This window comes from Falco cherrug, chromosome 1, assembly GCF_023634085.1.
Source record: "Falco cherrug isolate bFalChe1 chromosome 1, bFalChe1.pri, whole genome shotgun sequence".
NCBI lineage: Eukaryota > Metazoa > Chordata > Aves > Falconiformes > Falconidae > Falco > Falco cherrug.
This window is the reverse complement of record NC_073697.1, coordinates 15,638,876-15,927,233: the sequence shown is the minus strand read 5'-3', so window position 1 is coordinate 15,927,233 and position 288,358 is coordinate 15,638,876. Positions and strand designations below refer to the sequence as shown.

Below are 288,358 nucleotides of genomic sequence, written 5' to 3'. Positions count from 1 at the left end.
GTCATGTAACACCAAAACAGAATGTGAATGGTAGGGCTCCCTCCCTCAAAGGAAAAATGGCACAAGTCCTTATTTTTGCAGACGGTATACCTGGCAGACTTTTGTTTCTAAAGTACCCATACACTGATTCTGTGGCTAATATCAGGATTGATTTGTTTGCTAAAAATAGCCACCATTGAATAATAACACGACTTCAGAGAGAGCAGTACAAATGTGTTATCTTTAAGCTATTTGAACCTGTGATAACTTGAAATTAATGAGCTGCTCACTATTATACATTTTGAAGACTGTCTATAAACACCTTTTGCTTTTTGCTCCCTGTATAGACCTGTGTTTCAATTATCATCTTCCATTGTCTTCTGTTTTACCACACAAGTATACTGTTATTTTTATCTTTTTTCCTTCCATTTAAAGCTGAATAAGCATACTGATAAACCTGTTTATAGTAAGTTCCAGTACATTCACAAGACAGTTTTAAATATGCTGTGGTACGCAGGAGTAAACCAAGGTTTCAGGCTAGAGTCATGGGGGAGATTGGTGCTGCGATGTGATGCTGATGTGATTAGGTACCTTGCCATCTCCCACAGTCCCCAACACCTAAGTACAGTGCCAAAGCTGTGGTGCCTACAGATGTGATTTACAGAAGCCAGATCAGGATGGGTGTCATTGCTCATTTAGCCATCAGGAAATGCTGAAGAGACAGGTCATATTTAAACACCCCTGCTCTCTTCGGGTATTTTTCAGAGTACTTCTACAGGCAGGGGCTAAGCTCTGGGCCAGTGGGTGTAAGGCAGTGCTGTAGAAGAAGTTGCAGTGAGTGCCTGAATACAGTGCTGTGCTGGAGCTGAGGGGTGCACCACATTGTGAGGGACATGAGCTGCAGCCCTGTGCCTTCTCCAGGGTGGTTATGCAGCTGCTGACTGGAGAAAACAGACATTTTCTGGGAACATGGGATTGAGGAGAGCTCACTTCAGGAGGCCCCCATGGCAAAGACTTTATCTAAACCAAGGAAAACAAAGCTGGAGTGAGGACTGCTGCCATGGCTAGGTCAGAGCAAGAGCAGGCAACAGTGGGACTGACAATAAGATGCCACCTCTCACACACACTCTGGCTGTCAACCTGGAGACCCATTTGCACAAGGAGACGTTGACGTCTTGGCACAGCACACCACTGGAGGCCATGGGGCTTCACACGAGTGCTAAGATGGAGATTTGTGCACCTGCTGGGCAGGTCAGGGTCAGATGCAGGCAAATTTATGTGATTGTATGAGACAAAGTAACTTTTATGTGAATTTTGGTGTTGATTTGAACATAAACTGTGACAGAAGCCATAAAATTAGCGAAATAGCATGCTTAAAGAAGTGTTAATACAGCGACTACATAAGGTAATAGGAAGCTTATAGAATTGGCATATGCTCACATTTTGTTTTTATTTTGCAGCTAAGCAGAAGCAAGATGTATTATTTCCTCTAAAGTGTGGTTAAAAGTGACAGTAAAAATGACATTGGACTGCCTAATGTTTATATTTCATTTGTTTCCAGGTATAGTATTATTTTCGGTCAGTTCAGCAAGCGCAAGCTGGCCTCTGAGAATTGGACATCCCTGTGTCTGATGTTGTATATCCCCAACCTTTGCTATACCACAATTTGCGTGCCAGTTTTGGATAAAGGTGTGCATTTAATGATTGACTTGTATATGCAGATTTTGTTTTGTGCAAACAAAGGAGACAGTCAACTATACAAATAAACACATGTATGCAAATGCTCTTCGTGCAGCAAAATGCCTCTGGATTTTGTCAGCAGTTTGCAGAATATAACAAAAAGAGACAACCCTGCCTGTTGTTTGCAGCAAATATCTCAGGAAGGCAATGTGATGACTTCCCTCATTTATTACCAGCGCAAGGCTGAGCCTGTCCCTAGAATATAAGGTCCCATCCAGAGAAAATGCACAGGGAGGAGTTTCCAGGAACTAGTTTTTTCTTTGTTGCCTGATATTCTGCCAGATGACGCATGCAGGGTGGGAAGGAATTCACAAAAGCCTGACGAGTAAGTGACGCTGATCTCCCCCACTCCCTCTACAGTCACTCAAGAGGCGGGTAGCCTCTTCTTTGACCCAAGGGGGCTTCCACATCTTGCTACAAGGGAGCCTGGAGAAGTCAGGGATGACCCCTGCAGGCTCTGCCAGCAACCCTGCCTCTGGTCCCCATGGGCGGGTGGGTCAGCTGGCCAGGAGCCCAGGGCTCCAGGGACTTCCTCACTGGGCACATCCTTTGCAGCTCCCTCCCACCTCCGTGATCCCCATCCACAAACAAAGAGGGAGCCCCAGGTAACAGCACCTGGCTGGTCTGCAGTAGTCCACAGGGCAGATGGAGGTTTTAACATTTGAGCTGGGTTTGCCATTGAAAATGTATCCATCGCACTTGAAGAAAACACGTTCTCGAAGTTGCTTGAAAGAGTCAAGAGTCATTAAAATATGTAAATGGTAAAATTGTACATGGATAATAGTCTGATTACCATTTCAGCGACAGATGTTCTAACACAGAACCAGATTTTCAAAGGAGATCCGGGTTAAATTTTCAAGTATTCAGCCCCACATCTGGAGTGTTGAATTTTCAGATGAGCTCACCTCTTGGTGAGGCACTAAGTGGGCAATTCTCTGTGAAGTCCTCAACATGTAGTTCCCATTGTGTTTTAGTCAGATTTTTTTTTTTTTTTGGTTGCAAAAGAAAAGTTAAAGGCAGCTGAACTTGTCTGAAAATCTGGCCCCGGCTGTCAGTGCTGAACACTTGTGGAAATCCAGCTTCTCACGTGTACCTGAGCCCCACAGGCACAGGGTATAACCTATGCACCTTCACCTGAGGGCGTTTTCAGGGACCTTGGCACAGGAGAGTGGATTCCCCCCCTGCCCTACTAAGGGCATCCAGCAATGGTCTGCCTACGCATCAGTCTCTCTAGGATATCAGGGGTAGTCAAAGCCACACTGAAACCAAAGGTAGGCTTCCAAACGTTGGTGCAATGCACATCAGGTGCCAGGATCTGATCTTAGCCACAGCAGTTTAGGACTGGAACTACTATCAAAGTCATGGGAAACTAAGTGTGACTAGGAACTGGCTTTCTATATGCATGTACATATTGTCCAAAACGTGACAGAACCTCCCAGGCAACCTCCATCTGTCTCCTTACAAAGTTTCAAGTTAAAAAAGGAGCTTGTAATGACAGCTAAATTCAGGAAGAGCATCACTGTTTGACTTGTGCTCCGTGCAGCATTTGCACTTAAGGCACTTCCATTCTGATGAAGATCCTACAGAGGGAAAATAGCATTACTTAGCTGAGCTGCCCTTGAGCACCTTTGCAAAGAGAACTGTATTGCTAAATCGCACAGCATGAAGCTAAGACAACTCAAACACAGAATAAACATCGTCACCATGCTGGCTGCATCGGGGAGATGCTGCAAGGAAGGGCAGGGAGAAGCCAGGGCAAAGCTCCCCACAGCCACGGCCCCCTGGGAGGGCCCGGCACAGCCACCTGCACCATCAGCTCACACAGTAAAATTGCCACCTATATAAAAAAGAATTTATGTGCTTTTGTGCTATTAAAAACAGGCATCTTTTATCAATGTATATAAATTGCTTTAAGAGGGTGAAACATGTTCAAGTATGATGACTCATTTTCGCATTCATATCTAAGAGTATACAACTAATACCGAAAGTACCGAAGCCGTTCTTGCGCATTTGGCTTATTATGTGTTCAGATTCTAGAGTGTACGAAACACTTTCATAATCACTTACTGTCTTATTTGAGTTTCTTTATTACTGGGAGTCAAAAATTTGCCTGCTCCACTCACTCAGTGCCTTGTCTTGCACCAGCGACCTTCCCAGTTCACTCATCATAACGCTAAATTGGTATTTTGGGGGCAGGCAATTCCCCTGGCCTTCAGCTGCTAAGGCTTTCTTTTTTTTTTTTTTTCTTTTCCTTTCCATTGTAATTCAAGCATCTCCCAGCAACTCATTTCTCAAACCTGTGACTTCTTTTTAACTAACATTTATTTTGAAGTGATACATCAAGGGGAAAAAAAAATGTATCTGTCGGGCACCCCCTCAGAGCTCTTTGTATTTTGTCACTACTGTCTGCCTCATTTTAAAAGTGAGGCTTGTGTGTTTTCTACAAGAAAATCAACAAGCTTCATTATGCAGGATTATGACCGTCCCTGCTCACCACTTGTGGAAGGTTTGTTAATGGCAAATTTCATTAATATTTAGCACCCAGGACTGTCTATCAAGGATTTTCATGTTGGAAGGATTTAATATTGAAAGCCCACACTCAAAACCCTTTATTATGTTGTGATAGCAGAATAAAATGTGTTTCATAAATGTTGCCTAGAACTAGTGGCAAGATACCTGGCAGCTTGAAGAGCTGGCTAGTGTCTGATGGCTAACATCTGCATAATGTTGACAGATGCAGTAAAATGTGACGTTATTACAGGTCTTTATGACAAGCTGCTGGAGGAAGCAGTGTGAGATTTGGCTCTTCGAGTTTAAGTTGATTCTTACAGTTGGAATCAATGACAGGGAAGTAGGAGCTAATTAAGATGTGGGATGGGGAAGAGATTAGAAAATCATTCCAAAATCTTATAAAGGTAGATAATTAGTGATACAGTGTCTAATTGCCAGGATTATATACAAATATGAATGAGAATATTTTCCTCTCTTCCTAACTAAACACAAATACTTCTTGCTTTGGTAATAATTACTAGCTATCTATTGTCATTCTTATTTTTGTATGCAAACAACTATTTCTACTAAAAGCTAAATCAAAGCAAGATGTATTTACCAGTTCTAAGTACGATGAAGTTAACAATCACTGTTACCTGCTGTGAGGCAAGTTTCTCGCTTCGCATCCAGCTCCTGAGAAAGGTCCATCCCTGTCCTTCCCAGACCTCCCGTTTTGATTGAAAGTTTTCGTATCTTAGTGCATTTCCCAGCGTTGTGAAAGGCTGTGATGGAAGCAGGTAAATAAAAAATAAATATTTCAAGTAGCTAGACACACTCCTAAAAGAGACTGTGCATTGATTTCAGATTTCAGCCTTGGTGATCACTAATGTCTTGATGACTGTGGACTGATTTTTTACCTTAACTAGCAGCACTTTTCCCCTATAATCCTTCCTAGCCAGACTCACAGAATTAATTCAACTTTATTTAGCCATCCATTAGAAAGCCCAGACAAATGTTGCTGTTACATTTTACAATTGTTTCTGAAGATTAAACATGAAAAATATCTATAATAGATGTTTTTTCTTAAGTAGGAATCTCCACACCTCAGCTAAAATGACTCCACTGGGAGCCTGACAAGCATCGGTCACTTGCGAATCTGCTCAGCAAAGACTTAGCGTGGTTAACAAGTCCCTACAAAACATGCTGTTTGTCACTGCGGCTGCTGTCAAATTGCACAATGCTTTTACACTTTGTCCAAGCAGTTTGTGAAAAATTTGATGGTTCTGTGTCAGGCAGTATCAAGCTCATTCAAAGACAACTCCTTGGGATCGACAGTTGTCTGAGGAGGCACTGTTTGATCGGAAAGATACTTTCTTCCAAATATACATTTAGGTGGAGAGAGTTTAGCACATGTCACAGCATAATCAATTGCTTCCCACTGGTGGTACGTGAGACAGCCAGCAGCTCTGGTGCGGTACAGATGATGGCTGTGCTTCTGCAACCGTGGCATCTCTGTCTGGAAGCACTCAGCACCGGTGTGCAGGAGGTGATCCAATAAGGAATCACATCTTTTTCTACCTGTGAGGAGAGCACAAAGTCACCACATGTACCATCTTTTTACCAGCATCTGCTTGCATTTTCCTTAAATGATGATGATGATGATATACTTTGCAGAGCTCTGGAAATGAGATTAATTTGCTCAGAATGCAGGGAAAAACCTGTGGTCCTGCTGTGACATGTTTCAGTCAGCTTTTGCACATCTGAAGTGTGAATTTCCACATGTGCCACCATCAGGACATGGAGGTACCACCATATGAGGAACAAGCCCCAGGACAAAGGCAGCATCCTTGGTTCAGAGAGGAAAGACAGCCTGGCACCCACATCAGGCATCATGCCAAAGGGCTGCTGACACCGTCATTGCCATTTTTATCTTATTTCTTTTATCTGAGGACTACCACCAAGAAGCAAAGAGCAGAGAGCAGTCCCACACTGGCAGAGCAGTCCCGAAATGGCAAGCACTGAGGTGGATGGGACCAGAGACCTTCTCTTTCCTGGTCCCAGCTCTCCCCCAAGGTTCTGAGCTGTGTGTATGTCTACCTCTCCTGCTCATGTTCATCAGCCATAAAACATGGATAGGGCTTATTTAGCTCTTAGTCACATTGTGAGCATGATTTTATGAGTGTGCTACACTGTTTTGAAAACTAAAGTATTCCTTGAATTGTTTTAATGCTGTGCTAGAGATCAACAGCACTGATAAACAGGGTAGCCTTGTCATTAAGTCATACATTTGACCAGCACACCACTCAGCACGCAACCTGGAGAGCTGTGAGCTCCCCTCTTGTGCGTTCCATCCCAGAGCCAGAGTCTTACCCACATTTGCTGAATCATCTGCTGGAGCTGCATAATCAATGTATTTGCTCTAGATACTATTTCCAGTGAAAATAACTACTCATGAGGCCACACCTCACACTTCGAGTGAGATAAATGGTTAACCATTCCCTTAACAAAAAGATCCACAAGAAGCTGATAAAGCCACTAAGCTAACTGAGCAGGAACTTCATTAACTCCCTACATGGCAATCAACTGGGGCATTTTACAATCTGATGAGAAACTAAGGCCACCTGAAATGCAGTGCAAGCCTTTCCAGGTGTTCCTGGGTGTTTACTGAGTAAATCTCCACCAGTAGCGTGCATGCTGTGCCAGCTTTAAAGCCTTACACTCACCTGTTTCAACTAGCTCTGCAAGCACCTGCAACCTTCACCATGATGGTACGGGTCCCTCCATGCTCCCCAGGCACCATGCCTTCAGAAAAAGCCTCATCCTCTCGTCCATGCAAACACGCTCTCTCACGTCACTTCTTGTCTCCTCTTTTCCCCTTCACAGCAACACAGATCAGTCATGATGTGGATGGAGTTATCATTATCCCTCCCAGTGGAGTTGTGCAAGTCCTCAAGATCTCTCTCCCTGCACCCAAAAGGAAAATGTGGCACTTCTGCTTTTTCTCCCCTCCATGTGCTCTGCCCAGTAGCCCGCTTGCTGTAACATGGTGGGATGGAGACATGGCTGCCCAAAGGGCCTGCAAGAGCCTCCTCAAAACCTTTTCTTTCAAGACCCAAACCCAGCTGTGCTACTGGTTTTGCTTTACTTCAGCAGCCCTCCACAAGGGTGGTTATCTTACCAGCAGCTCCTGGTGGGTGGCAGCCTTCCCCAGGGCGGTCCCCACTGCCCACACTGCCTTGCCCTGCCTCACCAGCCCACCCGCACCCCCCTCACTGACCGCTCAGCTGAGCCTTTGGGACTGGGTGGTTCAGAGGTTTGTGGTCTTACAGCTGACCCTGGCACAATTGCTAGGCTTGTTTGCCATCTTCTCGGAAAACCATGGGCTGAGTGGACATAACAGCTTCTCTGCCACAAGAATTGTCTTTTCAACTCAGGACTGAGGCACATTGCCAGGATAACATTTAAAAAAAAAAAAAAAAAAAAAAAAAAGGCTTGCGCTACAGAGGAAAGCTTTGAAAGTCCAGCTGAATCCCAAGATTCAAGTCTCTCCTGCAAAACCTTCAGTCTTCCCTGTGTAATCTGCTGAAGTTTGGACGATGATGAACAGCCAGTTTCAGTTTCTCAGACTACTCATCCAGAGTTCCACACAGGGCCCCAAACCTACGGTGTACAACTTCTGCTGCTTAAAATACGGCATTTTTTTTTCCCCTGCAGACCTAAGAGCCTGAGAAACCACCCTGTATATATTATAACAGTCTCAGATCTGTAGTAAGTCATCAGTGGCAAAGAGAAAATATTTGATAGCTCCATCCTGTTGAGTAATCAACATCTTGCCCTTGGACTATACAGTAACATTTGCAGCATGCCTCTGCAGAACATACTCTGCAAAGAGATCCCTGACTCCTTGTACTTGCTCTTCGTACATTGCTTTCATCTTTCCTGCAGATGAAATCTGGCTGAATCTTTAACACCCCAGGAGATAGGGCAGGATTTTTTTGAAGCAAATTGCAAGGTAAGGAGTTCCTTAACAGAGTAATTATAGTTTATTGTTTCAGTCAGTAAATGTTTAAAAAAGCATCCATCTCTTAAGAACATACCATAAAATGTGACATGCACACAAACTGTAAATACATAGAAATAATTGCTTGTGCTAGAAGATCCAGTCCAGGGTTGGTTTCAGTTCCTGGTATACTTGCAAACTTTCTGTCACCTATGAGCAAACCAATTAATCTTCCCTGTATCTCATTTCCCTCTCAGTGCAATGGTCAGAGGATTTCCCCTCTCCAGAGGATGAGTTCTTTAGCTCAACAGAGCCCCAGCATACTCACCTACTGCCCCAAGGAGGACTTTAGTAGGACCAAAGTAAATAGCTCACCGTGATTTCACATATTCCCAGCCCCATGGGCTTAACATGATATTTAGAAAGAGAAAGAATTTGTGATTTGACTGTTACCCATTTACACCAAAGAGCCCAGAAAGGGCTCAGGTTAATGTGTGACATGGTTAGCAGCATTTCTTTTCACAGACAAGATACATCACTGTCTTCTAACACCATCACTGTCCAGAGGAGCAAAAGTGAACCTCAGACCCTGGCATTTACATGAGGGCCACAGACCACAGCTGCTCCCATAGCTCTTGCAACAAGAACAATCAGATTTGTGTTTCAGTGATTTTTTTATTCTTGCTCTATCAGTTAATACTGGTAATCATGCAACACTGGCAGAAGCAGCTCTTGTTCACCACCCATTTTTGTTGCATTATTATGCATCTTCCCATAATTAAAGTGCAGGGGCTCCTTCCCCCATTTCCCCACCCACTTCTAGGAAGCATCTGAAAATCTTTGTGTCTCTGCGGGAAGGTACGATACAGCCTCGTGCTTGTGCTTTTCTGCAGACATTTTCCTGCTGAGCTGGTGATCTTGTCATCTGTATAGAAAAAAAAAAGACCCATTTTCAAGGAGAATGAAAAATGGATCTCTGCAATTATGAGGAACTCACCTCTCTGTGCTTCACTGGTACCTTCACTATCATGACAGTGGCTACCTAGCAACCATGCCTTTCGACTCAAGCCAGATTTTTATATATATATATATATATATGTTTGTATTTCTACTGGGGTGGAGGAAAGGTGGTCATGAAAATATTAACTTGCTTGGAGATGGTAGGCTACAATGTCTTTTTGCAGAGAATTTAAAACAATATTTCATCCCCAGCTTGAAGAAATGCCAGTGGCTTGGTTTTGGCATGGCAGGTGTATCTGTTCAAGCTCACTATTTAGACATGCTTCTTCCCAGGTTACAGTGTGCAAAAAGTAATTACTGTAAAAATTAAAAACCAAAACAAAATAACAAAAAAAAACCCAACAAAACACAGACTCCCCTCTCACCCCCAGCCAAACCCCTGAAATACAAGACCTTACAGTTTTACAGGATCAAGTCCTGTGCCTAATGCACAGTAGCAATTAACTCCCACCAGCGGGTGGTTTCTGGGCTTACCTTAGCATAAGAATTACTTAAGCTTTAAATTTATGTACTTAATGCCAGTCACTTTTTGCCCAGAAGACAGGGTGGAGTGAAGTGTGCTTGAGATTTGTAGACAGAGGCAATCTAAGGCAATAAATAAGTTCTTTTGCCTCCCTCCTGTCTGAAGGCGGGACTAGGTTAACCTTATAAAGCCATGTAACTGTTCTTGGTTGTTTGTATTTTAGATCACCGCCCTCCCTTTCAGCCCTCCCTCCTCATCATCTATGAAAAAAAAAATTAAGCAGAAGCTGTAAATGACTGTGGAGCTTACCTAACTCAACCCTTTTTCAGCTGACAAGAAGTAAAACCTAGTAAATACAGTTCCTGTCCGTTTTCATATGGCAACGGTTTCATCAGTTCATGGGATGAGATACCCTTCCAAGAATGTTTAAACACAGCTCTGTATTCCGCCCTGTCACCCTTCTGCTCCAAGCTGAAGCCTTGTCACAGCGCTCCTCTCTCTGGCTTTATTCCAGCCTTCAGACTGGTGTAGTAGGTTTTTTGTCCACCTCAGTGTTTCTTATTTAGTAGTATCCCACTAATTTTGAGGTTTTCAGAGTATTTATCAATTAGCCTTCACAAAACTTCTGTGAAGTAGCAAACAGCTCCTATCCAACATATGAGGAACAGGGCACTGTATTTAGTATTATATAGTATTGGATAAATTCCTTTATTCTGCTGGAACTGGGTACTGAATAAAAGGACTTTTTACAAGCAGACAGTGTTTGGCCAAGTGTTAGAAAGACTGAAACAGAAACAGCCAGTAGGCAAATCAAAGGAAGGAGGGAAAAATTGTTCCTGTAAAAGTAGACATGGTAGTAAACAGACGTTCAAATAATCTAGAGGAATTACACAGAGTGTTGCAAAGTAAAACGAACAGCCGGTGTTTCCAAACACCAAGCTACTCACCCCAGGTGTTAGAGGTGTGAGTTCAACTTCAGGCTCCTACAGGAGCCTAATGGTCCTGTAGCAGGTTCACAGTTAACAAATAAATACAAAAAGAAGGGACTAAGTGAAATGCAGCCCCACATTAAGTGCTTGGACCCTTGAGATGCTCCAAGTAGGATCCTAAACAGGTGTCACTTGAGGTAGTGACAGAAAAAAAAACAAGATGTGGGAGGAAGGCCACTGCCACTGTCTCCCAAGGTCTAATTCATTTCAGGTGAGGCTTTAAGGAGTCAATACTATTCACCTGAAATCCACAGACCAGCAGACATGTGGACTCTGGTACTTACAGGCAACTTTCATCTACATTTCACATTGTTTGAAGGACTATATGCAATTTTTAAATTGTGGATTAGATCTCAGGTCTTCACTACTAATGCCTTAGTCACGTAGTATCGATTCCTGTCTGCCTCCTGTTATCCAGGTAGATTATGCTGGAAATCGTTGTTTTACAAGAAGGGGTGTGCCAGCAAGTCACCCAAAATCTCCTGTGGTCCAGCCTGCTTGAGACAGGCTGATGCAGGGACTCCTGCTGAAAGGAGCTGAACCCATAGGTCTCAGTAGCTGGGTGACCATTTAAAGAGGAGAGAGTGAGCGCCAGCAGCAATTAAAACACAGCAGCTACAGCTGGCTTGTTTGTGAGGTGCCCATCCCTTTGACATTTGAGACTGAATTCCAGGTGAACACTGAAAAGATATTTTTGGGACAGAAGGATTCACAATCCATTTAAATCCTGCTGTAGATAGGATTTACTCTTGGTCACGATATATCTTTAACAACTGATCATATTGAGCCAGTTGTGCCACTGTTCCAAGCCTGCAAAAGCCCATGCAGTTGCATCCCAAACTATGGCTACTTTCTTTAACAGGTTCTGCGAAGGAGAGCAATGCCTTGCCTTTGCCCCCCTTACTGATTTCATTAGATTTGTTATTGAGCGTGTCAGGTGGAAAAAGGCAAAGAACCTCTGAGGCAAAGAGCAGGTTCAAGTTCAAGGTGGGTTGTAATCGAGGTCTCTAATGTGGGGGTGATAGCACTCGACCAACTCGCAGGAGAGCTGAAGTTTGCAAAGTGTTCTGCAGATGTGATCTGCAGAAAAAGCATTCTGCAGAAATGATAGTTAATCAGAAAATGATCATTCAACTTTGTCTGATTCTAGGCAGATTTCACCCTCTACCCTTTCTATTACAACTGTTGAATTGCAATTTCATTTATCATCATTGTCTGCAGTTGTGAAGTAATGGGAAAAGTTCACACTGAAGGCTTTGAGGTGTCTTCCTGTTATCAAGGGTTCCTATTAAATACATTACATTGATTTAAGCCTATTAGTTTATCAAAGGAGCATAATCCTATTCTTTAGCTTTCAAGGGAAAGCAGCAACTATCTCAGTTAATTACTGTGTCCTTGCTGGTACCCCAGAGCAAGCAAATGTTCTGCAGTCCAAAGTAATTGGTAATGACTGAGAATGAACGTGTACATATTGGTCCTACTAACTAATAAGGTTAATTGGAAAATCTGGAAAAATTGTGGACTATAAAATAACTGAATTTTCTTCACAAAAGAACATGAATCTTCCATCTTACAGAAAACATATACATGTTTTACTTGGTGCTTATATAAAAATCTGGTTACAAAAGATCCCTGAATGACATAAACATGTAACCTATGAGTGGCCACACAAATTCAAATGCAGACAGGATCGGTTTTGACAAGATGTCAGCAGTTTTCAGTACACAAGTGTAATGCAAAGAGTGTGAGCACCCCTGTACAGGGACCAAAGGAGTTCAGCTGCCCACAGATCCTGCTTGCCCTCATCTTAGGCAGCTTTCAGGCCACTCTTATGAAGACCTTTTGTGTCATGTCATGGACAGCTCGCTTGTGTCCCACCAGGCACATGATGCGGTTGCAAGGTGACAGTAAGTGTACAGCAGGAGCGGAGAGGATGAGTTTGCCCTGGCCATGCTGCCCCAGAGGCATATTTCACTATGGGGGAGAAAGAAGCTGGCGCTTCCTCCTTAACGTGCGAGATCCTGATACACCTCACCCCAGACAGACAGAGGAAACGCATCCCAGGGTAGAAGAGATGAATGGGACCGACGGAACGGGAACAGGTGGACAAAGCAAGTTGGGTGCAAGAAGAGGCTGGTGGCACGGGGGGGAATGATGCATTTCACCTCACATGGGTTTGAATCCAAGCCGGAGAGTGCAATGAAGCAGAAAGCTTTTTGAAGTATATTTCAATAAATTTGCCCAGATTCTTAAGAGATTTGTAATAAAATAGTCCTGTCAACTTCAGTGGGTCTTTGACTTATACTTACTGGGGATTTATCCTTCTGTTGGGGTATTTCTAAAGCACCTATAATTTTGTTATACTAGCGAGTCAGAGTTCTTCTGATATATGTATTATTGGTTATTATGGACTGTCATCAACCCTTCAGTCAGCTGGCCATGATTCATGAAAGAAAATCACTCCTAATTAAACATTCATATAATTATTCTTGCCAGAAACAAATGAAATATGCAACCAATATGTTCCATAACAGCTTCAGAAGAGTACCACTAGGATTTGTGAAGCCGGATGATTGAATGCACAGGGAAGCTTTTCAGCACGTTACATGAGGAAAGGATCCATCCCTACCTTTTAACTGTCTTCCGAACATTTCAAGCAGTATTTAATGTCAGACTAGATTTTGGAGCAAGGCACATTAATGACTACAGTAATTGCTCTTTGGGAGAACAGATTTGAGTGACAACACTTTCTCTAACCTCCAGGGTCTTACTTTCCTATGAACAGCTTAACGTTTAAACAAACTGATTTCTCAATATTTCACACACCAAAAAAAAAAAAAGAAAAAAAAGAAAAAAAAATCCCTGCAAAGGCACACGTAACTATATTTCTGTATGTAATTAAAAAGAAAATATCTAGCATAACATTCTTCTTCGGTGTGTCACTGTATTGCTAGTCTGTTTCGTGCATGCATATGCATCTAAGTAGTAGGATGTTGACCCCTACAGAATGACTTCAAAATGCCTAGAGCTTATCGTTCCCTCCATGTCTGCGAGTATAAATCTAATTACTGAGTGCCTGGAATAGTTTTGTAAGTCCTGAGAATTTCTTTCTTGCCCTAACTTATCTCAGCTTACGAAGTCTTGAATATGCAGTAGCTAAAGAATTTCTTCCCAGTGCATGGACATACGTGATGCAAATTGCTTATATACAATTGACTGAAATCAGTTGAACTTCCCTAGTATTAAAAACCAGTCTGACTGAAAGGAGAAGCAGAAATGTGGTTTAGCAATACTTGCCTCATCAAAAGGGCAACTGTAGAAGGTATGTGTGCGTTTCCACTTCAAATTCACCCCAAAAGTCTGGCCTTTAATTATTTATTTTTACTACATAATCTAATAAACATTAACAGATGGGTTGCCAAAAGATATATTGTGCCTTCATAACAAAATACAGTAAAGTTATGAAATTCTCAGAAGTTGTTCACAATTATCATAAAACAATTTCTGTTAAGAAAACTTCTCCTTCTCAATCTGAGGAAACTGTAACATGAATTATAAGAAAATAAACAGTAATTTATTGGGTTTATTCTGTGGCAAAAGCCTGGAGATTCAGCAGGCTGCTTCTGATACCGTCGCATCTGCAGGTTATCAGGTTCTGGCATGCCTCTTCTCTGCAATTATTTATTAGAAGACTAAAAATGAATGTTTCAAAAGGATTTTGCAGAGTGGTTGGCATTTGGGTTTGTTTCTCAATCCTGCCACAGCTTTTACGTGCAGGGAATTTAGAACCACCCTGGTTGAAGCAGGTAGGTGCTCGTCTCCCTTTGAAATCAAGACTTACAGATGTTTCTTATGAAATTGGTGGGAAGTAGACATCTAAGAACCTTCAAAAATTTAGCTTCTATGCTCTCTAAAATAACCTCCGATTTGAAGCAAGCAGTGCAGTGTAATGCCTGATATGGCTTGGGAGTTCAATGTAAATTATATGTTGGAGATTTCTTGAGATCAGCTTTGCTTTTCATAGATATCTTAGTGTTCCAAGGACTTCCTTCAGTAAATATAAACCATTCCAGTTTTTCATTGAAAGTTATATTTTGAACTCACAGAGCTGCTTAATCGTATTTTGATTTCAAACAATTTGTTCCATATTTGCCAGAAACAGGTAATTCAGTAAGACAAGTGGTCATAGCTGAGAACAATTCTTGGAGTCAAGATGCTGAATAGATACGGATGCTGCTGTTGTTTTACACATGGTAAATACTTGTTCCCTGTGGTTTACTACAATTGTGCTAAGATCTGGGACTCAGACACTCCCCTTTCATAAAGCCACATGTGCATCACCTGAAGCTGGCATTCACAGTACAGCCAGGACTTTATTAATATACTTCTATGCTATAGGAATATTTTGTGACTCTTGAATGCCACCACCAAAATTTCCTCTTTCTCATTCTGAAAATACAGTCAATTTAGCTTTATTTTTCAGTCATCATAACCAGAGATTACCACTGACCTTAATCCACAAATCATGTCTGCCTTACCACATTGACCAGATTAGTCATCAAATAGTCAGATCTGTAGTCATCTTTCTCTCTTGGTTTCCTTATTACCGTTTTATTAGCTGCAAATTCCTGCAAAACCACAGACTTCCTTTCCAAGTCTGACTACCACTGCTCCCATAAGATGGAGGAGTATTTCAGCAAGCTGTGACAACAGGAGAATGGCAATTAAAAAATTGCCACTGTGACTGCATCCTTCTGCGACTGCCAGCAGGCACCAGCGAAGCACTATGGCATCTCACACGGCACCCAAAAGTGTGGAAAGCAGAGGAAGCATCAAGGCAGTAAACCAGCAGCAGACAGATGTACCAGGAGACTGGGAATGCAAGGTCCCTGGGCAGGCTGCCCCACACCATCGTTTGTGCCACCAAAGCACTTGATTTGCTTCTCCCACTGTGTCCTGAAGCTACCAGCGGCATGGAGCACGTTTTCTCACGGGAGATTTCTGCTTTCACTTGTGCTGCAACATGTTAGCATTGAACTTGTGACTCACTCCTCACGCAGCAAGCGCAGTTCTCTCCTCTCCCCTGGCACCGCTGGCAGCAGTCCCTGCCATCCGCACCAGCCCTCTTCTCACCAGCCTCTAGCTCAGCAATGGGGCCAGCCCTGCCTCCAGACCCCAGGGACCAGGGCTGCCTCCACGGGTGCTGAGTCTTGTCAGATGGACAGATTTAAAGCCATGCCCTCTGCTTAGTGTTTCGAACCAGCTAGATCTGGACAGGTCTCTGCTTAGCTGTAAGAGGTTTTTTAACAAGCCCCTTCGAGATGCCTGTGTGCTGTTTGAAGGGTTCAAGCACTTAACTTTAGATTTTTGCTTCTATTCTAGGGACCAGTTGGCTAAATATTCGCTTTGCAGCATCTAAACATATGGATATCTACATTCTTTTTCACATGTAGCTGAGAGTCCACTGAGCAATAAGGAGACTTATTTGTGCTAACTGTTCATTTTGCATTGTTTTTAATACTGCAAAATAAGGATTTAAATTTGTTTGCATACAGAAAGCAAATTATTTTTACATTGTGCTGCCAGAGTATAATTTTGCTGCATGCAGCTTTCCTCTTCCTTTCTAAGAAGCTCTCTAAAAATAAATGCTGTACACCTGCCTTGTCTCTGTATACCATCCAGTAACTAAACCCAAACATGTATGTAGCACTGTGCTAAAAGCCTTTGTGAAGCCTAGCGAGGGAACTTCACATGCACTGCCTTTGCCAACAGTATTTATTTGCTTCCCACATCAGAAAGCTTGGACCGTCCTAGCCCGAGCTCCCCCCGGAAGACACCTTTGACACAGCATCCTTTAACTCTGGTCAGCCCTGCAGTGCTCAGCCAGTTGGACTAGATGATCATTGTAGTTCCCTACCAACTAAGATATTCAATTCTGTTCTGGTTTGTTCTATTCTAGCCTATTCGATGCAATTGTATTTGATGTGGTTCGATTCTATAAGAAACCAAAAATCCATTTCCTTGGTCTTTCCTTTACAGAGGTTTGCCCAATGTTTCCATTCAGTTTACTTCAGCCTGCGTTCCCCCAGCCACACACGGACAGACATAGCAGTGCCAGGTCGATCACGACACAAAGCAAGGCCAGAAGCACATTCCAGCACTGGGAAGGTCCCACACCTCACACTGCAGCTCCCACTGGCAACAGGGAGTCACGAGCCAAAACGCTGCTGGCACGCTAGCTTGTATGACAGACTCATCCTCCGAGAGCGTATGAATTGGCAAATTGTGGTTTTGGATTCAGATTGGGCCCCAACAAGTCTTGCGCTGTCGGATACACCTCAATTTCAGGGATTTACGTCATCCGTATTTCTGCTTTGCGCTCGCTATTTCTGTCTTCTGCAAGAAATGGTCTTGTTTTCACATTCTGGAGAGCACTGTGAATGCTTTTACGCTGCTGCAGCAATACACCGTTGGCTAATAGCTATTTTGGAAATTCACGTCAGGTCTGTTCAGCCATTTTTATTCCTTTCTTGTCCATGAAATCAGACTGGCACCCTGGGCCTCGCCCATTGATTTCTGGCCCATGCTAGATAATGCAATGCCCCCCAAATTTCCTCATCTTCTCCAAAGTTATGTAGAAGATCTGCTAATAAATCAAGCACATAACACTGGCTGCAATGGCATCTTTAAACCTAACACACATTAAACGTACCTGGGACATATAGCCAGGACCAATGAGGATCAATGCATCTTGCAATCTTCACCATCACTGAAGGATCTCAAGAAATAATGTGCAGAGAGCCCTGTTTCTTGACTTGAAGTTGCTTATTGCTGACCACTTGGGATACTCTGTTTAGAGATGGGAGGTATGTGTTTGAATGCCCAGGGACTGAAAACAGATTAAACTATGGTTTTCCATTTGCTGGCCCTGAGCAGGGGACTGTATGCGTATTATATGAAAGTTGTAAGGTGGCCTTTTCCTCCTCCAGCGGTCCTTACAAGCAAGAAGCAGCTCCTGTTGGATTTCACAGGGATGGATTCTAGGGGGGGGGGGGGGTGCCCAGCCTCTGGGCTTCTGCAGGTGGGAGACCATCTCTAAAGCACAGTTCAAGGAGTACTGAGGTCAGCCTGCCAAATCAGAGCCTAAACCTAACTGGGGACCAACCATTCTGATCTGATCTAGCTGTGTCCTACTGTTTTTGAAAGTGTAGAGAGTAAAAAGAAAAAAAAAAAAATCTGTGAAAACTTTTCCTACTGGATAACCAAGCAAAGCAAACTATTGCATAAAAAGCATTTTCAGGGGAAAGTTGCACTGTGGCATGAATTAGAAGTTTTTTTCACTTACACCTGTTATGTTGAAATGACAAGTGTCAGTCCCTGCACTTTAGGGATAAAATAAGGTCACAATGTATTCCCTGAGGATGAAAGTCTTGCAAAGTTGTGTCAAAAAAAGACATCGTCGATTAATTTTACCTTCTGCTAGAATACATATGAATATCAATGGAGACAAGTGATTGGACTAGTCACTGGTGTGTGGCATTAAAGTTCCTACAGAAATACTCACTGCAGAATTACTGAGAAGCATGATAGGTGCACGCTGTCTTCACCCTTGAAAATTAAAAACATTGTGGGTTGGCTGTAGTACGAAAACATGTAATTGCTATCAAATGAGCACAAAAAGGTTTATCTCTGATGATGATTATTACCACTTTTAGACTACATATTTTGGGACAAGGAAATTCTTTTTGCCATGAATTGTTCGGATTTTCTCATTCCTGGGTCAAGAGCTGTGGAGGTACCAATAATATATGAACTAAGGATTTAAGGATTTCTTTCTTTGTCCCAAAATGTGCCAGCCAAACAATTTTAGGAGAATACACCAACCTGAATGGCTGCAATAATTTTTCAAAAATAGGAAAAGATGTCAAAGATCCTGACACGCAATAAGTCACCAGAACAGTGGGGAAGAATGTAGCAGAATGCCCCATAAGCAAAACAGATAGAGTCACCAGTCATTCAGCGCAGCTCTGAGCTTCCAGAGCTGTTAGAGAGTTGTGCCCACAAGGAAAATAAATCAGTAATGTAGTAAACGTTTCAGAATGGGTTTGGACTGGAGTCTACAGCATGTTAACATGCAACAATTTAATCAGCCTTCTTTCTGCACTAAATACCTCAGAGCCCTATCCTGTAGTTGGGCAAAATGCCCATGAAAGCCAAGAGGAAAGCACAGAGCTCTTTAGTGCAAGGAGGGAAATACAGTTTGTTTTTTTAATAAATCTACAAATATGTCAGCCAAGCTCAGAATAATGCAGGGAAGTTGTTTCCTTCTTCCTACAAATACATATTTCAGTGGAATCACACATTTCCTGATTTGAAATGGCCACTTCTAATGGAAATACGGGGTGACATGTGAGCAATAATCTTTTGATTCTGGAATTCAAGAAGCAGAGGAAGTCTGTTGTGGACCAGATGCAGCAACTTTAAATTCTTTCCTCTCTTCCTTCAGTATGTCTTATGTTGTGGTATAGAGAAGGTGTCATTAAGCTTTTTCAAACTACCATCATAGATCTATCAACGTAGTGCCAGCAGCTTTGAAAATGGTGTAAGTTTGTGGCAGGTGAGGATGGAGCCTGCAGTTTATGCTTGTGTGTGGGCATGTGTGCCTGTTGAGGGGGAAAATGCACGCACAAGCACAGATCTCTAGTTTTCTCCTTTTGTTTCTTTTTAGTATTTTCTTAGTTCATCCACCACTTAAAGTGTAAGTTCTTTCAAAGCTCTCTTGAAAAGTTCTACCCTTTTTGAAAGACACTTAAGAGTTTTGAAAATAACCTTAAAAAAGTCCATGTCCAATAAAAGAGATCTGACTGCTTCTTAGTTAACATATAGTCGATCATCTAATAAGACACAATCCAGCGACTAGACCAACTAAATTGTTCTAGGGGCAGCTCTTACAGTCAGGAACATATTTAGATGAGGAGGAGGAGTGGTGGATTAGTATAGTAGTAGTAAATGGATTTTGACTCATTTCTAATTTATTAAAGCCTTTCTCAACTCAATGTAAATCCCACTCTTAGAATTAAAAACTGAATTAGAAAATAAAAGCTAACATAACAACTTTTTGATGCCATAGGAAATGAGAGTGGCATTTCATCTCCTATTACTCTACACTTAGAAGTAGTATTGATTTGAAAAATTGAGAAAAAAACCTGTAGGACAGGGTAACTCTTATATTTAAGATGAAAGAATAGCTGTAGATTTCTCGGACTGATTAATTTCCCTTTCTTTCTCATGAAAAAAGCCTCCATATGAAAATAAAATTGCATGTTTCTTACAGCATGAATTGTCTTTACCTAACTAAATAGAAAACTCTTCCAAGAGTGCTAAGGAAAATGTATTTATCCTTAGGCAGAACATAAGTACACATGGTTATGAAGGTCAGCCTGGTTTCTAATCTGAGTGAAATATATGTACCATATTTAGCAGATGCATGTACAAGTATGCCCATACAAGAAGAAAGAGTGAGAAAAGCAATTATAATTGCTATTCCCCAAATACATCATGAATTCTCAGATTTTCATATTATGCTTTTACTTTCCAAGAACAAACCTTCATAGGTCTGGGCAGGGCAGGGCAGGAAGACAAGAGAAGTTTCAGCTTCTGGTAGGACTTTTTGCTTGATTAAATATTAAAAAAAATTAAACTGTCTTTAGTGAATGACAATCTTTTTGTGATCTTTCAAAAAATTGTGTTAAACCGAAAAGTAATTTTTATTCTAGGCAAAGTTGGATGGCAAAATTCTGCTCTCAGCGCAACACTTTATATGCCCACAAATTGCATGAATCTGTCACTGAAAGTTGAATTTGATGCCAAATATCTGTATTTTCAGCATCTATTGACAGGCCTATCTAACTAGTCTGCTACAGAGAGAATAGTCTGATCTTTGTACCTTAGGGAGCTTTTGTATTTAAACATCATTAAGGAAGACAGCCTGGCATATGGATATTAGAGGGTTTTATACATATACACAAAGGACACACTGTCAATTTCCTCTTTGATCACTGTTCAAATGAAATCAAAGCAAATCCATAATCCTCAGGTGTTTTAGGCTTAATACCTATATTATAGACAAGCTAGGTCCTTTACCGTGTAACCACCATTACGGCAACGTACATGGCATGTGCCTTCCTTGCCTCTTTTGTTTTGTGCTTTTAAGGCATATGATGAAGACAATTAGAAAAATAATTAGTTCGTCAGAATTGTTTCCCCTTTTTACACAAATAGACTTTTACATACCTTGAAAGGGTGAAAAAGTTAAGAAATTTTATGCAGGTGCTATAATGGCACAGCTGTCAAGGTCTGATCTCTCTTCCCTTTTTTAATTCTATTGTAGCACAGGAAGAGTACAAAAATTCAATAGAAAAGAATTAAAGTAAAATCATTACATTTCTTATAGCAAATCATGACCAATTCTGTAGTGTCACTGAAGAGCACAAAGTGCAGTAAAGTTTAAAAGCTGTAAGTGCCCCATTATTCATTTTTACTGAAAATCTAAGAGGGCTTCTTATAAACTCAAAATTTGTCATATGGCCCTTAAAGGAGGCCTTTCATGGTTTCAGGCAATTGCTTCACTACTGACCTTCAGAACCACGAGTTATTTCTGTGTTTATGGGGTTCACAGCATTTATAGATGCCTAAAATGTTGTGTTAAGAAGCAAAAATACAAAGTGAAAATTGGTTCTCTTTGGCTACCAACATCAAACTAACATCAGTGCTCAAGATATAAATATATGGAGATTGAGAAAAGAATTGTTTTCCCTCTCCCATTCAGCGATTTTGTGCCTTCACTTCTCACCTTTGCAAGGATTATACTTTTAAACCAAAAACTCTGAATCCAATAACTGAATAGGATTTCTTCAAAATCTGGGATATCCACAGTACTTTGCAGTTCATTGTTCTCTGAAGTGAAAGATGCAAATAAAAAATAAAACTGTGACCAAAGTGGTCTTCATAGTTACGGAATGCTGATTGCTTCGGAAGATGTTGACCTGCATTAACAGTTCCCATATCCCTCAACAGGCCAGTTGGTCTAGTTTGAATTTCAGATCTGCTCACACAAAAAGAAATACTGCACAGGCAGAGAGATCAGGAAAAGGGTTTCTGTTCCAGACTCGGTTTATGGAGTAGGTAACATCTCTGAACAGCTTCTCACCACCTGATAGTTTTCCTTACTTTACTCTTTGTGCAAGTGCACCTACATGCCCTGTTTCAATCACTTTTCAGGATCTTTTTGTAATTCTTTAATCTCGTATAACTATCTACCACCTCATCCTACTTCGCCACCATATTTAGAATATTGGGATCAAATCAGTCTCAAGACTTCCGTTTCATAATCAAAAGCATCACTGACAGAAACTCCCCCTGCCTCACACTGGCCACGTGCCTTCGCACCAGGGAGACCATTTCTTCCCAATGACACAGCACGCCTTCGCGGTACCCTGCCTGCCATAGCCAGCGGCTGCTCAACACATGCCGCGGGCTGCCAGCACCAGGGCAGGCATGATGCTGCACCCCAGTGCAAGTTTAGCTTCTGACCGCAGGCAGATGAAGCCAACTGTCTTGATTCCTTATTTTGCTTGTAATGATGATGATGGACCTCAAGCATTAGCTCCTGGCTATGCCAAACTACTACTTTTTTTTTTTTTTTTTTTTTTTTTTTAATTCCTTCTCCATTCCGTAACAGGCAATTAAGAGCTGAAAATGCACGAAGTACATGACAAAATGCCTATGGAGAGCTGTGCTTCTTAGGAAGGAAACTTACAGCCTCAGTACCAAGCAGCAGCAGCAGCCCGTGCCCATCCTGTATTCCACAATCTGTAATTTCAGCTACATATCTATTTATTCCAATGCTGCAGTATTCCATTTCTGAATGAGTTCCCACATCATGGTGACACATGCCTAGCATTATTGCATTTTAGACAGCCATCTGTACTGATATATTCAGCCAATAATTTGCCACCAGGAAATTGGTTCCTGGGAATATATTTTTTATGCAGAGCTCATGCATGCCTGTCTCTAATTTCTAAAATCCATATATCCTTGACGTATCTTGTAGGAAGCGGAAATCCTATTTCACCCTGAACTCGCCACAGAACATAATGCTTGGTATTAATTAACAGGCAAGAAAATGTATGCCATAGTTCATCAGCAAAACCTTAGCACTAGAGTAGCAATCCCCGAAAGAATAAGTAGTAGCATGGAGATGCCAGTTATCTAAATATGGCAAATGGCAGGGAAGAATGAAATAGGTCTAAAGGGACACAGATCCTCTAACTGATGAAAGATACGGTCTAAAAATACACTTCAGCGCAGATAAATTTAGAATAATGATTGTAAGAAAAATAATCCAAACGTGGGTTGTAGCATTTAGTGGAGTGATCTTACAGTACCCTGAAACAGAAAAAAGCCAGGTAGTTATTAACGAATAATCCTTCAGTATGTTATCAGACCAGCTTATAATTGCCATAGGCAGTGAGAAATGGCTACCTAACTTCAGGTCATTAAGTCCATTTCCTGTGACACTAGAACATAGTCCACCAGATGGGAGACACATGAAATATTAAAAAGATACTAAACATGTACTTTAACTTTGGGCAGAAAGCCAAGGGTAGTAGGAGCACGGACAGACAGCTCACGAGGGGGGGCTGAGGAGGTAAGAGTTCCTCAGCTGAAAAGCGTGGTTCAAATTATATGCAATGCAATTTTTATATCTGCTAAAGTAGGCGCTTTTTTTTTTTTTTTTTCTCTTTTGGTCTAGGGAGGGGTGGAAGAGGGAGACAGAATTAAAAAGGGAAAGCTTTAAAGGATAGTTCAACATGCTAAAAAAGAAAGAGAAATTCTATTACTTTAAGCTAAAAGAGGCAGACTTCTGGAAATAAAGATTTTTTTTTCAATTAACAGAGCTTTTCCTGTCTTTGCACAGACACCAGGCTGCTAATCAGGGGCTTTCACAGCAGTTAATTCCACTTTGAGTAGGATTAGCTTTAATATTTAAATAAATAATCTCCATGGCTTTGTAGGTTTTGGGTGATGGGAGTCTGGGAAGGTAAAAAAGTGGTAATAATGGGGAAAAATGAAGCCTTTGTCCTCCACCAGCTCTGGAATCTAAGCAGCAAAACTGGGAGAACATCTCAAAGGTCTTCCACAGCCACAGAGGAAATTTCAGAGGAACTAGTCAGCCATTTGCAATAAATCTAAGTTCAGTTTGTGCTTGGAGGAAAGTTGACATTGGTAAGTATTTTTAGTCTACCAAGTCTTTCTAGAGAAAATACTTGTTCATAGTGAAGAAGCAGTCTCCAAAGTATTTATGAAACTATACATAAATATTGTTTTGACTTACACAAAATCATCTTTGGTGTGGATTGAATTTTATTTTTTTTTTCTGGCAAATTTATACAGTACTACGAAAATGCTACATTTTGTAATAGATGTCAGCCCACTTTTGTATTTCAACAGATTTTTTTACTGCCAATTTAAATATCTTTACGAAAAATTCACTTAAAGAGTATTTGGAGTTTGTTTTCTTCCTGTATAGAATAACTTTTCACTTCTGTATGTTCTGAACGCATACAGACCATCATAACAATGTTATCAGTACATCGTGGTCAGAAGTAGAAGTATTGTGCACTGTTGCCTTTTAGAGTATACTGATATTTTATGTAATATCCTTTTTCAAACTCAGGCGAAGGATTTTTAAATCAGTTTGGAATTAGAAAAGTTAACCCTTTTCCTCGATTAATGGCAGCTTGCAGATCACAACAGGCTTTGAAAGGGAAATAACCTGAGCTAACAATTTAAAGGGATGGCAAGATTTCACACTAGGAATCACATCTTAGAGATATTTTTTAGAATAACCCTGTTAAAATGAGATACGTACTATTGCAAGAAGGAAACACAAACATTTGGGTTAAGAGAAGTGATCAAGATGTATACTTACTCAAGGATCATTAACTGTAAGATCATGGTTTTGTGAGCGCTTCAAGCTGGCACCAGCGCACGCATTGGTGCAGCCTTGCATTGCCTCCGGGGAGGGACCACTGCAGTTATTCACCCCCTTCGAGCCCCCTCCTCACTGCCTGGCCCCACACATCGGTGGGCACAGGGGGCAGACACCTGCAGTATAGGGTATGGGTGAAGGCAAAGGCAGTCCTGTAGTGGTAGACTTGGCAGCCCTGGGTTAATGGTCAGACTGGGTGATCTTAAAGGTCTATACTAGCCTAAATGGTTCTATGGTTCTATTTCCCACCTTTGCCAGATTTTGCCTGGTTTGCAGAGCTGCAACCTGATACATGTTCTTAGAACAAAGGGTAAAATTTTCAAATTTCATCTGTCCGCTTCAAACAAAACCAAGAAAATATAGAGTGCTCAAAATTTCTTAGCTCTCCAGTGCTGCAGATCCTGGGAGAATCATCCTACAGGGAAAAATTCTCATTTTTCCTAAAGTCTCCCTTGCAAGCTCTCTAGGTAAGGAACTACAGAACTGTTGTCAGCTACATTTAGATTGGCTCTAAGGCCTTTTGACATTACCAGAATGAAGGAAAAAAGAAAGAAAAAGAAAAAACAAACCCAAAAAACAGATGCCCATAAGCTGACTTCTAGGTTGAAATTCATTGCATATGTTCAAAAAATACAAGCGACATTTGCTCCCATGTATTGCAGGCAGCAGTAGCAGAAATTTGACATGTCAAATAGAGTACATGCCACTTAACCTATCCAGCTTGAGATCTGGAACACAGTGTGTTACAAAGACCTGGGGAAAAAAAAAAAAAAAAAAAAAAAAGAAGAAGAAAAAAAAAAACCCCAACCACCAAACTTTAAATATATGTGAAATGCTATGGAAAAATTGTAAATTCTGTTTTTCAGCCCCCAGCTTCACGATTCTTCCTTTCTGATGTAAATAGCTTCCAACAGAAAGATTTGGGAGTGCAAATTTGTATGAAATGTTGGCAATTCAAAAAATAAAATGTTGAGAGGAATGACATAGTTTGTTTCCTTCAAAATTTCTAAAGTTTCTGTTTTTTTATGAAGCATCAGGAGACATTTCATCACAGGTCAGAATTAAACCTCCCTGAAATGTTATATATTAGCTTTCTCTTCAGTTCTTCAAAAAGACAATGTGTAGCAAAGGTCTAAAAAACCCTCTGTATTAAAAAAACCCCAAACATATGAAATGGTAATTCAAAGAGTTAACAACCACAGCAAATACATTTACTGCATTTCATTATAAAGTTAAAGTAAATGGAGCATTTAAAAAGAAATAACAGATGCCATCATCCTGGATGGATAATTAACAGCAGACTCTTTAACACTTATATTTAAATGGGACAGAAACATTTCAAAAAGATTTTTTTTTTCTGTTGCAAAACATTCAGATGTAAAAAAAAGACCATTCTCCTCCAACAACCTCCTTAGGGAAATGAACTTCTGAACAAAACCGAGAGAACACTTCAGCAGCCCAAGTTTCCGCATTTCTTGAGAGAAGTGTGGGCAGCATGTTGAGTTCCTGGATGTAGAAAAACAGTGAAGGTGATAGCTAACCCACCATCATTCCTTTTGGGCAAAGGGTTTACCCTCCTTAGCCTTGCAGACCCCTGGAGCCCGGCTTCCCTACGTCTGGTGGACTTTTCAAGGCAGTTCAGACTTGCCTGCACCAAAACAGGGCTCTGGTACAGAGCCAAGACTGTGTTGTCCTCTTCTGCACCATCAGCTCAGGTATAGCTGCATGGGAGCACCATCCTTTAGCAGATGCTTGATAATAAAAATAAAAATACCTTTTTCAATATGCATTTTTCTCCCACCTTCACTTGAGCAGCTCTGTTCTTTTTCCACCTTTCTGGTTTTGCCGAGATGCGTGAAGCCAAAGTTTGCTCAAACCTATTCATCACAAAACTACACCTAGTTTGCCATCACTTGGCACCTTTTTTGGCTGCAACAGTAGAAAAACTGGCTCATGCTGCTGGAGAGGTTGGAACCCTCCTCTGTTTTCTAGAGGTGATCTCTCAAGGTAAGGTTTAACACTGTTCGGACAGTCTGCAGGAGCAAAGCTGCTTTTGCCATTCCCTATGGTGTTTCAAGGCATTGGATAACACCTTTCCCTTTAATTTTAAGCGATACAAAAGCCTTTAAAAAGACAGTGAAACCATCACCTGCCAGGTTGTAAAACTCACTCGAGGTTACCTGCTCTGAATGTCAAGGTTGGTGTGTGATGCGTGGCTGTCCAGAGGCTGGGCATATCCATATCCATATCCATATCCATATCCATATCCATATCCATATCCATACACATACACATACATATACATACACATACACATACACGTATACATATACATATGCATATGCATATGCATATACATAAGGCTGGACAGGCATCCAGGCAGGACATTTTACTCTCATCTCAGGCCCCTTCAACACATGGCACAGTTCAACCATCAGCTGCCCCCATACATCGTTTCAGGCTCTTAGTGTACGTTGCTTAGAAAACACAGCCTTTCAGATAAACACAGGTTTCTCACTTTCCTCTTCTGTTTACCAGGCTGTATGTATACAGATTATCTTCTGAACTGAGACACACAGATGCTCTCCTTATTAATGTGAGAAAATAATAGTGCCAAGGGGCATTATAGATCTATTCATTTGGGGGGAGGGGGGATTGCACAGTATGATGAAGTCAGACAAATACCAGAAAATTAAGGACAACACCTCCCTCCCCCAACTATTTCCTTGTCAAACAGATTTGAAGTTTGAATATGCAGTCCCCATATTAGCAGGTGCAAATTAATAACCGAGCCTTTTGACAATCCTAGCCCTAGAAACTTAACATACAGCAATAGCAAAGCATGTAGCTCGTTAAAAAAAAAAAAAAAAAAAACAGAAAAAAAACCAACCAACAACCAACAGAGGCTCCAAAGAACAGAACAAAAAAGGGCTCTATCTGACAATGAGGAACAACTGCATTTGCCTGTGCCTACACAGAAAGCAAACCTCCAGCTCGCAGCGTGCAGAGGGTAACTGATGAATATGAACATCCAAGAACGATTATGACAGGAAGTTTACATAATGGTAACAGTATCTGTCATACTTTGCAATTCTCCCACATTTGATATCTGATGTCTGACAGTGACTCATGGGCCACGGCTCTCATGTGGCTGCTCAGTTAGGTATGACTAAAAGGCAGACCCAGAATCATGTAAACGGCGCGCACGTGTGCCCCGATGCTGACAGATAAGTGGGCGTTTATTGGTGCTGGTGTCAGACACCTGGATGCATCATCAATATTTAGAGGAAGGCACATGGGCACTAAGTTGCATCTTTTACATAACTGTGATTTCGAGATGTCTGGGAAGAGAAGTGATACTCAGAGTCACAGTCCCCCCCCCTCCTGATAAGTCGGTAAGTTAGCATTTCTGTCTCATTTTAATTTTTTCAAACTTCTACATGTATGAAATTGCTATAGGCAACTGCCCAATGCCTTTGCATCTGTTAGAGCTGTTAAGTAGCTGATGAGGTCTTTTTCACAAGATCTGGCTTTTATTTAATTAATTATTTATTTTTTTTAAAAAAAGAAAAAAATTCTGAAGATATAGAATCTGTTCCTGCAATATGGCGAGTGCAAATGCTCCCATTGGAGACCTGCTGATATCCAAGAAGATGTCTTAATCCTGCTCATAAAATTATCTTTTGAGCATGAAGGTGTAAAATAAGTATGTATACAGGTATGTGTAGAGAAGGAATATCAAGATACATAAATTTCCAGTATCTGAGATTTGTCTATGGCTCCCATGAGAGATATTTATTTTAATGGAAATTGCTAAAGGACAGTCAAGCTCTTTATGATATTAATATTGGATATCGATATCTTCGATGATACCTGGAGAAGGTAATGGGCTATATTCAGTCCTTAGTGCACAGTAAAACTACCACTGAAATCAAAAACTATTGACCACATACAATTATGATTATATATTTCAGTTAAATTGAAAAACCAGGTAATTTTTTTTTCTTTAGTTAGTTAGATTGCTTTAATACTATTCACAGCACTTTGATGGCTGAATGGCTTCCCAGGAATCCTACAAATTGTTAGTTTATAGATGATGTTTCACATATATTTTCTTACACAGGTTTAGATTCCCTAGAACGCAGCTTGTTTCACAGGTTCCTTCTTTGTAAACTTACTTGTGAAAGGAAGATCTCAGAAGTTTGCAGGCTGGCTGCTGTAGAGGAAAGTGAGGCAAAGGACTGTAAAACAAATAAAAAAGGGAGGGGTAAGATCAAAGTAGGAGCAGTACGTTACAGCCTTGTCCAACTGCTGCCCGCAGAGATTGTGTACAAGTCTGTCCCCAGTTAGCTGATAGCTTTTTTTGAGGTGCCAGGGCAGGGGGAGGAGGACGGGCTGGGGGCAGGAAAGGCATGGGTGCTGAAATTCCCTGTGCTTCCCCTCATGAACTGCATCCTGAGCCACCCTCGCAGCTCAGGGCAGGCAGCACCCTCGCTTGGTTTTTGAGCAAGTTGTGAGGCTGTTGGCCATGTTCTCTAGCAGCCGAGTTGCATTTCCACCTGAGTGCTCCTGGAAACGTAGAGCAGATATTTAATATTTATCTTAACAGAGGCTCCTAATTGTGTTTGGCTGGGTAGGCATACGTGCTTACACCTCTTCTGACAATTGCACGTCAAGGCGAAGTCCTTGGAGGAGAGACACCTGTATCTACAGGATTTCCCACCCAAGTCTGTGACTGAGCAAGGGTGGCTGAGCTGTGCCCTTGCCCTCACGCTTTAGCTGTCTCTTGCTAACACCAGTCTGTCCCCCAGCAGAGATATTAGCCATGTCACAAACTTTCTGTGAGGGCCTCCTCACCTGGGTATAAAGGTATGGCCTGCCTTTCCTTCTTCATGTTGCCAGAGCCAGGAGGACTTTAGACCCATCCTTCCCACCTGACAACTGCTTTTCAGCTCTGAACAGGAGCCAGAAACTCTTCTAAGCTGACAGCTCCTCCAGGGCCAGTTTCACACCCACTCCTTGTGAGTGCTCCTCCAGGCTGGTACAGGCTCTTCCAGGGTGGAACGGGCTCCTCCAGCCTTCCATGACCCAGTGGAACCCTTAGGAAGGAGGACACATCTCCAAGATTTGGACCAGCTTTCCAGCAGTGTGGCAAGACTGGTCTAAGGAGTTCTGTGTGGCAGAGGCAAGTTGGGATTTGCTCCTCTGTTGAAAAGAAGTAATGGGGAGTGAGAGCAATTGGGTTTCCATTTTGCTGTGTGAGCTAACTTCTGTCCTGCCGCCTACCAGGACACCTTGGCTGCTCTGCTGCCCATTGAAATTCTCAGGCATTGCTACACGTTGTGCAATTTGGTTAAGGTGTAAGGAAAGCTCAGCAGTAACCCTTGCCTCAGCCTGCTTTCGACAGGCGCTGTGTGGCAACATCAGCAGTGGCTCTGAAGTACCTCAGGACACTTTGGCTACTGCTTTGGGCCATACAGTACTGCCTGAGCAGGAATACTTGAAGCTTGAAAAGCATTTCTGAAGCCAAATGACCCTGTTGCACAGCTTGCATGGGCCATGCTTGGTGCAATAAGTAGTGATCTTGACGCCTTGTGCATGGTCTCCTCTCACAGCTGCTCTGCCAAGGAGGCAGGAGACACCAGTGTGCTGGGAGGGCTGAAAGCTAACCGTCATCAGTTGCAATGCTCTGAGTGTTGGTATTTTGGATTTGATCAGAGGACCAGGATACAAGCTGTGTAGTACAGATCAAGGCCTTTAAGACAGGGCAATCTTGGCAACCAGGTCCAGGGCTCAGATGTGGTCAGCTCCTTGCAGTAGAGGTAGCTCTTTATGAAAGACCCTGTTTTTATCTTACCTCCAGGGAAATGCACTTGCTGGTCTGTCTCAGAGGCTGAGTGGAAAGAGATCCTGCTGCAGCATTTGGTCTCGCAGCACAGCATGTCATGAAGCTACAGGTGAAACCGAGTCCAACATCTGAGCATCTGCTCAGCTGGCTACAGCCCTAGCTACAGGCCTGCTCACAGGCTTGTGCTTATCACCTCCTGCACCGCAGATAGGCACAAGCATACCTCAAATCCTCCCTGAAACACAAAATTCACATGGTCTCGCTGAGAAAAAAAGGAAAGATGATTTTACAATCACCACGACTGCAGCTGCTCGCTGCCACATCCCAGAAGGACATCTTCAGAGCCCCAGACCAGAGGTGCCCAGCTGGGCTCGCCCCAGACCTCACATGGGTAACTATGTGTGGATTGCAAATGAGGAATTTAGAGGCCTAGGGGAAAAAAAAGACCTAGAGGAGGAGCATTGCCTTAGGACCTGGCTGCTGGTTAGATGCTTAAGCAGCCTTGGCTGTTTGACACATCTAAGAGAGGCACCCAGGGTTCTCTGTATGTTTGAATATCGGGGTGCTGCTCTCCTGCAGATGGAAGCTTGACATGCATTTAGACATCTAGCCTAGGGCTTGTGATGACTATGGAAGCAAGAAAAGTCATGAAGATAAATTCCTGTCAAACACACGGATGACTAAGCAGCCTTAGACACCTGAATTGATAAGATTAATCATATCCTTGATGATTCCTAGACACATTGGTTGCACCTGCCCATGGCTCCTCATCAGAGGCACAGCAGGTATGCCCTTCAGAGACATAGCCAACAGCTGTCTTTTAAACGCTTTTAAACACTACCTAAAACATTGGTAACCAAATCACCAGTGACGCCTTGCAGACTATATTGTCATATAAATAACTACTAATAACAATTGTTCAAATATTTATCAAGCTATAAAAGTCTCCTTGCCACACCTGCGAGAGCATGATGTGATTCCATTGGGGTGAGATCTCATGTCGTAGAAATCACACCCTCGGCAGGTTTGCTCTGCCACGGCAGCTGCCTGCCCTGACGAAGACCATTATATCCCTGCGACATGGACTCAAGGAAGTTCATGGTTGATATTTATTTCCCTCCCCCTGCCCCCCCCCCGCCCCCCCCCATTGCTTACTCATTACCTGCTAACAGCTGTACAAAAAGCTCCATTGATTCTTCTCCAGCTGGATGGGTTAGTTTGTAATGCAATTTATGAAAATTAGGTCTTCCATCAAAAATGGGAAAAACAGAAAGCAACTCAGTTATGGCCTCTGTGCAAAGAACTTACAAAGAAGTGGAAAACCACTTTTAAGGAACAGGTCTATATTGAGGATATTTGTGAATGCACACTCTCTCTGTCATTCTTTTCCTTCTTTTCCTCACCTGTCTGCTGTCATTCCAACTCCTCCTAGGAGGCAGGGACCCCTCTGGGGTCATCTTCACATCCTGGTGGAGGTTGTAGCGCAAGGTGGCACTGGAGTGTTTTTACACCTCTTAGGTGACTGCTGGTTTCCTTCCTATTAAACAAGGATTTTTCCCATAGGGAATACAAACAAATTAGTGTACCATATAAATAATTACCTTTATGTAAATGCATGTGATAAGATAAATGCAACCTGAAATGATTAACTAACCTTCCATTTAACAACATTTCTGACATTTGATTCAAGGAATGAAGTCCAACCAGCTTTCCCATGCCTTTTACTGTAGAATAGCAAGGATGTGTAGTGGTCATTAAAGTGACTTAGCCATGCTTTGATCTTCTTCCTCACATAGGCTGAAAATACCAGAACAAAAAGGGGGGAAAAAATAAGGAAGCAAACCAGTCAGCCACTTTTTGATGTCCAACCAGAGTCAGCTACCACTAAGGGAGGAGCACCTTCTTCTCCATGGCTTGTCTTCAGCAATTTCATTTGACCTGTGCTTCAAGTTAGACTCAGGTTGACTTGGAGCCTTGAGCCCTAGCATCACCCAACCAGCACAGCTCTGTATGGCAGTCAGCTGGGAAGCTGGTGATCCAGCAGCATTTTCCCAGGGTTGGTCCCGAGCTTATTAAAGCTGCCTGTCAGTAGCTCCATGCAAACGTGGCTGTACTGGTGCAAGGTCTGGAGCTAGATTGTTCAGTGTTCATCTGGGGATTTTTGTACCACACCTTCCTGCCCAGTGTAGACATGTCCCAGGTCTATCATCATTTTCATCTGCCAAGCATTCAGACAAAATAATTAACTTAGCTTTGCTGGCACGCATTCTTCGCTCTAAATTATTTGTATCAAAGAGCATTATTTCAACAAACCCTTCATATTTAAATCATGAAAAATAAACATGAGAAGACTCAAGAGTAACAACACTGATTAAAAATATAGAAAAACTTCACTGTGTTTTCTCGCATAGACAGATAATTAAGAGCATTTTTAAAGGTTTTCTCTGTAACAGGTAGAGATTTAGTGGTATTTTGTGTCAATTACCTCTAGGCTGCAGAGACAGTACCACTGCATAGTACAAAATAAGTGACCAGAAGGCTTAATGTTGTTTGTGGGTTTATTTAAAGTTATTTCATATTACAAGCTCATGCCAAACGGTTCATTTGTTTCTGAGTTTCTGGCTCTGAGAACTGTTATCCATGCTGTGAATGTACGACTGTTTGTCCACACAGTTATTGGAGAGCCTATGAATAGTTTGCAGGTGCCATTCAAGCTTCTCTCGGTTTTGGTCCCCAAAAATACTTTTGACAGCTACTGATTGGTCCATTTTAACTATCTGAAATGATGTATCTGCTGTGATTATTACTGTGATTCATGAAAAAAAAAAGTCTCTTATCAGGCTAGGAATATCTTTTGCATAAGAGCATACCCGCTGTAGGAGTGTTATACAACATCTCTTGCCATCACAGGAGGAGTCTTACCAGTCACTTCCCTACATTGTAAATGAAGTCCTAAATTGCCCATATAAGCTCTTTTATATCCTAGGATTTTTTGAAGGAATCATCCCTGTTATGTTACTCAGCTCTCCTTTATCCAGCCAGAGTTTCAGCCACATTTTTACTTCTGGACATTATGTTCCCGCACCAGGACTTGCCTTGATGCCTTTCACCATGCACCTCTTCTGCTGCAAAGTTCCCAAAGGGAACTTTTATCCTGAGGTCTGAGACACCTTAGGATAAGAGCTACAAGGTGACATCAGCTTCAGCCATCCTCAATGAATTCAGCTGTTGTTTGAGGTTGTTGCAGCTGCAAAGTCTCTTCACACATGTAAAGTGTTTGCCGAGTGTTTGGGGACCCCGAGAGTCCGGACAGCTGGATGTGTCACACCCTAACTGCACCCCTCAGTAGCGCCCTTTTCTCTGGAAGGCAGCAAGAAACTGTGGCCCATCCTTCTGCTTTCAAAAGCATAGAAAAGGGGACCCCAAAAGTTTTGGGGAGCTGAGAAGGGAAAGGGCCTGTGAATTACAGGTTAGGTATTTCAGGTCTTGCTGCTTGATGCCCTGCTTGTTGTGCCAGCTTTCCATAAACAAACTTTGGGAATCCTTGTTCTAATAGTAACTTTCCATCTTCTTAATGGTTAGTTTTTTTCACTCCATATGGCCACTTCGTCTGCATTAAGCCTCCTCACTTGTAACAAAAATTCCTTCTGTCGTTTCTGTGTTTAGCCAGGTCTGTTGCTCAGATGGTGCAACCACTGAATGGTTAAGCTGAGTCTGTGTAAAATGTTGTTTCTCTAGCTATAGGCAAGGGCAGAAATAAATATCTTTGCTACCGTATCTATTTAACTGAAAATCTAACTAGACCTCCAAATCTGTGAGCTTTGTCACATATGTTACAAACAGATCCTCTATGAATTGATTTGTAATAGCCATTCCTACCACCATCTCCTCCTCCCCAGAAGCCTGACTGCTCTTGATTCCATCCCAACGGTGTCCAAGGAAAATTGTATGGATTAAGTGAGGCTGAGAGAGAAATGGAATGTTGTTTTCACACCATGACACTTTGGCTGCACTGAACCAAAGGTCCTGTTTACCAACACTAGCTGACAAGGAATGTAAGAAGAACAGGTAATAGCAGAGGACCAGAGTGAACCTATGATGGTATTTTCCCATGTGACTGCTCCAGGTGCCTCTGCCCATTCAAAGCCATATATAATGTTCTTGCCCATGGTAGGTCTTCTCTTCCGTGAATTTGTCAAATCAATTCTTGAGCACATTGAAACCTTCAGCATCAGCAGCATCCTATGATAAGCATATTTCAGCCATGTTTTTCATGACAAAATACTTCCTCTTTTTCTTTTGAACTTTGCTGGATGACAACTTTATCTGGCCCACCCTAATTCTTATCATATGCAGAACAATGACCAGCTGTTCCTGATTCACTTTCCCCATTGCCACTATTAATTTCACAGATGACTACTGTATTTTTTCTTTAGGTCTTACTCTATTGAGTTATTTCTTACAGGATTTATCCCATGCCTCCTTTTGGTCACCGTTGTTCTCTGTTTCTCTTGCAGTTCTGCTTTACCTTTTTTTGAGAGAAGGATCAGAAGTGCATATGGTAGAAAGATCATGAATTTAGACAGTGACAGAAAGACATTTCTCTCCTCTCCTCTCCTCTCCTCTCCTCTCCTCTCCTCTCCTCTCCTCTCCTCTCCTCTCCTCTCCTCTCCACCCCACTTCTCTGTTCCTTTCCTATTAACTCTAAGGTAACCACGCTCATTAAAGGCTTTATTCAAATCACCTTTTGCTCAAGAAAAAGATACCCATGAACTTTGAATTGAATCAGACGTTGGCTTTCCTACTGCCCAAAGATGGAAAAACAGGAGTGCCAAATCACATTCTTGTGGTGATCCAGTGGATCAAATGTAGTACCACACTCACTCTATTCTGCGTAAAGCTCATTATTAACACCAGTTAAAGCCCAATCCATAAATACTACAAACACCTAAACCTGGACTTCATGATGTTAACAAGAACCATGTCATTGACTTCAGCATGGCCAGGCTCTCTCTTCAGGTCTTCGCTTCTCCCTAGGAGCCAGTAGGGTCACCTGGTGCTGCAAAAGCACAATACTGTAGCCAGGACAGCACCCTGGTTGCCTCAGTCTCCAGGTGACTGGACATGTTCTACATCCCTGTAAAGAAAATGAGAATATTTCAAATTCACTGACAGATTAGCTGAGACCAGACTGCTCATTTTGTTGTGACACTTGAAGACTTTTGCCAGGTAAGCTGAGAGGATTTTTCCTTTGAGGAGATCACGACAGATTGTCTCTACTGTATAATATTCCTCTTGGTCTTTTAAAATATTGTCTTACATCTTTGTTCCATCTAGCCTTCTTTTGCCTAAAATCATGCTTACCCTAGACACCTGTGTCTAGAGTGACCTATGGGACCTTCATTAGAAAAGGAAGCTGATTTAGTTGGGGAATGGGAAGCTGTGGCAGTAGTTCAGCAGCAGCTCATGCTCAGAATTCTTCTTTCAGTTTCCGGGGATGTGTTATTTCTGAATTTCTCCTTGCATGCTTTCTCTTAACAATTCCATTTCCAGCATTAACTCGCCCCTTTATTACCTCAGAGCTGCAAATATGTCTCCAGCAGCCCTCTGGCAAGGCGCCGCTCTAAGGCACAGTGCCTTTTTGCCTTTATCACTAGGTGTATCTTGAAAGTTGCCTCTTTTTTCTACCCTTCCCTCCCCTCTTGTCAGGAAACAAGGTTTTTCAATCAGAGTATCTGGGCAGACAGTTCAAAGGCAGGCTAATTCTTTGGTAGCACCATAAATAAGCCTGTCTCTCTCTGCTCCTGCAGCTCAGCAGCTCAGGCCTCCTGGTACTATAAAAGTCTCTGTCATTGGAACCTTTGCTCTGTGACTGCACATTTTTGGGCAATAGGGCATGTAACGTACTTTTGAGTCTTCATATGCCAAGATGCAGAAAATCAATTTTAATGTCCTTACAAAAGAGAACTAGTGAAGCGAAAGACTATTGGTGTTGCCAGACACCCTCCTGCACTGGAAGTATGAAGAGAAATGCTACAAAAATAAGAAGAGGTTCGGTGCTTTTTTGAGCCAGTTACTGTTGTGACGGTCATTAGCTGTATGACACAGTGTAGGGGAATGGAAATGGCAAAGTGAGTGTCTTCTTTGTAATTTTCTTAAGAAATGTTTGTCTCAATAAAACAAAAAAGTGAAAGATTATGCTCTCTTTGCCTGCCTACTAGCAGATCTTAGTCTGTTCATGTCAGCACCAGATTAGAAATCAAATGAGAAAATTGAAAAACAGCATCTATAAGTCTACAATACCTGAAGAGAAAGTGTTGAGAAAAATTCCCCAAGACAGAAGTAATTAAATAGTAAAGTAATGGTACTATAAAGATCTCCTTGTAGTTTTAATAAAAATCCCTAGTTCATATCACTCAGTAATAATTAGCTTTATCATACCTTGCTGCATCTGAGGCATAAAACCATCCATATCTTGATTTTTCTAAGCCCTCGTACTAGCTTCAAAATTTCTAATGCTTGAACTCCACAAATGAGAAAATAGAAACTGAAAAGAGGAGCGAGAACAAATCAAAACAATCAGTTCAAAGCAAACTGTATTTTAAAAGCTGAACATTTCATTTCAGGGTTTTGACAGTGGCAGATTCTAAAATCTTGGAATACATGGTAGAAAAGTCAACAGCTTTTGTCAGCAAGTAACATATAAACGGGAATTATTTCAATTGTGTGAGAATCTTAAACTTTGCAACTGTGCCTTTCTAGGGATATTTAAAGCCGTGCACGAACTGACACTCTTTTGTACACTCATACAAGGCATGTTCTTGTTCTTCCAGTTTTCTTCGCCCTGTCTACTGTTGCTAACCTCTTCCTTTCTGACTGCATCCTGAAACAGTTTCTCAGCGCACTCCAAGCATTGCACATGGCTATCTGTCAGTTTTATTTAGCAATAGGGAAGAGTTGTGTTGTGCAAGACTTCTCTGTTAATGTATAAATACTGATACACGCAAAATATCAGCACTGCATTTGGCACAGGGAAAGTCTTTTTTGGCTGGCTGTATATCAAAAATAAATGGACGTTCAACAGGTGGATTTAGCTGGTGTTTTATTTTCCTCTAAATATCCTCTTAACAACAGCATCATTGAAGCAACCTCAGAAAGAAAGAATGCTGAGTGCAAAGAGCCAAATATAATAAAACTGTGAGAAATGTGTTTGTACAGTGCATTTAAATGTATACTGGATTACAAACTAGGTGATTCCCTAGAAACACCTACAATAAAAAGTTTTTTGTGAGCAGCTCTGTCTATTATGAACCAGCTGTTTGCAGAATTACGCAGGTATCACTGTGCAACCCATTCAAAAAAAGAATAATATAGCTTGAGAAAGATTACGAAAGAGCAAGTTTGAGGCATTATATCAGAAAAAAAAATAAAATACTCAAGCACAAAAAATTATTTTAAGTGTGCCAGACAGGGGCCTACAGGCACTTAAAACAGTATCCTATAGGGCAACAAACATAAAGACATGGTATCAGAAAATTGTTACGCATTCTGAATGCTTCACATGCTCAAAATATATAAAGTTGAGAATAGGTATCCAATATACAATGCAAAAAAAAAATTTCTGAATTATTAAATCCATGCTGGTTTTCTCCGAGCGATGCTTGCTCAAAACAGCTACTTCAGTGAAGTTTTCTAAAAACACTGAAATAGTCACAGCTTTTAGTACATTGTTTTATGCTGCAAGAATCATAGCTTAGCGGTTTGCTGTGGCATGCGAAATAATTTTAAAATTTGTACCACTGAAAGACATGGTCAGTGCTCTGCTGCTACAAATGGTTATATTTTGTTAGAAAATCACTGGTGATAGAGTGATTAGTGGGCTGTGGATGCATGGGTAAATAACAAACTCAGAGTGCACAGAGCTGTCAACTTCTGGAAATAAATCACAATCTGAGTTATTTTACTAAATGCAAGTGTCTACATCACCTTGATAGATAAAGTAGGATTATATTTCTATCTGAGATAGGGAAGATTTTCACAATGATGATTTTTTATATATATACATATACCCATGAAACACATGGAATACACACTCTAAGAAATTTGGGGTAGTTTTGCCAAGATGTTTTTCCTAACAGTAGGAAAAATGCATATTGTGATGATGATGTTTAAAAAAAAAATAATAATCCTGGAGTGGTAAAAATTACTCTGGAAAAAACAGATAGTATTGGAAGTGAGATGGAGTAGCCATCAACCGTGCCTCCAGAGTGAGAAAGATGCAGAGCATTGCAAGTGGCCAGGTCTCCCACCGTTGCCTGGGGGTGGCTGCCCTGGAGCAGACCGTCCTAGCCAGGCATCAGGGGAGTGTCAGGACCTCCAGCCCTGTGAGAGGACAGGGGTGCCCAGAGGGTCCCCCCAGCACTTGCCATCAGTGGTGCAGCCACCCCATGGCCTCGGGGCTTTCACAGCGTGCATCCACCCACTAGAGCTGAGCCCAGGGTTCAGCAAGGGTTTCATCTCTGCTTCCCAGAACAACTCTGTTTTGACAAACACACATTATTTCCACTGGAAAGCTATTTTCCTGTAAAATTCCCAGCCAGCTGTAATCAGGAGTTATTTCCTTCCAGAGGCTGTTTTCCACAACACAGCAATACAGGTTGCAAGGGTTGTGACAAAAGTCTTTACCATCAATGGCATGCTGGGAAACTGCTTTCTACCTGTACGTGCCAAGCTGTGCAGGATCAGGTGTTCGTTCTTCCTCTGCCACATTTTAAAGGTGTGTGGTTGAGCTATTCCTGCAATACACACCCCTGCCACAAAATCATGCAGTAACAATAAAAAGTGCTGTGGCCTTTCACTTGGTATACTCTGCTGTTACTAGGTTTTACTCATTGATGGAGCCAACTAGTTTCCGACATAAATCCACAGACTTCCATGGTTTTGGTTGGGGTTTTTTTTTTCACATTAGGAAACAATAAATTTCATCATGTTTATGAACTGTTAAAAATAACTACACCTATTTATCTCTTTTCGACAGTCTCAATTTTCTGCAGAGGATACCACACGAAAACACAGTGATATAAATCTAGATGAACCTGCAGACACATTTATTCATGATACATTTTAAAAGATCTAAGCACAAATGCAATGCAGCTCACTAGCTTTCCTTTCTATGGTCCTGAGGCATATAGCAACAGCTGATTATACTGATGAACCATACAGTTTGCTTTTTGCCAGTTCTCAAAAATCAAGCAACCCTATATGACCAAAATTTAAATGACTTTTTGGTTCACTTCTCTTTGTCTACATGCAATACATATGTACTGCAACACAATTGCTCTACTTGCTTGGTATTTATCACCACCGTGAATAGTTCTTGCCCGATTTGTGTATTAATTTGGGTGGCTGGCATAAGCTGTACCTAGCATGCTTTCAGATGTTCAGTTCAGTTTGAAATGCATCCTGTAGAAATGCCTACCAGCACTAACCTCTCAGGGCACCTATGTATGGCTATGGGTGTCTGTAATATTAAGGTTAGCTATCTTCTGACTCAGTGGCATCTGGCAGAGCATTTCTTGCAATTCCAAATACACCTGCAAGACTAGTTAACATGTTACAAGAACTGGTATAAGTGTGAGATTTTTGTAAGTCTCTAACTTAGTGTCAGCTAGGTGTTTCCAGAAGCCTAACCGAAGTTGGAACACGCTGACTACTTTCATTTAACCAAAAAAAAAAAAAAAAAAAAAAAAAAAGAAAGAAAAATAAAAAGTAAAAAGTGCTGCATTCTTTCGTTTCTGTTTTCCTGTCTCTGGTGGATCAAATGTAATACACCACCAGTGAGAAATAGTGCCCATAATGTTGGCTTAAAGGAGCAAAGGAAGGATTGGAAGAAAAGTCAGAAATGTAGAGTGCAGAAGACACCTGACTGGATGTTCTGCAGGTGTACAAGGAAGGGAATGGATGGAAAATGGTTTCAATGCCAGTTCCCTTTCCTCCCCGCTGGCTTTCTTTTCAGTTTAAGAATCAAGAAAGAGGTCATGATGCTTTGTTCAAAACTCTTCAAGTCATTGACCAGCTGTTTATCCATCAGGAGACTGAATGCTCTGACAGGAGATCAGTGGAAACAACTACCATCCTCCTGTTTCCTTCACAACCTCCATTTGAGACCGCTCCTGATCAGAGGGGGAAAAAACCCTTCTCTAAGTACTCCGAGTCACAAGTCTCCATTCAAACAGCTCCCTTCAAAGGTGCAGCACCTTTTTACACAGCAATAGATTTTTTTTCATTTGGAAGAAACTACTTCAGCTCCCAAAAGTGATACTGAATACTTGTTCCACATCACTTCTTCCTGAGCGAAAGCCCCACAGCCACCACTGAGCCTGCAGGACCTGGAGTGCTGCAGGATGGCTGCTGGAGGACAGCAAACATCAGTCCAGTGCAGGACAGTTACAGCACTCCTCCCTCCCTCCCATCCAGCACAGATACCTGTGCATCCTGTCCTGTGGCTTATAATATTAGAAAAATAAAATAAAAAAATATCTCTAGATAAGCTGTGATTTAGGGAGAGCCACCCTCCCTGGGTCTCTCTCCAGCTCCCTGCCTCATCCCCTTTCCAGCCACTCCTCCTCCCTGCCCGGACACATCTCTTCCCATCCCCTCCCACACCTCAAGCCAAGGGCTCAAAGTATGTGAGGGCTGCCTGGATGCCAGCTAGGAGAGCTCCTTAGCCCCCAGCATGGGTCCTGGGCTGGCCCTGGTGTCCTGAGAGCCTCCACAGTAGCCTTGGAGCACCTTGCATGAGTGAATGACTGTAAATATACTCAAAGGTGGTAGCTTCCATACACTAAAAACAGTTTTCTTTATCTCAAGAAAAATATTAACTATTTTCCAGGTAAGCCTTCCTTAATGCTTCTATTTCTCTGTTTCCCACTTTCAAACAGCAAACGGAATTAAACTCTCAGACAACTGTTGATGTGGGAGAGAAAGAGCAAACACTGACTTGTACATACACACTTCTTAAGGATCTGCCTTTTATTTTACCAAAAACAACCTTCTGCTATTCAGCTTTAGTAAGTCTTGATGATTTAAAGAAAAGGTTTTGAGTGATGCACTGCTCCTTCCTCCCTAGGCAGGACATGAGGAGAGCAGAAGCCTTCCACACAGCCCTAGACCCACAGTTAAGGTTTTCTTCATCTTCTCTGACTCAGGCACACTGGGGAGAAGCCTAAAAGCCTATTACCAGAACACACAGTCCTCTAGACATTTCTCACAGGGTCCACAAGGCGCGAGAGCCCTAGCTTAGCACCAGAGGATGACTGCAAAGCAGCTCATGGAGGTACCAAGAACCCCAAGGAAACACCACCCTGCAGACACGGGACAGCAAAGGGCCACTGACAAAGGACACAGCCCAACCACTGCAAGGCATCGGTTGTCCCGAGACATCTGCGTGCCACTGGCACAGCTGGCATGATGCAGGATGACTGCACACGTTTCCCTGGAAGAGCCCTGCCCATCTGGAGCAGCTGCCCCAGCAGCGCCATGCTGGCTGCCTGCTCTTCCCACAGGTACTCGCTCCGGAGGGCTGTCCGTGGCTGTCGGTTTTTACTTCTGAAGTTGAACCATTTCCTGCAATGTTGTCAAAACTTGTCATCGCTAAATAGGTCAGAGATTCTACATATAGGAGATATAGATAGATAGACAGAGAGAGAGAGAGAGAGAGAGAGAGAGATATGTAGGCTGGAGATCCTCCTAAAACCTTACCAGTGTGTCTTAACTAGTGTCATTTCATTACCGGTCATTTTAGGCTATGTCCAAACCCTAGCCATACCGACAAATAAAAGTTAACTCTGAAACTCACTCTGACTTTCGTCCTAATGCAGCTTTAAGCCAAAGGCAAAGAGTTAGTACTTTAATCCACTTCACCATCTATCCCTCTGGGGGTTCATAACTCAGCCATGAATGTTTGTTTTGAGCTGAAACTTGCAGTGCAGGTTCTCCGCCAAAAAGCCACAGCAGGGCGGTGGGCAGCTGCTCTCCGGCAAGTACCACAGCCCCTGCAGAGCACGGGGCCGGGAAGCAGCGGGGGACCTGGGGAACAGGGAGGGCAGAGCCCCTCTACAGGGAGAGGGGTGGGCAGTGTGGGAAGGTGCAGTCTGGAAAGGGAAGGAAAAATGACGAGGCATACGTACGGTAACACCTTCGTGTTCAGTGTGCATGTTCCGACTGTCACGGTTTGGCTGTCCTGACTTTTCACTCTGCGAGCTCTTTGCACAGAGACTGGGCTATCCCCTGATCCTGATTAGGCAGCACTGGGGTCAGTGTAATGCTCTGAATCACCATAATCACAACGATAATAACGCCAGTGTGACTGGTTCTTATTTCTAAAACTGACCATTTTTGTATTTCTGAGCATTTGTTTTCACCTCGTGGCAAGTTTTATGCAGATTATTAGAATGCAGAATAAGTTTCAAGCAATCGATGCACTTTATCTGGGGTCCTGCCTCTGGGCTGCCTGCCTGTCTCAGGCTTTACACTGTGGGTTTTTTCATAATGCCTTCATCAAGAGTGGAAATGCCATCTCCAAGCTAAATGACTTCCCTGCATCCAGGTGGGATGTCTCCAGCAAAGCACAGAATCCAGATCACTGAAGTCCTGTGGTGGATTTCCAAGCACGGGGGCACTGAGATGTGAACTATGACTTTTACTGACTACAAAAATAAAATCAGGTATCCTCTTCTCAGAACACAAAGTACTTTATATATGGCATGTTTACTAACAGTTTTCCTCGTGTTTGACTTCTAGAGTTACATCTTTAATCTCTTTAATGCAAAGCTTGGTGGAATTATATCAATAATGGACCTAATGAAAGATTTTCCATTTCTAAAATCCTTTTTCTGTTCTGACATGCACCTTCAAAACACATCTTATTGAACAGCTCTCTTGTTTTCTTTATATAGCTACTCCTTTTTTTGGAAATCTTTCCATGGGTAAGTTAGTTAATCTGAATTTTGAAGCTCCAGAAGGAAAGCAATCTTTATAACCTATTGTCATCTGTATGTACGTATACATACCACTATGCCTGATCAGAGGTACGCCACCAAAGATTGTTGCAGCTGTAAGCATGTTAAGTAACATTTTATTTTACAGGCTTATACATAACATGCTTAACATTTATTTAACAGAGGCATAGTCACCCAAGCCGTGTTTCTTGACAATATTTTGATTGATCCAAGCTATTTGATTTGCAGCAAGGACCAAGTTTCTGTAAAAACCCACATGGAAAAACCATATTCTTCATCAACTACTGACAAACCAGTGTAAGGATAGGCATGATTAAGCAAGTGTGTAATGTGAATAGAGGAAAAGTTGAGGTGTTCTTGGAAATGCGGCTCTTGGTGCGCAATGTTGCACAAATATCTGCCCACTTAATTCTAGCTGAGTGAGCATTAAATGATCAATCAACAGCTCACCCACACAGCCATTTACCTTCGATGGAAAAAGGGACTCCAGTCTGCTAGTGCCCAACTGCAGAAAAGGGCTTGTGGTCCACCAAAGCAAAGCATGTTCTGGGAAAGCCTGCAGACCATGGGATCACATGCTGGCGGTCACCACCTGCCTGTCAGCACAGGCAATCTGTCACCTACCCCCTCTGTCACCTGTGTTTTCATCTGGCAGTTGGTCTGCTTTCCATTAAAAGGCACGGGAGCAACGTAAGCTGACCTCCTTGCACTCGGTACCCGGCATCCCCTGTCTATTTCTTCTCCACACCCATGTTCTCACAAAAGCAGCAGAAAACCACCCAAACAAGCAAACAAAAATACCTGAGAAAAGAGAAACAAGGAGACAGCTACTGGTGAAACATCCCAGCTCTCTGACTCCCAGGAACCAGCATCTGCTCTTCCCGGCAGCCCTCTCCAAACGCAGCAGCATCGGCTGCCATACAGCGGGACTTTGTGCTCGTGCTTTTTTGGCGTTTTTCTCCTTTCTTCGGGTGATTATTAAATGTGTTCACTTTTCCGATATTTGTCTCTTCCGTCTAGAAATAGCACAGATATAATATTTCAGCTGAATGAGAAAACGCTGACTTCTGATGTTTTCCACAATAGATGGGTTGATGTGAATATGAAAGATGATGTACTTGATTTGCTTCACTTTTACCAGCCTCTAGAGAGTTTAATCTATCCAGAAAAGAAGTGTCTGTCTGATTTTTTTCTTCCTTGTGTGACTGGCAGTTCATCATTTTGTAAGACAGCTATTCTAAAAACAAAAAAGTAGAATTCATAAGGCAACTTGATGAGTTTTATTCATCCTATTTGTAGTCAACTTCCTCTATGAGATTATGTTGAGATATGTTTAATTGGCCAGCTACCATCAAGAAGGTGACACCTGGATTCAGTGCCCAGACTTTAAAATAAAGGGGGTTTCCTTCTGCTTATCAATATTTACTGAATTGAAACTGTCAGATTCAGCTTTATAAAACTGGCCTAAAGCAGCACATGTTTACTTTATGTTTACTTACAAATTTAAGCATATTTTACATACTTCCTAATATTTATTTCCACTTATTTTATTTCCCAAAGGGAAGAAGATTAATATGCTTCAAGCATCATGCAACAACGAAAAGATGTCTCAGGCCATGTTTTCTTATTTTTATAAAGTTTTTCCTACCTCATGGTAGGAAAGTGACACACTGAATAGCATTAACTAGGATGGTCCTGCTTCACTGATTTGTGGGGATAAGTCTGGCCAGCACAGAAACAGCTGTAATGTGGTCCAGAGCAAGGGGTCTCTTGCTCGTTGATCGCCAGCAGCCAGACACCAGAGAGCCACAGCACCTCCTCACAAATGGGACCACATTCTTTACCCGAGGGAGCACCAGTTGCAGCCATTCATCTTTGAGGTTTTCTGTCTGCCAAAAAAGCAGCAGGCAAATTTAATTTCAGGTAACTCCAGCAGGAATTCTGGTAAATATGGCCTTTTCCTGCTTTTAGCGGATACAAAAAGCCCTGAGTGACACGAAAATATGTAAGGGCATAAACCAAATGGATGTTGAGCAAGAGCTTCTGCTTTCCTTCCCTAGTCATATGAGGATAAGGTGACATTCAATTACATTAAAAATTGGCAGCTTTGAATAAAGGAGGTCTCCTTTCACATAATTAATGGATGGAAGTCCTAGCCCCGGGATATCACTGAAAAGAAGTGCTGTTCCCTGACTCCAATGAATCTGCAGGGATCTGCACATGCTCCAAACCCAGCCCTGGAAATGCAGTTGTCTCCCTGGGACTTTCCAGTATCAACAGTCTGCAAGATCCAGGGATGACTCTTTGAAGGGATTTTATAGTAAGAGACCAGTAAAAAATGCGTCCTCTGACATGTCACTAAACGTTTGTTACATATGACATCTGTACAGCTGTTGTGAAGATTTAACTCACCAGCAACAACTAGTGACGTGTCCAGTTTTTCACAAGCAGTAGAGTACTGACAGCTCTGCTAGAGCTAGTGGCTTCATTGCCAATGATTTAAGAATTTAAGACGATTTTAGACATTTTAGACTTTTAGACAACATTTATCAGTTACAAAAATCTTATGAAGTTCTACATTTTCATTTCCATCATGGACTGCATTTTTCCATTGACTTTTGGTGTGCATTTTGATGGCTGAAAACCAGATGTGGCACCCACTTCAAGTAGCACATTAGCAAAACTAATAATCAAATAAAAAGCATCTCTCATGAGGTGAATATTTTTTGAAGAAATACTGAGTATAACTTGTGACTAAGAACAGTAGGTAAATAGTCCTGGTTCCTTAGTTGCCAGCAACTTTTTTTGCCATGTTTTTAACAAACATATTCAGGCACATCTAATTGCGTGATAAAAATAACATCTTCAGCAGGTAGGAAGTCACTCATGAAGCTGTCCCATTTGGCTCCCCAAGACCTGGAGAGTGGGATAAATGGAATATGTTCTACTGTTACAAATAGTCTTTCATTTGGAGTTTTATTTATAACAGAAGGAGGTGCCTCAAAGACTGCTTGCATCTAGGTAAGTAATGGGGGGAAATGCAACAACAGGTGGAGCCGGTACCTGCCCAAATTCCAGCACAAGCGCACCAGACTTATTGGCAGGGGGCTCTTGTCAGAGTATACAAAATACCAGACTAGAATCTATTTTTGTAGTTCAAATAACAGGACAGCACTGTACAGCACAGGTTGACTAAGAAAAGGACCAGATTATGCCTGATATCTGTGCTAGGTACTGCAACTATAAAAATTCAGGCATGCAGTTTTAGCAGGCGAGACCAAAGCTACATCTCATCTAAGGTCCCACCTCCAACAGCTGCTCTAGCAACAGCTCGGTTATAAAGGCATGCTAGCTGGGCTTGAAAGACCAGCTCCTGTATTTCTGTGCTTCAAACTAAGTATTGGAGCAGCAAGTTTAAGGACACTTTTTTCCTCATAAACATTCATAAGAAGTAGATATACAAGCAGAGATGTCATTTTCAATGCTGTAATCCGAGTAATTTGAAATAAGTACAGCCGTATTGTTAGAGGTTAAAGAGGATACGAGATGATTATTTAAAAAAAATCAGCTTCACCAAACCATTTATCTTACTTTTTTTTTTTTGGTTCCAGAGGACAAGATCATGACAGTGTGATCTCTCCCGCAAAAAAAACACAAAACCCAACAGGCAATTGCATCTCTCTCCTTGCCCGAACAGCTCTGTGGACTCCTTTGGGAAGGAGAGAAAACTGCACCCACCAGCAGGGAAGTGCAAGGTGCTGCTGCCTGCCGTGCCAGCGGTGGCACAGCCACACAAAGCCACCAGGCAGCCCAAAGCAAAGCCGGCCTTGGCAGCGTTGGCAAGCCGAACACACTTGTCCCAATAGTCAGTGTACTCCAAATATCAACTTCAACTTTTATAAGAAGGGATGAATGATTTAGGCAGAGCAGCTTAATATTATTTCAACTGATATTTGCCCTCATAGAGATTCAGCCCAGTGCCTGAAGTGACAAAATACCAAAACAAAATGCATGAGGAGGGCCAAATACACCCGGTCAAGATAAGCACCTGAAAATTAGGATTTCCATATGAATTAAAGCACTTTATCTTTAGAGGTTTGTGCCTCACTATTTATAGCACAGCTAGGTGGGTCCTGGTCTTGCCTCCTTAAGCATATGAATAGACCCATTCACTACCACTAGTGAGGAGAACAAGGACTGTAACAGCATCTTTCACTGTCTCTTTCACCATTAGCAACTGCTAGCGCCCATGCTGCTGAGCAGATGCCATTATAACCCGCAGCCCAATCCTGATCTCAGTTTACAGTAGCAAATCACGAGTAAATCCACAGCAGTTGCTGTCCTTAGGGCAGGAGTAAAAGAGCTGCGAGCTAAGTGGCATCAGGATCAGATCATCTGCTTACAGCCTCGTATGTTTCCAAAACATTCTCTGATGAGGCTGAAATTTTCCGTGATTGATCTCTGGCCAAAAGCAACTCTTTTTTTTTTTTTTTTTTTTTTCTTTTAAGTATAAGCAAACCCTCCGTTTTCAAGAGGAGATAAGATGTTGGAAAGAGGACAGAGCAACCCTGCGAGGAACAATTCTCTAACCCACAGCCTTTTTGCTCGAGCCTTTGTATCCTCATAGTGCAAAATTTTGTTTATTACTATAAGATAGTTGATTGCTAAAAAAGGCCAGAAAAACTGCTGTTGGACAAAAATAATGCTTTTGTCCCACATCTTATTCAAACACATCTCCTGCATACATTTTTCCTGTAATTGCATGTATTGTGCAACACTGGCAATCAGAAAGTAACCACCATACAGCTGTTTATAGAATGGGACCTGACAAACCTGGCTATAAAACAAATAAATCTTTCTCTCTGTAGTTTCAGGGGTGTAAAAGCATCCCTCTGCTTTGCAGAGCCGGTACAGGGACCTAAACCCACAGGTCCCCCATCTAGGAGAAAGAGCAAGCTCAAAGCTTCTGATCAGGACAAAGCCAAAGAGCAGGCCAGCTCATTTGCAAGTGAACAGTTTACACAAACACACCAAAAAGAACAGACCCATTTAAAAGAAGTTGTATTACCATTAAAAATAAGTTTTTAAAAAGCCATGAATGTGACTTCTAGCATTTGCTGCAGACTTTTGGATAAAGTACCTCTTTACTAACTCAGAGCAGAAGATGGAGAGCCTGCTTTAGTTTCTCCAGGTTTTTGTTTCCAGCTCAGTGGTTTCTGCCTGAGTGCAGCCCAGATTCCCCACAAGGTCAGCAGCCATTCAAAATCGGTCCCACTTCTGAGGACCAGCCAAGCCTCATTATATTTCTGTGCAAACATCCTCCTGAAATCGCGGCTCCACTGACAAACAGTGCTGCACAGCAGAAAACAGGGTAAATCACACCGAGCTGCAAGTCACCACTTCAGAGTTTCCAGCGCATCTATAAAAAGCGCGTAGCACAAAATCTTTAAACAGGACGAAAGCAGGCAGTGCCAGTCAGGCCTGCGTGTTGGTCTAAGGAGGTGTTCAGGATCCATACAAAGGTCGGTTTGATAAGATGGTTACACATTTAATGATTTTCAAATGCACATGGTGAGGGCCCAGCCTGGCTCAACAGCAGCGTGAGCTGTTCAGCAAAAAGGTTGGTCTGCAATGGGGATCTAACACAGAAGGGGGGAAAACCCCCCTTACTCCACAAGGCAATATATAATGCTGCTTGAAGGGGTGGTCTCATGTCACAGAGACGATGGTACACACCGCTCCCGCCCCACATTTCCCCTGCCTCTGTTGGTGTGTGCCACCCCCGGGAGGTGACACATCTCCTTGCTGTGCCAGGAAGAGGACCGATAGTTTTTATTGGATTTCAATTATTTAGCATGTGTGTATCCAAAGGGAGAATGATGTTAAGGCTCATGGCAAATGTAAGCAGTGTATGGCTGATACCATGACACAAACCCGGCCAGTTACCTCATCAGTCACAGGCTGCCTGTGAAATCTCATGCAAACCACTCACCTGCCCCACTGGACCGCAGAGCAGGACCGTGTCAGATGCCCGTATCCCAAAATCCCTGCCTGCTGTCCTTTAAGTGCTGCTTCTGCACAATCCCAGACGCTTTCAGTAGTGTTGATATCTCACCCCTAAACCTCGCACAAGCTTTTCCTTGGCTCCCCTGACAGTCCAGTTAGATGCACTCCACATTTTAAAAGTTCTCTGAGAAGAGGGATCAAGTGAAACGAGGATTTTCTTCCCACCCAGGAATGCCGTAAACACCAGGCTTCAGAGCCAACCTCACTGACGTTGGACATCTTTGTCTCTGCACTACACTGCTTCGGCAAAGGCCATGGGGATGTCAGCCTCCCCCAGAGCCTGCTGCAGCCCCATAAAACACAGGCTGCTCGGAGCCCAAGCCTTCCTCATTAAGGAGAAGGGACACCCAAAGCGACTGGCTTTCTTCCCCAGACAGAAGGAAAGTGCTGACCTCCAGGCATGGAGCAGGAGCTGGGAGTTCAGCCTGCACGGTGCTGGGCAGCAGGCAGCTGGGATGCAGGGGCTGGCTGCTTGGCCAGCATAGCTGGTGACAGAGATGTACTGCAAGACAAGCAAAGGTGGCTGCTGCCCGCAGTGCTCAGTGGTGGCAACCAGCATGGGTGGGGGAAGTGGTGGCTGCTGATCTGGGGGGCACTGGGGAGATGGGGCGCTGCTCCTGTGGCGTGGGTTGCTACTGGAGTCCCAGAATCATGCCCAGCCCTTGCCACAGCAGCAATGCTGCGCAGTCCTGACCTGGGTGACTAATGCCAGAAGAGGGCTTTGGTTGAGGATTCTGGATTTCATCAAGAGTCCTTCTTCAAGTCCAAATTGAAGCCTCTGCTTTCTGTCGGCAAGCTGGGGAGAGCTGCCACCCCCACCGCAGGGACTGTGTGCGTCGAGTGGGTTAAGGCAGAGAGGCACAAAAATAATGTGGCAATGGGTGACCACAGAAGCACCACAGTTAGACATGGTTTGTTTAGTGCCAGAAGTATGCAAGTCACCTTGCCAGACAAGAATCTTCCTCCCAGAAAGGCTCCCAAAGAGCCTATCATCAAGTTTTTTAAGTGTTTGCAGTTTGCTGGCTGAAGCTTTCAACTGGAGTTGGTCTTGCCTTGGGGCTGTACACTTGCAGGGTTGGAAAACACAGTGTTGATATATTCTTGCCAAATTCAGCTTGTTCCTTGGATTGTTTCCTTTCTCTAATCACTGTTTATCTTTATATGGGCCAGATTGGCCCATTTCTTCCATTCTTTCACTAGTCTCTACAACAGATATATGATCTCTGAAATTCTTCCTTGGCTGACCATGGTTCATTCATCAGGGAATAAATTTATCCCATTGTTGGGCAATTAGTAAGTACTCAGTGAATTTCCAAAGGCATTTCTGAGACCTCAGCCACCTTGAATTTCCAGGTGTCACATGCGCACTACCCTGCATGCACCCAGGCTTTCCCCCTTTTAGCAAAGCATCTCCCACCAAGAGCCTGCAAAAGCGCTGTACCTCCAGCTCTTGGAGAGGACTCAGCGCCTCCCCGCTCCCCTCCACTTTGGCAGGCAAGGGAAAAAAAGAGCTACCCAAAACCTGCCCTCAGCTGTGCTTCTAAGCAGGAATTTTCACCGAGCCAACTGCATTTGTGATTTCTCCTCTCTTTCTCGTGGGATATGTTGTGAATCTGTCTATCCACCTCTGCCGCTCCTATACTCCCAGGCCCATTTGCTCAACGTTCAGTTATCATTGCTTACATTTCAGTATATATTTACTTGAATAGGTAAGATAGACGAATAAAAGGTTACCACCCCTTTTTACAGACAGGCAAGTGAGAGAGTGGAAGAATTAGGTTATTCCTTCAGTCTGCAGCACAGTCACAAGCACAGCTTCAGTCCCTCGAGTTCAGTACCCTGATGGCAATCCCGTAATTTTCCACCTGAACCCATTCCAGCTCCTACTGATTCTGGAGGGCTGGATGAATGTGCTTTAGCGGTACCTCTAGCTGCCTGGGACAGCAAAAGCAATACTTTTACACTGAAGAGAGGGGAAGTAACCGGCCACTAAAACACCGGGAGGCAGATTCAGCCCTTACATAAGTGAAAGCAATCCTATTTTGCCAAGTCTGAATTTGCCTCTGTATCCATAGCATTGCATTTTTTACGTTCTTCTGGCCAGAATGAAAAGGGTTTTGGTAACCCAAAGAAACCATAAAGCCCAGCTCTGAACTGGCTATAACGCAGCCGGCTGCCATCTCTGACAGCTGGAGATCGTTGGGCTGCGGATGCAGTGCCAGCACGCAGATCCATCACCCATTGCCCCCCGCGGGGATGCAAGGACCATCGCCAGACTATTCCCATCTTGCAGCCAGAACCATGAGGCTGAAGCAGCTCTCCTGCCGTCTCACGCTGTGCTTCTTCTGGCCTGCCTCTGTCGAGAGCCTGCTCTCCACCACCAGGAACGGAAGCCAGGGCTGAGCGCGGCAGTGATGCATGGGGCCCCGTGTGCTTCGCCATGGGAATTTTCACACATTAGCCTCTGCAGAACTCCCACTTGGAAATAAAAATTGCCAGTTTGGGGCAAAAAGTATTTGCCAAGACCCCTTAATTGGATGAGTTTGTATCCAATTTCCTAGTGGCTGAGTAGTATATTTATAAGCAATTTCTAACTTTTTTCCTCTCAGGCACACATTTAACATTTGGGTGTGCAGATCCATATGGAAGAAAGGTGCTGTGACTTTAATAAAAGCCTTGTAAACATTGCCTGTGCATGAGAGCACACAGGGTGGTGATGTCCAGGCAGCTGGCATAAATGGGTAGATTCATGTCATTGCCAGAGTCAGCCCTGTCAGCAATGCGTTATACTTAATTCAAAATGGTGATGTCAGCTCGCAGGTAGTGAAGATGACAAAGTTTGCTTGGGACATCTGAACGTGCTGTCTTGAAATCCTTATGATACGTTGCATTACACTGACCTGTGTCTCTCTCCATGTAAATAAAACAACCAAACCGACTTTTAAAATAATCTTCTTGTCCATTTAAATATAAAAACATATTTGAGTCTATTTTAAGAGCCTTCATATATCCCCCTTTCCATTTTCCACAATGAGGCACAAATGCAGCATGTACAAACGTGGCAGCATTTACAAATACAAAGCTGCAGCAAACACAAGACTGTAATCCAGAATAACTTTGACTCTCCAGAGCAAATGGGAGAAATAAAGAAGGATGCTGGGCCCGGGGATGCTGAGGCAACAAAACCTCTCCACTGACCTTGAGCAAGAAGTCCTCCCTGTCCTTTGCCCTACATCAGCATCAGCCAAATTAAAAGGTATCACAGGTGACAACATGTCCCTAGTCCACAGCTCATAACCAAAAGGTTACATACACCCTAGTGTGGTCATGAGCTCGGTGGCCAGTGCAGTATCTCAATTTAGGCTCTAGAGACCTCGTGAAAGCCACGCATGGTGACTGCTGCATGTAGGAGGAAGGTTTCCATGCCCCATTTTCCCCCTAGGACATCTGCACCACAGAGAGCTCTATAAAAGGCCACAGTTTTATACCCCCCCCCCCAAAAAAAAAAAAAAAAGAAAAAAACTCACACCAGTAAATATTTTCAAGAAATGGTCTAATTACATTCAGTTCCTTCGGTACTCGCTGGAATAATCATGATGAACTCTGTCAGTGTTAATGGGGGTATTATAAGTATCTGTGTAGGACTGCCTCTGTAATTCAGCATTAATTAGCTGAATCATTATTTTAGAGTGTTACTGAATTATCTTATAATTACCACCTAACATGGTGCTTGTAAATGAGGCAACAGAAGGAAATGGCAATTCTTTTAAATGTACTTAAAATTAAGAAGGCATAATAAACACTCCATTCTGTCCTTTTTAGAAGCTTTTTTATCTTCTGCGAGATGTAAGAGTAGTACAACTGCTTTCATCTATGCCTTGTAGATTTATTACAATCATTATAACAAATGGAAATGAATATTATTCAGGTTTATTACCCCACAGTATATCTTGATGAGCTCGCAGGAAACCATGTTGCTTGTTTATCCACTGCCTATGAAAAGAAAGCAAAAATCCTGCCCAGGAAAACAGAATATTGTGATTAAAAAAAGATCATTTGATTCTTCTAATATAACTGTTTTGCTAATAACTTATCTGCTCTGATTCCCAACCCAATCAGACCTAATTGTTGCTCACTAAGAAGCCTCATTAAGGTTGACTGGGAAGGTAGTTAGGAAATACCACGTACATTTTGTTGTCCCTGATTCTGCTCTGGAAATGCTAATTCTGCACTACGAAGTCTATTGCACCACATCCCCCTGCCTGAAATGTGCAGAAGGAAGGGGGAAGAAAGGGAATATGGTTGTCACTGGGCAAATCAGAAAAGCTTGTAACATCTGGCTGGCTTGGGTTCAGATGCTTGGGACTAGCTTTGAATGCTATGGACAAGACACTTTGCTCAGGGAGTCGTACATTCCCGAGAGACTATTCAGTGTAATATTTTGCAGGATTTTCTGATGGCACAGACACGTTTATAAAATCAAAAGGAGTGTGCTAAGCAAACCTCTCCTTATTCTCAGGCTTTTACTGGAAAGTACTTTTCGTAACTTCTCCACTCAGACTAAAAGAGATTGTCCGGGTCAACAGATCTGAGGTCTGCTAGACCAAAGGGGAGTCAATGTTGTGCAACCAGTTGTACTAGCAACCAGACATTTCTTGCGTGCTTTTGTTTTTCAGGGTGTATTCAGAGATTTGCAGCGGGCAGTCACAGTCTGCATTCTCTTACTTTTACCACATACTCCTTATACGGGAGTCACCGCATACCTATAGCCTCCATTTTGTTCGTATTATTTTGCCGGCAGAGCTGAGGGCACATTAGTACTTGACTTCTTTAGCAGCTAAATGATTCTAAATATGACACAAATATATATATATATATATATATATGAGGATTGGAGATACTTAAAAAATCTTTTTCCTGAACAAATTTTCAGCCTGGCTGTTCTCAAATACATTGCTTCCTCAACACTAAATATTACATGCAGTTTGAAATAATGTAATAGTTTATTGTGGATGATTGCTGGTAGGATGTTACTGATACAATGAAGGTATGAAACCCTAAATCACACTTTACTTTTATACCTATGAAAAAAAGATGATTTTCATACCCTGGCATGTTTATTGCTTTGAGACCGAGCCTGTTATTTATTAGGGTTCACTCTGTAGTTCTTAGAATGGCAGAATATTAACTATTGTGATTGCTCTTCTTGCTAGAATCATGATGGTATTCACTCTTCATGCAGAGCAGTGTAAATCATGGGAAGAATGCACAGCACAGTTAAAACAATTTCATGGCAAACGTAGTCCACAAATAACCGCAACTTATGTGTAGTATGGTTTTACAGATGACAGGAGAATGTTTTTCTTTCCTTAAGCTTCTCAACCTTCTTAGCCAAGGTCAATTGACTAAAAATGTCTGTCATAGCTGGTCTTCAAGAGCAACTTTCTAAATAGACAGTAGTGGTCCATTATTAGGAAATATAACCATCCTAGAAACAAGAATATGAAACACTTGGAAGTTTATATGATGAAAATATGCATGATAGAAAAATTTTGGTTGGAAGGGAGGTTTGAAGCTGATCTAGCCCAACCTCTTTCTCAAGGCGTGACAGTTTTGTCAGGCACCTCAGGATCTCACATAAGCAAAATCTACTTACTTCCCAAACTTTCCAAAGCTCCAAACGACAAGATGCAGCTCTTTGTTCAGCTTACACCCAGAACACCCCAGTCTGAGTGCATTTAGATTTGTGACTCCTGCCTGAACTGCCAGGATGAGCGCAGGCAGCAGTTTTACCTATCAGTAAGGCTGCCAGCCTCCTTGAAGAGCCCACTTCCAATTGTGCATAACATTTCCAAACATTACAAAACATGTCCAGACTGAGTGAATCCTTTTCTTTGCTTTCATTTTAAAATACAAATTTCAGCTGAATTAGCTCAGGTGTTTCTAAGGAGCAGATTGAGGAACGACTTTTCTGCTGAAAAACCTAGTGCCTTCCTTTGGAGCACGGGCAAGAAGCTGTGTCAAAGAGCAGCTTCTCCATGCAGGTTCTGTGCGGGTTCACCCACATCTGGTTAAAGGATGAGCCTTATAAAAAATGTGACAGAATGCGCTCAGCATGGACTTGCTAGTCTTTAACAGATCCCATCTGCAAGGATGCCAGCCCCATGCTGAACCTCTCTCTACTTTTTGGAGAGCAAACTCCAGCTGTGTGCCAGGGTGGGACTCAGGCACAAGCAAGGCACATGCCGACCTGCACACCAGTGCCTGCCAAGGGGATGAAACTCTGGCCACAAGGAGCAGCCAGGCGGTTGCTGTCACATGCACCATGTGTGCTCCCGGACACAGACACCAAGTGGAGGATGACGCCATGTGCCAGGGATGGGATGTGGCTATGGCACAGGAAGGATGAAGTCTGGGACAGGAGCCCAGGGACCACTGCTGGGGGAACCAGAATGAGCAAGGCATGGATGGGAAGGCTGGAGCGGGGAGATAGGAGGTACTGAGCAAGGAGCCCATGCCAGGGGCCAGGAACTTGGTATCAAGCCTTGCACCAACCAAGCGAGGGAGAGCATGAGCAGCCAACATTGAGAGAGGGAGCCCAAAGACAGGAACAAGTTAGAAAAGACAAGGAAAGCAAAGTAATTTGCTCATAAGCACCTACAATGGTGCTCATCACTACCAGTCCTGAGTGCTTTAAAAACATCAATGATTTCATTTTCACAGCATGCTGTGAACTGAGGTGATACTATTAACAACACTTTAAAATGACAGTCTGAAACCTGGGGAGATGTAGGCCCAAAGTTTCTGCAGTTCTTGGTGTATTTTCTGAGTCATGTATTGTTTTTTCTTAGAGCATTTACCACTACAAAACATTTCAGGCATTCAGCCTTCATTAGAGCTGTATCTGCTCATATGCCTGAAAACCAGAAGCCAGGGTCAAGTGTCTGCAAAATAAGGAACACTGCATTAAGAATAACCTGTGAAAAAACTGGTTTAAGCAGTTTTAAGCAGTCGGTTTAACCCGACGTCCTAATGGGACTCTTTTGCAGAGCCAGAATGAGAACCAGCTCCTACAGTGCGATGCTCAGCTGAGGCTCTCTGTGCTCCAGACTTTCTAGTACACCTTCACTTTCAGTTGGACATCCTAGAAAAGTCTATCATGGGCTGGTTTAGAAGAAGGAATTTGTCAGAAGGAATGATAATTTTAAAAGTTAAGAGAAGGATAAAATGGCAGGAAATATTATTAAAACTTTGATGAAGATGCTTGGTTTCCCCCACTGCTACATCATTTCACCATTTGGGCTGACTGGTGCCTCCAACTTACTCCAGAACAGGCAAGACCCAGAAAGCTCTTAGTGACATCTTCCTTGCTCCCATAAGCACAGAGATCCAGCTGTCCAGAATTAACTCTCCTGGGAGGTATTTTTCTCCTCTAGCCTGCAATTAAATGACTTCTTCTTTACTGCCTCTTCCTGTTTATGCATTCCTCCTCCCCAGTGATGGGGCTTAGTGGCTGAAGCATCATGTATTTCTGCATGGGATGGCATCCTTCCTTCCCTCCCTTCTTAAAGTTACCAGCTCAACTCTTCTTCTGTGTGTCTTCATTAGCACGTTGGCAGCTTTAGGTCTCAGGACGCTTTTTCTCCTATTTACAGCCTCCTTAAAATACAGTCACGTAATCTGCACATTATGGAGTATGAAAACATTTAATGATGAAAGCTCTTTTTAAGGTTTATTCTGTTGAACTTGATGAGATTTTCAATACCCCGCTGTTTTAAATCTCCACATACATAGACAAATGCAACAAGAGGTTTAAGAACGAAACAGTTCAGGCTACACAGTCGGCATCTCAATTTATTAGATTAGGTAAACGACCTTGCACCTGCCCTGATTTCAGCACTGGGAGGTTAACTCCAGTTTCGAGGCATTAGCTTGAAGGCAAATAAAATATGTTTACTCAGTAAGATTTGAACATGTGTTGCCTCAGTTGCCTGATAGCCTACATGATACCATGACATTTATAATTGTGTTGATTCTTACTGTCGGGTTAAATCTTAATACTATGACTTTGTGTGCAAATGCAAATGCAAATGGAAAAAAGAAAAAAGAAAAAAAAAAAAAAAAGATCAAAAAGTACAATTTGTTGGAGTTCTTCTAGGTTCATCCTGAGCTCAGTTAGAATGATCTTAATTACTCTTGGGTTTCTTGTTAATAATCTTGTTTCAGGGAACATTTTACATCAATTTCACACTCTTTCAGGCACGAAACTATTTGCCTGTGAGTTGGTGCCATGAGCGCAAAATCCTTAATTTCTTATTTCTGGTGATCATTTTGTTGAGATTTACTGACAGCGGCCATTGCCCATCCCAGCATCCTGCTTTTGCAGAGCACGGGTGCTGTCAGCTATTTGTAGCCCACTAGAAGCCTGCTCATGAAACAAGCTGTGCCCAGTATTCACCATACCCATGCAGAAAAAATCAAAGGATGGTTCCTCTAAAAAAGTTTGTCTGACAGATCCACATACGTCATTTCTTGGCATCTATCTGTCAAATTATTTGGCAGTTCTCTCCATATGAATTGTAGCAGTTTAGCGACAACAATTTCCAGATCAAAGCTGTCAATCACCAGGCAATTCCCACAAGGACATGCAAAAGGACCCGACGGGGGAATTATCTAAAGCTGCAATAATCCAGAAGACATGATAAAGAAAAAAAAGCAAGATTTCCCAAATTATAGAGACTGAAGTTCAATTACTGTTTCCCTTTGTACAGTTTAAGACCGTGAGCTATCATAGCTCCTAGATCTGGAGGCAAAAATCTAGAAAGTGAATTGCAATTCATCTAGTTCCTTGGCATTCCCTCCCTTTCCAATTAAATATGCTTTTCTTTTCTTCTCCATTATTCTGAGAAGGCAGTAAACCTCAGTCTAAATGAACATTTACATGAAAATCAGAGCTCTCCAAGGCATCCACTGAAACTCCTTTAATACAATACTTGCTTTAATTTGATTTTCTTTCTTGCCTGTGGGAGAGTTTCAATCACATTTGGTATGATTTATAATTGTATGCCCCCTCCTCCTGCCGAGGTCATTCCCTTTCCTAAAACTGCATCATTTGACTAGGAAGAATTCCTTTTACAAGTAAACAGCTCAGCAATCAATATTGTCTACAGATGATAGTGAGCATGGTCCAATTTTTAATAGGGTCTCTCAAATGTCAAAAAGCTCACTTTAATCTCCAAGAAATAGAATCTGTTTACATCACCTGCAGCCTCTTGGTCGTCTCCTTCAGAAAGAACTGCTTTCTCGAATAATCTCTTCTACCTTATCTTATGAAGAATCCAGCATCATCATACATATTTCAAGCAATCTTTACCTTCCTGAACACAAGTGAAGCAGGGAATCATATTCTGTGATTCTCATTTATTTATCTCTCCACTTCAAAATATAAAATTACATACAAAGGGTATGCATGCAAGTATCTTGTTGAAGATATTTAATCCTGCTTTCACTATATCAATCTCACTTTGTTTTATTAAAATAATCTGCCACATGCTATTGAAACTGTCTCTCAAAGAAACAAATACTTCTTTTAAAGAGGGTACATTGAGGAAATGTGTTGCTCAAAGTACTAAAAATACTATTTAGCATTTATATAGATATACTAATCCTTTACCAAACATGGAATGACATGCAACAAAACAAAAGCTAAAGTCAATAACAGAAAACCAAAAATCTAATAATAATCAAAATAACTATCTTTTTCTATTGCTAGTCTATGCTATGACATGCCAGAGCACTACCAAGACTGATGGCATACTGAACCCAAAGTAAAAACTTTTCTTTATCTAAACCACATACACTGGGTCTGATTTTCTGTCCCCACATTTATCTCCAAGTTCGGTGCCATATCTGCATGGTATTATGTACACATATCATGAATTCATACATATATACAGTAAAGTAAGCATCTAGCCACATTTGCATGTCTATCTTCTGGTTAGCTATATAAGTGTGGTTGTGTGCTTACTGATCAGACATACAACCGATAGAAAAATGAGGGTCCATATCTTTCAGTCAGTATATATCTGCAGGATCTTGGGGTTTGAATTTTGTGAGATTCCTCTTTCTTGCAATCTGAAGTTCTTAACAAGTCATTACTTATCTCCTAAACCAACTGATTTCTTGTATTCACCTATCTCAGCTTCAAGACTTAGAGCTGTGGAGAAACCCAGGTGATTTCTGCATAGTTTTTCAGCTTCTTTTGGGGAGCTTTGGGTTTTATTTTAAAAAGAGTGTGCACTACCCAGCCTCAGGTCAGCTATTCCATGTATGTTACTCGCTAGCTGAAAAACATTCCCTTCCCTACACTGCAGTTGACAGCAGTCTTCTCAATTTTTGTTTCTCTTCTTGCTCTTAACAGAACATCTTTACAAGAAAGATAACAAACTTTGCATGTGCGCATTGCATGATAAACCACAGCGCAGAGAGAGCTAACCTGTCTCCAGAAACCAGGTGAGGGACCAAAAGTATGGTACCTTCTGAGTTAACATACCCTGTAAAATAAACTGATATGCATTTCTGTAATGTATGTACTCTAACTTGTTTTACTTGCTTTTGTAGTGGCTATCGTCCAGCTGTGCACAAAGAACATATATATTTGCACATGGCCATTTCAGTTGACCGTATTGTTAGAGACAAGGCAGAAAACCACAAAGCAAGCCTGCCAAGCACTGAGACAGGGTAAGAGTTGTGGCCTCTCGGGCTTGAGAAGCTCACACGAGGCAACATTCACAAAGAAGAGGCAAACACACCATCAGTCAAAGATTTTCCTAACCAGAAATCCCCGACGCTGCTCAGGAAATCCTGCCAGTATGAAACAAAACACTCAGAGCCATTGGCAACATGAAGGAGTGAGCTAAAAACCTGCACTCTGTGCCAGAGATGCTATCTTCCCCCCATGGCACTTGGGGAAAAGCTAAAGTGCTGTAACCCCCTTACTGGGGGTACAGATTTTGGCCAGACCACTCCAGCTGACGGGACTTATCAGTCATGCTACCGAGGAGTAAACCAATTATTGGTCTCTGCAGGTAAAGAGTGAGAGACCTGAAAAACATCATCCCCAAATCAAGGCTGAGTATCAACGAAACCACTACCTGTACACCACTCAGAAATGAGTGCTCACTGGAGATGGTGCCAACTAACTTACACTGATCCCAAGGGGGAAATCCAGAGAAGTGGTGTCTCCTACTTCCCTGAGCCACCCATTTGTCTGGTCACTGCCCATCCTCATAATGTACCCCAAAATCTATTCCACCAGAGTGGTGGGATTTACCTTAAAAACCTCCAGTCTAACTGAAACCCTATCAGTCTGTGCAGTATCACCTTCCCAAAATGTTCCTTTGTTTTTTTATCATCTTAATAAAGTGAAGCTTCTTGTTTCCAGATGTGTCTGCTGCCCTGAAAGCAGAAGGCACCCTAACTGGATTAATGCACCAGCGTTGTTGCTCTGTGGGGATGTGTTGTTGCCTTACATTAACTTCTGCCGTGCCTTTGACTGCCTTCATGCCTTTGTTTTATCAAGCTTTTCCTGTGATGAGCAACATTTTGAACAGTGCTCATTTCAATCTGTAAGCATTAGCTGTGGGACATATCTCCTGGTTTTTCTTATGGAAAACCCATTGTCCTTGAAAAGAAGATATCCATTCACCTGAACCAGGGCTATGTCAGAGTATTATTTACTTAAAATCCAACAAGCAAAAATGGCAGGGATGCACACCAGTAACTGGCATCATATTTAATATTCCATTCTAGCAAGCCCTGAAGCGACATAATTATGTGGCCACTGCTGCATCAAACAAGGAATAACCACTGAACACACTTGAAGGCATATGCTGTCAGCTACAGATGATCTTCGGGTAAGATTTGCAACATGTAAGTCTGCAGCCTCCCTCTTCCCTTCAGCTGTTACAGAGATGCATGGAGCTGGGGACAGAGGCAAAGGAGGATGAGGGAGAGGCATTTCTCTGGTTTTGACAGACTCCCTTCTCTGCCACCACCAAGGTTTCTTTGAACTGTTCCTCCTACCGGTCTGTCACAGGAGTACAGTGTCTTATCTTATTCTGTACCAAGGTTACTGGAACATAGTGTTGGAGAGCCTCAAATGTTGGCTGTGAAGGCAACTTTTCTTAGAGAAACACCTTCCTCACTTCATGTGAACCATATAACATTACCTTTCCACCTGAGGATCGATATATCTTCACCAATCCTTTCCCACCCTTATGGAAATAAACTTTCAGTATGAGACTTGTGAACGATCGCCCCTCTGTTACAATCCCTAAGATGATAATTCAGTCTCTTCCCACCAAACCATATCCCTGAAGCCCTGGTCCCAGCCTGAGCAAACAGGGAATTATCAAAGGGATGCTTCAAATGAAGGACATTTCTGCTGCCTCCTTTCTCCAGTTCCACTTCTATCCTGTTTTGACCACTACTGTTCTCAATTCTCCATCTCCCTAGGGCAGTGATCCTGGGCCACACACTACAGAACCCACCCTGTATTTAGAGTTCTGTCTCACCATGGACACTCCACCTGCTGCAGGCGAAGGGGTTTCACAGGAAGAGGGGACCAGTTCGAGACTGTGGGGATCCCCCTGCTCTCTTAGCCAGGATGCTGAGCCCCCCCATATCAGTGCTGACATTGGCCCTCTTTTAGTTCTGTGCCCCATAAAAATGGAGCCTCTCCCCTCCTGAAGGAGTGCTCCACCAAGGCCCCTGTTTCGTCGGTCTTATTTCCCGAAGATTTGTGGTACATCCCCAAGTACCCACTTCAGCAGATACCACTACTAAAACTTCCACAAAGACCCACATGGAAAGAGAAAATGACAAGCTTTTATTGGTGTGCTTCAAGTCTTTGATATAGCTGGGATGGATGGATGGATGATGGATGGATGGGTGGGTGGGTGGGTATCCTTCTGTGCCACACCACCATTAATGGGGAGATACCACTGCTTTCCATGCTCACATGCATCGTTGTTTTCATTTGGCCTTTGCAGCCAAAACTTTAGTCATCTTATGATGTCATTAACTGGTATGAAAACCATCCTTCCAGGTTTTATGTACTCTATAAAGGTCATAGATACCCATTAATTTATACCCTATTCGCTTCTTGTTCTTAATTGCCCAAATACTTTCCACATTTTAGATACATGTTTTCTGGGTTACGTGACACCAAATTATTCTTCACTGTGTCAAATGGAAATGCCTTCATACCACCCTGAGTATTTGGAGTTCTCATACCCATCTGGATTACTTGCAATCCCTCCCTTCGATCTACAGATTATTAAACTAGATGGGGCAATTTTGAACTCAGTATCTTTTTTGTACATAAGGCAGGAGGTCGCATTATCTCTTTTATGAAGTATTCCAGCAATCTCTGGATTAAAAAAATTCTTGTCCATGTCAATTTGTCTCTTTGATTAGTCTTCTTTTTTATTTTAATCAGAATTGGCATAGGGAATTACCTTAGGCTGTTTTGACCCGTTATACCTTCAGTCCTAGAAATCATCTTTTTGGCACGTCCAATTAAAATGGATCAATTAAAGGGGACACTTTGTCATTCCTTGATATAAACTCCTCACTTTTGGTCCCATCCCCTATTTTAGTTCCAAGAGTCACGGCACCATCAGAAGATATTTTTTTTCTGTAATCAAACTGTGATAATTCTTTTCATAATGGTGCAATTATCTACTCTCTTCTGGTTTCACCTTAGCAAGTTCAGTGAGTCATAGACCTTTACATCTACTGCATCTACGCCCACTGATGATCAACAAGGAACGACAGTCCCTGGGACTCATTTGTTCTCCACAATGGGTTTACAAGGAAGCACCCATGTAGAACTAGACACCCTTCAGTACAAGCTCTGAAATAACCACGCACACACGGAGCATACTGCTTAGTTTATCTCTCTGTCTGTTTATGATTCCCAGTCAAAAAAGCTCTAATACTTTCTCTCCTGACAGTGTAAATCACGTCACAATTGCTATTGCTACAATGACACAAAAGTAGTATAAATACTGCAAATCCAACTCAGCATCTCTGGTTCCTTAAACAGCCCTCTGCTTCCTTTCGCTGTTATGCATTCCTCTTGCAGAAAAGAACAATGCTCAGGCCTTGGAAAGCGAAGCTCACCTGCAAGATTAGCACTGAGGTGACAGGGGTCTCTTCCCTAGAACAGAACCAAAGGAACCAGATTCAAAAGGCCAGTACCTCACCTTACATTTAGGAGTAGTCACGTCTTACGTGCAGCTGTTGTACACAAGATTTCTGATAGGCTCCTTTTTTTCACTTTTAAGTCATGCATAGGGGACATAACTGAACCACGCTGGGAGAAATTCTTGTTTCCTAAACCTTCGATCATTCCTGCCCTGGCCCAATTTTGCTTCTCAAACAGGCAAGATTTCCTTTGAGTCCTAGTTGATCTTCCTTTAGAAATCTTGAGAGGGGGATGTAATTTCTACTCTGTGACTGTCTAGTCAGAGCTGAGAATGGAATGCAAAATAAATAAATAAAGAAGAAACATTTGAAATTACTTTAATTTGGCCACGTTCCTGCCTCTTTTGTGTTTGCTTTCCATGTATATATGAAGAAATGAATCTCGTTGTCGGAATTACTCATGAAAAGCAGAGTTCAAAGTGGTGAGTGCGTGAACAGCATGCACAGAAGCCAAAATGTAAATGTGCATGTCCAAGAATTCATGCCAGAAATTCTTGCACGTTCATGGAATGTGACTCTTCTGACCAGGCTCGAGCAGGCAAGGTAACGTCAGTCTTCAGCAGCTGCTGCTAATCCATACGGTAAAAAGCCCCAACAATATGGGGTTTCTAAATATATTTGGTAATGAATACATTCAAACAGACCACGGTGCGCTTGCCTTCCCCAGACAACAATCAAATGTGTTTTAACTGTACGTCATTCGTGCTCACGCAGCAATCTTGGGAAGGCAACAGCTGAGAAGGAAATCTGGTTTTGTGATGAAAGGCAGTGAGCTGTGATTTGGGAAGTACCGAGCTTTGTCACAGGCTTCTTAGGGGACCTCAGATAAACCCTGCCACCTCTTTGCTCCTCCACTCCCTGTCTATAAAATGGCGATAATGCTCCTCTTCTTTCCAGAGCTCAGAAGAAATATGTCTGCGCAGTACTTGGATGCTGCAGGCACCAGGATTGTACAAGCACTGACACAGACAGCATCGTTTTTGGAAACCAAGCTGTGTGGCTGTCACTTAATTTCACACCAAAAGAGAATAAACCATGGCCAGGCAGCTGGTGTGGTGAGGGTATCTACTCTGACCTGCAAATCACTCTGTTTATTTGCGTGTGTTTGGAGCCATTAAGACAAACCCATCCAATGTGTCAAAATTTCTGTCACTGGGCCTTGTGGGCCCAGTACTGGTGAGGACAGCGGGAAAATCTTGGAATGCACGACCTTTCATTACCGATATTTAGTCTAGGCCAGACAAATTCTGGTGTGAGAGCCATATTCAAAGCCAGGACGCTTCCTCAGAACACCAAGTTATGGTTCCTTGTGGCAAATACATTCCTTTCTTAACCAAATCTGTGTAAATCAACATGCATCCAGCAAGGGCCAACCCTCCATATCATGCAAGATCAACTGCCCGTCTTGGGCCCAAGTGGCACGTTAAACGAATGAGCTCCTTCAGCTGGACCATAGCCTACGCACAAATTGGGTATTTAATACATGAAAAAAATCAACAGAGGACATCTATTTAGGAAAGCAGTGCAATTTCCAAACCAATAGATATATTTTTTTTTCCTTTTCTGTCTTGGCACATGTTAAATTAACACTTTTCTTGAGCAGTCTAACTCAGTTTCATAGCACTGATCTCTTCAGTCCCTTCTTTGCTGTATGCTTTGGGGAAAGCTCATTTGAAATCTCTCTTTTCCAGGAAATAAAGTTTTTAAAAATTTAGAAAACAAAGGTCTTTCAAGTCTCTAAATGAATGTGATCATGCAGGTTAATACCACACCATCTCTCACTGCATAATATCTGAGAGCAGGTAATTTCAGGATTATAGAAGAATCTGGAAAATTACTTCAGAATTTTCCTTTTGCTGAAGGAACTGTAAAGCTGCACCTTCATTCAATCAGGAAGGTAATTTCCTCTACACAGCAAGTTTCAAATTCTACTTACAACCTTAGTGTCATGATGATTTTGGTACTAACTTGTTCCACGCTAAATATTGCTACTAGAACTGTGAATAATCATCAAAATTAACTAGCCTATAGAGTGATTAAATAATTTCCTCCAATTTGCATTTGATATGTTTATTAAGTGCTGGAGGGTGGTTATTTGCTCTCTTATTTTTACTGCTGTTAAACGCTATGTCTGAATTTTTGGCATAGGTGCAGCACCATTATGATTACTACAAAATTTTAATCAGATTACGGTATGAGTTACCATCTGATATTGTAAAAATGCCAGTAGGTAGTATATGAACATTAAGATACAATTATATGCCACTACTTTTTATAGTTTGGAATTCAGTAATATTGAGATAAGCCTGCATTCTGTGATGACGGTATTTTTTTTTCTGTGTTCTGGATTTTTTACAAATAGCATTTTCTTCCAATAGTGCAAATAGTAAACAAGAGAGAGGTTGATGATAAAACAATGTAAGTAGGTATGACAATACTAAAACTACAAAAAATATGAAGTACTGCCTATGTGTTATTCCTCATGCTTTGTTTGCCCTACCATTGTCAACCAGACCTATTACTCACAACAAGTAATTCTTTGTGAGACGTTTTCATTTTGAATCGGATGAAACTATTGGTGCTAACCATCAATAAAAACTGCGATTTTAAATGTATTGGAAAACTGTGTTTTGAAATGCATGTCTTGGCCCTTTACACAAGCAAGAGTTTGCTAATGCCAATGTGCATTAGAAATGCGATTGTACTATACTTAGATGTGGTTCAACCACAGTTATAACATGGGCCATTAAGGAGCATTAAAAAAAGAAGAAAAAAAAAAAGGAAAAAAAGATGGAAAAGAAAGAATCCAGGTTAAAAGGGAACATGTTCTGTTGCTCAGCTAAAAGATTTATCTATTATTATGAAACGTAATTGTTCAGAATTAGACTAAATATATAAAATATTGATATCTCGGAGAACATTAAACCTACCATGTAGAAAACATGCTTACTTATGTTTTCCCAGAGCTCGTACAGAATTCTAAAGACTTTCAGCATAGCTCAGGAAGCCAGCTTTAACACAACGGGTGAGTTGGAGAAGGCTGCGGACTCCTCTCTTGGAAGACTCACACCTGTTGGACAGGGAAAGTAAATTCCCACCTGTCATCCCCAATGTTTTTCCAGCATCTTCCTGAAATGCAGCTCCTCCCAATCGGCTATAAATCTCAAATAATCAAAACCACATGAGCCAAAAGGCATAAAAAAAAAAAAAAAAAAAAAAAGAAGGAAATCTAAGGTGAATAACATGGGGTAAAGGAATAATATATGTGACCATGTGATCGCCAGCTTTCCTGGGCTGGAGCTGGAGAGAAGTGGGAAATGCCCAGCTGCCTTAGTTGGAACCAACTCAAAACTTCATCCGCTTTGGTTCAGTTCTCAAAATAGGGCACATGACCTCTAAGTAAGACAGTACAGTAGGCTGCTTTTACACTACACTGCTGCTCCTGCAGCCCCTCATACCAATTCACTCACTTTCCTGGGCATAGGAGAAGGTAAAATCTGACACTTGCCGAGTTTCAGCATTATCTCGTTTTGTAATTCATTATCCATAGCAAATTTACCACTATCTTTAGGAACAGAGATGACATCTGCTACAGGGTGGCTTACACTTGTCTGTCTGCTGCTTTCAGTGCCATGTGTCTGACATGAGTTAACCTCTTATAAAATCTAACGTGAGGGAAGAGAATTGCTCATCCGAGGTGTCCGTGCTGCTCCTCTTGACCTACTTGGAAAACTACGACTTGACTCTTTGCAGTTTCCCCAGTCGCAACACAGCTGCAGAAGGGAGCAACGGGACTGCTTTTAACAGAATTTGAAACGTGCTCTCTATACATATATGTTTGTATGCCTTTGAACAGCATTATTTCCAAACCTTGCAAAGCCCATTCCTTATTTTATCAAGCCAAATACAGGTCTTTTTTTTTTTTTTTTTTTTTTTTTTCATGGAATCGGCATAATGAGAAAAGATAGCCTTTTCTCTTCACAGATAAAGATCCAAATTGCGTTTCATAATCTGAAAATTATGTAGTTTGGTTTTTTAAATAAAACAGATAATCTCCCTTCCCCGTTCAAGATGAGATCGTAGTTGTTAGTGACAGCTGTTAAAATGCTGCTAAAAATAGATATAGTGTCAACCACTAAAAAGCTAAGTGCTCCTGTGAACCACAAGCAGAAAACAAATGGTTTCTACTGAATTTGTGGCAAATCTGTGAGCATCTTGCAAGTACTGGGAAAGGTGCTTTATTCTTTCAGCAGCCATCTCTGTATATATAACACAATGGGGGAAAAAGACAAATCAAACATTTGGTATTAAGACAGAGGAGAGATATATTCCCTCAATTTTCTTTTCACTCTCCTTTTTGTTCTTAAAGTAAAAAAAAAAAAACAACAAAATAACAACCAAAAAAAGATGATGCAACACAAAGACTGAGGCTACCTCCAGGCATTTCAGATGCCTTTTTCATGTACACCTTTGCCCTGGAGAAGAAAAAAAAAAAAAAAAAAAGAATAGCAGGAAGAGTAAGACAAGAGAAGTGCAACCAATCAGCCAAATACCCCGTTACTATAAATTAACATAAAAATCGTTGTGCTCGGTATGGCAGTTATTGATAGACCAGCCAAAGTGCTTGGGTGCTTTTTGCACGACTGATTTGCTGGGTTACTTGCACAGTTGCGTGCAACTTTCCTCTGCCTGGGAACTGCAGCCTCCAACCCATCCACGGCAGCTCTGCTCAATTAATAGATCAACTGTATTCCAAACCAGATTTATGACACAAAATGAGTAAAAAAAGCGAGAGAACAGAATTGTTCACATTCTATATTATAATACATCTCAGTAGGTTCCTCTGGTTTAGCTACATTATGGCTAAAAATAGAGCCCTGGTGTAGGCACAGTGCACTATGATTTGCTTCCAATAATACAGTAAACTAATTGTGAAATTAAGCTATTGAATGCGCCGTTATCTCCAAGTCTGGCCTTACCAGCACTTTACGCTTCCCTGTTTAGCATTTATCAAGTTACCCACAAACTTTGATGGATGCAAGGGACAGCTGACAAAATTCTCGCCTTTTCCAAGGCCCTGATCCAGCCGCGGCTCCGGCACAGGTATCATTCCCTGCAAGCCGTCCTTTTCCATGTTTAAAAGACTCCACCGAGGGTATTAAAATAGGGTCAACTTTTTCCTCCCGCCGACGCCTCATTTTTCACCTTAAGACGGTTAAATGAAGCAACATCCAATGCCCTGAACTTGCAACCGTTTTAAAAGACCTCAGCCACAAGTGAAATACTAATTTAAAAGCAGTACCGCCGTTAGCGCCGGGGTGTCGACTTCGTTCCCCCCCCCGGCTGGGTTTGACCCACCGCAGCAGCGCCGCGGGGACGCGCCCCCCCCCCGGCGGCACCCCGGGGTGACAAGGGCACAGCGGGGGGGGGCGGGGGGGGGGCACGGGGGGGGGGGGCGGGGGGGGGCACGGCTCCCCCCGGCCGGCGGGGCGCGGAGGGGGGCGCAGGCCCAGCGCGCGGGGCGCAGCCTCCTCCCGCAATCCTGCCCCGGGGCCGAGCGGGGCGGTCGGATGGGGCCGGGGGGGGTGGGGGGGTCTGCCGCTGCTGCCGCCGCCGCCGCCGCCGGGAGAGACGCTCCGCCTGGGGAAGGGCGCGGGGAGACACTCCTCCCCCGCCGCCCGCCCTGCCTCCCTGCCGCCCGCCCTCCTTCCCTTCCTCCGGCGGCTCCGCGAACCAGGAACCGCGGCGGCGGGCTCCGTGCGTGAGAAACCCCGCGGCGCCGCGCCGCCGGGAGCCGCCGGGAGCCGCCGGGGCGGGCGGCGCGGGAGGGGGCGGCGGGGGCGGCGCGGCCGCCGGGCGCTGCGAGGGGCCGGGCGGCACCGGGGGGGCGGGGGGGAGGAAAAAGTTTACACCCTCGCCACTCTCCTCCCTCCTCTTCCTTGGTGGCGCAGATGGGAGTTTTACCTGGAATGACATAAGTTTTTTTTTTTTTTCGGGTTTGGTTTTTCTTTTTCGGAGGGTGTCTCTCTCCCTCCCTCCCCCGCCCCTCTTTCTCCCCCCGCCTCCCCAAATCCCCCCCCCGCTCCTCGCCGGTGCTGGATCCACCCCCCGCTCCCCTCCGCCGGCGGGCGAGGGTGTGACCCGCGGGAACACCCACCCACCTAGGCGTCCATGGTGGGAGCTGTCCGCCCAGCCGCGCCGCGCCGAGCCGCGGGCACCCCGCCGCCGCCTGCCGCCGCCGCCGCCGCAGCCCCCTCCCGCCGGCCCCGCCAGCAGCGCCCTTCCCGCTGCCCGGCCCCGCTCCCGGCGTTTCCTCCGCGTACTTTTTTTTTTTTTTTTTTTTTTTTTTTCCTTTCCCTGTTGTGGCGGTGCGGGCTCTCGGATGGTTTGCTGGCAGTAGCTGGGGGCCGTGCCTCCTCCCGCCGCGCCACCATGTCGTAGGGGAGGTGAGTGCAGCGCGGACCCTTGCGCGGGGGGCCGAGGGGGCGGGCGGCGGGGGCCGGGCGGGTGGCCGCCACACCAGCCGGCTTATCCAGGTCACGGCCAGTCCCGTCCCCATCAGTGAAAACTTCGCGGGAAGGACACGTCCATTGCTCGGCAGCGCCAGCGCCGGGGGGGAAGCGCGGCGGCGGCCGCTGCCGCTCCGCGGGTCGCGCTGCCGGCGCTGGGAGCCGCCGCCTCGGCCCGTACCCGCCGGGGCCGCGAGTGCGGGTCGATATTTGGCAGCTTATGAAAATGAGAGGGGCACGTGACAGCCCGAATCCTGGGCATGTTTGCGCTTTCGCGGTGGCTCCCGAATACAAACCGCGCTGGGCGGCGCGTACGCGGACCCGCGCGTTTGCGGGCGGGCGGCCGCGCAGGGGGCGGCTTGGGGCGAAGGTGCGCGCTGCCCCGGCGCGGTGCGCGGCGCTGCCGTTCCCCCGGCGGGCTCAGCCCCCCGCCCCGCTCCCGGGGGCACCTCTGGCACCCCGCCGGGCCGCGGAGCTGTCCCCGCCGGGCCGGGGGCGCACCGGGAGGGGGCTGTCGAGTCGGGGCCGGGGCTGGCAGCGGGGCTCGGCGGGGCGGGGGGCCGTTCGGGAGCGTGCGTCAGCGACTGCCGGCCGCTCGCCGGGGGCTGGGGGCGTTATTTACAGAGCGAGTTGGGACCGCAGCGCCTGAAAGTTTGCTCGGCGTCTTGTCTTTTTTTTTTTTTTTTTTTCCTTTCCCTGGGAAAAGGGTATTCCTGGAGCCGGGACGCGGGCGCCGGGGGGGTCGGCAGCACCCCGGAGCCGGGGGCCGTCTGGGTCGCTGCCGCTGGGTGTGGGGGGGGCAGCGGGCGAGGGCGCCCGGCGGGATGCGCGGCTGCCGCGGAGCGGAGCCAGCCCGGCGGAGCGCGGAGGACGAGTCCTTGAACCCTCCCGCGCACCGCCGCCGTTCCGCTCGCGCGCTCCCTCTTTTTTTTTTTTTAATTATTTTTCTTTTTATTATTTTTGAGTTAAATCACCGCTGCATCGGTACCGTGCAAATTCATGCGCCGCTGAAAGGCGGAAATCCCGGGCCGGCGGAGAGGCGATGCCCGGCCCTGCCGCCGGCGCGGGCACCGGGCGGGGGCGGCCGCGCCCCGCGCACCTCACCTGCCCGCGGGGGGCCCCGGCCAGCCGCCGCGCCGGCCTCCCCCGGGGGCTCCTCCGGGCGGGCGGGCAGCACAGCGGGGGGCGCCCGGCCCCCCCCGGCAGGGCCGGGGTTGCGCGGCCTCGGCGGCCCCTGCGGCTTTAAGGAGATGCGTTTTCCAGCCTGTGTCGCAGCAACTTTGTATCAGTCATGTCGCCCGGCGGGTGACTGACGGCGCGAGCCAGCCAATGGGGCGGCGGCCTAGCCCCAGCCGCGCGGCGCTCCGCGTCCTGCCCGCCAATGAGGGCGGGCGGCGGGCGGGACGTAAACTTGAACTTTATCTGGGCATGTGACATGTTTTTAAAGGACTTGGCACCTTTTCCCGTCCCCTCCCGGGTGCCGCTCCGTGTCACCGGGCGGCGCGGCGCAACGCGCCTCGGGAGGGAGGGCGGACAGGCGGGGGAGGGGGGTGAGCGCCGCCCGCCCCGCCGCTCCGCTCCGCTGCGCGCCGCCCTCCGCTCCGCGCCGCCCTCCGCGCTGGCGGGGGCTCGGAGACGCGCCCCGCCGCAACAGGTACCCCGGGGCCGGGGCGGCGGGGAGGGGGGCGCCGCTCCTGACCCTGACCCGCACTGGGGGGGGGGGGCAGGGGGGCGGGGCACTTCGTGGCTCGGCACCGGGCCCCCCCCCCCCCTCCGTGTCCTCCGTGTGCGGGGAGGGGGGGTGTCACGATGTCACCCAGAGCCTCTCCGCTGTGGGGGGTGGGGAACGGCGTTTGCGCGGAAAAAAAGCGCTGTTCCGCATCGCTTGGGGGTCCGGGCGGCGGGCGGGGCGGTTTGGGGCTCTCAGGATTCCACACACCCCCCCGCCTCAGGCCGACCCCCGGCGGACGCCTGCGAGATAGCTCGCTCCCGCCCGCTGCTCGCTTCCCCCACGCGTGACAATCCGGACTGTACCTGCAGGAAAGCGGGGGGGGGGGGGGGGGGGGCGGTTAGGTGGGCAAAGCGGTGCCCTGTGCCCGGGCGCCGCGGTGATGCCCCGCCGAGCCCAGGGCAGGCAGGGCGATAAGCGTCCGCGCCGCCTGCGGGGCTGCGCACACGCGTGTGTGTGTGTGCGGGGACGGAGCGCCCGGGCCACCCCCCCGGCTGCCCGCCTTGCACATCGCGGGGAAGCCCCAGCCCATCTCTGAGGATGCAACTCGGGTCCCGTGGGCAGTTTTGTGTCGGTGAAGCGGCTGGCAGGCGGTGAAACTTCAAGAAAATTTTGTTTGCAAACACCCAGAAATAAGAATCGTGTGGTTGCTTGAGCCATCGTTTTCGTATTTATGAACCTGGCTTTCCTTCGGGTTTTCCTGTAGCTAGGTGACCTTTTGGTTGCAGGGATACCAGGTACCATTTGATTTTTTATTTGTCTGTTGCTGCGAAACTGGTTTCATGCCTGATTGATTGGAGATGTGTACTGCAGAGGGCTGTATTTGTTGATATGTTTGGGGGTGAAATATGTGACTCGAGTGCTTCTTGTGGGGTGGGGGTGTCTGGAAAAACTGCTGTGCTTACAATACGAGCTTTATTCTGCAAAATATCGTATGGTGATGGTCTCGGTTCTGGTATGGAACAGGACTCGGCTTCTGTGGTCGGTGGATGGTTTAGCCCACAGTCGGATTTGCATAGTGAAAGTTAGTGAAAAGGCATGTCTGTGCAGTAGGTGAAGTGTGGGTACCGCGGATAAACATGCTCGTCAAGTTGTTATAAGTTCTGTGTAAAAGAAGAAGAAGGAAAGCAAACCCGTATGCTATCAGCAGCCCATGAGATGATTATTCAGTTCTAGTATCCACCGAGGCGCTAAGAGGTGTCAGAAACCAGCACTCTCCAAAAATCTTTTTGCTGTTGCATTCTTACAAATTTATAATGTCATTTTAAACCAAACTTATATCAGGCCACAAATAATCTCTCTGCTGGTTTTTGAGCCTCTTGGATATATTTATTAGACAGCGCCTCTCTAGACGTGCAGGACCAGGGCATTTTCATGTATCTTTTTTCCTTTGCGTGACCCAGATTTTTATTTTCTGGAGTTTTAAAGTGTGCTCACCTATTGATTATGTGTGAAGTTTGAAACTTGCTGCTGTGGGAGAAGTCACTACAAAGCTTATGCACCGGTGTAACATTAGGCCTATAACTGAGATTTCCTGGTATGCAATGGCTCTGCTGCTGGTTCTGAGGGTTAAAATTCACTTACGTGCTAATTTTAAGCCTTAACTAAGTTTCCTGGGTTTAGAAATGCTGGTCACTCACAGCTGCAATTGATTTCTCTAGGAATTAGGCTTGCTCTGCACTTAAATCAGGGGTAGGTGATTATCTGGGAGTGACTTTATGTGAAAGTGGGCACTTCTGTCTGAAAATTTTCGACTATAGGAATGTGATTTGCTACACATGATGATGTTCTAATAAAATTTGTGCTTGAGGGGAATGTAGGCGTAGGGCCATAGTTATAGTAAGTAAGGGCAAAGAAGTATTGGAGTCATTCATTTTAAGGGTTTTGTTTTGCTTTGTTTTTATAATTTTGCTTAAAATAGCGTTTTTAAGTAGTGTTAAGGGATTAAACACCAAATTAAATACTGGAAAACTAATATATTCTGAAAGGAAAAAATATCTTCGTAATACTTGTAACTATTGGCACTTGAGTTTCTGCAGTTCTAATGAGCCAGTTCCTTTAAAGAAAAAAAATATTGTTGTTACTTATATGTGATTTTCAGAATAATGGAGGCTAGGTCATGCATTTTGCTCCCTGCCTCAAGACAGGGATGGGAAGGTTTTCTTAGGGTCTACTTTAGAACAATGTTTGGTTTTCTTTAGATTTCCTCTTGCTGGCTGCCATGGAGGTTTGCAGAATTACAGATCCATTTAATAGCCAGGCATTCCCTGCCTAATCTGATCCCGTTCTTCTGTGGCAGAAGCGTTTCCCATTCAACTTTTGCATTACTCCTCCCACTCAGCCTATCCTTTGTGTCTCCTCAAGTGGCTGTACGAGCAGTTTGTATAGCTGTGAAGAGGCAGGTCGCCTCGCAGCCCCTCAGAACTGCTGCTTCCTTCTAAAGCACCCGGTGTTAACGCTGGATGGTGAAGAGAACCCCCCGTAGCCTACCAGCCTCACTTGTTTTGCTGTCCCTGTAGCGCGGCAGTGGAAGGTTTTTGGAGGACTAGAGCAGCCCTTGGCTGCGATGAGCAGTTTCCATGGGGTTGATGTCCTGCCTGCCACAGCCGTGTCCTCCTTTCAGGACCTCTCTGGTTCCTCTCCTTCCTTGCTACCCTCTTCCCTTTTTCCCTCCCGGGTCCCTGGGTGAGGGGTGGTGCGGAGTGCTGCTGGCACTGGCCCCGGGGCTGTGGCTGGCAAGGGTAGGCGGTGGTTGTGCTGACATTGCCGAGCCGCTCCAGGGGCGGGGCAGGGGAGCGATAATTTGGGTCTTCTCTAAGTGCTGAGTGGTTTTCTCTTGGAACCTGTAGGGCTGTCATATCCATGAGACCTTTTCCCTCTGTTTGATTGAAATTGGACAAATGGTTGAGAGGTGATGGATGGCGCAGGGAAACGGGACTGGCAGGCAGGCAGGCAGGAGGATGGACAGAGTGAGCGGATACGCCTTGTTTCCTTAGGAAATTAGGAAATTTCCTTAGGAAGTCACGCTGTCCTGTCACTTATTAATTTTACTTTTTTGTGTATGTCTTTGCTAGTTATGGAGACAAAAGGATACCACAGCTACCCAGAAGGCTTAGATATGGAGAGACGGTGGGGTCAAGTTTCTCAGTCTGTGGAGTATTCTTCTATAGGTGCTGGAGAGCAGACTGATGACAGTAACTATATGGAGATTGTGAATGTAAGCTGCGCTGCCGGTGCTTTTGCAAACAGCAGCAGTCAAGGAAACAGCAAAGAAAAGCCCGAGCTGCTCGCCTGCCTGCAGCAAGACAGCAGTCAGCCTGGTCTGTTGCCCTCTGACATCAAAACCGAAACGGAGTCAAAGGAGCTGTCGGCAACAGTGGCGGAATCCATGGGTCTATATATGGATTCAATACGAGATGCTGATTACCCCTACGATCAGCAGAACCAGGGGAGCCCAGGAAAGATCTACCAGAACGTGGAGCAGCTGGTGAAGCTCTATAAGGAGAACGGCCATTGCTCTTCTCCCCTCCACAGCGCCAGCAGGCCCTTGAGGTCTTTGATGTCGGACTCCGGGAACGCTGTGAACGGTGGTGCCATGCATGCTATTGTGAAAAGCCCTATCATGTGTCAAGAGAAAAGCCCTTCGGGCTGCAGTCCTCAGAACATGGTTTCCTCAGTGTGTAGTCCTGCAGGAGTTAACTCTGTGTCCGCAACTACTGCTAACTTTGGGAACTTTGCCGTGCACAGCCCCATCGGCCAGGGAACCCCCTTGTCACGCTCGCCGAACATTGAAAACAGGGGGTCTATGTTGCACAGTCCCGCGCACGTTAGCAACGTCGGGTCTCCGCTTTCTAGCCCTATAAGTAGCATGAAATCACCGATTTCTAGTCCTCCCAGCCACTGCAGCGTGAAATCTCCTGTCTCGAGTCCCAATAATATCACTATGCGATCTTCTGTGTCCAGTCCTGCGAACCTGAACTCGAGGAGCTCCATCGCCAGCCCTTCCAATGCCAATAATAGGTCTACTCGTTCTAGTCCAGCGGTTAGCACTGTGGGATCGTCCATCTGTAGCCCCGTAAACAACTCCCTGGGATTCCCAGCGTCCGGCACACCGGCGGGACCTAGCAGAAGCCAAGATACTGTTCCCAGTCCAGAAACAAAAGACAAGGGTGCTCAAGAGCTTGCGTTTCCTAAGATGGAGGAAATGGAGAATGCCATCTCCAACAACAGTCAGATGAACCTTGTTCAGTTCATAAAACCCGAGCCAGATGGTTCGTTCGGCAGTGCATGCATTGGCGACAGCAGCAAAATAAACTCCGATTCCCCCTTTTCAGTACCAGTGAAGCAAGAGTCAGCCAAGCATCCATGTTCTGGTGCCTCTTTTAAAGGGAATCAAACAGTAAATCCTTTCCCATTTACAGATGGCTCGTATTTTTCTTTTATGGATGACAAAGACTATTACTCTCTTTCTGGGATTTTAGGACCACCTGTTTCTTCATTTGATGGAAGCTGTGAAGGTAGCGGTTTTCCAAATCCAGGCCTACGTGTGGGAATTAAGCAGGAGCCTGACGATGGCAGCTATTACCAAGAAAACAGTATACCATCCTCTGCCATTGTGGGTGTAAATTCAGGTGGACAGTCATTTCACTACAGGATCGGTGCCCAAGGCACGATATCTTTGTCACGGCCTGTTGCTCGAGAGCAGGCGTTCCAGCACTTGAGCTCGTTCCCTCCCGTCAGCACGCTAGTGGAGACCTGGAAGTCGCATTCAGAGTTGGCATCCAGAAGAAGTGATGGGTATCCAGTTCTAGAGTACATTCCAGAAAACGTGTCCAGGTGAGCAGACAAATTACTTCTTTTTCCATTTTGTTTGGTTTGTTTGTTGGGGTTTTTTTTATTTTTTTTTTATTTCTCCCCCTGCATTAAATGAATGAGGCGTGAATTAAAATGGGGACCAGGGTGGTATTTTTCAAACTGATGCATAATTCTTTGTTTGCATTTCAGTTCTTATCATTAGATTGGCTGTTTTCTTGCTGTATTTTACTCTGCCTTTAATAGAAAGTGTTGGCTTTAATATTTAAAAAGAACATACTATATTCTATTCTTATTAGATTGGAAAGTGTAGCTTTAGTATGTTTATGAGCTCTTACTACTATAAATGTTGTTTTTCCCATAATGAGAGCTTAGTAAAATTGCTCTCGTGTGTCCTATAATGGTTATTCTTTCTTAGCTGGTGCTTGAATGTGTTGTACTTCAGATGAAATGTTGAGATGAGGATAAGAAAACGATAGTGTCAGGAACCTGTTTTTGTAAAGATGCATGGTTACAAGTTTGCACTAGTCCTTAACTGGTTAACTTTAAAAACTAAACCTTACAAGCCTGTGGCAACATATTATTTCTGTATTTTAACTGTAGGAACATTTGGTTTGTATATATAGAAAAATGCCTCCAGAAGGAGGAGGGCTGTTAAAACTTGACGCATTTGAGAGGGATAAATGGATAAACTGATCTCCTCACTTTTGGTGGGAGAGAAGTATGCAAGTGTCGTTTGAATTTGTTTCTTGGCTAATTCGTGGAAACACATCTTCAGCAAACAGATGTTCATGTATCTCACAGAGGACGCTTACTTTCATAAACTATCTAGTTTGATAGTATTACAAGTTATTCAGCCCATCTGACAGCATGACTGGGTTAGGATAGTTAAATAGCCTCTTCATGTGTCCGACAGGCTCACCAAAGGTTTGTGCTCCAGCTCAGTGAAATAGCGGGTAACAGAATCTGCATTTACCTTTCTCAAGTCTTTTTTTCCATCGTGGGATACACAGCTGCCCTCAGTGAATGAAACGTCTGCCTTATTCTTGGAGTGAAGAGAATGCGTAGTGTTTTCCATATTTGTGTGATGCTAAATATTTCTGAAAAAATGGTGTTGCAGTGAAAAGCATAATACCTAAAATAATGGTGCTTTTGAGGAGGGAAAACAGCCTACCTACCCGCAAGGAGAAAAAAAAGACTAAGTATTTCCATTTTATTCTCAGATCTGTCTAAGACCTCTACAATCTCCTTATCATTTTGCAAGCCATACTTCACTTTTTCTGTGGTTATTTCAGAGATGGTCTCTAATGAATGCACTTTTTAATGTAACTCTCTCAACTTGAAAGGGCTGTATCCCACCTCTGTGCTGAACTTTGGACGTAGCTGGATATTTGTTATCACCCAGGCTTGGCTTAAATATGCTTTTCTTGGATCAAGGAAGATGAAGTTCCTGTTTTCTAGTTATTTTACCTGATGAAATTTTCATACGTTGCATTATTTATGTAGTGAGAAAAGTTCACTAGAAGACGGATGGGATGCGTGACAGTAAAGACCCAGTATTTCAGTGCCTTTGTGGTTGGGTGCTGTTACTTGAGCAAGCAGCTCCTTCCAGCTGTGAGAGCCCTTGCACGAGTAAGTGCTGTTCGCACTGAGTCAGGGTTGCCATGTGTTGCAAGGACTGGGACAATAAACAGGGAAATGCGGGTAGTAGTGTGGTTGTCATCAATATGTGCATTCTGAATGACAGTTTCTTGTAAGGCTTTTGGAGGAGCCTTCTGATCTAACGTTGCTCCATAGTGCCTTTTCTCTTCTATCTACCTTTAGACCAATAAATGGATAATCTGTGTCATCAGGCTTCACAATGGCACGGGTGTGATACACTTTTCTTTGTTCTCTGAACTGATACCTGAGTAAAATATGCAAGTGAGTGTAGCTGTTACTTTGCAGGATTGAAATCCTGAAATTTTTAGTGCTCAGAGCTATTATTGCAGGTGTGGAATTCTGTTCAAGTGATGGAAATCTGCAGGGTTGCGACACTTCAGGCATCCTGATCTGTAGTTCAGATTAGAACATGTGTCATCATTTCAAATCTCTTAACTCAGCCCCATTATTTAACTAAATGTTGCTCTTAATCTGCTTGGCAATGGCTTTATGCTAACAGGTGCAGCTGGGGACCTGTGCAAAGCCCTTACAAGTTTCAAGGTAAATTCAGGTAGAGGTCGTTTTAGCAGTACAGATTTGAGCACATAGATGCCTGCTCAGGTGTTTGTTGGCTGACAAGTCCTAAAGACTCAACAGGATGTCACAGATGTAAAAGCTCACTCTTGCTAACAAACCTCAAAGTGATCTTTACTTTTCTCCTATTTTGGTGCTGCATTCCAGCTAAACCAGAGGAAATCGTGCAAGTTTGTTCATTCTCCAAAGTGTTGTAATAAAACACTCATCATTTAAAACTGTGTCAGACCCAGCAGCCCAAGGTGGGTTTCAGCTGTCCCATGTCAGTATGGTATGGGGATTGCAAAGTCTCTCTTCCTTCGTGTCAGAACAGCAGCATCACACCTCTGCACTCCACATCCAGACCAGATCCTTGTTCCAGTCAGGTTTTTTTCCAGATGCATCACCTGTATTCAGCATCATACATTTTGCAGACTTTGACGGGATGTGATTAACCCTTCAAAATCTGCAATATTTTAAAGTTTCTGCTATTCTAAGTCTTCACCTATTTTCACATACACTTGCCCTGTAATATAAATCGCCATAAGCAAAGACTAAGGTAAAGGGAAAAAATGGGCTACGTGGCTCCCAAAGCCAGTAGATGACGAGCATTGAATATACCTTGTTTTGGCAACATTATTTTCTGAACCTCAACTTCAAGGTCTTTTTTAGGCTGCTTTTGATTGCAGCTTATGTGGTGTAAAGGAGTGGGTGACCAGGAACGAAGATGTCTTTTCACAATGAAAATGAATCATTAGAATATTACTGTACAATTTTTTTTTTCCTATTGAAATATTACCTTTCTTGAGTTGGTTATACTTGCTGATAGTGTCTAATAAAGATAGTTTGGGCATTTAAAATGCCTTGCTGCCTTGTTGACTGTGCCAAGTAACCACTGTCATCTAGAACAGGTCTCTTTCTCCTTCAGTTACTTTTATTAGATGCCCAGGGTTATGGTTCCTTTTTAGATGGCTGGTAGTAGCTTAATAACATTGCATCTTGTGGTGTTTGGGGAGCGAGAGCCTGTTAGGCAAACCCAGATTTCTTTATTCTCTTTTAAATGCTTTTCTTCTCCTAATATGCATGCAGAGCATGTCTTTATTTTTGAAAGATTTTTACATGTCTAATTTTTAATACAGGGTGAGTCATACCTGTCTGTCTGTGTGTCTAAACCCCCCCCTCCTTGAATGGCATTTCTAAGAAATACTGCTTTCTAAACTAAACAATAGCAAAGCGGGCTTGAAAAAGAAGGTGTGTGTGATGTCATTGAGGAAAACCTACACTAAAAATCCAGAAAACATTCCACTTATAGGTGATTGCTCCTCTGAATCAGGGTACCAGCCTAAGCCTTATGATCGTGCCAATCCTAGAATTTTCAAAACAGCCTAGGAAAATGTCACGGTTACTTGAAACAACACTAAAAATCGAGGAGGATGACCTTTCTGCTGCATCAGTTCTTACCTAAAGCTTACTCTGAAAATGTGCCCTCTTCCTCTAATTTCCATATTAACTCATATATGTACAGATATGTACTTGCTTTTCTGAGCAGTTATGGTGGAAGCAAAGGGCTGATACTCTTAATGTACTTTCTTCCTGGCAGTTCCACTGGTGTAATCCAGTGTGTGATGAATTCAGCTTGATGTGTTATTATTAAAAAAGTTCACAATTTTAACATAGATTGCATACATGTATCAATAGTTATGTTTCAGTTGTTGTCATTTAGACAAGGAGAATTCTCTTCAAAGCAGTGTTTCATGATATTTTAGAGTCTTAATTTATGTCTCTTAAAAGGAGTTGAAAGACTGTCATTGACTTCTTAGGGTTTATGGTCAAATCTTTGATCAAACATTGACAGTATTTTAGAGACTTCTTATACCTATCTGTTGTTGAGCCATTCACATGGATCAGTATTTTTTCCATAGACCCGACTTGTAACAGCCCCTGAAAAAACCCACCCAACCTCACCCAACCCAACCCAATCCAACCCAAAACAACAACATGATCTTCATTTACGTGTACCTTCACTGACTTGAGTCAGTGGTTCTGGTTAAGATCTGGGTTCAGGCTATTGCAGGTATTTTTGTAAATAAACTTTTATGTTAAATATTATCTAGAATAGTCAGTTATCAGAATTATACCTGCCAGAGAGATAAAGGTCTGGTAAATATTATTTTTAGAATTTATGAATGGCCTTGACCTCTGTTTGTTTGCTGATGGACTTTATGGGAAAAAGGCTGTGCTGTTAAAATATTCTCCGTGCTTCACAGGACTGTTCTCCCTTTTAGCTTCTCACAAATTTACTGTGCAGTTGTTTTTTGCCGATGATTCTTTCATATCATAGACTGCAGCCTTAAATCTGTCCTTTTGGGGTTTGGGTTTTTTTTCAGTTTGAAAAGTTACACTTGGTTTTGTAGGTTCTTGTATAATTTTGTGTAATTTTCAACAGCTCTGGGTATAATCTTGATACAACAGGGAGTCTACATATGTATGTCTTTATTTCTCACTAAAGACGTTAGGAGTCTGTATTAGTATGTCAGGCCAGGAGGTCTAAAGGTTCTCCTTCAGTGTACCAGCATGCATTTAATAGCCTTGTACTTTCTACAGCAGTTTTTATTGTTACTTTGTGGAGGGTGCTCTTTTCTTGTTTTGCTCTTTTTATTGAGGAGTTCAAAATCTATATAAAGGATGACAACGTGACTGCTAATGATGCCTTATTTTCCCTTAAAATTATACACGTCAGTTGACTCCTGTGCTGTGTCAGGGAAAAATTTCCAGTGTTGCTGGAAAATTGTGTTCTGTAAATGGGTGGATCTTCCAAAACTGGGGAAAAAGAGCTCCGTTGTCAATCCATATTGCACTATCTAGGGGACGTTTGTTTCTTTGGGGGGGGGTGGGGGGGTGGTAAGTAGTGTTGTGTATTACTAAAACATTCCTGTTGCCAGCTGGTACTGCTGAACTTTGCAAAACTTGGCTGTTGGAAATCAGCTTGCCATAATTTATTCTGATGAGAGTTAATAATTGTTTCCTAGCTTTTCTATCACTATTGGTGACACAGAATCTCATGATGATATCTTCTTTTGACAGTTTTCTGAAAAGGGGGAAGGTGGGATCACCTTCGTGCACAGATTTTAGCAAGCAGAAGAAATTTTGATTACCCATGTTCTGTGACAGTATGGATCAGTCCATTTTCATGAGGGCTGGAAGACACTGATGTCTGAAATATGTACCGTACAGAAATGTCCCCGTCCTATTTTATGGGATGTGCATGGCAATTACGTAGGTAAGCATGCATAGGGATTACCGCAGCGGCATCGGTACTCGTGCAGTACTCATATTGTCTGCAGAGGGAGTAAACTGTTGTGTTTCAGTAACCTGGCCTTACTCAACCAACAGTTAGCATTAACGGAACTTAAACCTGCTCTGCCCAGCTGAATCCCATTTCTAGCTACCTACTGGCTCTTTGCTGAACGCAGTATTGAGTAGCGGTTGCTGCCGGACGTTGTTTCTAGCTGAATAATATATTATTTGCAGTGGCGAAATACACTGTTGGGCCATGCCTTTGCCTGGTCTGACTGTGGCTTTGCCCTTTGTTTGGGCACATTGTGTGCGAGAGCCACATTGGGTTCCTGGTCCGGTTCAGTCTGAAGCTCTAAAGTCCATCAGGTCAGTGGAACTTGGTGAGCAGTGTGGGGTGACATGGGCACAAGAACAAATGAAGGGACCATAAGGGAAACGAGCCGATGAAATATTCTAAGCGCATATTTCTGCTAAAAGATAATGCATTGCCAAGCCATAATCTCGGCACTTGTATTTTCAGAGTATGTTTTTTACAAGGCAGTTTCTGTTTTTTAACTGTTTGTGTTGAATTTTTGAACAAAATTGTAGGAGCTGGAATTAATAATGGACTGATTTCAGCCAGAATTTCTTGGAGAACAGTGGAGTGCTGTGATTTCAGATTTAAACTCTCAGACGTCAGAAAATACCACAGTTTAGGGTGAATATCAAACCATAACTTGTTCTCTGGCAAATGTGTCTTAGAATATGGCTATGTAAGAGTGATAAAAATGGTCCGACGAAGAAACTAAAAAGCATGTGAAAAACAGGTATTAAATATGTCTAAGTTTAGTACTTTTATCAGTTTTCACATGCAGCTGGTTGCTACACAGTACTTGGTGCTCAGCATATGAATTGCCTCAGCTGCAGTCTCCTCTGAGCGTGAGATCCGTGGAGAAAAAACGAGGAGTATTGCCATTGTGTGCAATTGCCCAAGTCCTTGCAGCATTGTCGGGCACGTTTGACTGCACCCTAAACAGACCATGGCATAATTTGACTGCTTGCTGCCCTGCTAGTGCAAACGGCAGTTGGAAGGTCACTGTCGGGTCCTCACAAAAGCCCTCTGCTGCTGGAGCCACGTAGGTTTTGCTGCTGGAGGAGGCAACGGGCAGACCTTGGCGGAAGGCGTATTTCATGATTTATGCTACAGGGAGAGGGATCGTAGGTCAGGAAGGCCCTGTTTATCCATGCCAGCAGTTCCCAACGTAGCCTGTCCCAGCACCACTACTGGCCGGAGCAGTGGCAGCAGCTCTCCGTGCTGCGCTGGGCTGGGCGTGTACGTGCAGGGCAGTGCTCCCTTCTCCCGCTGGGAAGCGGGGGACATCCTCGTCCTCAGTAATACTCATCTTTCTGTTCAGGAACCTCAGAGATTTACAAAGCCTTGAGAGTTGATTTACTTTCTGGACAAAGTTTTAAAATAAACCGTCTCGTCTCGTCTCTTTAAATGGGAAGCTTTGACCTTGTTTGTCTGTTGGGTTTTTTTTTGTTTTTGTTGTTGTTTTGTGGTTTTGGGTTTTTTTTTGCAGTTGAGGTTTATTGACGTGGTTTACAAGAGCTTAACAGTGTGTTTTCTGGAAGGATGTGATCTGGGTCGTTGTCTGTCTCTTCTTTACTGAAATCAATGCTGAAGGATTTAAAGCACAAACACCACCTACCTCACCCCTTCCATCCCCCAGAAATCCCCCTCAAAACAAAACAAAAGCTGCAGAGAACCAAAAGCATGCTGTTGACTATTCTGGATTCTTAAAAGGCTAAGTAACAGTGGTTGTATCTATTTGGTATGTGAGCAAGTATTTTTGCAAGACACCGTTTCTTTACTGAGTTGTATTATAGCAGGATTTCCCACGCTGGTGGTAGGTCACAAGAAAATAACTTGAATGTGAATGTTACTTCTTTATCTCAACCACTGAATTAAGCTCCTGCAATTACATTAGAATGTGGTAGCTAAATTAAATTTCTATAAATCTGCAATCTGTAAACTGTGTATTTGCTTCATGAACAAACTGATAGCTTAAATTTCATATTTGGAGGTGGGGTAACTTGGGGTTAATAGAGAAAGATATTTCTTTAATAAGAAAAAAGTAAACTTTGGTTGAAACATCTGAGCAGAAACAGAATCCAGTATTTGTGGATAATACATAAAATGGCTTATAGGAATTTGTACGCTTTCCTAAGATGCATGGGTATGCTGCTGATTGTGGTTAGTGATAATTAATAATAGATCAAAGAGTTACAGCCCTGAGGTTAAAAAGCAAATTTCAGACTAATTGCTGAATGTTTCTGACAATTTTTATACCGCTTTGCTCATTTCCATTCTCTTTCCTAAACAATACTTTGTACTTGTGTCTGGAGGTGAAGTAACATTTTGAATGGGCTTTTCATCTGAAATTTGGACTGCAAGTGCAAATCTTTTCTGTTTTGCCTTTCTTTCCTTGTCTGCTTTCCAGAGGTGCTATCCCAGGTTTCTAAAAGTGGTGGCTTTATAAACTAGTTCACTAGCAATTAGGTTTCTGAAAAAAAGAGATTAAAAAAACCTTGCCATCTTTAATAACGTTTTCTGAATGTTTTGGATTTGGGAGAATATCTGCCTTCCATTTGTGTGTGTGTATGTGTGAGCATTTCAGGTTTGTATTCGGTCTTAAGTCTGCAAAATAAACATGTATTTTGGAGGTTCATTTTGGGCAGTGTTACATGTCAGTGGTCTGAGAGTTTTTAATCACAGGTCAGAATTGGGAAGTAAGCAGCTGCGTTTGTCCTGACTAGGTTTTTGGCTGTGCCAGCTGCCAAACTGTAGGGTCTTGCTAGCATTTTTGGCAGTGGTTTTCTGAATACCGTGTTGTGCTGACATGATACCTCAGTCCTGCAGAACCCGTTGCCACGGTACATTATTTCTTTTATTTCCCAGCTTTTCTTCTGTACCTGGCTCGAAGGGTTGGGATGGAGGGTGCACGGAAACTGTCCCAGTCTTGGCTTGGGAGTCGCCCAGGGAGACTGGAGCAGTCCTCTCGGCAAAACGGTTCTCTGCTCAATTAATTTTTAAATCATGCTTGGCTTCTTGGTGGCAGATTCAGGCCGTACAGGAAAAGGGGCGACCGCTGAGTTTGGCTGGTGTGGGAGCAGGCTGAAGCTCCTGCGCCATCGGAGGCGTGTTGCCGTGCCGTGGCAGGCAGCTGCCTGCGCCGGTGCATCCATGCAGGCTTGCGCAAGGCAGCCGTGTCCGTGTCCCCGTGTGAATGCGTCACCTGGCGTGTCCTCGCCAGGACCTGTGCTCTCTGAGCCCTTTGGAAACAGGGTTTCACAACTGGCGAGCCCCGGTTTACTCTGGCAACATCTCACCTTGAGAAATCAATCTTGTTTGTATCTTTAGCTCTTTGTCAGTAGTGCTGCAGGTAAGAGAGTGGGGAAGGGGCTTGCTTTTTTTTTTTTTTTTTTTTTTTTTCTCCTGGTGGTTCACGATGTTCCATATTCAAACATGGCCTTTGTCTGTCTGAAGCAAGGCTGGAGGTGAGACCTGGTCTCCTGGTCCAGTTTCATGTTGCTGCCCTCGGACTAGGAGCAGGAAGGGGATTGCTTCTGGAAGCACGCCTTAAGGTCAGGGCACCGAGACACTTTTCCCTCAGGAGGTTTGAGTTCAAATATGAGCTGCTCCAAAAGGTTGGAGATCTCACTTTTAGCATTGTGGAAGGCTTGTCTCTAGAAACCTGTCATGCTCTTCAGCATTTTTGAAGACTGGAGTGCCAGGGACCTTGCAAATGAAGGTGGGTGGGAAATTTGCACGGTTTCCAGGCAGACTATCTGAGCTGTCAGCTTCATTATTTTAAACTAAATTAAATTTGTGCTAGAGAGTGCAGTATGTTAGAGCAGTTAGGGAGTTCTTCCTCTAATGGTAGCTTCAGATCTACTTCTCTGGATCTAACTTTGTTAACTTTCAAACTTATTTTAAAAAAACCCAAAACAACAACAATCTTGCACAGGTGTTGATCCTGGGATATGTGAAGACTTTCTGGAAAAATTAGTGTGTCTCGTTTGAAGACAATATATTATAATGTTTGCTATGTCTGAGCATCAAGGTCCATTTTTTTTTTAATATTGTTTAATAGAAAATAAAAACACGTCATAAGTTCTAGCACATTGGTCAAGGGTTGCAGGCTTCTGGACCATTGCAGGTGTTGTTTTCCATAACTGGTAAGAGATCTTGTCCCAGAGTTGGACACAATCCTTTGTTACATGCATGTCTGTGTCTGTACATTTGGGAAGTAAACCTGCTCATTGAAGCTGTTTGTGGCAGGGTTCTCCAGCAGCTCCCTGGGCACCCTGAACCCGGCAGGGAGAGGATGGGATGCTTTGGTGGAGGTCCTCTTACCCTCTTTCTTAGGGATTGCCCCCCGGCTGGTAGCCTGTTCCCTTGTGTTCAGGGTGCACCGTGTTTTTGGTTTGTTTTCGTTTTGAGTTTGTTTGGTTTTGAGCACTAAGGCTTTCTTAAGTTAATAATAAAAACAAATATTGGGCAATAAATATTCCTGAAGGATTAGAAGTTACTAAATGTGACTGGCTTGTCAAAATTCTGCACTGAACCTTTGTCGCAGACTGCCCCACTGTAAAATACATCAAGTAAAACCACATTGCTGCAGGGTTAGCTCTACAAACCCTGCACTGCTTTACCGTACTTTTCCTTCAGATACACGGTGGCAAAACAGAATAATTCCAATTGGTTCTATTAGGATTTTTAAGTCCTTATTTTAATCTGAATCCATGTAAACTAGCTGGAAGATGAACAAAGTGGGAGGGGGGGGGGTTAGATGTGTCAGCTTCTACTCAGTGTATGGAAGTAAATGTTGGAAGTGGTCCAGAGCTTTATGGCTGCTGCCAACTAATGACATAAGATAATGTTGCAATGAAACAATGCACTTGATTTGTGCTTGTTTCCCAACTAACCTTTCTGATTCTTGAGACTGCTTGGAATTTATGTTTTTGAAGATTTGACAGTAAAAAGGGGATTAGGCATTGAAAATTTTGACTGACTAAATATGCAGTAATGACAACTTCAAACTGCACATGCAGATAATGAGATAAAGGACTGTTACTGACTTCATATTAAACCCATTTGGTGGAAGAAGCAAGGAGGACGAGTGTTTTGGATGGACACGTTATTTTTAAAAAAAAATAATCAGAGGAGCTAATTTATTTAGAAATATAAGTGTAAAGAGTGAGTTGCTGACTGACCTTTTAATTATTATTTCCTGGGACCGCAACTGCAGCCATTGTGGGTCTGCAGATTGTCCTGCATTTCTTTCCCAACATAAACAAGAGTAAATTGTGTGCAGAAGGTGAGTACCAAACTCAGTAGGTTTGTGTTTAGCATTTTTATTTGGATCTGAAGTGTGCTTTTGAAGTGAATCTTCCAGTTGCCACCATCTTCTGTGCTGTGGTTCATGTCACGGGGCAGCTGAGGTGTGAAAAAGCAGATACTTCTTAGCCAGCAGCGAATGAAAAAAGTGCTCCAGGAGCCACCTAGGGCACTCCAGCCCCTGATGGCTTCTGTCCAAGGGACCCTGCTGGAGCTGGCCTGAAGCATAACCCTTGTGACACCTATGAAGTAGACAGTGGATCCTTGGGACCAGCTGTACCTCTTGGTAATCTGTTGCACCTCACTGCCTGTAATGTATATACTGCCTGTAATGTATATACTGCCTGTAATGTATATACTGCCTGTGTGATCATTGCATTTTCACCTGTTAAGCATCTGTAATTGAAAAAAGATTCAGGGTTACAGACAGAGGACATTATTCCACAGAAAAGTCGGGGGGCACTGTTCTCAGCAGATGTGTGTGTTTGTATGTTGCATCCAGAATGAGCAGAGTACTCACTTACTCTTCCTTCACAGCACTCTAGAACTCTTAAAAACAACCGAATTAAGTACTGGAAGTAGGAGGTGAAATTAAAGTGACAAACAGGCTGTATCCTGTTTTTTCATTAGTGAATTTAACTTCTTTTCAACTAATTGAAAGGTCTAGATATGGTTTGCAGATACTCATGTTTATTATAATGCTAACTACTAAAATAAAGGAAAACAGAACTGTTTTGATTATAGGCAGCTGTGTTAAATATTTACAAGCAGCTATAACATAGGCAAAGTAATTAACAACTTAGAATTGTCATTTCAGGAAAAAGCATACTTTGGATCAGTAATTTTTTTTAAAGTAAACTTATGATTTTTAGCTAATTATGTATTGTGGATGTTGGATAAGTTAATTTTAATATGAGGCTGAGTTGAATAGGTGATGTATTAGTGGCTTGTAAATGACTTACAGCCATTAAGTCTGTTTCTAAGAAGGAAAAAAGAGTTATAAACCTGTCTTAATTTCTAACGAATTAGCACTGTAATACCAGGATCAAGATGAGTTTGAGCTCATTCGTTGACTTCTTAAGAGGAGCCTTACATTTGCCTTATTTTCATACCTTCCATACTGCGATGAACAAGATACTCTCATGTCCTCCGCCATTGTTCCATGTCCTTCCACCTGTGTTAGCCCTTTCCATGATCTCAAGATGCTTACGGTTCTGCGTACTTCAGCACAAACACCTGATACTGTGCTTATTAAAAGGAAGTTCTTACTAAGGTTATAGCAAGGTCCACGAAGCCAACTCAGGTGCAGCACAGAAGCCGGGTCTTCCATTTGCCAAGCTCATGTTCAAAGCTGGGATGCTTCAAAGTGTGAGGAGACGGCAGCCCCAGCCGTGCTTTTGGGTGATGGCAGTGGTGGGGGTCAGTAGGTGTTCCTGGGGTCTTCTCTACACCAGTGCCAGCAGCGTGCACGTTCACAGTTCTTTCCAAATTCTGCTCAAGGTACCTGAGGCTTTGAGCTTGGGCTGCATCTAACTCCATAGGATGAGTTACTGCTGATTGGGAAATACATCAGCATTTTTCCCTCTTGTTGTGTACCCCACATTCCAAGGTGATACTGATGTTGGCATGACTTAAATCAGTAAGCCCATAGAAATCAGTGCAGTTTTCATGTTGAGTAGAAAAAATATTGAGGACCAAATAGGAATGAGCTTGACATTAGAAATACAGAAGAATAAGAATTATGATTTAATGAAAAAGAGAAGAAGGTTTATAGGAGTAAGGAAACTAGCAGGTACTGGCACAAGAGGATGCAAGCTTTATGTAGTGCATTTTCAACTGAAAACTGAGAATATTCAACATTTCATCAGTTAGGTTTACAGGAAATAGCTTTAACTGCTTTTTATGGAGATACTTCATGGAATCCATTTAAAAGACAGAAATAAATACACAAATGTTTCCCATTTACTGTTTTTGGAACAATCTAGCCTTTGTCTGATGTTTTACATGGGCAGATTAAGATACTGCTTACCACTGTACTAGGCGTGAGAGCCGATGATGGAATTTGTTAAATTATCTACTGTTCAGAGGATAGAAATGTAAAAAACATCTGCCATTTGTAGAAGACTTTGTGTTAATGTTGTGGCTTTTTTTTTTTTTTTTTAATTACATGTACACAAAACCCAGCAAAAGAGCAGAACTTTTTGTTTGTGTCTGTTAACGTCATCTGTGCTGCCTGCAACGTCCAAAATACCTGTGCTGTTACAGGTCCCACAAACGTAAAGTAACTACATATTCAACTCTTAATTATATTTCTATATTACGTCAGGTCTGTGGATTAGGAAAGTGAGATGTCAAGAGTAAATTTAGGTTGGGGCTTCTTCGCCAAGTCCTCAATGCTCCCACCAGTAGCTTAGTATGAATTAGTCTGTTTCTTTAAAGGCCTGAAGTAAATATTGAGTAGGGTTTCCTAGCAACATTTGTAAGGTTAAGCAAAACCAGATTTGCCAGGTATTGCTTCCAGAGCATGCTAATCTTTCTGTTTCAAAATTTATACTTCTGATACGTTATCTGCAGTATGAAATGCTCAACAGAATCTGATAGTATTGTAAATAAATAATTTTAGAAAGTCATATGTCCAAGGACAAGTTGGCTGAAATATTATTCTTACTCTGGGACACAGTTTTTTCTTTTGCCGTATGTTTGTACTGTGCCTAAACTGACGGGGACTAACCTTACTTGACTTCTGCAAGTATTAGCTATTTATATATATGGGTGTGTATATGTATATTTAAAAAATACAACAAAAATAAAGCCAGTAGGTATTGTCCACTGCTAAAGCCTGCTACAAAAAGGTAATTATTTATTATTGGTATTGTCAAAGTAAACAAAGAAATTAAGTGCACGGCCAAGCTGGGCTTTTCAGTTAGCAGAGGTCTGAGATACAGGTGGTAGAATCTCTTACAGGAATCTTGATTTCTCTTCAACTTTGATTTGCAGTGACAGGAGAGCAGATCAGCGTGAATACTTTCTGCAGTGACATGAAAGCAGAGGATTCTTGTTCTATTAGGCTGTTCAGTAAAATGCATGCAAAGGTCTCCACAGGTGCTTCGGATGTGTAAGAGGTGTGCATGGCCATGGTACACCTGCCCTGGGTAGGACAGTTTCCTCTTGAGAAACACAAGACGGCTGGAATTTGGGTTAGCCCAGGACAGATAGATAGATAGGGGAGGGGAGCAAGGAATGGAAAAATTTGGTTGGCTGCTTCCAGTCCTAAGTTTTTGAGTCTATAAATAGAGTCTATCAGAATATTTCTAGTTAGTTCTGGGGAAAGTCAGCTGCTGTGCTGGGGATTGGCTGTGCTCCCAGAATGAGGAGGGGAAAGGAAAAAAAAAAAAAAAAAAGTATGATAGGAGGCCTATTGAAAATCTACCAACCGACACCAGTGAAATCAAGAAATTGGAAGATACGTATTTGGGCTTCAGTCTGTTTTTCTGCAGTCTGTGTCAGTGCTGGATATTCTGCAGAGCGACTCTCTCCGTAGCCTAGTACGACCTTCCAAGTTAACCAGGCGCAGGAGGTGGGTCCACATGCAGCACCCGGCAGGGTTCATAGTTCAGAAGCCAAGATTAAAGCCTGATACCAAGAATGAGTATGGAAGCAGAAGCAAGTGCCATATTATCCTCATTTCATGCGGCAGTGGCTAGCCTGGACAGCCAGCCCTCTCTGTGGGTTAGATGTATTGTATGAAGGAAAACAGAAAAGTGAAAACAAAAGCTGAATTCTGAGTTAATAAAGTTTAGTTATCCTGTAAGCTGTGACTTCTTTAAATAAAAGGAGAAAGGTCTTAGGGATAATTTAATGTGCAAGCTAGTTGAAGGATATTATACCAGAAATAGACATTTAAGGGAGTCATGACGAGCTTTGCAAACAGTCAGAATGCTTTCTAGGAAATATAAACTATATACTTGAAAAATAGTCTGATTTGAGACTTAAACACAATGTCCAACTAGAGTATAAATAGCTGGTAAGTTTAAAAATTTCAGTGTTTTTAGAAGGTTCTTATAGTAATGGTAAAAGATAACCTTTCAGCAAAACTCCCTCCCCTCCACGTAACCGCAGAAGGGTGATCCTTCATACTCTAAGTGGAAAAAGTAGCTTTGGTCAAAACGAATAGCTTTACGCAGGTAAGCTGAACAAGACTGCTCAGATGAGCATTTATTTGCATGTCAGAGTTCATAGAAGCTGAAATTATCTGAGCAGTAAATGGGCTTTTTTAGCCCAGAACTTCTCCTAGAAAAATCTGCTCACTTTGAAAATAAAAGTGCTCATGACAACTGTTTTGCTGCTCAGGCTTTGCTGGCAACTCATTTTTTTGCTTGTCATCTTTCAGATACTGGGAAAAGACGTTATATTGAATGTTTATGGCAGGAGAAGGAAGGATAGAGCAGTGTCAGTGCTTCTCAGAGGTGCATGCTGCCTTTTGATGTCCATCAGTGTCATGTACCAGTAAGATGCTTACTTGCTGCTTCTAGATTTCCATAAACATTAGATAAAAAGGTCATACCAGTGTTTAACTTTGTTTCAGGGTTGGGATTTTTTTCCTTTTTTAAAAATAAAGTTAATAACTTCGTTCACCTTTGTGTTTGTAAGAAACCATGAAATTCATAAGGCATTTTTAACTCTGTGGCGTCAGTAGGTACTTCTGTGCATTAGTTGCAATAAAATCTTGCACTGGCCGATTTCCTTGGCTGTCTTATTAAGCTTTTTTTGATTATTTAAATATTAATAACAGTAGAACCATTTTAGATATTCTTGACTGATTTTAAATTGGGCAAGCATAGGTAAAATTTTCTTCAGATGCTCAGCAAAAGGCAAGCATTTTTTTTTTGAGGAAAGTTGTCAATGAATACTTTGCTATTGACAGTACTTGAAGAGAATGGGGTAAAGTGGTAAAGGACTAATATTTTGTCTCATTAAGTTGTGGGGAAACAGCTCCTTAAAGAAAAAAAACTTGTTACCTTTTGAATTAACAAGGAGGAAAATCTGTCAGGTGGTTGAAATCTGCCCTCATGAGAATTGATGACCATTCCCACTTGCTTTCCATAGGGCTAGTATTTCACTCAGCATTTCAGCAGAGGGTGGCTGTGGGAATTAAAATTCTTAATTCATTGTGGCTGTCTGTATTGCCTTGAAGAAATGCAGAGGAACAGCTCATTGGTGGAGGGAGGAGGGAGAAAATCAAACTGTGTATGGCCAAGGTAGATTTAACTTGTAATAATGCACTAAGTTTGAAAAAACTTACCGATATTGGCTGTCTGTGTTGGAAAGGCTCCAGGAATATTTCAGCTTGCAATTCCATTTGTCAGAAACTGAGAAATTGGAAACAGAAGGTAAACAACTTATTAATATTTTATTTCTGTTTCAGATAATTTTCTGTCATGTATTTGGAAACTTAACTGAAATACTGGTCTTGTTTGAGGAAGCAGCTCAAAATTCATGTTAACTATTCATTGTGCCACTTGTTAATGTAGATTGTGCAAACGAATGTGATCAACTGATCTAGAATGAGATTGGAATAGAGTTCTAAAATGATGCCGGTAAATAGGTCTGATGACAGTGGATGTTTTACTTTTTTCCAGAGCGGTACATTTAAGATACATGTCACTTACCCTGAACTCCCCCAAAAGTTCAAATCATCTCTGGATTTAATGGTGGCTTATAATCCCTATTTTCTGAAATACCATCTGCCTGAAGTTTTAGAAGCAGACCGTATTCTGTCTTTAGATGGAGGATTTGATCTCACATTAGTTGAGAGTCCCGACGGCTTCTCCTGACACGTTGCTTGATGCATGGTCTGGCAGCGAGGCTCCTGCGTGGAGCTTTTTATTTGCACTTGTGGCCCCATTAAAATCAGTGGGACTGGCCGTATACAAAGGCTTTGCTTAAGCTGCTGCAGGTTGAAAGTTTCCGATGTTTCTGACTTACATCAACTGTTTTATATTATGCTTTTTTCCAGAGTTGTTCTGGCCCTTTGATTCTTGTCATGCACAGCATGCATCTTTTCACACTCTCAATCCCTGACTGTGATGGCTTGAATCCTTCATTATTTTGTGATTAATTGTAGAGATACAAACATTATCAAATCAAAATCCCCGAAAGGCCTCTTTTAAAGTATCTGCCTAGCTTTTTGATTTAGCTGCCCCACAAATTACTTATCTGGTGGCTGTGTGGTTTTTAACATCCTGCTAAATTTGGAACAGGTCCATGAAATACTTCCTGCAATATCTGGGGAATAGAAAAGCTTGATAAGTTATTTCGTCCATTGCTTGGGTCAAGCCTTTCAAGAGACGGCAGCGTTGTGTTGAATCCATTAAGCAGGAATCGGTGGGTGTGCAGGATCATGGTTTGTATTGTCAGTTATTGTATTAGGATTTTAGTGCAGATTTTCAAGTGTTAGAAAGTCCAATTCTCGTCTTTCAGATACCTGTAAACTCAGAAGCTACAATTGTAGCTATATAGGAGAAAATTGTGATGCAGGTGACAAATAGCAGGGCAAGGAAAGCGCTTTGCATTAGCTCTTTTATGCATTACTACATGGGGTGTTTTTTTAAAACAGATTTTATCCCTTGAGACGTAATAAAAGGCTAGAGAGTTATTTGGTTTATAAGCCTGTGTGGTGTATTATTTAGATATTCAGAGGGAAAAGGTCAAAGAATGTCTTCGGTGTTATCAATTCCTCAATGGGAAACTATAGTAAAAACTAGAAAATATAATAGTGTATAATTTAGAAACACAATATATAATGGGGGTTGAGAGACAATTACTGTGTTTTATTTCTCTGTATTTTCCATTTTATTGAATGCTTTTCAGCAACAATTGGGTTTTGTCTGTAATGCTATTTGTAGCAGTTTCATGAAGCTGCACAGCAAATTACTGTGGTGTACCAGATAAAATCAACTCCTCACTTCATTCGTGAAAGTCATGTTATGAAAAGCTCTTACTACTGGCTTATGTAGGTAACAGTGGGTTTTGTCTGTATTTACAGTTTTGTGAAATCCTCATGGTAAGTTTTAATGTAGTTTTAAGCTGAACATAGTTTGCATATTTAGTCTGCCATTTTCCAGAGTTTATTCATGTAAAACTGTATAATTTAATTAATGTACAGATATGCAGAACATGGCTGTTTCTCAAAAAATCCTGTTGCCTGGGATGCAGATGTTGAAGGAAGTGGTCTCAGGTATCTTAAGTCTTCAGCAGCTAAGCCTGACAAGAAGTTAAAAGTGTATTGGTTGTAGGTGTTTAATAACAGAAGTACATTTACTGTCAGTAGCTTTCTTGGCATTAGTGTTCCTGTGTACCTAAGTTGGTAAGTATTTTCCTGGGTTTGATAACCAGTGTTGGAGTGACAAATGGCTCACACCAACCTGTTAGAAGAGTTTGGCAGATGGGGTTAACAAAGGAAGTTTGTGTTGCTGTCAGGTGATGGATTATCCCAGGAGCTTGGCGTAGCATCCTTAGCATGTGTCCCAAAGAGCTAACGTACTGCTTACACACGGTTTGGGACAAAATGGATTGCAGAAGGGGAGTTAGGAGACAGTGTTGACTAACCATTGGTGGAAAGGATTAAGTTCTACTTCAAAGCAGTCAAATGGGTCTGGAGAAAGTACGCAGACATCTTAAAGATGTAGCATAATGGATGGCAGTTTTCTGCCTCCATTTTCATCTGGTTACTGCTTAACACCATTGCAGGAAAATCTAGAAGGAAAGTTTTTCCTTACTAGTAAGTTCATGCTGGGCATTCCCAGTGAAGTGCTGAAGGTATCTGTGCAGCAATCGTGACCAGCCCTTCTCATCCTCAGCATCCATGGGGACTTGAATCCTGACGTCAGGCTTGGGTTAGCGGAACAGATTTTACTGTTTGGTGCTACTGACTTCTGGAAATTTGTGAGAAGGGGTCCACTCCATCCTTCAGAGCCACTTAGAAACTTCTGGAAAGGGTAGAGGTGTTCTTCATGCTCTCTTCCTGGAGAAGCAGAAGTTTCGGAGACAAAGAGTATGTCTGAGAGGTGGGACACAGTTTTGGCCTGCAAGATGTTGTTTACATCTAGGCAAACCCCCCATGTTTCGTTTAGATGATGGATTTGAACATGTTTTGACTGAAGCAGGCAAATCGGATACAGGAGGTTGGTAATGACTGCAAGTAACTCAGGGTAAAGGCTGCCGAAATGGAGTCTGTATTTATTCTGCGATCTGTATCCCAGAAATGTACTTTTTGTTCCTGTCTGTGTGTACAGATTTCACTCTTTCTCCCTCCCCCAATTCAATGGTGGCTGAGGCTTGCCCTCAGCAGGAGCCTGTATGGTCTACCACATGAAGGAGGAGCATAAGGGGACTCTTGGCCAGATAAGATGTTTGTGAATGGTGTCTCTTTATCGTTGTCTTCAGTTAAGACTCTGTATGTTGCCACATGTGTTCCTTCAGGTTTCACTACTGGATCAGCGTCCTGATTGCCTTTTAATTAGACCAACTAGGAAGAGGTCTGTCCAGATTTTCTGGTCTCATCAGGAAGTCTTTAAAAGTCACTATCTGCATCAAAAGCAAGCATATGTGCATTTACTCGCATTAGCAGCAGTAAAAGCAGAACGCACCGATACATCTGTATAGTCTTCTCTGGTCATTCGCTGGGTTTTCAGTCTCCTCTGGACTTTCAAGGGGTCCTGTCTACTGTCAGCCTTCAGAAAGGAGGGTGAGAAGTGATGAAATAGTTTTGACATGATCTAACTATCGGTAATTTCCACGTGTGCTGGGTCTAAAACACACTGCAGAGCTGTGTTCTACACTGGTATAGCAAAATACGCACACAGAGGTCTCCTGCTGGTCTTGGGTCTGAAGTTTCTCTGCCTTTGTAGTCAACAGGAAATTTTGAATACAAAAAATGTGATTATTCACAGAGGGATTCTACGTTGAGGTGTGTGTATGTATTTAAAAGATAATCCTATCTGTCTTCCTGGCAGGGGTGGGATGGGGGTTAGCCCCTCCGTGCCTCATTCTGCACATGAGCTCCTGGGCAGTGCACCCCTGTTCTACCGCATAAGCTTTCCTGAGCTCGACAAATGAGGTTTTATGGCAGCGGCTATACAACTTCTGATTTCTACCTAAAACAAATTTTGTAATATCATAAAATCAAAATTTTCCCTATCTTGGGAATTAGTTTTAATTTGGAATAGGTTAAGGCTGGTTTTGCTGCCACATTTATTTATATAAAATGAATGGAGTAATGCTTGTAGCTAATTTTCCCCATACTATGTAAACAATTCACTTTCCTGGTGATACTGGCAGGATCACAAAACCAAACCTGAGTGGTAGGAGAAGGTTTCTCTTGTATGATAAATTTCAAATCTTCTTGCTGGTCAAAGTATATTTTCACCCTTACCAAGGTGTCTTTTTCTTTTAGGAGCTGCTGGGTTTAATTAAACTAAATCATTATGTTTTAAGAGCATTAGGTAGAGTTTGGCTATTCATTATATGGAAATACGTGCTCATTTCCATTTTTCTTCAGGTTACTGTATATATATCATTAAGTTCAAAGTACCTTAAAATTAATATGTATTTTTAATACATAGCCTTTCTTTATTGTCTTACTGCTCTTTCTTCCCCATGAAGGCAGCCCTTTTTCAAGTTTTAGAAACCTTGGTATCATGGGTGACATGTTTTCATTTGTGAGTGAAGTTCAGCAAGTGGGTATATTTTTGCAAGAAGTGCAAAAAAAGGGTTAATACCAATTTTCATGATGTTTTCCCATTATTTTATTGTACCAAAATGATTTTATACAAAGCACATATTAAGCCATTTGAGATCGGTTGTTCTGTTCAATTTTATTCCTTTTCTCTTTCACCGTTTCAGTACAATACCCATACATATTTCCACTAATGAAATTTTAAATGTGGAACCTATCTCAAGTTGTCGACCACAAAACGGTAAATGGCCTTTCCCTCTCTTACCTCAGAAAACTATTTTAGCTGATTCCCCTTGTGTTTGTTGTGAATCCCCAGCACGGCATAAATGTGTATGACTGCATTGAAGGATAAATTAGGAACTGCAGATAATACTAATCTAAGCCTGCCCTGTTCTTACAGCTCCTTATTTCTCCAGTAAACCTTGAGAAAGATTTTATTTACTTGGTAGGAAATTCAGGAAGTGTAATTAAATGGCAATTAAAGCATAGAAGTTATTTCACGGTGCTATCGCCTTGTTTGAACTCAGTAAGTTTCTTTAAGAAAATACTGTGCTCGAGTGGGCTGCTACTGCAAATGAGACAGGAATAAAAATTACTCTGGCTGGCCAAGGAAGGGATGCAGTTGGTTGAAAACTTGTGTGGTTTTGTAGGAATACTGGAGCAGATGAATGAGGACACTCAAAATACCGTCATTGGAGAGATGGTGTATAGGGTCCCAAGTTGAAGCCAGTGTGAACAGAATTAAAAATACCAAGTATGACAGACCCATTAGTTTGTGAACATAATTTATGTTTTGGAAAATAAAAACAAAAGCTAAAGTTTAAATGAGATTTGTCCTTGAATTGGTAATAGCATTCAAATGGAAATCTTAGCAATGTGAGGTTGCTCTATAGAGCATAAGAGGAGCTCCAATGAATAATTAAACAAGTGATAGCTAATAAAATATACAGCACATTGCTTCAAACTTAGAAATTGTAACTCTGCCTAAGGGATGAATGTTTTTCATTACTTTTTAATTGTTGCCAGTGTTGACCTTCAAGGTCTTTTTCTGGCAGATAATTTGTTATGGTAAGGATGAGATCATTAAGTATTTTAGCACAAGCCGCATGATGCAAATAGTTTCCTAATATTATAGAATGCTGATGTGGTAAGGGTTTGTTTTCTTAGGAAATTGTTCTCCATATTTAGTGATTTTTTGGATTGCATCTTAAAAGAGCAATTCTACTATAATCCTGCAGGACAGTGTTTGTAGGTAGTACAGTAGCAAACGTCAGCAGTTTGTGCTGTGAGTTCTTTGTGACAGGTTTTGGATTGTAATGAAAATATATTGCTGTCAAAGTCTCGGCGTGATTTTTTGGCTCCTCATAATATTTGTATATACCAAGAACAAATAACGACTTTTCTCCTTTGCTCAGTTCATGAAAGCATCTCCATAGGAGCCTGCAGGTTTTCCCCATGCTGAAGCGAGCCTCTGCAGTATCTGAGGCTCTGGGACCCCTACACGAGGAATTAAGTGTTATTAAATTTTGCTACTTTTATACTGTAACACTGGGTTTACTACATCAGTGTTTCTGCATAGGTAGACACTAAAAATACATATTGAGTAAACACCAAATGCTGTCAGGACTGATGTTTACAAATCTTAGTTTAAATTCTCTACGAGTAAATGTTTTAGTATTCAACTTCTTTTGTCAGAGAGGGGAGATGCCTACTTTGGGAGAAACGTGGTGGGGAGGAGCAAGCCAGCGTATAATCTCTGTTCTTTAAGTTTACTTGAAATTACTATTTTTCTGGTCCAGGATGCTCGGAACAGACTGAATCGGTCGTTCGCTCCCGTGTTTGTTGATAGGAACGTTTATTGCTCGTGTGGTCACTGAGGGAAGATGAACAGAGCTGTTGTCTTCTGTTCATCAGTGCTACGGGCAGTCACCTGCAGGAAGGCTGTAGATCATTCTCAGGGTGAAGTTTACCGTGCTTGTAATGTAAAGGGAAAAGCCTGCCGGTGCATGGGGTTGGGGCAGAGGGCTTCGGCTCGCCCTGCTGCCAGCAGGCTGCAGAAATGGCACTCTGGCCCGGCCTGGCTGTTCCTAAGGAAGGGGTGGAAGGAGAGGAGGAAGGGCTGCCGGCAGAGTTGGGCTCTGGTGGGCTGGTGGGGGTGACCAACGCCGGCAGGTAGTGCCAATGGCGGGAGAGCAGGAGCAGGCCGCAGGCATGCAAGGGACAGCGGGAGGGGCTGCTGTCGGCCGGCCTGGCTGAGCAGAGGGGTCCCTGTCCGGGGGGGGGGGCTGGCCAGGGCAGAGAGAGGGGCAGGTGGCAGAGGCAGAGCCCGCTCCGCCCCAGCCCCGTCCCAGTCCCTCCCTGTGCCAGGCGCTCCCTGGGAGGAGTGCGGTGCGGTGGCTCCGCTGTCCTCCCCACCAGAAACGGGGGGAAGAGGGGTGCCGCGTGGGTGCTGGGGGGAAGGTGAGCGTCGGGCAGTTGCAGCCCCACGTTATTCCAGCCTTGGGCAGAATGTCCTGGGGTTTTCCAGCAGAAAATGCACCGCTGCATTTTGAACTGGTGGGGGTTAATGGGCCTTCTCCTCCTGAGCCTGCGTTACCGGGTTTGGGCCGATGTATGTCGGGGAGGCCCAGCTCATCCCAGTTTCTGTTTTCTCTGGTGTGCCCCCTTACTGAGCTGCATGCACAGCTGTTTTGTGGAAATGATTTGAGTTTTTTAAATCTGCCACATCCTGCAGATTTAAAAAAAAAAAAAAAGTCATTGCTGTGAATTATATTCGTTTGTCCCTTGCTAATATGCAGACCTGATAATTTTCACATAAAAATATTTTCCCTCTGCTCTTTTACGGTTGAAAATCCAGTGTGTCATTTTCTTTCTTCTTGTGAAGGGATACCAGAATCAGATCTGTCACTCACGCTTGTGAGTAAGCCCCACGCTCTGTGGGGAGCTCCCCGTTCCCCAATCAATAAGGTTGGAATGTTTTTCCCCCAGTACTAATTGAGGAGAATTTTCCAATTAATGTAAGCGGAAATGGAAGCCTTTTGATGGTAACCATCAAATTACGTTTTAGCGTTATTATTCCAAAGATAATGAGGTAACTAAAGTATCTGAGGTCGCTAAAGAAGCGGTGGAGCTGTGATGGGCTCTGGGGTGACCTGGAGCAGTGGTCGGTGCAGCAGTGACATGCACAGATAATGTGTAACTTGCATGGAGCATCCTGACCACGGAGATGTGAAGCATCCAAACTGGCCGGTGGTTTCCCCAGCAGCGGGGAAACTTGTCACCCACCTGTTTGGAAGTAGCAACTCCTGGTCCTGCCCTTTTTCCCATGTCCTCGACCGAAGGGTGTGCTGGTGGCTGTAGAGGATATGAAGCACGTGAAATGAAGGTGGAGTTTTCCAGCGCTCAGTGGTGAAGTAAGTTGATTTGAACATGGAATTTGTGTTGTTTAGTTACGTGCAACTTTCGGTGATTTTCCCGCTCACAAATATCTCAGGTTAAATAGATACTTATCTGACTTCTTTATGATCAGAAGGAAGACTGGAATCTATAGGATCATCAAAGTTACTGACAGCATTAGAAAAGGAAGTCACACTGATCAGAATGAGCCGGGTTAATTACAGAGCCCTTTGGTGAAGGAGGGTTTTACACTTGCAACAATATCAATATGTTGTATCTGTTGAGAAAGGGGGGCTGTCTGGTCACAGAAATACATTGTGTGTAGTGGAGGCCGTACTGTCTCTCTGGTCCTCTAACGGTGTCCCACCAGGGGCTGGAGCTGGGACAAGCTAGATGAGCAAGCTGCCTCTGGAGTCCAGACCTCCTCCCTTCAAGTTGGTTGGAGAGGAAACCAACCCAAAGGGTTATGCTGGAGTGTACTGGCTGGTCCTGTCCCACTGGACGTTTTCCAATGCCATTAGTATGGTAGAATCAGTGAAAAAGCAGAGATGCAAAGCGGTGATGACATAGTGTTAATAGGGGCTTTGGCTTGGGGCTGCAGGGAGTGCAGCAGACCATCCATCTGCTCTCCTGCATGTTTGACTTAGCAAGTGGCTACAGCAGAGGGCAAGAGTAAGAACTGGGAAGTAACAAGCTCCCTCTGAAGGCTTACGTTGCTGTTTGTCTGTGTACATTACTTGTCATACCATCCAGGGGTTTTGTTGCTGTTGTTTGTCTTCAGCAGCAACATGATCTAAATGTGATGTGTGTTGTTAAATTCAAACAAGGATGTCTTGAGTCCATCAGAAAATGTTCTTTTTGGAACATTCACCTCAAAAGAAGCCAAATGCTGACTTTGAAGAAACTTGTGATTTTGAACCCAAATTAATCAAGTATTTGAATAACATATTCTGGAAACATACTTTCCTAAGTCAACTGGAAAAGGTACTGCACAGTGCAGCATGCATAATGGCGATGAACCAAAGGAGCTATCAGAGCACGAGCAAAATTAAGCATCATCTGTTACACACCCAGCAAAACAGTAGATTAGAAGTAATGATAATTATTATCAGAGCTATCATTGGATTAAAAATAGTTTTAACTCCTTAAGCAGAAGCCCTGTTAATCAACTTGTACTAGAACAGGGAATTCAAAAACACTGGCGGGTATTTTGTTTTATTACTTGCAGGTGATACAGTACTGCAAAAATCCAGAAACATTGACAGTGATTTATTATAGATTCTGATGTGGTAGAGAATTTAGATGCCTCTTATTTGTTGCTTAACTTGAAGCACACTTCATAGCGATGAAATTCCATGTTGTTGCTGAATTTATTCAGAGGTGAGAATAAAAAATACTTTTAAAAAAATCAAACCCAAAATACCGTAAATGGCACATGAGAATCCAAGACACCTTCAGAAAATAGTGAGCAGTTGTAGAAGTGACCCATTGACATGTAAAATGTCCCATTTACTTGCGGAATTGTTCAGTTATCCATTGACATTCCCTGCTTTTTTCACATTTATTTCTCAAACATCGCAAAGAATGTTGCTAAATCAGAACTGTGATTTAGCGCTCTGTAATTAATTTGCATTATGGTATTCATATAAATGGAAGAAATTTGCCAATTGTGTATTTACTGGGGCTGTTAAACGGTGTCTGGTTTACAAAATACAATTTTGTCTGCCTGTGGCTTTGTGGAAGAGGTATCACTTGTATTTGTCTTGTGACCTTGGTGCAACCCTCTCCCCCACGTTCTCTTAATGATGGACCGACTTAATTTGTAGCTGCAGTCTAATGAGAGACTAGAAATGTGTTAGAGGGTGTAACAGGGATGCCCGTTGACCAATTTTTGCAAAATTATTATTATTGGTGCTTATAAAGTGAAATTAACTACCCTAGTGTTTGCTTACATACATACATATCTATACATACCTATCCAGTTTCTCTGTGTGTATATATACATATGTACTGTAGCATTTAGAATTATTTTTCAATAGCTAGGATTACATGTGTTTGTTTCCCGTTTGTGTAATCCAATAGTTCTTTCTTCTAATAAATCACAGACAAAATGCTGCGTGACAAGGGAGGGAACTGCAGCCTCTTTGGAGTGCGTAGTGTATGTGCTTGAATTCCTTCAGCATCTGAGTGGCCCATACAGCAAAATCTTCACAGTGTTCCCAGCTGAAGTGATTTCTTGCGTTCCTCTTACTTTGAGCCTTGGGTGTTTGCACAAGATGAATGCTTTTTTTTCCCCTGCCTGTGTTTATATCTGTAAAGTGGGTGTAGGGAGAGCAAATGCCCAAAGTATCAGGAACTGAAACGGGATGTCTTAAGGCTGGCTTAAGGCCAAGATGAAATACATCTTTCTTGGCAGCAGGGTTGCTTGAGACAGCCCTGTGATACTGGATAGCTTATTTTTTTTAATCGGTTAGGCTCGTCCCTACCTCGGCTGACCTCCTTTGTTGGGCAGTGGGCAGATCCGTGCTCAACCACTGGGGTCTCACGTGTCCTTCCTGGTGTGAGGGCCAGGAGAAGAGGAGGTGCGCAAAGTGAATGATGCTCTTAGGGTGATGTTATGTCTGTCGTTCTGTTAGGAGATTGCCCGTATCCCCCGGGAGAAGCTAGTCAACACATGGCCTGGGGAAGCTGCATGCCAGCAAAGGACGGAGCAACCTGTCATTGCTCCACACCTTTGTTGGCCTGCTGACTGGAAATGGTGCCCGCTGGATTTGTGGTGCCTGCCCTGGTTGGTATGCTGAAGGAGATGTCCCCCCCATGCCACCGTGCTGTCTCTCTTGCCTGCGTCCTCCATCAGGCACCACCGAGCCCTGTGCCCAGCTGGCTCAAGCGTTTTGGTGTCAGTGACAGGCAGCAGCTGTTGGAGTGTCTCACTCCTCCTTAGGACGAGTGTTCGCTCTGCTCAGTCGGGATTGCATTTATAACACATTTGCTTTCTGTGCCAGAGACAATCAGTGAGGAATATGGTTGGGGTCAGTATTTTCTTAGGGGCCTTTCCAGAGGAATGCAACATACGGCTGCTGGCCCTGGGGAGCTGTGCGGCCCCTGTGAGCTGTGCAGCTGAGGGGCGCCGTGTCAGCCCCAGGAAGATGCTTCTCTGAAAATTCTGATAAGGCAGAAGGGAGAAGCAAGAATCAGTTTCAGTAAGTGTCTGCAAACATTTTTTTGTTTGTTTGTTTGGGGTTTTTGGGTTTTGGAGGTTTTTGGTTTTTGGGGTTTTTTTGGGGGGTGGGGTGGGTTTTTTTTGTTCCCCCCCCTGGCCTGTATGCTTGGCACCCTTCCTCTCCAAGCTGTGCAAATCTTGCTGGAAGTTGATGCTTCCATTGCTGCTTTCCTTTTTTTTTCCGTTTTCCAGTTCTGCGTATGAATGCCAGCAGTGAGTGAGCTTTTGGTGAGAGCAGAAAGGTGTTGCAGAAAGATTGCTCATTGAGCCATCTTTCCTAGAAGGAAGGGCTGCAGCAGGGTGGGGACCTGCAGTAGGGAATGCAGTAGGGTCCTGGTCTGCAGCAAATCCAGAGGTTCTTGAGCTGCCTGCTTCTGTACTCACTGCTTGCTGGCAGGGGAATGGTCACTCAGCCCTTAATTACTACATGAGTTTCACCTTTCAGTTGTAACAGGACAGAAAATTTGATTTATGGTTTTAATGGCAAAAAGATACAGGTCAATCAGGGTATTAATCAGCTATTGCATTAAAATGTTGATGACTTACTGATCTTAAATGATTTGTTAAATACTTCAGAAGAGTTGCTGCAGGTACTGTGAAACGTAGTCATGCACATAATAGAACAAATGAGGTAGAGAACCTAGTGAGTACCTTCAATTAAAAATGTGGGCATTTTTACTCATAGCAGTTCATTGCCTAGTGTGCAGTCAATGGCAATATCATAAAATATCTAATGAACTGAAATAATTAGTAGTGTATGACTGTTACAACTGTTGTATAAGAAAAATACATATAATTGTATAGTATGTATCATATAATAGTATAATTGTATAATACGATAATGTGAAAGCCACATCATTTTTCCGGCTCCTGTTTTTTAAAATTAACTCTAGTGTCTCTACCTTTATGGAATTCCGCAAACAAAGATTACCAGATTGGAGCAACTTCCCCCCCCCCCCCCCCCCATAAAGTTTTGCAAATACAAATGGGCACAAATAAAATATTTCATGTTCCAGACACAGTATGAGTGGAATTTTTTTAAGAAGTAAAAGCCTGCTTTCACAGGGGACACTGAATACTTGAAATTTGACAGAACAAAAACATTTTGGTGTTTTGTAGTTTAAAATAATGTTTCACTTTTATGTAACTGACAAAAGGCTCAGGTGAAAGAGAGGTGCTTAACTTCGTGCAGGATAATGAAAATTGCACGCTGGCAAGATTAAGTGTGTATTTTGTAGGTCATTTTTTTGTATGAGCAAGAATGCAGTGTTATAGGTGATGGCATTATGAAGAATCTTAAACCTTGAAAAGACCAAGAAGAGTAAAAAAACCCCTTGATTTCTTGCATTTCCATGGATTAACGCACAGTTCCTTTCTCGAAGCTCCCCAGGTCAGTTCGCTGGCAGCCTGATGGAAGGCGTGTTGAAGTTAACTGGAAGTGGGCTGTTAACTTCTAATACATTTTGGAACAGAGCTCCAGTGAATTCCTTTCTTCCTTGTAGGGAGATAACTTCAGCACCATGTCAGAATAATTTAAAAAAATAAAAGTCTTTGCAAGGTTTATTTTATTTTTCACTTAAGCAGTGAGGGAAATTTGTAAGTGAACATGGTTATCAAAATATGTAAAAATGGTGCCTAGAAATGGGTTCTTATCTCATGTAATTGCTTTATAATTGTTGGGGAGGGGAATCAGATTAGGGAGGATGAATATTTCCAATGGTGAAGTTAATACACTTTTATGAATAGTGACTGTAAGTCTGCATTCCATGAAGTCAGTGGGAGTTCGGAGGTTTTGCAGAATTGGAGCTAGTATTTGCAAATTTTCAGCTTTATGTAAGCAAGTTTGGGGGTTTTTTTGGTTGGTTTTTTGGTTGGGTTTTTTGTTTTGTTTTGTTTAAGGAATAAATTAAAGCTTTGATTAAAAGTTTTGATTAGAATATTTTTTGAAGTAGGAAGTGTTAATCTTGAAGGTATAATTTTTTTTTTCTTGTCTTCTCTTTCTCTCCTACTCTTCATTATCTTACTTGAAAATAAAATACAGGAACACTTCCATGAAGCTTAAAAATCAGTAAAGCAGTGACTGTTTTTCATGCATACATTGAAAACATACTTTTAAAAATATATTTTTTTTTTTATTACTCAAGTGTGGTGTTGTGAGACTCAGCAGGACTTGCTGCATTTTGTACCTGAAGTTAAAAGTATATGTGTGGGACATTAGTCAAGCATCAGGTGGTTTTAGTGAAAATTATACTTTTACCAATTATTACCTTTTAACTAAAATTTTGTATACATAAAGTTACTGTTTTGATGTCAATAACTGTATTAGGAAGAATAAATCATTCGTCAGTGCCCGTAACAAACTTTTCTATCCAAAGATAAAAAGAGTGTGTAAACACATGAAATCTTGTGCTGTAGGTTAGGGCATAGATGAAGATTAGAAAGGCAAAAAGTGACCTTCTGTGGAAGTTGTGCTTCACAACCATTTTGGAACTTCTTAAAAACATGCCCAAAATACTTTGTTTGCATGCTACTTCCAGTAAAAATTGTTTCTCCGGATTTGTTACAAGAACAAATATATTTGCTCCTGTGAAAGCTGGTTTAGTTTTGTTTTCACGCTAACCAAATGTGCGCTTCGCTTGACACTGTAGCTGGTGCTGGGCTGTACCCTTGCTACTGAGTAGCTGCACCCAGTTATAATGTACACCTAGTAGATGCTGTGTCTGCTGAAGCAATGCCTGCCATAGAAACAAAACAGTAATGCCCAAGTCCCACAAAGTCTGCTTTAAAAGTCCCTGTGAGTTCTTGAATAAAATGAAGTCTTCCCAGTTCTGTGAACGCAGAAACAGAGATGTGGAGAAGTGGTTTTCCTAAAACCATCCCGGAGTGACCTACAGGTTAGGGGCAGAAACTGAATTATCAGCCTGCGTATGCTAATGCCTGGCCCCGTGCTGCACCTGTCAGCAGTGCTGCTCCCCGTGACCCGTGGGTACCTGCTAGCTGATCCCATCCCACCTGCCCAGGGGATGGGAAAGGTGCTGTTGTGTCCTGCTCTGACCCATGCCCGTCGCAGGAGGGTGTATAGCAGCCAGCCCTCCAGGGACCAGATAAGTTTGGCTATCTGTTCAGAGATCCTGTTTGGGGGAAGGTGGTGCTCAGACTTCTTTATCCCTGTTAGGGACTGTTTGTTCTGGAGTATTTCTGTATTTTCTTGTCCGCCTGTGCGGTCTGGGAGGGAATTGGCCCTGCGATGTGCAGAATTTATGTTCTGTATCAAAGCAGTTTTAATGCTAGTGTCTTAGGGTTTTGGTGTGAAAAGAAAGCGTACTTGTCCTCTACGTTAGACTTGCCAAAATCAAACACTTGGTAAAGCAGGCTGCATGTCAAACAGTGATTTTTGTATCTTTACAACCTTTACTGGTATCTTTCGAAATTGGGATCTAACATGAGACATTTAGTAGGATGCAAAGGTCATTTAAACACTGTTGTTGCTGACTTGCAGTAGTTACTCTGGGCAATTTTACTTCCTTAGCAGGGGGAAGGTCAGAGGGAGGGGAGGGAGACTGTCAAGAGCTTGAAAATCAGTGTTTCCAGCCCTTCCAGGACTCGAAGCAAAAGCTGTCTGTTTGCTGGAAAGCTAGGGATCCTTCCATTCTCTCAGTCTCTTCTGTGTAAGCTGAAAATTTGTGTTGGGGCTAAAGAGACTGCAGGATATCAGCATTTAAAGATTGACTACTAAATGCGGAGTTTTAAGAAAAACCAAACACATTTAATTTTTGGCAATTGGGTGTGGAAGTCAAAGAATCAGGTAAAGATGCTGCATTTTGGATAAAAGAAAACAACCCTTTTCTGAAAGTAGGATTTTTTGGGAAAATGTCGTGAAGCTTCTGGGGACATTTAGAATGTCTCCAGACATAAAATGGGCTGGGTAGGAGTGGAATAGTCAGGAATTCACAGGAAGTTTCAAGGCTGCATAATAAAACAAAAGGCACATCACATGGATGTTCACTTCATGTAGGTGGGATCAGTGTTCCTTTTATTTTAGTTTTAATAGTGGAAGGAGCACCCAGGCTGTACTTATTTATAACCGCTGATCCTTAACTTTCATCCATATTCTCTCTATTTAGACATGCGTTCTCTCTCATGGTGCAGCATAGCTATTTTCTTTGTCCTTTAACGACTTGTTTCCTCTTCAGTCATGCTTTCATTCACTTCCTTTTGGCTCTTTCTACTAACTCTACTAATTCCCTCTTGTTGCTGCTTTTTACCCTGCCTTTCCTTTTCTCCCTAGCCCTTAATTCCTTCCATCTTTCTGTTCCTCCTTCCTTCCTGCCTTCTACCACTGGGTCAGATAGTTTTGAGCAACCAAGATGTGGGAAATTTGTGTGACGCATGTGGAATAGAGCAGTGCACTGGGAAACTTACCCTCAAAAGTCAGTACTAATTTCAGATTTCCTCATTCCTGACAAACAGCTACCTTTATAGACTAGGAAGCCTTACTAATAAGCCCTCGGAAGGCAGAGTTCCCTGTGGCACAGTGCTGTTGAAGCCCTCCTGTGGAAGTGGATGCTGACATCTCTACAGCTTGAGAGGGCACGAAGCAGCAGAGTATGCGCACTTGTGTCATGGAGAAATAGAAATACAAACCAAACTACTTAACCCCGCACCTTATATTTCTGCTGGAGTGACCTGATTTAATAAGTTAAAATGTCAGTGCTGTGACTCCACACTTCCATTTCCTTTCCCTGCTTTCTTTATGACAGTATTCCAGGGTTTTTAAAAACATCCACCAAAAGAAGGAAAGATCACGAAAAACACGCTCTTAATTGCATGCAGTTTTTAATATTCGTGGGATCTGTTTTGAAGGGTACATTTAACAGAGAGAAACGCAGCAGCCCCACACTGAATCCTTTGTCCTTCCTGCGGGGTGAAACAGTAGATAGCTTACTGTAAGTGTGGCTGGCTGCCAACCCGTGGCGCAGATTCTTTTTTTAATACTGTAAACTGGCAAGAAATCAAGAATTGCCGTTCTTCCTTTTATTTACTTTCCCTTCTGTATTAAAGAGCTCAGTAAATAAGAGAAAGTTAAATGTTGAGTGGAGGTTTCGTACTGATTGATCATTGAATAGCAGAGAATTACTGTTTTGGGTTTTTTTTTCCCCCTTTTTTCTGTTTCTTTTTGGTTGAAAGTGGAAATATCAGTTGCTTCATCTGGAATAGATCATCGCAGGGAAAAGTCTGTGCAGAGTTTGAAATGAGGACAGAGCAGAATGCATCCATCATGCATAGTTTAAAACAATCTGCAAGACTGCTTCTGATTTGATCCTTAGATGTACTTCCTCCTGATTTTCTTCCAAACTTGTGTTAATAATGAGTACTCTGTCTCTAGAAAAGACTTTTCTGTAAAGTGTACCCCCAGCCTCTGCTTGTAAGTATTTTCTTATTTGTACAACTAAGCTTCCTGAAATAGCTGCTGAGATTTTGTTTTGCTGTTATATATAAAAGTGGTAGAGGGGTGTGGAGTTCCTTCTGCTGCTTCTCAAATCCAAGGCATGCCTTGCAAGCTACTTTGCTTTCATGCTAGAAAGGAAATCGGTGTTACTGCTTTTCTGACAATTGTATCACTAAATCATTGGCAGAATTATCCCCAAGGAAAATAATTAAGTTGATACTGATATTGTGCACATTGTAATGATGTATCTGGAGAGAAATAGATTTCTGCATGAATGATAGGGGAGGACAAATTTAAATTTAAAAATTACTGTTGCTGTTAAAGACAGGCTTAATGTGAAAAATTAGCCCACAACAGATTGTTTTACATCCCAGAGCGTATTGTGGTTCATTCAAAGGTCTATTGTACTTAAAACATATTAAACATTTAGTAATATCAATGTGTATCTGTTGCTGACTTGATGAGCCTAACCTACCATACAGGTCATGTATGTACAGCTGTATTAAAGGCATTGTTGAAAAAAAATGGATTCATGTTTTGTTTCTTTTATACTTCTTGGCAAATTAGAGGTTAAGGTTTCTGGAAATGATAAGGAATATTTTTGTTCTTAAAGCAGTGGACTGTGACTGAAGAAATCTGGACTTGGTCTGCCAGATTTCTTGAAATAACTCAGTCAAGTCATCGGTTGCCTTTTCCTTTTTTTATTCCCCCCCCCCCCCCCCCCCCTCCTCTTTCCTTGCTCTCAGAGTTCTTCATCTGTAAAATGGAGATAATCCTGTTCCCTTACCAAATGGCACTATGATATAGATAAATTCATAACTCTTTGTGGGACAGTGCAGTAGTACTTAGTGGGTTCAGCATAAATATTCACATTAGTGATTCCTGGTAAAGAATTATTGAGAAAACTGTATTAACTCAAAGTTGGGAGTATTTTCTTCCAGAAGCAGAGAAGGTCTGAGGCATAGTTTCCAATCTGCAATGCCCGAACGAGGGACACAAGAAATGTTTATGCAGGAAATTTAGTAGTTTACAAGTTTCCTTCCTTTGGTTCCTTCCTTCCTTTTAGTTAGAAAGAAAATTTTTTTTCATACTCTGCTGGACGAGCCTGAATTTTCTGAAGTAAATTATTTTCAAATATAAAAGGAATAGGCACATTTTTGTGGACATTTGTGTAGGTGTATTGGAACAAAAATTAATGCGTAAACAAACTATTTCAAGATGATCAAATTCAAGAGATGATCCAATGAATTGAGAGCAACTTTTCTAACCAATAATTTAAAAAAGCCTTCTCCTGCAAAAGCTCAGATCAGAAAACATCCCAAATCTCAATGATAGCCATCAGAAATCTTCCCCTCGTTCTCCCTTTTCTTTTATCCTGAAACTGTATTTCAAGCTCATTCAAGATACGTAGGAATGATTTCTTGAAAAATGACAGGTAGAACTATCACAAACTTGTTACCATTTTAAGGGTGTTGGATACGATGCATAATTATCTTGAATACAGTTTCGTTTTTGCTGCCTTCTCAGTGTAGCACACTGCAGGGAAAACTCAGATTCTTTCTTCAATGATTCCTGATGTTAAAGGGAGAAATAAGTAGGTAGCAACTCTGTTTTCACCGGTGTTTTACAGTCTTTATTTTTGGTAATGTGGTTGTTTATTTGAAGTGTAAGTGACTTTCATTTCATCCCTATTTTATCACCCACATTAGAGGAAAATAAATACCTGCACAGAGTTTGAGTTATAATGTGGCCATGTGACTTGATAGGGGTCTGCTGATACGTGTTTCTCCTTTGATACTGTGAGCAGATTATCTTGAATAGCTAACGGATTTCAGTATATATTTTTAAAATGCAGGAAAAAGTAGTTGATAAAAATATTACAGTGACTTTATTTAACAAGGAAGAGTGTATTGCAGTAGTATTTCAGGATGACTCTTAACCACATTCAGGTATTTCTCCTGTGGATCTCCAAAAGCTAGGTTTTTTGTGGTGCTTCAGCTATATATTTGGAAGAAAGAGAAAATGGTTTTATCACTTGCTTCCTACTGACATCCTCCGTTCTTACAGTAACAATTTTCCTTGGCTGTTGCAGCATGTGCTAGGAGATTGCAGATTCTGTGTCTGTACATAGACCTGATACCTCAGAAACCGTCTTTTATCCGATACGCCTGTAAGGCAATTATCATGAGTCAGATAAACCCTCCACCCCAGGTTTCTTGTTATGGGTCAGGCCAGAGCAAGACCTTTTCTGGTCAGGGAGCCAGTCTGTAAATTAACGTCAGTGAGAATTACGGGTAAAATCCCCAGACGTGGCTAGGGTCCAAAATTGGTAGCAAGACCGGTAATTTAAATGTCTGCCCCTCCTGGACAAAAATGAGCTGGTTGCATCTCGTTCTTTCTCTCATCCTGACAAGGGTCATTTCTGATGTGTCCAAGTAAGACCAAGAAGATAAGTTGGAGGAGGAGGAAAAAGCATGTCTTCCTCCTTCCCTTCAGTAAGTTCACGTTTGTCCTCACAAGTAGGTCTTCCGCTTTTGTTCCCCAGCTCCTTAAACCAGAGGAGGGATGTCCCACTGATTGTCCCTCTCAGCAGGTCACAACCTTAGCTGTTCTGTGTTTTATCCCCCCTGCTGAGGCCATATACCACTCACTGCTTTCACTCCTTCCCTTCCTTTGCCAGGTCATGTCCGATTTTCTCCTCTCTAACAGGGCTTAGACCAACTACAGTCCTGGCCAGCTTCTTACTCCCTTCCCAGAGCTGGGGGCTGCCAGGCAGTGTGACACTTGTGGCCTCAGGACCTCCCTCACCTCCCTGGCCGCCTCCTCTCCGCCACAGCACCTGTGGCGGTATCAGTCACAAAGGGATTTTCTTTATTGCATTAAGCTTGTGAGAGAAGATTTAGTAGGTGTGTCGCAGTGCCATTAGCCTCCTGTGACCCCGTGTCTCAGCAAATCCTGTTGTGGCTGTGAGGAATTTGTTTTGGTTTGAGCAAATTCTCCTTGAAGTATTAGAGCCATCTTGGAGGAAACTGTTTTCTCTACCCACGGTGCCATCTTCTTAATACTGGGTCGCTGGACCTGCTGCTGGTGGTAGAATCATTACACCAGTCTTGAGTAACATCCCACCTGGCAATGGGAAACTTGAAAATACAATTAATTGAGTTTTCTTAGATCATGTGGTGATGAAATCTTTTGTAACAAACTTTTATACAGGAACAGAAGTTTTATGTTTGTGGTAATAATGTTCATAAAAGATGTTTTGGTGTACTTAGAGCAAAGTAACGTTTCAACATTTGGAGGACAACCACAAAATCTATTAAAAAAAATAAATAATGTTGCCACATACATAGACAAAAGAAATCTGTCAAAGTTTCTTGATGTTTGTCTATAGTGCAAACCAGTTAACAAGTTCTTTCCCTACGTGAAAGAGCAGCATCTCGTTACAACACCTTGAAATCTTTAAATAACTTAAAGGCTCTTTTCTTTGATGAGAATTTCACTTTGTGACACCTTGGTGACAGGGTTGTTAGTTAATTATTATCTTTATTAGGGGCGTTGCCTTGTTTAAATATCTGCAAAAGTATCTTGTTTGTGGCACGCTGATGCTGCTTGAGCACATTCTGTTGTACGTGAGCAGCCTTCAGATCATAATGAAGAACAGAAAATGTTCTACCGTCCTTCAGATCCTGAACAGAGCTCTGCTGAAATGTCATTGGAAAAGATTGAGGAGCCTGAGCCTAGCTTGGCAAAAAAGTAAACAAAATAGGATTTTTAGGTGAGATGCAGGTGGGATTTGACTGTGCAAGTACAAAAATGAGATCTAAACCAGCAGGTTAGTCTCCTGCAGAATTCCAGTGACACAATGACTAGAATTGACTTGGTGTGGGTCTTCTGGTGTGTAAATGCCTGTTTCCTCTATGACTGCATTGCCTTTTTTTTCTGGGAATTGCTCAGTCATCATGCCCAGGGGATTGGATTCCACACAAATATACAGGAGCAGTTTCTAGATTCTTTGGAAAAATTCATCGGAAGGAGGGATATTGGTGTTTCTGTTAGATGGACACACCACGGCAAGATCTGCTGCCCAGTATTTGGGGTCTGAGGTCCAGTTACTGCCTTTACTTTCGGGTGTTCAAACACTTTATCACAGGTGAGTGTCAGGGGGCTAGAATAAATTGCAGAGCAAGTGCACGTTCACTCCACCTGACTGAAAATATTTTCTTTTGACCCCATAAATTTTCATTTATCTTGGGCAGAGACAGAGACTCACTGCGGCTGTGCAATGAGGAAGGTGGCGCACACATTCCAGCTCCTATTCCAAAGACCTTTCATAAACTTGGCATGTGTTAGCTATTGGATAAAATGTGGACCCCTAAGTGGAAGGTTACTGCTAAGATGAACTTTCATTGCTAGATACAGGAAGGATTTAAGACCCATTCTCAGCATTTTTTTCTGCTAGGAAATGTAAAAAGCTTTCCATTTAACATGATAATTTTGGGGGATCTTACTCTGAAGCTTTCATTATCCTTGTGTGTTACTTAGGAAGAATAAGAAGATAACTTTTGGCTATGGATAAGCATTGTTGGAATTTAATGTTGTTTAATTAAGATAATCAAAGGGTCAAGTAATTTCATGAATTGTTAGGTATTGTTTCATTTTTAGTACAGTGAATATGGTCCCTGGAGTTGAGGAACAGTGATTGTTAACAGTTCTTTTACCGTCTGGCACCATGAAAAAAATACCCTTTGTGTTGTTCTAGCATGATGAAAAAATAGATAAATAAATAGGATTTGTGAGTTTTCTTTAAAGGCTTTTCCACAGGGCAATTGATTTTATTTTAGCCTCTACAAGACAGACCAAGATAAGAAAAAAAAATACATATTTTTCTCTCTCTCTCTTTCCCAGATCCAGTGTAAATGAAAGAAGACTGATACGTACTTACAGATCTTTAAAATACCTTAAGAGTTTTTATTTGGCTTTCTGAAGAGAAGATTATTGTCCTGTATTGTTAGTTACTCCTGCAGTAACTAACGTAGGTTTTGCAATAATTTTGAGTGCCCTTCGGCCCCTTTATGCAGAACTTCATAATATGCCATGACAAGCATCTTGCACAAGGTTTTTTGAGGTGGGAAAATTTATATTTAATTAGGTTGTAGATAAAGTAAAGGCTCAGCTCTACCATGTTAATCTGTTGGAAGTTTCTGCAGTGAGTTTCCCCATCAAGTCTATATTCTCTGTCAAGGTCAAAAGTATCACTTTCTTCAAAAGTGAACACATAACCTTTTGTTTAAGGAAGTAGTAGTCTGCTTTGAAAGAGACCTATACAAAAAATTAAATGGGTAGAATCAGAAATGCAAGTTAAATCAGAAGGCTTTTTAATACATGTGAAGAAGTTCCATTTACTACTCAGCTGAGGTTTTCCACATTGCATGATTAGACAAATACAAAATTAAATAACAGAAGTCAGGATCAGATGCATTTTGAGGGTTTCTTGCTTGTTCTTAAAGTGTACTGTTCTTTCTAGGAGAATATTCTTTGGGTAAATACCAGGTCTAGCTGTAAACTGCAAAATCAGCTTGACATCTTACTTAAAAGGTGCCTTCATGTTAAAGGCAATATAATGTCATTAAAATACTGTTTGCCATGAAGAGAAATGCAATGTAATGCTATATTTAACTGCTTTGTAAGAGTCAAGCTCTTGTGATGAGAAAATTTCAATGACATTTCTAATATAAAAATACATTTTGCAAGTCTGTAACCTTCTTCAACGTGTACACTTGGATTTATATATTGGTTGTCTTCTTGGAAGGAGGCATGGATGTTTTCAGTGTTTTTCAAAGTATGAATAGAATTACAAATTTCTTGTAATGAGAAAGGTACCGGTTGTATTTTTCAGCGTATAGATGTTTAAAAGCTGGTATCAGTATATTAGCCATTACAGATCAACCAGTAAGTATATTTGTGAGGTGAAAAAAGTAGCTGTTTTCTGCATTAAAGTAATTAAAGTGTAAAAAGTGCTTTAGAAAAATGTGCAGTAGAAAGTTTCCTCATGTCTATAGCTTTATGCTTAAAGACCTAATTCTGTAGTCTTACTTAGAGAGCATTAAGCAGAGTGGGATGTGATTGGGAAGATGCTTCAGGACTGATCCTGTAGCAAGACGTGGTTCAGCCTCGGTCAACCTTTGGGGCAAGGCGTATTGTGGAGGGCATCTGTTGGATTCAAGAGGGTTTACCAGTTCAGGAGAGCAGTCAAACTCTCCGGGCAAGCAATTGTTTCGTTGGGCACAGGTGTATCTGTGTGAACGTTTTGGTGTGGGTCCGGAGTACACTTCTGAAGCAAGTCCGCTCATTGTCCCTGCTTCCTGCAGACGTGCACATGTTGCTGAACGGGCTCAGGGTGTGCAGATGGGTTTCTTTTTGGGCGGCGCTAAACCAAAAGATTTTTTCAACTTTGTTAATACCCATTCAGTGAGCTGGACCAGACTGGGTGTAGGTGAAAGTGAAACCGTCTGAACAAAGCATGGACACTGGGTCCTCCGTATCCTATGTTTTGCCCTCTAGATTGACTCCTATGGATTTGCGCCACTGGCTGTTGTCATGGCCTGTCCTGTCTCAGGCAGTGACTGATAGCAGATGCCTAGGGAAGAAGGTAAAAGGCAAGCACGTAGTAGTGCTTTCCCAATATATTTTCCCAGCTTTCAGCAATCTGCATCTCACAAACTTCCTGAAACAGAGATGGTATCTTTGGTTTAATAGCCCTTGATAGATTTTTCTTCCATTAGTTTGTCTGATTGTTTTTAAAACCATGTGCATTTTTATCATCGACAATATCCTGTGCAGTGAGTTCTATGGCAGAACAATGTATGTGTTAACAAGTACCTTCTTTTGTTTGTTTTGAATTTGCTACCTGATAATTTCATTTGATGCTCCTTTGTTCTTACCTTGTAAGAGACAAATGATTCCTTATCCACTGCCTTTATGCTGCTCCATTTATCACAGATCTCTTTGATACCACCTTGATCATTTGTCTTCCAGGCTGAAAAATCCATGTCTATTTAGTTCCTTGAACAGAACCCATTTCATACCTTTGATCATCCCTGTTCTTCTCTGCCTTTCTTAGTTCTGTTACGTCTTTTTTGAGACTGGAGGACTGCATGCAAGCTAGATAACATACTCCCTGTAGCATCTGTTGTTTAAATGTGGGGCTTAATGATGTGTTTGGTGGTCTACATTCCTGATAATTGTTAACAGTGTTTGGTTTTTTTCAACTGCTGCTGCTGAAACTAGACCAGGATTTTCTTAAGTATGTCCCTAATGAGCGCAGATCTTTCTCTATAGTGGTGAGAGCTCAGGCAGAGCCTGTATTGTATACATAGGGTTGAGGTGGTTTTCCTCCCCACCCATCCTCAGCACCAGTCCCTACAATTCTTTATACCTGTCAGTATTGAGTTTTGTCTTCCATTTTATGATCTAGTCCTTTGCTATGTGAGATCATTTGCAGTTCTCTCAGCTAGCCTTTGTATCGCTAGGAGTGACTTAGTATCAGTAAGGTACTGTTTTCTGCATACTGTTTTTCCCCTTTTCCAACACATTTATTCATCTGTGTCCTACAAAACTCCTGTGGAACTCTGATACTCATCTGTTTTCATAGAGAAACTGAATGTTTAACACCATCTTTTATTTCTCATCTTCCAACAAGTTATTTATTTCTGTGGAGGTCAAACTAGCTGATTGATCTGATCGTGATTGTCCTCACCTACATTGATTCTCTAGCAATGCTAATAGATTTATGAGGCAGTTGTGCGAATGCCATGTTGACTTTTCTCCAGCATGCTGTGTCTAGCTCTGTGTTCAGAGACTTCTGTTCTTTGTGAGAGTTCCTATCAGTTTGCTCAATGTGTATGTCAAATTAATTGTTTTGTAGTTTTCTGGATCACCCTGAAAGCCCTATTAGGAGATTGGCACTGTGTTTGCTATCGCACCTTTTTCTGGTACAGAGCTGGGTTTAAGTAAGATTAACATGAGCAGTAATAGCTATGTGTATCTTAAGTTCCTGAAGAAGTTGAGGGAATGCCATCTTACGCTTGTGATCTGTTACCATTTGTTTTGCCAGTATTTATCTTCTGATCTTAATCACTGATGCTTAATTTTCAGACTGATTCTCAACCCAGGAAAAAAAAAAAAAAAAGATTTCAGTCAGAGTATCATCTGCCTAACCGCTTCCATAGTGAGCACAGCAGCAATAAAATTGTTTAGTTTTGTTGTTGTTCGAGGTTTTTTGGTTTGATTTAGTTCTGTTTCTACTTCAGCCTTTTCTGATCTGTACAAATTCATAGACAGATCCATGCCAGGGTTTCTTGTCAGACACAGATAGATTAGATTATCCAGAAACAGAATGGATAGCCTTTGTTCCTTTGGGACAGTCCCATCAGCTTTCTGTTCCCTTTAACCCCAGGCAGCAAGAAGGGACCAGAGCAGAGCTCAAAGTGAAGTCTGCAAGTGAAGTGAACCTCCTTTGAGAATGCACTGATGAGTTGGAGGAACTTGAACTTCTGAGTTGTGTGGGCTTTTTTTTGGTGGTTGTTCATTGTTGTTTGTTTTGAGTGGGGGTTTTGGGGTGGTTGTGTTTGGCTGGGGTTCTGGTGTGTTTGGGGGGGGGGAGTTTGGTGTGGGTGTTGGTGTTTTTTTTGTTTTAATTCTCTTTAATATTTCCTTTAAAGACAGTTAGGGAACTAAACATGCAGTTATCTTAGTGCAGCATTAGGATTTCATAATTAAAGTCACAATGGCAGGAAATGCAGAAGTTTAGGTTTCGGTAGCAATATTAGCTACATATGGACTGTCTTCACTTCCTGCTTTTCATAATCAATTCGTATTTACATTCCTTGTGACCTACATTAATAGCTGAGCAACTTGCAAAACATCATGATCTTTATCCTAACGGTGTTTCTGGGAAGTGTGTGTGTGTAAAATCAATTTTTAGGCAAAGAATTCAGTTTAAGTGATTTACTCTATTCTGTGTATGAAGCTCACAGAGCTTGGAAATAAATGCAGGCTTTTGGAGTCCCATCCCAAGGTTAACATACTTGTTTTTATTTCCCGTAAGGTTAGTAACTTTGGTAAGATTTTGGGGGAGAGACCTCCCTGTAAGCAGTGTAAAGAGGAGAATGAAGGTGTTTGGATCATGAACATCTCCCCAAGGAGGAGACCTAAAGATTGGAGAAAGTAGGGGGGATACTGTGAACTCCCTGGCAGCCGAAGACGTGGGCATGTCCTGAGAGAGGCTGAAGCTATCTGCAGAGAGACAGCACAGGACTTACAGATACATATGTGGAGCTTTATTTATCAAGAGGACCAGGCAAAATGAGTAGCCATGTTATGCACACGGTAATTTTAAACTACGCTAGTAAGTTAGAGGTCATATACTACAGGAAAGCAGCATATGAAACCCTTTAATGTGCCCTGTATGTTAAAGCAATAGGCGTGAACAAAAAGGGAGGAAAAAGAAATGGTTTTGGTTTTGGTTTCAGTTAGCTCAGGTAGAGGAGGCTTACTGAGAATCCTCAGGATGGAACTTTTAGTTGTATTGCTGTCCCCTGACACAGGTGATGGGGCACAAGAATGTGAAAATGGGGAGATTTGTGGCAAACCTAGGGCTGAAGAGTGTGGCAGAGGATCTATTGAAGACTGGCTTTGAGGCTGAAATCTTGACAGTCAGCGACTGTGCAAGGACTAGCGTTAACTTCAGCAAAACCTCTAGAGTTTGTCAGCACTGGACACAATAGGCAGCAGTTTAAGAAACTGAAGTCACAGGTCACAGGCTGGGGGTCTGGCAGATACTTGCAAGGAGAGTATTTGCACAGTGGGCATGAATGTACTCACCAGCTTTGACAAGAGAAGTGCTGGTCCTTCAGGAGATGCTTGCAGATCCACACAGCTATTTGCAGTCTCAGAGATTAACTGAACTTTTTAATTTTTGTTTAGTTAATAGGTATTTGTAATTTCTGTGCTGTGTCAATGTTGTTGGTTAATTACTTGTACATTTCATTAGGAAAGCAAAATGAGACTGCTCCTGTAAGGTCCTTGGTGTGATCTGGTTGGTGTTGGCTATCATGTTGTGCCGAAGTCAGTATTGCTCATGAAAAAAATCAGACATTAAATGAAGCCAAAGCCTGTGAGAGTCCTGGGCTTTGAATGATTCTGACCAATTCCATGCTACCTTTGCCCTCTTCCATCTTAATGTTTTGTTAATACTGTATGTGGTTCTGTTGTGGCTGGGATATTCAGTTCTCCATGGTATGTGTATATATATGTATTTTTATAAGTTGTCCCATATTGGTAACTCATCAGTGAGTAAACGGTCCATTAGAGCTATTCTTTTTCTGTCTTCTGTCATTTTCAAATAATCTCAAGTGTGATTCCTTTATAATACGAATGGTATGTATTTCCAGTTGTGGTCTAATGGTTTGAATAGCGGCTCAGGTAATGAGGTGAAGGACTCAAGCTGATGATCTCATCCTTCAGCCCACCAGCCTGTCTGAAATTTTTAGCTAATCACTGCTCATACACGAATACTCGCTTACCTAGAACATTTGTTGGTACTTCAAAATTTTTCACATCAAACGTGGGGTGAATTTAATAATGAATCAAATGGGGCTTTCTATTATTTGCAAGATTTTGCTTGTACCTTTCTAAGATGAAGGAGTTCTCTAATTTTCACAGTATTGATGCCTCCCGTGTTCACTTTGTAAGTTCAGAGATTTTTTGAGCAGTTAAGATCAGACATAGCGTTTGATGTAGAGGGGAAAAAAAAAAGTTTGTTTATAAGCAGAGTTTACATCTGATTATGCAGAGCCTCTCAGTGCACTAAAACTGTTGTATGGCATGTTTCATAAAAGTAATATTTTAGTAAAGGAGGATTTTTTTTTGACATTGCTTTTCATCATTGTTGAGAAGCAGTGATGTTTCTCTTTGGGTCTGAGCCACAGCACACAGATTTGTAGAATTAATGTTTATAAACATAGAGTTTTCAGGTACTTGTGGATTTTATTTATTTGTTCTTGTTTATTTTTCCAGAGTTGACTGAAGTGAATTGATTTAATTCTGCATATAAACATAGTGGTTTGGTAGGAATATTAAAGATCTGCATTCATCCCGTGGGTTGATTTTTGGACTAAACTGAGGCATCCCAAGTTAGCATTGCAGCTGCTGTAGTCTCTATCTGTAATCCATAGAAGCAGAGAGGTACTGCCAGAGGGTAATTTGCAGGTGCCTTTGTTTCTGTTTTCAATGTGCAGATAATGAAGAAGAGAGCAAATCTCTTCCCTTCTTTTAATTCTGAAGTACTGTCATCTTTTCAGCAGTAGGGTTTGGCATCCTACCTCCGGAGAGGTTTGCTCAGTCACAGCCTAGTCTGTGTAGGATGCTGTTCTCATACTGTTGTTTTTTCTTGTAAGAGCTTTGATAGTGCAACTGTCAGGTTGGCATCTCGCTCTGTTTTGTATCTACAACCAGCAGAGTTTCATTTTTGCAGCCCTGTCATGTACTAATGAACTGAGTCTTGAATTCTGCTGTTGCTCCTTGAAAACTAAGTGCCAAATTTGTTTCCACACAAAGCTCCTTCACTCAAGATGTGAAGTAGATTCAGATGTGCTAGCATATACACTTTGTAAAGTTTGTCTTTCGCTGCTTTCTGGCTACTGATGGAAAGATTTGATTGCAAGCCACTTTCTGGCTACGCAGTCTTCCTCTGTACAGAGGTTCATAAGAGCAATAGGGTGGCTCTTTTATTACCAGTAAATGCTGTCAGTAGCATACGGCACTTGGAAACTGTACTGAAATACAAAGTTCAGAAAGATGCCAGTATAAAGAGGGATCTTCACTCCCCAATAGTTGTGCACTTACGTTAGTTCAGAAATAGTAATTTTCAGAGCCATATCTCTGCTAATTTTGTGTTATGTATTGCTCTGTTTGCAGTGTGCTTTGCTAACCTGGCCATATGACATTTGTAATGTGACTGGACTTACGCAGTTTTGCTGCTCTTTCTAAGGATGAACACTGAAAACACATTAAAGGAGTCTGCAAATAGCCATGGTGTTATCAAGTGATAAGTCCACTGGCAGTCTGTGGTGCTTTTAGAACTAGCTGTAGAGGGAACGATGTGGTTTAAGGTCAGCATTTTGGATGAGTTTTGTTAGAAGAGTTGGGCTGCAGAGCATAGGAAGGTTTTTGGGAGTCGGGCAGTTGAAGATCCATTTCAGGGCTGCATCATCAATGCTGCTTCAGTGCTGCATTGGAAACTTAATGCTGATCTTTTTGGATATAGCGGATTGCCTCCTTTTTGCTCCTTACACATATACTATCTGTGTTTAGTTTAGCTAAATTGGCAGGTGAATTTAGTCTATCCTTTGTGGTCACCCACCACCTAGACATACATAATTGAGAAATGGAAGTGTAGAGTAATGCTCTCTTTATGCTGCCTGTGCTATTTATGATAGCAAACCACCTTGACACTCAGGTTTCTGTCCAGCTAAGATTCTGTAATTATTTATAATTGTACAAAAATGAAACAGTAAGAAACGGCTAGTCTCAAGTAATGTAGTCAGTCCAGTGGGCAAAGGAACTTGCCAGAAGGCAAATTATTCAGCTGTTGGATGGAGGACTGTGGTTTCTCAGGCGGCTTCCTACATCTCAGTGCCAGGGGTGGGAATGATTATTGCATAATCATTCTGTGCATATGCACAAAGATTTTTCCTGTTGGCCTGTGACTGATGAAGTTTTAATGTAGCTCTTTGTTAGGCAGAGGTGCAGAAGACTTCATAATTTCGAAGACGGGAGTTTCATCAGGTTTTAAAAAAGGCGTGACAGGACAGTTACCTCTAGTAGGAGAGAGCTGGGCTTGATTACCTAAAGGTCCCACCCAGTCTTACGTTTTATGTTTCTGGCTAGAGGGTGACCTGTCTGTGTGAAGGAGGTTGGTATTGTCAACAGTCATATAATTGGGGAGAACCCGTGATAGGAAGGCTTTTGGCAGGGAGAAACATGGAAGTTTTTCCACAATTCCCTGTCTGTTCTACATTAGTGTACACTTGATAGAAGTAAAATAATTTTCATGATTTGATGGGGAAAAATGGGTTTTCCAAATACATAGAAAGGTCAACTATCCAAATGTTCTGCCTGTATTAATTTGTAACTGACAGTTTCGGTAAATACCCGGTTAAGGAAGACTTGCCAATGCAGAGAAGGAGCACTAAAGTGCTAAAAGAAGCCTGAACCAATTAACAGCCAGTAGAAACCCTACTTTAAATAATAAGGAGTTTGGGGCTTTTAAAATATATTTTTCTATCTTATTTATTTTTCACTGTGATTTCAGTGGAAGGTCAAATCTGTTTTACGACAAAAAGTGCGTAGTATTTACCAAAATGTTGATCTTAATGATTAAATGCATTTGTGTAGTTTGTAATACCCATTCTTTATCCCACTTAATATTAGATATTTAAAAGTATAAAATACAAATGCATAAATACAGTGCACTATCAAAATGGTAGGAAATATTGCTGTTCTGGGTAAATTAAGAAAATATTTGTGTTTCCCAGTTGCTAACTATCACCCTTTTACCAAAAAAGACAGAAACATATTATCTGAGTCAAAAATTTAACATTTTCAATTAAAAGAAAAATACAGATCAGTAAAGGTAAGAACTTTTGAAGTTATTACCAAGAAAAGGAACATCGCATAATGGTTAATGAGGTTATAGATAAAATGTTAGTTCATAGTGCTTTTTATATAATATGATCTCAGATATCCTCTGATATGAGAAAAAAATAACTAAAAGCCAATCCTGAACTTCAGCTGAGTAAAAATACAGCTTTGCTCCTTATCACTTCAGTAAAAGCTTTTTAACAGAATCTAACTTTTTTTTTTTCTTCACATAGCTGAGGGAGCTTAGAATATGCTTGGAGACTGATTCATTTTTTGTGGCAAAAGCTGAAGTTGAAATAAATGTTTTGAAAAATAAAGGACTAACCACCATTCTTGGGTTACGTTTGAGTTATTTCAGGGTACATCGGTTTATTTGTAGTTCAGTTTTTCTGCGTAGTCAAGTCTTGTCTCTTCTAAATCACGTTCACTCTTACTTACTAGCTGTGATGAAAGCCATAAAAGTTCAGTATACTTCCACATGAGAACTTGCTGGCAAAATAATAGCTGTTAAGTCATATTTAAACTCATTGGAGGAAAAAAACCAGAGGTCAGTCATCAAAATACGAAGAACCCATATGTTAGCTTGTTCATTACTCGTCTTTTAATCTTTTGAAGTAGGCACGCATTTTTTGAACCATTGGCTTCTTAGGATCTGCTCTTAAAACTTACTCAGCAGTAGAAAGATGTAGAATGACAATTAGCACGTTTTGTTTTATGGCTGTATAAAATACTTAACTTGCAGAAAAAATCATGGAGATAAAATACCACCCAGTGTAACGTTTTCATGTCATTTGGTCCCCATATGTATGTTAGGCATACAGATACCGCTGGTTTTCTGGCTAATATTTCTAATTTGGTTTTCAAAATGTAATTTAAATACTCCTGGAGTATTTTCATTTTTCATGCTGTTTCCTCTGTCTAATCCCATGGGATATGATGTAGAACCACTAGTAGAGTTTGTTTGTTTTTGTAGGCTTGGGGGGGTAGGTGGGGGTTTGTTGCATTTCCTTAGGCATTGTTAACTATGTGTTTAAATGATGAAACTGGGCCAAGAAATTCCACCTCATAATTACATTTGTGGTTTAGTGGCAGAACATAATACCACTGCCTTTAATAGCAGATATGGGAGAATGCAGAAAAAAAGTTTCTAGTAAGCCTGTTTGTAAAGCACAGACCTTGGGGATAAAGACCTGGTTTTGAATATGAAAATCACGTTCCTAAATTTATTTTCAATGCTTAAGGGAGATAATAGAACAAATGGTTGATTAATAAAGTAATTCTATGAACGATTGTTTGAAATATCTTAATTCTGAATTACAAAGTAATATATTAGATCAATAATAATGAGAAGGAGGACTTCTTACAGTAGGTCAACTTGTTGACTTTCAGTTTAGTTCTATTTAGACAAAAAAGTAGCATCATTACAAATACCAGAATATGTGTGTTCAGAGCGGTATTCTTCAAGCCCTGATATTAATACTATATATTAAAACAAGGATTATTTTTTTCTTTATTTCTTTGTATTTAAATTCTGGACATTGTAATCCATTACATTTTGTGTCTGTAGCATAGCAGCCGTAGGGAACTTAAAATGGGAAGCCACCGAAAAGAGGAGTTTTCCTGCATTTAATGTGTAAGCAGCTGCTGTGCTGCATTCAGTAGGAGCCCCCTGACTTCAAAATGAAGGTCGGGAGTTTGGGTCTGGCAGCAGCCGTTGGGAAGGTGCTGTACCGGAGGAGGAGCTCCCAAAGATGATGTGATCTGACTCACCTAAGAGTCAGAATTCTTCCCTGGCTTTTTCTGGGGCCGGCAAAGATAATATGTACTTAACAAAATACAGAGAGCGGTACAAAAGCAAGAACTTAAATAATCCCCTAGTATATATTGGTTGCACACATTGACTAGTCATGAACGGACCAGCTCCTTGGTACCAGGAAGAGGCAGTTAGTAGCTACTCCATTCCTAATCCTACAGACCAGAACCAGAGGTGCCCTACCTACAAACAAGAAGGGTCTTTTTGCCTAGCATGTTCCTGTGCCAAGGGCCCAGGATGCAACAGGAGCCCAATGTTCTTGGAGAAAGTGGATGATTCGTGATGTTCACAGATTCATTTTGCTGGGCTTGTCTGATGTGTTCATCTTGGGTAGGACAGTTTCCTCTTCTGTACCAGGCATTAGAACGTATCAATTAGATACTTTTAACATTATCAGTTAGAAAATAAGTGTTCATGGGCCTGTGCTAACATTATTTCTATTAGCACATGATTAAACACATCATTCTTCACGTAAGTCTCTATAAGAATTGATAATAAAAGAAAAATGAACTTAACACTATCCCAAGTTGTTGGTTAGCATTTTTAGGATTATGTTGTTCTGTATTCATCCACCTCAGGCAGGGGAATGTCTTCACCTTTGTGTTGATTCAGCAACAGTCTTTGTCACCGTTGTATCCAAGGGTGAATTTGTAGGATCTAATGTTCAGTGTAGCCAGACAGCTGCAGATGACAATAGGCTCGTGGTTAAATTTTTTTAAAGTATATAAGCAGAGTAGAGGGGCTTACTAGTGGTTAGGCATTGAGCCGAATTAGACTTCATTTCCTTTATATGGATTTGGATGTATTGAAAAAATTTGAAAATCCACCCCTGGAGGCCCCATAAAGAAGCGCATTAAACTTTCCAACCGTTATTTGTTACATGTTTCACTTTCCCCTAAGGATCAACATCAGTCTTTGTACTTCACAAACTATTTGGCCTTGCTTTGGGAGATGGGCTAGGTTAATCTCTCTCCATATGAAATGGATGTTTCAAAATCAACATGAATTTAGTTGGGAAAGCACAAGTTGCTGTTGAATTTGAGGCACAGTTTACCCCAGCCTGGGTTTACTTAATTCAGCATGTAATTAAACAGATTTATAACTTTAAGTATATGAATAGTTCCAATTAAAGTAATAGGTCTCAATGCAGTTGTGTGATTTTTGCGTGCCTGAAACGAACTATAGGATTAGGACCTTAATTTAAAGATTTTGCTTCACAGAATGCCAGAGTCCATCCCTGTTCTCATTAGAAATGCTAGCCTACGGTAACATCTTAGAATCAATAAATACTCCTGGTACAGAAAAAGATAAATGCCAGTTTGTTGCAGCTTTTCTGAAGACTTCTACCTGTTTATTTATAAAAAGGGTTAGGAAAACAGCACTGATGAGTAATAACGAATGTGATTTTGTGGTTTCGAGTCTGCCACATCAATGTTCTCCAAATGAATTTGGTTTACAGTAGATGCTGCGCATTGTAAACTTTTTCTGAGGCAATATTTAAATGTACTTCCCTGGCAGCATAGAAATATAAATAAACATGCGGTGTTAACTTTTAATATTATTAATCTGAGTGAACTTCAAAAGTAGCTTAAAAATCCTGTAGTTATTTTTGTTGGATTTCAAAGGAGATGTGCCTTACAGATAGCAAAGTTTTATCAATCAGATAATGAAAATAAAAGTAGAAGCAGCATTTGCAAAAAAAACTTACAAAGTTTTGTACTGATGTGCTAATCCATTCAAATTTTATTGTTAACATCTGTACCGAGTGATTGGAAGACTTACTGCATTAAAGGCCCTTGAGACAAGTATTGTTAACATTTGTGTAAATGGTTTTGATAAGTACATTTTAGAATGTAGGGAATCGGGCAGTTAAGCTATTAATAAAAGTAAAATAATACTAAATGTGGGAGGATTGTATTAGAGCTTATTATTATTATTATTATTATTCTATTCCAGATAAACATCACCATGTTGTTTAGCTAGAGCTTCTGCATTTATTAAATTATAATTGTATTTATAAAAAGCAAGGAGTACATTATAAATTAATTAGCTGATCATGACCTTTCTTCTTTTAAACCATCTGCATGAATTTGCTATTGACATCTATAAAGGCTGTATCTTTGTTGCTGATACAGTTTTCCTGGTCTATCAGAGAGCCTGTGGCAAACTTTCAGTGGAAGTTCCCTACACATGGTGGCAGTGTGCAAGATCTCACTATGCAGAAACAATACTTGCTTTATTTGCTTTTTGTTTGATCAGCCACAGTATAAAGAAGCAGCATTTTTTTGTTGATGCTGTTGTTGTTTTGGGGTTGGTATTTTTGTGTTCGCACTAGCTGATGAATAAGATGACCGTTGTCTGTGTGTATTTGTAGCATGCAAATGTAACTCTACTGTCACACTTAATAGAGGTTGTTTATATGTCATTGTGATGCTTCTTGTTAGCAGTGTTACCTGATCAAATAAGTTAGGCTTGAGTCACTAACTTTCTAAACAATTCAAGAGTGTGTGTGTGTATGTGGTGCATGCAGTACTCAAGTCTCTTCAGAAATTACACAGTACTGAAAATCACACAGTGTGGGTAGAATGCAGAATTTCAACACTATTGTTTTGCAGATACGGCATTGGGTTCACAACATTGCAGTGCATTAAAAAAAGTGCTTAACTGAATAAAATCAATTGTAAAAGCTGTCAGAACTGTTCTTTCCACTGAGACCAAGTATTTTCCTGCCTTTCCCCACCACTTCTGATTGCCTCAAAGATGTACATTACTGACATTTTTAAATAAAGCAGAAGTATCCAGCTTGTGGAGCAAACACTAATTTATGCTACTTGTGCTTTATATAGAAAATGGTGTCTCTTTCAAAAGGTTATGTTTACCAAAATCCTGAAGACCTCGAGATTTGTTTGTATTGCTGGCCAGGGTGAGGGGACCCCAGGAGGGTGCTGTGCAGCTGTCACCAGCGGTGTGTCTGGGAACACACCACCACATCAGGCAGTGCTAAGTCAAGGGCACCTGCACCACCCCCCCCCCCCCCCCCCCCCATCAGTCTCCCTCCCAATAAAGCTGTGGCTGGCCAGAAAGAATTGCCTGCAAGACACAGCAAGTGAGCCAAAAACTATGTAGATTTCATAAACAGTTTTAAGAGTTACAGGGGTGTTTCAGCATTTTTTTTGTTTTCTATTACTAGAAGCCTAGTGATTGATACGTACTTACAAAATAAGCTCTTTAAAGAAAAAATGACCATGGCAAGATTAAAAGACTTGTACTGTGATACAAGCTCAGCCTTCTGATTTCAGCTGACTCTTCCCTTTGGCAGATGTATTCTAACAAGAGCTATCAGCCAAGAAATGTTGTGGGGTTTGATTTCATTTCATTTTATTTTTTAATAGAGAAATGAATGCATTTGTGTGTATTTTTATATAAGGATGAGCACATGCGCGTGTCTTTTCTCAGAAGCTTTCACTGTGGCATTGTGAGAGGGCTGTCAGCATCACATTGGAGTACAGAAATGTCTTAACAGTGGCATTTGGTCTTGGTGAGAGTATCTACAGAGTAACTGTGTGTGCTGCCTACGCTGTATTTCCTGTGGTCTTCTGTTAGATTATGATCTCTGTCATGCCATTTAGAAGTACCAATTGTCTTCGTATGGTGATACGGAGAAGAGTAATAGTGAAATAAAATGCTTCTTTGGCACTTACTTTTGGAAATACTTACTTTTTGGAAGTTTGAGGTATTTTAGTTTTTCTCCTTTTCCGCACTGTTGAACATCTTGATAACTTACTGCTCTCACACCCTCCATTTCAATCCGATAGCACTTTAGCTCCTTTCTCCTTCCATATACCCTTTTATTTCAGATTGCTGAATAATTGACAGTTGTACAAATGTTCTTGCTTCCCATACTCTGTAATAAAGTCTTTCAGGCAGAAGCTGGGACAGAAGAACCCCAATTCCTAGAGAAACACAGGGAGTCTGGCCTTTTCTTCCTTAGCCACAGCAGATCTGAGAGCTGGGCTCACAACAAGGGTGAGAATAAGCTTGGTAATCTGAGTTCTTTTTTCCTTGCTTTCTTAAAAATACATATTTATTATTGTAATCTCTTGACTTATCTTAGAACTGTGCTGACTGATCTTTAAAGGCTGAGGATCTTTAAAGTAGGGTATACCTTGCTTCTGGACAGAACGCTTCATGTGTGTGAAGGAGCAGTGTAATTAAATCCCGCTCTTGAGTTCAGTATTGAGAATTACTGAAATAGCCAGTACCAACTTTGAAAATTAGTTTGTGTCCTAGAATTTTTAGCTGTAGGAGTTCGTCAGCCTACTGGTCTTGCCTACTGCTATCTTTTAAGTCATTAGTCCCAAGAATCCAACATCTTTGTTGCACTGCAGACAGTTATTCCATAAGCATTTGATTGTTGTCTTCCTAGAGATTGCATGCTTTTTCCATGATTGAGCAGATACAAATAACATAACAGATACTTAGTTGCCTAAAAGCTTACAGAAGGTTTAATAAACTACCGAAAATTCAACAGCAAAATAAATAACTGGAAACATTACACTTTGGTGCACCTGTTTTATTTGAGCATAAAGTTACTGTTGTGAAGAGTTTATGTCTGTAAATTTAAATTGCAATATGTAAAACTGTTCTCTGTTAAAAACAGCACATTCTTCCAAATGGGGCACGTTACACCAGAACTTTGACTAAGCTGTAATTCACTGCTATCCTCAAAACTTGTGTCATAAGAAGTCATAAAAAAGTATCCTACAAAAGTTTCATTTGGCAAGCAGAAATAGCTCAGCTACATTAAAATTTTTTTCTAAGTTGTTCCTAAAATGTATGTGTATGCCTGTGTGTTTGTAGCATATGCTGTAGTTCAACTGTATTTTTAATAGCCACGTAACTGTTTTTCTCTGTGCTTTGCCAGATGAATTCTTTTCAGTTGAAAACTGTTATGCTTGCATTCATCCCAAGAAAGGAAGTATTTTGGGAAGGTTGAGAAAAATGTGTTTAAGCATTCTGTGAAAAAAAATAATCAATTTCAGTTCTTAATGGTTGTAATTGAAAGTTTCAAGGGAAGAAAAAAAAAAAAAGAACAAAGTCTCTGGCCCTCCTGGGATGGGAGGACACGGGCTGAAGCACAGCTCTGCATGTGGCAGAGCTTTGGTACAGCTATGGGAAACTGTCTGGACGTTGTCGTAGCAGAGTCCCTCACCACAGCAATCATGATTTCCAGTCCTCAGAACAGGTCAGGATTATCAGGGAATATCATTTTGCTTAGCATTAAAATGAATATATCCCACCTTCTTTTGAGCCCAGAGTTGTGAGGAGAGACCGCCTTACCACAGAGATTTCTCGATGTGTATGCTACTGTACAAGGATGTAGGAAAAACCTTCAGGAATCCAAGGAGAATGTAGTAGTTCAGTGGACATGAATCAGTTGAATCTGTAGCTATGGACCACCTTTGGGTGTCTTTTTGGTGGTTTTTTTTTCTTGTTTTCATTGGGTTTGGGACATACTTTAAGGGCCGTCTTTTGAGACCCTCTGCAGTGAGGAAGAGCGATGTTAATTTCCGTGTGATTCATGGACCTTGCACCTGAAGAAGGTTCCTGTGAAAGCTGACATCCTTCACAGCACCCAGGGGCACCGCTGCACACCATTGATGCCATGAGTACCAGGCAGTGTAGGAATACACAGCATGCTTTGGCTGTGGTGTTAACTAGGCTGAAGCAAAAAAGCCCATGACAAATATGCAGGTGGAAGGATTTCTTGTGACACTTGATGGCTTTAGATCAGGTCTGCTCTCAGTCTTATTTCTATTCGGTGCTTTCAGTGTACTTTGAAGGTGGGGCGGGGGCGGGAAGAAGCACAGCTAACTGCAAATAGATTGCATAGGGGAAACACTATATTGCAGGAGTGATTGCTTTCTAAATAAAGAATTTCTGTTTCTCTTGAGAGAAATTAGGAAAAGGACCATAAAGTTTCTGTTGGCCAGCAGAAGAGAACCATCTGCTGGAGTTAAGAACAGTTGGCTGCATTTAACAGCCAGTGGTTGATGGTCTCTGCTGTAACCAGGAGGATTTAGTTTATCCAATGCAGGTGATTGAAGGTGAAGAATAACACACCAGAATTAAGGAAGGGAAAAAAGAAAAGTGGGAAAAAGCTGTTTAAAAACAAAGTTACGGTTCCACAAGGACAGTATTTTTCAAATTTTTTTATCATAAATTTCTCAAATTGTTAAAAGGCACTTGCACATGCTATGTCATGATGCTGGTGAATCATTAGCCTCATCTACAGGGAGAAATACAACATTTTGGCACTTTCTTTTCTTTTTCCTTTCTTTCTTTGTGGTTTTCCATTCCTCTTTGCGAACAGTTAGGATGAACTAAAGCATTTTCTGTTTTCCATTAGGTCTCATTTGCTGCAGCTTTCTGCCTTTAAATTACTTCTGAACCACAGAATCTGGCAGGGCTCATTGGAAGGCATTTGAGGACAACTACTTGATCTGGAGTACAGCCATGTACGGTACTTGAAGGCACAGAACAAAGCAGTGTAAATTGAGATTATTTTACTAAATGTTTATGGCTCTTCTAGGACAGCCAGTAGAATTGCAGGAAAAAAAATCTGAATTAGGGCATAGTATGTAAATACTCACTTTTAGGAATGCTTTTACCTTCTCTGTCTTAAAACAAAGGCCTGTCTAATGGCTTTTCCTTAGTAGTGTCCCTAATCTAACATTTCTCATCTAATTGTTGGAGATCAAGTACATATAAAGAATGGCAAACATCAGAGCTAATGAAAAAAATTATTTAAGGAGGACTGTCTAACTCATACTTCTACAACCTTGCAGCCCAGTTTAAGTTCCATACTGGAGAAAAGTAAATGCAAATTTTTGTGATACCTAATAAGAGCCAGTTTAAACATTTTGGACCAGTTCTGTCCTTATATGCACCCATGCAGCCTTACTAGATCCTGTAAACTGCTGTTAACGCACTGCAGGTACATGTATGCAAAACTGAAGCGGATACCTCCAGCGGTTGAATGCATTTGTAAAGGAAGTAACTTAGTAAAAGTAATCATGACTTAAGTGGTCTAGTAGTACAACAATTAATATCAAAATAGAGAATATTTTACACTGTATTATAAAGGAATTCTATCTTTGGAGAAAGTGAGGCAGTGGGAAGGGAGAAGTGATGCACTCAAAGGTGCAGGGAGGGCTGGAGTTCAGGAGGTGTGAGTTGTGTTCCCAGCTCCTGCCTGTTCTTCTAGAGCATGTCATCCTTCCCTCAGTACTGGACCAGTCGGTCACTCTTGGGGGCACTGTGTTCAATATAATTCTGAATGTGTGGCTGAGAGAGGGAGAAAGAGTGCATGCAGTAAGTAGTACAGCATAATGAAAAATAACATTCCTGCTAAGTCGTTTAGCTATTATACCATAGAGGAATTCAAGCCATGTAAACTGTTTCACAAGGTGTTAGGTCATATTTTTTTTCCTCTTGCCCATTATGGTTTATGTTCTTCCTGCAACAAGCTCAGTGTATATACAAGAGCTTTAAATATACAGAAACATGTTTTCAAAACTTGGGACAGTTACTTGAATGCAAATGAGAGTGATCCAAGGTCTTTTGTACAATTTTCCATTGGCAAAAGAGACTACCCATACAAATTATGTGGATCCGTTTTTTCTTAGGTATCTTCAAATGTGCTTCCATATTACAGGTTAAAAATCATGAATACAAATGGAGATTGGCTTGAACTCTTGGGGAACTTTGATAAATACTATGTGCTGGGGTTTCTGTATGTAAGTGCTATTTCTCATCATAAAAGGAAGAAATACAAAGTTAAGGACATTTTAGATGGGTGAAACATGTTTGATTTTAGTATTAAGATGTATCTGTTGCTGGAAACAGTATATTTGTGTTTAAAGCACACTTTTGATGTCTTAACTAACAGTGCAGTTATTTAGTGTTTCAAATTCATGATACTCATTCTCTAATTTTGTGGCTTCCTTGCCATTGGTAATAATGCAGTAATGAAAATGATATGCAGTGCTTGAAAGGTTAATGTTACTGGTTTGATTAAAATACAATGATTACACCTTAGAGATGGATGCTGGTTGTTTATTTTCTGTGCTTGCCTTGTCAAGTTTACAGTCCTTCAGCTGAGGAAATGCTGGCTTGCAAAGTGTGCCATCCATATCTGAACGTCCCACCCTTCTAGTCTCAAGTGTGTCTTCTAAGCTGATGGCTTTGCATGTTTGCCCCAAATTGTGTCGTGGATTTTGAAGGATCTGAATGCTTTCTCTCATCATGACTTTAGTACAGACAAAGCAGTGCACAGCACATGAAGAAGCACCCAACAGACTCCCAGGATCATGTCCCAGACTGTAAGAGTGCATATTGGGAAGAACATTGTCTGAAGTCAGGAAGACACTTTCCATGTATCCTTGTAGCAGTGTTTTCACTTGAGAAAGGCCATTAATGAATGTTTTTCTTCTGTTTTCTTTACATTGTGAGCTCCTGCCAAAGGCAAATGCTGCCCTGATGGAAAACGCTAATGAAAAAAGTATAAAGACATATTGCTGATTTTAATTCACGGCCATGCTTTTCTACTTTAATATTGGCATGCCACATAATTCTGGTTTTTTATACATCTTGTTAATGAATAGAATATTCTGTGGAGAAGCAGGCTTTAGTTATCTGATAGCTAATTAGGCAAAAATTACTGTTGTGTCAGTATTATTTGAGATACAGTGAGGGGTCAGAGGGAAGGGAGTCTCTTCTTGCTTCACTAAAACCTAGAATGTTGTTTTTCTTACTCTCCAAAAGAAGGTTGAAATCTTGCATGTTTTACTTTATTGGGCCAGATGTGGAATTTATTTAGATCTCAGTCAGATACAGTAGTAACACATTCACATTCAGCAGTATGAAATTTCCCAGACTACTTTAAGTGATGCCAATTAAGCTCACAGCTACATGAGTCACCTAGAATAAAAAGAGAGAAAAGTGACCAAAAAAGCATATAGCCATCTTTGTGTGCTGAAGATTTAGGAGGTATGTATGAATAGAAGAAATAAGTGAGAATTCTTAAAATTTTATACTCTAAATTGCCAGTTAAGTATATGCTGATGAAAAGCTACTTGACTTCAAAAGCAAAATACCAAATTCAACTTATATTCTACCAGTATTAGAGGACACTAAATGTGCATCAGACTTGGTTTTGTGAAACAGAAGGCAAAACAGCTGAAATGCATAGCTTCCCAGAGTTCATCCTTCTTTTGTATGTGCTGTCCAACAAGCTATATGTAAAAAGAATTCATAATAAGTGTAAAAGTTGGTAAGGGAAATTTACCTCTTAGCAAAAGCACTCTGGAAAAACTGTAAACATTACATTAAGCAAGTTTAGCGTGAAGAAGAAAGGTTTAACAAAAATAACCTCTTCCTTTCTGCCCAAGTTCAAAACTTGTCATCTGTGCCACTGGGACTGACGACGAGGTTTCTTTGTTTGTCTTCTTGTCTAACTGCCCCCTTCTGCTCAGCATGGCATCTCAGTACTTTACAGAAAGTAATTCTGCTTGTGAAAAAAATAAGTGTGAAGGTGATTTCTACAAATCCGTGATATTTTCTGTAAAAGCAGAGAGCTGTTTAAGTAGCAAGGAGAAACTTGGCAATGTTCGGTATGTGCCTGATTTCAGCTTAGCTGCAGAAGAATGAGGGGAAGATGGGAGCAATGCAGTGGCACTATTAAGGATATTACTGTCCTGTCTTGGTAGTGTGATACAGTGTCAGCGTATGACTCAGTGTTAAGGGAATGTGGTTGAAATTGCTGTATTTGGTGTAGTATACATCCTTGCAAGATGTAGGCATACATTTATGTATCCTGGTAAAGTGTGGATGTAGGTAGAATGTAACTAAAGCTACAAAGAGGTGTGTAATGGCTACTTGCAGGCAAAAAGGGGATTAAATCAATTTTGAATGGTATAAAAGAAAATAGAAATTAAATGGCCAAAGTATTTTTGTTATCTGTGACGGTCTCAGTGAGGGCAGGGTAAAAAATGCCATCATGGAGGTAGAAAATGTCCATGGGATTTAGTAGTGACTGTAAACGAATGCATACGTACACACATAAAGGTGAGATCTGAGAAGAGTAATCTGGCTGGAGAAAGGGAATTCCAGATGGATGAGGTAGCACGCACTGAAGGGCAACCCCAGCTGCATGGTCATGAGGATGGGACAGGGAGGAATGCATGAGTGGGCAGTAATGGGATGATGGACACAAGATTGGAGAGTCAGGGTGGAGGGGGGCCAAGAAGAGCTTTTGAAAAAAACAGGATGCTAAATATATATAGGATTCAACATTAACTGTGTCACAGTGATATAATTACAGCCGTTATATTGTGTTAGTCTGGAAGGACGCAACCTCCGTCCTTAAGGTTTTAGGTTACGGGGACTGAAAGACAAAGTTAAAAGAAATAAATAGTATGAATGGAGGCAGGAAATGACAAAGCCATGAGTGGAGATACAGGTGGAGCAGGCTGCTAATGAATTAAGTAAATAAATCCAGCTCTACATATTTAGTTAGTTTTAAATTTAGAGTAATTTGGAAAACTTCCAAAATAAATTTTCAAGCTCTTTTTATAGATAAAGCGAAGACATTGTTTTTTTGTTGGTAGGTTTTTTTTAGGTCTTCATGTTCACTAATGTCTTTTCAACATACATGCTAACTTCAATGCATTATCTCAAAGTCGATTAATTCATTTTAAAAAACTATCATTCAGGTTCTGTGATGTGAATGTGTTTTAAATCTCTAGATAAGTTTATTAGGAAAATTGCATTTCAAATCTTGGACAGCCATTGTCTTGTATTTATTTGCTGGAGAGAAAAAAAAAAAAGTGTTGAAATAGCAGATTACTGCTGGTTGAAAAATGTACCAATCTAATTTTCAGGTAGTAAAAATGTACTCATAATTGAATTTAAACCTAGTTTAGACTCTTACCAGGTTACTGACTTCTTCATCCACACAGAAAATTGTGCGAGTAATGAAATCACTTATCTCTAATATTTTGTAATTATAGCCTGCATTCTTCTCATTCTCCTTCAAATCACTTTTTTTTTTTTCTGGACCAAATTCACAGGTGTCTTACACTTCTCTGCTTGCTTTCTGCAGCTGGCATGATTTTTTTTTTAAAGAACTTTTCCTTTTAACTGGTGGTACTGCAGACAATTTTCTAAATCTTCAGCAGCTGCAGGGCTGCTTTGTACGGGAGCGAAGTGCCCTCTCGAGCGGTGGGCTGGCTCTGCTGGGTGACCCGCACCTTTTGGGAGGCAGGGGGTTGCGAGGGGGTGATCAGGATCAGTTACGGCAGCTGTGGGACACAGACCGCAGCTGAGGGCGAAGGGAGGTCGGCTGTGGGATCGAGAGCAGGAGGCAGTGCCGGTGGTGCTCCCGAGCTGTGGAGGTCAGGTTAGTAATCTGCTCCCTGTGGGAAGACTTGGAAGTAGTTTTGGGCAGTGTCGTGGGTCTGTGTGGGCCGCAGCAGGTGCCTGCGGAGTGCTCGTTTGATGAGGCAGTGCGTGTGCCATGGTGCAGGGCTAGATTTGCTCGGGCAACCACCTGGTAAAACCAGCGCCCCAGATTTTCGGGGCTTGGGAATTAACGTTTTTCTTTGACCTGAGGCTGTAGACATATTTGCATCTCTCGTGGGTGGTCAGTGTGTTGCTACCTGTGAGCTTCCAGCCTCCAGTGGTCTGTTCCCCCCCACCTCTCCTCTCAGTCAGGCAAGTAATGCAGAAAGTCAGGAAGATGGTGGGGATTTTCATCAGCTGGCAGCACATTTGATAACTGCAGTGCCATGTCTCTGTATGGGGGGGGGGGGGGGGAGCAGCCTGAGCTGGGGGAGAGCCTAGGGGCAGTATCTTTGCTGGTGTTGCTGGGCTGCTGTGGTGGTTGGCTCCCCTTCCCGTGACGCAGCGGATCCTGTGCAGGCAGGATCAGAATGAAGCTTCAGCCCTATATTGCCAGGTTTTTTGAGCAGTTAAAAATGAAAGTATTGATACATTGATTGACTCAGAGAATGCTGCCGGGAACCTAAACAAAAGGTGATAAGAAATTACACCTGGGACTGCAGCACTGGATCATGATAGGATTGTTCTTGTTCTTGGTCTTGCTGTGCAACCAAGCCGAGCCGTGTTGGAATTGTCTACTCTCTTTTATGTGAACATTATATTTTACTTGGAAGTTTAAGATAGAGAATGTGTGGGATTTTTTCTCTTTTTTTTTTTTTTTTTTTTTTTTTTTTTTTTTGTATAAGCTCCTAGTTAGAAAAACAAAATTGTATGTGACATAATATAGCACTGGTCTCACTGGGGGCCTCAGGCTCTACTCTATTACAAATAATAGTTGAAAGCTGGTGTATTCTGGTAACCTGACAAAAAAACCTGATTATTCTGTATCAGCCTTTCCTCTGACAGAATTTTTAGCTTGTAGTTTTGGTTTAGAGTATTTCCATTAACCTGCTGAAACTTAAACTGGTAAGAGATAAGCACACTCAATTATTTGCACTGGGGCTGCTCGTCATCTGACAAAGGTACTTTTGTCTGTCTATTTAAAACTTTCCCAAATTGTTTTAGGTTTTTTGGACTGACTTAAATAACTGGTACAACTATGGAAGTTACATCTTGTCTTTGATGGGGGAGGTTGTTATTTTTTACCTTATTTACCCCATTCTGTTTTAATCCCACCGCTGCTTCAGCTCCCAGCTGCGTGAGGGCAGAGTCAAAATGGAGGGAAGTCAGTTGAGGGACCGTGTCCTGTCAGAGGGCTACAATACGTTCATTGTTATTGACCTTACAGAAGAAGTGGGTTGGTTTGTTGGTTGTGGGGTTTTGGTTTGTTTTTTTTAGCTGGTATGCTGGGGTCTTTGCTGAATGTCCGTGGAAATGCTTTTTCCCCCACCCCTGGGTATCTGCAGCTCAGTGTGTTCAGTTCTCCATGTTACTGCCCAGTAGTGGGGTGCCCTTGCCTGCTGCTGTGTCTCTGCGGTGCTGGGCAGCCCTGCGCCCCACTGCTGGTTTGTTGCCTTTTTTTTTTTCCTGTGAGTGACTTGGTTAGTACTAGGTTATTTACAATTTTTATTTAAGCTGATGTGCCAATGTTGCTGTCTGATCTCTCATTTTATTTCTGCTGCCTTAAGGTATATATTCAAGTAGCAAAAGGACGGTATGGTTTACAGCATGAGTGCATCCCTGTACTAGCTCGGTTTAGCTGCTGCGGATAGCAGAAGTAGCAAATATGCAGGGGCATGGGAGGGAGTATGAGGCTGGCACCTAGGATGCAAGTGCCCGAGGATGCTGGGGTATGTGTCCTGGTGGCTGCATTCTCACCACTGATGGCAGTTCTGCAGGGTAGCTTCGGCTCTCGCTCCACTGTGTAGACATGCTGCAAGTGTTGGTCTGGCTCCTTCAAAACCAGGATAAGCTTCTACCACTCTTTTTTCCTCACGATGATGTGACCACTCTCCTTGCTTATCTCTGTGGTTCTGCCTCCCTTTTCTTTCTATTTGCTGCACCTATGTGCAGCCACCAACAAGCTGCTGCCCTCCTTTGCCACACCTGTGATGGTAACTCCTTTTGCATTTTGATTAACTACACCCATTGGTGTCAAAATACTGATCGCTACTCATCAACTGGGCCTCGCTTTTTCCTTCTGAATTTCTTAGCTTAGGCTACTTCATGTGCTCATGGCATTCAGCTTGATTATTGTGCATGCCTTGCTGCCAAGAGCCTGTGCCATGGCTGAAACCACTGCAGGGCTCTGGTGCTAAAGCAGAAAGAGTCTGAGCCTGGTTTCATTTAGAGTAGGTCGATGCAAACTGAGCTGCCTGGGGAGTGTAGGCCGCCTCAGGGCAATACCTCTAGTGACTGCAAATTCTTTTTCAAGTCACAGTTTTTACTGAAGCCGCTGTTGTGTGTTGCTGGTTTGCAAAACAACCTTTACTTCTCTTTCCTTCTTTCAGAAAGCATCGCTTCTCTCGGTGATGCCAGTTTGGAGATGCTGTTTGATTGCATCTTGTCTTTTTTGATTCATGGGCTCTTCACACACATCCTCATGCAAAGAAAATGTGAATCAAAAAACATGTGAAAATGCATCTCAATACATTGCTCCCATTGCTCAGTCTGCTTGTACCATCTCTGTTTAGCATCTCTTTTACAGTACCCCTTCTTCTGTCACCAAGGCAGCTGCAACTTATATCTGTTAATTATTTCTCTGTACCCTAATATGTTGAAAGAAGGGCGATGGAAAACACAGAAGAAGCTGCTGAAGTGGAGATGAATGAGAATGTCTGCTCTGTATGTCCAGCACTTCAAATGGAAGCAAATAGAAATAAGCCCTTCGGAGTGTTATCTGCCTCTCTTTGTATTTCTGACTCTGTGCTGAGGCACCTGATGGCATGCTTTGAAAAGTGAGAATATGTAAGTGCCTGTAAATCACTGTGGCTTGACATATGAGACTACTTGTGTCTTTCAGTTTGTAAATATGATTTATATTCTATTGCAAAGGATCTGAAAAGTCCTCCCTAAGCCAAAAATGAACAAACTGTTGGCATCTGCAGTTTTTTGGCTCATCACTGCACTTAATAATACTTACACTTTGGAATATTATGTGTTAATGGTTTCACGTGTATGAAATGCCAGTAAACTTGCTCTACAGCTAGTGTAAAAGTGTGAAAGACCTCAACGTTGGAAGTTAATTAGTGGGTGCTTTTTTGTTGTCTGAAGAATGGTACTGTTTCTCGTGGGTGTAAATTCATGATCTGTTTGTTTCCCTACAACTTCTGATCTATCCAATAAATTCCGGCTGGCTCATAACCGACAGCAGAGCGGGTGAGTCAGCCCATCAAAGTGCCCTCTGTATGTCCATCTTGCAAAGACTGATGTGCCATCGTGGTTACTGCTGATTGTTGCTGTAGACAGTCTTGAGCTGGAATCATGAAGTAACATTTGCCTCTTGACATAGTTTATTGTAATGGGCTTAAATTTGCGTGACACCTATTCAGAGTTCAGAATCACTGCAAATACTTCTAAAGGCAAGTTGGCTAGAGCTGCTGTTATTGCACATGGTATGCCTTATGTCTGGGTGAGCGTTTAGTCCTGGCTTCCTGGCTGGAGGTCAGTTCTTAAAACAGAAAAAATAATTTTATATCGCTGCAGTATTTTTAGAATTGGTAGTGGAAAAATCATGTGTAAATGCACAGGAGTACTTTGGCGACTATTGGCACGTATAACCTGTAGTATCTTACTGCTTCAGCCTCTATTTCCAGAAGTACATCCCTTGTTCAAGCAGCTTCTCTGAGGCAAGTGGAGTTTTGGGCTACTTGGCTTGTGCGGCATGACGAGAACAAGCCACATCTGCTGCAGCTCCTTGGTAGTGCTTTTGGGCTTTTCTGAGCGATGAAGCGTGTGGAATTAATACAGGTCACAGGACCTTACTGCTGCTGCTCAGAAGTGGGGGAAAAAACAAGCAGGTATTACTAGACAGGGTTGAAAAAGTAATTAAGGTGGCAGAGTATGTAATTCCGCATATGATAGGATTTTCAGAAACACCATTTAATTTGCACAAACAAGTTACAGTTCATCAGCTATTTATGGCAATTGTATGTGCGTTATTAGCCCCTGGCAAAAGCGGGGTCACGTGAGTTAAAGAGTGTGCATGTGCAATTACTGTTGTTTGTCAGTTGATTCACAGTAACTTGTTATCACACAGTATTTTATTGGGGTTTTTTGGTCTTTCCCAGCTTTCAGGAGAGGCAGCGGTATTTTAAAATTACAGGCTTTGCAACTGTAGACACCTGTAAGCCTTTTAAAACCTGGCCCAAAGTAAGTGCTACACTGAGTGGCTTCCCCTTTGTGGGGCTAGGCAGCCTGCTGGGCTGAGAGCTGCCGCTGTGTCCTGCTTTCCAGGCACTACCTTGGTCCCACCAAAATTATTTCTTGCAGAGAAGTCCGTAAAACTGCAAACAAAGCGAAAACTTAAGCTAAACCAGGTTTGATTACTGTGTCTATTTTTGGACTAATGGAAATGGCACTCAGCTTTCTTGCATGTGAGTGTTTCTGGATTAAAAGCCTCCTTTATCATTTTCTCTTGGAAAATAGAGGAGCCTTTCATGTTTGTGTCTGAAGAAATATCTCTGAACTGTTCAGGATATCTAATTTGGAGCATCTGGGTTGCTTTCTGGTTTGTATGTGGTGTTTTAAACACAACTTCAAAAGCAGTGGGAAAAGCAGCTATGGTGCAAGTAAGCTAAACTTTATTTGCAGTACTAAGGCTTTTTTTGTTTGGTTTTTTTTTTGTTGTTGTTGTTTTTTCAGTTTGGATTTGGGTCATTGCTTTAAGTGAATATTACAGTGTCAAAGACAGGCCCTGAGGGCTTAGTGGTGGTGGTGCTCAGCGGGGCTGGTGCAGGGCTGCAGGGAGATCCAGGTCTGCCACTGGACCTGGTTCAGTGTAGGGACTTTAGGCTGCTGCAGAGAGGCTGGAGTGGAGGTGGGGACTGGTCCATGGCTATCCCTGTGCAAAGCCGTGCAGGGATGTCTCTGTTTGGAGATGCTGAACCCAGCATCTCCCGTGTCTCAACTGCCTCACCTGGTCTGTACTTCAGCTGAGAGCTCTCAGGGTCCCCTGAGCAGCCACTCTGCACTGCTTCACTGTTCTGCTTCCCGGAGGGAAACTTTTGCAGGGGTCACAGGCAAGCAGCGTTACCCTTTTTGTTTCTCCAGCTTTCCTGCATCACAGTTCCCTTGGCATGGAGTAGCTGCAATCTCTAAAAGACCCTGTCTTTCTATTGAAGGTAGTTAATTCTGTTCCTGATTCATTAATTTCAAAAAAGCTACATGAGAGCCTGAATAACATGCTGGTCTGAGCCTACCATCCTTAAGGGCACTTCAGTGAAAGTGTGGGCAGGAAATCTGGCATGAGGAGGGATGAAGGTACGTTAACTACAGTTGTATAATAAGAATGCCTTATTGCACATACAGGGTGCAGAAACATGTTGCGTAGGGATGTTTATATAGTGCTCGGGTCGAGAGCCAGGCATTGCAGTATGCTTTTGGGCTGTGTAGAAGGGATGCCGCTAAGGACGATGAGCCTGAGCGTGGCTTCCTCACTGCTGGAGCTGCGCTCCACAGGTGGAAAGGTGGTCATGTGCTGGTGGGGGTTAGCACCCAGTGTCAGCTGGAGAGGGAGAACTTCTGTATTTAGTCAGTATCACCAAGGGAGTTAAGAACCCATAAACTGACACACTTAATTGAAAATTCAGCTCTTTTTTTGACAGGCCATCAGCAGTCTTCATCAAAGCTAAAACAAAGAGGAGGATTAAAAAGACAAGAAAATATTATGTAATTGCATTTCTTTCTCTGTTGAAAGTTGTTTTGTTGTGACATCTCTGAAAGCATTGGTATTTTATACCAGCTTTGTCTGGTTTGATAGAAAGCTATAAAACAGGATTTGCTAGAAGAATAGATTGGTTTATTAAGAATGCTATAGTGATACCATGCTAAAAGTGGGTTTTATTCAGACCAGTATTTGTTGCCTATATGATGAACATGACTAACTCCATAAGTGATCTAAGTGAGCTTCTTGAAATTTAACAATAAATAATAATAGAATATGTGAAAATACTTGGTATCCATGTGGCTACCACTGGGTCTGACAGCTCGTCACCAAAACAGTGAACTCGCTCTGTGGCTTCTCAGCCAGGAAGGACTCCTACCAAGCAGCCCTCCAACCCTTTGCATGCTCGGGTGCGCTTGACTAGTTAGTGCTCACCTCTACAGAAGACAAAACCTTGTGAAAAGCATTGCCCCATCAGCAAAAAATTAGGGAAAGGGGTGACTGTGACCTTGGTTTTTCATTCCTTGTGCTGATGGAAAACCTGGAAGGTTTGTGCTTTTGAAGGGGCAGCTGGGTGTGTGGGAGTGGTGGTTTGGTTTCCATTTTTTGTTGAGCAGTTACTTGTTTTTTGGGGTTTTTTTTGTTTTGTTGCTTGATTTGGACTTTCTTGGTCTGAGAGGACAGTTTCTTATTAATCCCAAATTAATAACGGGAAGAAAAGATCATCTTTACAAACAAATGTTTATCTCGGATCTGTGCTGGGTCATTAATTAATTGCTGTTAATTTTTGCATCTTTAAAGAATCTTTACTTTTTAAACTTGTTACCTCTGTATTTATTCTTTCAGTTACTGATGCCCATGTTCTAGTTACGTATTTCAATTAGCTTGATTCTGTTTCTGAGGTCTTGCCTTTGCATATCCCAGTCCATTTGGCAATTTCACTTTGCAAATTAATGGAAGGCACAGATAAAGGGATCTTAAAAGGCTGAGCAGCCCATGGAAGAGCAGAGTTTGTAAGATCCTTTACTAAGTAGTAAGAAGTGGTCTTCATGAGGTCACCATTAATTTTTTGACTTATTCTCGTTCAAAAAATAATTACCTGGGCAAAATGTGAGGCAAGGAAAAAAGTTCAGAAACCAGCACTTTAGTTCCCAAATGACTGTCACAAAGAACTGAATCCCCAATCCAAGTGAATCTGGAAAATTGTGTGGCAGTACATGGTATAGACAGTACAAATGTTATAAAAATACCTTTAAAGCGTTGATGTTTCCATTGTGTATATATACAATGGAAATACTTCATCTGCATGATAGAAACAGCTCATCAGGAAGGACCAAGTCAAGAAACTGCATCTGGCAGCATGACCAGCAGGGTTATGATGATAAAAAGAGGGATGTGGAAACACCCGGCTTTGGATGCTATTGGCTTGTTTGGGTTTTTTGTTTCTTAAGGGATATTCCACATTAGAAGCTGTTATCTAGTGAAAAGGAGGGATTCTGTTGCTGCAATTGCTTGAATTTAATTATGTTTTCTTGTCTCCTTTCTCAGTCTAAATAAGGCGTCTGTTCATTTTGTGTTAGTAAAATAATATTTTGGTAGCACAATGTGTCCTTCTGGCTGTGTACTAATTTGTAAGGGCTAGTTTGCAGTAAACCTCTCGCTAAAGGATGTTTACAGAGAATGTTGTAAGGCCTGAGTACAGTGAATTTGGGTCATACTTGAGTTGTAGTTCTCTTTTTCTTTTTGTTTTTTAATGAATACAGTTTCTAATAGGATTTGTATGTCCAGAGTAGCTGGAGTTGCATATTTAAAGAATTTTGTTCTTATCTATTCTGGTTTTGTGATGTTTCTGTGCAATACTCTTGCATGGATGTCCTTGTAGATTCGGCCACTGTTGCTATGGATTTAACTTTGCAAGTAGAATGGCATCCCTTTGATAACTCTGTTCAACAGTGTCCCATCATTTGGGGTTTTTTTCCCCTTTCTAGAATTCCAATAAAGTGGATTTTTTTGCTGCTGTTGAAACCTATGCCTAAATGAACATTTTTCAACTCTGCTAATTTGGATCAACATCATCGGCATCTAGCAGTCTGACTGCAGAACTCTTTTTCTGTGGTTGCTTTGAGACTTGGGGAAACAGAAAGGGGTTTTTTTTTATATACATAAGGTCTGCAGGAGTTGGTAATTTCTTATTTGATAGAGCAACTGGTATAGTCTGAAATCAGAGTAGGTCCAAAATCCCTTCTTCATGTCCAGTATGTGGAATTTCCCATGTGCATCCTTAGTGTTTTAGTTATATTCTAAGAGTATATCAGAAAAGTGTTTTGTTGAAATAGTAGTGTCAATAGGTTTCTATAGCACCTGCATGTTTGGCGAAAGTCTGTGAAATCGCAATTATTTTTGGCATTCTAATTTAGTTTCACTTCCACCTTGAAATAAAACTGTGAAAAGGTTGAGTAGGCTTCACTGCATACTGTTCACATGTGTAGGAAAAAAATAATTAAGCTGATACCAAGCCAACACCAAGCTGTGTGGTGTGGTCGACACGCTGGAGGGAAGGGCTGCTGTCTAGAGGGACCTTGAATGGCTGGAGAGGTGGGGCCGTGCAAACCTCATGAAGTTCAAGAAGGCCAAGTGCAAGGGCGTGCATGTGATTTGAGGCAATCCCAAGCATAAATACAAGTTGGGCTGAGAATGGATTCAGAGCAGCTCTGAGGAGAAAGACTTGTGGGTGCTGGTGGACAAAAAGTTGAACGTGACCTGGCAGTGTGCACTTGCGGCCCAGAAAGCAGCTGTATCCTGGGCTGCATCAAAAGAAACACGGCCAGCAGGTTGAGGGAGGGGATTCTGCCCCTCTGCTCTCATGAGACCTGACCTGGAGTGCTGTGTTCAGCTCTGGGCCCTCCAGCATAAGGATATGGACCTGTTGCAGCAAGTCCAGAGGAGGCCACAAAGATGATCAGAGGCCTGGAGCACCTCTCTTGTGAAGACTGGCTGAGACAGTTGGGGTTGTTCAGTCTGGAGAAGAGCAGGCTCTGGGGAGACGTTATAGCAGCCTGCCAGTGCCTAAAGGGGCCTACAAGAAAGCTGGAGAGGGGCTTTTTACAAGGGCATGTAGGGACAGGACAAGGGGGAATGGCTTTAAACTGAAAGAGGGTAGATTTAGATGAGATATTGGCAAGAAATTCTTTACAGTGCAGGTGCTGAGACACTGGCCCAGGCTGCCCAGAGCAGCTGTGGGTGCCCCATCCCTGGCAGGGCTCATGGCCAGGCTGGATGGGGCTGGGAGCAGCCTGGGCTGGTGGGGGGTGTCCCTGCCCATGGCAGGGGGCTGGAACTAGATCATCTTTAAGGTCCCTTCCAACCCAAATCATTCTATGATACCTCTTACCTCTGGCAGTAGTTTTCAGGATGACTTAGAGTATTTAGAACTCCTTCTCAGAGGTATGTTTTAGTGTTGGAAAAAATGTTACAGACTGTGTTGCTTTAACTGTTAACTGGAATACCTAGAATGCATGTTTTATATGTATTAAGAGTAATTCTGTTATTTCCAGAGATGTTTAACTTCAAAAATATGTGTAATGAGGAAGCATAATAAAATAAAAGTCTGAGGAGGTTGCATTTTAGCGGGGGTTCTATTATACAGCTTAGACACTCTGACAATGTATAATTTGCTGCTATTTATGTTGGTATTTAGTCACACTTTTGGAACTCAAAAAATGCAGGAGAAAGACAGACATATACTTACCCACCAGGTAACAGGCATGGAGTTGGAAAACCAGAATATTCAAGCAGTTGCAGAAGGTCTCATTTACTTTGTCTTAATCCCCGTGTGCTAATTCTTCTGAATTTTGCAGTGTGATTTGTGCCTTATTTCTGAGTGTTCATTTTTTCAGTTTGTCTTGGCTTCTTTCCTGTCAGTTTTGGTTTTGAGTGTTTAATCATCTTGCTTAAAAGTCGCCATTCTGCCACTTGAAAATCACAAGTTAGTTGGAATCCAGAGGTCCATTTGGGGGTTTGTTTAGTCTCCAAACCCTCTCTTCCAAGGTGTGAGGTTTGAGATTTTTTAATTGAGGAGAGGAGGAAGGGTTTACAGCTAAGTGAAGAAACTGGGTCTGTGCTCCTAAAGTAGGGAAGGGAGAGAGGTCTTCCAAGTCATTGCAAAAGCAAGACCTCAGGATGGTGCCCATCACTGTACAGATGTAAGTACCTCTTTCTGTAACTGAAAGCAACCTTTATCTTTCAGGAGAGTTACTTAGCTTCTCAGTTAGGTAGATGTGGAAACAATGCAAGACAAGATGCAGAGGAATGGAAGTTGCTGGGTTTTTCTTTTGTTTTAATTCCAATTAGTTGATTGGGTATTTAATGTTTAATTCAGTCAGTATATTCTTTTGAGTTATGTTTAGAGGATATTGAGAAAATGAGAATGGCAATTACATACGGTTGCAGAAGCGAAAGAGAATTGTTCTCATCTTTCATTTTCAGCTTTTTTTTGGTAAATTGAGCTTTGAAGACAAATGTTTAACTACTGCTCAGTGCCTCGAAATACTAGGGATATATACAGAAAACTCACAAAAGGAAAGAGAAGGCTGCTGGAGGATGGCTCCAGTGGCTTACAAACTATGTCAGTGCATGAGAAGCAACTTCTTGTAAGCTTGCTGAAGGAAAGCAAAATGTGCTTTAATTTTACTCTGATTTTTTTTTTTTCTTTCATACCTGCTAGACACTGGATTCTTACTATGCTTGTAGAAGAAGACATTTCTGTAATCAAATTTTTGCTCCTTACGTGGGCGCTTAGAGGCTGGTGCAGCAGCTCTGGGCTGAATCAGATAGCTCCATGTGCCCCCCCCACCGTGGTGTCAGTAACCAGCTCTATAGGGACCCCGTTGAAGCAGACCGCCTTGGAGTGGGTCTCTGTTACAGCTGCATTTTCAGGCTTGCTGTCATCTCTCAATCGACCTCCCAGTCTGCTTTAGTGCTTGGTAATGCTTTTTATTTCTTACACACACACACACCAGTTTCTTAATCAAGATTTTGGGCAGAACTGAGTCAAGTTCTGTGCAGCAGTAGCATATCTCATCAATGCTTGTATTTGCAGCTAAAAGCAAGAAAAAAACTGAAGTTCTGTCCAAAAAAATTAATTAGTTTGACAAGACTTACTTTCCATGAGCTTGTTTGATATTAATTGCTTTAATTACTTGATGCTTATTAATTAAAGTCTTTATTAATAAAATCCTAAATCAAACTTATCATTATTTTAGATGGGCCCAGGATCCAGATGACAAGCTATCGTAAAGTTAATCTCCCCAATTACTGATTTAAAGTACTGCAGCAACCCTAGTTTTCTCCCAGGCTTTTTGGAACTTCCCTGGTACACCAAGACTTTCTGAAAAGGAGTGTTAACAGGTCAGATAAATCTCCTGGGTGTTTTTTGTTGGGCCCTAGTGATGTCAAAAAGTTGGATAGCCATAGTCTAACATTGGTTTACTATTTGGATACAGAACAAAATTATCTGTTGTAGGTCTCTGCTTTTTTTTTGCCTTTTTCTTCCCACCCCCCCACCCCCACCCCTGCTATTAGCAGCAGTTCCACAATTTTTGTATGGCTATTGGTATCTCTTTTTGTGAGTTCCCATAAAATTAAACAAGTTGCCTTGTTTTACTCATGGTAATGATTGTTTGTACTTTGCCTTTCTATCTTTTAACACTTCTAATTAATAAAACTTTCTGTTGGCTTCCAATTTTTTCACATATATAGTAGGGCGAGAGGTGTGGTTGGGAGCTGCTTTTCTTGCCACTCTTAAATAAATTGTTTTTCTTGCTAATTTTTTGATGCAATTTATAGTGTTCTTAAAAGTTCCAAGTTATCATTTGCATCTCTAATTATGTCCAGTAGTTTTGTCTCAAAACTGTTCTGAGCTTTACAGAACTACATCTGGTAAAGCGCTGTGTATGGGCTACAGGTTTGGACTTGATTTTGCTTGCTCATACGTGACCACTAATTATTACAATGTGAGAACTGGTATCTTAACCAGGGTGGGGTGTGCAATAAATTTTCTGCATATTGAGTGTTATATTTCTTGAGTTAGAAAATGAGTGCCCAGATACACAGGAATGTTGAGCAGTGCTATTGTTCATAGCAGTTAAACTCCAATTAACAAGTTACTGTGTAAAAAGTTAAAGCAGCGGCTTGGTCTTTATAACATACAGTAACTTGTATCTAAAGGAGATGGTCATACTGGACTGTTACTGTGTATTTTGGGATTGATGGGGGCGGAGGGTGTTTGTGACATTTATCAAATACAACTGTTTGTCTCGATTGCTTAGATCGAGCTAAGCAATTAAATCTTAGAAAGGCCCCATACTGTCTGTTGCTTTTCTGTGCATCATCGCCTAAGCAATCTACTGCTCTTCATCCTTGCCATTCCAGTTGTGCCATCCTTTACCTACATATAAAGACTTTTCCAGCAGCTTTCCACGTGCCCTCTTCCATGTTAAGAATGAGGGCTTCGGGTTGAGTGCAAGGAAACGATGCTGAAGGAGAGACCGGGATTCGAACCAGGGATGAGGGGAGCTGACTTGGTCTCCTGGACAGGAAGGACTTTCTGTTGTTATGTCTTGCTTTTTTCTACAAACTGTATTTGGATATGCTTTCCATGGAAAAAAATATTTCTGGTGTTTTCATCTTCTTCATGAGTTTACACTTAGTTTTCTTTCTTTATAATGAGTAGCAAATCCATGGAAAATATTTTTACAGAGATTATTGTTTGTTTGTGTGTGGAAAGAGACACTTAAAACAATCCATATAGCACTCAACACGTTAAAAGTTTTATATTGCAAGCAAAGCAAAATTTTGGAAATAGGCCAAAAATGTATTGACTTATTTTGTTTTAGTTTTATTTTTTGATGAGGTTTACCTAATGGAGGAGTTAATTCCACAGAGGTATAGAAACGTTTTTCATGTACATGTTGGGAACTGCTCTTAGCAGAGTGAGACTGTGGTCCAGAGTTTTGACAAACCCTTGCAAGCTGCTGCAATTCTGTCACTAAAACTATAACAAAAACCTAAGAGGTTGCTGTAAGCAAAAGCTGACATTTGTCCAACATCCTGCTTCATCCATTATTTGCAAGGTCTCCCTTCTGACATCTGAAACAGGTTTTTACATACAAAATACCTGCTTGACTTAAGACAGTAGTTGGTGCTTTACCACTGGAGCTGAAGGGCTTTGCAAGGACCAGGTGGTTTGAGGATAGGGCTTGAGGCCTGAGGAAAGCTAAGTGAGTGGTGCTGTAAGACCTTGGAAATGTCTGTTGCAACTTTGATTTATTCTAATCTGAAGTATATTGAAGGGGTAGAGAATCCTTTAATTAACATTGTTGATAGCGTGGACTTGTTTCCTGTAATGGACTGGTATTGGAGCTATATAACCAGCCTGCCAAGCCCGAATATGTGTAGAAAATACATAGTGGGCAGCTATTACACTGCAATTTCAGGGCGGTGTTTTGGGATATGCTTGCATCTGCTAAACTTGCATCTCTCAAGTATCTCTGCTGGCACAGTGACACTTAACTTGTGCTATTTCAAGTTTTTTATAGCTCTGAAGAGAGCATCGCTTCTGTCCTGTGCCTTCTCGACTTCCCATGACAGTTGTCAAAATATCTCACGTGGCTTCTGCTCACCTTTTATTTTTTTGTGTGTGTGACTGATGTCAGTCAATAGGCAAAATATCTGTCAATTGCTTTTCTCATAAATATGTAAATGAATATCCACAGTAAATGTTCAAGGCTGTGCATATTGTGCGGTGGGGAATAGTTTATGTTGAGGCAGTAGAAATTTTTGTCCAGGCCACAACAGGAGGATTAGACATAAGTTATCTACAGTGTATTCCAAAACAATAATTCTCTCTCATTTAATGATTCATCTCCTTAAATGCTCTTAGGTTTTTTTGGAGATTCTTTCTCATCATTCTGGTTTTTTATACAGCAAGTTCTCCTTAAGCCACTGAAGTATACGGAAGTGACCTATATTTCTCTCCATTCCCAAATTTAAAGGCCGAAGAAGGCAAACAAAAAGATGCAATCTGTCATTTTTCTTTAATGTTGGTTGGTTGGTTGTTTTAAATAAATAAAAAGCTGAGTACTGGAATGCTTGCTATATGGAATACCATCATCAAATGAATTCTCCAAACTAAACCATCTTGCAAAGGCTATAGATTTTACTACCAAAAAAACCCCCAAACAAACAAACAAAAAAACCCCACCAACCAACCACATTCAGACATTTTTTCAGTTGCTGCCGTCACCTAAGGTGACCTGTCATCATCATGGCTCAGAAATCAAATGGGGATGCAGCCCGCAGATTTTTGAGGGAAGATGTAATTTAAAGCAAAGAGCAAGGATTCTTGCTCTTTCAAACCAGAGCTTTTACATTTTAAATTCACGGGGCTATTTTTTCCTACACCACAAAGAGCCAAAGGTGAGGCTGTGTCCCCGCTCGGCCCATGATGCCATGGTGAAGTGCTTTTTGGTGGCGTTGGCTGCCTGCCCTGGTGGCAGAGCCGTAGGGGGATCTGCTCTCTTCTGCTGAGGGGAAGGAGCACGTTGCAGGAGGCAGGCATGCACACATGCCTCTTCTTTCCTAATTTCACAAAACGCTTTCCTGATTTCCACCTCTGCAACGTGGAATTGAGGTTTTGTAAAACTGAGGGGCAACGAAGATTTTGGTATGAAGTCCTTGTCTGTGGTGGGTATGCTTCTGAAGTAGATGATACAAGCTCAAGCTGTAGATCACACTCTGCTCAAAATGCTTTCCTCTTAGGTTCTAGGCTACCTTTAATACTTAATGATAAGTGTTTTTTGTCAGACTCACTCTCACTTTACTGTGCAAATTGAACACAATTCTGTTTTAATAATGTCCATAAATCTGACATGATGCTGGTTATTTCTTTCATCTGACTTCCTCTTGCTTCAGCTAGTTGGGAGATATTTATCTTGCAGCAGTCTGATGCTGGGGTCAGAAAGTCAAGATTCCTTCCTGGAGCTGGTATTTATTCATCAGGAATACAAATTCTTTAGATGAGCCTTGTCCAAAGTCACGTCTGGGCAGCCCTCTTGTCTTCAAATTATGCTGACCAAGACCCACTGTGCAACCCTGTTGTCTTCAATATAAATGCTTTGAGCAGCTATCTGGGACCAAATTATAGCAGGGTTCTTGATGTGAAAAACTATTTTTTGTCCCAGAGTAGCATTGGCCTGCAAGAATAAAAGATAAGATGTTTCTGGGTTTTTTTTGTTGGTTTTTTTTTTTTTTTTTTAAATGTACTGGTGAGTGATGTTATTTGTGGTGCCCACAGGAAACCGAGATTTTGGGTTTAGGTGGGTTTTTTTTCCTAACAAGACTTGAGACTGTAATACAGCTGATGTGTATGTGCTTATTTAATGCATATAGATGTGTTTTATTTTGAGGAAGTGTTAGTTTTAAATTAAAGATTAGCAGTTAAACACTCCTGCAGCGGCAAATGCACACTGGCTGAGAGTTTTACTTGCTGATGCTCTAACACCAGCTTGATGTCAACCATGCAGTGGAAGATTTTAACCTGCTGTAGCTTGCAGGAGTTGCTGGCAGGCTAAGGAAGAAAAGCTGACTGGTTGGTGGTGGGACATCAGTCTTTGTGAAAAGCTTGTGAACTCTCACTTGAGATCTGTCACTAATGGGTTAACATCTGTATATTGATCATGTTTACCGAAAAGATGTTTACAAACTGAGGATCTTCATGTGGATGTGATAGAAGTGACTTCAAGCTGATGATTCCTCTCAGGCTGTATGAAATGTTGGTTGTTCGGCATCAGGAGCTGTATCATGTACATGAAACATTTTTCATTGAAACAACTTTCTCTGTGTTACAGTGCCTTACTTCTCCGAAACATCACTGTGATGTGTTGAGGAACCAGGGTAAAACTAGGAGGAGATAGAGATAGATAGTACAGTGTAAATTTTTAAGTATTTGCATACAGATATTTAGTATAGATTGTATTTTAGATATTAGAGAGGGGAAACATAGTGAGCTTTTGTTAAGTTGTTTGCAAATCCAACAAGAAGGCTTGAGGAAATATAACTTGAAGCTTTATAGGACCTTTCTGTTGTAAACCATACTCGAGATAGCCAGGTATAATTTCCTACTTAGCTGGATAGAAAAATAATAGTGTCCATTTAAATGAATGATTATGAGAACCATTTCTGCTGGTGGTGATATAAAACTATGTTTTGAATGGAGGATTCACCGCAACACTGCCAGTAGTGGGGACTCCACTGTACTCGGAAAGGGATGTGGTTTACACTTCATTTCTTTCTAGCATTGTGAAATAAGTTCTTTTCTAGCAAGTTTCTTAATGCTTTCTTCGAAAAACTGAGTAATAATGGAAGTAGAGCAAAAAAAAAAAAAATCTCTGTATAAATATGTTCTGTAGCTTACATAGGATCAGTGTTATGAATATTAAATTAACAATAAATATAGTCCTGTAATATACTTTCTTCAAGAGTGAGGACTGTGGAAATAGTATTCATTTGGCTTTATTAATCTTGTGAATAGAAATGAAGCAAATAATAAGTAAGGAGTCTTTTTTTTTTATTTTTTTGGTAAAAGAAAATTAGCCGACGCATACAGCTTAAGCCAGAAAGAGCTGTTGCCTCCGCGATGTTAGAAGATCAAGGTGAAATAACTGAGATGGTATTCTAACATTTAAACAAGGCTGTGAGCCTAGGAGAAGTCAGCCTTCTGAAGGGAGATGGTAAGCCTAAATCCCGAGCTGCTGGCAGAAGGCGTTTGGGAGCCTGGTGATAGGTTTTCCCATCCTGCCACTGAATTTCACCCTGCTGACCCCACCACTGTGCAGCACTGAACGGGAACACTGTGTGCGTAACAAAAGCACAACTTCTTTAGCTGAGGTATCTTCCCAATGAGACCATATGTCTTTTTTAAAGCATAATAAAAAATGGACGATCTGCAGCTTCCCTTCCCAGCTTGTTTCTCTCTTTTATTACCCTGCCTGTTAAAAGCTGTTCTCCTGCTGCGGTCATAGGCGCTTGTTTAAAAGCTCTTTAAAAGTCCTTTTAGCATGCACACTCTCTTAAGAAAAGTGAAATGACCTATTTTTAAATTTGCTGTTATCTTCAGTCCTCAAATCGTTCTTTTCTGCACCTCTCCCACAAATATATTCACTCCTGGACTTTTGTGTTGTGTATTGCATGTTCATTTGCTTTCACTCATTGTGTAATTGAGTACTCCAAACAAAATTATCATGGTCTGGCTTACTCTAGCAATTCATGGTGAGCTCCTGTTGGGTTGCTCTGGCCTATTTTAGCCACCCCGAAAAAAACCAGCAGCAAAAAAGCGGGAGGAGAGGGAGAGAGAGGTTGTCCCATGGGTAGCACTCCTTTCTAGATAGGTGTCAAAAGGCAAAATTTAAGAAGTTTGTTGAATGGGCTTACCAGTCCAGAGCACTGCCATATTAATGCTGTATCCTCTGCCAGTCTTTGAATTCATTGCTAATCAAATATCCAGAAAAATACTAGTGATTTGAGAGTACGTGCAGTGCAGATCCGAGTCCTGCAGAGCCAGATGTAGTGGCATGTGGTGATGCTTCTTCACCTGCAGCTGCTTGTGGAGGTGCCAGCCTCTTATTAGTCATGTTTTCTAACACATACTGTCTCTTGCTTGTACACTGATAATCTAAGTTAATCTTGAGGAATAAGACAGTACATTTTGCAGAAATCTTGAGTCCATATTTCCACATGAACTTTTGTCAGTTAAATTCGGCCTACATCAGTAATGGATTGTGTGCGTCTGTTTTGATGCTTGTCTTCCAACAGGCTGAAAGTTTTTCATTGCATTTCTTTATTGGCTTTTCCCAAAACATCTTTAAAAACTACCTTTTGGAGCAGATCTCTTATTCAGTCAGACAGCTGAATACGAGCTTGTTACAGCCTACTCGGGCTTGCTAATCTAAATATGCATATCCCTAATAGACGTAAATTAGGAGGATGCTTAAACAACCAATGGGCTGGAAATTATTAATTGCCCTCCCATGATGCAAGCCTCTCCTTCTTGATGTGAGTGATCTGCTGCTTTCTGTCAGCATGTCTGTCCTCTGTGCATCGTTGTTAACAAAGTTACCTAGCATTGGTCTGTTCTTTCTGGGTTGTCCTGGGCTTTCTGTACTTCTTGTCACTTTTGTTCATAAACCGTGTTATCTGGGGAAAATTGGACATCTTTATTTTTCCTAATGAATTTCCTGTTGTGTGTGGTTTTTTTTTTTTTTTTTATTCTGTCACTTGTTAATTAGTATGCTTTATTTTTTTGTGTGGCCTCTCATTATTACCAAACTGGGATGGGTTTTTACCCAAGGTCTGGGGCATTATTTTGCAAAGTAGAGCTGTGGATTAGCATCCCTGTCTGGCTAATTCAGAGCCAGTTCCCCATCTCTTCCTGCTTGACCACTGGAAAGATGGGCACTGCTTGCTGGAGCAAGTTTTGCCAGTTCTGAAGATACTTACTAGGTTGGTCATGACCCTGCATTAAGTGCTTGGGATTCCCGGTTGGATTTGGATGATAGGACTGAGCAGCTTGGCATTGTCTGGGCATGAATAGCTGCAGAAATCTGAGTGCTAGGGAGGATATAATCACCAGTGGGCTTACCAGCACCTGTAGAGCCTGTTAACTGTCCCTTTAGTAGCCATGTAAGATGGGCAGAAACAAAGGTGGCAGTTTGTGTGTTGTCTCATGCATGTGTGACCAGCTGGTGGTGGTGGGTCTCTATAGACAATTGGTGGTTACTAATGCAGTGGCTTAGCTACTTAGTTTTTGCATTGGAAAGCAACCTGTGCATTTAGAAACTCAGATGACTTGTTACAGGCTGTGGGAGATCTAGAGCATGTCAAAATCTGAAGACTTTGTTTCTATAGCATAATTCTTCTAATCTATTTGATAGCTGCTTAGTCAATGACATCCATTCTCTAACACAGTAGGATCACAGACTCCTCTTGGTGCCCGCTGTGCTGCAAAGAGTTAGCCTGCAGATCTGTCCAAGTGCAAAATCCAGTAAGGAACTGAGTCATCCACATATGTAAAACAGAAAATGAGGTTTCGTGTCTTCTGTGTCTCATCACCTGTTCAGGAAGAATAAAGCCCACAGCTTTAATTTTTGGACGGCATGAATTATTTCGCTCTCTTTCAGTTGTGCTGTGTTTGTATCAAACCTTCTTCTCTAAAGCAAGAATTTTCATTTAGTTTTCCTTTTTAGCCAAACTCCTGGCACTGGTGTATAAGCAATTGGGTAAGAGTGGGGAGAATGTTAATATTTTTGGCAGTGTTGCTTTTTGTGTCACAACAGTAGTTTTTTGTACCAAAGCTGTTACCTTCAGTATGGTGTCCTTCCGACTAGTCGACTTAATCCTCAGCTGGAGAATTTAGTGATACTAGAGAAGCAACCAGAAAATGCATGCCATACTCATTTTGGTGCAAAACAGTTGGCAATGGATTTCAGTCAAGAAAAAACAGACCTTACTCCTTCCCTTAGTCTGTGAAGTATGAATGGTTGCATTTGTATTGCTCCTTTCCATGCTTGAACTTCAAAAAGTTTTTTTTTAATACGCTCTGTTGCAGTTTTCTTTTTTATTTTTAAAAAGGAAACATTTTAATCATTTCCATACATGTGCTGACTTGAAAGGGTAAAATTATTACATCATCATTTTTTAGCACTTGGCAGAGATACTATCTGTGCTAATTTTATCCCAAATCATACCAACTTAAAGCACTTTTCATGCAATCTTGATTTTTCAGTACATTTTTTATACTTAACACACAATTTATATGCTCTCCATAAAGATACAGAAGTCTAAATGACCTTGTCCCTGTTTGGATGCCCTTCATTTTAGCTAGTACAGATTGTCAAATGTAATGTGGTGGCTCTTATGATAGAGTAGTCCCAAAAGTGATGCTTCTGTGAGAAAAATACATTACTGTGACAGTGGCATATGACAGAGAGAAGGAGCTGATTATAATACTTCATACTAAAAAATACCAAATGACCCCATTACAAATCCAGTTGTAAAAAAAAAAAATAGTTGGGGGAGGGGAAACACCTCTCCAGGAATTGCTTTGTATTCATGAATTCAGTTTTGATTTGCTGCTTTTTTCTTTCCTGAATATTGTAGAAACTTTTCCAAGGAAACATAAATATTTGCTTTTAATAGTTCAGAAATTAGCTACTGGTTTGTAGAAAGTGGGGCATAACATTTTCCTGTTTGCCTGACTGTAATAAAAACCCTGGTGCTTTCAAGGTATGGAGGGCATACAGTTTCTGCTGTATGGGTTTTTTGTTTGCCTTGAAATTTCCCATGAGCCATTGTCCTTTCCCTTTTTTCTAAGAAAGGAACTTCCTTAATGTCACTTATTTAAAACCAACCGTAAAGACCGAGCAGTCTATATCCTGTACTGTTTGGAGTGCGTGTTGCACAGCCAGACCTGGCTGGTTTCTGTCCTTGCAACAAATGATGAAAGTCCAAGGCTGAAGTTCACTGTTTGCTATAAAGCAGAAAGTTGCTTTCTCTCACAATGTATTCTAGCTTTCATTGCTTCTGAGTGAAGTAATGCAGCTTTTCATACACACCGAATCTATGAGTTGTCTTGGTAGAAAAATTAATGAATTTGAGCAAATTGTGCAACATATTAGTGCTACAACAGTATCTTTCTTCCTAGTCAGATGTTGTGTTCCTGTTTAATTTTTGCAATGGTTTTATCTAATTTCAGGTACATTTTTAACGTAAACATTTTATTGTATGAAGAAGAAGATCTTGTGCCAAAGAGGAAGTGAGAATACTTTCGTTTGAAGCAAAATGGTGTTTCCACTGATCAGGTTTCCGTCCTGCAGGGGAAATTTTAAAAATGGTCATTTCGCCATTCATATACTGCACCTCGTGTACTTCCATTGTTAGTAGTGTTTAAGAGTGCTGGTAAACAAACCTCAGACAATTCAGTCAGTCAAGTGGTAGAGTCTTTTACAGCATCATTTCTGAGCATAACATATATTGCTGCAAAAGGTGTTTCTTGCTCAGGTCAGTAACAGTTCCAAGTGAAACTATTGCATGTGTATGCATTTAGGTAACCTCCAAAGAAGGTCTTTATTACTGAATTTCATTGGAAGCTAAAGTTCCATGGGATGAAATCTGTCTTTGAAGAACTAATGAAATACAGTTGTCGTAATTCCTAGGGCTGCTTCTCCATTTGTGTCCTGCTGAAGTTTTAGGGATCTTTGCTGGCAGAGACCTTCATGTTGCACCAAAATCAGTGGACCCACTCCCTTTTTGGATTCATCCCTGGACTGGAGGCAGAGGTTTCAGATTCCTCTAGAGGCTTAATTTCATTGGCGAATATGGGAGACCTTTACCGTGAAATATTAAACTTTGAGAAACAGAATACGTTGATCCACATAACTGCAAGCTTACAAACCTGAGATCTGTAGTATGCAAAGCACTAGAGTAGCATTTGTCGGAAAAGTAGGTAGATACAAAGTAATTGAAATAAAATGTTTGCCAAAAGTAATCGTGCCAGACTAAGGTTAAATTTCAGTGGAGCCTTTCAGTGGAGCCTTTGGTAGAATGGCAAACTGAAAATACATGACTTCAAACTAGAGAGGAATAAAAAAAGAGATGTGATTAACCTCATGGGGAGACACAAATCGGTTGTTCCAGAGAATGCTTATTAGTAGGTAACAACTGGTCTTTTCATTCTGTCATTTTCTTCTGCCCAAGCTTATGGCAACAACTAAGAGTCAGGAACAGCTAAATGCATGATCTTGCATTTCCTATGTTCGAGTCTTGTCCCACTTCTATAATTAGGTATTCAGTGCCTGATCCTTTTGTGTGGTGATGATAATCCTCAACATTGTGCTAAGGGAGCACATTTTAGTAGAGCAGTACTATTTTTACGAAAATGTGAAGAAGAGAGACTTGAGACACCATTAGACATACGAGTAACATTCTAAAAATAAATAAGGAGATCCATGCAGTAGGGTTTGTATGTTTAGTAACCACATTCGGTGTTCCTGGGAGCCCATCCTACTTGCAGACTCAAGGGAAGAGCAGCCCTTTTATGACTTGAGACTAGTAAAGCAGGTGGTATCTGAGGGAAAGGAAGGCTGAGAGAATGTATCGTGGTGGGTGGGTGTCTTGTTTTGAAATAAGGCTTTTGGAGGGACTAAGGACTGTCTAAAAGGTTGTTGTTGGTTTTTTTAATTATTCTTCTTCACCCTAAAAAAATAATGCTGGGACAAGGAGGAGCGCATATAGCTTGGGTTGTGTGGATTTAACCTGGAGATTAAAAGGTTTCTAGTCATAGGGGAGGCAACATTCAAAACCATCTCTCTGAACAGGAGTCATAAGGTCAAAATATTTGATCAGTTTTAAAATAGGGCTTGTGAATTTACAAAAGATAGTTTTGTAAGTTGAAGGATTGCACAAACTGTGGAGTCTCATCCAGTTTCATAACCAGTTCTGCTAAGCATGGAAGAACTTCAGTGCTATAAGACTAAGATAACCTGTCTGGTGGTTTCTGTCATTTCTGGTATAAGTAGGGAAAAGATGAAGATCAGACTTGTCTTTCATTACAGTTCAGTAAGAGAAATAGCTGTTTAACTTATTTAGAAAATGCCTCAGACAAAAGCTACTGTAGCACAGTGTGGATAATTCAGTTATGATCAAAAATGTTAGGGTGTGTGTATTCTAACTTGTCTAAATACAGCTTGCAAACCATGTAATGAAACAGTTTAGACAGTCATACTGGACAACGCTACAGCCCTCTCAAATGAATTTAAATAGAGTTTCGGAATAGGTTAGGGATTGTTCTATTACTATTCTTTTTTCTAACATCCTACCTAAGATTAGTGCTTTTAATCCAAGACTGAACAAGGTATTTTCTGTATCATTTCATAATTGCTTTTAATTTTACAAAGGCTCTGTCTGAGTAGGCACTACTTATGCATTGAAGCAGTGTAGCTAAATCTAGTGCTTCAGTTTTGATTTCAGAAGATTTCTTTTCCTGGATTACTGCAATGACCCAGCAGAGATTTGAGAGAAAAAATGATACATTCTTTTCATTCATTTTCCTTCTGTGTTTTCTGTGACAGTAAATTCTGTGGTTTTGGCTCAGTGCAGGAACATGCAGAATTGTATTTCTGGGTAGATTATCAACTTATTTTTTTCCAGTAGGAACTTGAATTATAAAGAGGAAACTTTTAAAGACATTTGAGGAGCAAGGTTGAATGTGTATATATGAGTCTTATTTTTCTGCAATGCAGTTAGAGGGCTGTGCAGAGAATGTGGAAAACCTTTGGCAGTATTTTCAGAGCAGAGCACTCGTGCTGAATAAAAACTAAGCAGTCAAGAGAAAAAAAAAAAAAAAAGAACAAGAGAATAAAAAAAAAAAATTGCCTTCTAAATAGAGTCTGGAAAGCTAATGAGCATATGACATCATTTAACTAGTTATAAAAAGATTACAGCTTCTCTGATCCAAGAAGCAGACCCTCAAGGTTTCCAATGTTCCCTAGATGAAGGAGGTCTAGCATTGCACTGCTGAGGTTTGTCCTTGCGAGTAGCAGGGCACAAAGACCCTCGGTGCCAGCAGCGAGGGCTGATGCTGGTTCTCCTCAGGAGCAGCACCCGTTCCAGTGGTTGGCAGCAAAGGGCCGTGGCCCATCTCAGCTGGGATAGGCAACAGCAGCTCAAACCAGCCAGCCAGATACAGTCTTCTGCTTTTGGACTGCCTCCATCTACGCTCGGCGAGCAGGAGGGCTGGAGATGACCTTGTGTGCTGTGTGTCTGTATTCCTGGAGACCCACGAGGCCCCTCGGAGTGCTGCAAGGTGTGCAGGGCCAGCAGGGGCATGTCTGCTGTGGGTGCGGCACCCATATCGGGGACCCTGCACCTCCCTCGGGCTGCAGCTCCTGCCCCTGACCAGGGTGAGCGTGTGGTCCAGAGTGGATCAGCTTCTCTGAAACCCAGACGGCCATCAAGCAGACGCTCTTCATGTTCCCTGTACTGTCACAGTGAGGGAGGCAGGTCCACAAGACTGTAGGTGGACAGTAATTTCACTTCTCCCCTCGCAGCAGTTTGTATAAAGGCCAGAGCACTGGTTTGCATGGTTGTCAGCTCTGGGTATTGTGGATCTTCCCCCGTCCTGGTGGCGTGCTACCACCTGTGTTACCTTCCTGCTTCCCAAGAGCAGCTTTCTTGCAAAGGCCCCCATGCTCCAGCCTGAGAGCTAGTAAAAACCATGGAAACATAATTTTAATTTTTCAGTCTCAATAATTATATTTCAAGCTAAGAATGTATTTTTAGGAGGGGAAAAAAAAGAAGTTACATAACTCTGATTTATTGCATTGGCTTAAAGAGCTAGCAAACCTGGGATTTTCCTCTCGTCACTTTGCTGTAAGCGTTTTCCTTTATGGCAGCGGGGGGGCAGCTTCTGATTCTGTTCTCAAGAGCAGTTCAAACTTTTTGTAAATCTGCTGAACATGTTCCTCTCCATCATGTCTAGATTGCATAGCAGGGAACAGCCGCTGCATCAAAGTGAACCTCAGAGTGGAGACGTACCTCAACGTTGAGGGAGCATCTTGAAAGAAAGGGAAAGCATCTCGGTTCTCTTTCTGTGGGTGAAGGTGGATTCAAGGCAGTAGGTAGATATGTTCCAACTTAGAGAATTTTGAAATTAGCTGCATAGGAACAGTGCACTTAGCTGTAATGTGCGTATGGAGATAATCCAGAGCAACTCTGTGGAGGAATCCTGGAAGTTGCAAAATGTGGTGGAGCTGATAGGGAGAGAAGGGGATTATGATTCTGTAAAAACAAAATTGGGACGTGTGTGTGTGTGACTTGTTGGGAATAATTTGCATAATAAAAACAACTTGAGAAAAGCAGCATAGAAGTTAACATGCATTTTGTCTGCTTCATCTGAGATTTGCTTTTATTCTTGTCCAGCAACTATAAACCAAAGAGAAAACTTTTAGTGTTCAGAGGAGGTACGTGGGGGGGACACGACGACTACAAAAGAAAAATAAGTACTGGATATAATTCAGAAAAGACACGCAATCAAACTGAACAGATTGCTCAGGAAAAGATCTATTCTGTTGCTGAAATCCAAGAAAATGGGGGAAAAACAGGAAATAGTGAAATCTGTTATCGACCATCTGCTAAGCCTAGGAACTTGAGAACCATTCCCATGACAAAAATACTAGATTGTGAACTCAATTTTATATTTCATAATACTTAAAGTACAGACACAGAAGTCCAATGGAGAGTCTTGTATTACTAAATGTTTAAAAGATATCTAGAATTCTACATATAAGTCTGAGCATTAACAGGTTTGAATCTTTTTTTCCAAGATCTTTATTGATGGATTTAACAGATTATGCCTTGTAAGGACAAGGCAGTCTTTTCAAACTTTCAAGAGGAGAGGGGGAAATGAGCATGATGAATTTTCTTTGGAAGGAGGCAGCGGTCTTTCTCCTCCAACTGCCATCGCCCTCCCCCTTCGTTTCTTCCCTGTGAGTGTTGCCACATCTGTGGAAATGAAGCGAGGACCTCGTAATTGTTACCATCTGATGGTGGGTCATGTGGCTGCGCAGCGGGAACTGTTCGTGCGCTCTGATGTTCAGGAGCTACGCGTTTCCCCTTCCCAGTGCCGCCTTCGCGGTAGATGGCTTGTTTTTTCTGGCCTGCTCTCTTTTAGCCTCTCCTTTTACATACGTGTAGGAGCCGGAGAAAATGCGGTACAAAATAATTCAAACAGTTTGGGTTGCTGTAAGTAATCCATAAATTCTTCTGGACTCCATGTATTTAGAATTGCTCTACACACATAAAGGTGTAAATACTGTTTTCTGTAAGCATTGTCAAAGTATGTAAATGGAGTTTAACAACAGAAAATTGTAATCATTGTGGCTACTCAAAGGCTATGTTGCTCATTAAATTGTCAGTATTAATGGACTCTGTGCACAATTTGAACATTACCTTAAATGTGGGCTATTGGCTAGCTTAGCTTTTTGGAGTCTTTTCTCTCAATTCTCTCTTTGAACTGTGAAATCTTTGGCAAAAGCATGCTTTTGTATGAAAATTATTTATTATATAGCATGTGGAAAAGTTACGATAAATTCGGTTCGTCATGGTGGCATTGTACTTCCTTAAGAGAGATGGATCTTTTTCTGTCGAAACTTTCCAGACTTGCTCATGTTCCTGAAATGAAGGAGGCACAGGCTTTTTCCTAATGATAATTTTTTTAGTTATAGAATGTACTTGAATTTGCCTCTCCAAAGTTGCCATCCAGATAATGGTTCATTCATAATGCGTACAGAGTAGAGTTGTAGTAGATAAGGTTGCATACAGTCACACAGCTATACAGTCACAAGTACTTCTGGGACCTCTCAAGGAAGTCAATGGAAATAAATTTCATTTCGTGGAATAGTGTTGGCGTCCGTGTGGCTTGTTGAACCTTAAAAAGTAACCTTGCTGCTTTTGCTAACAGACTCGCTGAGGAAAGAGCCCATAAGCAGTAAGGCACAGGGAGATGTTTGTGGTACCCTGGAGTCTTCACCTTTCTGCCTAATCCCAGAATTTGCTCTAAATAACCCTGTATTTTCACCTACGTTGCTACAGAGTTTTTTGCCTCTCTTCCCAACAGTCCGTTCCCTCCTTTCTTCTGCTCCTGTATTCTGTCTTGCCTGGCATATTCTCACCTTGCCTTTCTCCTTGTAGTACTATGTTTATATCCACTCGTTGCATTTTGGCAGCCTCAAGTAAACGTCATAGCCCATCCTGGTCCATTAGTGTTCAGATCGGGATCTTCCTTTCCAGTCTGCGTAGTGGCAATGCATTTGCTGAGATGAGGTGGGATTAGGTGTCCTTTATCTCAGTTCACAACAGCAAGAATGAGCATCTGTACAGAGGGAGGAAGAGAGAAGAATTAACTTTGTTCAGGCCTCATTTACACCTTGCTCAAAGTAGGTAAGATGTGGAGGGAACACTGCTGCCAAATACTGCAAACCACTATTGACTGCGTGCAAACCCTCCTTTTAGGGGGTGGGTTTGAGTGCGTTTCCCCCTAGCTGGAAAAAGCACCACCTCTGACTCGAAGGTCAATTCAAAGTCGGTAGACTAAAATGTGGAAATACTGGTTTTTCAAAGAGTCAATTGTAGGAAACTTGAAAATAGTCAAAACAGCGTTTTCCCCTCACTTCGATTTTTAAGAAACAGCTATAGCGTTTTTTCTCAAACACAGATTCTTTCAGCTTGAAACACACCCATGCTGGAAAATGTTAATGCTTGGTTTTAAACAAACAAAGGAACAAAACCTATCTCCACTTGCTGACAGAAAGTGAAATGTTTGGCAATTTTAGTTGTAGCTGCTGTTTGACTGGTGTTACTTAACTTTGCCGCAAAACTAAAAATAGTGCAGGACGGGTAGCAGGAGTAGTTAATACATTATCCTTAATATTTTATGGTATTTTGCAGTTGCAGCTTTAGAACCTGTAGTCGTCCTGAGCATGTACCAGGTGTTAGTTTTCAGGAGGGTTTGTGGTGTTAGTTTTTCTTACACTAGGGCCAGCTGAAAGAATGTGAATCATACGCTGACCACAGGAGGGCCGGCAACTGCATAGGGGTGACCGTGGGAACTGCCAGTTCAGTAAGGCTAACTCTGTAATGTAGTAACGTTACGCGGAGTTACGTCCTAGCGTTACACAGTTCAGGTGCAGCGGGGGCCCCATGTAGCTCCTGCATCTTGGCGAGTTAATCAGTCTGCACCCTAATGACATTTAGCTGCTGGCTCCCAGCAATGACACCCTGCACCTTCAATGGAGGAATGAACTCTGCAGACAGATTTATTTGGTGACACGTCTATATATGCAAGTGTCTACATACATACATACGAACACATCCATATAATTTTTAAAAAGGTTTAGGTGCAATTCACATGCAAGCTTTGTCACAGTGGGAGTGCTTGCTTAGCTGCTGTCCTCTAATGCAAGCTGCCATGTCCTTGAGGAGTGTGGAAGAGAGAGAACAAAATATCCCCTGGCCTTTATTTATTCTCTGCCACTTCATCCCACTGCCCAGATGTACAGTTATTACAGTTCCTCTCTGCATACTGTAAATTATAATCACTGTGTAACTATTCCCTAGCTTCAGGTCACGCTGAAATGCGTGTTTTAAAGAAACCTGTATCCTGAAGCAATTTCAGGTTTCGGTTTTTGGTTTGGGTTTGTTTGGTTTTTTTCCCTTCAACTCTAAAATGGAAAAGATTGCAGTATGAAAGAGGGAATATAACTGAAATTTCATTAAAGAAAAAAACAACTAATCTTTTCTTCTACTCTCTTGAAGGTTTGGGTTTTTTGAGAGGAAGTATGGGTAGTTTGCTAGCACTTAAGACTTTAAGCATAATTTTACTGGTCTCTCCTTAATGACAAAAAAGTGCTCGTTTGTGCAGATAAAATTTCTGTCAGGAGTATGCGTGCCTCCTGGCTGACTGCTTGAATGTTGCTCAGGTTCTTGCTCTACCTTTGTGGCTAAAACTTTCTGTGGGTTGGTTTAAGGGAAAGACTTTTTTGTAATGCAGTTCAGTAGCTGGTCTGGCATACTACATCAGTCATGAAGTGAATTTCTGGCCCACGTTAAATTGGGTAGAAATTTTATCAGATCTCAGTGAGACTCAGATCTTACTTAAAGCTATGAAACCAAGACTTAAAATTCAAGTCTCACGGCTTGCTGAATTCTATGAATTGATTCTTCATATTTAGGTATTGTTTTTGCTTGTATCAGAAGTTATTTTGTATAATTTTTTTTTGTTCATCGTACTCTCAACTTCATATTTTATGATTCGTTATAGATTAAGAAGTGCGCTCTTTGGATTTGGGTGGATATAGCACTCTATAAGTACTGTTGCATAAGCCTCTGAATTTAAGTGCTTGTGTGTTTTGTTCTATTTTTCAGCCTGCCCTGCTTTGTGTTCCTTGATGATAGTTAAAGTGGTCTCACATTCTAGTTGGATGCAATGGGACTCTGCTGAAGAGGTTTTCCTCTTGTCATCATCTGGGTTTGGGTATTCGACCTATAACAGGGACTTGGGCCACACTCTGGGCTCAGAGTTTTTCTTACTCATCCAGCTGTTGGATTATATTAGATTATGCACATACGGTGATATTGCTCACCTCTCTGATGCCATAGCAGGAGTGCTTTACTGGGAGCAGTGGTTGATCCCGCAGCTGAGGGTGGCTGCAGAGGCAGAACCCTGGCTTTGCTGGTGCTAACGGTCCCTGTAAAAGTAAAATCTTCAGTGTTTGCATTGAATATTTAATTTGTTTATGATCAATATTTTTTTTCTTAATTCTGAGTCTTAAAAACTAATGAGTGCCCGAAGCAGACATAGTGCAAGTTCACATCACTGTAAACCAGAAATGGAAAAGTCCCTGGAGATTTTAATGAAAAGAGCTCGAGACCTATCTTGTCACCTACTTTAGCTGCTGAATAGAAATAAGAATCCCTGCAGAAAATTTCTAACATGGTTGTAGAATTGGTGACTTGGGATTCTGTTCCTGTTCTTTAACTAAACCAATGGTTTATCCCATCTCAAAGGGCTGATAGCAGATATCATGTCCATTTGGCATGGAGGAGTGTCATTCCCTCGGAATTCCCAAGTGCTTCACAAGGGAGAACCATTCCCTGACCTACAGCTTATTTGGCTTTCTGGTCTTACTTTCTGTCTGTCCAGGAACATGTCGGTAGGGGGTAGTTAATGAGATGACTTTCTGTAGCATCTGGGCTGTATTTATCATTGAATGTGACCTTTGTTTTACACAAGAAGTATGTGGAGACAATAATAAATGATGAAGGAATAAGTGTATGTTTTCAAAAAATTTTTTTAGGGTTTTTTTGTCAATCCAGAGAGTTGAGGACTGACACTGCAGTATCTCCTCCTGAACAGGAAATCTCTGCAGCATTCTCTCTTGTTGATTTTTCTTGTTATGCCATCTTCCTTGACATGGCCAGCGTGGGACACTTTCCTGTATATTTCAGTGTTGATTTATTATTTACTTCATCTCTGGTGAGGTGGGAGCATCTCACTGTCAGGTTGCCTGGTAGCTATCACCTGCCTTGGGAAGATGGATTCTTCTGGTTGTGGTTGATTGCATGGCAGTAGTAGAAGTTCCCTGTGGCATTTCATTGTTACATATACATTGTTACGAATACAGAGGTATTTGATGTCTTGGTGATCTGTCTCAAAATGGAGGTTGAGAAAAGGGTTGTGTGGTGGGGTTTTTTTTAATAAAAAGAGGAAACAGACTCCATATTTCATAGTCACCCAGTTTGATGATTATTTATAGAGTAAAATGGATGTGTTTGACTATCCAAGCTCGATTTTTGAGATACACATACATTGGTGTAAGTAGCATATCTGTATTTATTATTTGAAGAATTGTGAAGAACTGACACTATGCTGAATGTTGCATATTGATAGAAATATTACATAGATGCTCTCTGTGTGGCTGCCTGAAAAGCGATGCCCACCACAGTGACCAGATTAGTTTTAGATGGACTCTGTTGGGGATTGAGGGAACATTTACAAAGAGGAAAAAATGGTGGCAGGGTGGGAGTTGTTCTTTTTCATAAAACTGGCATCTTTCTAACTATATCTTTTAGTATTTGATTTCTTAGAACTTTGAACATCTGGCTTGGAGGTTGTCCTATTTTTTATTGGCTTTTTGTGGAAGGGAAAACACTGGCACTGAAAGCAGTCTCTAGTTGGTCAGTATAGGATTTGTTAGTAAGGATATTTTTGTCGGCTCCAGCTCCGAAGGGTTTTCTTTACTTAAATATCATTGTTAATACAAACCCAACAGGTGCTGCTTCTGAATTATGGATGATTACACAGTCACTTTAGTTTGGATAAAGGTCTAAGATAAAATGCTTTAGGTATGCGCTGAAGTAAGCATCAGCGGATAACCACAAATGCCAAAGACAGTATTTTTACTTTAGTGCAGGCATTGCATATACAATTTCTGACTGATACAGGAAGAGGAAAATCTAGCTCGAATTTACATATTTTGATGAAGAAATCTACAAGAAACCTGGGGTATTGTATAGAAAAAGATGTGAGCATGTAGTGCAATATATTCAAACTTCATGATGATACACTTACGCAATAAAACTCAAAGGCAAATTTCTGCCTCAAATACACCTATCTTTGGAATAGCCTAGTGCGTCAGTTCTGCTCTTAAAGGAAAAATAGTTCACATACCTGACATATGAGTCCTTTAAATCCTACCCAAAGATGTGTTTAGCATGCAGAAGAGTAGAAGAAAACATCCAAATCTTACGAGAAAAGCTTGAGGAAATAAGGAAGGGAATGCAAACTAAAGAGGTCACAAGGGAAAAACTCTTGAAGTGAAAGCTTAGAAGTGAGAAGTGTATGTGTAACTCTTCTAGTTTCCTTAACATACTGATGCTTACTGCTTGAATTATGCTATAACATTACAGAAGGGATAGTTCAATATAAAGTAATTAACAAATATTGACCAAAGACTTCAGAGAGAAAAGATTTAAAAGATTTTGTGTATTCATCCCTAGCCATAATAGGGAAATGGAAAGAGAGCAAAGAATTGTTTGCAGTCTGTGAACTCCCCTCAAATAATTTGAAAATAGCTGTAAAAGGAGCAAATAATCCAGTGAAGAGAATGGCTTTCCTACGTGTTCAGTTTATACATACATTTACAGCAAAAGTTGTACAGCCTTACAGTTAGTGCTTGTAACTTTTGTATGGGACATTTGGTCTTTCTGAGTTGAGCAGGCACACTCGACTTACAGCGCTTGCAGATAGCATCCGTGTCGATTTGTACACAAAGGTCTTCATAGAGCAAACACAGAGCAAATAAGTCATACCTCTCCGCAGGAACCAGCAGTCCTGTTTGTGCACATACTGACCAGCTTGTTTGGAATGTCACCAAATATATTTAATCCAAACTGAAATAGAGTTTTACCATAGACTGTCATGAACTTCTGCAGATTTAGTATTTAACGTCCTTTCAGATCTGTGAATGTCACTGGGAGTAGGGAGAAAAAAGGAAAAGACGACAATCATACAAATTGAATGAAGTATGCATTGTATAAAGGATAAATGATTATAAGCCTATGGTACCTTTCCATGAACAGTCTTGCATATGCATAAAACATTCTTTAGAAGTAGCCTTGGAAGCATGTAGAGTTTCCAATATATCATTCAGACCACTAAATTAGACTTTCTCCTTTTCCCCCGTTCCTCCATGTTACCATAAAATGACAAGACATAGTAAATATACTCCTTATTCCATTTTTCCTTGTCTTTTCCCTTCTTTCTCCCAAAAGATTGCAGGGAATCATTGTTAAACATTGATACTCACTGGCTCTGTGATGCATAATATGTGAAGAGATTGCCTTCAGCTGAAGGGCAAAAAGCTAGAAGGTTACTGGAAAATATAAGGAGAGAATAACTATATAAATAAATGGTATGGTAGTATGTTAAGGAGTTAATCACACATCTCAACACTAATTTTATCTTACTGGAAAAACCAGGAGAGCGCAATTTTTCTTTTAGTGAGTACCTATATGACCTATTCTGTATTTTATATACATTCCTTGTAGTGAATTAAGGAGGTTGGGGGGGAAGGCTTATTATTCTTTACGTGCATCAGGTGTCCTCTAATCTGCTAGCTCCCCTCTGCAGGCTGACAGCAAACTATAACAAAACTCTGGAGTAGCTCAGAATTGCATTTCTGTGTCTATGCTGAGGTGGTTTTGAAGTGAACAACATTGTCCCTAACAGGACTGGAGTTAGCAGTGTACAGCAGCTGAAAATGTCATGCCTTGGCTCTGTTGCTAGGCTAAATCGCAATATTGCCCTTTGTTATTCTTGCATATCATTTTATTTTTAGGTGGCATTGTTTATGAGGACATAGAGAAGAGAAGTGGGAGACAGAGAGGGAAAGAAAGGTTATTGGACTAACAACCTTAATATACAGAAGTAAGCTGGTGAAGAGTTGGATCACTGGAGTCGTCCTAAGAGATCTGGACATGTGGGTGGGTAAATGTTAAGATCAAGTGTGAGCAACAAGTTAACATCAGAGTATTAGCAATTTATAACAAGGTTTTGCATTTGTTCTGGTTTTGGGTAATGTGTCCTTATGTAGATTGTGATTAATTGTATGCTTTGTTGCATGAAAATGTTGTTCTGATAAACTTGCGGCAGGGGAGGATGCTGCAAAGTAAAGTGAGGGCTTCAGACAGGTAAACATTCCAGACGGTATTTCAGATGGGCTCCATCATGTTATCTTCCAGGAACAAATATGTGGGATGCAGTAGTATTTTAAGCAACAAGCTCATTTGGACTGACATAACTACAAGTATTTAAAACAGCTAGGTAGACGGTAATTTAGAAGGTGAAGTTCAGTAACAATTTGACAAGTAGTGCTTTAGTGTCACTTATCAATCTCGTAATTCAGTTATGAAATATTTTTGCACTTTCTGCAAAATATCTCTGCCTGGTAGAGTATCAGATGAGATGGCTTCTTGGGTACTTTTAATAAGGAAATTGCAGAAAACTGAGAATGAAGGGCACAGCTTCAAGTCGTAGTGACTGTTTTATATGTGTGCGTTTCTTGAAACCCTTGAGGACTGCAGTAATACAAAAGTGATACATGTAATCTTTCTGTACTATCAGTGATAACCAGAGTACCTCAGACTACTCTCAAGAGTTTAGCAACTCAGTGGTTGATAAAGTTATGCCAGGACAGGTTTGCCACACCCATCTGCTTAGCATACTCAGAAGAGAATAATTTTGCCACTTCTTCACTTACAGAATTTCTTTTTCTGCTTCAATTGAGAGAGGAGAATTTTCAGATTTGGAGTGCAGGGTTATTCCCAGTAGCTTTTTGGATGTAAAGGGAAGCTGTGGGAGAGATTGTCCCTTACAGGAGGAACCACCTGGAAGCAGCACCCAGTCCCTGCTTCCCCGCCGGTTTTCAGACTGCACCCACCCTGGTTCTGTGCAGCGAGAGAGTGGAATCATATGCAAGTCTAGGGTAAAAAGGGCACAGAAATAAGAGATGGAAAAGATCAGCTGGACTGACTTAACTACATTTCTGTCAATGAGACATTGGTTCCTATAATACAATCTTAAATCCTTTCTTCATTAAAGTTTTAAACCACTCAGCTCCAGAGTAAAATGCTTCTGTTCCTTTTCTCCTTAAAAAAAATAATGCATGTATGTCTACTGAAATTGCATTGTTACATTTAAAAATACCTTAACAGGCTGCTTTCTAATGAGCAATTCTTTTCTAATAGCGGTGCACTTTTTCTAGAGCAGTGGAACAGCTCATAAATAGTTAATTGCAGCAATAGCCATACTTGTGCACTTGAGTAACAGTTGTGGTGGATAACTTCTCAATGATGCAAATGGGCGCACTGCAGCCTTATCAGGAACAGCAACAATATGTCAGATTTTGAAGAGGAATGGGAGACACTGACAAACTTTCCCATCTAATTCAAATTAAGTATAAAGCTGAAGTGTAATTGTTTAAGACAACAGCATCCAAAGTAATCCAGATTTTTTTTCTGTAAACATTTTTTTTTTTTTTTAGGACATGTTACCCATTAAAATAAATTTAGGCTTAAGTTAAAATTTTGAAACCCTTGCTTTATATAAAAGTATGTGTTTTATAATGTCTGAATTTCAGCTATTCAGTATATAGTTTATCCCTGTCATCTCTTTCACAGCATTGGAATTTAAATATGTATATCAAGTTTTGTTAATAATACATCAGTGAATTGAATTACTGGATTTTTAATGAAAGCTCTTCAGGTTAAATGAGTAAAGAAATAATGCAAAATACAATAACCCAAGCCTTAATATTTTCTTGATCAGAAGTCAAGCCTTCTATATAATTTATTAAAGTAGCATAATGTCCTTAAATTTGAGGTCAAGATTTTGCAGGCTTAGCAGAGATTTTTATGCATAAGGGAAAGATGAAACTTAAAAAATATTATTTCAGCAGTTTCATAATTTAGGATTGTGACCTCATGCTCTAAGAATAATTATGGCACATAACAATCAGCAGTTTATCAATATTCATTCATAGACGACTTAGTCTCCCTCTGTATCATAGTTTGTTGGGTTAGTTCATGCAACCATAGTAACTTTAAAGCATCTAGTAAATGCCTTAAGGAGCACAGCCAGTTACGTTGCTGGGGGGGGGGGGGGGGGCTTTAACCAATATCTACAGTGTTTGTGAAAGCCACTTTTATTCTGTCATTTTCCTGCATTTTTATTTAGTTGTTATACCTTCTGGTTCCAGTTGGGACCAGTGTTTCTAAGGAGTTATCACAGTGACAACAGGTCACAGTGACAACAGGCAGCCCCTGGGAGCCTGCATTTGTGGCTGCCTGGTAAAAGCTTATCAGCTATGCTTTGGCTGTGGCCAGCATGAATTTGCTGTGGCTGCATGAGTGGTTCCTGCAAAAACCTGGAGGGTTGCCATTGGTTTAAACTGTAACTGTAATGGCAGAAAAGGCCTGAGAACTTAGGTGAGCAGCTGTGGCTGCTTTACAAGTAGTCTGTGCTGTAAATTCAGTGGTGTTGCATCAGTCCATAGTCAAGATGGCTAAACGGTGAGAGCCCAGCTACAAGGAAATCCCAAATCGGTGGCATGAACACCTCACCAGTTTATTAAAATGTCCATCTGGCATCTCTGACGAAGCATTAAATGAAGTTCTCCAGCCTACCCACCCAAGAGCAGCTGGCAGCAAAATAGTACACACTCTTGCATCTATCCTGTAAATACTGCAGAGAAAGGCAGCAGGCCGTTGTGGTACTTCTGCTGGAGTAGTTGGTCAGAGGGCACCACCTGGCCTCACAAAGGCACAGCCACTTCCAGCCGTCAAGGACAAGATTCCTCAGAAGTTCAAGGGTGCAGAGATTCAACTCTACAAAATGAATAGAGCTCATACTTTGGAAGCTGGTGTAATCATTCACTTCTTTCAGGAAGAAGAAACTTCTACCTTTGCTGGAATAATGGTCGGCAGATCCTAAGGTTTGGTTTGGTTGAGGAATAGTGAATGCAATTTTGCAGCCAAGGAAATAGAAAAGCTGAGAATAAAGGCCTGTGTATCGTCTTCGTCAAGTAAACCAAAGCCTGTAATACTGTTAATCTCAAGGGTTTCTTCAGGCTGCAGCAAAGTTCAGCAGTTTGGGCAAGCTCTTGAATAGGCAACTCTGGCAAGTGTTTTCAGTCAAGGCAGAACATTGCAGCTTTTTGGAAGAGCAGCTGGAAGGCCACGAAGCAAGGCTTTGTTCCACCCTGATCTGCCGTTCTATCTTGTAGGCAGAACTGCTTCTTGACATTTATGGAGACTGCAGTAGGGGACACTGCATGCCATGTTACTGGATTGGGGGAATTTTCAACTTTCAGCAATTTTTGCATCAAATCCAAGGTCGTGCAGCTGATAACCTCTAGCCCACACACTGCCAGCAACTGTAGTTTGGATCCCAAATGCTTGAGAGCCAGGAGGGACTGAGTCTTCAGTCTCCAAACAGCTTGGCCTGAGCACTTTCATGAGGAAAACCTGAGGTCCTGCTTCAGCCTTGCTCTGCTAGAAAACATGCGCATTAACAGTGCAGGCTTGACATTTGTAGGCAATTTCTGCTACTTCTGCAGCATGTTGACTGAGCCCTGTGCTTGACAACGCAGTCACGGAAGAGGATAGCAAAAGGCAGAGCCGCATTTGCAAGATTAAAGCAGTGTTTCTGGAATGAAAGAAGCACTGAACTTCAAACAAGTGCTTGCTATGCATTTACTTTTATTAACATTCCTCTGTATGACTGTGAAATCTGGGTAGCAGCCTTGTTTCTTCCAAGTATTAACCAGTTGCTCTTGGATGGTCTTTGAGTCCTTGCTGGTGTAAAAGGCCTACAAAAGATTTTTAGGTGTCAAGTTCTTACAAGTGTTTTCAAATACTTAGCTTTGAAACACTGTTTTTGTAGATAGAGGAGCACAGATACAAACTTTCAGAGAGAAGCATGGACTGTGTGCTGCCTGAAGCCGCTTTCTATGGACTCATTAAAATCAGAATGGCTCTGAGGCAAGTGCAGGCAATACTGCAAGGATGTGTTCAAGGAACATCTGCATTTGGAGTCCAAAACCACACAAAAGACCATGACACTATCCACTATCCACTGTGGTCAAGCTTTTGCAGATTCAATAACTAGACTGTTGTAGGTATATGCAAAACTAGAACACATTACTCAGGAAAAACAAAACAAAAATATGTGAATCAGGTTAGTATCTCTAGCTGTTAATGTGCTGCAGAAATGGGGTTAATTTCTTGCCAACTTATGTAAAAAAAAAAAAAAAAGTGAAGTCTTCCTACACAGAACAGCAGGATTTAATTCATCACCGTAATGGAGACTGTTCTTCCAGAGGCATGCAGAAGAATGTCAGAGTTGCACAGGCGTTGTTGGCGGCACCGTGTCTAATGTGCGACGCCACAGTCCCGCTTGTGTCTGCTCTTTTTAGAGGAAGTGGATACTTTGCTTCAGTCGCTTTGAATTACTGCTTTGCTTCATACTCCTTTTGTATCTGACCTGTTCGGGCCCAAGCCTTCAGCTGGCTTCAAACTGAGGAGCGGGGCTTCCCCTGTGGGGGCGCGAAGGGGGAGCCGTGGGCTGCGGCATGGCGGCACCGCTCCCCATGAGCTTAATTCAGGTGAGCTGGGGCAAGGGCTGCAAATGAGATTCATATTTGCTGGTTTCACTGACAGTAAATCAGTTTTGAATGAACTAAATCAAATACTGAACTCCTGTCACGAGGTGGGACTGCCCACCCCTTTCCCGGAGGAGGCCCAGAGGGTGCGGCAGGGCCGCGGGCTCCCCTCAGCGTGGCCCAGCCACTCTCCCAGCCCCTCACCCCCGGGTGCTGGCCCAGGCGGGCACCGGAGGCTGTGGGCCACCAAAGGGAGAGAGGGGGCAACCTGGAGGAACGAGGAGGAGGAGGATCAGAAAGGTTTGTGGGGACTCCCGGGGTGTTTGGAGGTGCTCAGGGGGACAAAGGGCAGGCCCGTCTGAGGGGGTTGCATGCTTTAAGCAAGGAGACGATACTTTTCACATACACGAGTATGTGTGAGGGTCCAGAGCTTTAAAGAGATGATAGCTTTTTGAGCACTTTTTCCTATGAAGTTCTTGGTTATGGCCACAAATCCAGCAGAACCCTAGACAGAGACTGAGGAAATTAAGTTTTATGTAACTGAGCTGTCTGTGTGTTCCCGCCTAACAAGTTTTGAATGTCAGCCAACCTCAACTAAATTTGACAGTCGGTAGCTATTACCTCTTTCAATTTTAGCTGTTATCTCTTACCAGTTCCATTAAAATAAGTGACTGCATGGGAGAGAGCACCCAATTAGTGCCCCCACTTGAGGAGAGGTGATAGTTTGCATTTTTCTCCTACTAAACGTTGCAAGCAGGAAGGAGGAAGCCTTCAGGAAAAGAAGTTTCATTATGCCTGCTCTTGAATAACTACAATTAAAAAAACCAGTAAAAACAGTTTTCATATACATTGGAGCTCAGCACTTGCTTCATTTTGTATATTTTGGTTGGGGATACAGAAAGCAAATAATGAAAGTAAGAAAAAAGTTGTAGTCTCTTAACACTTTGTGGCTGCAGTGGGCTCTCACACTAGGAGCTGCAGGGAGTGAGGTGGCCTGAAACCTGAAGGTGTGGGGATGACAGGGGCTTCTTGGATCCTCCACCCACGTAATAAGGTTAAGTTACACTGTGATTGCTGCAACATTTGAAACACTGGGTCCTCAAAATTTGCTCTCTGTTGAGTTGTCTTTTTTCTTCCCCAAGTGCTTACTCTGCATATTGCACACCTGTTTATAGCAGAAATAATTTTGGTGGGTGCGGGGAAGGGGAAAGCAGATTGGTTTAGATAGGCAGAAATTCAAGGCCAGGCTGGATGGGGCTTTGAGCAGCCTGGTCTAGTGGAAGATGTCCCTGCTTATGCAGGAAGTTGGAACTAGATGATCTTTAAAGTCCCTTCCAACCCAAACCATTCTGTGATTCTATAAAATTGCTTAGCAGAGTAAAGAATGTGTGTCATCAGATTCTTTCTGTTTGGTTTTATTTGTTCTCTGTGTGGGACCTGTTGTGTCCGTGGGTAATATTGTGGCTTGACAATGAATGTAAATATCGTGGTCCTTGCTATAGAAAATGAAAAGTCTGTGACACAGACAGGCTGCATAAATGAGATCTGGGGGGTGATGGCCTAGCAAGTAATAATGTTTGTTCACTCTGCAATACACCTTGATTACTATGTAAATTGTGTAAATTTATGCATAAGCATATAATTATGCACACTCAACTGTCAGTTTGCCTCTAACATGCTTTTGTGCGTAAACAGTTAAACATCCTTTTCCTGAAATGGGAAGGATGGTGGTATTTTTAATTGTTGTACCAGTTCTTTATTCCAGCTGAAGTTAAATGCAAGCTGCCTTCCAAAATGAAGGCCTGCTGTATATTGCAAGAGAGTCTTGACAGTATGCAGCAAAGGATTTAGGAGGGGCACCATGGCTGTGTTAGTTGCAGCACATAACTTCCTTGGTCTGTTTTGTTTAATACTCCCATTTTCTTTTAGTCTTTGCTATATGGGTTTCAGCTATTGAACCAAGGAGAGTGGTGGGTACAGTACTGTGTATCATTAGTATGTGAGCAGTAGAGTGAATTTCAGCTGAATAAAAATGAATTCTTTGACTTGCAATTGTGAACGTTCCTAGTTTGCCTTGACAATCCTGTCAAGACAAATTTGAACTTTGTCAGCAATCGTGATTGCTTGTGGGAGAATTACCAAAAGCCTTTGCTCTAGGTATCAGTCAGTGATTGCAGCCCTCATCTGCTATTTGACCAAAATTTTCCATGGCACTCAGCAGGCTATTACTTGTCACTCTGACATATAATGGAGGGGTATTTTAATTAATTTAAAAGTTAAAATCTATAGTTATTTAATACAGTATAACTGTATTACATGTCAGTGGTTAACTTGCTGTAAAAATAGGAAAAGGGGTGTTGAAAGGATTTGGGGTTTGGAATATTTTAAAAATACGCATGCAATTGATTTTACCTTCTACAGACTATCAATGGAATTTTTATTTATTTAATGAGACCAAAGATTTCCTATTAGGTAATTATTGTTGATTTTAAAAAGGATTCTTGGATGTTAATTGTGCATCTAGTTTCTAAAATCCCTGTCTTCCAAGATTCAGTAGTACTTCTGCTCTAAAGTCTTGACTTATGTGGTAAGCTCTGAACAACTGTATTTAAGATCTGATGCTGTTTTGGTTTATGACCTAACTGTTCCTTTGTCATTACCTCCCAGTGTCTAAAGTAGGTATAATTCTGTCCAACTCCAAGAGGTATGTAAAACTAGAAATTTTCAATCACTCCAAGACTGTACAGCATGAGTGCAGTTGGTGCATTTGCACACATGCAGATTATGTGTATGCTGAGGTATGAAATCAGGTGCTCTAGTAATACTGTTCCCTAATTGTTCTTGTGGATGCAGTTATGCAGCATCTTTCTGACTGGGGATGGTGACAATTAGTTCAAAACATCTTTTTCTATGTGTCCATTTCAAAACAGCTCTTTTGCAAGAGAGAAAACGAAGAGAGGAAGGCTCTGCAAAGATGGGTGGCTCACATCTTTCTTTTCAACCCCCAACCCCCAGTACTTCAGCTTACCTGGCTTTCTAAGTTAGGAAGAAGGATGAAAAGAGTATCTTCATTCCTTCTACAACAGTAGGATGAGAAATAGGGCTGTTGAATACACATTAATGTATCTCTCTTTTGGCCCATACTGCTTGACCCTTCACATAAACTAAGGGCAAGGAAAACCAGAGGGACTTGAAGCGTACAAATGAATGTGGTAATCAGCATTGCCATTTCCACCAAATTGCCACCAACAGGAGTGATTATACTGTACCTTGGTATAAATGTAGAAGTAAGTATCTCTGTGAATTGTCATTGTGTAGCAGAGGCGGGACAAGTGGAAGCAATGTCCCTGTCTGAACTGGAACTGCAACTTGCCATGTCCCGTGCTAATCACAATTTTTACAAGTACATATGAAGCCTGAGAAGACTGTTCCAAAATTCACAGGTTGGTCTGTGATCAGAATACTTTTAAAACTTAGATTTTCTATCAGTATATTTTCTGAGACGGTACCGCAGAACCCTTTACCAGCAGCTAGTCATATTGGACCAAGGAGTTACATACTTGCTAGAGCTGTGCAGGGTTTGCCTCCTGAAGGTAAGGTAGGAAGAGGATTGCATAGCTACTTGTTTGCACTGAACTAAAAATGGGAGTGTTTTTCTTACTTCACCCTGGTTGATGAATACTCTGTGAAAACTTGAGAGAATCCTCTGTGGGAAGCTGGCCTGCAGGGTGCAATAACAGAGGAGTTTCTGAGTGTGCTGCTGAAGAAACATAACATACAGGTTATATTTGAAAACCACGTTCTAGGTGTGCAGTCCCATGTATAACTTAAAGCTAGTTTTCTGATGAGTTTGGGTTTTGTTTTGTTTTCAAAGCATCAACTCTTTATCACTAGCGTTAGAGTGGCACCTTTATATTAGATACAGTATTTGAAGAAATGATGGCTAAAGACTTTGCTAAGGTATTGGAGGAAATCCAATTGCAAACCATTGGTAAGCATCCTGAGAGTCAGAGACTTGGAATTGAGTCCTAGGCTAGATGATGTTTCTAGATAGGCACAGGCAAAGAAGCCACAGTTGGAAGAATGAGGAATTGTTGCACAGGGGACAGCTTCACCACTCATTGGTCACGTGAAGGTCTGCCTAAATACCTGTTTCTATCCCATTTTTCCTTCTTTGTTTTTTCTCCTTTTCCCACAAGCTGATAGGTGTGAATTCTGCATCTATTTGCCCTGTGTTGCCTACTCAACACAGGCATATTCTCCTTGCCCTGACCCTTGCATGGTCCTCAAACATCACAACTGGGTTTCTTACTGCACTGTCAAAAAGTAGCAAAAGCTCTTGAAGGCAACAAGAAGGGAACAGTAAAGGAGATAGAAGTTGAAATCACTCTGCTTTTCCACCTTCTAGTTTTGGGAAGATGGAACCAGTAATGTGGAAAAGACAAATATGCAAACTACCCCAATGTCTGTGTAATTCCCCAACCTAGACCTGCAAGAGTCGTCTTATTTCTTGTATCAAGTAATAATTGTATGAATGAAAACACCGTGAACATCTTGAATTTCTTAAAATGGAAAAATGTTAGTTAAAATGAAGCCTTCGTTATTTCAAATAGTGTTTTTAGAAGTCACAGAAGATATTTCAAAATAATGTGACTGTTTGCCTTTTAAAATACCTGTTAATCGGAGATGGTGGTAAAGTTGGAGTTTGGCTTTTACTGTATCATCTGAAACAAGTGCCAAGCTGGAAACTTCCAGTAAAACATAAAGCTCTGTGCCTAAACTTATTAAGGAACCTTTTGTTTAGTAAGATCATCTTCAGTAGATGATTTCTTTTTCCAGCCTTCCTTTTACAGTTGCATTCAGAACTTGCTGCATGTTGCAAGACATTTAAGTCTTTTTGTGTCAAGAATTTCTCTGATACGCTTACGGGCTTGAGTCTTATTGCTCAGTTCTGCTTTGGTAACTCATACTAAATTGTGAGCTGTCTGTTGCCTTCCGTTTTTCCCTACACCTTCTTTAGGAAGTTTAGATGAGTGTGCAGACTTTCCTACTTCTGTTTTGTGTTTCTATGTGGAATTATAACATAGCATACACTGGCACTGTAATGCTGATACACTTTCAACATCCGTACTAATTTTGTCTTGTTGGATGGGAGGGGGCATGAGGGAGTTGAAAGGGCAACCCTCCCCTCTTCATCCCTCCATTAGATTCTTTTAGCTCAAGCAATAATTATACATGTTGCCTTTCAAAGCCTGTGGGATTGCTCTTATGAGTAAAGGTCTGCCATACTGGGGCTTTTATGTGACAAGTTGGAAAATAGCCTTTGTTCCCATGGTAACCTTTTTTTTTTTTTTTTTTTGTACTTTGGTGCATTTTTTCCCTATGGTTTCGTGGTTGCTCTGGAGGTTTTTCAATTGTGGCATTTTAATCCCCAGTAGACTGGGGATGACAGTTCATTTACTTTTTGCTATTATGATTTTTTTTTTTAATTTGATTACAGAACTCTTTTTTTTTTAATTTGATTACAGAACTCTTGTAAACTTTTTCTGTTGTGTGGTTAGGGCATTAATGGTGTGGTGGCTTTCTCTATAAGCATATCATGCAGTCAGAAGATAAAGCAAACATTTTGTAATAGGAAAGTATGTAGGACTGGACCATACTGCTTCTGTTATAAACCACTATTTTTGATATAGGTATTCTTTTAGGACTTATGGGATGAAACCGTTGCCAGACATACCAGATAGATTTTTGTCTCTGCAACAGAACGACATTTCTTAAGGTTGAAAATGATCAATACTCTGGTCATCAATGTCATTTCATGTTGCTGTAATAAGGGTTTCATAAAATAAAGCTTTCAAGCAAAGGCAGGTGGTTTTAGGAGTTGCTTGTTTAGATTCTGAGGGAAGAACTTGAAAAAAGTAGTGAGATTTATTTTGACAAGAGGAGGCTTTTTAAAGAGATGCTCTTATTCCTGGTAGCATCTCCCTGCATTTGGCTTCTGTGTATATTTTTCTTCTTCCTTGCTTGTTCAATTTTTCTTTGTTTTAGAAGTCCTCAAAATAGCAAAACGGTCATACAGTCTTGTCTTGCCTGCATTTCCTCATGGTAATGATTTCCCAATGGTGCTCCCATCAGCAGGTGAACCTCACTTGAATTGCTGCATTTTATGTAGTTTTAAAATACTGCTGACCATGCAGAGCCTCACCAAGTAAACACTACTGTGCTCTCATACAAGAACGATCAGGAGGCATAATTAGTTTACATATTTTTCAGTGGTGGAAGATGAGATGGTGCTATAAAAAATAAAATTTTCAAATCTGTGTCTCTCTCCTTAGTCATGGCAGGTGAGCAGGTGCAGGAAAAGAAAGAGTTAAATGAACTCCCTGCCCTGCCCCCTCCCACCTTTCAATAATTAACTAGATCATTTTCCAGATAGCCTGTTCCTGCCTTATCTTGCTATACAATACATCACAATTTATAATCAGCAGCACAAATAACAACACTGCATGCATTTAAACTGCACTAATTCTATAAGTGGACCAAATATGAAAAGTTAAAGCAGATGCACTGTGAGGCTTACAGTTGTTCTCTGGCTTCCGAAAGTTGGAGGTTTGCTCCTGATAGGAAATTTCCCATCTAGGTTAACCATTCCATTTCAGTAGATAACTATATTTATGTACTAAAAAACCCGCAGAAGAATTATATTTTATTTCCCTAGGGAGGCTGGATCTTGGTACGTTGTGACAGTAGTTAGAGAAAAGTGCATTGCAGAGGGATATTAGGAGGGCATTATATGTCTCTGATCGCTAAATCAGTGACTAAAATGTAGATCTATTTCCCTAGGAGGTAAAAGCTCCTCCGTTTCAGTCCACCAGAACAACTTTTGGTTATGCTTAAGTTTATATTTTTCTGTAGTCATCAGAATATTTTGAGTTAAAATTTGGATAGCCAACTGTAGTTGTTACCAAAAGATTTCAGTTGAAAAGGTCAAGGAAAAGTCAAGGCTTACAGCTGGACTGAGGAAAATGCTGGGTCCTGTCAGCATCCACTAAGGTAAATGGAAACTGAAGGAGCTTAGTACACTTGCTTCGTTTTGTAAAATCAACATATGCCTTAAGGTTAAACTAAATACAGGAACCTGTTCGCTGGTGACTACAGCACAGGAGCACCCATCAGCTTCTATTTGTAGAATAAACACTGGAATCTAAATGCGTTTTTAAAATTCTGAGTGAATCTTTTTAGATTTGGGGGAGCTTAGGAGAAAGGGTGGAGCTTTTCCTGTTATCAGTGCATGTCAGAGTTTGCTTGTTACCATAATTAAGATCCAGGTATGAAAGTGTGATGTGTGAGCCTTAGGCATTGCTAAATAGAGTAATTTGATGTGAAGGCTGGAGCTGCTGAGGAAAGAAATAATTTGATTTCTCAGTTTGCTTTCTCTTAACTAAATTCCCTTTCCACTCTGATTCCTCCTTGTTTCATCATACTAAGCATTTCTTAAGGGGGGGGAAGTATAAATACTGGATTAATTTTGTAAGCTATAAATTTGTATTAGGGTTGTAGTGTTTGAAGTTCAAGGAATTGACTGTCTTGGAACAGAATACCTCTGTGCTTAAAAAACAAACAAACAAACAACACTAAAAAAACCAAAACCGCACACTACTTTAAATGTAGTATCACAGTTACTGAAATTTCTGGCTTTGCTGGTTTTTCTTTGGGTTATTTTTTTGTTGTTGTTGTTAATGTCTTAAAAATATACCTTCAAAGTCATAGCTGGCAAAATAAGTTTATTTTGGTGAGACACTGGTCCATTTTTTTAAATTACAGCAAATAATAGTGGACTCTGTGTGAGTTCTTCATCATTAACTAAAACAAAGCAAACAAAAGTGAATGGTAATGCATGTAAGAGCTTCAGGGTCCTGAAGTTTGGGGTGTTGCAAAAACAATTTATTTATAACAAAAGAAAATACTATTTTCTAGGTTGTTTTTCTTCCTTAATTGAGTTTCCTGAATATTTCACATTGAAAATTTTTATTATTCTAGTAGAGAGAAGACATTAAGAAAAAACCTAATTCTTTCTCTAACCACTTATATTACCTGTGGACTGATAAAATACTCCAGATGTCAGAGTAAATATGCATTGCTTCAGATGTTACACTTGGTGTCTGTCATCCATAATATGCACAGAAGTACACAGCTTTCCTAAAATACTAGATCATGTTGAAGATTTCTGAGTCTTAAAAGTTTTTTGGAGTTTTGGTGGGTGTTTTTTTTAAGGTTTAGTCTTAAAAAAAAAAGAATCTCAGCCTTTTTTGCTTAAGGCTGCAGGTATAAGGGTTGGTAGCGGCTGTGAGTCCCGTTGTTTTATCCAAGGGAGCATAACCATTTCTGTAGTGTGTCTTCATCCCCATAGGAGCAAGGTAACGCCCTGAGAAACTCACCCAGCAGAGTTTGCAGCTAAGTTTTTTAGCAATTTCTATTCCTCTGCCAAACATCAGAGGGTCGGTGTTCTGCATGCATGCAGGAGTGTTGCTGCTGAGGCTCGGGTTGGTTTGGTTTCAGCGGTCTTTCCTTAGCTCAGCGTTCATGAAGTCCCATGTGACTGCCACCTTCTCTGAAAATCTGATCGTTTCATCTCTGCACCTTTTCACTTCTCTGTGCTTTCTTGGTCTGCTGACAAGAAGATTGGTTTATATAGTCTGACATTTAAGAAATACCATTTTCCAGTCTGCTAATCTGCTTCATACAAGTGGTTGTAAGAGAGAGCCAGGGTGTCTTCCTGCAGTGAAACTTTTTAAAAAACTTTGGGCTACACAAGGCAAAACTGATACTGATCAAACCTTAGTACTGACAGTTAAAACTCACAGTGTGGAGCAAAATCTGGGTGGTGGAGGGCATGACCAGCATCATTGGATAGTGGTCAAATAATCTATTAGAAAACTTTGACCAGTATAACATTTTCTAAATAACTACTGGAGTTATTTTGGATAGTGAAATTTTTATTTCTATGTGAACACGCACCAAAATAATGCAGGTAGTGTGAAGAGGAGGTCGTTATGCTATCTAGTGTGATGGCTGAGTGAATGATGAGTTTAAGGAAGATACTAGGAGAGCTGCTAGAGAAATGATGAGTCAAAGGAAACACTTAGATATGTGAGATTAATTGTGGAAACCAGGAAGAATTCAGGGCACTATTTGAAGGGGGAAGAGAGTGTATTTGCAGGGTAGCATAAACTTGGGAATCAGTCTCTTGATTTTAGTGCCGGGTAGCGAGGAGCTGTATTGTCATTCAGTGTAGGAGTTTCCTGTCTCCCTTGAGCAGCCTCACCTGGCCTGCTGCGTTGAGGTTGGTGAGGGCCAAGTGCGTAGGTGGGCTGCTGCAGTGGCATGACCGGCGCGGTGGTGCTGAGTGCTCTTGGGTGGCTCTTGATCAACTCTTGGCCGTCTCCTGACCATCTGAGCTTCCCTGGGTGTGAAAAGTGGGCGAAGCTCCGGTCTCCATGCTCAGCCAGACAGTCCGTGTCATGGTTGTAGAATACCATTGAAATACACAGTTCTTGTTTTGGGCCACAGAAAGGTTAGTTTCAGTATCTATATGTGCAAAGCTAACTCATGTTTTTGTGTGCCTGTCCCCAGTACAAGACATCTCTTGCTGGAGGTTACAGCCCTTCAGAAAGGAGGTGAGAGGGTAGAAGAAAGATGCTGGCAGTCTCTGCATCTTGAATCTCCTGATTATTCTTCCTCTTAAAGGGTTGTTTTTTTCTTTTGGTGAAAACATGATGCTGATCTCACTTCTTTTTACCTTTGTTTTCACATAACTTTATTTATTGAAGTGTACCCAGGTTCCTTCTGTTTATTTTACTACCAGAAAAATTCTGTATGAAAAAGAAAAGTCACTGACATGGAATTAAAAAGGACTCATCTAGATCTCATAATAAAAAAAAGTGCTTGGAACAAATGAGTTCGGGATTCATGTTGTGGCTTGTGCTTCATTTTATCATCAGAGAGGCATCGTTTGTTTAAACTGTGCTCCTGTATGACATCTGGTTTGAAAAGCATAATAACCTATATAATCAGCTTTTAAAATGCTGGATTATCTGTGGGTTTATTGACTCTTCTTTACAAAATCTGTTATTTCTAATTAATTCTCCATATAACTATTACTAAAGCCAACTTGCAGAGACACAAATGAGCTTGATGGCAGTGGCTAGTCAAGGTCAGCATTTAGCTGCCAGCGTTTGCACTGTTGAGGATAATAAATCAGGCTTATTCCTAATCACATACCCTACAACGTGACAAATGTTCGTGGAGCCATCTAAGCAACCATTTTACAAATCATTTGGAGGATACATTTGGCATTGTTAAACTGCTCCATGCTGCCCTTGGCTGTAAAAGCATTGTGATAAAATATATATGCTCTGTTAGATCTCTTGTATTTGAATCCTGCAGAGTGCGTGTGTCTATGGGGGCATGTGTTTCCTTTTTTTCTCCTTTGTATTGGAAATAGACGTGAAAGTAATAACACCTGATCAACCTATGGAAACCACTGGCTTCTGAAAGCAGCGAAGAGTCGCCAGCTCTGTGGCATTATTTCATCTTTCTTGCGTTTTCAGTTAGAAGTTTATATTGAGAGTAGGTTGCTACCTACAAGGAAATTTCCGGGTCAACAATAGTGCACTGTGTGAAAGTTTAAAAAAAAAAAAAAAAAAAAAAAACAACCATAAAAAAAACCAAAACAAAAAAAAACAACCACTGTTAAATATCAGAGCAATAGTTGTTAAGCTCTAATTTGGTTTTGGACAAATGTGTAAACACAGTGATTTTGCTTGGGCTAAAGTTTAAGGCTCAGTCATGCTGTGGCCGACAGATGTCATTAGATTTAGTGTGTCATTTAAATAAGATATTTGGCAGTAGGCTAATTGCTGTCCAGGGAGTCAGTTGTGAAGTTCCTGATCTTTTGTATGGTATTCATTCTTACTTGGACAGAGTCTTGTATTTTTCTGAAGAGGGGATGAGGTATTACCGAAGTAATCTGGATTATTGTATTAAAACTTCTTATCTGGAGCCAAAAAAAAAATCAAACTGAGCTCCAAAAAAGAACCAAAATTAAATTAATGTATATATCTATTATAATCAACCGAATTTAACATTTAATTTTTACCTGTTAAGCGTTATCTGCCTGTTACTTTTCCCACATACCAGTTTACATTAGGATTACTTAATATAAATTTATAGGGTATTTCTGTGGAAAATGAATGAAAAAGGAAATATTTACCTTGGAGCATGCATGAAAAGCACTTCCAGCGAGGCTGGTGGGGTTTTCTAGTGCAGTGTTCCTCCCTATACATATTACAGGATATAGAGCTGTACTGATAAATAATTGGTTTAATAAAAACAATAATCTGATAAATTAAATGGGTGAAAACAATAAAAAAATCAAAAAAACCCCGTCATTAACACTGGATATTTGGCCTTGAAATGAGAGCAGAGAGGTAGTTTGCACAGCAGTCAGATCTTGATGCAGATCTTGTTCACCATTGACAAGTCGCTAAGAAAGGAATGACAGGCTGAACGTAAGAGAGATTCAGAAGGAAAAGGTGGAACCATCCGTGCATGCCTTGTTGAGAAAGAAAATCTTCCATGGAGAGAATGACTTAATCTGAGGTTTAGGAATATGATTTGACTATATTTTTTGGACTCAGCCTTTTATTATTTGCAAGTATGTACAAACACCACTTTATCTTTGTATAAGGCAATATAACAGCATTTTGAATTGGCAAATACTGTGGTGTAGCGTGGGTAAAAGAGAAAATAAGACATTTTTAGAAACAAGCCAAACATTGTTCGTTATAAGGCAATCATAGAGCAACTTGGAGGAGACTTAAGTACCAACAGCTAATATCAATGTTTCTTTGCAATGAAGTATTTGAGCACTGCTCCATGTTGGATACTGCTGTTAAGAATGAAAATACCTCATTTGTGTTTTAACCTATTCCACTTTTAAACTGGTTAAAAGAATGTATGGGATCTAATTAGATTTTTTTCCAGAACATCAGGTTTCCACCTGAGATGCTGTGGCTGAGTAGTTGAATCCATGCTTTGTGTTCAAGCAGTACCTTCACCTTTCAGCTATATTCAAGCCCTTTCTTTAGAGAAGCACTGTATAAAATATGCTATAGATTATGTCTTAGGTAGGCATTTAATAATCGTCGATCAACTGGTGTCTCAATGTGTCTTCACTGGCCTTTTTTACCCAATAATTGTGTTTAAGTGGAATTTCATATCTTGTCTAAACTTGTATCTAAAAAAAGGCTCTCCCACATTCAGCAAATCCTACATGACAGTTTATTTTCAACTAATAATAATATATGCTTGTATATATGACAGTAGGTATAAATAGGAGGTGTATGTATATGAGTGTATATATATGTAAATATGTAAATAATAAAACACGCACACTGCTGTGGTACCCTGGAAACCACCATTTCTCAACAGGAGGAGCTCTCTAACAGAACTACCTTTTTTTGATATTGAAAAGAAAAACTGTATTTTTCAGGGTAGAAAGACTAGGAAAATTTTTGCCAGTTTTATGAAGAATCAGGAACATGCAGCATCAAAATTACAAATGCCCCAAGACATTTTGGTGGTATGTCAGAATTGAAACGTTTCCCTTCTCAGACAAAATACCATCATTTGCCATGAAAAAAAAAAAAAAAGAACAAAAAATTTCAAGGAGTTAGTTTTCCAGGTTATTGACATTTTCTCTAGAAAACAGACACCTTTTAAAAAATTTTGTTTAATGAAAGGCTTAACGTTTTTCATGCAGTACGAAATGTGCTAGAGGGAAGTCATATTCATTGCCTAAACAAATCCAAACGCAGACCTAAATACCAGCACAGTCTTGGCACATCCTGGAGAAGGTACCTTTCCTTAGGGGTAGATTAATGCAATGTACATAGGTAGGACTGTCACTTGAGGACACAGAACTTTAACATAGATTTGGTGAGGCTTTTCTTTGTCTCTCTAACAGATGAGCTAATGCCATCACCTAGCAATTATCAAGTAGCGTGATATTATGTAATGAAAGTATAAATAGCACGAGGACTAAAACTAGTAAATCTAACAGACTAACGAGCAGACAAGAGCAGGAATACTATTTGGAACATTTTGATTAGCATCTGAATGCTGTCATTTAAAAAGACATTTAGATTTGATGTTACAGCAAAGCTGCAGGCCAGGAGAGTTGCAGTCCTTGATCTGGAGTGACAAATGTGCTGTGCCCCTGGATAAATCACTTAGCCTCTGTATACCTCTTTAAAGGAAGACAGAAAATTGGTAAAAGGCAAAGGGTGCATACTTGAAATTTCTGAAGCAGGCTGGTTTTCTTGTTTGAATTAAAACTACCTGTGAAATTAGTTTCCCAATGACTGACCGAAAAATAGCCTGTGACCTGCAATTTGAACTATCAAATTATTTCACCATAAGTGTAAAGTCTTTGGGGGTTGTTTTTGTAGTTGTTTGGCAGCATTCAGAGAGATAAGGTGTGAAGAAATGCAAGAGGTCACGTTTACCTGGAGAAGAGAGGCTGTGTGGAAGGAAAGACTCTCCCCAGCCCGCCGGAGGTGTGGGAGGGATCCAAATCTTTCATCTCCTTCAGTATCTGGCACATTTCTCTGAGCGTGCCGATTACATTAGAGTGGCATTTCCAGTTCCCGAGGGAAGAAGGAAGGGAGGAGACTCACTGCATCATGAAACGTGACTTGTTTTTGAAGAGCGCTCTTTTAGAGTTGCCAGTGGAAAATACTACCTAAAGATACTTTCTGAGAGCTATGGTTTAAAAAGACCCAGCAACAGAAATGCCCTGTCTTTTAAGAAGGCAGTGGATGTCTGAATCTGGGTTTGCAAGGTGCGTCAGCCTGCAAAATTTCAGAATGGTTTCTGAACTTCTGGTACTGCTTCTCTGGCACCTACAGTCACATGGAAGGGTCTTCTGCACTGGCAGAATGTAAAAAGGCTTCAAAACTACTTCAGAAGCAAGCTGTTAAATTACAGAAATATTAGCTATAAGCTTAAGGACCACTGTAGTGGTAAGCAGGAATGTGGACAGGAGAGTGCATGCCACTTTTCTGCACTACTTCATAAAATGGTCTTAGTGGCTTTATTAGAGGTATTACTTAGCTTTAAAAGCTTGAAACAAACAAATAAACAGAAACAAAATTTATAGCTATCTGGTCGGTCCAGAGTGGTCTGTTTGTTGTTTATTTTCAGTTGTAATCATCTGCTACCAATAAATTCCACTGCCCTTGTGGTAACTTCTCACATTAACATTGATATATTATGGGTGGTTTAAAACAAACAATAAAAATATTGCACTTACTAATTAAAACAATTCATGTATTCAGCCAGGCACTGCCAGAAAGAGTTGTGGTTTCTTAATTGTTAGGTGCCTTGAGCAATATACCTGTTATAAATTCTTAATTGAATTTTGCATTATGGCCAGTGTGATTTGAAATATTCATAGCTATTTTGTTTGGTTTGTTTTTGTTGTTTTGGTTTTTTTTTGTTTTGTTTTGTTGTTTTTTTTTTTTTTAACTCCAGCTCTTCATTGAGAAGTGTATCAACTGGATCTTCAAGACCTTCCAAAGTGTGTTTGGTGTGCGGAGATGAGGCATCTGGATGTCATTACGGGGTGGTTACATGTGGCAGCTGTAAAGTTTTCTTCAAGAGAGCAGTAGAAGGTAAGAAAACACAAAAATCGTTAAAAAAGAAAAGGCAAAATACGTGTGCGTTTGGGGTTTTTTAAATAGAAATATATATATACACACAGGTGCACATGTAGGTTTTCCTATGTGTTTTCTGTTCTGTGGCGTTATTCTGGGTAAAAAATAATAAAATTTGAATGAACTTCAGTTATGTGTGGTATAATTTATGTAGAATATGCCAAGGTGTTTTGCATTGTACACCTTCTAAAGCATGCTTTCTTTTGCTTCATGCCACTGCTCAGTCACATTTTTTCTCCACACTCCAAGTATTTTTTTGTAATTTTTAATGGACACAGATACATTAGATGTAAACATACTCCTGCTTCTCCTGTACTGGAGGATGAATAAGTTTGTCTTGTTGTGTTTTGGCAGCCTTATATGACAGTACAATTGACTCAGGTCAGTTATCTCTCTGTGGGTACCTCCAAGGCTTTCAACTCTGCTTCGTCTTTCACCAACAGAGAAGTTGGTGAGGAAGCAGGAATTGATCATGGTGCTTTACTTAGAGATAATTTTCTTCATTAAGGTCTAGGACTTTCATGATGACTATATTTTGATAGCTTTATCATCACAGGAGTGTTTTGCTGACATCTCAGTATTCTATGTTAATTATGGTATAGCTAGTCTTTCCTGGGCATCTCAATAGAAAGAAGGTAGGATCACTCGGAGTGCTACAGGACCTCAGGTCAACGTTGCCTCTCCATGACTTGGGTTGTTAGGGTGAAAGAAAACGTTTGACCTTTACAGTATTTGTCAGCAACTTTTTCGAGTGATAAAAAATAAGTTTTTAATACCTGATAAAGAATAAGTTAATGACAATCAAAGGATATAACTACTGTATAGGTTTTTTGAAGCCTTCGCTGATGAGTGGATGTTCTTACAACCACTGATGAAGCAGGCGATACCTACTTATTTATTTCCATGAAGAAAAACCTAGAAGGAAGAAAGTAGGCTCTTAATATGGTGTCCAGCATGTGCACTGTGAAGAGTGAGGTAGTGTGTGATGTGATTAATTTCTTCTGTGATTATTAAATCTGCTGCTGATGGCAATAAGGATTTAGCTCTCTGTTAAATAGACCCGGAGGGCTTATGCATCATTGAAGTCAAGACCTCATGTAATATCTATCAATCTATTTATCTATCTATCATCAAAAGTGTTAATCTAATTGAAATGGACTTTGCAAAGTTACAAGGACACGGAAGAGGTTTCCCCCTTCTAAAAGCATTTTCTGTTACTGTTGTGCAATAGCTGACCTTGATGTCTTCATTCCCTAACTTCTTCCTTGAGTTTTTAGTCACTTAATGTAGTACATGAACTGGAAAACCTTACTTATTTTCACTGAATTATGTCCTCCACGTATATCCATGCCACATCATGGATGGGTCTTCAGACATCCATGTCTAAGTTGGCCTCTGAACCGTAAGGATTTTTTTTGTTGTGGTGGTCATGGGGAGGTTTTGCATACACCTGCACATACTGTGTGAAGTAACAGCACCTTTTGTTGTCTCCCTACTGTCCTGCCTTCCAGGAAAGCTTCCTTCCCAGTCTTCAATCACTGTAATTTCAAGGTACTGTGTATCTGCGTTTACCATGCCCCTCTCTTTTGATATGCTTTCTGACATAATCTGATGGATACCCTTATCCAGCTTTACAGAATTTTTTTTGAAAAATTACCAGGGATTCCCTTGAGGAGTTAACAAAGTATCAAGACTACGTTTCCAAGCTTCAGAAGCCAAAATTACTAGGAGTTGATTACTCTGTAATCAGGCATAGAAATACATTTTTAAAATGTAGCTAGAAGTTATTAGTAATTACTGAATGTGTATAAGTTAAGCAAAAAAACCCTCAAGAAAGGAAAGACAAAACCACCCTGTCATCCCTAAAAATTGAAGATAGTAGTTTTATCTTAAAAGATATTTTTTAGAATTACTGCATTGACATACATGTTCCTACCAGTGGTATGTGAACACTGTCTATAGACTTTTGCTTGGTATGCACGTGACTGAGCTCTTGATGCTACCAGTAGCATTGCTGTCGTGCAAACACTGACATTTGGCTTGCGCTTTTCAGTTTTTATGTATTTATATATGTATATATTTGTGTGTGTGTATATATGCATAAAAATACATTGTAGAGTATTAGCCACAGAAGGACATAGCAAAACCAAAATATACATTTTGGCTGCAAACATGCTGAAACTATCCATCTGAATAAAAGTTTGTGTAGGTAATCATGTAATAACTAAATGTTTTTCTGGAGTTGGCATAAACTTTTCAGTTGGGTATACGCTCAATAAAACACCCCATTCTGAGGTTTCCTATTTTAAATGAAGTATTTGTAGCAATTAATCTGTATCATATGTTCATGAGGATGTTCTTAAAACTATGGTAGTTCTGTGCATGATATAAATAAAAAATAAAATCGAAGAACTACCTTAAATGTAGATACTGGTCATAACCTGTCTCAGCTCTGAGCTAAAGTTGTGTTCGTCACTTAAGTATTTGCAGTCTTGTCTCTATTAGAAAGAAAATAGTAAAACACTCTCTGTGAACATAAAAACAACTTTCTGGGGAATATATAAATATGGTGGGTAATGTATTTGAGTAAAAATTAATTGTTCCCTCTCTAAAAGATTGTAGTAAATTAATAGAAGTCCTTCAAGTTTCATTCACCATTTCTCTGAAATTATGAGTATAGACTTCTTAAAGATGTATTATTATTTTTCCAGTTGTATTTTACACACTTTATCTCACACACACACACACACACACACACACTTCTTACTTGATTCGCTAAATGTTCTTCAGTAGAAAGTGGTATGAGAAATTATGTTCTTTCAAAAATAGCTTCCTCTTCCAATTGTTATTAAATACAGTGGCTACAGTGGGTGCTGTTTTCAGAGAGCCATGAGAATGGTTGAGGTTGGAAGAAACTTCTGGAGGTCATCTGGTCCAACCCCCCCTGCTCAAGCAGAGCCACTTAGATCCAGTTGCCCAGGACTATGTCCAGATGGCTTTTGAATATCTCAAAGGATGGAGACTTCACAACCTTTCTGGGCAACCTCTGCCAGTGGTTGGTCATCCTCAGAGTAAAAAAGTGCTTCCCGGTGTTCAGGCAGACCTTCCTGTGTTTCAGTTTGTGCTGTCTTTGAATGGAGCAACTCTTCTCCTTCAAGGGAAAGACACTTCTGGTCATTAGTTTCTACTGATTAAATTAATGTTTTATTTAATTTTAAAAGTTACATACTGATAGTCTTTCAAAAGATATGGTGGGATGGCAATCATGTGAGAGAGCAACTGTGCAAATGGAAGGAAAAGAGCGAGTGATCTAGTTGAAGGGGGAAGTTGGGCTAGATGGCCTTTAAGGGTCCCTACCAACCCAAAGCATTCTATGAAGTGGGGAGACAAATTGTGTCCAAAAGCATGGCAGCAGAGAGAAGGGGGATTTGGAGAGAGGGGCCACTGCACACCATCCAGCTCTTTGGGTCTTGCCTAAATTGCTAACATTGTCAGCCGGCCTTGAACAGCTTTTGAGTGCTAATTCTTTTGTGCTCCTCTGAAATGTCATAAAACAGAGGTATTTTAACAGAAAAGAAAAACTGCATTGAAATTTAAAAAGTATACAACAATAAAAGAGACTAAAGCTTGTATTTTGAATTATATATCTGGTAATTGTATACCCAGTGAATCTTAGATCGGGGACTTGCAGGAAATGTCTAATGAATTTATGAGAGGGAGAACTGTAGACCAAAAAAAGTATTAAAATGGGTTTATTGGTGAAATTTCAAAAGTAATTTCAGATGGAATTCATTACAGGGATGTAAATTATTGAAGTGCAAAATTTTGATATCAAGTAAGCATGAACTTCTTGCTGACTGACTTGATGAACAGGAGTCTGGTATGAAGAAATGTGATTGTGTCATTAATATAAATTTGATCTGCCTTGCAAACACTAAAATCTTTTAACCATAAAAGTGTCGATAAATGGTGTCACGGCAAAAGCTAAGACATTTGTATTTATAATACATTTTTACCTAGGATAACTACAGCGTATGCTTTTCTAAATTATGGATATGACTAATCATGAAGTTATTTAAACTTTAATTTATGATCATTAATAGAGTCATATGCTGAAAATACACTATACTGTGAGGGAACCTAAAGCACCTGGCCAGTCTTGTCTTCTCTTTTTCGACTGAACCAGTTTTCTCTAAGGAGAGTAACAGGCTTGAAGTCAGAAATCACAGCTGTTCTTGCGTATGCTCTGTGTTTTTAGTCTTCGTTTGTTTAAGTTCCAGACAAGTATGAGGTAATCTGTCCTAAATCAAAATCTATTACCACTTCTTAAGTTGCTAAAGTTAATCTTTCATTCTTTCTTTGGCGTGAAGGTAAGAAAAAAGGAAGGTATTTTTTCATCTCCAGATAGTACTAAAGACTACAGCAAAAAGGACCATCGTCTTCCAGTTATTTTGCTGGGAGATTTTTGGCTACTTGAAGAATTAAAAAATTATATCATACTAATTATAGGGAAGCTTGCTTTTTTTTTTAAATACAAAGACGTGATGTTCAATACATTTCAGATTTTGCTGTTGATTTCCACTCCAAGAGGTTTGCCTTAAAGCTGGTTCTGCTATTTTAAGTCAGAAACATAGATCTCTTTTCACCTCTGATGTAGAAACACAGTCACAGTAAAAGACATTTCTAGGGTTGCGTTTCTTTTTCACCTGAACATTTGCTGTATGCCTATTTGAAGTAGGGAGAAATTTGGCTGAAGGAAATTGTTCAAAGTCTAATCTGATGGCCTCCTGGACATAGTAAATGTGCTGTGCACCTCAGCAAGCAGCCTAGTAATAAAGGAATCCTGCCTCTGCTGTGTGGTTGAACAGCAGGCTGTCCAAGACTTCGCTTCAATAGTGGAAGGCATGAAACTTCTTGTATAGCAATCTGCAGGGACTTGGCACAGCGGTGGGAACCAAGGTTGCCTCAAATACAGGGTTATGGAAAAGAACTACCATTCTTCATGTTTGTGCCAGGCTGCAATGAAAACACAGGAACAGAACAACCTGGGCTGCGAGATTGAGGGTCCAACCCACCAGTCACCTGGCGTAACTCCCAGTCCGCCTTGCCCAGCACCAAGGCCAGTATTTTTACCATAACCAAAGGGAGGCAACAGCCTTCTAGAGACTCATCTTTACATGAGGGATTGCAAGGCACTGTGCATCTCTTTAGCAGTGGGCCAGATGCATAATATCCCAGCGATAATTTTTTGGTTTTGTGAAAGTACTCTATAGGCTCTGCTTCTAGAAGGCCACACAAGAGGGAAGGTGATACATTATGCATAACATGTTTTTTTCAGAAACAGGTAATCTTCCTATGAGTGCAAGTGCAAGAACTTCCCAAGGCTCTAGACCCCACTAGAAAATAAAGAAAAACTAAAGCCTCTGTGCGTGCTTCCTAGACTTTTTCATTTGAATTGAGGCGAAAAAAATACCAAGGTATGAGAATTTAAATGCTGGAGTACGTAGCTCTTGAATAATTTGTCTCATTAGCATAACTTATATTTTTATAAAACACTGCTGGTGAACAGGAAAGTTTACCTTATTGATCATTTAAAGAAGCAATTTTTTTTAATGCTGTAGAAGCTGAAATGGATACATTATAGAAGGGCTTTTTCCACACCATTTTGCAGTGTGTGCAGCCATGAATTTTGTAGGTCTGTATTACTAGAATTAATTATACATACAGTTCTTTGCTCTCCACTCTTCTGTTCATTCACTGTAATGGAGTCAGTGTTTTTCCATCACAGGCTGCAATTTTCCTTTTATCCACTTTCATAAGGTCAGTGGCCTCTCTAAATTCGACATCACTCAGTATAGATGTCCATATGTTTTCATAGAAATTTCTATGTGGGATTTGAAGTTGACTCTGTTCCTGACCTGTTGCAAGAATCTGTTTTACAACCTATCAAACAGAAATACTAGGTGAAGAGCAAGCAGATGGGTGATCTGCCGAGGGCAAGTGAGATGGTCAAATTCATGTAGCAGCTGCTACTCATACTTGATATGCTATGGTTAATAGGTGTAAAATAAAATTTAAATAATTAAGTCATCGTAGGTTTGAAGCTGCCACCAGCCTTCCATGCTTTCATAGAAATAAAAAGGACTTTTCCTGGGTTTTGCTCCGGCAGGCAGTGTTGCTTAGTGAAATGAAGTCTTTGTTCCTGCTCCTGGTTGGCTTTAGTTACTAGGACCTTAGAGTTCAGGAGGCTGGTAGGAGGAAGGAGCTAGAAAGATTTGCACTGGGACCCTAAAAAGGGGAAAGGGGGAGAGAAATAAGCAACAAGAAGTGACACAAAAAAAAAAAAAAAAAAAGATTAATAAAGGATGAAGCATGTATTGCAGTTGAGTATCTTAAAGCTGGGGAGAGGTAGAATGGGACTAAGAGCTTTCCTTATGGCTTCTTGGAATATGTGGGCTGCATGAGAAACTCCAACTGATGCTCAAGAATAAATGCTGTTAAACGTGGATGGCAATGCTAATAGAGCAAGCATATTGTGTTTGTGTTTCAGAAAGGAGGGGGTAGGTTTGGGAACCATCTAGGTGATAGAGTGTCTTCGTTTTAAAACAGGCAAAGAATAGGGGAGTTTAACAGCTGCAGTGCCACAAAGCACCAAACGTTGGTTAATGGCCAAGAAAATAATTTGAAAAAAATCCACATCCATGCCTTTCCAGAAGCATTAATAATTTCTTACCTCCCCAGGACTTTCCAGCATTCACAGTTTTTTTGATTGTAACTGTTATTTACCGTATAAGCTGGGAGGTCTGTGTACAACTATTCTCCTCCACTCTTCTGTTTGTCTTTCATTCTTTGTTTTCTGAATACTAATTTCTAGACTGCTTCATCTATAAAATAATAACATTCATTATGTGATAGCCAGCCTGCACAAGCAAAATATGCAGTAAATGGAACATACATGCAGTAGTAAGGTTAGTTTATCTTGGGTAACAACCTTCCATTGACACAAATTCCAGCATCAACACAGGCTTTCACGTGCTTACCTTCTACATCCTTGTAAGGGAAATTTTTGGCATTCTTACTATGATGTGACAGGGAACTGAGTTGCAGTATTTTTTTTTTTTTCAGTTGTCTTCTTTTTTAACACATCACAGGGTAACTTTCCAGTAGATCAGAGTCTTCATAGAGGTGGGGTGGCCCTGTGAATGCATGCTGATTTAAGGTAGCCACAAACATTCTGGCTAATGAAAGTTCAAATGTCACAGCCATTAGTCTAGTGTTTTCTTGAATACTTCAACTATCTTTTCTTAAAAAGGAATGGATTTTTTCCCGTATGCCACATAGGGAAGGTAGACAGGGCGCTTGCTGTGAAATTCATCTTTTAGTTAATAGATCCAAGATGGCTGAGCCACTTGTGTAACGTAGTTATGCAAAATCAGTGTGTACAGAAGCATCAGGTATTTCAAGCAAACAGGGGAAGCATTCATACCATCATGGTACAAATGATGTTGGGCATGCTTATGTGGAGTATTGTGCATACTTCTGGTCACCAGCATGTTAAAGACAGATTGAGACTTGATTCGGACTCAGGTAAACACATGAGGAGAGCTCCTGAAATGATGTGGGAAATAAAAATGTATCTTATGTCAGGTGACTAAATGCTTTTAGCTTTTTTTAGCTTACCCAAGAAGAGTCTGAGTTGGGACATGATTGCTGTCTATAAATATTTCACAGTTGAGGAATAGACAACTGAGACGGAGGAGAGTTTATTTTGAACTTAGAACTGTGCTGAAATAAGAGCAAATGGGTAAAAGTTATATTAGTTTGATATTTTGAGAAGGCTGCAAACCACCAAAAAGAGGGACTTTCAGGAGCACTTTCCTGAAAGGAGTCAGAAGGACTTAAGTACCTGCTTTGAAATGGAGTGTAAGAGAAGTAATGGATGTATTAAACAATTTGGTTATCTGTGATAGTAAATGATAAGCCAAAGAGATCTCTTTTGGTTAATAGTGCATCCTGGTAGGAATTGAGAGTTCATCTGACTCCAAAACTGAAGGAAGTAGCAGTACTAAAAGAGAGGATGAACTAACTAATACAGTTCTAGGATATTCCACCTGTAACGATGGTGCATGACCAGATCTTCACAGGGATACAAGACTTCAGTTTTTAAAAATCAATGAAAAGTGCTCAGTTCTTGCATGAGGCAGAGTTGTTTTGTATTTGTGGTAGCAGATGAATGTCTGTGTCCTACAATGACTTTTCTCATTTTGAGTTCAGAAAAAAGCTCAGAAGAGTGAAGTCCTTTTGAAATACCTCCATCCTATCCAGCTAAGCCTTTGCAGGTACTCCCAGACCCCATCAGGTGACCTCATGCTTGGTTATGTTTTCTAGTAATCCCGTCAGGTGAGAGCCCAGCTACTGAGAATTCCTGTCACTGGAGTATAATTGGTCTGGCTTCTTGGACACTGTGTTGCTGGGTGTGGGTTTTTTTAATGCTTAACACAATACAACTGCAAATGGATAACTAAAGCGTGAATAAACATATTCAAATTGGAGCTTGCAATTGGACATAAATATATATACAAGACCTTCCACATCATATAGCATAAAGCATATAAAGTATCGTAAACATCCGTAGTCAGATGCTTTAGCTTCTCACAGCTGTGGTACTGCTTTTTAAGAGATACCACTTCATAAAATGCTGTTATCTACCAGCCTTGGAAGCCCATCGAAGCAATGTTATAGTTTTAACTTTTAGTAGCAAATAGCACTTCTTTTCAACAATGCTCAAGGTTCAGAAAATTTTTAGAGCCTGAAAAGGCTCTTCCAGTCTCAGGTTAACTACTTAAGAGCCAGAAGGGGATAATCCTGCAAGGTGCCTTCAGTGAAACGATGTTAGAGATAGGGAATTTTGCAGTCTCGTGGCTGAAAGAAATCCTAAATAGATAAAAGCTCAAAATAAATATATAAATACATAAAGCCAGAAACAAATCATCTTTTTGTACTTCCTAATCCCATTTTAAATAAGAGGGTGGGAAAACAGTCTCCAGACAAAAAAAATGAGATAAAATGTACATACAGATCTGTCTGTTATAGACAGAGGGAACAAGGCATCTGCTAGCATCTCAGATATAAATAGAGTGGGAAAAGGTAATGGCAAATCTCCCGTTGCCTTAAAAGAAGCCAGGATTTCAGCCTTTTTTTGCAGCACAGTTTTAGGTTGTTGAAGGTTGGGAGTGAGTGCCTGTGTTCGGTTTGAAGTCTAGACTTAGACTGAGGCAGATTTGTCAGGTTTCTTAGAAACAATAATGGCTCGTGGTCAACTGTGAATCCCACAGTTCTTTATTATTTAAGGAGAGGAAATTCTGTAAAGATAGAACTATTACCTGGGTTTAACCTATAAAATTTTTTGGTGCCATCTCTCGTGTCTGATTTGCCCAACGAATGGGAATGTGGTTCAGTTATTCTGTTCCCACCTATTTCAAGAGTGATGGTGTGGGGCTTTTTTATGCACCTTGTCTACACTAAGAGCAAGCAGAAACAAGCAGGTTTCTGCTCAGTCTCCTGTGGTGTCAGGTGAAGGGCTGCCAGGAACTGCTGACGTAGTAACAGGGAGCTCCGTATTTGCTGCAGAATGGGTGCAGAGGCTTGGGCAGCTGTTGGAGTGGCCAGTATGTGAGCTTTCTCTGTAGTGTGTGCATCACCTGCAGCTGTGTGATGTAGGTGTAGCTGAAGCCTAAAGTCTGTCTTTAGGTTCTGCACGCAGCAGCTGAGAGCACGTGCTTGGGATTCGTGTATGCTGTGGTTCCTGCACAGCAAAATTTTGCTGATGTCCCGATCTTGTTCGCGCGCAGCAGGACAGACCCTTTCTTCTCCTGTTTCAGAGTTTGGAGTGTCAGGGCCGCTTGAGATTATGATGTCCTTTCCTGCTCCTTTCTGCTCCTGATGGGTTCTTACATTAGGTATAGCAGTGGTTGTCAGGGGGGTTGAGCTGCTTGGGGTTTTTTCAGTTTGATATGTTAAAAATATGTTGGGAAGAAAAAAAATGAAGTTTGCAAAATCACAACTAAATATAAAAGTAATGAATGTTAGTGGCCTGCTTGGACTTTGTTAATCTATACCACATGTAATGATTTCTAATTCTGCCTTAATTACACAATCACTTACAACTTTTTCCATTAGACCTCTGCCTCGTTCATTGAACAGATTGGGTAACATTCAATTAATGAGCAGCTATTCAATATCTTGGATTCTTCTCATTGCTTAGTGTATAGTTCTGTGCCTTCACTGCTGATTACTGTTCATCCCTTGCTCAGAATACATAATTACTCATTTCTTGCAGAGCTTTTCTGTGGTGCTCATCACTATCATATCAAAGTGCTTCACTAATATTGTTTAAATTATCCTGCAATACAAGATAAGATGAGTGGTTATTACCCCTCTTTTACAGCTGGGGAGTTAAGACACAGATTAGGCTCAGGCATACCCACTGATTTGGGGTTCATGATTTATGATATTTAGGACCTCAGAGGGCAGAAGTACTTGGCGTTTTATAGCACTTAATATGTTCAAAGTGCAGTTCCCATTGATTTTACTTGCAGCTATGATCACTTAAAGCACTGCAAATCAGACTGTGGATCTTAAGTTGAATGTTCAGGAAACAAGGAGGATAATTAGTGATTTTTCTTGCTTATTATTATAGAGTAAGTCCATGGCAAAAGAGATGCACTCCAGTTCTCCAGGGCACCATTCATCTGCCTCAGGCATTGACTTTCTCTCTCCTCTTTTCTTTTTTCTTTAAATCTCCATAATCCTTTATGTACTGTGGTTTTGGTAGCATGTAAATGTGGACTCCAAGGACAAGTCCTTTTGACTTGGTGGTCCTGATTCATCCTAAATCATCATCAGCATTGTCCCCAGGGTAATCTAGAGGTCTGGGCAAGGTGGGACCAAGGGTGTAGAAGTAAAACATAATGTAAAGACTTCTATATATTGGTTGTGAGGATAATTATTCAGGTTTTGAGGTGCAGGGGAGTCTGAGGGTTCTTACCTGTTCAGTGATGGCAAACAGAGCAAGGTTCCTAGGTGGTGGTTCACATGCCAGATACTGATGGTGGTGGTGCTTCCTAGGAAAGCTACTTGCAGCAAAATAGTGACAAGGTGCCTCAAAGTCTTCGGAGCTGTGCCTAAACCATTTGACTGAAGTAAATTTGGGGAGATTGTAATCTAGCTTCTCTAGTACATACTGATACTTTCATTAGAGGGGGTTTACGTTACGGTTCTTCAAGTTCATCCTTCCTTACCTTTGTTCACACAGTACATCCCAACATGTTTAATATTTCAGTTGGAACCTATACACTTGTATAAGTTTTCTGTACATGTGACAGAAATGTATTATTACAATGTGGTTCATTTACCGTCTCTTCTAAATACGCTGCAGATATTTAGTACAGTTTTTCTTTTTAGAAGCTATACTTTTGTTCCTGTTTTGTTTCAAGTTTCCTTGTGTAAAACTTCATCTAATACTGGGTATAGTGTTTCTTTGCTATGGAAGGTATGCCTTAATCACTTTGTGCCTTCAGGACTATAAAAGGCTTTGCTAATGTACATAGGTTTATGAAAAGAGCACAATTTTGTGTGGATTAACTTTGTCCGAATGAGAAAGCATTATCATATATCACAGAATTGCTGAAGTTGGAAGAGACCTTTGGAGATTTATCTAGTTCAACCCTCCTGCACAGAGAATTGTCATTGTGTCCAGGTGGGGTTTGAGTATCTCAGAAGACTACTCATAGAGCAACCTGTTCGACCATCCTCACCATGGGGGAAAAAAAAAGTATTCTTGCTTTTCTTGAAGACAGAAGTGTCACCTGCGTCCTTTTAGTCCTCAGGAGCCTCATTCCATTACCATTACCTTTCTCTCAGTGATGTGAGTCAGCTACCTCAGTGCTTGTGGGTGTAGCCATGATACCATTTGTTATATGCTTCCTAACTTGATCATCCTCCTCCCAGGGTTGTCTTTTTTGCTCCAGACTTGTCCCTCTACTGTTGCTTTTCAAAGCAAAATGATCTGCTTTTGATTTAGTTGATTCTCATCTAGAAAATATCCCTGACATTTTTTGCTCCATCAAATTGCTTTGCTTTACATTGATGGGTTTTGCAATCTGTTACTTGAAAAGTAAATAGCTCAGACAAAAGGAAGTGAATGAATGCAGGAGAAAAACAGCCAAGAGTTACCCTCTGAGAGCCTGGTTAAGGCTAGAGGAGCTTGGGCTTCTGCCTGGATCTAATGAAGATCTCCCGCTGAGTCACGCTGCTAGTTAATATGTGGTTGCAAATGGGAAAGACAGACTTAAAAGCTCTGTCAAGTCTGAATGATACTCTGCCTTTCAAGATTGACTCCCAGGCTTCCCAACAGGTATTTTTTTTTCCTCATTTAATAAATAATAGTATTTAAAAAGATCTATCCGCAGGTTTTCTTTAGTGGTACATACGATGAGCAGTAATGGAATTACTGTTCAAGACAGTAGGTTTTTAAGTTTATTGAAACTACTCAATGCCTCTCACCTGGAAAACAAGACCTGAAGAAGGACTAAATAAATGCTTCAAAATAAATGTGGAAAGGTTATACTTCAGAAATTTATTCTAGAGATTTAGAATGTAAGCTGACTTCTAAGGCACAGGGTGAGAAAAATACCAAAATGGAAATAGCCTCTGCAATAGAAAGACAGATGCGTGATTTTTAAAACACAATGTGATACTCATAAAACAGAAAAACAGTGTAACATTGGTGTTTAGAAGATAGTTTGGTTTCTTTGAAAGTTTTGTACTGTTCATGCAAGATGCCAACAAAAGGCGTTGTTGTTTGTGTGTTACTGACCACTCTGATAGAGTATTTTGAATTCTTGTAATTTAATGTTTCACACTTTTACCAGAAATGGTGTCATTGCTATCAGCTTTAATGCAGCTGTATCAGATTTATACTTCTTGTCTCATTGTCTTTAATCCTTGTTGATTCTTGCTGAAAAGTGTATCCAGAACAGTGGAATTTTCTCCACTCATTTCCTGTTCATGGCATATCTGCATTCAGGCTACTACCAGACTTAAGAAATAGAGCATAGTTTTCTCATTTGTACACACCTATTTATTTTACTTCATCTGGAAATTGGTTTATGTTGCACTCAATACAGAAAAGGACTGGACTTGATGTTTTGTACTTACTGTTGCAAAGCTCACTCCCTCATTTGTTACGTGTAGAGAAGTAACTAATGTGATTGTGTATTGGAAGTAGACATATGGCAAACAGTTCTTGTAACGTCAGAACAGCAATGCTTATTACAGAGCAGGGTGATGGATGATATTAAAAAAGGTAATGTTACTTTCTTAGGGAGAGACTGTATGATACTGTGTGTGGGAACAGATCAGAACAACTGAGCTGTAACTTTTTCTTAACAGGAACAATTTAAACTGGTTTAAGTTTGAAAGTTTACAGACCTTTTGCATGCTCTGCACAAGTATTCTGCTAAGCCTTTTCTTCCTTAGGCTGGGACAATGTTTTTGATTCAAAGCTAATGCCTGTGGGGAAGAAGTGCAGTAGTCCTGTACTTTCAAAACTTGAGCATTTATGCAAGTTTTCGATAAACATTTTAGGAATCTAACTGTATTATTCCACTTCTGAAAGGGTATTTTTTGTCTAGGGTATTTAGCTGTAGATGGGTATTATATGTATTTTCACAGACTTGTGCTCTTACTTTTTTTCTAAGAATAATTATATATTTAGAGCTAAGCATTCAATTATTCATCCATTTTACCACGTGGACTTAGCAAATGGACTTGTGTTAGCCTATACACCATACCATGCATGCAAATTCCGCTCTTAACAATACTGCTTGAAATTATGTAAGTGATAGGTGCTAATTTTCTCTGGTGCAACAGAATGATAATGATGGACTATTGGGAAAAAAAATAACAATAAGTTAGGTTGTGTGCACTGGCATACTAAACTATTCATAAAATTAAAAAAAAAAGAAGGAATGAAAAGGCACTAACCTATCTAAAAATTATGTCTTTTACTTGCACTCTTTTTAGTAATAAGGGGAAGATGGTATTCCTACAGTGACAGCACCATATTGTAGAATGAAACTTAGCAGCTTGTACATTCATTTGTTTGGGGGGAGGGTGGCTGTTAATGACTTCATGTGCAAGGTGCACACAACCAGGCAGTTGAACTCTAGATATTCAAGTGGTTTATAGAGCCTTGAGAACTAAAAGTGATATTTCATGTTCTCATACTTCTGCAGTGTCATCATGCAGGTACTCTGCTGAATGTAGGGCAGCAGGCAGTCTGTCAAGTACAGTAGATATGTGTATATTTTAGTACAGCAGCACTGCGTACAGGTTTATAAAATAAATTAGGGTATTGGAAAATAACGCTGGCATTTGGATACAGTGGTCACACCGAGCTGCATCTTTTCTTGTTTCACTTCTATTTTGTGAAGGAATCCACTTCCATGTAAGATGTTTAGAAAGAATAGCTACCAGTTATTCCGTGTTAATTATTCATTTAAAAGTAAGAAGAGGAAATATGACAAGAATGAGATCTTTCACTGACTGTTTAATAATGGAAGATAATTCATGGAAAGCTTATGAGAAAGTGAAGGACATAAAAGCACAAGCAAAATTGTATGTATTAGTACACGTTCAAGGAGTTCTATGATAATACAGAACAAGGTTGAACAGCAGAGGGTTTTTGGACAGTACTTGGGTAAATTTGCTTACTTGAGCATCCCTTTTTCCATAGAGTTAGAAAATGTTCCAGAAATAGAGAGTTGAAGGACAGTATCATCTTTCTGACTTTAAATTCACAGAATCACAGACTGTTCAGGGTTGGAAGGGACCATCTAGTCCAACCACCTTGCTAAAGCAGGTTCTTCTAGAGCAGGTTGCACAGAGCTGCATTCAGGTGGGTTTTAAATGTCGCCAGAGAAGGAGACTCCATGACCTCTCTGGGCGGCCTACTCCTGTGTTCTGTCACCATCAAAGTACAGAAATTCTTCCTCACAGTCAGATGGAACTGCCTGTGTTGCAGTCAGGCAATTTCAGCCCTTTCTATTGCCATTCTCACATTTTACTATATTTTCTATTACCATTCCACTAAGAGTGGGAAAAAGGCCTTGTTACTGTCACCATTCTTTGTGTCCTTGAAGTCTTCAATAACAAGCTGACAATGCAAGAACAATAAGCCACCAAGGAAAAAAAGTAGGAAATGCTATGTGCACTTCTACAAGCAAAGGTGCCCACTTAGGTTCAGCAGGCAAAGACAGATCTAAAGTATTGCTATATAATGCAGGTGAGGGTACTCCAAAATCCATATGCATGTGTGTTGTATGGATTATGTAAACCAAGATCAGTATGCATGTGAATTTCTTGGAGGCTTCACTTAAAATGAAGACTCTCAACTGAAGAAGTGAGGGAAATTATTAAACTATTTCCGTTCAGATGTGGGACAAATTAAGATTCCATCTGAAGTCAGAAACAAGTGTTTAGAAAAGAGAGGGGAGAAGGGCCTCTGGCATCCAGAAAGCATCACAGAGCCAGCCACGGTAAAAACATTCCTCCTGTTCCAGCCATGGAGGGTAATGTCTTAAGTGGGACATCTTACCAAGGCTAATAAAGGAACATTACATTTAAAGTGAGAGAAAAAGTTGCTCAGAAAAGCTCTTGGTGCTCAGGCCCATCCTGTCTGTCACGGAATGAGCTGGCTGGTGCTTGTGTGTATGTTTAGCTTGTGTATTCCTCTGCTTTTACTGTTTGCTCTCTGTGCTTCCTCAGCATTCTGGGTCTGATAGAAGGGTTTACAAACAGCAAACCCATTTGAGAACATGAGGAATACGTATGACAATCCAGGCGCTGCCAGAATTCATCCTAAGGGACAGGGATGGGGGTCGTGTGGCTAAGTCTAGAAAGGGCTAAAATAGCAAACGAGCCTGCAGAGGAGGGCAGTCAGAAAGGGCGTTGGGGACAGGGGTCTAGTGCACAGCTATTCTGTAGCACGTTTTAGTAAGACCGCTTGTTAATTTGGTGACAGCTGAAATCAGTCTGTTGCTTCCCTTTATTTCTTTGTGGACTACTTCTCAGTTAATATGTGCAGTGCAGGTATTATGTTTATTCACTATTTGGTCAAATTTATTGTATGTATTAATTTTCATTAATCAGCCTGTCAGGATTATTTTTTGTGTGTGTGTGTGTGGTATGTAAGCATACTGTACCTTTTGTTTCCTGGGAACCCTTGACCCTCAGCAGAACCATGGATTCTCAGTGCTTGATTAGTTGGGTTAATTTCATTTTGCACAACTATAACTAATGGCCATTTAAAACTGCCAGAAACCCGCCGTGGGTTTCTCCTCGTGCCTGACCGTATTTGTGAGCAGCACATTAATCAGCACTCTCTGTCACGCTTTACTGCTTAATGATGAGGGTTAACTGACCACTTCCTTGTAATAATGAAAAACAGAGGTCAGCAATCACTGACTGAGCAAAGAGACGATCTTTTCCAACTTGTACTTCTACTCCTTCATCCTGGGGCAGCAACAAATGTGTCCACTCCACCACTTAAACATGAACACTTATCTTTAAAGTTCATCTTAATTATAGATCAATCCATGTCACGTGTTTACCCAATCGAAACAATCAAAACCACTGAACCAGTTAACTAATTAAAGTCGATGTAATCGTATGTGCGGGAAAACATTGTTCGATTTAGCAGTCTGTCTGTTTTAGGAGTGTGTAGTTACAGCCATAATGTAATAGGTGGATGCAGCACTGGAGCTCCCCAGCACAAACATTTATATGATGGTTCAGTAATCCATGTCCCTTCCAAGTGTCATAGTTGAATTTCTGTGTGCGGATACAGAAACCGCCACAGTTTGCCATAGTTACAGGTTTTGATGAAACTGGTTCACAAACTGATGCTGAAGGACACTTTCAATTATTTTTTTTTCCTCAACTTTGTAGTTTTACTGCTGGTTTTAGTTTGTGCAAGCTTCATGTACATGGGGCATCATGCTAGCTGCTGCCGTGGTGGGTGGCCTCACCGGCCAGTGGGCACCTGTGGCAAGATGGGCAGGAGTTACTCCTCTGCCTGAACGGGCTGGGCGGAGTGCGCTGAGGGGGGACAGACAGCATATGCCCCACCTCCCATCAGCTGTAGGGTGTTCTTGTTTCTGCCCGCTAGGCAGAGCTGTGGTGGGAGGTTGGACTGCACAGGAGGCGTGGGAGCATAGATCCTGCTCCTCCAGAGCTGCTCTGCTTAGTGGTTAGGACTTTAAAGCTCTATTTCCTCTTCCTACACAGTTTTAGAAAAGCAGAGAACATAAATTAAAAGCCAATGTTGTCATAATTTTCTAAGGTAAATACTTACTTGAACTCCTGAAGCTGAACTCCAGGTTATGAGGGAGATTCTGCAGTCTCTTGTGTACCAGCTCAGCACATCAGATGCTGTGGAGCTGCTGTTAATGTCTTGTTCTCAGGATCATGCAGGCTAAAGGGGGAGAAGTGATGCATGTGGGTCATCCATCCCTTGGTGCAGCACCTGGTGGACCACTGTCAGGCCATGTAGCTGTCTGATAGAAGTAACCTGGGGGCCAAACAGTGTTCCTTGGGCTCTTCCTTGCATCTGTAACTTTCTGTGGCTGCTACCAGCTGTTTTCCCCATGCCTACAGAGAGCAGCAGAGGTGGTACCAGGCCTGCTTTGGGCTCACCCCCTGAGACAGGCTCAGCAAATGAGGCCCCAGGGGGTGGGAAATTCTGTGGGCAGAGCTGGAGTTGTGTGCAGCAGAAAGGGGAGCACTGGCACGCGGCTCCAGCTGCCTCGCTGGCAGCCACTGCCTCACTTGGAGACCAGTACCCCAACCAGGGGGTTGTGAGCCTCCTTGGAAAGCAGTCTGTCTCAAAAATGCTGAACGCTCAGAAGAACCGAGTTGGGGGAGTGACAGTCAGGCTCAATGCATTAGTAGACACTTTTAATATTTCTGGCCTTACTCTCTTTTGGTTTCAGTTTCCCCTGTAAAGGTGGTTGTGCCATCTTCTAGGGGCATTGACTTCCGTTTCCTGCATTCAGCCCTAATGTGTAGAGATAGATTCTGTCTTGACTTCCTGCCCCTAAATAATTCTGTTCTCAGCTGCTTCTATTTAGCCAGTTACCACCCATTTGCACCCCGTGCCCCTTCTGCTTCTGGCCAGCACTCACCTCTGGACCTTTTCTTCTCTGCTTTAGTCATCAGCTTCTGCACTGCCTTCTTCCCCAGCTTCTCCAGTATCCCACTGCCTACATCTCCTTCCTCCTTCCACTGCTTTTTTTTGGGAGCCTTTCTCCTTCCAAGTCTGCTGCCTTCCCAGAACTCCTCATTAAGCCCCTGGTGGTTCTGTTTGCTCTCACAACCTGTGCTTTGTTCCTCTTCCCTCCAAGCTTTTCTCTTACCGTGTCCTGAGAGTGTGATGGGGATTTTCTGCATGGAGTCCCCATGCCAAAGCATGTGTAAGAGATGGGTGGAGTACAAGCTCAGCTCAGACCCTCCACCCTGGTCCATGCTCTTTGCAGAAGGGAACTTTGGAGGTTGGCAGGCAACCTCCACCAAAACCTTTGTAAATCTTATCACGTACAAACTGCAACTTTTCAGTGTTTTATACTGTGATCCGTTATAATTTTAAGTGATAATGTATGAGATGGCAAAAGGCACATCTGTGGTATCAGAGCAGTGATGCTTCAAAGGGTCTGTCTGAAAGTGTGAAGGCTCTTGAGCTTCTCAAATATGTCTGTGAAAAATGTAACACAGGGGAAAACCAACATGTTTCTCCCTACCCTTATTCACGAGCTTACTTTGCACTACGCTTAGTATTTCTAGCTGATACATTCTTATACTTGCAATATAAAATTCAGCCTGAGGCAGACATCCAACATGGAAAATTTCAGCCCTAACTGCCCTAACTGCTAATGTGTGGTAAAGTTACCAGCAACAGAAAACGAGGTCTTAAAATGAAAAGTGTCAGGCAACCTTAACTATATGTAGTCCTACAAGATCTACTGGTGATAATCTGGTTTTTGACAGATTTCATCTAATTTTCAGATTCAATTTGGCATGTACTATACAAAGAAAGGGGGGGGAAAAAGTCCTTGGAGTAGGACTCTGAGGCCTATAGATACCACCTTGTAAGCAGTGAAAGCAGTGATCAACCATGCAGTCATTTTACCTTCTGCCAAACCTTTAGAACTGTACTGCGGAAAGTTCATTAAAAATTGTAATATAAAATCAAGGCACTGATGCATTGAAGCTGAGACTTGTTGGCTTTGTGCCAGTTCTTATCTCATTCTCATAAATCTAAGTGTAGGTTGCAGGTAAATGTTGAATTATAAAAATATTGCAGAAATTACAACATAAAGCTTGCATTACTTATATAAACAAAAGCCTAGGCTAGCATGCTATTAAGATATGCATATCCAACGTAATTTTAGTGATAAATGTTGACTTTCCAGTAAATGCTGCAGACTTCTGTCTTGTTCCAGGTCTCCCCCTTCTGTATGTTTTGGGTTTTTTTCCCATTTGTGAGCTAAAAATCTGACCAGGGTATTTCTCCAGTGTGGAACTATGGGCTTTCCTTATTTGGAGCACCAAGAAATGATTTTCAGCACAAGCTAGGTGAACGGGGTTGGGGTGGGGGCACTTGGTTACCTTTAAGATAACTTTTCTCAGAGGCTTTGTCTATCAGTAGAGGGATTTGGGAATCCTATGTGCTCAGACATGGCTGTTGGCTTGGAATGTTGTTTTGTGATTATATAGCAAGCTATATCCCTGCAAGCTGTTTTGCAGGCTGCCTGCAGCTGGACTTTGCTACTTTTTTCTTTTTCTTTTTTTTGGGAGGGGGGTGGGGGGTGGGGTTGGGGGAGGTGGATGGAGGGGGGTGGGTAGGTTCTAGACTGCATGCAAAACCTATGTGAGTGGTAGTCACCCATTCCCTAGATCACACTCTGGCTGTCTCTACATGACTTTTAAAGTGTATTTCAGTAGAGCTCTGCTGACTGCTCAACAGTTACATAAAATGCTACTTTCCTAAAAATCACCTCCCAGCAATGCTGGTGCATGAGGAGCTAGGAGAATCCAGTTACTTCCCTGCTGGGATATCATTTGTTGTTTTTCAGAACTGTTCCACCAGGCTTACACAGTCCGGGGTAAAAATGTTTGCTTGTCAGGTCTCTTTACCTGGGCAAGGTAACTTGGTGCTATATGTTTGTGGCAAAGACTTGTGTACGTGGGTAGCGGTTTTTATATTGAATAGTCCAGTTGTCTCATGGAAAATAAACTTCATATGTGAATAACTCTTTCCATTATCAGCAATAAAATGTGAAATTTCAGGCAATACAATCTCCATGTTCTATGGTAGCTCAGTTAGTCACAATTCATTCCCGGGAGGATTTCACTGGTATGTAGCCTAAATTTTTTTCCTTACTTAATCTTATTCTCTTCATCAGGTCAAAATCTTTATGTGCTCTTTTTTCTTAAAACTAGGCACATGCTTAAGTGCCCAAGGCAAAAGGGCTTTTAAGGCACGTGACTGGAGACTTGAACTAGGCTGTTATCATTTCCCGTCTGTAATTATCAGAGAAGTTACAGGCGGGTAAAGGGCTACTTTAAATTTTCTTGGTAAATCACTCCCTCCGGCTTCTAATCATTTCCGTTCCACTTCTCTGGACTTCCTCCAGTTTGTTTATATCTTCCAGTAATGAAGTGCCTGAACTGCATACAATATTCCAGGTGTGGCTGCAGAAGAAATGCATAAAGAGAGCACTGCCATGCCAGCCAGCTCCACCGTGTAATGCTCCTGCAGAAGGAGCCAGAGGTGTTATTGGTGCTTAGTTCTCCTCTGCCGCATTGCTTCCTACATCTAGATTATCCTCTTATTCCTAAGTGTCTTTCAACATTGATGCTTCCCAAATTTTGCTTTGGTTTTGCTCTGTGGTTAACTCTTTTATTTTGGATTACTCCCTTGGTACATGCAGTAGCATTTTTCCAACTGCAATTTTATTGCTTGTTTCCTGTCTTTGCTTCTAATTTCTGTACAGCCTTTTGTATTATTTTTCTATCCACACTTACACTGACAACTCTTCCTTCTTTCTTCCTGCTTCCAATGAAAAGATGAAAATAAGCAGTAGTCCCTCTGATACTCTGATCTTCCCAGTGTGATAAACTGACTGTGTTTGGCAGTGGCTTATCCTCAGTAGGAGTTTACTGTAGAAAGTCTTAATGGCAAAATTGGTATAGGGTCTTCTCATCAAGTAAATCTTGCCAAATAATAACAATGAACAGCATTCTAGACTTCTTGCTTACTGTATAAACCATTTTTTCAGGTGAGGAATAGAAGGAGAGAGAGGTTAGTGGATGAGAAATGTAGTGGATAAAATGAACTGGGCGCTGTGCATCAGTGACTAAATAAAATACATTTCCTGCATGAGTGTATCTCCAACAGTATTTCCGTATCTCTGTACTTCACCATTTAAAGTATTCCTGATCTGCTGAGTGGCTCAACATTTTCAGGGACTATTACCTTGGAAATACAAGAGGTGAGGGTGCTCCTAGAGGCAGAAGGAGTATGCTGTACCCAGGAGGAAACTGCCAACCAGCACTTTTTTACACTTACAGTCTGATTTCCCATTTTATTTGGTGTAGACATCTAAACTTGGGTAAAATAGAGGTAAAGCATTGTCATTCCAACCCTGCAGAGTCTTCTGCTTGCTTTGTACAGGTATAAATGGCTTTTTACCCTTGGACTAGTTTCAGCTTTGCCTTGCCAAAAACACTACTGCAGGAGCAAGTGTGGACCTTCAAGCCATTCAAGAAAGCCTGTGGGGACAGAATGCCCTCTTTCAGAGGCTGGAGAAGCTTTGCAGAGGCATTACCTGGCCATAACACTCTCCCCACCATGACCTACATGCTCTGCTTTCCAGCTTTTCTTTGTCCTCCTGAAACTCATGCCTTCCGAGCTTCAGCAATATTTTGTTTTATTCTCTTATCATTTTTTTGCCGAGTTATGTAGCTTGATTGGTAACCTCAAGACCAGGGGATAGGTGCTGTCTGGAAAAAATGTAGTTTCCCTGGTTGCATCAGCAGTAGCTTAGAGAAGTTTTCTGTGCCAGCTTCTCCAGGCTTAGAAGGGTTGTAATGGCAGGGCAAGTCAAGCTCTGGTTATCTTTTCATAGCATCTATTCCCTTTCAAAAATTAGTTCACTTCTGCACTTGGTCTTGTGTTACAAGTACTTCATCTTTGGTCTTCTGGTTAACTAAAAGTCAACCTGTCTCTTTAGAAAACCCCTGAAACTCAACAATGACCAATCTTTCCACATAACTTCTTAATTATTTCTCTGTGTGAGTTTTGGCTGTGATCCAACTTTGAAATCGTTATGCTGCTTTAGAGTGTAAATAAGTGGGATGGGATTAATAAATTGTATGAAACATGGTGCCACACTTCATTATAATCCACTTATCGAAGTAGAAAAACCTTTTAGTACATAAAGCGCATCTGCTTTTAATTTTCATTTTGATCTTTTCTTTGTGCGTTTTCAGACATGAGTGTACATTTTCAGGGAGGCTTTTCATGCTGGTGCCTAGCAGTTTCAAAGTTACTTCTGAAGAAGGCAAAACAGAGCTAGGAATCTGGGATGTCTTAGGAAAAGCATAGGACTGGATTATCCACTATAATTATAAATTGGGGTGCACGACATCACACTGAAATCTGGCATAAGTAGAAGGCAGATCAGGTTTCTAATGTTAGTGACCTTAATAAAATTTCAGTTTTCTTGATTCAAATTTTATCACTTTTACTTACAAAACACGTTTCAGACAAGTGGACTGTTGCTTTCAGTCACTATCATTTTTCAAAGATAAAACAATTGATTTTGATGCCAGTAGTGAAACCCACCATTTACAGAATACAAAAATACTTTGTCAGCCACATGAAACTGAGGTTAAGCTCATACAGTGGCTTTACACTAAGTGACCATCACCCTCAATCATCCATTTGCCTCAATGACCTCTCCTGCAAGCTTTAGATCTGATAGCTGGTGCTGAAAAGACTGAGCATTGGCAATGGCTACCTTCTGTCACTTTAATGAGAAAATTGCTGTATTTTATGAAGGTTAACCCAAAGGATTTTCATACCGTTCATACAGTTCTTGTAAGCAATGACATTTCAGTTCACATGACTTTATATTAAATAGCTACTTGCAGGAAACTAAAATTAATTCAATCTGCTTCATACTACCAGAATTTTAATTATGAAAATTGAATTAGAATTGTAAACAAATCTGTGTTCAAACATGCGCCTTATGAAGTTACATATGAATAGACTGAGGGTTTTGTTTTGCTTTTCTTAAAAGTATTGAATGCAAGTGGTGAGGATAACATACCATGAAGGAGCAGTTACCCTAATCTAGGGGTGAATTCTGAATATAAATTATATACTAATTGTCTCTTAGTTTTCACTGAGCAAAACAAATTTTGAAACAGCAATTCTATTGATTAGGTAAAATGATCTTTGAAAGTAGAATGGAATAATTCTATTTATGCCTTGGTCATATATTTATGCCCCTAGATAACTTTTTTCTCTTGTCCTATGTCTCTTTTTTTCAGTTTTGTTTTCAGTGGCCACCACAATTTTGGCTGAAATTTGGCATATGAGTTTTTACCTAAATATCCATTCCTTTGTAATGAAGGAAAGGCCTGATCCCTTCAAGATCTCACTCTGGCATATGAGTTATGTGTCTGAAAAAAATGCTGTGCTTTAGAAGATTACCTTTTCTTTTTATTTTTAACTCCCAGTGCTAACTTCCTAGATGTTGAAAATGCTGGGTGCAGACTGAGTCATACACGGCTTTAGTTGTTCAAGACCTAGGAAGATTCCAGTGTAAAAAAATCACTACTTTAGTTCTGTGGCAAAGCAAATTGCAGTTTCTAATAAAACGATGCAGTAATGAAGGCGTGGGTCTGGTGCCCAGTGTGACAGCTGTCAGTGAAAGGCAAACCTTGCTCTTGCTTTGAGGTAATCCTGGTGCCAGTGCTGCAGCCTGGCATGAAGGAGGCCATAGAAGTGTCACTTTCAAGATGATCTCCAATAAAATTTGGGATGTTTAGATGGAGCTTTGATTCTTCAGTGGTTTTGCTGCTCTGTGAGGCTGGACAAGTAAGCAAAGGGTGAAGTAGCTGTTTTCAGGGGTGCGGGAGGGTTGCCCTGTCATGTTCAGGGGTTTGTGAAGGACTGTGGACAGAGCTGACCTGAATTCCAGAGGTGGAGAAGGCTGAGACCCGTGGCTCTGCAGCCTGGAAATTCTGCACCTGCTTCAAGGGGGTGCTTGGAAAGACCCTCTCATCCCTTTAAAGATGAACATAGCTATCATCATTGGTGTAATACCCTTTCTGTTACTTAATTTACACTTCTTGTTTTAGATTGTTACAGTATTTCAACAGTGAACGTACTGTGAAATTTCATTATAATCATAAAGTCTTCTGCTATTCCCCTCATCCTCTTTCTTTTGACTGGTTCTTCAGAATCACCTGGAATAACAGAGAATGGAGAGAAAAATGCAGAAAATAAATAGGCAGATGTACATATTTCAAAGGGTGAAACAAACTCCTTTTAAAGAAGCTAGCAAACATGCAGAAAACTTTAAGTTCACTTTGGTGAGCATCTAATATTACTTTGGTCAACATTTCTGTGTTTGGGATCTCAAGAGATTCTGCTAAAAGTCTCTGTTGTGATGGTATTGCTTGCAGCTTTTAAAAGAAAATTATTACTGACCAGGGTTCCAGAGGAAAATACTTGTCAACGTATGTGCTGCCAATATTACAAATTGTTGATATTATTCATAATAATATTCATTATTATGAATTTAGCATATTTCCAGTCTGAGCTGTAGTAAACTGTACATGAAAATTGCAAGAGAAAAATATGCTTTGAAGATAATGTGTCATTCACACAGAATAAAATTTATGATCTGCTGAGCATGCTAAATGCAAGAGCGTAGAAGACTTGAACTTCCAAATGTTTGCAAAAACCAAAGGGTAGCTACTTTTTTAATTAAAAAAAAAAAAAGTTGAACAACATTTTCACTGAGATCAAGAGCTGGGAAAAGTTTGTGAAACAAACTGGCTATTTTTTTAGTTATAACTTATATAAATAGCATGCATCTCGTTGAAGGAGTTGGCCCAGAATTGCAAATTATAAAATGGAGTTGCAAAACACAGAATTAATGCAATATACCTTGATTTTTCTCTCTGTCCTATGAGAATAGAAATTAGCTTGTAGTTCACCTGTTCCATATGATTACTACAATGACAGTTTGATACATGCCTGAATGTATCAGTAGGATAGTGGGGCAGAGTAATAAGTGGTTTGAAATGGTGACTAGAGTGTAACAGGCTTCAGCCCTATATATGCTTACGTATATTTTTACGGAAGTGAGTATTTTCAGAAGAGTATTCAGTGAAGGAGCAAGGCTTAGGGAGCCCATAGAGTCAGCTAGAAATCCTTACATTACCAATTAGTTCTCCACATTCCAGAAGACCCCCAACACACACCCTCTTAAACATTCCCTTAAATGAACTTGGTATTTCACACAAATTGTATTTTACACTGTGTACTTCCTGAAATCCAGTTGCAACAGTGAGCTAATTGTAAAGCAGGATACTACATCATGTATGTAAAGGTAACAGAGCAGTTTACCACTTTTATTAGCAAAAATTGCAGGGCATTTTGGTTCCAGTTTAAGATTTTTGCATGATGCTTTTTAAAAAGGCTTTCCAGTCTTTCTAGGCCATTTCTTGTACATTGAAATTTTCCATTAAAGTGCAATGAAATTTGTAGTATGTCAAGAATGCCTTATCAGATTTTTAGCATGGGAAAGCAGAAGTAGACATCATGCATGCAATATGATCTCTTATAAACCTATCATATGTACTACTTTGCAGATAATAGCGTCTAGAGACTTCAAAATCAGTCTTCAGTTAAAATTTAAACCAAAATGAAAATTTGGAAACTTGCAGTTGAAAGGAAATACTGTAAAATATTGGAAGTGTGATTTTGTCAAAACAACATCCTCTAAAGCTCCAATTCTCACTCTTTGTATTACTCTATCCATTATAATCTAAAATTAAAAGCAGTTGAACTGAAAACTAATTTCAAAACAGAAACAAAATTATTTAGCTCGATAATAGGATTATTTTGGTGTCTGCAGATATTTTTTCCTTGCCTTTCTTCCTAAGCAGATTTCCAATGCTGTGTGATTGCACTGAATCAGAAATGCTTTGCAGATAACATACTTTTCTTATTCCTCTTCTGTGTTGTCTAGTATCATTCAGCACTTCTTTGACCACATAAAAGGGAATTACTGCATAATAAGTCATGTGGCCGTGTTTAGACTTCCAACATGCTGAACTGAAAGCTTGCTTAGCTCCTCTGGATTTGAGGAGGCCTCAGCTCTTCTGCGTGACCACCTGTTGGTGTGGTTGGTTGGTATGCACTCTGTCTCTTCTGTGGAGATAACGGTGAGAGCACTGGGCATGGTTTTGGTACCAGTTTGGGGCATATCTTGTGTTGGTGGCTCAGCCCCTGTGGATAATGGGACAGCTGGAGTACCAGGCACACACTTGGAGAGGCTTTCAAAATGCTGCAGCATGTTTTAAGCATGGCAGAAGAAAACGCACACATGTACCTCAAATACGAGATATTTACATGTATTTTCTTGCTCACTTGTCTCGCTGTTGTTAACAGGTTTCATCCCTGCTGGATGGTTTCTCCTGCAGAAAATAGTAGCCTCTTTTGGGCAACATCCCATGCTTCCTTGCCAAATTTCCTCTCTCTCCTTGATCCCTCTCATCGGTGCCCTTTCAGTCTGCTTAAAATAGTGAGTGAGAACCATTTTTATAACTTCTCGTCTCCTTTGCCAGGATCACCAGACCATACCAATTATTTTTGTTAACATGGTCCCAGCCCAGTGTGAAAGCGAGTTTTGTGGGAAGGTGAAGGAGCAGGAAAGAGTCTCCATGTCAAAATTGGCACAGCTCTGGGGTCTGTGCTTTCAGATGCGCATAGGGAGTGCGTAACAGTGTGGCAATTTGAAAACTTACTTATATAAAGCATCAGGGGACACAGCCCTCCCTGCTCCCTCCCCCAGGAAAAAAGGGGAATCAGCTTTGTGTCTGCAGTCACTGTTGGAGGAAGCACTGGTAGTTCATCTGTGCTTTCAGACTTTGGCTTTCTGGGAGAAACCGTGTGCGGTAGTTAATGTGCAGAGCATTAAGTCATTGTTCATGACGTAATCACCACCTAAGGATAACCTGCAGCTCTTTCTCTGGGATGCCAAGTAAGAATCAGTAGCATATTTCAGATTAGACAGAGGAAGAAGATCAGGTGATCACAGGCCAACACACTGGATTTTAGAATATTTTTGTCAACAGTGTTTAATTATAACATTAAATAACAGTTAAACACAAGGTTCAAAGCACATAGAAAATTTCGAAGAATACTGTGTTGCAGAAGTTCGTAGACTATACTTGCTATCTGAGCACCAACCGATGCACCCGTGCTTTTAAAAGAGCCCTAACTGGGTTTTTTAGACCCTGCAGAAAATGATGCTGTGGAGACTGGTTTTTTTTTCTGTGTCCCAAGTAGTTTTAATATACTTTGCTTGGGTATGCAAAACGAACTGTAGCTATACCTTTGACTGCAGTGTAAATGTGCCCTATGAATCACCTATTACTGGCTGAATGGAGGAAATAGTATATTTAGAAGGTAAATGAAAAGACTGAAGAAACATTTGTGGAACAGGAGAGGAATGAAAGGCTGAAGATGAAAGCAGATAAAGGAGAAGGTTAGAAAATAAATTTTATTGAAGAAAAAGGAGGGGGGAGTAGAAAGTAAGGAGGCTTACCAAAATATCATAAAAATGGTAGGTAAATTAATCCAGTAATATAAAAGGGTAAAGACACTGAAAGATGTCCTGGATCTAGAAGTAGCAGAAGGTAATTGAGAATGAGAAGCAAGCAGGAAATATCCCAGATGTGGCGAAGAATTTGCCAAAATCAAAACAAATTTTAATTAACCCTCTTAATTTATCATGAAGGAGGAAAAGCTCTATATTCTCGCTTCAGAGGATTTGGACTATACCTATGTTATAAGCACGCGCTATAATAATGTTAATAGATCAATATTGTTGGCTTCAGCAGTTGTCAGATACAGCCTTTGCAGCTGAAAAGCGTGTTGTCTGGGAATGATGCAGGCAGATTAATGAAGCTGTGGAATAAAAAGGGAGCTAGATACTGAAGTCAGACTGAATTTTAGGAAACCCGGAGATTCAGTATCTAAAATAGAGAGTGCTTGGGGTTTGTATATAAAGTGAAGGGGCAATATTCATATCTAAGTTCTGTACCTTGTCTGTGGCATTTATAAGCTTATTCTGCATTACATATAAATCTCAGTGTGAGGAACCAGGTTTACCATAGTCAGACTGGACTGGTTTAAACAGAGCTGAGGAAGTTAATTATCACATGTCTCGGGTCTAGCAATAAGTAACTAGTTGGGGAGAGCGGGACTTGCTGTGGCTGCAGCCCTGGGAGCTGCAGCAGGGGGAACGGGTCCTGCGGTCGCATGCGGATGGCCAGCTGGGAGGGACTGCCCTAATCTGTTTCCCAGGTTGTTCGAATCAGTTCAAGAGCAGTAAAACAAGGTTATGTAATTGACATGTGACGTAGCCTAAAATAGTGACTGCAAACATAGGCTGCTGTTGCTGGGCAGTTGTCAACTGCTACCAAAAAAAAAAAAAGCGCCCTCAACTGTGTAGCAAATGGACCTTTTAAATGAAAATGCTGTTCTGATTTCCATTAAATAGCAGGCATTTTCCTTTTTTTTTTTAACTGAAAGAAATAGAGGCTTTGTGAAAACTGAAATTTGGAAAGAGATTCATCGTTGTACTTACCGTGCTGATTTATTTGAGAGTACCTATCAGCTGCAGATGGTGAAATAAAAGCCTCGGGTATATGCTGTTTGTTTCTTGATAGTATGATACAACTCGTGTCAAACAGAAATCCTTTTCTGTATGTGGAAAATCATTGTGACAAGTCTTAGCAGTAATTTTATTTATACACTGGCCATTAAAAGGAGTATTTTTATTATTATTATTATTTTTATCAATTAAAAGAGCTTATGTGGATTACAGAGATAACAATGTAGATTACAGAGATAACATCAATTTCACAAAACCTGTGAAGGTTTTGGTGCTGGATGAAAGGAACATACCACATAGCTCAGTGAGCACAAATGAGAGGTTAGGATGGGCAGATGATGTGATTTCTTGCTGTAGGACGCAAAGCCCTTCATTAGGGCTATACCAGAAAGCAGAAAAAAGGAGGTTCTGTTTGCTGACCAGATAATCTTGAGGTAAGAGGCTTCCCTTAGAAAATCGTGATGATATTCTGCAGCATGTTTTCTTTCTCTTTCCTACAGCAGGGAAGGTCTGTAGCCCAGGTCAGAGGAGTTGCAGGGGCTGGCTTTTGTGCAGTCTGACAGGCTGGTGGGTAAAGGAAAAGGACAGAGTTGAGCAGTAAATAACATTTCTGAAATTGAGGGAAACTTAATGTAGAATTACAGCCATTCAACCCAGATGTTTGGTTTTTTTTCTCCCCCTCGTTCACTACTGTTATCTGGAGCAACTTCAGTAAAATGGGTGGTTATGCTGATAAATGCTGATAGGAGCAGCAAGAGGAACTTTAGTGGAGTCCCCTGCATTAAGGATGCCCAGGTCATAGTGTTTAACACTTACACATGCTTGCTCAAGCAGGTGCCAAGCTGTAAGGCTTTTTTACATGTATCATTGTCATCATGGAGGTAATCTTCGTGCTTGGGAAATATGGAGAAATCTAAGCCCTTAGTCCAGCCCAGAAAGCTGCAAAAGGGATCCTGGTTTCAACGTACAGACCTGCAAGGCAGAGCTCCTTTCAAACCCTGGAAGAAGGCTTGGCTGTTCTGGCAGCCTGCAGGGAGAAGACAACTTTGCCTGCGATTTTGTGAGTCAAAGTATTAATTCTCATTATGGAGGAAGAAGGAAATTTTGAGCATTTTACATGTGTTTTGATGTGCTTCAGTGAGAGGCTATTTTATAAGTTGAGGGTTTTTCAAACTTCTGCTTTGTTGGGTCTTTACCTGCCACTCCTGTTTTCTCACTTTCCTGTCCTTTTGCTAGGCTTCCTCAATCATGTCTTTGTCTTGGGACCTAAAGCACACTCCAGTTTCAGATACTGTACCCAGAATGGCTTTTAGACTTTTCCCTTACCTTTCCCAGGGTATGTAGCAGTGGGCGTAGAGCTCTAGCAGAGGGAAAAAAGAGAGTTGACTGCCCAGGTAAAAGCAGAAAAGAATATGTGGAAAGCAACAGTGCCACAGGAGAGGAGCTGGGCATTAGTGGCATGCAAGCGAGCGTGAATCAACAACCTAATGCCATTGCCAAAAGCCAGATCTGGTGCAGCATTGCATTAGCAGAGCTGTTGTGTGCAAGATGTGGGAAGTAACCATTTTAGTGGCCTTAGTGATGGTGAAACTCAGCAAGAAAAATGCACCTGTTTTCAGGCACTCTGTTTTTATGAAAGAAGCTGGAAAGAGAGTAAGAGGAATGACAACAGATTTAGAAAACATGACCTATGAGGAAAGATTGAGAGCACTGGATTTGTTTAGTCTAGCAGAGATGGCAAACAAAGATCTTTCGATAGCCATGAGATTGCTGTAAGAAGGTGGTGATCTATTGCTCTGTATGTCTTAGGGGGAGTGCTAACATCTCATCTCAGTTGCAAAATACTCCTGTTTGGATTAAATGCAAAGGGAAAACCACAGCTTCAAGGCTGGCTAATCACTAGCCTAATCACGTGGCTTATAGGGAAGTGGCAGAATACCTTTCCTCAGAAGGTTTTAAGACAAATTTAGAGAAAGAAAAAATAATATACAACCTCCCTGAACTGTTAAGCTAGTCTTGTCATGCTTCCATGAGTGGGCTTGAATTAAACAGTCTTTGGATCCTCTTCCAGCATTATGCTGCTTTTTTTTTTTTTTCCTTACAAAATTTAACATTTGATCATAGTAGTTGCTATTTTAACAAGACAGCAGAAATGTAGAAGGCTCATTAATGATTTGCAGTTCCTGACTTAGACTTCAAAAACTGGGGAGAAAAAATAATTTTTAGAAGGAAGATAAAACGTGGAATATCTCACAAATTTCTGTAATCTTCTAATTTTGCCTTAGACAGTAACAGAAATATTACTGACAAATATCTATACCCCATTCCTATTGCAGCCTTACATGTCTGGAAGTGTCATGGCCCCTTGAAGAGTGTAGCAGTGCTCTGCACATGAGCTCATCTTAGCGAGGCAGTTTTTGGGACCAGTGGCTCAATCATTGTGCTGGAGTTCTAAAATGGGGAAAGGCACAACTGCTGCTACAGCCTCATTTTGGCAGTAAATCATAGGCCAAATAAGAACAGCTTGTTTTCTCCCCTCCTTTACTCCTGAATTTGGCTTGTTCAAGAAAATGTCGAAAGAGGGAAGATTGAATTTCATTAATACTTTGGGTTTATTTTCTTTTGTAAGCCTATAAAAGCAGAGAATTAAAGAATTTTTGCAGGTGAGAGAGTTGGAAATATTGATGTATTTTTGTGCGTACATTTGGATGTGTCACTCTGTGGTAAGTAGCGACAATTGTGTCGCTGGAAAAGTGCACCTGGAAAGTGCAAACTCAAATATTCCTCTGGCTCTGCTGTGAATAGGACAGATCTCTGTTTCTTAGTGTGTAACTGTGTAGTACCTATTAACTATTTATTTTGATCAGGAAGTTTTCCTGGCATCTTTTGTAACTCTGTATTTTAGATGGAGCAGAAATTAGCTCGTATAAGTGAACTTAATGGTGGCATATGTAAAAATTACTTTCATCTTAACGCATTTAGCACATGGGGGATGAGAATTCAATATCTACTCTGTTGCTTTCCAGCCCACTTGTGGGTGATTAAACCGGATAAAAGGAACAGCTGGATTAAGCTAAACACAAACTACGCAAGCAGATCAATAGGGGTCTTGAAGGAGTTGGAGAGCTAGCACCACAAAAACATCAGCCTCTTTGCAGGACTGTCTCCCTCACCTTGTTGAGATCCTGAAGAGCCCTGGAGGTCTTGAAAGCTGCAACAATTTCAGATGTGTAGATTTTTGTTTTGATTCTGAAGTTGAGGGGCATGAACAAGGCTCATGCTACACAAATGGAACATACTGATTCATTATGAGTGTCTTTGCTTTACTAACTTATTTGACAAAATTGCTTTTATTTGAAAGGTACCATATTTGATTGCATGGAACTCTGAAGGCATTTCTTTTACCATAGATGATAAACTTTAAACTGAAACCCTGTTTGTTATTATTTCATAGCTGCACTCTACATAGAGGCTTTGCCTGAATGCTGATCCAGTCTGTGTTTTAATGGTTTTCAAGTTGCTTCCATTAATGTAAGCTTTAAGATAACTGTCATTATTTTATTTTTTTTAGAAAATAAAAAAAAAAAATACAAGACATTTGCTTTTTGGAAGGACTTTTGCCTTGCTTACTCGAAAAACTGCTTACAGATTTTGTACCGTACATTAGTATTCAGAGATGCATGATTCAAAAATTGATGAATATTCGCTGTTATGTTTTCTGAAATTATATGGTCTAGAGTAGGTAGTTCAGAAAGTAATAATTGCAGGCTATCTAAACCATCTGAAGGGTGACTTGCGGAAGTCTTCTGCTGTTGTGGGAATATTTCTTAGGAAGTCACAGTGTGATAGTGATTGAATCAAATAAACATTTCCACAATATTTAAGAATGTGACCCAAGTAATTATCCTGGAATACATAAACGTTAACCTCTTTCTAGTAAACCCATTAGCTTTTGAAAGCAGTAGTGAAAAATGTTAACTTAACAGGTGTAAAATTTCGTAGAACAAACCGCCTTTAGGGTAGTTCTGCAGCGGGGTTCATTTTGCAGCGTTAGAGCTGACTTGTCATATTAATAGCCTGCACCCGCCTGTGGAAGCCTAAAAATGGTATTGCAGTACTCTGTGATGTACAAAGGACGTTGTGTGAGCACTGAGCAATCATACTTGCATTCCTAGCAGAAAATAACCATTTTTCCCCTTGCCCCACAAAAAGATAGTATACCAGTATTTGTAAGGGCATATAAACCATCTTTATATCATTATTTTAAACACTTTTGTTTTCTACTTTAATTTTATTTTCATGCTATCTGCATGATATTTCTTTAGGAGATGTGCTCAAGTCAGTACAGAGGAAAAATGTAAATGGGGATTAAATTGATATTTCTCATGTGTATCTGGTTTATATATATATGACATAAAATAAACATTGTGTGATAAGCAGGTTTTCATTTTGTGATTAGCTGAGAATTTTATCTTTTTGTTGTTTAGCAGGCCTACTTAAAGACCAGCTGATAGATACTAGTGCTGTCACTATGTCATACAACTTGATTTTATGCCTGATGTAACTTCATGAGCTCATATTCATGAATTATTTTGCCTGAGTTTTACTATTTTTCATCTGTGTCGCAGTGCTAGGTAAGGTCCCTTAATAAAAACCCTTGTTTGCCCATCTGCTTGTTGTTTAAACATCTAAAGCATTATCTATATGATGATACCTTTGTGGTATTACAGTACCTTACTTAAATGAGAGTGATATTAGAGTAACACTGCTTACTCAAAGAAGATGGGTTTTCTTTGTGTGAGATGTTCGGTGAAGAGATACAGGAAACAGCCCAAATTTCAGTTCAGTCTGAACGTTGGTTAAGGGTGAAGGGATTTCAGATGCAGAGATAGAAAATGGCTTACCTGAAGTTCTAAGGCAAATTCCTGACAGAGAACAAACCAGAAGCCAGGTCTCCAGTGTCCTGTGAATATTCTGTTTGTCTTTCCCTTAGGAAGCATGTGTTTATTGTGGAAAATATCTTGGCAAACGTATTTTATACCTCTTGTCCTACAGCAGCTCTGTCCCCTTATCAAGCCTGCATCTTTGCTCCCACTCCCTGCACACGTCAACCTCCTGCGCATTTCAGTGCAGCCCTACTTCTGAGCCCTGCCCAGGCTTCCTCTCCCCACCCGTGGCTGGTGCCTGCTTCAGTCATTGGCGTCAGTGTTATTTGTACAACTCTTGGGTTTCTGCACATCTCGCCTGCTTCGTTCGTTATGTGTTTAGGAGTCTCTCTGCTTAGTTGCTGGTTTGTGGTACTGCGTTGGCAATCTGAATTTTTACCCCTCTACCTTGCATTTCAGACATCTTGGTTAGGAACTAGGAGTTACGAGTTTCTTACCTTATGTCCAAAATGCCTGTCCCTGAGGCTCAGTAGTTCTTACAGCATCCACTACGTAAGCCTACAGCACGCTGCTGTGTTTTACACAAGACTGTTTTCTTGTGCGTGCTCGCAAATCCTGCAGCTTGCCTTACAGTCTGTTGTACTGTGTGCTTTGTCCTCTCCTTTCTTCCTTCCTCTGGAAACCCTCTGCATTGCTTTTTGTCACGTCTGCTGTAAACCATTTGTTCTGCTCATCCCAGATGTCCATGTGCCACCTCTGGATCAAGGCAGCTAAAATAATCTTCTGTCATGCTGCACCACCCCCCTCGTGGCTTCCTTTATTTTTCTACATCAGATTCAAGTACCTTGCTTTGAAAAGTCCACGTGATAGTGCCCTTGTCTGATACACTGTGTGTGTTTGCTCAACCTATGTTCTTCCCACAAAGCAAAATGCCTTTTGAGTCTCCAAGTTGTTAAATGCCAGCCTATTTCCCTGGTTGCCATGTATTTCCCTTCTGCTGAATGTTGTGTGTTAAATACCTGCTGTCTCCTCGGGAGTGCTTCTGTGGGGCTTTATAGAACTGAAATAATACAGTTGTGATTCAAGCCTGTGTTGGTAAACCCTTCAGAAACCTTCTGCTATATAGAAGGTAACTGAGTAAATCGGAAATCGAGCACTCTGAACTGGTCGCAGAGGGTGGGGTATATTGAGAAAGTTAACCTGTACTTTGTTTTTCTGCTTTAGGTTGTGAACTTCTTTAGCATGAGAGTGGCCCTCTGTTTCTTACCAAAACTAAGACTTGTCAGGCTGCTCTGTGATGAGGCATGTATAAGTAGATTTGAAAAAGCTCAAACCAATCGTTTGTTTGTCGCAAAAAGAAAAATTCCAATCCTGCTTAAAAAGAAGTAATGAGCTCTCTCTCTTGGGTGATGCACCGAAACTCTTTCTCAAATTAAACAGAAGAGATGCTCATAGTACAAGATTATTGGAAAGGCTAGAGAATGAGATTGGGAATGTCTGCATTAATAAGAAGCTCAAAACGACTTCAAAACGACAGAGAAGAGCAAATTGGAATTATGTAAATACATCCTCTAATAATGCATTTTGGTTTTGGTTCATTCAGGACAGCACAATTACCTGTGTGCGGGAAGGAATGACTGCATAATTGATAAGATTCGGAGGAAGAACTGCCCAGCCTGTCGATTACAGAAATGTCTGCAAGCTGGAATGAATTTAGGAGGTAAGCAGAATATTAATAGTTTGGTCTCTTAATTTGATTAGGCAAAAACATTGGAAATGTGCACCCTTTTTATAGTTCTGGCAGCTGCATAATCTCAAAAGTTTAAGGTGGAATTATACTGAATAAGTGCTTAATAGCTAATAAACTCTATTGTCATTCTAAATCAGGTTTTAGAGATATGTATTTTATGGCTCAAAAAACGAAAAGTGGGTGTTTTATGATGACAGTAATTTTAGTGGAATTTCATACAGCTGAAAGTGTTAGGGTTTCAAGTATTGCATGCTTTTTTTTTGGTGATGAGCATTCTCTTAAATAGCAAAAAACATTTTACACCATCATGAAAGCAAATTCACACATAGTGAGACCTCTCAACTCTTTGGTTGCTTATTCTACGTTTATATTGATTTATTTCTGCAACTGGTTGGATATGCAGTAATTTTGATGTTGTTCCTCCATTGTTCATGTACCAATCACAAAAAGACAAAACCTTTCCTTAATAATTATCAAAGTTACTTTGAAAACAGTATGACAGAAAAACATATAATAGTTTTTTCATTGTTTTAATTCTTCCATTGCAATGTCTACACAATTCTGGCTGTGCCTCGGTTGGGCATCTTGTTTCAAGTCATCACCTGAGCAAATTGTATTACAAACCACTTTTTCTCACCACTCTTAGGTTTATTTTGTTGTTTGTGAACGAGGGTGTGGATACTGCTGCAGGTCCTTCCCTTCGATGCAGAGTGACCCTTCCCATGGAGTGTTTCCACAGTTCCAGAAAACTTGACACAGTCACATGAATTCCTTCAAATTGTGTCCTATCTTACAATTTGCTTTTTATCCTCCTGGACCTGTTCTCCTAGTAGCTTAGTTTAGTTCTACAGACAGATTTAGCTGCTTGTCTTTCATAGGTTGTATGGAAAATCCTGGGTTCTGCCTGCTGCCTAGTACCTTTTTCTACCTCCCAGACTCTCTTTTTCTGGCTTGTCCCCTGGCAGAAACACTCAAGCAAGCCATTCCTTACTTTTTTTTTGATGACTAGCCCTGTTAAGCCTCTTTCAACCCCTTTCCTAATTTTGAGGTGCTGCGTTGCCCCCTGGGACCATTGTTTCTGCTTCCCAAAGGAAAACGGGGCCAGATTGTGGCATGCTATGGGCTGATGGCTTTCCCTTGATTTTGACCTGCACTGTTGAATCTACCAAGGAAAGCAGAAAAGCACCTTTGTTTGATGAAACAAGAGCTCTATGGTAGTAGCTCCTTCTTCCCAAAAAATGATGCTGAAAACATATGTGGAGCAGGAAGCCCATCTCTGTGGAGTGCTGTAAATTTTGCTGCAGCCTGCTAGCAGCCAGTGCAGGGCATCCTCCGTTGCCATGCCCTGTGTGGTACCAGCAGAGCTCCTGCAAGCCTGCCTTCCTGGGCAGGCGCGGGTGCTTAGCGCTCTAACAAAATACAGGGCTGCCATCCGACTTGATAACCTTTTGAATCAGCAACACATGACACTTTGTCTGCAGTGTCATGAGTTCATCACTGTGATTTCCTGGTGTGTTTCAAAGGACGTGTTCACACAGTGTCCTCTGCAAAAAGCAAGGGAGGGGGTAGGCTTTGCTTGAGGGTGTTGCTTGCTTTTTTTTTTTTTTTTTTTTTTTTTTTTTACTAGCTGGAACACTGTAAATGAGGAATGCATTGAAAAATCTTCCCTTGTGCTGGAGCTTGGTATTCTGCTGGAAATTATAATTAGTGATCTGCATTTAATGACCTAGAAGGCCAAGTCTGCCTGTGCAGTGTACAGCTGGCGTGCGGTTGAGCTTTGCTGTTTAACTGTTTTGGTGATTTTCTTCATGTAGAGAAACTAAGGTGAAATTCTCATTCCTGATTTGATCCCTTTATGCCACATAAAGGAGCTAAATTAGCACAAGCAGGTCCTTCATCACTGCCATGAATGAGGTATAGTAGGGGCACGGCTCTGGATGTCAGTGTGATGCGGTGCCCTCTGCATGGTCCTGGAGAGAAGGGCCTGGTTGGAGGCAGAGGGGAGGACTGCCAGAGAGATGTAAAGTGCCTGCAGCCCAGAGACAGTGTTACTGTTTCAAGGGCCCCAAGGGCTGCCACCTTATGCCGATGGACCTTTCAGCCTTTGAGCGAGCCCCTGTCTGGCAGGAAATACTGGTAGCTTATGGCCTTCTGTTCCTTAGGCCACTTTCTTCCCCAGTGGAGAGCTTTCCATTGGGCGTCTACAGTGGAGCAGCACAGCATCTCAGACTTAATTTTGGGAGCTTCCGTGTGCTGTTGCAGGGGGTTTCTGATACAGTGAAGATCATCACAAAGAGGGAGGTGGAAATGGAAAGAAGAGGTCTTAATGCGTATTTGAAACCAGTAATTTTCTCTTCATTTAAATTTCCAAGGTTTGTTATTAAATAACATTTTTTCATAATTAGCTTGAACACGCTTGAGTATGTTCATATTATGAAGATACATCACAGCTTACAGTTTCATGTGGTGAGCCTAGTTTTGCCAAGAATATACATTACTCTGATAAAAATGGACTCTTACCTGTTTCTAATTTGGACTTACAGGCAAAATGTGCAAGTATTTTCTTAGGCAGTGTGATCAGTAAAGAGCTGGAGGAAAATGGATTTATAAATGCAATTAAGTCCTGTTTGCAGCATAGTACTGTCTATAGCTGAGTCACACTGCACAGTGCTGTGCTCTTTGTGCAGTAGATCTAATCTAAACTCTTGCCCTCCAAATGGAAGTAAAGGTAAACACAAAACCCAAACTGTGTCAGAGATGCCTATGTGTTTGGTTCATGAGAAATAGAGTAAGATGATAGGCAAAAGGGTCATAAGCATAGCTCAAGGTCTGAAATGTGTGCAAGTTGCTGAAGTCATGGACATTTCTTTCCACTTGTACATAATTATGTTTTATCTTTTAATTAAAAATAAGAATTTTAAAAAAACCCCTCCAGTTGATCTAGAAGAAGTATTGCTTTAGGGAACAAGGTCCTGTCTCCATGGGTTGGAAAAGAACTTGACTCTCCTTTGCAGCTTTCCTTGTCTGTAGATGAGAATGAAAGGTCCCAAGCTGCCACCCAGCTCTTCCCAGTTACTGCAGTAGGTGGTTTATAAAGCAAATTTTGTAATTTGAAAGTTTGTGATTCCCTTCCTACTGTTACTGAAGATACTAATCTCTGTAGTGGAAAACTGGAAATCAGAAAGAGAGCTTCCATGTTTCCTGCAGCACGTTTTTGAACAATCTCTAATTATTCTACTGATCTTTTTTCTTTGGTGTTGGTTTTTGTTGGGTTTTTTACTTTTGATTATATTCTTTCTCAGTAATTTTAAAATGTTCTCTCTTTTGTTTATTGTGTCAGAGTTTTACAGGTTTGTTTTGATGGCATAGTTTCTACTTCTCGGTATGCTAACATGTTTTTTCAAAAAAAAATATTTTGATGTATGGCAGCATGCCATGCTTTAAGAACCTTAAGCGCTTTTTGTGTAATATGTATAATTCAGTGATACAAAATACACCTTTTCATGAATGCTCAACCAAATTAATTTGGCAGTTTTATTGTTTATCTTCTCCTTTTGTTTGTTGAAAAATTGAAGCCTTTTCCAAGCTCCTCTAATAATCTTTAGAAAATTATTCATCAAGTCAGCAAATAATTTACCTAATTATGTTCTTGTCTCAGTTTTTGTTTTGATTTTATAAAAAGCACCTGCAACCTGTAATTTCTGCAAAGCTGAAGTTGCCAAACGCCATGTTAATTGATCTTCCTCATTTCTAGAGAGTATGTGTGTACACTGCAGACAGACATATCCCTTCGACAAGTAGGACTCCCCAAACATTTTTGGGAATCATTGTTTGTTTGTTGTTTTGTTGGGTTTTTTTAAACTCCAGTGACATATGTGAGACTTAATTATTGGAAGAGATTCAGAGTGAGCAACTGCACTATGAAGGTATGCTGGCCCATTTTTAGTTTATGCTCTTTTTGAGATTCTGTAATTAATTTTCAGTTAATTATGGACGAGAATGACTCCATGAATTGTGAAGTTTCTTCCAGCATACGCTGTGATCAGATTTGTTGAGTCTCTCACTTCTGCAGAAGACATTTTCATTTGACTCCCACCTCATGCTGCTGTTTCTTAATCATGTCTGTCCCCATGGCAGCACCTGGCGGGGGGGGTGTGGGTGTGTGGTGAGAGCCCCCAGTCCCACACTGGTGCTCAGCATGGTTTCTTATGCCACCACCAGCTGAATGAGCAAGGCAGCAGCATCCAGTGGCTCGCACAGCAGCGCCTGGGATGCTGTGTTGCAACCAGGGGAGCACAGAGCCCCCTGTTTTCACTCCTGCTGTTTGCCATGCTCTGCGCTGAAGCCTGGAGAAGCGAAATGTTTTATATGATGTGACTTGAGGGGACCTACACCCCCCCTTTCATTGGCAGGTGAGTCCTTGCCACTCTGATGTGGCCTAGTGACCAGGCATCCCTCCCTCTTCTGCTGCATGATTGAAGAAGATCCCTCTTCTGCCATGTGATGTGCCCTACATGCTTAGGGGACAAAAAAGTGTTGAGGGGTCTGTACCATGTAGGACTGCAGCCCTTTCCTGCGTCTCCTCCCGTGTAAAATACTGACAAGACTTACCAGTACTGGTCTCCCACAATAGTGAGAAACAGCTTGCTGAAGGTACCCTTTAGGTGTCAAAGGGAAATAAAATAGATTTCACCTTGCAAATTGCATAGTTCGTCACTCTGTCTGCAGAAACTGCCTGTGAAATGCGAGTCTTGGGTTTGCATACATTTACATATGTAAGGCACTTCATGCACAAGACGCTGTGTGTAATTTGTAGTCTTCACTTGCAGATATCCTTATTTTTTATACATCAAAATATTTCAATAATCTGAAAAATAGATTAAATGAGAGAATCGGTAATAAGATACAGTACTTCACCTTTTTGCCCAGCTTTCCATTTTCTGTTTAATAACTCATACTACTAGGGATTTAAAAATGTGGTATTATTTTCAGTTACTGAAGCTTATGTGGTTTATATCGTTATTGTTCCTATCTTTTTAAGAAAAAGCAGTAAGGAGAAAAGGAAGAGGAAAAAAACCACGAGTATTAGAAAACTGAAAACAAAGAAAATCTTATATACAGCAAAAATTTTCCTCTTTATTTTCTTCAAAAAATTCTACCAACTTTCTAACTAACCAAGGTTTCATAAATTTGAAAGGAAAAAAAACAACCCTAAGTGTAACAAATTGAAGCAATTTTAAGTACATATATGGTTAACTTTTATTTTTCATTTAAACTTTAACTGCAAAGTATTTTGAAATGCCCATTAACTTTAATTGCATTTTTATTTGCGTTTATTATGTAGCATTTTCTTCTGAGGGAATGTGGTCATTTTTTTTTTTTAACTTGATCATTCAGCTAGGTTTGTGTCAGCTCTTCCAAGAGACTTTTACCATTATACAGCAGTATATTAAAATTGTTTGTGGGTTTTGTGAAGCAAAACCTCATATTGTCAATTTTTCTCACATTTTAGCTGGACAGCTTAGTTATGGTACCGGCCAGTGTCTAGGTTATCATTAGTATTGTTTCAAAGAACATTTGTATTTTTCTAGGTGTGATGATTTGAGATAACATTTGTGTTAGGTAGAAATCCATCAAGTTAAGAGATTATGTTAAAATCCATGCTTTCTCTTAGCAGTGAAGCACTGATTTTCCTACTTTCATTTGCACGTACAGTGTATTGAGCCCAAATGAGTAATGTAACCTTAAGAGGTAGCCTGCAACCATGCTACCTTATGCTGTGATTTTGTTAGGTCTTGTGGGTGTACTTCTAAGAGAGATCAGCAGGGAAATTCCTGTTGCTGCATGGAGTCCGTGTGAGTGACTCTTCAGAAGAGGACATCCTTCTGCCTGTGTAAGGGTCAGTTTTTCTTAAGGCGCTGCTGTTGCTGCACCACTACGCCATGCCTTGTGAATATATATATTAAAAAAAAATAAAAATCAGTCCTGCTGTTTTGGATCTTGTAGGAGCCAGTTAATCGAGCAATGAACTTTTCCTACTTTTGCGCCTTCCTTCCTCCATGCTACGAGATACTGCTCTTGCCCTGCTCTCGATGTGTCCCTCTAACCTTTCAGCGTGGACCATCGTCAAGAATATTGTAGATAATTACCAGAACAGTCACTTGCCACAACTATTCAGAAACTATTTGGGAATGATGATTAAAAATGCAGAATTTTGAAGAAGGCTGGTAATGTCAGTGTAATCTCTCGGACATCAATTAAAAAGCAGTATTGAAAGTGTGTCCTTGTAATTTGCATTTTGCTGATGATTTTATTTCATATGTGAAGGCAGATCAAGAAGACACTGCAGTAGTCCAAAAGCACACAGCTCGCATCCAGCAATCCTTGATCAAACTCCTAATCAGGTTCATGTTCTCAGTCCTCTGTTTTTTCAAGTTTTGCTGGTTTCAGCTCTGCCTTCTGATGAGCACCCAGCTGCCAGCAACGTTTGTCTTTCCTCCAGGAGCAGCCTTTCAGGCTTTTGGCACGGGTCTGCTGAACTACAGACTTCCCTGTGTTATCTACTGGACTCTCCATCATACCATTCACAGCATAAAACCTTGGTTGCCAGCCTCGCAAAGGAGCTGCAACTTTTCTGGGCTCCTGCTGGGAGTACGTGTCCCAGCCTGCCTCATGTCACGTGGCAGCACTGTGCATGCAGGCTCTGTGCGCTTTTGTCTGATTTCAGCAGTATGCAGTGCTTGCTGTACAGGCTCAGAGGTTGCTCTTTCCTGAGCAGTTCATATTCTATATGTGGTGTCTTGCTTTGGTTCGATACGCAAAATGGACAGGGGCGATCACAGCTTTCTGAGAGGAAGGTTTAGGTCCTCCTAGAACAGGTGCAAAAAAATCTCTGTCCTTTTGCTGCTCTTAGGCAGTCTGACTGATACACAGCAGTGGCTCTTGCTTGGATGCCTTCTGCCAGGCATTCACTGGCTGGCTTGCATGGATCCCCTGTGCAGTCCCAGTGAGTTTTTAAGCTTTTCTGTCTTGTCAGGGCTCCAGCTTTCACCTCCAGGATGCTCCCAGGGTAGATAAAGTTGTGGCCTCCTAAGTCCCCAGGACCAAGGCTGAGCCCCCCTTTTTTCCCTGTGCACTGGTACACTACTTCTATGTCATGTAGGACATGTAGATTTAACAACCTGTTTTCCTGAGGATCCTGAAATGAATTGGTGTTTATCTTTGTTGCTCAGACAGATGCATAAAAGCAAGCAAGCCCATGACACCTCTGTTCATTGCTTTGTCTCATCGTGCTGGAGCAGACCAGTATGCTTTGGCATTTCTGAAATGCATTGCATACAGCTCTTGGTGCTTTTTGTTTTTTTCCTAAATCACCAAATTATGATACCTCCTTTCATAGTGCTCTAAGTCCAAATCCTTTTTACTCTTCCCCACAGTAAAGCAGTAGTCCCTGCTATGAAAGCATGCCTGTGTCTCCCATTCCTCTTTCCAGAGCTGCTGGTTATTACCAAAGACCTGCTGAAACCTCCCTGCTGTGGTCTGTGGTGGTGCGTTTCCATTACTCACTTCCCCATCACTGCAAGAAGCTGTAAGAGCAGGAGAAACTTGTAATTTTAGCTTCCACTGGGCCGTTGCTTCACCAAGTTTCCACCTGCATAAGGGGGTGTGAAGATTTAACTTGCCATGCCTGACACAGCCTTGGACAAAGTAGTGTGGGCTCACTATGCTCAGTAGTGTTTTTTGTTAAAACACTGGTTAGTTGCCTGCAAGTGTGTTGTGGACCAATTCAGAAGAGTCTGGAGCAGAGTAATGAGAGTGATCAGATGTCTTTAAAACTTGACTGGTGGGGACATTTAATTACTTGGTATAGTTTAGTCCCAAAAAAGGCTGGAGGGAAAGTTGAAAACAGAGGCAAGTGTTGCTTTAACAGCAAGCACTGGTAAAGCGAAAAAGGAGGTGATTTGTTTTCCACGTCTGTGAAAAGTGGGACGAGAAGTAATGAGCAGCAAGGAAGATGCAAGTGAGGAAATGGAAAAGTATCTGTTACAGGAAGGCCAGTAAAGCTCTCAAATAGATGGTCTTGGGAAGATATGGAGTCTTGTCATTGTGTGTCTTAACGATCATTGAAGACAAACATTTGTCAGAAGTGATGAGGGTACAGTTGCCTCTGGTCTGAGCAAGAGGATGGATCATGTGACTGTCCCAGGTCTGTTCGAGACTATAATTCATATTAAGTGGAGTTAAACTAGATAATTTGTATGCAAATTAATAAAAAAAAGTTAAAATGTTATTTCCATGTGCAGAAAGACTTTTGAGATTTTGACATCACTGACCTTCATTGAATGAGCTATTCTGTATCTCTGTCCTCTGTGTGACAGTATGTTTTGAAGCAGCAGTGATGCTAAGACTATGTAAGTAGTGTTCGTTCTTCTGACATCGTGTTGCTTTTTTGATTGTCTGCTACTTTGCCACTTCGCAGGTTTTAAATTGACTCTGGAGCTGTGGTTTAATCCAGTAATGTCACTAGGAAAATTTATTCAATCACAGATTGTGTCTTAGCACGTGAATCGGTTGGTTTTCTTTCCCCTTGTCCTCTCATATGTACTTTGCTTCAGAATTACTTTAGTAACTTGCATTTTGTTCTTAATCTGGTTTCCTGCTTTTTCCGCCACCGATCCCCAAGTGCATGCATTTCCATTTTTAGTATCTGTGTTTTGCTACACTAAGTTGGAGAAGTGGAAGGGATACCTAGCTCAGAAAGCGGGCTTTGAATTTGATGTTAGTGGAAAGAATAACACACAGCAGGTTATGAAGGAAACATTGAGCAAGTTTAAACCTTAGAAGTACACAACAGGCAAGAAGATGGTGTTCAACAAAGAGGAAGGCAAGGTGAAGGCACCAGTTGGAGCACCCCTGAGCCACCCTGTACCACAGATCTTCCTGCAAATTGCTCGTCATTTGTGTGCTTTTGTGGTTCCCTGCCATCAGTTTTCCCATTTTCCCCCAACACTAATGTTTTAGTAATGGACATAATCTTCCCTGCTTAATATCCCCACAGAAGGTGCAAGGGGAGGAAGACTGTAGAACCTGAGCTCACAAGACCCATCCACCCCAACTGGACTGTAAGGGGATTTGTCAGTAGGGAAGTAGAGAAGATACTCATGTGGGGCAACTCTCCTGCTCTCAAAACCGTGCAGTTACCGTACTGGAAAGAAAGAGCTGAAGAAGCTCGTGTGTGGCTTTTGGTTCTGTCTGCACAGGAACCCAGCACACTTAGGCATGTCATTTAGACACCTTAGAGAGACATGTGCCACTCTTAGGCATTACCGGCATTTCATGCACAACTACTTCAAGTTCAGGACAATTTCGAAACTTGCCATGCTATCAGTCACAAAGAGGTGCTCCGCTTCATGAGTCAGATTATACCTATGGGTAGTACTGCAGAGTTGCATTTTCCGTGGAAAAGTGGTTAATATCACTACAGGGTGTTTCACTAATGTTCAGGGTGGTTTGTAAAGCAGGAGATTAACATGGTTATAGTCTTCTCTTTTTCTCTTTTAATTACTAACCATGAACTGGATGGTGAAAAATATGTCTGAGATGACTGCAGAAGATAAACAGCCAGCTTGTATTTCACAGATAGTGTTGCTGTTCCGGGAAGCAGGGTGGATGATTTCTAGAAGATGAAGGACAGACAGCACCACTGAACATATTAGAAATAAGGTCATTTGAGAGAAGTGTGAGTTGATAAAAACTGGGGTTATGGAAATGGTACAGATGAGAAGACAAGGTATCTCAAAATTTTTGTTACTTGGGGAAAAATACAAGTGGGAATGCAGTGTGTTACAGCGTAGCCAGAAAGACTGCAGAGGGTAGTGCAGCAAGCTGTGTTCTAGTAATAGTAGTACAAGAGCAAAATTGAGGCATTTAAAGCATGGCACACACTTTAGCATGGAGTGGAAGTGTGAGCACTCAAGATAGGGGATGAGAGGTGCTGCAGCAGTTTGCTTATTTGTGCTTTTGAAAAAAATTTGAAAAGCTTGTTGAGTACCTGTGTCTCCAGTGTAAATACGAAGGGGAAATCTCACATGCAGTAAATGCCTGCAGGACTGTATGGGGGGCAATCGAGTTGCCTTAGTGTTGTGAACAGGGTGAAGGGCGCATAAATTATGGAACAGACTTAGCATTGGGTATCAACCCAAATAAAAGCAAGAGAAAAGACTTGGATGAGGAATGCCTGCAGAAGGTTGGATGAGAATGGATGTCTTGGGAAGAAGGTTGTCGCTTGGCACAAGACAGAAACCAGTGTTCATAGCCAAGAGCATTCAGTCTGGTACAGTGGAAGATTTCAAAATCTGTTCTCCAAAGTTTCCCCAACTTTGTTTTTAACCAAATTATTACCAATGTTAGCAGTTCAAGCTGCTGATGTTTCATTGCTGCAGATGTCTTAGAGTTGTAGATGACAAATACTGCAATTGTAGGTGACCTACTCTTCGTATTCATTGTTGGTATTTTACTGCTAATCTTTAAATCTATTTGATGAATAGTCAGAACTACTGATGCATTTAGTAGACAATGCTTAGCTCCAGAATCATTGAATTTGCCATACGTTTGAAGAATGAATAAATAATCAGTATAATATGAGTTTTGGGAGCATCTGAAAGGGGCTGATTAAGATTGGCTTTCATCAACATCATAATTTTCTTTTGTCAGTTTTTTTAAGGCTTTGTTTATTGCATGATTTCAATATTTAGTAAATACATTTCTTTTGAAATTAATGCAGAAGTACAAGAGGGAGTTTTATATACCAAAAATGTTAGCTGTGAGACTGTATTATGTCAGTTTGGGATTTTATATGAAATATGTGGGGGGGAAATTTTCATACTTTAGCCATTTCTCATTAAAAAGCTTTATCAAAACCAGCTTGATTTGATTTTAACAGGAAACTACTAATTGGCATTTGGTAAAAGTTGTTCCCACACGGGGAGGAGTACCCCTATGAAACTGTTATTTTTCAATTAATTATCACTTTGAAGATTGCTGCGAAACAAGCAAATGTGTTAGACATTTTCCCTGACAACCTAAATATTCCTGTAAAACGCACATTGGAACTCAGCTTTTTTTTTGTCACTTTCGTCCGCTATCTCTTCACGAATGTGTAGCCTGAAGGTCGGCACGGGTTAAAAAGGGATTAATGCCCTCTGTTTCTTACCCAAACACTCCCCAGTGTCTTCCCCTCTTGATTGCTGTGGATGTCATTGTCCCACTCATCAGACAAGTAGGTAGCCTGAGCTTTATCATTGAGTCAGACCTCAAAATATGCAAGATCTGATCTGGGCTTTCACCTTAGTTTTTCTGAGGCAACTGTGATGGCTTCTGTGCTGTCTTTGCAAGGCTGCTTCTTTTATCTTTGCTACAAAGGCCATCCCTGTGAGTAGATCTCCGTGGCTATGGATGCACAGTCCTGAATCCTGCATGCAAAAGCCAGCGCACTGCAGAGGAACAGTGTTTGTTCCATGAGATGTGTGCAAGTGCTGTCATGAGGTGCCACCTCCCTGTAGGTGTTTGTATTTCAGCAGTCTGTATGTATAGCCATAAGTATGATCAGAAGGAGATGCAGAATTCTCATTAAAACATCATAAGATTTCTCACTAAGTGGTCACGTAATTACTTTAAATAAGTAGTTTGCTGTCATACTGGAAGGACATCAGAAGTAGGGTCCTGTTGAGGGTCAGTTCTGGCTCTGCAGTTTTACTAATTACTTGCATAATAAAGTAGAAAGTAAATATGTAAATCTACAGATGTAGAAATTCTCCTGAATCAGAATTCAAAAGCATCTTCAGTTCTAGTGTCTTAAACCAACCCGATGGCATTTTCGGTAAAGTGCAGAGGGTTAGAAGTGCAAGTTGAAGTGTACGAGAGCAAAATACCTGAGAGCAGCTGTTTATAGAGGCTGCAGTGAAGAAGCATGGTTGCATGATGATTGTATGTTAAATACAGAGTCAGCGATGTAAAATTGCTGCAAAACTAGGAAAGAGTGGTTTGATACTTGGGCATTATTATGTTCTTGTCAGAGCTGGCAAGTGCGGGCCTGATGGTTGTGTCTGGTTTTCAACACTGCTGGTCAGGGTGGTGGAGATGGGGCAAGCTTATGAAATTGTCATCTATGTTCCTTTGGTGGTTGGTAGGATTAGTGGTGTCTGTGTCCTTCCCGATAGATACATCTCTCTTCTTGACAATCTCCAGTGTGGAAGTCTCTGCTCTGTCCCTTGATTACCTATTCTAGTTTTTCACAGACCTTTACATTTATAAAGCTTTCCTTAACATCTAAACTGAATCTTCCTTCCTGAAATTTCATATTGTGTGCCTGAAGAAAGGTGTATACAGGCTAGAGACTGCCCAAGGAAGAACAAGGATAATAAGCTTAGAAAGAAACATAAATCTGTAAGGAACAGCTGAAGAAACTCAATTTATTTTAGTGTAGAAGAGAGAAATGTATTAAGGCGGCCACGATACCAGCCTTTCAATACAAAAAGTAGTGTGAAAGAGGGGATGGGAATGATAAGTTTTTCTTTATGGCCACTGGGGGAATGATGAAGAGAAATCAACTTTACTGCAAGAAAAAATGATGTGACATTGGAGATATTGGGGAAAAACTCAGTGGTTAGATGTTGGAGGAAGATGGGGGATATTTCAGAATTTCCTTTATTGGAGATAAATAACATACTGGGTTGGGCAAAGTATAGTTGATCCTGCTCAAAGCAAGAAGATAAACTGCGTTCACATATATTGTTTCTGTCCTTTATAGTGCCGTGCTGGAGCAGCATTGCACTGCATAGTATATTAAAATCTGTTCCAAACAAAACAAAATGCAAACACTTCAGAAATTGTTGTATAAGTAAGCAAAGTAATAAGCAGGGAATATTTACCTTGTTACAGTCAGTGTTATTAGTAGCTTAAATCCAACTAGAATAAAGAACCAAAATATGTTCACATGAACACAATGAAAATAGTGTACAATTATATAGGTAAAACGTGCATTCGAAGCCCTTTCTTTCATGTGTGCTGTGTCTCCCTTTTTGGTATAAATATAAAAAATGAATGTGAACCAAGAACAAGAGTTACATTTATGGATGTGCCGGGATCTTTGCAGGGTCTGACCAAAGGCAAATAAAATGTGACATACCCATAGATCAGACTTCATGCGTGTTTATTCCTTGTCTTTAAGCTGTCCAATCCTGTCAGATTAAAGTGTTACCTATTAATTAGTAAGCAGTTGTGAATGATTTTGGCAGTGCCAAACTGTCATTATTTCAGTCATGCCTACCGTTTCATTCTACTGAATTCAATCACTGGCTTGGAGCTTATTCTCCAGTAAAAGCTTGCTTCTGCTGGTGGAGGATAAGAAATTAGGAGCTTTTCATTGCTTTGTTAATTAAACTGTACTGATTCCTCAGGCTCACAGCAAGTGATACCATTTTTTTGTCACTTTCTATCTCCTCTAGGTCACAGTTGTCAGAAACAGATTTTAAAATTTATTTTGCTGTGTGAAAGCAGGACCTTTACTTTCTTCCTCACCAGCTGCAGTCTTCCTTTCTGTGTATATTTAGACAAACTACTTGGTCCCTTCAGCATATACCAAATGCCACTGCAGAATTCACCCTTGGAAGGCCACTACTTTGCAATAGTAAAGTCCTTCTGGTGGTGTGTCTTACATGATAAAGTAATCTTGCACTCTCCTTTTACATCCCCTGTACAACCTGTCCCCATGCTTTTCATTCGCTTCCTTCCCTTGGTCTGTCTTGTCAAACCAGTGACTCATCCGCTTGTCTGTGTGTCTCCCAGATCTGTTCCTGGCCCTTCCTCTTATGCATGGGGTAACACTCAGGCTCACATTTAGAGGTTCTTTAGCTACCACAACTCTGCCTGAAAAGCAGTAGTTCACTTCTCAAAGCGGGTCGTTGATTTATGGAAGCTTTAGCATCTCATCTTGGTTATTCCCTTCTTTGTTCCCTTAAGAATAGAGGGTGCATGCCTGAATGCACTTTGTAGAGGGGATGGGATGATGCTATAAGATCTTGTTTGCGTTACTGCTTTTCACTTTATTCCATGCATTTGCATGTGTGTGTGTGTATATATATATTATATATATATATAATGTCTGTATTATTATCTAGAAATTTCTCAGCAAAATCTCATACCCATTGTGCTAGACACTTACGTGAAAAAATGTCTGTACCAAGCTCACAATTTTCATGTATGTCAAGATACAACAGATTTGGGGAAGGGAAACACTATTTGTGGTAGCAGTAAAATAGCTAATGAGAACAGATGTCAGCTCACTGAAGTAAGTGAGGCAAAGGCACCAGGCAAACGTGACGAAAAGATTCAGAGGAAGAAAAAGTGGCATTTTGATGGAGCGTTTATCTGTACCGAGGTGGAATCAAGCAACCAGGTGTGTATGCTTGGTAAGAGCTCAGAGGAGAGTCTACCCAAAGGCTGTTACGGCTGCATCGAGGAGAGCATGGACAGCTTGAGCCTTTGGTGACTCTGGTGCAGCAAGGTGCCATAGGTTGCTTTTGGAGAGGAGAGGCAGGCAGCAGCAGAGGGGTGTGCAGGAAAGCCCTCAAGCATTTGGCGTGGGGCGGAGGGCAGAAAGCAGACAGCTGCTGAGGTTGGGAAGGAAGTGGTGTTTGTAGCTCTGGCGCAGAGCTCAAGTAGTGAGGTTGGGACCTGGATGGACCAGCTCACGTGCTTGAAATGCAGGTGTACACTGGCATGGTGTACAGAGCCAGCGCAGGTAAAGGTGGTTGGAGTGCTTTTGTTTTGCAGCGTATTGTCTGCCCTCAGACTGCCTAGATCACTGGTAGTACTGTACGTACTTTGAAATAATCCCAAATTATACCCTGTTAGATGTGCATATTATGATTTTTTTTCTCCCTTTGTCTTTTACATGTACTTACTCATATTGCCACTTTCTCTTATCCTTTACCTCTTTTTTTAAACCTCCATCTCTTTCTGTGTTCTGTGCTGGGTCCGTTTTGGTTTCCTTTTCCTTCTGCTGATGTTCTCTGCTTTACGCTACAGGTAGCATATGTTCCTATAATGTGCTTTTGGTAATCACTTACTGATTCAAAGTTGTTCTGCAACATGGATAGAATAAAGATCAGTTGGGTCAGGATCAGTTTGGTGCTGGCTCTGGCAGAGTTTTACCTTGGAGATAAATAAAGCCCATAGTCATCTGTATCATGTCTTTAGCTATGCAAATAATAATTGGTTTTTGATAGGTAGCAAAACAAGCTGTGAATATCATCTTTTTTAAAAACAACCAAAACCACCTGATTGTAGGGGATTACCATTGCAAGTCTTGTAATTCACTCTGTCTAGAACTATAGATAATTTTCTAAACTTCAGATTTCGCTTTAGAGCACTGGATGCTAGCATGAATTTGCAGAGCATTTTAGATAGCTCATTTGCTAAATTTGAGCATGGATACAATTCTGCAAACAAGATATTACCCTGTTATAACGCTCCTGAGTGAAATCATAATATTTATGTGTTCTTTTACCTACTGTTGATAGCACTTTGACATTTTTTGGATCCCATTTTTTTAACAATGATGATGATGAAAATTATTATTTTTGAGCCTATGAAAAATAGTTATTAGGTGCGTGGCTGTGTGGAGTCTATAACTTAATTTGTGTATATCCCCTGGGGACAAAGGGAGTATAGGTTAGCTCCCTCTAGACCCACCTTGTATAGAATGTGTAAGTTTGCTATGGTATTTTTTTAAAGGGTGTATAGTAGTTTACCTGCCTGGTAACTACCCTAAAACTTCAAAGTTAACCTTTAAAAACTGGGAATGCCATAGATTTGTAGCTGATTTTCACCTTACTCAGAAGACAATGTACGATAGGGTCACATCCAGTTAATATCCTGATATTTGACCTAAAGTAGCATTCAGTGTTGCAGATGACCAGAAGCTTATTCTGTTTTCCAGGTAGCACAAAAACTCCCAATCCTGAAATCACAGGCCTCCCCATTTCAGCTTTGTGACGGGAGTCTTAGAGATGAAGGGCCAGTACTAAAGAACCAGTTGTCCACATCTGAATTCACTCCAGTCTCCTGCCAACAGCTGTTTTCAAATGATTGAGTCCCGTCTTTCTGCTAGATCATAAGGCTGAGGCTGTGGTAAGCAGGGGAAAGGTCCTGATTTGCTTTACAGTGCTTAACAGTACAGTCTTAATGGTGCTCAAGGCTGTGCTAAACTGCTTTTAATATGGCATCTCAGCCTTCCTTAGTGTCTCTGCAGCAATGCCACCATCCCTTTCTAGGCAGGTGGGGCTGGCATTGGTGTCCATGGGCTCCTTTCGTTTAGGTCTTCCAAGCATGTGGAATAACGCGTGGTTTTGCAGAATTTGCAGGTTTTTCTTTGAAATGTTGGACACAGGCCTGCTCATACTAAGTCTGGGTAAAACTGTGCCTGTTGCTTCCAGAGGAATGGGGACTGCTCTTTGTGGTCAGACTTGTAGCTTGTTTATTCCTCTGTTATACTGTAATTTATTGTTAGAGCTACAGAGGAGGTCTGCTGGATGTGCCTTTTTAAAGTCCAACTTTATATGCCTTTTCAGATGCTTCATCTTATTTTTAATTATTTTTATTGCAACATAACAAGACCTTGTAAAATACTTACTCAACAAAAGTCATGTCAGATATTTGAGGTGTTAACCTTAGGTATATCTGCAGTGTGGCTTTCACCATTGTTTCTTTTTCTTCAACTCTTAGTCTATCTCAGGTGATTTAAAAATACAGGGATTATAATACAATAACCTGGCTGCAATAACGCTTAACAGGGGAGGGGCAAGAAGTCCTGCAATTAGAGATAATATGCAGTCACTGGCCGTGCAGCCATTTGGATACAAGTCTTGTCCCAACCCCAAACAGGCTTCAGACTTCAGCTTTGCGACGTGAAACGCCCCGTGCACGCCCCACCCCTTGGTCTGCGTGGAGAGCCTGCTGCTTCTTGGCTGTTTCCGTGCGGCCGTCCTGATGAACATGGCTTTTACCCGCAGATTCAGAGGTGGCTTTGTTGGTTTTATGGTTGGTATTGCAGTTAGAGAGCAAATGTGAAACGCAGCTTCAAAAGACCGGATCGGAGTGCATACTGCTCAGAGTTTGTGTTTAATCTTTAGTTGTTGGTTTCTGTGGGAGTTACCAAACCAGTTGAGCTACAGCACTGGCATGAAGCCCAATGAAAAATACAGTTTTCTTCACTGTAAACATGACTGTCAAGCAGTAATGTTTTTCTCAGCTTCATTTTAAAGGCATTATAATGGAAGAAAATGAAACTAAAACACATTTTTATGCCAGTATTATACATGGAAGAATGTATAATTCTTTTTTCTTTTAATGAAAAACTCGTAGAAAAGGGAAGATACAAAATTATGTCTTAATAAATATGTAATCAGTTATCTGTGTTGCTAGCTACTTGATGGAGTAGGTAAACCAATACATTTCTTATTGTGGTGTGCTTATGGTGTGAATGCTTGGGGTTTTGCCTCTGCAGACATGAAAGATGTGAAGTTCTTCACTTTCACTCCTACTTTGATAACAGGAAAAAAAATAGTGCCTGATAAAACTTAATGAATAATAACAGCAAACACTAATCTTTATCCAGTCTTTCAGGCTTATTTTTAAACTCTTCAGTGGCCAGTAGCTCTGTTAATTCATCATCAATTATTCTGCTGAACTTGGCCATCCTTGCTTTGCTTTTGGGATTTATTTTCTTGAAAAATGTGTAAGTTCAGCTTTGCCTTTCTAAGATAAATGCTAACTATATTTAATGCTCACGGTGATTTCACTAGGACATCGTCATGTAGATGTGACTGCACCAAACGGGTAACAGCAGCATTTTCACTTACTTTTCAGAATTAAATTTATTGGTGTTGTCTGCTTTGCCTGTAACTCCCTCCATTTTATTCTGCAGAGTGAGGAAAAAGCTTGTTTAACAAAATGTCTGATCAGCTGCTCCTTTGTAAAATGGCTTTCTGGGTACTAGGAACGGAAATTACATCTGGAAGAATGGATGTCTGCATCGGTGTAACTTGATGCACCGGAGAATGAAAAAACCTTCAGTTGTTCTTCATTGTTTGAATGAGCTTTTTTAAGAGTTTTGTAATAGAAAAGTAAGAAATAGGGTTGGAAGGGACTTTTATAAGGGTCTTCTAGTCTGTCCTGTCTCTTGAGACAGAATCAGCTGCGGTGAAACCTTTCCTGACAGATACTTGTCTTGTGTTTTCCTTATAACCTCAAATCACAGCGATTCCGGTGTTTCCCTGTGTAATCTGTGCTAATACTTCAGGTAATTAGGAAGTTTTTAAGTATATGTGGATAGTTGAACAGTAGAACTTGAAACTAAATTTTATTAGATCTGGCACATTTTTATTTGAATATCTAACCCTTTTACTAAAAAAATCAACCCACCTGACTTGTTCTGATGTTTGCAGGCACAGAGAAATTAAGTAATTGTTGAAAGCAGACATACATGCTGCAGGTGAATTAATGAAATGCTTTCCAGCTCTCCGAAAGAAAAGTGGTGCAAATTACAGAAGGATCTCTGAAGTTGTTTGTAGATCTCCTGAGTGACGTTAATGCTAGAATCAGCCAGGAAGATCCTCCTTTCATTGTGTGATGGAAACACCACCAAACTGGTGTTTGGATTTTGCGCTTAATGGCTTGGTGCGATCCGTGTGGCAGTAGTAATGAGTTGTATTCAGGTTTGGAAGATGATAGTCAAGGTGCAGCTGTTTGGCTTGGCGCCTTTAAGATCTTGCGTCTGAACGGTAACATCCCTGTTTTCTATAGCAATGTCCCATGTTTACCCTAACAAATAAGCTTTTCTTTTGGATCTTGGGATGAGCCAGCTCCTCAGAGTTCAAGGTACTGTCCCAGCAAGGAAGTGTTGAAAACAACAGGCTATTGTTGCGCTTGGGCGTGCATTGTCCTGGACCCTGGGTGTCAGTATCCTGCCTCACAGGCACTGAGCTCAGGCGCAGCCGCCGGCTCTGGGCAGGCAGCCCCACTTTCAAGGAAGCAGTAAAACACTAATGGCTGCTATCGTCAGCAGCGGTCTCAGGGCAGCAGCAGCTCTGCCGTTGAGGAGGGTTTTCTTAAAACGTGTGGTTTAAGGAGTTTTTAGAAGAGTAATGAGGTAGTTCTGTGGATCTTTGTGGGGAGTTTTCTGCACCCATGGTAGGAGGAGTGGGAAACAGCACATAGAGCACGTGTTGAAAACTTCCCAGGAGGCAGTGGCATGGCGTGCTGAGCTACAGTGGAAATGAATGTTGCAATAATGGAGAAGAGAAGAGGGCTGAGATCGAGATGGGCCAGAAAGGATCCTGAAACTGCAGAAAAGGCACTATATTTAAGGAAAGGTTGGGGGGGGGGGGCATGGGGTGGGTAATTGATGACAGGGGAAAAACCTTGAGGAGATAGACTTGGGACAGGACACGGACTAAGAATGGTGTTTGCAGTAGTATTCTAAGTAGGAGAGAGACAGACTCATAATTACTGATGCCGGTAAAAGGGATGTTGCAATAATCACGAAACAGGAGAATAAAATTCAAGACAAGGATTTTAGCTGTGTACAGCTAGATAAGAAAGACTATATCTGAGAGAAGTTACTCTGAAAGAGCTGCAAACATATAAATTAGTTCATTATTTACTGATTTTAAAGATTATTTTAGTTAGGTTTTCCTGTCACTAAAAGTGGGGTGACGGGCTTTTGGTTTGGCTTTCTTATGTGTGTTTTTGTAATTTAATTATCTTGCTTTTTATTTCCCATTCTTTCCTCACAGTATGAGATCATTTTGCTGGGGTGTGAGCAGGGGTTTGTGCCTGCTTCCATATCTGTGCTTCACATGGCAAAGTTGGGAAGACAGCCCACAGAGAATGGCTGGCATCTCTGCAGAGTGGAGGCGCACTAGCGTTGCTGTCCTCTAAGTAACTTAGTAAAGAAAAGGAGGGAGGGTAGCACTGAAGAAAAAAAGAAAAGGGAAGGCAGATAATAAGAGAAATGTTGATAGTAGTGAGAAAGGTGTTACACAAGACTTGGTATTTTTTTCTTTAACTGGGTAAATATTTTAGTGTTACTTCTCAGAACTACTCAAGAGAAGGGGACACAACTCTTATGGGAAGTATCAAAGCGGCAAAAGCAAAGGGATTTGACTAGCTTAGGCTGTTCAAAATTGATTGACTGTATTTCTTCAAGCTGAGTCGCAGCCAGGGTGGGTAGTAGGATGCAAAAGCTTAGGAGGGCTCCGGGTGTGCTAATTTAGGCATTGCCAGGGAGATTTCTTTTGGTCACCAAATGAAATGGAGAATGTGAATTGCAGGCTTGTAGGTGATAAATGATTCATTTAAGCTACAAAACTACAAAATTCTAAAATGTTTAATCGGCACCAACCACAGTAACTAGGATGTTTTACGCAGGTCTGTATGGAGACAGATACTGGACATTGTGTCACTCACAAAAATAGCCAGTAGAGCAATAAGTATAAGCTTATATGTGTCTTCTGGTCCTCTTTGCAGAGTAATGACGCTGCAGGCAATGGGGTATTTCTTAAGGTCCTGCATCTATTTCACTTGAGAAGTTTGAGATGATATTTCTGCTTCCGTTTTCTGTAAAGCCAGGGTTACACTGGCTTTCTGTACTAACTCAGTTCTTGTGCTGCTCATCTTCACAGCCCGGAAGTCCAAAAAGTTGGGGAAATTGAAAGGGATGCACGAGGAGCAGCCACAGCAGCGACAGCAGCCACCACCCCAGAGCCCCGAGGAAGGGACGACGTACATCGCGCCCATGACTGAGCCCTCTGTAAACACAGCACTTGTCCCTCACATGTCTGCTATCTCACCAGCACTTACACCCTCTCCTGTTAAGATCCTTGAAAGCATTGAACCGGAGATTGTGTATGCAGGGTATGACAGTTCGAAGCCAGACACAGCAGAGTACCTGCTTTCCACCTTAAACCGCTTGGCCGGCAAGCAGATGATTCAGGTGGTGAAGTGGGCAAAGATACTTCCAGGTACGACCACAAGGCATTTGGTGAAATTTCTCCTCACTCTTTATTTTAGCTTAATGAACTATTTGCTTGACAAATTGCATGTTTAATCTGTGGGCCGTGTTGAAAACCTTCACAGGGGAGTGTGAGATGAACATCTGAGAGAAGATCATTGGCTTTTTTGATTTATGTAATGTTTGTTTCGTATGTGTGTGATCAATATTTTAAAAGCTTTCATTCTGAATAATAGCCTCTTTAGAAGAAAACATGTTTTGTCACTGGAATGAAAAATTATGGTTTTGTGTTTTCAGAAATATACTTTGTGGGAGCGTTGTTCATTAATACTAGAAAAATAATGAGCAATATATTCAGCACTGGTTTGGCCAACCCTTGTAGAGCACAGTGTAGTTCATCATTATTTTCTGGTTTGATCTCTAGGATTTAGAAACTTGCCTCTCGAGGACCAAATCACTTTAATTCAGTATTCATGGATGTGTCTGTCATCGTTTGCCTTGAGTTGGAGATCATACAAACATACAAACAGTCAGTTCCTCTATTTTGCTCCAGACCTGATCTTCGATGAGTAAGTATTCCTTAATGGTCCTTTTCAGTTCAGGCTGGAAGGATTACTGTGTCTTTGGTTTTTAGGCATACCTGCAGTCTAAGAAAATTTCAGCTAATTCCAGCTTAAAAAGTAGCTTAAATTCTTGTTTTCAATTGGCGAGGCTTTGGTAGTGCCATCCACTTCTCCTTATGTATGTGGATGTGTTCTCAAACTAGGACCATTCTGCTGGTTTGAAATTTGGCTAATACTTGACCAAGACTTATAGAAAAAAACATTTTTTGGTATCTACTGGAGCTGGGAAAAATACCCAACTTCTAGGAAATGTGAATGTTTAAATTGCCAGTTTTTTTCAGAGCAGTCATATAATGGTGCCTTTGTGAACAATATACAGCTGTTCAATGTGTTTTCTTGACAGTCTTAATTACCCTTCTTTGCAACCATGAAAGAAGCCAAAATGTTTTTTCAGTAATGAAACATAACTTCTTTTATGATGCATTCAGATGAAAAGAAGGATCAACCAAGGAACTATTTCTTCTGAATATGTGTGTTCCTTCATATTTTAAGTTTGTGTTTTAGTGCTTTGCTTTTGATGAGTGTAATTTAATTTCTGTTCCATTTGCCTAGTGTTTATTCTGAGACAGTAAAGTCAAAATTTAAGCAAATACACAGGTAGTCAAGCTGGGGTCACATGATATGCTTGTCCCAGAAGGTTTAGTGTGTTTTTTCTAGAGGTAAAAAATGAGACATAATCAATAGGATATGGATGCTCTTGAAGAAAAACAAAAACAGGAAAAGAATGAACAAAAAATAACCACTTAGTCTCCTGAAGCATTCTGAAATGTTTTTCTTGGAGAAGACGCTTTTTCACTGTCCATCTTAATAGTCTTTCTTTGATTTAGGAATTCCTAAATAATTAATGCATATGAGATTGGTTCCAAAGCAGTGAGCAATATCAAAGTAGAATTGTTTGGTTTGGAGGGGGGGTGGGGTGGGGGGTGGGTGGGTTTTTTTTACCTAAGAGGAGGAATTGGTGATTCACTGGTTGAAAATGTAGTGTCAGCCATTTTCTTGTCAAAAGCACCTCCACTGTGACTTGGACATCAGAGGATCATCACAGAAAAGGTATCTGTAGCTAAAGCTAAGTGAAAATGTGAACTTTGAAGAGTTTAGTTCTCCTGGGGAAATGCAGACTAAAAGCTCAAACAGAGAAGCAGCTTCCCCTCATCTGAAGAAAGTCAGTCGAGGGGTCAAAATTTATTGGACCGGGAAATCAATCCCACTTGCAAATAAAAGTGTATGTGCATTGCTAGCATTCTTGATACAGTAGCTAGAAGCAGCTTCCAGAAGTTGAGATCATTTTGTGAGTTTTATGCTGCAAGCCTTGAAGGTAGGTGCCTGCAGAATTATACTGAGGTTGAGCTGGAATCTGGTTGGGAAAAGGAGTGCAGTGTCATGGAGTACGAAATAATAACATACAAAATCAAATACGTAAGTAATATGGGGGTCTGGTCATCTACATATTTAACAATGTACTCATTGTAGAGCTATCAAAGGTAGCAGAAGGCAGGTGTTTCTAAAGAGAAGAAAAATGAATTAATACAAGCTGTGTTGAGCTGTGAGATGCGGAACAGGGGCTTTTGAAGTAGCTAATCAAAGCAAGCAATTTCCTTGGAGGTAAATGGGTAGGAGTTCAGTGCTTATTTCAGAACAGTGATGGACACATCTCTGGAATGAAAGGGGGTTTCTCACTTCGCTTGTGTTTCATACTCGATTGGAATTGTGGGAGACATTTGTTCCCAGTTTCTCACATTTCCGCCCAGGGTGGTAGTTGTGAGACTACATTTGAAGTCTGAGTTTTGGGCTCCTCAGCACAGGAAATTTTTTGAGAAACTGCAGAGAGCCCTGTAGAGGTTGTCTAAGGTGGTCAGGGACTCTCTGGGACAGCAAGGGAGCTGGGCTTGTGCAGGCAGGGGAATACCGTGCTGGGTGCAGAGGGGATTTAACTGCAGCCTTCAGTTTCCTGATGAGTTGCAGAAAAGGTGGAGTCAGACTCTTAATGGAGATGCGCAGTGGGAGGATGAGAGGCTGCAATCACAATTCTGGAACAACAAACTGCCTCCTGGGGATCAGGAGAAGAAATGTCATGAGGAGATGGTGAAATAGCAGAGCATGTACCCAGAGAGACCCTGGAGTCTCTGAAGGTGTCCAAGCCTTGACTAGGCAAAGCCCGAGCAGCCTGCTTCAACTTTGACATCACCCCTGCTGCGAGCAGGGGGGGGTGACTTAAGACCTCCAGAGGTCCCTCCAAAGCTACATTATTTTGTGATTCCAAGTTCAAGAGATGCAGTGCTTTTCCCAATTTTGACGTAAGGTCAGAGGTGAATTACTGGAATTCTACAAGTCAGCCAGTACAGTTCAGTGTAGAAAGCATTCAGATAAGCACAAAACAGTTTATATCCCTGCTTTTGAAAATACATTCCTTTGAATTATTGATCTGGAATTACTGAAGGCTAGTCTTACCTTTACTTTCTGAGTACCATGGACTTGGAAATATGGTGTGTAGTTATAAACATGGGCCTTCATTTCTGTGCCATGCGGTTTATCAGACCTCCCTAAGCTTCACTAGGTGCAACTTTTGGAGTGTTTTACTACCCTTGGCATTTTAGAACATGTATTAGTCCTAAATATGGAGTCCTAAGACATGCAGGTCTTAGGGAGGTGCTTTAAAATGACTTTTCCTTCTGCTGGCTTGAGAGAGTTATGTTCCTGTTACCACCTGTCCAAGATTTTCTTGATATTTCTTTATATTGTTTCTGGAGAGGTCATTTCCCATCTCTCTGTAAGAAGTAATGAGGAAGGACCCTGGTGCCCAGAGGGTTCAGCATTTTCTTCAACGAATAGTTTTAAAATAGTGAAAGTAGAGGTTGGCATTAGCAAAATTTTCTTGCTTTGTTTTACATTAAATGAATTTTCCGTTTACTCTTAACTGCTGTGAATAAAAGGAAGTTGTTATGTTTCTGGAAGGCCATGATACATGATCTTGTTTTCTTTCTTATTCTGAAGGCCTGTAAACAAAGTGAATAACAAATGAGGGTCTCTGTTGTTAATAGCTGTTAAATGTACCTTTGATTGTATAAATACAGTGTGAAATGCCTCCCTACTAATACGTGGTTTGATTTCCTGTTAGGCTTATGGAAGGCTGGAAATATTTGTTCGCCTTCATTTATTCATGCTACGTATCTAATTAAGTGTACTGTTTGTCTTTATGGATCATGCATATATTCCATTGCTTTAATTTGGCTTAAGTAAATGTGAAGATATGAACTGGTGGATAAGAAAATGGCTGCCCAGCCGGTTACAGAAATACCTGAAAACAGCCTGAAAAGAGACATAAAATAGACCAGTGTATTTTATATTGTGTTTGTGTAAGTTACTGTATGTGTGGATTTTTTTAATCCATTTCTTCTGTAGCGTAGTGGTTGTAATCAAAACTAGTACTCTGTATATATTGCTTTAGTTTTAATCCACAGTAAATCTTTTAAAAGACCGTCTTGTATGTGACACCACATAATTCCTGTTGCAGGTAAACACTTTTAAAGGATGACTGTTGCATATGTAATAACACTGAAAAGATGTTGCAATAATGTTCTTAAGGCTGCAAGCTCAAATCCGAGAAGTTGGAAAACTCCAAAATTGAGGTGGTTTGTGAAATCATAGTTTGAGATGTTTGGGTTCGTGCTTTGAAGACTGTATCCATAACCAAACCTTAAAGTTATTGTTATCCCATAATATTTTTCCAGTGTGATTCCTTCCTTTTTGTATCGATCAGGTTGGATGAATTGTTGGGATGATACAGGATTATGTAGTGAGAGACTGTTGGATTTTTGCTTCATTTGTTGCTGGCAAGGAAGCCTTACCTTGAATGGATCTAGGGATTTGGGAGAACAAGAGACATATTAACAGGGAAGATTTTCTTAAAACATGGCAAAAGACTATCCCTGATTCAAGACGCAGGCTCTGAGACATTTCAGGTTCCTACTGCAAAGTAACAGAAACCCCACAGAAAAAAAAATGGCTGTTATTTAACTTGAGGAAGAGAGAAAATTTCTCTTAAGACTTCACCAAAGACTTTAGCTGAAATTTTCTAATCTAATTCAACCTGAGGCAGGCATATGTATGGACAATGTAAGTCCAGAGCATTAAATTGGTAAAATTATACACAGTTGAAAGCAGGAGACTGAGTGGTGCTGCTTGGAATGGGTGCAAGAACAAAGCAAGGGAAGTAGCAAAATACAGTGTTCTCTAATGCCAGCTTATTTTCAGGGATTCTGTCTGAAACTGTGCAAAATGAGCTGTTTGCTACAGGGAATAGCCTAAAACTTGATTTTTAAGATGTGGTCCTGGAAGGTAGGGAAGTTAGTTACAAATCCCCTTGGTCTCTCCTTTACTAGGTGAATGAATCATTGAACTAATAGCCAAAATGACTTTCTGTCTGGCTGTGTCCTTTAGAAGGAAGAGTCCCCATTTTTTATAAGAGGTGACGTGGCAGTTTAGGACCTAGGAGAAATGTGATAATCTGAATCTTTCAATAGTGGGAGTTTGTGTTTGCAGTGCAGAAGTCAGATGCCTAAGTCCCAGAGGAAGGCAAGGAATGCTCCTTGCTCACATTTCTGCAACAGGCTCAGGCAGTTGCTGTCCTGCTGGCTAGTGGTGGCAACTTCCCAGGTATCTGCTTCCACCCATACAATTGAGGGCATCAGCTGGCAACCTTTCAGAGACTCAGGAAGGGATAGAAAGCATTTATGAGTGCAGCATTGCCAACAGAAACCCGGCAGGAGCCAAGACATGGTGCAGACAGGGATCCTTGCTCCCCTGACATGGGAAACCAGTGGGAGTGGTGGGACATGGTCTGTCTTTCAGGGCCATGGCTTGTACGCCCAGCACATATCTTCCTCCCAGCTGGAGGCCAGAAACTGCATCCCTCACGACAGTCTGTCCTACTTATCCATCCCTTCCTTTAAGGATGAGGGATGGTAGTTTTTCATCTCTCCATAGGGCAAACCCCCTGCTGATGGCATTGCTGGCAAATATTAAGTCAAGCCTTTTTGGCACATGTTGGTTTCTGCTGGTGTAAAGAAACCAAAGGGACACCCTGATGCTGGGGTTCCCCTGCAGATCTAAATTTTTCTTTCAATTTTAGGTTTTACATGGTCCCTGTGTAGACTTCTAAATCCTTGGGGACTTATGAAGAGACTCAAATTTCAAAATTGTGTACTATTTTTAGGAAAATTATCCAAATTATTTACCGTTCCAGACTTACCTAGCTGTAAAATAGCAATGATGTGGGATACTGAAAGCGTTCAGTAATGCTGAGAGACCATGTTGAGAAACTTTATTACATTAAAGTACAGCATCAGTATTTCAACAGTATTTTGTGGATGCACCAAATGATTAACATGCTGTGTATTTCCTTGCCTCGTTGATTTTTCTTGGTTTGTCATAGAACCATAGAATCATTTAGGCTGGAAAAGACCTTTAAGATCATCAGGTCCAACTGTTAACCGAGCACTGCCAAGTCCACCACTAAACCATGTCCCTAAGTGCCTTTTAAATACCTCCAGGGGCGGTGACTCAACTGCATCCCTGGGCAGCCTGTTCCAATGTTTGACAACCCTTTTGGTGAAGAAATTTTGTCCAATATCCAATCTCAACCTCCTCTGGTGAAGCTTGAGGCTGTTTCTTCTTGTCCTGTCACTTGTTACTTGGGAGAAGAGACCGACCCCCACCCGCCTACAGCCTCCTGTCAGGCAGTCGCAGAGAGCGATAAGCCCCCCCAGGCTCCTTTTCTCCAGGCTAAACACCCCGGCTCCCTCAGCCGCCCCTCACAACACTTGTGCCCCAGCCCCTTCCCCAGCCCCGCTGCCCGTATCTGGACACGCTCCAGCCCCTCAGTGTCCCTCCTGCAGCGAGGGGCCCAAACCTGAACACAGGATTCCAGGGGCGGCCTCACCCGTGCCCAGTGCAGGGGGACGGTCACTGCCCTGGTCCCGCTGGCCACGCTGTTGCTGACACAAGCCGGGATGCTGCTGGCCCTCCTGGCCACCTGGGCACGGTGCTGGCTCATGCCCAGCCGGCTGCCCACCAGCACCCCCAGGCCCTTTCCCCCCAGGCACTTCCCAGCCGCTCTGCCCCGGCCTGGAGCGCTGCGTGGGGCCGGTGTGACCCCAGGGCAGGACCCGGCACTCGGCCTTGTGGAACCTCATACAAGTGGCCTGGGCCCGTGGATCCAGCCTGCCCAGACCCCTCTGCAGAGCCTCCTGCCCTCCAGCAGATCAGCACCCCTGCCCAGCCGGGTGTTGGCTGCAGACTCGCTGGGGGTGCACTCGATCCCCTCGCCCAGATCACAGACCCAGATCACACGAACCAGGACCGGCCCCAGCGCTGAGCCCTGGGGAACACCACGTGTGCCCGGCCGCCAGCTGGATGTGGCTCCATTCCCCACCCCCCTTTGGGCTCGGCCAGCCAGCCAGCCTTTTACCCAGCCCAGAGCGCACACGTACAGGCCGCGAGCAGCCGGTTTCCCCAGGAGATGCTGTGGGAGATGGTGTCAAAGGCTTTAGTCTAGGTAGGCAGCATCCACAGCCTTTCCCTCATCCACTAAGCAGGTCACCTTGTCATAGAAAGAGATCAGGTTAGTCAAGCAGAACCTGTCTTTCATAAACACCTGGCTGGGCCTGATCACCTGGTTGTCCTGTACTTGCCGTGTGATGGTGCTCGGGATGATCTGCTCTGTAACCTTCCCTGGCATTGAGGTCAGACTGACCGGCCTGTAGTTCCCCAGATCCTCCTGGCAGCATCTGCAGCATAAAGAATAAATCATAGGTACATAAATGTGCAGGTTCTGAATTTCTTGGCCGTTGTACTTTCTTCTGTCATTGGCTTTTTACAGAGATTTTTACTCTAGTCAAAGACTTGAGAGTTTGCCTGATAAAAACAGCACTATATATTGTGTGAGGTACCCAGAATTATTAAAGTGAACTTGAAAAATCTAATGTAAAACTAGGGCCAGTTTTCTCAAGTGTTTCAATTGGCAACGTCTTTTTTCCATCTCTGAAGTTACTGTATTACTTCATATACAGCTCAGTCTTTACGGTAAAAACATTTCAGTGGAGGCTGCAGTTTACTGAATATTATGGAGAAAACATTAAGAGCAGAATATACCAATTGACATATTGGTTGATGCTTTTGACTAATAAGGCAAAGCTTCAGGCTATGGATTTTGAACTAAGAAGTGGCTGTCCTTTCATTATTGCCATTTGGGGCAATTATGACACTACTGGCCACTTTTCTAGTTTGTAGTGCAGTATGGATGGCTTTTTCATTATAAAATTCAATCATCAACTGCAGATATTTTTAAGTTACCCAATAATACTATGTATGTAATGTAGTTTAACAAATTAACAAAGATAACTGCAAAGTAATATAAATCCTTCCTTTAAAGTGGAAGACAAATTTCAGTGAAATAAAAATGTAGTATTGACAGGATCTTTCATGCTGTGTCATTGGCAGTTGCCCCAAGCGTGAAGTTACAAAATGTAAAAGCAGTCAGAGGTTGATATTAGCAATAGAGGAAAAATAGAGAATGCATTTTTCAAATGAGAAAGTTGATGTAGAGCAAACGAGGTAGAGAGAGGCGGGGGAAACAGCTTCAGTACATGGGGATTTCTGTGATGTTTCTGTGCTAATAATGTCATGGGATGTGAATGGACAGAGGATTTTGTAACATTGAGGAAAGCTGTAAAATAAAATTAATCAAGACATAGCTCAGTTGAATAGCTAAGATTTTATTTAAAATCTGCATTTATTGATTATGTGTATTTTATTAGTAAATACCATGTTCGTTGTCTTTGCATTACGTTCCTAATATCCTCTCATACTTGTAGAAGCTGGGGCCATTAGGATTTGGTGCATAAGCCAGTGCAAGGATACATCTGACTCTGTGCCCTTTTGGTGCTGAAGCCTGTAAGTCTTCCTGGTATTCTGATTTCTATGGTAACAGCAGGAAGATAAACGTGATAAAATAAGCTGAATCTTTAAGAACAGCAGATTTATTTTTTTTTAACCTTATATACCTCGGGGCGGGAGGATGATTACTTAGATCATCTGTAAAGCCAGTAAGTAACTTCTTTTATTGTTCACAAGATTACTTTTTCCCCATTTACATTTTTCAGGATGATGCCTGTTAACCGTTTGGTTTCTTTTTCAATCTGTTAATCCTGTAGTGTCTAAATTTAGGTACATTTTCATCTTGGTATTGCCACAATGATTGTTGATAGGAGTTGTTGGGGTTCGTTCTTTGCTAATAAATCAAGTGTGTGGTCACTGATCTTGTTAAAAGGTCAGCAGGCACTCCTTGATATTCCTCCCTGCTTGATTTTAGCTTACATATATTATTTTGTAGGGGAGTACTGCATGCATACAATCTAAACTGTCAGCGCAATGAGAAGTGGATGTCTTTATCAGTAAATTTCTAAGATACATTGTTACTGTTATTTACTTTTTCATAAAGTGCAGCTCAGTTCCCATCTAGAAAAGTATATGGAAGGATTCTGTTAGATACCAACCCTAAAACAGTGCAGGCACAGAAGGAAATTTTGAAGAATTACTGTCATACCTGTACGTAATAAATATAATATGCTTCCACTAGATTTTCCAAGTCTTACTTTGCATTTTTGTAAACAGGTCAGTGGTCGGGCAAAGCAATAGATTTGACTTCTTTGCATAAATTTCTAAAGGCTTTGCCTTTTAATGCCTTTGAAAACACTTCTTTAATTTCTAGGGTGTTTTAGTTGAAACTGAAACTGTACAGGAAAAGAGGAGATAAAGTAGTTTTTAGGAGATCTGTAAGAATGTGAACACTTGTCAGGAGAAAGCTCCGTCTAGCACAGTTTTTCATCCTTTAAAACTGGCCAGTTGAAAAGAAAGCAAGAGATCAGGACAAGGGTAAAATGATACTTTTTCATTTGCCTGTTCCAGCAGTCAGTGATTTAGGTGCTTTCTGAACGGGAGATTGCATTCAGACAGTTCTGCTTAATAACCCTTCTGTATCTTTCTTCTGTGAATTTGCCTAATACCTTTTCCAACACATTTATAATCTTGACATCTAAAATGTTCTGTGGCAGTCGCTTCTGCAATTTAATTATGCATATTTGTTTGTTGGAGATGTTTCTAAAGCAGATAGCTGATAATTTAATGGAGTGCCACTTCATTCTTGTGTTTGTAGTAATAGTGGATATATTCTTTTTCATCCTGTGGATGCCATTTATCACTTACAGATCTCTATCAAGTCCCAAAGTTTCTTCTATCAGCTGAAGAATCAGCTAGTGGATTTAATCTCCCCTTGTGTATCAGTTGTTTGCCACCCATGGCCATCCTCATGCCCTCCCTCAGTGCTTTTGTTAGCCTCTTCTAAAAATTCTGGGAGGAGACTGGACTGACACGCCATGTTCAGAGCACAGTGGATTTATGCAGTAGCAAAATAACAATTTCTGGTTTGCTCTTGACTCATCTTGTCTCACTCTTTGCTTTTTTAGACCATTAGCAGACAATGAGTGAGCATGTTCGAAAGACAGAAGTCTCCAAAATGTGTTCCAAGTTACACTTAAGTCTCTTTGTTGTGTGATATTTGTTAATTTAGAGTCAGTTATTTTGTATGTAGGGTTGAAGATGATTATACTGTCTGCATTGTCTTGCAATTAGTGATTTTCACCTTCCGTTTTGTCAGCCAGTCACACAGTACTGCGAGGTTTTTCAGAAGCTCTTCACAGGCAGCCCTGGATTTCATTGTCTGGAGTCATCAGCAAGCTCTGTCACTTCCATAGGTCTGATTTTTTTTTTGGATGATGTATGAGTACAGTTTTCAGCCCAAGCCCAAGTGCAGAGCTCTGTGAGACTTCCCTGCTAACCTCCATTACTTCTGAGAGATGTCCATTTATTATTGCCCTTGGTCTCCTATTTTTAAGCTGCTAATAATCCATGAAGAGCCCTCCTCCTCCCTAAGCTCTCTTTAAGAACTTTCAGGAGATCTTTTTAATAGCTTGAAAACCGAACTTTGCCATGATTGCATCCCCACATACCTCCTGATGCAAAGCTCAGTGTGGAGGAGGTCCTAGACCAGTAATTACCCATGCTGGCACACCGACAGACAGTATTAGAGCCCGTACCCAAGCTGAGTGCCCCAGTTTCCTTGGTGGGGAAACCAGGGCAGAGGGGAGGAGGAGGAGAGGGCTGGTGTTTGCTTCGGTCTCACCCCATATGGCCATGGGATGCAGGTAGACCGGGCACGTGCGAAGTGTTTCCATCGTACAGACGTTGCCTCTATCAACCAGAACATCCTTGTGCTCTCGTCAGAACGCTTACAGATTCATGAAACACGACCTCTGTCTGCAAAAGCTACGCTGGCTTTCTTCCCTTATAGTATATTTATCTGTTAATGCTCCTCTTTCAATTGTTTTGGTCAGAAATGAGACTTACTAGCTTCTGGTCTCTTGAGTGCTCCCTCCCCATTCCCAGACCCACTTTGAGAAATCAGTCACGTTTGTCACCTTCCATGCCTTTTATAAGGGCAATGTAACCAGTAAGCTGAACAGTATAGTTAGTAGTTCAGCAGTTCCATATTTAAGTTACTTTACAGCTCGTGGATGAATGCCATCTGGTCTTGGTGATTTATTACTATTCATTTTACTGTTTTTTCGTGGATTGTCCATCTCCATCCGTCGTCGTCCCGTCCCCCCGCCCCCCCCCCCCCCCCCCCCCCCCCCCGTCTTTCTAAGCCCTCTTCCACTCACACTTTAATCTGAAGCTAGTTCTTACAGTTGCTTACTGAAAAGGGAGACCGATGCAGAGCCTTCCTGGACTCCTTTTATGGAGAACACTGATGCAAAGATAACTTTCCTGCTGTGGCCTGATGTTTCTCAAACACGTCTTTTTCATCTTGATCATCTGTTGGCCCAGTGGATGGTCTGGGACGTTTCCAGTTTGTGATGTGTTTGAAAGGGTTTGACTGTTAGTTTTTATGACTTTAGCATGAAGACTTGCCCAGTGATTATACATTTAACTTGGCACAATTATGCTCTCTTAGTATTGGCTCAGCATGTCTGTGGGACATCCACAAGCATTTTGGGAGGGTGTCTTTTCACTTCTCCAAGTTCCTTGGCAGGAAGGGCTAGGATAGAGAAGGAGGTTTTTTCCTTTCAAGTGTCTGTCTGAACGTGGTGCTGCTTTGATCTGCTGTTTGGTGGAATCTCCAAATGCCTTTCACATGCATGGTGCTTCCTTTCGCTACTTCCCCTATAGAGTTAAATATAACTAAAAATTAGGAAGTAGTTTTTCTAAACTGGTATGAGAGGAAGGCAAACCTCAGCTGACATCCAGAAAATGCCAGGCTTTGCATGACAGCGTGAGCAAAGTCTTGATTTCTGAGGCATTGTTGGCACAAGAGGAGAATTGCTGCTGCATGTGGAATATAGCAGTAATTTTGCTGATGAACCACTGCAAGTGACAATGAGCCCTGGCATAGTGAATGTATGAAATGATACCTAATGGCCACCTTTTCTGGTGGTTGATACCTTTCTCTGATGAGCTTCAGAAGAGTATTTATTGTCATGTGTACATTATCATCACTTATTATTGAATGTGGTATTGAAAAAGCATTTCAGTAAAGGCATGATTACATATTTTCTCATTTAAACTGTGATTTGTCTCTTTTGGAATGCCAATGCAAACCAAAAGAGAGTATTTGGTATCAGCATTCTACTAACTGCATAATTAACTGTTAATTTCAGCAGATACTTGGGGGTTTTTTGCTATTGATGTGCTTGGGATTTTACAGTTACGTAACTGGGTGATTATTAAGTTGGATTTTAGCACAAGTTCGCTGTTACTGATGGAGAGCTGAAACTCTCCTTTGCAATCATTATCCACGAGCTGTTGCTAGTTCCTTTGTCAATAGCCATGTAACAGGAGGACCCTTAGCTGAAACATTAAAGCAGCTCTAAATTTCTTACTATCAGTTACCTGGGATTGTATTCTCTGGGATCACCAGGGAGGACTTTCTTGGCGTAAAACTAATTTTCAGAACTGACTTCTTTAAGTTCAGTGTAAAAATCACCAATTTTATATGCCTGGGTGGCAAAAGCCCACAAAATATCAGCTATGTCTGTAAATGTATTTGAATTTGAAATGATCTTCTTTGTTTGATTATCAGTGTTCAGCATTGGTAGTTCTCAGTCCAACTGCTGTTTTGTCCTGGGCTTGGCAACTTCTTCTATCAAGGTTATTGCTGTAGTGCCAGTGCTCCCAGCTGTGCACCCATCAGTCTGCAGCATCCCAGTCACCTGGAGGGAAGTTTGTGGGGTTAAATGTTTTACTTTGGTAACAGGAGGTTTGCATGTTCTTGTAGCAAGGCTGGTGGGGGGAAGTAATTACTGAAGTACTTCTCTTTCAGCAACTTCTAGAGCAGGAAATCTTTTTTGCATACTCTGCTTTCTTGGAGGGAGCAGCTTTCTCCTGTTGCATGTCAGATTCCTGTAGGAACACAGTGGCAGGAGGCATCTCCAGGACCTTCAAGCCAATTCCCTGATGCTGCAGGAGGATCTTGCCATAAAACCTCCTTACTTTCAAAGTAGAAAGTAGTGCCAAAACCTTACGGCTGTGTCCGATTAATAGGGCACAGGTGGGTTTTTTACTCTCCACCTTCTAGGTAGAGCAGAAGTGCTGACTGCCAGTAGTGGCTGAAGTCAGGTAGGACAGGGCAGAGGGATTTGGGGGCAACAGGAGCTGAGGTGACATTTGGTGCCAGGTCTTGAAGCTTTGCTTTAAGAGACATGCCTGCTTCTGCGTGAAGGAGCCTGTACACGGGCATCAGGCACTTCAGTGGCATCAGCCCAAACAGCCTGGGAATGTAGGAGTATGCTTAAGACTCGCTGTCGTCAGACAGTCACTGGGGGCTGAGGCAATGGCACTTTGGTTTTGGGTTGGGTTGGGTTTTTTTCTGGTCCTGGTACAAGGACAGTGTTCTCCAGCAGTTCGATAGAGCAGGCAGCCAGGGGCTGTGATGTTGTAACCTGGCTGGGATCTACCATCGCTTGTGTATGCAGCAGGGTGGTCATCTGTGGCCGTCTACCTTTATGCTACCTCTAGGCTAACACTTCCCTAATTCATCTAGGCTAACATCTGATTCCCAGCCTGTGTTTATCCATGGCAGTTTAACCAGCTGCAGGGTAATAGTTGAATTCTCTATCCCTTACTGCTTATGGAGAGCATCTGCTGCCTTATCAGGAGGAGGTCGTCGCTGGTGCAGCCAAAGATGGGGTATTTATTTCTGCTGGCTTACTGACAAGTTAAAGGGAAGATGGGCACAACCCATATTTCTCTCCAGTAGAAACTGGTGACAAAACTGCCATTAATTTCAACAAGATTGAGTGCCCATATTTGTCACTGATACAAGGCAACAGGTATTTTTTTCCTTCCTGGAAGATAGCTGTAAAGCTTTACAAGTTGAAGGCAGTGTGTTGAAGGGAGTATGTTCTTGTCTCTTTCTGCTGTGGCTTGCAGAGTGAGCAGAGATTAGAAAGTGCTGAATAAGAAGTAAGTGCTGAATGAAAAGTCATAATTGAATTTTGCCTGAATTCTGCATGTATTTTGGCTTGGATTTTGATCAGTGCAATAACTTAATGATGCTGCTCCAGTACTGCTGACTTTGGTTGTGTTTATAATGGCTTCAAGATGGGAAACAGGTGTCTGGGTATGGTCCACTGAGCAGGATGATGCACAGTGTTTCCCAGTGCTGCTGCACACAAAGTAGTGCAGCGATTGCCCCTTTGCATGGAAGAAGAGGTCTGGTTTTGTGCTAGGTGGCATCATTCTGTTCCCACTGTCCTTCATGATGGAGCTGTTGAAGTAGAATACTCCCTCAAGAAAAAGTGTTGTTACAGTAATTGTGGGGGTGTTTTTTTTTCTTTCCCCAAGAACCTCAAAACTTTTTTCCAGGCAAGTGAACCCCTCCTAAAGGCAGGTAAGGTAATTCAGGCCAAGGGCTTTTTTGATTAGATGGTTTGAGCAGATGAGCAAGGGTCTTTGTGATCCCGTGTTCCTGGTCTTTTCCCTCCCCTTTGTCCTCAGCTTGCCTGAAGGCATCTGATGATGTTTCACTCCTCTCTGTCAGGTTCAAACTGACCCCTTCTGGCATGGTGGGAAGTATACCTTGCTTTCTGAGGCTTCCAAATAGGTTTTGACCTTCAGGCCTTCGGCAGGTTTTCTTTTTGGGTTGCATTTTTTTGTTTGTTTATGTTTTGGTTTTATCAAAGTGTAATGTGCTTTCTGAATTTCCCTGAAATAACTAAGTGATGGAGAGGCTTCAAATGGATACAGGTTTTAGTCTAGCAAAGGAAAATCTCTTGGTTATAAAATTGGAAACAGTTCATATAGAGGAAAAAACTATAAAATCAAGACACACAAAGAATTATCTTTGACATCAGACTTTTGCTACAAGTGTTGCTTGATCTTCTCCGGAATCTTTTCTGAGCTGTAGAGGCCAAGGGACTAAGTCAGCTGCACGTTTGTTCCTCTGAGGTGCTGTGAAAGGGGATGCCTTTGCCCAGTTTTTTCTGGGATTATCAGCAAGCCACTTGGGTACTGACAAAACTTCAAAACACCCACCACAGCTTTCCCTTTCTTCGCTTCCCTGTCTAGTTTAGGAAGACATCTTGTGCTGTGAATTTGAATAGTATCCATGAGAAAGTAAATAAAGCACGATATCAGCCTTGGTTTAGGGCCCAGTTTCACCTGTGAGTGAATATTCCTTGATGCATGGGTTCCTCCTCTGTTACGGTCAGTTGAGTTGCAGTTTCCATCCTTGGGAAGGAGATGTATGATACTAGACTTTATGATGACTTCATAAATTATAAGTTACTTATTCATAACAAGTTGTTTCTGTACAGCGTGCCTGTAGTTTCACAATTTTTGCTGTGGCTGTTTGGTTTCTGTGGAGGTCATGTAAGGGTATTAATGAAAGATATGACTGGTTTAGTATTTAGGATGCCTTGTCTTAAACAGATGTGACTGCTCAAATCCTGCATCTCTGTTGTAGTTGGGTGGCTCATCCCTCGGTGATTTGGGATGTCAGTCCCGTTTCGGCTGGGTGCTCAAGCCATTTGCCTCGTTGCTTGTCCCTGTATAAAAGAACAACTACTTCCAGGGAGCAGGAGGAGCTGGGCTGGTTTGCCACTCTCCCACCGGTGTATGCAGCTCTCCGTGGGTGGGTGCGGAGGATGAAACAGGCTGAGCTGGTCTCTGTGCAGTGTGCCCATGGAAGGAAGGTAGGAGATCTGGAATCACTTTGAGAATAAGGGTAGCAGAGATGGGAGAGGTGAGGACACAGATTGCATGGACTTAGGGGGAGATCCCAGATCAAGTGGGGAGAAAGAGAAGATGAACTCAGGGAAAGCAGCAGGGAGTCTCTCAACTAGGAACATGTTTGCTGCGGTTCATTGAAGGAAACCCAACAGCAGAAACAAAACTCCTCTTCCCAGCGAGGCAGGTGAGCTGCCTTGGAGGGCTTTGCCAGCAGAGGTACCCACCTCATCTTCCTCCCAGGGGAAACGAGGGGAAAGGAGCAGCAGTTCAGGTGCACTGGGGATGTGGGGAGCAACTCGGTGACCAGTTAACGCAAGGTACCCATGGCCAAAGAGGTTTTGCAGGAGCAGATGGAAACCGGGTAGAGCTGGGGGAATGGGCTGCTGCGGCCGCCCTGCCTGCCCGCAGCGTCGCGCCTGCGGAAAGGTCAGGCAGAATGTGAGCTGGGCATTAAATTAAGCCTGTAAGGAGACACTCGGGGAACTTAAGATGGATTAACTTAAGGTGTAAAGTTTAAAGCGTATTATTATGAAGGAGGATTAAGCTAAACTGAGCTAATGACACCACTTTTGAATGCATATCCACACAGCGGATTCAGAGCTTTAGCTCCACGCCTTTTATTACTGAAATGTACTTACATTCTTAAATGTCCCCATAAAGATACATTCCATATCTTCACATGCTCTATTTTCCATCTTGAAAAGTTTATATGCTGTGTCAAAAGTAGAACTGGTTTGGGTTGGTTGGTTTTTGCCTTTGGTTTTTTTTCTTTCTCTTAAAAAAAGAACCAACAAAAAAACCCAACAAAAGGCAGGGAGGGAAGGCAACATAGAAGTTTGTTTTAATTTTTCCCCATGGTGGTAATGGCATTTGTGATGACTTGATGTTATTTATGAGACATTTGGTAAGGAAGAAATAACTTTGTTCATGTTACGTTGATACGCCCTAATTTCTGTGTGCCCCATCTTTTTTAATGCATGAGCCATTTCTGTTGCTTTATTTTGGCGTTACTCTCATGGTGTTGGGATAGCTGCAATGTCAGCATATGAATTTTCCAAAAGCTCTGTACGCTCTTATTTTACACTGTGTGGGTTAAAAATCAAATGCAAAGTTGAATACTGTAAAGTCCCACAAAATGCTTATCTTACATTAAATACGGCCATGAATTAACTAACATGATTTGTAGATAGTAATAATTTGTAAATAAGTAAAAAATCAACTGAACTGATTTTTTAGGAGGGAGACCGATTTGAAATAACAGGTTTGCTGTATGTTAAATAAACTACATGGTGACTAGTTCTGTGTACAGTTTTATCTCACTACAAAGAATGCCATCAGGTTTTCCTTGAGCGTAAACTAGAGATCAATATTTGTAAGTAGAGAAAAGATTAAATATTTAAAAGACAGGGAAAAAATCCAACAAAAAAAAACCCTTGACATTTACTAATATTCTTCTATTTAGGCAATCACATAAAAGCAAAAAAAATCAAAGAAAAACATAAGAGAGGAAAAGGAAAATGTCACAAAAAGTGAAAGAAAAAGAAAAAAGGGGTTTGAGTCAGGGTGCTTCTAGGTTAGCTGTCACAGAGTGTGTTTTGCCACAGTGTTTAGTGAAAGCATAAGAAACCTGAGACAAAACCTCAAAATGTTTTATTTGCTGTGTGGCTTGTGGTATGGGATGAAAGGTCTGCCACTTCTCGCGTCTGTGGAGGTCAGACACAGGCAGGGATGGTGGGATGGTGGCAGCTGCTTTGTGTTCTGAGGATGTGTCCTGCGAAAGTAAAATTGATTATAATAGACTGGTTTTGTTTTGAATCTTGCTAGTCATTAGCAGTCTGAGATATATTTAAAATGTTGGGTTTTTTTAAAAAATACAAATGTCCTTTATTAATCATTTGCCTTTCAACTTCAGTACGTATCCCTCTGAGCCTCCTGGCAAAGGTCAGTTAGGAACCACCGTTATCTGTGTCCCAGACCTGGATTTGGTAATTTTGGGAAGAGGGAGGGGAGCAGGAGCAGTGGGAGGGAGATCACGCTGGAGTCTTTCAGGGTCTTTTTCCCCAGCTGGCTCTGGGTCGGCTCAGAGGTGCCTGCAGCTGTTCAGCCTCTGGGCAATAGCAGCCCATCAGGCAGGAGGAGCTCGGGCTGGTTTAGGGTGATGTCCCCAGAGGGGGGTCAGGTGAGTCATGCAGTGGCCAAATGTGAAGGAGTCCCCATCCCTGGCACACTCAGTCGTCCATGCTAAGGGCACGTCCGGACACCAGGAGAGGTCCAAGGTGCTGGGTTGGCCCCAAGCCCTGGACGGTGGCCACCAGCCTTGGGCAGACCCGGGGCTGGAGTGGGACTCCAGGGCACAGCAGCTTCAGAAATGCCTGTTTGCGTGTATCTGACGTCTTCTAATTCTGAACGTCCTTTTCTGTTTCACCCGATCCCAGTTACTCAGGGTTACTTTGTGTGTGTTCATAGTACATGACCAGCGTTGAGTGTGCAAGTGGCATCTGTGAGTCCTCTGAAGCACACGACCGGGCCGGTGTGCATCCAGCAGCAGAGGCTGCTCTTCTCAAACAGAGGGCTGAGTGGTATTTCAGTCACTGTCCAAAAGCATTCAAGAACTGTTTTCTTCTATTTCTTTTCTTCCCTGCAGTCCATTATGCATAATAAAAATAAACAAACATGGCATTACTACCACTATTAAATTAAAAAAAAAAAAAAAAAAAGCTGGAAGTTCTTAGTCTTGAGAAGAGGGTGGAGTGGGGGAAAAGTGCAGAGCCCATATAACAATGGGGAGTCTGCTTTATTAGTATTAAGGAGGAAAATAAAATCTGCTCTGGCGGTAGTGAAATAAAACACCAGGAAAATTACGTCAGTCTTTGTTTGCACACAGTATGATTCTTCTCTTTCACCAGCCAATTTGTATATTTGAAAAGGCAGTTGCTTGGTTAAAATAATTAGCTGAACTTCATCCAATTCCCCAATTACGTGAAAAAATGTTTGAAGAAATATAGACAATTATTGTTGAGCAATTAAAAAAAAAAGTAGCGGTCGCGAAACAATTATAGCGCCTTGTCTAAATACCCACATATAGTTTCAAAACGAGACGGGCAATTCTCAGTGGCTCTATGCTGTAGCTATCGTGGTTTGGGATAGCTGCTTTAGAAGTATATCAAAATCCTAACTAATGCTGCCTGAAACTTGTGCAGGATAGCTTAGCCTGGCATTGCCTCAAAGAAGAGAGATAGGATCTGAAGCTAAATATTTCAAAGTATATTTAAAGAAAAAGAAGAGTAAATTAGATACAAGTCATGTATCATTATTTTACGATGTAACAGGCAAAAATCTGTATTAATGAACGAGATAGTTTTATTATATACTCCTCTATCCCACATAATATTAGATTATTATTTCTGGAAAAAACAGACAGAATTTCTGAATATTTTGGTGTATAAGTAAGACAGCATTGCAACAGTTAGACTAAGAATTCCCTGTGGGAAGTCCAGTGTAGCATATTAACAAGAACTTCAGTGACTGGAAAATCATTTCTCTTTGTTGTTCCTACACTTTCATCTGTGGAGCTAGACCTGTTGGATTTTCAGGAAAAGCAGTGATCAGAGATTTTGAAATGGAGGTTACTTGTGAAGGATGCCCGAGTGCTGCTGGCTGAGGCAGTGGTCATCCCAATTGCTTCTTAACTTCAGACTCCTCTGTAGACATAAACACAGTAACATGAAGTCATGCATTTTATTTTATTTTATTTTTGTTAACCCACTTCCCCATTTTCCAAACCTGCCAGCTGTATTTTTTCGGGACTGTGTTGTTCAGGATGAGAAGAGTCAAGATGTCTGCTGGCATGTCAGAAATCCCTGATCCCAGGGCCCTGCTGGCTTGTGGACTCGACCGTGTGCAGTGGGCAGCGGAGCTTTTTGCCATGGGTTTTCCTGTTGCCCATGGCTGCTGGCAGCCTTGGAGGCCGCTGGGCTGGGGCCAGGGCATGCAGCGTGGTGCAGGCTGCAGGTGTGAGGCTCTCAGTCCTCCTTGGCTGTCCTTTCCCCCAGCTCATCTTTGCACCAGACACTTCTGAAACTTGTTTCTGCCTGTACATCAGCTGATGGGGGACGTATGATCTCAAACATGCGTGCAATGGGTGTAGGTTCCCTATTGCACCAGTTCTGACCCCTTCAGCAGGCTCATTGCCATCAGTCCAGGGCAGAGCTGAACAAATGCTGACAATTCAAACACAATTTAAAACATTTTTACCAGTTCATTAACATTGTCAGTGTATAAAAATCAGATTGCATTTGTTTCTATTCCTTTTAGGGCGGGTGGTTGTTAATGCTGCCTGTGGTCTGCCAATAGCGAAGTGAACTCAGCCATCCATTGAGGATGGTGTATGAGTTGAGCAAGGTGATGCCCAGGTCCCCCAGAGCTCTCAGGCAGTGAGTTTTTCTGCCAGACCAGGAGCACAGGGACCAGGCAGGGCTCCAGCTTCATCTCTGAAGTCCCCAGCTTCCTTACTGAACCTGAACTTTGCAGCTGCAGCGTGTCTTACGACCTCTGCACGATCAGTGTTCTGTTTCCAGGTCACACCTTGCTTTTCTCGTGTGTGGGCTGCCCCATGCATGTTGGTGCTCTCCTGAATTTATCCTCTGGATTTTGTTTCTTTCTCTTCGCAGGGAACGGATGCGCCAGTCTGCTATGTTTGAACTGTGCCAGGGGATGCACCAGATCAGTCTGCAGTTTGTTCGCTTGCAGCTTAGCTTTGAGGAGTACACTATAATGAAAGTTTTGCTGCTGTTAAGCACAGGTAAGTTAGATTCACGGTTATATGGGAATACTTGAAAATATTCCAGTTCACAAAGAGGTGCAGTGATTTTAACTGATGTGACAAAAGAGCCAAACTGTTTCCAGCAAGGCCACAGGAATAAGGCTGGTTTTATGTCTTAGGTTTTATCTGCAGATCTCACTCCTCATTTGCACGGGAAGTGTCTTTGCAGTTTGAATGTGTCATGGGCATTGGAAGGACAGGAGTGGCTGGACAAGGGGCTTTGCCCCCCCCCTCTCTACGGGAACCCCTCGAGTTGGCCAGGCGTGCCAAGGAAGCACAACAGTTGTGGGGACTGGGGAGAAATCCCCACTCAGCACTCAAAGCCACAGGTTTGGGTGACTTGATGTCACCTTCAAGATCAAAAGATGTACGTTGCCTGTACTGCTAAATGTGCGGTTTTCCAATGCCAAGTGAATTGAGAATGGTAAGCCCTTTCACAGGTCTCTGAAAGTTTAGCATGCTTTATTTTTCTCTCGAGGGTCATGCTTTGATTTTTCTTAAGATACAAAATTACATCTTGGTGTTTGTTAGAGCACTGTGCAGTAATTAGTAGATCTCTTGATGTTATCTTACTGAAAAGACTGCAAAACTCCCATTCCAGTACAATTGCTGCTGCGTTTATTCTGGCTTTCGCTTGCAAGCTGTCGGCAGCAGGACGCACACCCGAGGCTGCTGGGGCCGGGGGCTGCCTGGGCTCGTGCTGCACAGAGCATCTCCCATCTGTTAACAGAAAACTCCTGGGGCTGGAAGTTTTTTGGCCTCGATGGTCTCCTTCCCTCCCGTTGAAGCTGTTCCAGTTCCCTGGCGTGGGGAGAGACAGCACCGGTTGGGGAGCGCTTTGTATCCCAGCCCACAGGGTCTGACCACTAGGTCCCACTCACCCAAGGGCTTGGGGACATGGTCTGCTGGTGAAACTGGGACTGTGGAGAGCTGCTATGCTCTGGGGTAGCCCCGCAGGGGGTAAATGGGATTTTTTTGAAAGTGGTCACTCATGGTCTTTCCAGAAGCAGCTAGTAGTGCTTAACATGGATGTGCTTGGGGTGGGGTCTAGCTCCCAAAAGGTTCTCGAGAGAGTGTCTGGATTGGAGATCTGGCGCTGCTATTTTTTAATCAGCCCTAAAGAGGAGAATCTTTAGAAAAAGAGCCGAAGGGCATTCTAAAAACACAGCAGAATTTCTTTAAACTGGGTGTTTATTATTGTGCCCTCTTGAGAGTGTTAACTAATGACTTATTGTGAGAATCTGTTAGGCGAGATCAGCCTGGCCGATTAACTTCAGCTAGCCGGGTCCCTTTGAAACACACACAACGGTCACTAGAAAGCCTACTAAAAATAGTTTGTTTGGGGAGAATCAGGGTATTTATGGGAGAGGGAGAGAGGAGAGAGAAATGGAAATGAAGGTAGTGATAAAACCCAGAAAGTGTCATGTAGAAGGGTGGCAGCCCTGGTTTTGAATGATTGCGCTTTGATACAACCTTATGACAGAAAACTTCAGGTTTGTTTCCACTTAAATTTTTTTATTGAATCGTGTGATGTGCAGAGTACAAGTTATTCTGAAACTTTCATGATGACCACATCAAGGAAGTTTCACTCCATTTACATGTGGAAGAAACCACACATTACAACTCAATTGTTTTCTTGCTTTCCACAGACCATAGATTTTGGGAGTTTGCCAAAAGCATTGCAGCATTTAATAAGTAAAATCAGAAACACTGGGCAAACCTCCAAAATTTCATGTTTTGCTTGAGTTCTCTTTATTTGTGGTCTTTCTTTCTTTCTTAAAAATCTGGCTGGGGTGATGGTATAATAATTTTCAGACAGAACAGTAAAATACCTAGCAGTAGATGAAGAAAGAGTGGCTCTGACAGCCTTTAAGTAGCATGTAGGAATACAGGCCTGTAAATATTAAAGGAACTGTAATCCCATGTCTTTTGTGCAAGGGCCACAGTATGCTCTGATGGCTTTGCTCATCTTGATTGGTGTCTCTATATTCATTCAGCTTGAACTGAATTTGTACATCTGTTCCACACAGTTTCTTCTGTCTGTCAGCTGACTGAGAGATTTGGCATCTAGAATTCAAAAATCAAAGATTGCATTTATCTAATATAACTGTATAATATTTACTGAGTGTTAGGCAGGTTGGTGAGCCATTTCCTAGGCTTTTTCTAAAGATTTCTCCTTGTGCCCCCTTCCAGCACTTGATAACAGTCCTTGCTGTGCATGTAGTAGTAGAGCTCCTCCTTGTCTTCCGTTGCTAAATTGCTGTAGTAGATACTGGTCAGAGAAGATACTGGTGCTTTTTCTTAAAGCTTCTACTCTGGAGCCATTTGGGTGGTTGTTACATGCTTATGATGTGATTTCAGTGGGATAGAAGGTAGTTCCCAGGCAAAGAGAAAGGGAATGGATGAACAAAACAATTTTTGTGAAGATGTTAAGTCAGGGTGAGCTAAATTGGAAGATTGCCTGGTTTTTTTCTTTCCTTTTTTAATAAGTAACTTCCCATTTAGCTTACTCTGGCATAGCTTTCTGGCTTGCTTAGAAAATAAACTCACTCCTGTACAGTGTAGTATTTTATTTTCCTTCTGAGGAATAGCATTTTAAAGATGCAGAGCAGAAAAATATTTGGTGGTTAAGCAGTATTCAACTGATCCAGGTATTGAAACACCGGAACATTTTGTGTAATGTTGTTAATAACCTCTTTGGGGTTTTCCTAGAGATCTGACCCTATAAGCCATTCCTATTTGGGGCAGAACCTGCTGGAGTGCAAGGGCACTTGCAGTGTGTAAAGGAACAGGGTATTTGCTTTTGTAATTAGCCTTGCTGATACCAGTCCCAGTAAAAACTATCAGAAAACTCCGCTTTCAGCCCATTCGTGAAACGATCCCTGTGGCAGATGGGAGATTTGGTAGGGCACTAGAAATAATTGCAACTGTATGTCGTGGTCAAACACTGGGTCAGGATGCCTGTTTGGAAAATAGTCTGTTTCATGCAGAATAATGTCTCTGTTTGTTCTAGGTGTTACGCAGATGCTTACTAATGTTCAAAGACATTTTAGATGTTATGTGATGGCATAAAAACGTGTCGCTTGGTCTAGCATTTCTGCACATAACAGCTGTAATTCTGTACCTTCCCCTTCTCTGGCAAGTGTGGAGAATCATTCAGGAACGATAAATCATCTTTTCAACTTCTAAAAAAAATTCCCTTGATCCATCTGCCTTTTTTTTTTTTTTTTTTGTTAAGTTGTATTAAAAACAGTTTCAGCATGAGGTTAGCATGTGTCGTATTTCTGAGATGTTATCTTGTCCTCTGCCACAACTTCTGCAATCACAGATCTGGAGAGGATGCTTGAATCACTTGAAAATCTGTATGATGTTGTTGATTGCTTACCAATGTCTGTAAAATTATGGACTTTGCTAGAAGTTTAATTCTTTCATCCATTAACTAGTGTAACTTTTTAAGTATGCACATCAAAAAAATAAGCAATACAGTTAATATTAATGTAAGACTGTCTTTTCAATGACAGTTCCCAAGGATGGTCTCAAAAGCCAAGCTGCATTTGAAGAAATGAGGGCAAATTACATTAAAGAACTAAAGAAGATGGTAACTAAATGTCCAAGTAACTCTGGGCAAAGCTGGCAGAGATTCTACCAACTGACTAAACTTCTTGACTCCATGCATGATGTAAGTATAACTCCTCAGGGAGTGCAGACAAGTTAAGCAAAAATCTCTCCATTAAGGTAAACTACTAGTCTTTAATTGTGTTAACTAACAGGGAGGAAAAAAATGAAATTCTTTTTAAAGGAACATCTGAGAGAAGTTGCTAGATGAATTTAAGGACAACTGCCAAGTAAAATAAGAAAATATGTTATTAAGGGCTGGGTCCTGCTACCTTCTCCTATGTTAGATGGCACTGTGTTCCTCCAGTGTTTCACTTCAGGTCAGTAGAGCTATTGGTGGGGTCAGAGGCTCTTCAGAAGTGGTGTTAGCTGTGACCTGAAGTGAGGCACAGCACAAGTGCACCATGCAGAGCATCCCGTGAGTCGCTTCTCAGTGAGAGGTGCTGGATTCGTGTGTTGGGCATCTAGCGTGCCTGTTGCGTTACTAAATGTTGAATTAATTTGGTGATCTTTTACAGCTGGGGTTGTAGTAACGATGACTTTAAAAGATGTATTAAGACCTTGGAGCTATCTTGGGTGTCAGAAAGTTTACTTGAGCTTTTCAAATACAAGATTTGCCGTATTGTTAGGTTCTTTCTAGAACCACACTGTCTTACTCCAGTGCAAGGTATTTGTTTTACATGCATGATGAATGACATGGGAAACCAAAAGTTCAGTCCCAAAACACCCAGGCTGTTGGTGGCTCAGCCCAGAGTGACTCTGTAGGCTTGTGGCAGGTGCCTAGTGCACGCAACGAGCTTGTGTTTTCAGAGGGGGTATCCGTAATGTTGAGATGCTGAGATGGGAGCGACCTGGTTTTAGCCAGTAACATGGTTAAGTGCAGAGACTGACCTGTCCAGCTGCTTTGAGCAGCAGTGGGGGTGGATCTCCACACTCTCCATAACGGAGCCCGGAGTCCTCACAGAGGAAGCCAGTGACTGAGCTGTAACGATCTCCTCGAGCTGAGGGGTTTTCCCCCGTGCCCCGGGCACCAGCCCCTTGTCCTCTCTGAAGCTGCATCACGGTGCAGCAAGCGATGGGCGATGCTTGGGACCGACAAGAGCACCCATTAGTCACATTTGGGCCCAGGAGAGGAGGGGTCCCGTGAGCAGAGGCTGAAGCCCAGCAGCACACGCTGATCACCTCCCACTAAAACTGCAGCAAAGGAGAAAACTGTCATACTCCATCCTGGGTGGGCAGGGGAGTAACTTCACTGCATGAAGAACCTCCAGCGCTTGCTTTCGGAGCCTGCATATAAATGTACTTCTTTGTGCTCAACTTAAATTTCCGTTCTGTAGAGACAGTACAGTACAGTGCACTTCAGGTCAAATCTGTAGAAGAGCCTGAGGTCTGTTTACAGAACGTACATATGGAACTATTTTTCAAATATTGTTCTGTTGTTCATTAAAACATTGCAAGTCTTAGTGGGAGGCAGGGAGAGTATTATTAGTACTGCAGTAATAGCTCATTCTTCAGCGATCGGGTTTCACTTGCTCGGTGCCAGCAAAGGAAGTTGTAGTGTTTTAGTGGAAAGAAAGGGGGCGGGTCGTAAAATCATTTGCGAGTTATTCACATCTGAACCTCGGGGCAGCATAACAAACCCCCTGCGTTTATGGAGTTCTCTAATCCTCTTCAGAATAGGCAGTGCCTATGATTTGTTATTTAAATGGCTGTGTTTGTGTGGTTAAGGTAACTGGATGACAGACTCGCACTTACTGAGAATGCTACCATGTCCTACAGACATTTTCCGAAACACAGCATTAACCATTGGGAGCTGAACTAACCAGAGGAAGCAGACTGCTCTCGCATTTTATTTAATTTTTAATTAAGCTATTTTTACATGACTTTTGCTTTAATAGAGCACTTTCTTACAAAGGACTTTTTAAAGAAAGTCCCATTGTCAGCATTCTCCGTTAAAAAGGCCAGTTGTCTGCACAACAGTGCTTCCTTTCAGAGATGGTATTGGAAACTTGTTCAACAAAGGCACTTGTTTATTTTTTTTTTCTTTAAAACTGATTTTTTGCTTTTTTGTTTTCAAAATCCATTGTAATAAATTTAGAGTGGTGATGTTATTAATGAGAAGTGAGAATTGCTCTTCTCTCCCCCACTGCCTGTTGGTGCAGAATTTCTCCGTTCTGTCAATGTAAATGCAAATTTTCTGCTTGATTCCTTAGTATAGGAGGAGCACTTTTTCAGCTGTCACCTATGTATTTTGAATTTAACTCCATTACAATTTTAGAGGATCAGAATACATTTGGTGCTGAGCAGTCTAGCTGGAGCTGAGGCCCCGTGTTTACATGCTGCTGTAGCCACAGCATTGGCATTTGCAGCGCAAGCCCAGAGGGACTGGTGCAGAATTTGTGCTTATTCAGCTCTTCTGCTGCCTCCAGCTTTTCCATCAGAGCAAAGCAAATGCATCTCATCATTTGTGGAGTTCGTTTTACCTGAGTGTAGCGATAAACAATAAAAAAAATACTGCTTCTTTGCACCTTCACACTTGTTTTCATCGACCTCATTTCTAAGTAGTCTTTCTGAGGACTATGCGAAATAAAGGGCACGAGAATATCAAATTACAGTTTTCTTGGCTTACATAATGTGAGGAAGAAAAAACCCCAAACAAGATGGTTTTACAGTGCTCAGTATACTAAATCATTCATCCACGCACGGAACATATGTGCAGGTAGAAAAGTGCCGAGGTGAGGAAAAAAGAAATTTTCAAGGCAGCCAGGTAGGCACTTAAATATTTGAAAAAATCAGCAGCTTTATTTAACGATCCATAAAGCCTCAAAGCACCAAAAGCAGAACAGAAAAATAAGAGATCGAAACCCATCCCAAGCAGACAAGATAAACATGGTTTCACGCACGTGTATGCGCACACCTGTGCTCAGCTTTAGGAGCATGCCTGCAGGCGGCTGAGCAGTTCGCATGAGTGCTGCCATGCACCGAAATGCTTTCTTTGCGTGATGCTGCATGGAAGTAGCGGCTGCTGCTACAGCAGGCGCTGGCTGGCAGCATCCGTCTGGTTGCACTGTGCACCCGTCCTCTCCCTCGGCACAAGATGACAGGGAGGAGTAGGTTGTTGCTGTTGACTTGCTGTTGTGCTGTGGCTCAGCCTTGCTTGTGTGGATGGACGCCAGTGTGGGTATCTTCTGGGAGCGCTGAGGGCAGCAATGTATTCCCTCCTTGGAGGGATTGTATTTCTACTGTTGTGGCTGGCCTGCGCGCATCGGTTCATGAAGCGGTGTTACACGTTGAGAACCATAGAGAGGTGGGTTGTCCTTGCTACGCTATCCAGGACACACAGGTTTCCGGGCTTGTGCCCGTGAATGGCCGTGGGCATTTCAGGGAGAGATGCACATGCAGCGCTTGGGCGTAGGTGAAGTGTACTATGTGATCAGAGAAACGGCATGCCGGAACATTGCAAACAGATGTACCACACATGGTATCAAAATCTTCATTTGGATCCTCCTCAGCATCTCCTGTTGGCTTTGGCAGGAGGGGTTGTGTCTTGCATGGCAAGCCTCATTTCATACAGAGAGTGTGGTGTATGGTTAGGCGGTTTGCAGAACAAAAGCTGAATTTGGTTTCAATCTGGCTGATCCTAAACAGATTTTGAGTTGAGGGCTTTTGTTTCGGTGCCATGACATTAAACCCTAATGTGAACCTTCCCCTTGGCTTGGCAAGGCAGAGCAGTGCACTGTCATTTGCTTGTTGATATTTTCTGCCAAACAAAAATAAATTCTTTAAGGCTCATGCTGCTGAATAATTAATTTTTTATGGTTCCTGAAGGGAATACTTTATAGCTGAGGTGGATCTTTCCATAGGCTGAGAGTGCCAGGATTGCACTCACTGACAAAGCAGACAGTGGGAGGAAGGGCACAGATCCTCGCGGGGCAGGTTTGCAAGGCACGCTGCGGTGGATGCAGATGCGCCTCTGCAGGTGCTTAATCCCGCAAATACGAAGCTGCAGATGAGCCCCTCAGCTGTTGCCAGCACCTTTGGGTGCACTTACTCCCGCTGCTGATCTGCCAAAGTTGTGTCCCATAGCTCGGGAGCTGTCTGGAGCCCAGTGCCTGAATTCTCAGAGTAGGCATTTTCTGTTTACTCAGCAGCTAGATCCAGTCCCTGCTCCCGGCGTGGCCCCTGCGGAAGCAGCAGTGATGTAAGCGTGTGCGTGGGTGTGTGTCACAGCAGCTAATGTGCATCTGTCGAGTGAGAAATCGATTCGCAGCTCCCTGAGTTGTCTTGCTCGGTCTGTGGTGGTTGGATCTCTTCTCCTTCACGTTAATAAGTAGCTGTTGGAGTAGGGCAAAGCCCGCTAGAAGTCAACAGAAGAGCAAGGGAGTCTCGGCTCAAAACTGACCCTGGCCAAGGGCTGAGGATGCTTCGTGATGCGTGATACTGTGCATTTGCATGCACCCTCCGGGCGTGCAAAATGAGTTCAACTGAGGTTCCTCCATGTCATGTCCAAGTGTCAAGTGCTGTGGTTTCAATATGCGCATGTTTATGAAGAAAACCTGGTGATAGGAGTGCAGTGCCGACATCAGATAAATGCACCTGTCTGGGCAGAACTAGGTTCCACGTTCGCTGTGGTCAGATACTGTTAGTGCCTAATCCATATGTATTTCATAGGAATTTTACTCGTCGCTAGCATGAGGTAAATAACACTGCATAGGTGTAATCAGAGGCTTCATCCCTTGGTCTTACCTTGTTTCCCCTGTGTTTGTGGTAGGTTTTACTCTTTGGTTAGAGTTCAGGATTTCATAAGCAGCTAGGAATTAAACACTGTGGCACCAAGTGACATCTGTACCCCTGAGAATCAGCTTGTGAGCCATCCTAGGGGGGAATAATCTACATTCTGAGCCCTCAGAGTAATAAATAATTTACATCATGGAATTTTCGTAGAACCGGGAGCAAAAGGGGGAGTACAGTGGTTAGGGAATAATCAAGACGTGGTTGGCAATGGTTTTCCTTAACCTTACCAGTTGTGAAACAGGAGCTTTGTATGCACTGCGTGAAGGGGGAAAAGCAGGAGGCTGCAATAATCCCAGACTCACCCAGGACTCTGCTGCCCCGGGCAAGGAGGCTGGCTGGCCTCAGCTGCTGCTTCTTACCTGAGCAGAGCCGCAGGCTCCTGACTCCTGTGTGGTTTGAAACGTGCAGGTTTTGAAAGCAAGAGGCAGAACGTCGCTGCTCAGCTGATGGGCAGCAGCTTGTCTTTCCAGGGAGCCTGGCTCGGGGCAGGTAGTCACCAAGGCCGCGCAGTTGCATCGCGTAGAGCTGCAAGGTTGCCTCCTCCCAGCAGACACCTGCGCTGTGTTGTGTAGGGAACAGGCAGACGCCCATTCCTGAAAGGGACAGAGAAAAGTTTTTGGAGTGTCATTTTTGTATGAGAACACTGAGGTTTCTGACAGTAATAGCTGTAGCTAATAATAGGAAGAAATTACTCAGCATTGTGTTGTTACCCTCCTGCTGTCTTAATTGCTGTATCAGTAGGCTTAATCACAAAGATGCTCTTGATAGAGAAGTGACTGTGGGCTTTCTGGAGTCAGAAAACTAACTGAGCACAGAGATGTGCACCCTTGCAAATCAGACAGCTCTTACGGTTTCTGGAAATACGAGGGCACGATGAGATTGCCACACTAAAATAAATTCTTTTTGCTTTAAAAATTCTGCAAGTGCTCGAAGGTCACTGTTACTGTATTAACTTCAGGGACTTCATTAAAGGCTTCATTTTTTTAATTATGAAGAACAATATGGGTGAAAAAGTCCATTTTATGGAAACCCCCACCCTAATAACAGAAAATGATGTTTAATTAATACTCCTATTTCTCAGAGGTGCTTAATGCAGCATACAAATGCAAAGATTGATTAAGTAAAAATCCCGGCATTACAAAGACCGGTGTAGCCTTGAAAATGTTTAAAGGCAGCAGACTCTGCAGGATAGCGATGAGAGAAAGCTTCATAATTAATGACTGAAGTGGTGAAGCGTTACAGCTAACAGCTGATCCGCTTGCCGGCAGAAGAGCTGTCATGTCGTACAGCAGGCTGGGTGACACGGACGTGGCAGTCCTGACCTGCAGTCGCCATCCTGGGAGATCCCCGGCAGCCAGGTGGGCCGAGCCCGGCGCTGCCGGCTGGGAGCGGGCGGTAGCTGAGCTCCGGCCCCCGGCACTGCCCCGATCGCCCTGCGTGCAGAGGGAGGCCTGCAGCGCTGCCGAAGGTACCGAGCCGGGGTTTACTGCCAGCTCCAAAAAGACTTGAACCGACCACCTACTAAAAGGGTAAGAACAATATCCTCGTTGCATCCCGAGGAAATGGGAATGGGCTGAGTTGCGGCCTTTACTGTCGGTGCGGTGCTAAGCTGTAACTCTTCGGAAGCCAGCTTCAGTAGCTGAAATAATCGGAGACTGTAAAAGTAAATACGTTTCTAGTCACTGTTGCACCGCTTGTGGAAACAGTGGTGCTTTCATTAACGCTGCTTAATTAGAGTTGCCTTTCACGCTGCTGTACTGGAGGAGGTGTCAGCATTTCCACTTCCACCAGAAGCAGAGGGTAAAAGCAGTCAGGTAAAATGTAGTCGAGAGTTCTTAGGGCACAGGGATTTTACAAGCCTTTGAAGAACAATCAGAAGCCTGTTTGATCTAGAGCATTCATAAGCCCAGTTTGGAGGTGCTGGCTAGTTTGCATTACCTCACGTGTAACCTCCGGTGTACCGGTCACTGTGGCTGCAATGGCAGCCCTTGTGTGTTACGAAAGAAAGCAACCTTTTTCGTTTCCTTACTGAAGAAGGGATCTTCTCTTTTAAAGCAAAAGACTGGCTTCAGTACTTACCTGTTCTAAATCAAAGCTCTATCAGACGAGTGGTGCTTGGGATGCAGAGGCAGGTACTCAGATTTCAAAATGAACATTGCGTGTGGAATGTGAATTCTTCATCCCTTCAGTGCACCTTCATGCCGAGGCTGCTGGGTGGCCAGGGGCAATGGTACCTTTCAAAATGTACGGGAACGCGCCTGCAGATGAGAGCACCGTTCGTGGTCTTGCAGCCTTCTCTAGCTGACCTTATCGTATTGTTTACATTTTAGTACCTCTGAGTTGGCCTTCGATTCTCCCACATTCATTCCTCTCTGTTTGAAATTTGTGCTAGAAATACTTCCCCAACCCCAAAAGCCAGGCAGCATATAAGGTCACCATTAAAAAGATCCTGACCGCAGTCCCACGCGCCTTGTGACATGCTTCCTAATGCTCCCTTTTTCTTAAAGCAGTTGATTATTGTCAAGTATGTTAAAGTTGATAGCTGAAAAAAGAGAGGAACAAAAGACTGAATAGGTACGGAATATATATTATTCTTAAGTCTGCGAACCCAGGTATCACCTGATAGTGGGTTCTAGGTATTTTAACTTGCTGTGTAAACTTAACCGTTGTCCTCTGTGGTGAGACTCATAGTGTGCCATGTTAGGGTAGTATCCATGATCACCCGCTGGAGCGCTCAGTCAAGTCATTTATTGTATAGAATCGACGATGCTTTCTCCATGAATGTTACCATTTTTCATTTCCCCTTTTGTACGCCTATTTAGCAGACATACATAAGTACCTGACACTACTAAAAGCTTGCTAAAAAAGCAGAACTAATAGTTTCCACATAGGCTTTTCTGTGATGCCCATCTCACTGCATTCAGAGGCTTTGCATGAGTGTGGTGAGGCAGGGATTGGCTGGGACCGCACAGGCGGTGAGCCATCGGCACAGCGTGGATGGCTGGCAGCAGCAGAGGTGATCCCAGCTGCCTCAGTTACACTCAGTGATGTGAAACTACTCACGTTGGAGCCTATGAAAAGCAGCACATTCGTCATGTCGTTACCAAGGTTGTGTCAGGGTGCAGGGCTCGGTTTGCTTAGGTGCTGGCGTTTGGTGACGCAGGCGGGGAGGAGGTAGCGGTCATTATACCAAGAGACGGTTTCCTTCACTCAGTTTGGTTTTGTGTTACATCTGGAATGTTTTTGGCACACGGTATATGCAGAAACAACCTCCTAATGGGTAGAGTAAGCCTTTGAACAGCAGCGGTTTTTTCCCTTGAAAACCAAATTATGTCTATGCTACTTATTTAGCATGCATCCGTTTGTTTAATTAGCATTGCTTCATGACATGCCAGATCATCGGGAATGAACTAAGCAGCAGCAGACCCGCGTAGTGCTCAATAGCAGAAAGTCATGCGTTCAGGTGATCTCAGCACTTCTCTGTGTTCTTCATAACTTGCTGTACGTTTGCAAGAACAGCTGTGAAAGTCCTGGAAATAAGTAATAAGGCATAGCGCAACAGGACAGTAGTCTGTTGGTGCCTGTATTTTTTTGTTTTATTTCCTTTTCTGCCTTCCAGAAATCCACTTTTATTTGCTCTAAACAGGGGCTTTCCTGCAGAGTGCAACTCTACACACCAAGAATTGAAACGACTAACTTGTGTTTGATAAACTACAGAGGCAGAAATGGCTTAAGCCCTTTGCAAGGACGTAAGGCACCAAAATTAAGCTGTGCATAACTTGAATTTTTAAATGGCAGAGGCTCTAGTTTTTCTTCAGTTGTACAATACAGTAATTTGGCAAACTGCAATGGAGATTCATATACTAACTGAAACCTAGATGCACTTTCACTCGTGGGTGCCTCAGAAGCTGACTTGCCTCTTGACTGACTGGTGTTTTTCCTTAAAGATTGCAAAGGGTCCAACATACAGAAAGGCGTTAGGGGGGATGCATTTAGATCACAGCAACCAAAAAACCTTGTTTTGAAATAATATTCACTTGTGACTAAAAGCCATGAACAATATGGCTCGATGGTACCAAAGTACTGTGTAAAACTAACCCAGCAAAAGCCTGCATGCGTGTAGGTTGAGACCCAAAGATTGCTTTGCCGTGTTTTTTATTGTTAAAATAGAATTAATTGAACAAACAGTGATGCTGGAAGAGGTTGTTTTGTTTCCACAGTTCTCTTGCTCTAATGGCGTGTTGTTTTATAGCAAAGATAAGCTGCAGTTTGCAACTCTGTGTGGAGAAAACAGCACAGAACACGAGGCAAAACAAATTAAAATGCTCAATAGCCAAAATTCATGTGAATTCTTGTAGTCCTATAACATGCAGACCAGGATGAAGCTCTGTAACTGACAAATGAGAACACCACAACTTGAGACAAGGTAGAAGGCGTCAGACTACATTTATTGGTGCTTTGAAGACACATGGGGGTTTTTTCCACACACCAAAAAGCTCGTGGTACCTGTACGCCGTTTAGTACTTCAGCTCGCGTCCCCGTTCCAGCCGGCGACCACCGTTGCTAGGATGACACAACGGCTGTCAGGGGCCGTTTGGGAGAACGGTGCTAATGGTTTCACCTGTGAAAACCTCTGGCAGCCAGAGGAAGCCAAAGGAGCGCCACGGCGCAGTGTAAGGGGCAGCTTTGTTCTGCTAGTGGAGGTGGTCCCACGCTAACAGGTAACTCGGTACTTGCAGTGTTACAGAGCAGGGCTTCCTTTTGTGTCATTTAAGAGCTAATTAGAAAATTTCACCTTTAAAATTCTCAGCGTTACGCTTAATCCAGTGAGAGAAAGCAAAAGCGTGCTGTTAGCCACCACTACAAAAACAGAGCACTTAAGTTTTGGGGTTTTGTTGGTTTTGTGTTTGTCGGGGTTTTTTTCAAAAAGAAATAATACCCTAAATGTTGTCTCTATAGTTCAATGAGTAGTAAGCAGAAAAAAAGTATGTGTTAAAAAATTAATTTATATAGAAATGCGTTACCAGACGAACAATTCCATATGGACTGCGATGCTATAAAACCTGAAACGCTGCAGTGTGACACAGCATTCATGTTGCTGAGCTAAAAACATGAGCTGCTCTGGCAGTTGTAGGTTGCGGCCCCTGGAGGGTGGACTGGAAGTTAACCAAATAATCTGATTTAATGAACACGCATCCAGCTGAAATGTAGAGATACGATAGTTTATGGCTGATCTTTTCCCTCTGCGCAGGCGGCTTTATTTGCATAGACGTGGAGTATCTATGAGTTTTCATGGTGGCCCAGTTGCCTGTTAGTGAAATGAAAAGTGCAGTTGCGCTGAAAAATCAAACCTGTGGTATCTTCTTGTTTTCTAGTTAACTGGCTTTTAACGAGCTAAGTAGCACTTTGGGATTTGAGTTCTTTTGTTTGCTTTCTCACCCCTGCAAATGGGCTCCCGAGTCAAAGTAAGGTGCAATTTCTTGGTAATAATCCGTTATCAATAAGCTGTCATTTGCATGCAAAATTCTCTTGTGTTTTTCCTAAAAAGTGCTTCTTTCTGTATTTCAGCTTGTTAGTGACTTATTGGAATTCTGCTTCTACACCTTCCGAGAGTCTCAGGCACTGAAAGTAGAGTTTCCAGCCATGCTGGTGGAAATCATCAGTGACCAGCTACCAAAGGTGGAATCTGGGAATGCCAAGCCCCTGTACTTTCACAGGAAGTGATAGAAAATGTCTTAAATGGAAGAACTTTGCCTTAAGTTTCCCTGTGTTATTCCACACCCATGAAGGACCCAAGAAACCATATTTTAAACATGCTATTTACACTTGTTCAGCAATCTCTGAATAGTCTAAAAATCATACGAAGGGTTTGGGGAATGAAAAGCGGTTGACTTGGATTTGGCAAGACCTAGATGTTTGGAAATTACCCCATAACCCTAAACACTTAGAAAGTGTTCCTGTTCCTCTGGATGAAAAGCCATATCTAGTCAATAACTCTTTGATTTTGATATTTTAACAGATGGAGTTTTAAATATGCCATGTAGTTTCTGGTATTGTTTGCTTGTTTTAAAAGGGTTCGAGAACTAATGAGAACTTTTTAAAGCTTACCCTTGGTTTGCACATAAAACGTAAAGTCAATATGGGGCATTAATATTCTTTTCTTGTAAAAAAACAAACAAAACCTATATATACACACATATACACACACACACACACACACACAAACCCTAACGTGTAAAGTAATAACAGAACATTTGGTGTGGAATACTCTGTTATCCCCACCTGTGGCATTTGTTATCCCATGTTATCCCATCACAGATGCTATACACTGTGTTAAGTGTCCATTTACTATTTAATTAAGAAGGATAAGATGTGAAAACAAATGCCCTGGTATCAATTTATAGTATCTATTGTGCTGGCTTTACAAATAATTTTTTGCAGTCTTTTGCTGTACTGTACATTGCTGTATGTATAAATTGTGAAGGACCTGAAATAAGGTGTAAGGAACTTTTGTAAATGAGACAAAAAAAATCTTTAATGGTTAATAGGATGAATGGGAAAGTATTTTTGAAAGAACTCTATTTTGCTGGAGACTATTTAAGTACTATCTTTGTCTAAACAAACAAGGTAATTTTTTTGTAAAGTGAAATGTTCTGCATGCATAATGAACCGTTTACAGTGTATTTAAGAAAGGGAAAGCTGTGCCTTTTTTAGCATCATATCTAATTTACCATCCTACAGTATCTGTTGTAAATAACCACACTTAACCTTTTCAGTTGTATTTAAGCCTTTCTATTTTCCTCTCTATTTTTCTCCCTTTTGTCTCGCTTGCAAGTGTATGTGACTTGAGCACATCTTAGAAATCCTGCTTCATATTTCTGTAGGAAACTACACTCTGTTGTGTTTGCCACTTTACATAGGTTTCATTTAACAAGACAAATTACGGTCTCTCCAGAGCTTTTGCCAGCTTAATGATATAGTGAGTTCTTGCCCTCTATTCCTTTTCTCTCTCAGGGGAACAGGGGTGAGTAAGATGTTGAATGATTTTATTTTTTTTTTAATTAAGGGTTCCCAGATTGTTTGTTTTTCCTTTGACTACTGGACACATAAAACAACTTAAAAGGTCAGATTATTATTTCAGATGGGGGAGAGCGATTTCTGATTATGATGAAGGGAACATGCAGATCATTATAGTAAGTACATTGAACAGATTCGTACTGGTGAGAGGGATGGTCAGGTACTGATAAGGGCAGATTAGCCGAGTAGAATTTTTAGTGATAAACCAAAACCGTATGTAACTTTGTAAGCATTTTTGTAATAATCAAAATAGATCTGAGAAGACAAATGCTCACACTACAAGTTCAACTCGGTCTGATTTTGTCTCAAAAACGATTTCTCTAGAGTAAGACTGCAACGAAAAAATTTTTTGAGGTGACTTTCACTATTTCACAATTCATAAAGCAAATGCAAAATTTTGGGGTAGAATAGAGGACAGGTGAACTTTTCTAAGGCTCAACTGTTGCTACCATATGTTCATGTTTAAATAGAATAGTTTTTCAGAGTCCTAATCTATAGTGTTCTCTCTGGGTGCCACTGGTATTTTTGAGCTCTAGTTTGTCCCTTGGCCGGTCAGAATGTAGCATTTCTTTTAAATGGTGGTCGAATTGAGAATTCTACACCCTTTCCGAGTCCAAATTTTGAGGTGCACTTTGGTGCACCAAAGACAGTCAGTGCTACTTGTCTTTTTAAATGACACCTGCCTTATGCAATGGGTAATCTGTAAAGACTGTATTCAGAGAGGTTTTTCTATATATAAATATATACATACATATATTATTTGCATTTTGGAAGTCTAATTCATAGGCAGATCTTTAAATACTGACCTGCACAGCAATATGAAAGCCAAACTTCCAACGCGAGATACACAGCATGCAGACTGGTTGTTTACAGTAAAGACACAGTCATACATCCATCTTTTCATTTACTCTTTTTTTTAAAAAAAAAAAAAAAAGTCTAAAATAGAATATTTCAAAGCCAGGTTCTGGGTGAATACAGTCTGCAGCGGCTTTTTATATTAACAAAGTTACTGCCTCCTTTTCTGTCTCAGAGTAACTTTGCTTGATTAAAATAGCAAAGCCATATTCTACACTTCACTGTTAAATGCCTGTCCCAGTCCAAATTGTTGTCTGTTTGCTCCTATTTTTGTACCTTATTACTTTTAATCTTGGTTTGGTACAATTCATAATTCACAGAAACTTCATATAATTAAACACACTAAATTAGTTTTAAAAAGCAATTTATATCTTTATGCAAAAACGTATGTCTGTCTTTGCAAACAACTGTAAGCAGATTATAATAAATCCTTTACTTTAATCACCTGTTGTTTATGAAACCATTCATTGATTATTATTTTTTGCTAGAGATCATTGAAGTAATAGAATTGGATATAGATGTTGTAAGAGGCAGTATTCTCTTATCAAGGACACTTAAGCAGAATAGCCATCACTTTTTTTATCTAAACCTGTGTACGGAAAGAAAAAAAACAAAACAAAAAAAACCCACAACCCAACAACCAAAAATAAAAACCAACCCTAGTTTTTAGCTACCGGGACATTACATTCTTTTGAATTTGTTTAGAATGAAATAGGCATTTGTCTCCTGCAAAATACAAGACAAACTATAAAACACCTTTTAGAAGTGGGCTTCTGTTCATTGAGCTAAATTATTTTGTTGTAAGAAGGAACAGGGATATACAGCAAGAGCATTGTATACACAGTTAAAAATGTAAAATAGTGTTAATGTACTGCAGTGGGTATTTCAGGAATACTACGCATCGTGTGACTGAACAGTTGCACAAAATAGGAAAGACTAAAGTTTGCAATATCAAAATCTTATTAAAAAGATACTTTACAATCAATAATGCAAAAAGCTAATTCACAGGGTGGTGTTTTTCACTGACTTGTTTAAACATTTATGAAATTAAACAATTCTACAGTTAATGCACTTTTAATTGTTTATTAAAGATTTGACTTTTTCTTTTTTTAGAGCAATGTTTTCAGCTGGAGGTCAATGACTTGATAAGATAGACAGCAGTTCTGAGGCCAGGAAGCTCAGAGGAATGTTTAAGAATTCTTGGAGTTTAAATAGATTCCTGGATGAAAAATAAAAGCAGCCAGCAGTATGGTGTAAACAGTAAAATCTATGCATAATTATGCATTTATAATTAGGGGTTTGCTTCTGTATGTTTAAAGCTTTTTAAATAAATAGAAAATATTGTTTGGTCTTTATGTTAATGTCTGCAAGTACCTATTTTTCTTTTTCCTTTTTTTTTTCCTTTTTTTATACAAATTGTACAAATATACATGAATTAAACTGGTTTGATTGCAAGTATTTCTTGCATTTTAATCTCAGATAGGTACTGGTGTAGTGATACACTTCAAGGCAAGTTTCTGCTCATCTAGAAATGGTATTCAGTAACAAAGTAACTAACAACGTAATATAACATCTTTCATCATACATCTAGAAATTTGGTTTCATCGAGCTCTATGAATCTGGATGACGCAGCACATATGATGCCTTCAGCCAGCGAGCAGCTACTTACGCTGGAGAATAAGGAATGCCCAACCCTAAGGAATTTGGTTCACTTAACCTGGATAACGGCACTTGCCAAATGACGCGCTGACACCGTTACACGCACAAGCTCCATCCCGCTCAAAGAAACAAACCCAGCAGCCAGAGCCGGCTGGCTGCCAGTTCCTCCTTAACCTAGAGCTGCTGCACCCATTGACCAGAGTTAGAATTTCTCTCATGGAAACAGGGATTCACTATTTTATATATACACACAGTTTCCCCAGTGACTAAATCAAACTGCCTTCTCAGGGTCAGGTCTTTTCCAATTATAATTATAGTAAGAGAGTTAGAAGGGGAAATAAAACTCTTGCTGTCCTGGTTTGTTCTGCCGTGCGGTCTCAAAAATTCACTGCTAAGGTCTGTGCTGTAAGACAATTTAATTGCATTGTGGGTTTTTAATAACAAGTTACACAAACTTTTTCTTGCCAAAAATCCTTGCACCTGCCTTCTGTTTGCTGAGTTGTCAGAAGGAAAGAATAGTAGGGGATCAGCAATGTTTAAGAAGAATTTTCCATATGTTTACAAGCAGATGTATCGGTCATATGCTGTTCTAGAAATAAGAAAACGCGATTGTTACTTGAAAACATAACAAAACTTGTAATCTGACCTCAAGCTGGGACACCGCTTGCTTTCAGGTATCTACAGAGACTGGGAGTTTACTAAGAAAGGAGTGAAAAAAATGCCCTTTCAAAGATTTTGCTAGGTAAAATGTTAAAAAATATTTAAAAACCATAAGGTTTTTAAGACAACACTTCAATTGTAGATGTCAGTAGGATGAAATTTGGTGCTTACCTGTAGCTACTGCAAGCACAGATGAGGGCACGCTGTGGAACTCTGATGTAGAAAACTATGTCCAAGGCACATTCAGCATAAAAGGTGAAACTCCAAGTGAAGACTTTCCATTAAACCATGTTTAGCACCGGTGCATTTACAGCCTACATAATAGCAAACCAGGTAAGAATTGTGAAATGTGTTAAGACAAAGAAACCAAAGAAGAGAGCACTGAGAAAAGCAAGTTTCTCCCCGAGTCTTTTCTGTGATGCAATTCCAGAGGCTCAGCTAGCAAAAGCTGTAAGCAACGCGGCAGGAACTTATTTTCATTAGAGGGCACATAAATCAGGCAATGAGATTTTTCTTTCACTCCCGATGAAAGACTGGGCATCAGAAGGACATCTGTCATGAGGATCAGCTGGGACAATGATTAACAACATTCAGCAGCCTGAAAACCCCCAGCGGAGTGAAAACGCTGCCCAGCCAAGGCACAGAGCTGCGCACTACCCAGTGACTAACACAGACTGTAAAGTCCTACTGAGCCCAGCTAGTCAGGAGTCTCAGCTTTTCCATTAATTATTCAGCAAACACACATTCAACCTTAATTCCCCAGGGGGAGAGATTCAATCTCTGGCCCCCCCAGCAATGGCAAGGCAAATACCATTTTGCATAAAAAGACCAAAATGGGTAGGTTTTTCTCCTGATTCACCCCCTCTTAATTTTCAGCTTGTGTCATGCATTCACTACCAGGAGTCTCAGCTTTTGAAAACTGACGAGTACCTTCCCCCGTGCACAGCAGCCAGCACACGGCAAGGGAGGAGAAACCCAACTTGAGCATTAAGCTGAACCTGTACCCACAGCCGTGACACGAGAGTAGTCGCCGACGAGAGGATGGAGTCAGGCCAGACCCAGGGAGAATGACCACTCCTGCTGCCAGACCAAAAGAGAAGATCCCTCCTCTTTGAGGCTTTCTCCCCAACCGATTCCCTGTCCTCCCTGCCTCAAGTTAACACTGTGTTACTCTGCTCTTCCCAAATCTACCAAGCCACAGAAGACTGACAAGAGGAATGCCCTAAGACCCAGCTTCAGGAAAAAAAAACAATCTCAAAGGATGGGAAAGGGGCCTGACTTTATATGATTTTTAATTTTTAGCATCCTTTAATCTTTACTTCCAAACAGTCAGTATGAGGGCATCGTGTACAATGCTGCTCAGCAGTGAGGATGCAGAATGTGATGTGCCATGGCTACTCATCTGTACAAGTCTGTACTCGGCATTAGTGTGACCAGGCTGATGTGGAAACCCGTGTGGTGGGTAGCAGTTACCACAACTAAATTCTTTAAGAGGCAGCGTGGTTAGCCTGAAAGCCAAATCTGATCTGGCTCAGCTCACACCGCTGCCTTCAGACAACATCTAGGACGTGAGAAAGTTTGGATTAGTATTGCCTCTGTTCAGTGCATCACTTCTCAGTAGGAAAGTTTTTTTCTTGTTTGGGTTCTGCGTAGCTCCAGGAGTAACAGGAGTCTCAAAACATCTCACCTAAAGGCAAATGGGGTCACAGGACGGGATTGGAAGAGACACTAGGTCTTTTTATTCCTTCTTTATATATCCACTTTTTAAACAACCGTGTTAAAAGGAAAAAACCCCAAACCAAGCCACAGAGCTAGAGCTGAGAAATACATCCAGAATTTTGCAAGACAGCAGCCAGAACAAGATCAAACATGCACCGCACGTTTAAAACAACAAAACAAATGTAAGTGACTTACAAAGCTTGTAAGCTTCAAGTTATCACAGCTTCACTATCTGACAAGCCAGCATACCTAGCTGCCACACCTACTAAGCTAATAGCAAAGATTTACATTCTCCCTCATCTTTCAACATTGACCACCAACTGGTAGCCATGAAAACCAAGTCTGGCCACACAAACACCACCCTGCCTCCAGAATGACTATTTAAGGCCACAAAAAATGAGCTGATAGAGCTATGGGCCCAGGTGACATGATACCCAGCCAGAACAGCGCTGTGCCATGTGAACAGATCTGAGCGAGGAAACCTGCGATCTGTTGCTGTATATACTAGTGCAACTATTTCCTTAATACTGAGTCAAGGAGCAAATTAAAACACTTGATCTCCTTCACAGAATTCCAAGTCATCTTTAGTGCTTGTAGCCACTTACAGCCATAGCCACTCTGCCAAGACAAGAATTGCCTGAAAGCTGTATGGCAGAGAGTCGCTGCTCAAGTACCATGAGAATACACCAAGTGAAACTCCTCCAAGCTATGAGGTTTAGCGCTGGAGAGCTGTGCTGACTTGGCCCACCACTGCTCCATCTGGAAATCATTTGTGCATACTCCAATGGGCTATGCAGTCTGGGCAAAAGAACAAAATAATGGTACGGAGTTAAATCTTAAGGGCGAAAAAAGCCATCCCAACCTTAAGGCAGCATTAACCATTAACTGGTTTAGTAATCACATTAGAACAACTTGCAAGCTAAGTATAACTATCTGCACTAAATGCCTCAAAATCCATACAGTCCAGTGTAACAAGTACGTAAGCCTGTATTAGCATGTCACCCCATCATATTTTCCTGCATCCTCTCCACTGCCTCCCAGACAGTTGTACTTGAAGGAGAGAAAAATACAAAGATTAATGAAAACTGCATGTAACTTTTTTTTTTTTTTTTTTAATCACAAGGCACAGATTGATAACACCACAAGATTTCTGGAAGCTTTTTCTATGACCACAGAGAAGTCTCTTACTACTCAAATAGTTCTACAAATTAAGAGGCAGCTACTCGAGGACTGTGATATTTTGAAGCATCAT

General features: G+C 41.5%; 1 protein-coding gene across 5 annotated transcripts; it reads left to right on the top strand.

Annotated features, from left to right (window-relative positions):
- Nucleotides 1-70,061: 70,061 nt before the first annotated feature.
- On the top strand, nucleotides 70,062-284,423 carry NR3C2 (nuclear receptor subfamily 3 group C member 2). Of its 5 annotated transcripts, none has more exons than XM_055719866.1 (9): nucleotides 70,062-70,384; nucleotides 75,251-77,012; nucleotides 189,008-189,147; nucleotides 224,721-224,837; nucleotides 245,612-245,950; nucleotides 246,365-246,509; nucleotides 266,576-266,706; nucleotides 270,249-270,406; nucleotides 280,705-284,423. In XM_055719866.1, exons 2-9 carry the CDS (start codon nucleotides 75,253-75,255, stop codon nucleotides 280,858-280,860), a joined length of 2,946 nt encoding a protein of 981 aa, XP_055575841.1. In that variant the 5' UTR covers nucleotides 70,062-70,384; nucleotides 75,251-75,252; the 3' UTR covers nucleotides 280,861-284,423. The 5 variants fall into 5 exon arrangements, with proteins under 5 accessions (XP_055575841.1, XP_055575855.1, XP_055575850.1 ...); XM_055719875.1 differs by lacking the exon at nucleotides 70,062-70,384 and adding an exon at nucleotides 71,227-72,101; XM_055719880.1 differs by lacking the exons at nucleotides 70,062-70,384; nucleotides 270,249-270,406 and adding an exon at nucleotides 71,220-72,101 and having other exon boundaries at nucleotides 280,705-280,847.
- The last annotated feature ends 3,935 nt before the right edge of the window (nucleotides 284,424-288,358 follow it).

Excerpts from the sequence above, each read along its gene's own strand:
- NR3C2 (XM_005440897.3), top strand. The coding sequence starts at position 75,238 with ATGTCTTTGCTAGTTATGGAGACAAAAGGATACCACAGCTACCCAGAA. Across the intron at positions 77,013-189,007 it reads ATTCCAGAAAACGTGTCCAG|CTCTTCATTGAGAAGTGTAT; the intron begins GTGAGCAGACAA and ends TTTTAACTCCAG. Across the intron at positions 266,707-270,248 it reads TTTGCTGCTGTTAAGCACAG|TTCCCAAGGATGGTCTCAAA; the intron begins GTAAGTTAGATT and ends TTTCAATGACAG.